This window comes from Coturnix japonica, chromosome 1 (assembly GCF_054131305.1).
Source record: "Coturnix japonica strain WE chromosome 1, WE-NBRP24, whole genome shotgun sequence".
Lineage (NCBI taxonomy): Eukaryota > Metazoa > Chordata > Aves > Galliformes > Phasianidae > Coturnix > Coturnix japonica.
This window is the reverse complement of record NC_140663.1, coordinates 49,974,244-50,259,465: the sequence shown is the minus strand read 5'-3', so window position 1 is coordinate 50,259,465 and position 285,222 is coordinate 49,974,244. Positions and strand designations below refer to the sequence as shown.

Below are 285,222 nucleotides of genomic sequence, written 5' to 3'. Positions count from 1 at the left end.
GAAGCAATATGAGAGTCCACAAATGGGGAGAGGGAAGGAGAGGAAGAGAAAAAGAAAAAAGAAACACCACTATTATATAGTTAAATTCTAGGAAAAGAAAAAGAAGATGACAACTGGTGGAATTTGTTACTCAATAACACTACCATATATTGTGTTGCTTTCCACTGATGTCACGTACATCAGGATCCATACTTTCAGTGTTTTATTTTTATTGCACACCTTTAAATACTTAATTTCTTATCAACAAGAAACTTTGGGGTACAGGGCTATCTAGGCTTTTGGCCAGCTCCACTCACTTAACTCACAAGGGAGCCTGCCTCCATTGTAAATCTTTTAAATATATACACTGGTGGAAGGAGAGCATCTGCTCTGCAGCAGCCATATATTCTCCTGAAATGACGTCATGATTGCGACGTACCTTGTAATGCATACATAGAAACACAAACTAAGATTTCACCGTTGACCTTAATTTTGGCACTTTCCAGCTTACATATTCTTGAATTTGTATCCTTGATGTTTTACCTTTCCCCTGAAATTATAAATAATACTTTTCATTTCTCTGATGTATTCTGCCCCGGAACTTGATACTGTTCTATAAACAATTTTTTTATTAGGCATGACAGAAGCCTTTTGAAGTAAGTAACTTTTGCCATTATTTCAGCTTTTGAAATGAACGCATGCAGAGATCATGCTTTGCTTAGTCACACAGGATGTCAGTGAATTGGAAGTGACAGTCCCTATCTTCTACATCCTCACCTATCATTTGACCTTCATTCACACTTCTTTTTTAGATAAAAGTTCTTTTTTAAGATCACAGGACTGCATTTGTGGCTTTCCTATAGAATTCACTTGAAATAGCATCATATGTCATTTGGAGATGTAAGGCCACATCTCATATGCAGTGAGTCTGAACAGAAAGCTTGCTAACCCAGTCATACCCCAGTCAGCCTGGGGTTCACTGCTAAGGGCCACATGAATACTTGATGAATAATAATATGGACTGGAAAAATATGGATAATGCAGGTGAGGTATTGTGTTAGAGCTATTTTAAGTAATTATAATAGAGCATTACTAAGTTCTTGTTAGCTGACTTTAAATTTGATCTCTTTAATATAGTTTCTTGTTTGTCCTTCAATAAAGGCCTTCTGTGCATTATGGTTCCTTTTGATAGAGCAGTCCCTGTCTGTTGGTCAGCTAATTACCTGTGTTTTCTTCCTGCCCTGTAAACAGACCTCCCCTTGTTGTTATCACAGGTCACACCTCACTTGTTTTCTAGTAGACTGCTTTTTCTTCTGTCAAGCTACAAAGGCCTCTTCTTCCAAAGCAAGAGATAATAAGCATTAGAAACTAGTCCAGACTGTAACTGTATCCTTCAGCTCTGTACAGAAAAAAAATGTAACTAATTGAGAACAAAGTCTTTGCTCTGCCTGTACACACTTGCTTTTCCACTCTGACCTACGGCCTTGTGCCTTAATTTTATTGGTTTTCATTTCCTGAGTGTGTTATCTATGGTACTTCCATCTCTAAATGCCTTCACGGAACTTCTCTCTGAACAGATTCCTTGACTATAGCAAAGAACATAAACTTTCCCTTCCACAGACTGGAGCACTGAGTAATACTGGAACCCACTTGACTTGGTAGTAGCAGAAGCAGCAGCAAAAGCTGCTGGGCTGCAAATCCTGTGGTCAGGTCTAGCATGAATCATAGAAGTATGTCACCTCAGCCCCCAAACAGCAGCAGCTCTGCTCCACTGTTACAAACAGCTTCATGAAAAATGCTCCTCCCTGACACCTCTCCTGAAAGAGACTTTTCCTGACACCCTGTCTCTTCCCCATTCTTTGACTCCTCTTTCATGTGAATTGGACTGATGGATAGCCTGATAATGGAAAGCAGCCTTTGCTGAAATAAGAGGTAGATTAAGGTGTGAAATCTGGTGTCAGGATCATATTTCTATCAGTGTGCTATGAAGCTTCTGACTTTTCTCCATTTGGTGATGAATGGAAGGAGGGGGGAAAAAGAGGGAGTAGGAAGCCCCCCTACTTTCATCAGGGGGAGAATGCTTAGTGTGCAGTAAATTTCTCATATTTCCAACTCATTTTGGAGCACGTTTGCCAAGAGTTTAAGAGTTATAGACCTATAAGTCAAATACCTTGCAAAATAGGTGTCATTATTCTCCCATTTTTCACCTGAGCTTGTAAGTAGGCCACATATATCTTTGACTCACTGCAGCACAGATTTCTTGCATGTTCTGTTCTGTTCCTGTATGTCAATTAAACTCCAGCAGGGAGGTGATATATGAATGTATTTCATCAAAATAATTATGCCTAGAGCCTGGTGATGGTGCTCCAAAAAAAGATGTGTTACAGATACAACATGCCAGGAAGTGGCATCAGAACTTTTTCTGCATGTACCCAGTGGCTCCTACAGGACTGCACTATGACTGCTTCATCTTAGCAGATACATCAGCATTTATCACGTTATACCCATGCCCCAAGCCCCTCCATTGCTCCAGTGCCCAAGTGCTTCATACCACTCCACTTCTCTTGTAGGTGCGCTGGGAATAAGAGAAACTTTCAACCCTATTTTGTGGTGGAAAAACAGAAATTCTGCCAAGCTAATACACTTACACAGGAGATACTTTTTGAGGATTAAAGACTAGAAACGTTCCACTTGACCAAATGGTCGCTTCAGTCTTTTACTGATAATATTTGCATTCAGGAATCCCAGTTCTTTTAAGGCTCATAAGAGCAAGGAAAATTTGCCCTAGATGCAGGAAAATCAGGTTAGAGAGCACTTAAGCAAAATGGACAAATACAGGCTTATACAAACTCTGGTAGACCGGATCATTGTGTTGCTATTCAGAAGAATAGACAATTATTAGACAAGCAGAATAAATGGACTGATATGAGCTTAATGGTATTCAACAAAGGGAGATGAAAAGCCTTAAACCTGAGTAGCAGTAACATCATGTACTAGTATATGCTGGGAGCAGACAGGCTAGAAAGCAGATTGGCAGAAAAGGACCTGTGGGACATGGTGGACAGCAAGCTGACCATGAACCAGCAATAAGTCCTTGAAGCTGAAAAAGCCAACAGCTTCCTTGGCTGCAGTAGGAAGAGCATTGCCAGGAATAGTGATTTTCTCAGCAGTAGCAAGAGACCAGATCTTGGCTCCTCAGTGTGAAGACATGGGCATATTGTAGTTAGGTCCAGGAGTTGGACTCTATGGTCCTTTATGAATCTCTTCCAACTCAGGATATTCTATGAAAATCATTTGGACTCTGGAGCATCTGACATATGGCAAGAGGCTGACAGAGCTGGAATTGTTCAGCTTGGAGAAGAATATGGGAATATTTACAATGTGCAAAATATTTGATGAGAAGACATAAAGCCTACAGAGCCAGATTCTTCTCAGTGGTGCCCAGGGGCAGGGCTTGAAGAAACGGGCACAAACTGAAACAAAGGACAATCCATTTAAACACGGGGGGAGGGGAAGGAACATTTTCATTGTAAGGGAAGTTGAACACTGAAATAGAATGCCCAGAGAGCATGCAGAGTCTTCGCTCTTCAGGATGCTTGAAACCTAACTGAGCAATGTTTATGCTTTAAGCAAACCCATGACATGAGCATCTCCAGAGGTGCCTTTTAACCTGAGCTACTCTGTGGGTCCTGTGAAGCTCACGGAGTGGAACAGGGCTGGGGTTTGGTTGATGATTTCACCCATCAAGTGTTAATGGCAAAGTTATCTTTTTATTAAAACTGCTTTCATTTTCTTAAGGCAGCAGTGTTATCCCTCAGGCTTTGCACTGACTTTGCTTTGCTTTAGGTATATCTTAGGGTTTGGTTTTAGTTGAAAACTTATCTTTGCATATGTTTTCAGTAAGGATGTTCATTACTTTTTTTCTCTACTGTTATGGCTGGTGGGGAAATTTCTACCTTCACTGTCATTGTGCACTTCCCTGAGCTTTGTACCTTCACATAATGCAAAATGCTCGGTCAGGTCTTTTACATGTACACTGGTTTTTAACAGGTTGTGAACTGAATATTAAGCTGGTTGCTGCAGCTCTCTGAGCTATTACCCTGAAACAGCACTACAGTTTTTATTAGGTGCAGTGACTTTTTCAGATGCCTTTTAGCATTTTTCCCCTGCACCGTCCCTCTAAGAGACCTAATGCAGAGGTGAAATGGCTTCATGTCTCAGACACCAAAAAAGGAGTGTCTGTATTATCTCATCTGATAACTTTCATCTAACCAGTAATACCATTTGATTAGTTGATTCAATGTTGTTTACCATGCCTACACTACCCAAAATTAATTGTTACACTGACCAAAGCATTTTAGAAGAAATGGATTAATATCTGTTGTATCGAGAACTCCTTCTCTCTAAATGTCTGCTTCAGGGGAGGTTTAGGTTGGACATTAGGAAGAACTTCTCCGGAAGAGTGATGATGCACTGGCACAGGCTGCCTGGGGAGGTGGTGGAATCCCACCCCAGCTGGAAGTGTTCTGGAACTGTGTGAATTTGGCACTGAGGGATGTTGTTTTGTGGGCAATATTGGTATTAGGTGGATGGTTGGACTAGATGATCTTAGAGGTTTTTTCCAGCGTTAATGATTTTTTCCAAGCTATTATGTCAGTGAGGTTTCTTCGTCTTGGTCTTGAACACTGCTCATAGCCCATCTCAGGATCAGCCCCACTGATTCCTGAATTCCTAAGGAGTAGGAAGAGAAAGGCAGGACAGCCTGGTGATGCATGTTGTCTCCAGAGTCTATGGGAATACCAGTTCCAACTAAGGAAACCTTAGTGATTTTCTCTCTACTGCAAGCTACTGAGGGGAGTCCATGGCACCCCTGCACATGGCTGTCCCACTTCAGGAGGTGTAATACCTGCATCTCTTCAGATGGCCAGGCTTTCATACCAGCTGCATCATTTTTTTCTGCACACAGAGTATGAGGATGCTGGAGAACTTGAATGTAATGAGATGCTTGCCTAGTTGATGCACTGTCAGCAAAAATAGTGCCCCACCAAGCAGCATCTACCTATGCCCTTTCTTTGAGCGGGTGCACCTCTGCTCAGATCGAGTCAATCTTTTGATCTAAAGAGACCATGGAGAAAGAGCGTACATAGGTAATCTGAAGTCACCTTCCAGGACAGGGATGCAGTCAGTGCACAAAGAAAGGTAATGGGACTGGGTTACTGGGTCCGGGTAGCCATGAACAAAGGGATCTGATGGGGAGTCGTTCTCTGAACAAATCTTTGTGTTTACGATGTTCACCTATCCATCCTCTGCTTTACTCTCTGCTGAGCACTGGACACAGTCACAATTCCCCCACTAGCTCCTAATCTACTCCTTACAACTGTAAAAAAATATCTTCAGCATGATGATTAGAAGCTAAGTAGGAATGTCCAGGCAGTGTGTGTGCACACATCTGTGGTGGGAACCTGAACAGGATACTGTTTCTTCTGGCACAGATCTGTATGTTGAAATCTTTCTGTCAGCATACATCTAACGGTGTGCAGGGGCCCCTGGAAGCTGTATTTGATAGTGAGTTATTTGAGTGATTTTGGTAGCACAGAGGAAGGCTGTCAGCACTGATCTTCTCTCCTGCTGTTGAAGGTGATTAAGTACCCATTTAAAATAAATAAATAAACAAATTTGGTTTTGTTTTCTCTTTCAAATGAAGGATTGTGTCTTCTAGTATGGGCCATTCAGCATATTTAAGCTGCAGCAATACAGGGTGCAGTTCACTGTCTGCAGAGAGTAGGTTGTGGAGAGAAGGGAAAATTCCTTCGAGAAGAAATTGTGAAAGGCAATGTGGGATAGGCAGCACAGCAATGACAGTAGGTACCTTGGTGTCAGTGCTGTGTGGCAAGAACAGAAAACCCTCTAGATCTGCATGGAATTTACAGTACAGCTCTTAAAGAGGTAAAAGTCTGCACATCACTGGGGTATCTGGTGAAGCAACATTCCTAACAGTTCAAGCTAGTCATGGTCTCTTTTCATAATTATAAGTCTTGCATCCTGCCCTGGTGAAGATTTCCCTGGGGTAGTGTACTAAAGCAGGGAGAGCTGTGTGCATTGAAAATGTGGCTAGATTTCCTCAAGCAAGATGGTAGGATAGTAACTGAGGCTGTGAATTTGTTAAAATAGAGAGATACAGAACAAACTCCTCTGCAGGGCTGGGTAGAGTGCCAAGGTTATACATGCTGTAGGTACTGCACAAGAACAGTTGTCACTAATGACTGAAGAGGACAATGCAGAGACTTACGTGCCTGTAACCTATCTTCAGCATTAATGCATGCAGATGTTGGCACTAAATTGGAAATGTTCCCAAGAAGGAGCTGACTACTGTCTTGGCACTAACAGCTGATAATTAACAGTATTTCATATCCTTCACCCAACCTAATCCTGACAAAGAGAAACTGATACAATAAGGAAATGATTAGAGAAAGCGGAACTTCAAATACATTAGGAGCTTTATGTGAGTAGAATTAAGAAACTTTTATTAACACTTGTAAAAAGTTCATTAAAATGAGACAGGAGAAAATAACAAGCCAATGTTTTGGGCTTTTTTTCCATTTCCCACTCAAATGAAGATTGTAGTAGGCACTAAAATAAGTCCTTTTTTCCTTTTAAATGTGCCCTCCAGCCTTCTTTTGTTCCTGTACTTCATGAACATTTGCATTAAATTTCCACATTAGTCTTAGTTTTGGTTGATAGTCAGAGCTATTACAGTTATGTATATGGTCACATGCAGTTATTCATTATATGTATATGGCTGGTAAAAAACTTCTTCTAGTAGTTAACAGGAGGTTTTCTTTTAGTATCTCTAGCAAATTAAGTCATCTGAAGAAAAAAATGTAAGTTTTACTGGGGAGGCTAACAGTGAGATGAAAAGATAGATCAAGATTTTGCCTCTTTTTCTTTTAAATGTATCTTGAACCAATAAACTTACCTTTTATCAGGCTCTCAGATAGCAGATTAAATCAGTTCCTGCTATGTTTGACAGAGTAGACCCAGTATTTTGTCACATACAAGCAAAGTAAAGGAGTGTGGTTCAGTACTCCATTGCCAGGCACAGCAAGAGGCACGTGCTTGCGCTGTAATTCAAATGTCCTGGTCATAGTAACGAAATCCATGTTAGTGCTTGAGATGCCCAAATGCTTTTATTTGGGAATTGAGATGTAACCCTGTGCCTCAGACTGAATTAAATCACTTCAGGAGTGAACTTGACAAAGCTGATATGGACATAGAACAAGAACTGATAAATGCCCAAGCCTGCCTGGTTAACACAGCTCTATGATCTCAATGACATTTTCATAGAGGCATAAAATGGCTTAAATTGGAAGGGACCTTAAAGGTCATCTAGTTACAATCACCTGTCGTGGGCAGGGTTGCTACCTTCTAAGTTAGGCTGCCCAGAGACCCCTCTAACCTGGCCTTCAATGGCAGTTTAACTTATGTTAAGCTGGTAATACATTGGTTTTTTTGTATGAACTACCCAACATGCTTTTGGGCCAACATCACAGCAGAGGATAGGTACATACAAGTATGTTTCAGCCAGGCTTTCTCTTTGCCCTCATCTGTGAATGCAATACGAAAAGCAAACCTCTACATGCACAGGAGCTGCCTGTGCCAACATGCAACTTCTAGATCTACCCCATGGAGTGTTTGAACATTAGGATCAAAAATCTGCTGTTAATTACTAGCAGTGTTTCTTGACTTCTTAAGAAAGCCATGATCATCACTAAGATGGAAGAGTCTGAGGACTGCTTAGTTAGACCATGGTATTGTAGAAATGGTTGCCTGAAGTCAAGCTTTTCATGAGGCTTTTGAGCATCTGAAAAGTCTCCTCTATTTTAAAAATAAAAAAATGTAATTAAAAAAAATGAAAAAAAATAGAATATTTAACTTGATGTTTTCAAAAACAAGGCCTCAGCATGAAAAATAAGTGTTGAAATGGCTCTGGTTTGTAAAGCTCTCTTACAGTCTGAGGTGAAAAAATAAATTGAGGTTAACAAGAGACATCAGGAAAGTGGAGAGGCAGGAAATTAAACCTTGTGCTTGCTTGGAGAAAAAAAATAATAGCATTTTGTTTTGTAAAAATGTTTGTCACAATGATTCTAGCAAACATCAGCCACAGATATATTGCTTTACCAGAAAGCTGGCAAGCAACAACAACGAGAACAGATGAGAACAAAGAGATGGAAAAACTGGTGAAAAGCATTCTGCCTTGTATCTGAAGCATTTATAAGGTACCAGCCTGGTATCTAATTATAGGCTGCACAGGAAATAGCAGCTATAGTTAAGGTTTCTTGACATTCTTCTCTAAATGTCCTCCGTTGTTTTCAACTCTCTCATATTGTTTAAGCTGTTGTTTTCCATGGTGGATATCAGTCCTCGGCTGAGCACGTTCCAGACAGGCAGACTTAGCCCAACTACTTTGAATGTTTTGTAAGAAAAAAAAGCAGGGGATACAATCCTGGAACTTCACCCATCTTAGATAAACATCTGCTTTCTTTTTTTATTATTATTATTTTTATTTTGTTTAAATTTAAATGTAAAGTTAGCCCATAAAGCCTTATACTCTTACTGACACACACACAGACAGCTACTGAACCAGCCGTATTTTTGGCCACAACTCAATACTTACTGCAAGAGAGCTCCCACACAGGGCTTGTCAGCAAGCCAAGGTCATGCTATAAACTCCCATGCCATAGCCTAGATTTCTCCAGTCTTTAGTTTGGGCCAAGCTGCTCATATTGGCACATGGGCTCAGCTCACACATTGGCACACATGGGACTTGCTTCCCAATCTGATACTGATCCTGCACCCACTAATCAAAATTATTTTCTTTGCAGTGTTCCTTACAGCCTCTGCTGTGAGGACCTCTCTCACTCAGGGCATGCCAAAATGTATATGCCCCATCAGTCTAACAGTTCATTGATCTTGGAAGGCTTCTTGACATTGCATTTCTTTGTATCCAAACAACTCGAAAACATGTTTCTGGTGCAGTATTTCTTGGGCGGGGGGGAGAAGGGAGATATGTTCATATTTACAGGTGAAAGAATTTCAACCATTTTTATATTCTTTAATCAAACACCTACAGAATGAAAAGAGCCTTTGTAAAGAGGATAAACATTCAGGGAACTGCTTGCTTCTTTTTGTAGAGAGGGACAGAGTAATTCTGGAGGTGGCAAAGTACATGAAATATCAGTGCCACAAAAGGGTAAACCTCTGACAAGGGAAGAGTGACCAAGGACACTCAGAGATGAGGAAAAACAGCTTAACCCTGAGTTGAGTGTCAAACACTTACAAGAAAGCACTTGACAGTTCTTTGGGCTGAAGGTTAGCCATTACTGTCCTTGGATGGTATGAAAACAGCAAAAGTAAACAAGCCTTTATTGTCATTGTCAGCATTTTCAAGGTTACGTATTGTGGAAGAACATGTTTTTTTCTCCTTAAGAGATCTGATATGTAAAATACATACAGCGGCAGAAGGAACAAATGATACTGTTGTGCTGAATGCTCTGGGACTGCAGAAAAATGTTAGTGAAGAAGGAGGGGGAAATAGCAGTAATTTTCAAGTGTTTTGTTGGTGATAGTGGTGTGTTTGTTTGTTTCCCAGCATTATTTAAGGTAGGGTTCTCTTTATTTCATATGGACAACAACCTGATGAAGCACCTTTTTTCCTTGTGATAACTATAGCCCCTCAAAATGTTCCTGAGCCACATCTCACCTCCAGACAATTCCCAGCCCTCATCCCCTCTGCAGGGCACTCAAGCAACACTAGGGGGAAAAAATAAATCATCAGATACCTTTCAGTACTGCCCAGGGTTTAGATCAACTTGCCCACTGGAGGGAACCTAAGAACATGCAAAGAAATACCCAAGTCGGAATTTCCTCTGTCCTTGAGCACAAATTGATTGCTCCTGAGCAGCTATTCAATCCTGGCTGGACAGCATCTGGATAGACTTTTACTTGTGCAAAACTGATGGGCAGCTCTGACCAAAGTGCATCAAAGCTCAGCCAGAACTGCCTGGTTCCCACTGTGTCCCATGAGACGAAATTGTTGTACCCTCCTGGTTCATCTGTGGGGAACTGAGATACAGGGAACTTCTGACCAGAAAGATTCGTTTGTTTGGATACTGCATTTTCATGTCTATTATATATTATTTGGGTTTCAGGTGACTAAGTATTTTTTTTCTTTTCCCAAACAATGAAACTTAAAGCTGCCTTGTGGTATTTCAAAGCACAGCTGTCATTGTCTGGCACATGTAGAAAACAGGGAGGGCATTTTTGCTCAGTTCCATTGCAACTGCAGACTTCTGACAGGATAAAAGTTCTCCTGGGCATCTTTCTAGTCCAAGAGGATTTAGTAATCCATTTATGCCTTTGATTCTTGGAGAGGCCAGTTTTTCTGAGTTATCTTAATGTATATATTTGAAGCAATTTTGGATTATGAATTCTGTAAAAAATAAGAATAATTTTAATAATAATAATAAGAATAACATGCTAGAAAATGCAGTATAAATCAAGCATCCTACCAGCTCTATTAGTAAGCCTGTGCTTCTTTTCCTCAATCTTGCAAAAGCAGAGGCTCAACTGAGGCAAGTAGCAACCTTTACATAAGTTGTTTGATTTCTTCCCTATAGCAAGATGACTTCAGAAATCAGTTATGGCTTCTCTAGGCGATACGTGACATTACAGGTGAGGAGTAAGCATAGCAAAACATAGCATACAAAGCGATCCAGGGTGAATTTAATTTCTCCTGTTTTAATGTCATGACCACACAATGTTATGTGTACATGTAAGATTATTCTGGTATTCTGGTCATTGTATTTCTGCTGCTATTAAATTCTTAGTAAAGCAAGATAATTTGGGCACTGGGTAATCAGTGTCTAGTCCAAAAGTGCTGAGAACTTACTGGCCTTTCCCACAGGACATGTTGGGAAATGGCCCTCACTGTCCTTTGCTGCAAAAAGCTAGCAGTAGTACAAGAGGCAATGGCCTTAATTTGTGCCAGGGAAGATTCAGGTTGGATATTAGGAAAAAATTCTTTTAAGAAAGTGGTGCAACACTGGCATAAGCTGCCCAGGGAGGTGGTGGAATCACCATCCATGGAGATGCTCAAGAAAAGTGTAGATGTTGCACTGAGTGACTTAGTCTAGAGTGGTCACAGGCGTGAGCTAATAGTTGGACTGAACGATCTTAGATGTCCTTTCCAACCTTAATGATTCTAGAATTTCCATTCTACGATTCTATGAAAATCCAAGCAGCTGAGGAAGAAGAGAAGGGATGAAACAGAAGGTGGGGACTATCATTAGGCCTCCTCAAAAAGCAAAATAGAAAATAAAGTGAAGAGAAAGACAAAGGATTGCCTGCAGCAGATCCCCAGGCATTTGTGGCTATATCGGTGATGAGCCAGAAATGTTGTGGCTGTGACATAAATCTTCTTGGAGGCATGGCCAACCCCTCAGTGCTGGGTGCAGAGAAAATCTTTCACCAGTATTGGTTCATCCTGGAGTGCCCCAGTTAGGTCTGCTGCAGTTATCTATTCCCAGGATGGATGTTCCTTCCCTTTTGATTTCACAGCAGTGGGATTCTGCTCCAGATTGCTGATATGAGTAGTGATCTCACAAAGTTCTGATTGCCCCAGCCCACTGACCAGAGATGTTATACGAGGGAAGTCTTTTGGTGGGGTTCTTTCTTCGTCTATCCAAAAATGCAGGGCAAGCCCTTCCAGTAACCTCTCTACAGCTGCCATGGCACATCCACTCAGTTCTTTACAAGAACCCTACAGCCACAGAGCTGTCTCAATGGCTTCTACTAATCAGTGCTTCTTATCAAGAGGATCACTCTGATCCTGCCTTTCCTAGGGCCCACCACTTTTCCTAGCCAAACTTATTTGCCAGCTTCCTCTTGCCTCATTGCAGCCAACCAGAATGTCCCAAAACAACTTTGTTTCTCTCCACTGTTTTCCCTGCCTTTTAGGGATAATAATGTGGTTTATCTAATAGTGACTACATCAAAAATCTTGCTGTAATTGCTATGTATAGGTACTAAGCCAAATGCAGTTCTGGCAAACTTCTATGGAAATTAACGCGGGTGTGCTAAGAATGCATTTGTAACATTTCCTTCATAACTCTGCCAGCAGCCATTGTATGATAAGCTTTGGTACACAGAAAGTGAAACAAAAGGGTATCAGGAAATGACAAAATCCTTTATTAATCTAGGGAACAGGTTATTTTGGGAGAATGCAAAGAACTATGTGCTTCTAAACATTCTACTTCAGTGCATATCCAGAGCAGCCTGATAGTTTTATTCTTTGATGAAACCTTGTGCCATCACTTTTAATTGAGGTCCTTTGGGGTTTTTGTCTTTTATTAATTCCAAGGGATACTTCATCTCTGTCGTAAACAGAGAAAATGTCTGTTAATAATGCTACTTGTACTACTCTCATAGCTCTTCCATAGCTTATTTTCATTTATAGCTCTTATCGTGCTTGGATAAGGATTCAGTGCAATACGTGAGAGATAAGCTAAGGTAAAAAGAGTGGTCCCATTTTCAGAGGCTACCCCCAGCTTCATGCTTCTCTTGGATAATGTGTTGACAGCTGCAGCCAAGCACTTAGGCTTCACTAATATATACTGAAATGTTTTATTTCTAAAAGTTGAGGATTTCCTATTCTTTTGAAAAACCTACTGAGCCCTTGGGCAAGTACTGTGTCACAGATTCTCACTTGTTTGATCACCTTGTTTAGGCTGTGAAAAGTAGTTTTAACTGCAAAGTGCTTGAAGTTTGTAAAACTGTTTGTGATCTGTAGTGTTTTAAGGCCAAAGGGTGACTGATTGCTAGCCTGCAAGTGAAAAGTTAGGTTCATCCGGGCCCAAGTTCTGGGGTACTGGTTTCCTTGCTTTTTAAATGTACCTCAAGAGAAGCGGCCCTTGAAGTTGTTTCCATACCAGGAACAAGCTTATGTCTTCCTTACTTAAAAACCAGTTGCTGCCTAGCATCCCTGATGGATGTGGTGCTGTATTGCTTGGGCAGTCAACCAGCTGAATCACACTGGTGGGATGAGGTGGAGTCAATGTCTGTAGAAGTCCAGGAGGGACTTTTTAAAATATTAACCTTATTTGGGTGTCAGTGATCTTGTTTTAGCAGAAGTTTTGAAGGAGTCTCCAGTGTTGTGAGAAGTTACGTGGCTCTGAGCAAGAACTGTTTTTGTATTCGGAGAGATGAGCATGTAGCTACGGAGGGGCTTTGATCTAAATAAAGTTTCCAGGGAAACTGTCTTGGTGAGTGCTCCCTTAGAGATGAGAGAGCTGAAGCAAACATGGATATGCTTCTGAGAGGTAAGAAAGACTGAGAATACTGTACTACGTGATTTATAATAAATGCTACCCATGGGTTGTTAGCCAAAAGCTTCTGATGGTAGCTTATTACTTCTCTCCAGAGCATCAAAAATATCCTTATATTCACTCTGGGATAGGGATCTGTTTGTATGATCACCGAATAATATAAGTTCTTTAAGTTCACAGCATGCTTATCTCCCAATTACTTTTCCAAGCGCATATGACCAAAGACTGCAAACGTTTAAGCTCTAGGCTAGGTCTACTTCTTAAGTTGCATCAGTGTCTGCTTTCTTGGTTTTTCTGAATAAGGACAGGAATCAAATGTCACAGACCAGATGTCTGTGAAAGGAGAAAACATGGGGAAGCATGGGCCTCAAAAAAATTCCCAGTCTTACTTACGTTTTGCATTAGAAAGCAACAGTGTCAGGATGGAGCTTTTCCTTAAATATTGAGTAATATTAAACAGAATTATATGTAGCTATTGCAGAAACCGCTTCTGTAAATCTTGGCAACGGTGGGTAATGAGAGAATTTGCTAGGCACCGCTAGGTGGTGCCTCCTGATCACTGTTAATGAGGGAAAATAACCTCTCACCGGGAAAACAACCGGCAGGAGGGATGATGGTAGGGATGCATGTAGGCCCAGCCGATCTGCTTGGGGAAAATGTGGGTAAATAATACAGCTGAGTGTGTGGCAGGCAGAGCTGTCTCTCCAAAATCCTGGACAGAAAACCTCTGCAAAAGTACCAGCTCTGCAAATGAAAGCTGCTATATTTCTTTCTAATGCTTTGGAAGCCTTAACCTCTGTTATGTGAGCTCCCCCAAGTAGGAAAAGATACTTAGAGAAAAGGGAGTAGCTTATTATCCCACATAAACCGTACTTTTTTTTCATCATAAAAAGAAATTAAATAGCTTATTTTTGCAGTAAATCCATTCAATTAGACGAAGTGCAGGCTCAGTGATCCTGAGGCCTGTTAGTGATCTGAAGGGTTTATGTTATCCTATTAGTAAGCCAAGTATGGAGTAGAGATGCAGCATGTCTGGGGTTCTTGATGTAGCTTCATTATCTACTTTTTTAACAAGCAAGAATATAGGGGTAACCCCATCTCCTATAAGGAAGAACAATATTTTTGGATCAGTATTTAACTGCATTCTCACTGTAGCTGATTTTAGCTCAGTTCTTGATCTTGTCATATTGCTTTCTATTCCCCTTTTTCTTTCAATCCAGCATGCACCCTTCTGTTATTGTGATCATACTTCTAAGATGTGTGCTTGCTGCTGGGGAATGAAGGCCTTGGTTCCCAGACTTCTTGTTCTCTGCCACTGTATTTCAGTGCTGTTCTTTACGCCAAGGCTGGGAGGGAGGAGAAGCCAGGTCTAGAAACAGGACCTCAGGGGAAGGGTGTGTGCTTTCCTGTGGTACAAATGCAAAGGCAGGAACTTGCTATGTTTAGCTTGGGCTCTTCTTAGTAATAAAACAACTTTCAGAGACTCCAGGTGGATTTTTGAAATCCTTTCCAGAGTACTCTGATACCAATAAAAAGCAGAGTGAAAAATGAAAATACTCTGTAGCATGTTGGGAACAAATAATGTAAGGTCAAAAAATAAGTCCTTGGTAATTAACCCTAAAATTAACAAGTCTGTAAGGCAGTGACTTGTAGCATAGCAATACTGCTAAGTCCCTGAACACCATTATTTCAGTCTGTGCCTACAGATCAAAAAGGATATTGGTGGCAGAAGTCTCAGCGTATTTAGAAAACATTATGAGGTTAACCCAGAAAAATATACATAGCAAAAATCATAAACTTTGTTTATGTGAAAGATGACTGTGATTCTTGTCCTGTAGGAATCTGAAAAGTGGTGAATATTCTGCTAGGTGGCTCTCTAACATAAGAGAAAATCAATGCACAGTGGTTGGCAGCTGAAGTGAGACAAAGTCTGAGAGAAAATTGAATTCAGGTTCCCAGCAGTGAGGCTAATTAGTTAATGAAATGACTAATTGCAGGGAGGACACAAGGACACTGTGTCTTAAATCTTGATTAAAAACCTGAGTTTTTAGGATTCTCTGATGCCCTCAGATGGGTTATAGACTTAATGCAGAAATTTCAACAAATTTTAGGTCTTCTCTCTGTTGAACAAACTCCAGTCTGTGGAATAAAATTACAGATGAATGATAAGGTGAACCATAAAGGAAACCATATCAGCTTATGTTGCTCTGAGAGGCATCTTCCTGGTTTAAAAGGTTCCTGAAGAACTTCTCAGCTGAGCTGCTAGTGCTTCAGAACAGGTCTCTGTCTAAATTGCTCAAAAAGACTTACTGTGTCTCTCCAACCTGTGCTCTATTACTCTCAGTAGTTGAAACTGACAGTGTTTGCAGGAAAACCTGGTGCCTCTGAATATATTGGCTTAGGTTGCTACTCTGAAGAACAGGTTCTGAGAAGAATGGAAGGGGTGACTTAAAATATGCAGTAAGCTTCATTTAACTTGGTTGTGTAATGCTTCCACTGGACAGGGGCCTGTAATTCTTTCAGATGAGCTCTGGAGTCATAAAGAAGAGACTCAATGCCCTGTGTTTTCTAAGAGTCATACCCAAAAAATGGCATCTGCTGAGATATCTGGTCTGAAAACTGCCTCTGGAGGAGCTGAGATTTCCTGGCCCTCCAGCCAAGTAGAAGCAAGTACAAATGCCTGTTGTGATACAGTAACCTTTGTGTTAAATTGATTTTATTGATATTTTTATCTCCTGGAGAAGAATGTCAACACTGACCGTGCACCTGAAATAAAAATTTCATTGCTTCCTCTTATACCTCAACAAGGCTTCTAACACTCAGTATCTCCCAGATAAATTAGGCCTTATCTGCATGTTCCAAGGTGCACTCAGTAGGTTTTCATATTTAAGTCTCCTCCCCAACACGCTTTCCTCATTTAGTTTGAGCAAGCTCTCTTCCAAACCAATTGTAGGCTCCATCCATCTGCAACAACATATCTTTGCAGAGACTCTGCCAGCTCCAAGATATGAATAATGCAGAGGAATAGCTGTGTTGAAGCTGGCTTCATTGTCAGTTTAAGCTTAGCATGAATAATTGAACACATTTTCTTTTCAGGGACAAGAACAGCTGCCATATGAGCTATTTAACCCCTTTTGCCTTCTCACATTTCTCCTTAAACTTGCAAAACCCCCTGTGCTTAGCCATGCCATGTAGGAATGCATAAAACACGTTTGGGGTAGTGTCACAAATAATGTGCTGTGCTTATAATCCAGGCCTAAATGAAGGCTGGTTACAGTGTGTACACTACTTTTGTCCAGCCTTAACTCTTTGGTTGCTGGCCTGCTACTGGACACTACTGGGACATCAATATTAGGATGCTGGGCAGCCAGTAAATGCCTTCACAAAGGTAAACCTTCAGTAAGGAAGAATATAACTAAGAGGTGTCAAGGGTTTAAATATTTAAGCATTTGGTGTAAAAACTATGGAATTAATGGTCTGCCAGTTCAGCCTTCAAGGCTATTAATGACTCCCCCATGAAGCTCGTGCACTTTTAGTCTCATTAGGTGGGGAAGGAAGCCTATGGCTTTTATTTCCCATATATCTTTTGAAAATGGAAAGCGTCACTTTGAAATTGCAGCAGCTGGCTTGCAAAACTGAAGTTGCTGTTAATTGAAGAATTCGATGTTTATGACTGCTCTTGCTCTTTTATTTTATTTTCAGGAAAGAATGTGTAGTTGGTATTCCAATTAGATGTGAGTTCAGTGATGGAAAAAAGTTGAGAGGAGGAGGATTTTTATCTTTTTTCCTGAAGTCTGGTATGGGAATATTTTGAAATCGTGAGAAGAACTTGTGAAATCTTCACTCTGAAGAGAGAATAAATTTATCACAGGATCATATATGTATATGAATATGTATATGAAACATATATATATGTCACTTCTTCAAAATGCTTTCACTCATAATTTTCCAGTTATATTCATTTTTATAAGGTTGTCACAGATGAATGCCTTCATATGCTTTGTATTATAAGTCTCCATAATCTTGGGAGCACACAACACATTATAATGAGCATATCCTATAATGAGATGTGTTTGTGTTCCCTAGCTTTCCTGTTAGAAATCTTGTTTCTTCTGTGTAAGTCCCTCTCTTTGTTCTGATTCTGAATCAAGCAAGCACAACTTTCCTTTTAATGTTTTAATAGCCAGCAACAGCGTGTTGTACCTCCAAGCTAAAGGCTTTGTCCAGAAAGATGTGTGTCACATCATTAGTAAGTGGGTAAGAAAATTCATAAAACAAATATTGGAAATCATTCCTAGTGTTAGTGAAGGAGCTGTTCTGCGTGCTGTATATACTAGCTGAATTATATATATGAAAAGTATGTTTTCACAGTCTTCAGGTAAAGGAGTTGTATAAGAAACTGGCTACTGCAGATCCTTAAGCTGTCTCTGAGAATAAGTTTCTTGAAGGGATCAAAGGAAGCTGGATGTGGTTGTCTTCATCCTTCCATTACTTCTGAAAACATATTTCTTATTTTAGATCCCATGATAAAATTATATGGAATCCCTGGAATTGCTGGTTTATGTCATGGCAATGTAGGCTGTTTGCCATGGTGTTATGCAAAGCAGAAAAACTGACTGCTATGTATCTTGCTGTATGGAGGTTGTTAAAGCTGTAGTGACTCACAACCTGCATGATCCTTGTCTTATGGTACCCTTTGCAATTGCAGGGATTTTTGCCAAAACTTCCTTTCCTTGCATCTGTGAAGTTGGCTCTCATTTCCTCACTTCTACGATGGGTGTACTGCAGTGGTATCATGGCTTTGAGTCTGTGAAGTTTACAGTATAATGTGGGATTTCTTATTTAAACAAATAAGTAAAAATAAAACCACAAAAGCAAACAAACAGACAAACAAACAAAAAAAACCCTCCTGTGCTGAACAAATGTGCGTCAGTTTAAGAACTGTCATCATCAGGAGAGTTTAGGATGATCTGATCTCACTTACAGTTACTGCAGTAAAATACCTCTACACTTTCCATATTTGATGACCTCTGTCTTGCTAGTGGCCTGGCCATGGTCAGTGATGGTACTAATGAGTTGTTTGGTCTTTAATGAGTCTGGGTACAAACAAGGACTGATACATTCAGTTCTACTGAACAGGGCTCTGGTGGGAAGTCCCAACCTCACAGCCTCCTTCCTAGCAGGCTACTCTCCTACTTGGAGAGGAATTTGGAAAAAGCATCACTTTCTCAGCCTTGCTGCAATAGAAAGCTTTTTTTCCCCCAATAACAAAGTACCAAAAATATATCAAACCTGACTGAACCAATAATTAGAAAGCTTTTAGATAAAAAGATAATTACCCACATCTTTTTGTGTACAGACAGCCCTATCCTGATTTCTGAAAGTGGGAAACTAGCAAAACAAAAAGCATGTTAGATGATTGTGATGTTGGCCTCCTCTTCTCCAGACTGGACAGGCTAAGCTTCTTCAATGTCTCTCACAGGACGTGCCTTCCGACCTTTCTACCAGCTTTGTTGCTCTTAGCACCATTTCTGTGCTGTGGGGTCCAGAACCGCACACAGTATTCAAGGTGAGGCTGCACCAACACTAAATACAGTGAGAGAATTGCTTCTTTTAACTGTCTCTCTATGCTGTATCTAATGCACCCCAAGAATGCTGTTTGACCTCTTGGCTGTCAGGGCACACTGCTGGCACACATTATAAATATTAAATAAAGCACACAATGTGTTAATTGCTATGAGGAAAGTTGTTCTCATGGTTGCTTCTTTGTTTTCTTTTAATCTGAGGTTATGCTTTTTTGACATGTCATTCCCTTCCCCCGCCTTCCCCCTCCCCATTTTAGTTTTCAGCTCTAATTTCTATTTCACATATTAAATCTTGCTCAGCTCAGGGGAAGCCATCTGAAAGGTGCTGCTGCTGCAGGTTGTCTGACAATGGATACTCTTCACAGTTCAGTGCTCTCTTTCAATAGCTGGTAAAATCCCAGTAGATCTGACCTAATAAGAATGATCAGGGGTAACAGCTGGCCAGCCACATTCTTCAGCAAGAGAAATTATTGAGCTCTGAACATGATCTTGCAGACAAAACAGTATTAAAGATGTCACACCCATTTTGCACGACTGGAATGTGGTTTGTGCCTGACCTTGGTCATACAGCATATATGAAGGTGTGATCAGAGGTGATGTGGAGAAACTAGAGTTGCCAGAAGGAGACATCACAATTTGGAGGGATAAATCTCTAGTGGTATTTTAAAAGTATTTAAGTCCTCCACAGTCTCTATGATTGGATGAAAACTGTGTTTCCCAGCATATAAACCTTAGTTTTCCTTGGAGTAAGTCTGCTCCTTTTCTTTGCATTCTTCTACCCTGAGCCGCCCACTAGTGAGGAAGTAATGGTGTACAAGGAAATATGTTAATGCAGGGCTTATTAGCCAAGTAAAATAATCTGCTTACAGCTGAGTTTATTCCTGCAAAAGAACATTCTTTCAAGACTTCTGAATGTGATAACTGTGAAACAGTACGTTCTTTGTTCTCTCAAATGAATGGGGGTGAACTATGAGGTAGTGTGGAAAGCAAACTGTGCACTAATGTGGGATACGTCATGAGTATGATTTCTTCCTCAGAGCTGCTTGGTATGAGATATGGGACTCCCACCTGCTGATCCAACCCCTCTACCCCCTGACATGCTCAGTTTCAAGAGTGGAGCCCCTCCATCCTTGTGCTGCATGGACAGACACTTGAAGTATGGACTGCTGTCTAGGAAGGGCTAAATGAGACCTCAGATTCTGAAACCCCTAAGGCTAGACAAAATACTTGTGTTACTTAGTTGGAAATTCTGTTTCTGCAATGGATCCACCATCAGGCCTCTAAGCCCAGACTTGCCATTGAATGAATGTAGTAACTACTCAAACCAATTTTTATTAGATACTTCAGGGAAAGTAATCTGTATCTATCCAAAAGCCAGCTATATATTCTTCAGCTGTACTATGTAGCAGGACTTCAGGTAGCTGGAGGCTGTGTACGCGTGCCTGGGAAACAGGCTGACTCTGTAGGTCATCTTGTTGCTGCTGTCTTCATCCTCATCCCCTTCTTTATTTGATGCAGAATTATAACAGTTTTCACCAAGTCTTGAGTTCCTGGCATCTCCCTGTGTGCAGTTGTTTCTACATCTCTTGAATTTTCTTCTCTATTGAAGGAAAATAAAAACAAATGATTGCATATTTTTCTTAATGGTGGGCTTTAGACTTTCAAATGAAAAAAATGAGTTATTAAAATAACAGCAAGATTTAGTTAGTTAGTTAGTTTAATAAGCTAGAGAGAGGCTATTTTGATTTAGTATTTTGCGTTGTCAAGAGATATAAACATGCTGGAGAAGTTCCACTTTTAAAGGAACTTCTTAACCTCTTGCTTCTAGAACCTCCTGTATGAAACTTGGAATTATCTGTAATTCCAGTATTTTAGAAAGCGTAAGGAAATAAGAACTGAGCCAGGCCTCTTGCCCCTAAATCTTTGGTGGTTGATTCTTGTAGAGCCTTAGCACTGATATATGACTGTGAACATCAGCACCTTCTAACAATTAGTAAATGATGAGTTACTAGCTCTTTAAGAGGAGATGTGTTTTTGCGGCTTCAACCTGTTTTCTGGAGGGTAAAGTTAGGGGTCGGTGAAGATGGAAAGTGGATGTTTAATAAGCCATAAGATGCATAAGTTTCTGTTGTTCTGTGAGAGAAGACATAGGTATCTCAGCTTCGCAAATAATGCTTGAACCTGTGTGCAGTATAAGCAGGGTACTGCTCTCAGAACATGCCCCATGAGACTTTTTTCCTTTCATCTGTAAGTGTTGACCTGTGAACATGAGCATCTTTCTCATGATCATGCTCCAAAGTTGATCTCTTTTTTACCATCCCATCCTCATCTGTAAATTTTTAGATGAGGTCTTCAGATATATTTAGATACTTGCCTTAATGCCAAGGGTGTGAGCCACCTGTGCCAAGACAGAGGCTTTGGTTATGAAGATTTCCATGCTGACAGGAGCTTGAGTTAATAGTGATATACCCATTTTTTCTTGAAATCATCTAGAAAAGGAAAAAGGCAAACTAGGCTAAAAAAAAAAAAAAAAAAAAAAAAAAAAAGTAGCATGTTATCAGTTTCCTATTATAAAGGAATAGAGGGGGATAGTGACTACGTAGTGGGAAATAGTATATAAAGTTGATACTTCAATGCTTATTTACCTGCCTGCATGGCTCCTAATGAGAGCTACCTCTAGCCACAGCAGATGTCTGATTTTGACATGCAGTAACCCTTTCCTCATGGCAACACTGTCATAGTGTCACTAGGAAGGAAACCACTCTGAAGTCTTTCAGTACCAATTTAATGAAGTGCAGATCAGCAGTGATGTACAGGCCTTCAATCGTAATGAAAGGCAATGAATTCCCTGCAGGCAAGCTGGAAGACTTAGCTCTGAAAAAACTTTATTGCCAGCCAGGACATTAATTTTTCCTGATGGATTCTATGGAGACAAATGAACCCAAATGAGCAAATATTACATTGCCAGTTTGACAACACATTTATCAATAGCTGTGATCTCTATTGCAAACTCAATGAGAGAGGCTAGAATCTGTCTTTCACCCTTCCTCCTAGCACTACTCAGTGGTGCCAAAGTATCTTGTTCAGGATGGAGGAAAGAAGCCACAAATTTCCTTCTTGTCATTCTTCTGAACAGTCAGGTAGGAAAGATGAGACTTCCTTGTTATGGAGATGCTTAGATGGTTTCCTTGGTTAATGTAGATTGCCCATTTGCTGCTGTTTTTTTCTGAGTGCCTCTGTAAAACACTAATCTCTTCCAGTCCCTCAGGCCTTGTAGCATCCCTGAATGTAGACATTCTCTATCATTCTCTCTCTTTGCAAGTCCCAATGCTCTGCACAAGTAATTCCTCACATGGCTCTAGTGTATGTGAAGCAGGCATCATTTGGTGCCCTGTTCCACAAGCAGTAAGCAGAACATGTTAATCTTGCAAATAGTGTCTATAAGCGTGGTATTGAATAACATGCAAGGTTTATTCACATGAATGGTTAAGATTGGTACTGATGTTGTGCCACTCAGAATTTTAAACATGTTGTACCACTCAGAATTTTAAACATGCAAACAGTGCAAAAGAGGAGTATATGCCAAGAAGAGGAGTTGATGCTTCTCTGGCATTCAAGGGTTAAGCTTAGATGTCTTCAGAAGCCAACTTCCCAAAAGCAAAGTTGCATGCCAGAACTTTTTGCTCTGTGATGTGCTATGGCAGATCAAAAGTCCATCCTCAGGCATGCAGTCTTCTTGTGCTGTGAGTGAGGGCTCTCTCATTGCTTGAAGATGATGTATTTCAGTTGAGTAATTTGGTGTTTGATTTCTACTGCAAGAACTCAGTGTTAGAACTGAGGCATGGAGCAAAGGGAGAACACTGAACATTACTCTTCATTTGTAAGCCACAGAAGCATATAGTGAGAATCAGTAGACAATGAGTATAAAATCAAACCATAGTTTGAGATCCATGGAAATGTAACTTAATGCCCGGCACTTTGAGCGTGATAAAGTCTAGTCAATAATTTTTGAAATTTCGGATGTGAAATACATTCTTTTTTGCCTCTTTGTCTGCTGTTCATACTTGTCTTTTACAACACTTGATTAGTAGCTTTATAATAAGTAAGTAAAGCTCAGAGCAGAGGTGGTTCTTGGCATTGACAAGGTCTGTGCTGTCTCTGATAAGGGAGTTACCAAACAACACCTTCTGGAAAAGCTTTAGTTTAGTTTAGTTTCAGAAAGATGTGTAGAATGTTATTCTGAGTTATAAAAATAGCAGTAAGGAAAAATTAACCATGGTCTCAAGATTCACTGCATTCAAGCTTTTTCCTCTATGTTTCATTATGGAAAATGTTGCACTCCTGTTAAATAGCTTGGTTAGAGTTTGCTTACAACTGTTGAGTCTTAAACCAAGTTGAGCTGATCTGGGTGATCTAAATGATCTGTCATTGCTAGTGGCAAACATCTAAGACTTCTGGAGTCTTCCTGACCAAGAAAATGTCATGGGTTGCTCTCACCTGAGAAGAAGCACCACTTGTTCATGTGTGTGCTTGTACTTAGAAAGGTGACCGCTTTCCAAGGACAGTGCAAGCCAGATCTAATTACTTTTGTTACCCTGTCCAAGGTACTGAGGCAGAATCTGCTTTACGGGTTGTTACATGAAGGCAAATCCTGGTTCTAGTTCTTACAGTTTGGGTACTCTTCTGCAATACACTGCCTTAACACAATGTGTGGATATTTAACACATTGAAAAAATGATATCAAAAGCCTTGAAAACCTTCAGTGTCTGTCTCATATACAGCAAATAGTGCCCAAAGCAGCAGCACAAGGCTGTATATTGTTTGGTAAGCTTTAAGACTTAGTCCAGTTGGTTAAAAGCATTCAGAACTACAGTTAATGACATTCAATTCTGATGCTTCACTTAAATGTTTTGTTCACAAGGCAAAACAGTGTGTTTTGGTTCTTTGTTTTAATAGCTGATGTTAGTGGAGGAAGTTTGTAAAAGTACTGCGCCTGCAAATTGTTAAAAAAAAAAACAAAAGAGAAAAATCTGCTCTTCTGCATCCAACATAAAACACGAAGTCTCATGTCCTATTTTCATCCTGATACCATCACAGCAGTGATCCTTGATTTTCAAATGTGGCCTCAAATGTACTTGATAACTTCTCTCGAAATTTCATTAACTAGTAAAAACAAAACCTTCAACTTCATTTCTGGAATGTCTCTACCATCTCTATAGCACAAGCTTCTCTCAGGGCTAAAACAGCTGAATATGATGTTCGGTTCTACTATCTGCAGGTGATTGCAGCTGATGAATTTCTAAACCTATCCCTGTAGAGTTTGAGCAAGATAAAGTTGAGAGTCCATTTAAGACAACTATATTTTTTTAATATTCTTCAGCATGGAAAAAACCCTGCCCTGTGAAATAACTGCTATGTAAGTTGTTAAGCCAGCTTTGGAAAACGAGGCAGAATATTTCACAGAATTTCAAGAAAATGGTAAGCTTCTTTAATATTTTGTGTGTGTGTGTGTGGTGGCAGTTCATCATACCCAAAAACTTGGAACACTGAAAGCTTTAACAAGAAAAACAGCTAATCAGTACCAAATTGTTGTGGTGTTTCTTTTTTGTTGTTTGTTTTGTTTTTTTTTTTTGTTTGTTTGTTTGTTTTTCTCTCTCCATATTTATTTTGTTTTACTGGAAATGTTTTGTTTTGTGGAATCTGGTTTTATCTGAACTCCAGAGTTGCCTTCTGGGAGTGAAAAAAGATGGGTTTCATGATGCATATTTCCTCAATGGACTGTCTTAGTCATCTTATTCTGTGAAGCATGCTAAAAGATCCCACCTTGAGGAATAATTTGGATTGTTTATCTTGAAATGGAATATACTTTGTCTAGATCCTGAACCATTTATCTTTAATTTTTTTGTTGGCCATACAACATTCACAGTTGGCCAGAACTCTTTGCAGAGACTAAGCAAGACTCTTCAAAGTAACATATGTGAATTGATTCTGGTCAAAGAGAAGAAAGTACAGCATATGTCCTATTAAAACTGACATGACAAATTTAGAAAATGTGCATATTTCATCATCTCTTACACTACATAATTAGTCAGGCATTTAGCATCTGTCAAAAGGATGCTCCTATAAAATTTATCTACAGGTTTTTAACGTAAATATAGGGAATGTAGATAAACTGGTTTTCCATTTCCCTGAATTTTATGGATAAGATGGGCTGACATCCTTTATTCTTCCAAACAAACAGTTTTGATTTTACAGGTGAGGCTGCACCACACATCTTTTGCCAGCTTCATGCTGTGCTAATATAATTTACCAAGCATGCAATGGTAAGAAAGAACATCATGATCCAGAAGAAAGGCAATTCTGTTTTATTTCTGCAAAAGAAGTTGCAAAGCACTGTTTATTTCAAGATAAAATTAAGTCATTTAGTTGTGCTCCTTCAAGCAACAAATTAATTAATAGAATGGGAGGTAGTTTCACAACAGGATTGCCCTTTGCTTCTGTAGGCAAAAGAGCAACAAATCAGGGTGACAGAAATGCTGTGAGGGAAATGGAAGGAAAGGCAGCAGATGATGCTTTTTCCTACTGATGCATTTGCATCAGAGTAATCTCATAATTATTCATATTTGGCTGGAATTACTTTCCATGAAATTTTAGCCTGGAGTGTGCTCACTGTTTCCTTCTAAAGGAGAGAGTGAATTGCATCAGGCACGTAATAGTGTAAGAGCTGTCTTACTGTGATAACTGCGTGGCCTTGGTTAGAAAAGCTGAATACTTCATAGAAAGGCTTGTGATCACTGTAAACTGTACTTCGTGTATTATACTTCAGAAGATGTTAGCCTGCTTCTAGGTGAGGGTAATGCTCTTAAGAGTGAAGAAAAAAAAAATTGCTGCTATTTTCTCCTTCTTTCTAGTATTAGAAACTGTTGAGGATTGATCCACAACCACTGGAGCCCTGCAGAATGTAGATTTGTCACTGGAGAACCTTAAGAGTGTAGGAAGTGACCATTCACCCTAATATTTTATCACAGTAATGAGTTCCATAGGTTAGTTAAGGAGGATTTATATGAACTTGATGAAACTTAAAAGTAAATGAACGGGGACCATCTGGTCAATGAGGTCTTGTTTCATGTGGGAACAATGTTTGTTAAATACCCATACATTCTACATGCACAGTACAAATGTTACAAGGCAACTGGTGAGAATACTTAATCTGCTCCATATCTGGTGCACAGATAACACTGCATATTTTCTTCTAGTACATTATGGACTCATGCTACTGCTTTTCTATTACAGTACTTTAAAACTAATGCATCCAGATGGTCCAGAACAGTAGGAGTCAGCCTTATGGAGGTTTTCTCAGGCTAAGATCAGAAAGTTGTGTGTACATATGCCTGAACAACCAGCAGCCAAGACACTGTTTCCTGAGGGATGTTTTCTCTCCATGGAAGACTAGATTCAATGACCTACTAAGGGCAGTGTTGACTCCACCAGAGAGTACAAGATGCTCAGGGAAGGGTTGGTTACTTTTTAGGCCAGTTGTGTTACCTCCCAGCTATTTCTAGCTAACCAAGGGGCAGTGTTGGTAGTCTACCAGAAAATGTCACTGACAAGTCTGAAATATGCCTTCACTTAATATACAGTGCCATGGCTATGATTTATCATTCAGTAGTCCGCAGCCAATTCTATGGACTTCTGTAAGTCTCATGCACAGAGCTGTCCTGTAATAAGAAACATTTTTTTTAAGGTTTCCTTACCTGTGAAGAGGAAGAAGGATAGAAGATGACTGTTCTCTACTCTCATAATATTGTCTGTATCTATTTCTAGCTCTATCCTAAAAGTGCTAAAAGTTTTAGTTTGACTGAAGTGTCTGTAGAATTTGCTATTAAGTTTTTGTACCTGAATGATAACCTTCTATTATGATGTGCATGTGTAAATAATCTACTAAGTCTCAGCCTTTTCAATGAACAAACCTCTAGGCATATTATTGTCAGAAAAGTAAACATGGTGCAGAAATTTCAGCATACCATATGCACATCAGCTGGTAGATCAATTTCCACTTTCCTGAGTCATGGATTAGATATTTGGTAACCAGCAACAGGGACTCTCTGAACAGCATGACAAACTGAAGGCTGCGTGCTGTAATCTCTACCCTGGAAAAATTACCAACTGTTCCTCTCTGTTGACATGAAAAATACATCCTTTCTGTTCTAACCACTATAAACTGGAGCTCTCCTGGGGTCAGGATGGTTCAGACTTGACAGCTGGTGGCTGGAGAGAGTTGGTAGTGGTGGCAACCATCTTGCCATCTGTCATTTCTGATGTAAATTCTCTGAGTTTCTTGTCAGCCCCATGTAGCATTAAATTCTGTGTCTGAAGTGCAGAATGGGGCTCATTTCAGTCTGATAGTCTGAGAGACAGTTTCAGAATTCTTCCCTGGCATAAAGACCAAATGGCACAAAATGTATACAATAGACTTGATCCAGAAATAGAGCTTTCATCTCTGGAAAGTTTAAATTTGGCTTCTCTGGTCAACAGAGATGGGAACATAGCAATGGAAAAGCACTTTCTAAACGTCTTCAAGTCAGAGGTCCTGAATTCTTTTTGTCAGAAATGATGTATTTCATTCTGACAAGGGAAAATGAAAAATTTTCCTAATCACAAGACTGAAAAACTTCATTCAATCTATTCTGAGGGTTTGGTTTCATTTTAATGAAGCACCATTATTTCTATACAGACTACACCTTAAATTTCTGTTCTTCAAGAATAAACTCCAAGTTCCTAATATTTTGTTATAAACCATGTGAAAATTCAGGAACAATTTAGGATTAGAGTTAAGACTGTTAGTAGGAAGAAGAAAGGTTTTGTTGTTGGTGGTGCTTTTTTGCTGATTCCTGATCTTATGGATGTGATGTGGATTTCTTTTAGTATGTGCTGTAATTTTTCATCCTATTCTTTGTCTTTACAAAAAAAGGTTATAGTTGTCTAACCAGAGATTCACTGCTGATTAAGTTCCATGCTAAGTGTTAGTATTCACAATATTGTTTCTACCATTTTTTTTCCAGAATCACCACTCATTTGACATACCTGATAATGTCAGGTCAAGAAAGGCTGTTGGATAATTCCAGGGTTTTTTTTGGTTTTTTTTTTTTTTTGTTTTTTTGGGTTTTTTTTGTATGATGTATAGCCTAAAATCTCTTAGGAGGCCCAGAGCCAGAATATCAGTAAACTGAAGATGATGTGATGTCCATGAAAATGTTTGCGTTTTTATTTTTTCTTGGAAAAAGGTAGAGTGCTGCCAGATCCGGTGGTGTATGTGAAAGTCAGCTGTGAAAGATGCTAGGAAAGAAAAAATACAGAAAGTTAGACATCTGTCCCTTGCATCTTTGAGAGTCCAAGCCAATCATTGTGCTGCAGCTCCAGTATCAGAGTAAGAAGCCTTAGAACCATCTGTGGATGCTTTCTGCTAAACATCCATACCAGAAAAGGTGTATGATAAGGTGCAGGCAGGAGCATCAACGATTTATTGTTTTAATAGCCTAACAGTCCTAGCTGTTCATCCTGCTAAAACGCTATATGCCCATAATCCAAGTAAATACAGTAAAGCCTCACCAATACATCTCAAAATATTATACAAAAAAGCGATGTGTTTGTGAGGGGAAGATTCTGACGATCTGCCGGTGTCCTGAGGTCTTCCCTGGAGGGCTGTGCTGTTTGTAGTGGAGATTTATTCCTCTTCTTTTGCAGATTTTGTGCTGATGACTATCTCTTCCTTAGTCTTAGGATCCACTTGGATTTTTTTTTATTTGATTTTTTTGTTCTTTTTTTCCTACTTAATCCATCTTCTTGCATGCTCTCCTTTTATTGATTCCCAGTTGTAATCACCAAAACTGCTCTGAGATCATCCCGTGTCTGTGCTCTTCCTAACAATGCTGTTTTGCTGTCAGAGGCATTTTGGTCCACAGAAAATAACTACTTGACACCACTCTAAGCTAAAATGAAAACAACACAGCTTTAAGCAACAGTTCCATGACAGCTAGAACAGTTTAAACCAGCTCATGCTGGGACAAGTCTAGACATTTCCTGAGACCCTGCATTGCCAGATCAATACAAAGCCTTTGGCTCTTAAGTCATAATAATGAAAATCAAATTTATTGGGCGACAGTACAAATCTCAGAAGCAGGGGGGTGGAAATACAGCACAATATATACAGATCAGTGTCAACATTAATCTCTAATGGCACCATCTCTGGAAACTAGTCTAACAGGTTTTGTATGTTTGTTTTATATCAGCTCTTACGGGCCTCTTTATTTCTACATACAACAGTTTCCCAAATAAGCACATAAGTGTGTGGCTATGTTTGCATTTCTCAATTAAAACTGCCTTACTGCATCCACCCATTTTTCCCTTTTTTCTAACATTGGTTGTGCTGTAGCTTCTGTAGCCAGAGACTGAGTATCTTGCAAATGTTTAGGTATTTGTCAGAGCTGCTTTCTGAACTACAGCAGACCTCCTGCTTTATCAAATCCCTCTTCTTGCATGCTGGGCACCCTCCAGATGAAAGGATTTATCTGTTTTCAAGAACAGTTCTCATGTTGGATGTCAAAAAGACATTGCACTGCAGAAGCTATTAATGGGAGAGCTTTGTGTGACACAAAGAGAACCAAATATTTAATGCATTCAGCTCTTTTGGCTGCCCCCATGCTTCAAAGCCAATCCAAATATCTGGGGAATATAGTGAGTTTGAAGTGCTGTCACACTTATGAATAATGCCTGGAAGCCCATCTGGGGAAATCTCAGAAAGAAGACTTGCTGGAAGGATGATGTGAGTTGGTTCATGGCAAGCAACCTATGTTTCATTTACCACTAATGAGGTCTTATAAAACATCACTGGGTGTTGTTGTGACCCAAGATGAACATTTGGTAAATTTGAAACATTACCATTTGATGCTGAGAACTCATGTGGCTGTGCTATGCGTTGTGGGGCTTCCAGTAGGTTCTTCTCCCAAAGAGGGGGAGCGCAGTGCCTACAGAAAGGAAAATGTTCTGCTCATTGTGAACGGTGTGTAGAACAGCAGTTTAATGCTGAAGGAAAGAACTGTAGTACTTAGAAGAGCATAAAGAAAATGGAGATTAACCAGAAGAGTGATGGCAGGGCTGACATAGGAGATAATTGTGCTCAGTAAATAAATAGAGATCTAGCCCAGCACCACTGCCCACCTGACTTCCCCGTGTTCACACACCAACAGGCAAAGAGTTGTGACTTCAGAGCTGTCAAGAAATTCCCCCATATGCACATCTTCAACAGATCAATAGAGCCTCAGCCTAAATCAATTGCATCAAACTGGGAGAAAAAAATAAAAAACAGGAAAATAAACAAAATAGAAAAAACCTGCCAGTGAGTCCGTAGCAGTTTAGACTGGGGGAGAAGGAGATCCCAATCATAAAGTATAGCAAAGGGGTGAGATGGGATTGCTACCAATCTCTGGTGAGTGAAGTATGCCACTTACAGAGCTGGCAGCTAACCTGAGTGCAGCTTCCTGAAAAGTTTTTTCCCTGCCATGGAAAAAATGATTGAACTTTCATAAATTCATTTATGCAAAGAAAAAGTATCTGTCGTCCCCATACAGGGAAAACTAGTCAAACGTTTTCTGGCAGAATAATTTACCAGCAGTTCAACTTGTGTCCACAGGTGAGTAACAGGGTTGGATTCAAATGTGCTGTCCTAGAGAGCACAGTAAGAAAACACAGCTATGGACAGCTTAGTGATGCTGAGACAAGCATACTAGTATTACAAGCTGCAAATGCTAATGGGATCAGAGAGCAGTGCTCAGGGTACTGATGTGGACAGTCTTGAATACTTGGAATGGTTTCCCAAGGCCCTGTTCTGCAGTCGTAACTAAGGCTGCTCAGAAGAGCCTAATGGTTGACTCTGAAGGCTGATGATACTCTGGTATGTCTTTATTGCAGTAAACATCCCTACACATTTTCAGGATTTGTGTTAAAAAATAGCACTGCACAAAAAACTTTTCATGAACCCATGTCAAAGTTCTGAACCCAATAAAACACTGTTGTACTCTGAGGTATTTGGGCAAGTCTCGAACTCAACTGGGCAATAATGACAGAATCCCAAAGCGGTCATGAATCCCATCATGAAACACTGTCTTTAGGATACCGAACTCCTGATAAAAGATGAATCATTGCAAGTTTTATAAATCAAAACCTGACTGATCTGAGTTCATGTTTTCCTGTTGATTCTTGAAAGACTACTTGGTTTGCCTTTCTTACAACTTCCTTCTTTGAATGCACTGATTCTTTTGTAGTGTGAGAAGGAGAGTTGTTTACTGGCTTGTGGCAAAAAGCCATGCCTTGATTACACATTTAGGGACCCATTTAAAGGGAAGTTGATTAGTAGGTGCATAATGGCCACAACAGTCTAATTTGTGTGGTGATGAAACTATTCCAGAGGGGAGATGTACACACTGCATGTTATGTATGATTGAATGTGTACATTACACATGATGGAACCAGGGGATATTGTACTTTCTCCCTTTTTTTCCTCATTCTATTGTTGCTTTCCTCTGTGAGGCATGTAATTTTTCTTGGTGCTACCTTGATAGTCTAGCATCACTGATGAAAAGTAGAAGCAAAGTTGCGTTTGAATTTGTAAAAGGTTTAATTATATGGGTTCTGATGACTGAAGACAGCACCTTAAATTATTTTGTCAAGTGGGTTATTTTTGTATTCTTCTTTCTTTTTTCTCATTTCTCTTTACTTTTCTCTGCAAGACTTGTCTTGATAAACTGGTAGATGGCTGCTTAGAAGACCATTGGCTTTTGCTGCTTGTTCTCACATAAAATTGAAATAGAGCTTCTGCTTTAGTCTGCTAAACATCAGACAGATCTGATTTCTGTTCTCTCACCAGCTTTCCCCTTCTGCAACTCCAATGATTTATGACTCAGTTACCTTAAGTTATAGCTTGAGAGAGAAGCTTTTGAAGCCACAGAGTAAAATCTGAACATGGTTGACTTGTCCATTTATTCTGAATAGTTGTTTTCAGTTGCATGTAGTTTTCTGCAAGGTCATTTCAGTTCAGGCTTTTTAAATAACAGCAAAAACTCTGAAAGTCTGGCAGTGCCTGTGTAGCAGTCAAAGACAGCATTGTTGCTTCAATTAAAATAGGACATACCCCAGTGGCCTTTACCAGTGACTTCTTTCTCTATACTATTCTTGGGGTACTCATTGAGCGTGACCATAAATAAAAAAGTGGCAGCATGTTGTTATTGCTAGATAAACAATTGGGCAAAATTTTGATTCTAAGACACCATGTAAAGCATTTCTTTTCTTTGTTAATGATGCTACCTACAACAGTAGCTTTGTTTATCAGCTAAAGCTGGTCAGACTGAAAGGATTAATAAGTGTGTTTGTATTCTCATTTGTATGTTAATGCTGTTATTTTAGTGATGGTGATAACTGTGACAGGAGCCTTACCAATAAATTGTTGCAGCCACATTTGAGTGCCAATATTTTAGTGCACTAATGAGAAGGTCTTTTACACTAGCAGAACTGAAATGCCTATGTGAGGGTACTTGTAGCACAGTTACATCCAGTCCAATAAATTATACATGCCCATGAGTGTCCTTGGGCACTGAGGCCAGTGGGCATGGAGTGACCTAGTTCTTTGATAGTAAATCCTCTTGGACTTGAGAACAGCATGGCCTGTACAGAATGCCTATTGGGAATGGTCCTAGCAATGCTCTCATCGCTGACCCAGGCATAGGGATGTTTGGTGAGCATCCCAGTGTACATGCAAGCAAGGCGTGCTTACAAATGTCCTCCACTTAGTCAGAAAGATCCTGTTCATGTTCCACTTCTCATATCACAACTAACCCACACTGTCTGAATATGGAAGATTTGCAGAGGACTACTGATCTGAAAATATTGTTCCCAAATATGTGGGACTGTATTGAACTGCAGCTGCTTCTTGAGATGAAAAAGTTACATTCATTTTCATAAATGATATGCTATGAATTGGTTTCTCAGCCTAATTAAAAATTTAAAATGAGAGGACAATACGTGATGTGATATGACGCATAAATACACACTGAGGAATGAATGTTCTTACCCAAACTATACTGTGCCTGAAAAGAGGATCAGAGAATAGGGGAAGCTAGGAACCATGCTCTGGAAAATCTTGCTTTCTTCTGCCGTTGGCATTATTCCCCTTTTGTGTGACAAAACCTAGTGTCTGTATAAGCTAGCACACTCCCAGCAAGTGAGAAATCCTCTCCCCCTGCCATCTGCTCTCCTGCATGAATAATTAGGAGAAGGAAATAGACCCAGAGCAGAAAATGAGAGATGCTGGGAGTCAGGCTATTGCTGGGAGAAAATATCCCATGGAAACTAGCGGCAGGCTGGGAAGAGAGAGAATCAGGGAGATGGATTTCTAGCCTTAGGCAAGTGCTGCACATAGTGAGCTGCTCACAAAGCACCCAGCAATGTTTGGGAGTGGGAGAGCTGAGAGGGGAGAGAGCAACACTTGGGCTCCAGCAAACACTGTCCTGGCAACAAAGCTCTGCCAGGTAGGCTGGACTCTTTTAAGCAGATGTTCTGCATTCTGTCCCCTTCAAAACAAACTCTAAGAGAGGCTTGTTTCTATCCTCTGACTATCTTGGTCTTGCATTCAGTTAGTTGATCCATTTCCTTTTGCAGTTAGAAGCCTCGTATCATCCTTTACTTCCTGGAGTAATTGATTTGCCCTCCACATGGGCTTGTGGGACATCCTGAAACACATACCTGCCACAGCATGACTCTGTCTAACATTGACTGTTCACAGTGTTGGCAGAATTGCAGGAAATCTGAGTCTCCACCTGTAGCTCTGGTTTACATTCTGTGTGTTTACAGCTAAGGGAAGAATCTCTGCCACCTACATCTCTTATTGATTGCAAAGCCACGTGTCTTCTGAGGAAATCTAGAACTACAAGTTAGACACAGGTATTCATCTGATACTTCCCATGAAAAATTTATACAGCTTTTTATAGGTAACTAGAGAAGGAAGATCATGTCTCAGTATCTGGCTCCTTGAAATTCTTCAGGGTAGCTAATCCAGCAAGTTTATGGTCTTTCATTTCATACTGTGTATCTAGCACTGTGTCTGTTTTCCAGTCAAGCTTTAAATCAAGACATAGAAGATAGCATTGAGGCACTTCTTCCTGATCAGCAGCAAGGCTAGGGCATCAGCAGAGCTACAAACTCTGGTCAGTGCCATTATGTAGTATATCATTTGGATAGTGTATACTGCACATTACTGTGTTCTGATCAGAGATATAGCAAAAAGCAGTAGATGCAAGACTGAAAAAACTATGCTCTGGATAAGATTGGTTGTATCCCCTGTTTGAGTGGAGATGTTTTGATTTGATCAGACATAACCATTTGATCAGTGGGAAGAGCACCAGGGCAGGAGTGTGCAGGGTGGTGTTCCAGCTGCTTTGCCTCTAGGAAGTATTCCAACATTATTCTTGCAATCTTGCGCTGTATTCACATTTCAACCTCCAATAACAACATTTTTGACCATTCTATCCATAAATACAAACATGCTGCTTCACTCAGTCATGTCATTTCCATAAGCTTTTAGTACATCCTTACCCCATAAGCACGTATTTTTACAACATACAGTTTCAAAGCCATATTTCAGGGGGAAAAAATAGTTTTCATAGCTTTCTGCATGTGTGTTTATGCCCTCCTGTGCAAAAACTTTCCTTCTGGTCTTTAGCTGCCTTTTAAACGTGTAACATACATGTCTCAAAACAAACTGTCCAATCCCTTATACCTGTCCTTCTTCCTATCAAGCGGAAAAACTTCCAGAAGTTCCCTCTCTATAACCCCTTTCTTCTGCAATAACAAACTCCAGCTGCATTTTTATATTGCTTTTTAGTAGCAACAAAGCCTTTTTTTTTTTTTTGCACATCACCAAAGCTGAAAGCACGTTTTGTATCCTCTGACTTTCACCTCACCCCTATGGTTCCTGATTGATTACTTAAACTTTTATTCCATGCAGTAATTAATGTGTTGTGATAAATTAATTCTCGAGCTTCTTTCCTGCTTCATTAATGCAGGAAACTCTTTGTTGTTCAAAGAGGTGATGTGGCTGCCAGATATCACACAACTCATTAAAAAGTAGCTTTCGGTGCTGTAAATCAGCACTCAATCCAAACAAAGCAGAAGGGGACACAGGAAAGCATCAAGGTTCTACTTGCATATGCAACTCCCTCTTTTGCACAGACAGGCATTATGCTTCTAACTGATAGTCCCAAGATCTGTGTTTTGTTTTTTTTTTTAATTTCCTGTTTGAAACCAGAAAACTTCAATTCAAAGTAAGGGCTGCTATGTACTCAAGCTCCGCATATTGGGTGTTGTACACTTCTGTAGACGCTAAAATGAGTTTGTTGTTTTTTCGCCTCCCCTTGAAGCAGAAGGTGTTTTATTTTGTTTTGCCTTTTCCTTTTCAACAATTGACAGTTCATGATTTGGGGCAGTATCTGCCTGTCTAGTGACCATAGTGAACAAGCAAGTATCATAATGGCTTGAAAGCCTGGAGGATGTAAAGACATGTCACAAGTCATTAAAATGTAGAAGCTTCATCCACACACTGTTGTGTCTTGATCTTTTTAACTTTCATTACAGTAAAGAATCTTTGGGTGTTTTTCCTTCTCTCTTTAATTAAAGCAGACAGAAGACTTCTCTGTGAGGTTCTGTGTCTGTTGAATTTCACACATTGCTTTATTTAAGTAAACAAAACCCATAAATATGGAAAGGAAGCCTCAGTACAAGTAAATTGTTGCAGCTCTTTTCAGAAAATACAAGCCTCTCTAAATGCTTTCCTGGCAGTGCTTAACATGTAATCGCACTCAGAGTACATTGTACTTCTGCTTTGAATAATGGAACTAAAGGTGCTGCATGACTGTGATCTCAAGGAAAGGGCAGGAAATGTTATTTGGGGTTCTCTTGTCTTTCCTTCTTTGTGGGGTCTTTCAGTGCCTGCTCAGGAGCTGAGCCTGAAGGAGTGCTTAGTGAATGAGGAGTTTAGGTGGAAAAGAGCATTTCTGGTGGGGAAGAGGCTCATTATGCTCTCCATAATGACCTGGAAAGAGGTTGTAGCAAAGTGGGTGTCAGCCTCTTCTCGCATGTAACAGCAATAGAACAAGAGGTAATGGCCTCAAGTTGTACCAGGTTCACGTTGGATATCCATTTATTCTCAGAGACTGATTAGGAGTTGGATCAGGCTGCACAGGGAGGTGGGGCAGTCACCATCCCTGGAGGAGTTCCAGAACTGTATGGATGAAGCACTGAGGGACGTGGTCAGTGGGCATGGTGGGGATGGACTGGTGGTTGAACTGGGTCATCTTAGAGATCTCTTTCAATCTTACTGATTCTGCGATTCTATGACTAAGATATCTAAGAGCATATAAGGAAGTGAACTGTGTCTGGAAGACATAGAAAGCCTAATGTTTTCCAGGTATTATGGTCAATACAAAAGCATAAGGAACTAGACAGAAGACTGTATCAGATATATATAAATTTTAAACCTGTGAAAATAAGACAGACATTTGCCTTTTGGTGAAAGACTGTGTAATTTAGGCAGATAGTCATTTAGGTAGCAGCAGCAATAGCAGCAGCAGCAGAAACAAGTAGGAAATAGAAAAGACCCCCTTGTAGAGATCAGCACAATGTTTGAACTGTAGATATCATAGAATCGCAGATATGAAAGAGGTTAGGAAGAGTTGAGGCCTGAGAGTTCACATTGTTGGACTCCTCATCTCTAATGACCTGGAACTGCACTTCCCACAATGCTGCTGGGACTGGATATAGATCTGACCTGCTGTAGGCACCCTCCTGTTCTGCTGTACTGCTCCACGTAGACATGCCCTGAAAAGTGTTAGTGTTACTCTAACCTATATATTTTATTTTCAAAAAAATTATCTGCAGAGAAGAGCAGGCCATTTCCAAAGCTAACCTGGGGTCGTGTCACTTATGATGAACCGGAGGATTCACGAGGGTTACCAACAGTGGTCAATTTGTATGCTGTTCTTGTGTGGCTTTGGTCCTTACAATTTTGCCTAGTGCTGCAGTAGATGCCCCGTTTTCTCTCAGCTTCATTCATATCTGCCACTGCTGCCTCTCTTCCCTTTAACATACTTTTAGAAAGGCTTTCAGCCAATAGCAATAGGGAAAACATTCGTATTTTGCCTGTCTTATCAATCGATGAGTAGTCCTTAATTAAAACATTGCTTTTTGTTTTCTGTGAACATGTTCTGTGGTTTCATTTTACAGCCTTACAAGTAGCTTCTCATTTGATTCTTATGCCCCTGGGAAGTGAAATATATTGGAATACAGTGGTTACTTGCCCACTGAAGATTGCTATTTGAAAAGCTCCCCTAGGATGTATGCACTCTTGAAAGAATTTATTCCCTCACCTTTCTTCTTTCTCTTATAAAAGAAGCCTGCATGGATATATCAGGGTCCTCCTGGGTTGCCCCTAGTCCTCTGTTTCTCTGCTTCCTTTCCCATACATAGCCCTCCCCTTCTTCCTCCCTGTTCATTCCTCTCACCTCAGCCTTCATTTTGTGTTGTCAGGCACACTTCTCCGCAGAGCCCAGCTGAGCTGCTGTGGCTGATGCTGTGTAAGAGTACACAGCTGAGGTCTTTCCTTTATGTAGAAAAATGTTTCCTTCCATCCAACTTATCTAAGTAAAGCCTTGCACATGCTATGCATTTATTCTAAATTCTAGACCCAATAGAAGGGAAGAACATTAAGGAAAGTTCTTAATTAAGATTTAGTTGCCAAGATTCATAATTCCATTATTCCCTTCCCAAAATAGCAAGAACACCTTGATGTAAAACAAACAAACAGACAAAGAAAATGGAAATAAGTTGATCAGAACATCTTCTTGTTTGGTTTGTTTGTGGGTTTGTTTTTTTTTTTAATGCTACACCAAATAGGTGTTAAAACACACTGCAACAAGTTTCCCAGAGAGGTTGTGGATGCCCCATCCCTGGAGGCATTCAAGGCCAGGCTGGATGTGACTCTGGGCAGCCTGGTCTAGTGGTTGGCAACCCTGCCCGTGGCAGAGGTATTGAAACTAAATGATCATTATGGTCCTTTTCAATGCAGGCCATTCTATGAAAAGGAGAAATGAGACAAATTAGCAACAAAAAAACCAAAAACCAAAAAAAAAACCAAAACCAAAACCTTTTTTTCCTACATCCTAGTTTCCTTTTCTGAATCAAAAAACTTCAGTTTTCTTCTCAAATAACTGGAAACATACCATTGAGATTTTTGTAATGGAGCATTGCTTTTGTCTTCAAGCCTCAGTGGAAAAGGCAGCAAACCCATCTGTGACCTTGGAGGACAGAAGAACCTAGGATGTGCTAGAAAATAAGTATCAGGGACAAAAATCAACTGTCTGTATTGTGTTGCTGGGAAACCCAAGGAGAAGCGAGTTTCTTACTGCTAAAGTAAGCTGTAAACCTGAAGGCAGGACACAGTTGTTGCAGCAAAGCTCAGCAAGAATAGTAGGATTCAACAGTATAAGATTTTCAGTCATGAAATACCTTCTTGCTATCAAACAAAACCTCACTCAGTCACGTAGATGTGTAGGAGGAAGAAAAAGCATACCCTTTTCAACTAAGGATAACATCTGGGTCCAGTTCTGACTGGGTCATTTAGATCAGTAATTCAGTTTGTGTGGGCCATACATAAATAGCGCAAGGTGTCTTAGAAAGGCAGATTCTAATCTGTTCCCAGATTACCAACTCATTTGTGATATATCTTGAAGAAGATATGGTACATAATTATACAGATTCAGTGTCTGCAGTGAATGCTATCAGGTTGGATGGCCTCAGGGTACAGCCACTATCATTTTAGGCACAACACTAGATAAAAAAATTTGTAAAAATCTCTTAGAAACAAATGGCTTTTTTTGGCATGATATATGGAGGTAAGCTGAAAATAAGGTTTTGTTGTGTGGCAATAAGTCTCAGAAATACTCCCAAGATACTAAAAAACATCAATAATTCAGTGTGACCACAGGAAACTGAAAGTAATATTGAAGTTGCTCAGATATAAAGTTTAGACATCACTGTTTTTGTTTCTTTTTGTTCTGGTTAGGTTCAATACTGCACATGGTGAGATTCTGAAAATCAGCCTTCCCTTGAAATCAAAGTCACAGGTATATCTAACTTTCCAGACTGTTTTTTACCTGACTCTGTACCTGTGCTTAGTTGATGCCACCATTTTAAAATCCAAATTGTAGTTTGAAATACTAATGATGTCATTTCAGAATATAGTACTATGCAACTTTGAAGACCAGATCTCAGTTTCTTTTGTTCATAATCATGAGGCTTATCCACCAAAATAAACTCTGAGGATGGGAATTTGGGTAGACCTGGGAGATTAGATGGCATCTTCCACACCAAGTTAGCCAAAGTACTTCATGGAGGCAGTACAGGGCTTTCCATTTCATTTTCTAGTGGCTGTTCTTACTCTTTATATAAAGGTGCCCAAGCTTCCATTAGCAGATTACTGGTGAAATTTTTACATGTCTTTGGCATTTGTCCTATGGGACACACTCTTAAATCAGTGCTGTAAACTTATGGATGTGACCAACCACAGAAGTAATCCTCAGAAATGTAATCATGTAGTCATGAAATGTATTTGGGGTATCTGGTATTGAAAGGTTTCCTGCTGTACAGGCTGTTGACATTTATGCTTCAGCTCCTTAAATCTGCTGAGCTCCTCAGATCTGCTGAACTGATGGAAAACAACTGAACCCCAATAAAGCTCAGAAGCTTGGAATCAGTGGAAAAGTTTAGTTTTTGTCATTATGGATGCACATCCCCTTGCACTATAGCCAGTAGCATCACTTCATGGTGAGACATTGCTTCTGTGGCCAAGGCCACACTGTCTTTGAGGATTTTCTAGGAAAGAAAGCCCACACAGTGCCCTAAGGGGTGGTTTCCTCCGGCATGCTCTCCAGTCCTTTTAGTAGTTGCTTAGCAACCAGTAAAGGCAGCAAGAGGAGGAGGAGGAGGATGTGAGAACACGGAGGCACCTGAAGAAACAAAATCTCTGGGGGACCGTACTATGTGTACTTGTTATTTCAAACTTACTAATTATTTAATAGATTCTCATTCAAAAAGCCTTGTGGGGAAAAAAAAAAAAAAAGCAACAAACATAATTATTGTGTTTTATTGTATCAGAAAAGCATAGCTAGATAAAATACATCTTTCTCTGACATCGTACTGCTATGATATTTGACACAGCAAGAATTACCTGCAACCAATAGCGTTGTTATAGAAAGCTGCTTAAGTCAAGTATGGTACAAGTAGTTACTATTGATCTCTTCCTAGATTAAGAAACGATAGTTGAAAGGTCTTGAAAAGTTTACAAGTTGTAAGTCATTCTTGCTATAGGATGAAAAATTCTTCTTGTTAGAATAATGTGTGAGACACTGAAGCATCTTTTCAGAGATGCAGTAACTTGCTTCTTATGGAGATCACCACACAGGTATGCAGTAGAACTGAATCCTCAGCATAATACCTAAAGCTGAATAAGTAAAATGCAGATTATCCAAAAGGCATCTCGCTTCAGAAAAAGGCATCCCAGACACTTCCAAGAAGTTTATTCTTGCCCTACTAATTCCGATATTTATTTCTATGGAACCTACCACTTGAATGCTTTTGCTGCTCTTACGCCATCCCAAGAGTCTGCCAAGGTGACAGCTGTTAATGAGGGTGTCACAGTGTACTCAACATGAAAAAATGCTCATCTCACTTTGCTTAGCCTACTCCAGGTTTCAGATGGTTTCTGCAGGCTGCAGCAGGACTCTCCCTCCCTACTTTCTCTATGAATGCTGTGATCTGCCTTCTGTGTTCAGTGCTTGTCCATGATGAAGCCTCATTCCGTTTCTCCTACCCTGCCTCTCTGTGCACTACTATTGCCACTGCTGTGGCTCTGTGGAGCTCTCAGCTGAGCACCTTTCAGCACAACTATGTTCACAGTAGAGCTGGCAGAGGTGGCTTATGCCCTCTTTAGCCAAAGCTTGTCTCCAGAATATTAAACCCTGTCAGGGCGAATTTGATGCTAGGAATTAACTTGAAAGAGATTTGATAACCAAGGGCCATACTCATAATGCAGAGCTTTCCATTGAAGAGCTTTCCCCCTCCTGAGCATCTTCTGAATTTTGAGCAGATTTTCTTGTTGCCATGGCAATAGCCTAATTTGCTCTCTTTTTGTGATTTAAGTAAGTATCATGTAAAAACTCTCCAATAAATGATGCTAAAACGCCCCGAGTTTTGGTAGTGACATTGGGTATCTTGCCACGTGACTTAATCTCTCTGAAGCTATCAGCAAGTGCATAATTCAAGACTTCATTTAGCGCAGAAGCTCTTAAAAGTTTGGAAGGGTGCAAGGGAAAGGGAGTGAAAACAGCAGCTTCAATTCTTCGAAAGTATAGAATCTTCAGAAGCAGGAAAGCAGTTGTTTGGGAAAACCACTGGTCTGTCATCACTAGTGATCTGTGTTTGTAGCCAGGCTGGTACCTGGGGGTAGCTTCAGAGAGGTTGAGAATTGTGCTGACTCTAGAGATAGAGCTGAGGGCTGTTCAGCCAGACAGTCCTAACAGATGAGCCAGGAATAACAGCTGAATGAAGGAGTTTGGGTTTTGGTGCAAATCTGAACTGCATACTGTTGTGGTAGAATCACAGAATCATGAAGATTGGGAAAGATCTCTAAGATCACCTAGTCCAACCATCAGCCCATCCCCACCATACCACTGACCATGTCTCTCAGTGCCACATCCACACGGTACTGGAACACCTCCTGGGATGGTGTAGTGGGCAGATAGACTCTTCTGGGTCAGCGTTGACACTCACAGGGGAAGCTGAGTAAAAAGGATGCTCTTGGACCCCAAGAGAGGTAAGCTCATGTAAGAAAAAAAAAAGGTCTCTTGGTCTCTTCATGTGGATGTTTCATTCCTGGAGGTGTTTAAGGCCAAGCTGGATGGGGCCCTGAGCACTCTGATCCATTACTTGATCTAGCAGTTGGAAACCCTGCCTGTGGCAGGGGGGTTGGAACCTGATGATACCTGAGTCCCTTCCAACCCAAGCCATTTTATGATTCTGTGATTCATTGATTCATCCTGCCTGTTTAAATGAGAGTCAGAGAATATCCCGAGTTGGAAAGGACCCATAAGGATCATCAAGATCCAGCTCCTCTGAGTCACAATGCAATGATATGATTTGCAAGCACTGCACTTGTAGGCAAGTTATTAGCCGTAGCTTTAAACATTGCTGTGAATGGTGACTAAAAACACCTGTCTGCTTGGTCTGGGTGTGATAGTCCCACTTTGCTCCTCAGCTGCCAGTGTTGGTCCCACAGAAAACCCTTCAGACTCATAAGGGGCTCTCATGCTCGACATAGAATGTAGTATCCCTGTCACTGCTTTGTAACTCTTAAAATAAAGCTTCATTTGTAGAGGACAGCATTCATTTGGAGGAAAACTGCTTCTCAGGAAAGAGATGTACTATTGGTTTCTGCTATGCTACAAATTTCTGTTCAGAAGAGTTAAAAAAAAATAAAAGAAACAGGAACAGAGCAGCTTAGTCATTTGTTCTGAGGGAAAACTGCTGCTTTGGTGGGTTGTTTTTTATGGTGTGAGGATGCAGACTCCCACCACTGGAGTGTGAAATCACAGTCCCTGAGCGATGCGTACATGAGCCTTTCAGGAACCACGTACTTGCATCCCTTGGGTGTCTGAGCAGATAGGATGACAGTGTGGTTGATGAACAGAGGATATCATGGAACAACGCAGTCTCTCCTGTTTCCTTGTAATCTGCTTGTCTTGTCACTCCCTTTCTGCAAAACAGGTTTTTGTTTGTTTTTTTCTTTTCTTATGTCTTGCATTTAGAAGAGATGTGAAGTGACTGATGCTGTGTGTGGTACTGCTTTGCATGGGCAGAGATCTCTGCATCCACTGAGATTGTGATGACCATTCACAGGGAAAATACAGTGCTGTGGGGTGATAGAACAACAATAAAAAAAGGAATTCTGTGGCTCTAGGGAGAGGAACACAAGTCAAGGCAAGAGAGACAGATGGGGGAACATAAGTAGGTAATGTGAGGTCTCCTTTTCAGCGGTGACAGATTCTGGTTTCTTTACCCACCTCTCTTTGATAAAAGCCTGCCAGTGGGGGTGAAACTTGTGACACCAGAGCCTGTGCACCCTTGTTGTTCGACTAAATTATTCATCCTGTTCCTGCGATAATATAGTTATAAGGAGGAGCCTAATTGAATTTACTGTCTGGCTTTAGCCAATAGGGTGATAAGGATCCAGCAGAACGGGATGACGGTGAATCCTGCCAGTGTGCTGTGAATGTGAAGCAGGAGAGACCAGCAGTTTGTGTGCAGAAGGGAAAGCGAACAGGTCCAGGGCCCCCGGATTAGCAGCCCAGGGAAAGGTAAGGGGCGAGTGGGAACAGAGCTTGCTAGAATCCGAGCCTGTGCCACCAGGGTGTTTTTGTTTAGAGCAAAATACTCTGCAGGCAGCACTTTCCTGCAGGGGTTGGAGGGAATAGGAATGCATGTGGTAGCACTTGCTCAGCGTGTGAAGTGCGTGCCTTTGTCTTTATATGTGCTACAGGGCTTTATAATATCTCATGTTTGTTATGCATGTCTGTGCAGAGATGCCTCTGTTTTGTACGGATGCTGCAGCAACCTATGAAGCATGTGCATTATAAATGCAAGGAGAGAGTGAAAAAGAAATGACCTCATGGGCAGCCTGGAAAAAAACAGTAGTGCTTTCTGGTTTCATTGAAAATGGAAATGCAGAAGCTCTTAGCGATCCGTTTGCAATCAGAAAAAGAGCAAGCGCATGTGCATCTGTCTGTGCATGTATCGAATCTGCAGCGAGATGTGAAAACGGGAAAGAGGTCAGACTGGAGTATTAGTCATGGCAGGTGGAGATAAATGGCAAGCAATTTGTGTAATCAGATTCTCAAACATGGAGAGAAAGTGCAAGTGAGTGGGGAAGTGGATTAATCCTATCTGCAGCGGAGCTAGCTACACCTGGAAAGTGAGACTGGGAGGCTCAGAGCAGGCTATCTGCCTGGCTGGGAGAACTGGTGATCAAAACGTCCTGCCTGCTGGCTGCTCAAGTGATAACCCATTGCATTGCTTCCACTTATTTGCCATCTCCCTTTTCACCATACAAAGAGAGGGTGAGCAACTCCAAGGATCAGGTTGAAGGCTATGAATTAACATGACATTGAAGAACAGGAGCACATCAAGCAAATTAGCCTCTGCTCTTCCTTTTGTTTTACCGACATTGCTCTGATAACAAGTGTCTGCTTAACAGCAAGGGCAGGTTGGGAGAGTGATAAGTGTCACTAAGCCATGTATGATGATGCTACAGACATAGAATCATACAATCATATAATCACCTGAATTGAAAGGGACCCCAAAGGTCATCTAATCCAACTCCCTCATGACAAACAGAGGGCTAGGAAGGTTGCTCAGAGCAGTCCCACTCTTGCAGCTTATATCTTGGATGGAAATAAACTATTAGGGTGAATGCTGAGGTTTTTCAGCTTCTTCAGAAAGGAACAGCCAGAGGGTTCCTCAAAATAGAGTAGCAAGGCAGGCTGCCCCATAGGAACAGCACACAAAATGGCTCATGTTGGATTAACTCAACCTGTAATCTCCAAGGAAGATCTAACCTTGAATAAGTTCTCATTCTGCCATGACACTAAATCTCTTACATCAGGGATTAGATTTGCCTGGCAAAAGTTCTTTGTCTTCTAGGTTTTCCCAACTGTCCCATAGGTGGGAAAATTCATACACAGTGGCTATTCCCACTGGGGAGAATCTTTCTGCTCATCTTGCTCCTATTTACAAGCCCCTGGGCTTTGATTCTGGAGTGGTGGGCTCATCCTGCAGCTTGTGTGCACACACCAGGTGGGAGTGAAGGAGATAAACTGTGTGTACTGTCACTTCACACAGGTACATAAAGGCTCCACCTCACAGATGATGTTTGTATTTGCTGATGTAAAACCCAGAGGGAGCATGCTGCAGCTTCTGGTAGGATGGAGCCATGCTCTCCCCCTCACAAGAAACAGCTTTTTGAGTTTGCCTCCAATTTGCAAAGCACAGGTAGCAACAGTGTGAGCTGGAAAAGGAAGAAAAACAAATCTGGCTATCTGGAAATAAATGCTTTGGGAAAGTCTTCTTTTCTTCCCTTTCCTCTGCCCCAGAAAAGTAGCAATAATAGCACACATTCTCCTGCTCCAAAACACTGTGGGGCCTCCAGGTGCAGAGCAGAGGGCTCTCCTACAGAAGGGGGCATCTACTCAGTGTGCCTGGAAAGCACACTTGAGAGATATGCAACCTACTATGGGACACCTGCTTTAGCAGGGGGTTTGACTTGATGATCTTCAGAGGTCTTTCCAGCCCTTATGATTCCACAATGCTGTGTACCTGCCTGTTTGCACCTGCATGTTTCAGGGTAACAGCACTTTCCCCAAGAGATGCACTCGGGGTTCGGAAGAGCAGCATCCCTCTGACACTGCAGTGGAAGCAGCCGGCATGTAGCACTCAGTGCCGGTTGGGTGAGTGCATTGTTTGCCGCTGCCCTCAGAGTCAACAGTGAGGCTCAGAAGCAGGCAGAATGCCAGAGTATTCCCAGGGAAGCTGACGTCATTGCCAGCTCGCCAGTGCCAGACACAATGCTGGAAAGCTGAGGTTGCTTTGGCCATTAATTGCCCAGATGATTAATTCATTCAATGATACCATTTTCCTGAGTGGAGGTTACAGGGTTTTTACTCTAGTAATGAGGGGCACGATGGGATGCCAAACTTTGCTCTGCGTTGAGGTTAATGCTAATTACAAGAAGCAAGCCACAATATCCTCCAGATCATCCTTCCTCCCCTGGAAAGGGAATCATTTTTAATTGCTCTTATTTCTTTCTCCTTGTGATTTATTTTTCTTTTAGTTTTGGTGTGGAGTGAGGTATTGTTTTTATGAGGTAAGCAGTACTGCAAATTCTACCTAACACACTGAGCTTTCAGACCTCCTTCTTAAGAAGGTTTGTTGCTTTAAATTTAGCTCTTTTTTTATGGCTTCTTCCACCTTGCAAATCTCATTCCACCATCCAAGAATTCCTTGTATTTATGTCATTTATATTGCACAATCTGGCATACATGTGTAGATGTACATATATAGATGTACATGTGTGATCCAACAGGTCTGGATCTCACTGCACAGTACTGCATTCTGTTATGTGGCTTCCTCCCCTCAAAGGATGCTGTTCTGCCTATAGCTGTATGCAGTTGCTTTCTAATCAGTTTGGAGATTCTCCAGAACATTGGGTTTTGTGCTAAACTCTCCAAGACATTTTATTGTTTTACAACTTTTTAGGCTAAATATCTCTCTCCTGCCACATTAACAGCTAAGCAAATAAGCACGGAATTCCCAGGAGGACAACACAGATTTCTGCCTTGATCCAGATACAGCTATTAGCTGATAAACCTGAGGCGACTTGATCTGATAATCTATCAGTAGGTGAAACTGTCAGCTCCAAATGTCTAAGGAAACATCCAGTGCATTTTCAGAGCCACTGTAAGCCATTGTATTTTCAGAGCTACTTTCAGTCAACATCACATCTCTGCCTCCTGTATCTCTCCCTCTGCCTCCTGTACCTCTCCCTCATTCACTCCAGCATTTCTGTTCCTCCCTCCTTCCTCATTGTTTTTAGCTGGCTTTGGTCCCCAGAGGTATACAAAGCTCTGCATCCTAAGTTTTCAAACAGACTCGGTAAGATCAAATTGTAACCTTACAGTTTCTGGATAACCTTGTTATCTGTGGGATAAAATGGTTTCCTTTCTCTCAAAGCAGTAGGTAAGCCATTCTGTCTCTCCATTCTGGATAATTTTTCACTTCTTCCCATCTTTCATAGTTTGCTGTGGTATTCTCCTTACTCACTGAAACACTGGAAAATGTCAAGGATTTTTTCTGAAGCACTGACAAACAGTAGAATTCTGATTAGCTATTGTTGCCAGTTAGGCACTAGTGTATATTTACAATAGGGTTATCAAGGAAAATTAAGTGTTTATGCAGATCTAGTAATGTCTGTGTTAGTGGCTGTCAGGCTCCAGACTCATCTGTTGTCTGTTAAATGAGAAGTAAGCCTATGCTGGCTGCACAGATCAAACACCAGAGCGAGGGTGCAGCATGACTTGCTGGCATTAGCAGGCTACAGTGGCCACAGGACAGGTGGCCCAGGGCATGCACTTGCAATTGAGACCCTGCTCTTAAATAATGAGATGGTCTTAGTTTTAGTGAAGCAATAGAAAGTCTGTGATGCAGCCTTCAGGATGGAAATGATCTTTTGTTTGTGTGACAGCTCTCTGTTGCAAAGGATTGAATTCTGCATTGCCACTACAACAACCCAAAGGGGAAGGAAGAATCACTTGCATTCCATGGTGGCCTATGCACTTGTGGTGGGCTATCATTGGAGGAAACAAAGCATGAGGTGGGAAAGACCCCTTTTTCAGGCTTACTGAAGCTATTGTGCTCAAACCACTTCTGCAAGAGCGGCGGACATTTTTAAAGGGAAATTCAATTTTCTGTAAACTGTCAGGCTGAAATATGAACAAGACAGACAGCTGTTCAATAATTCATCCCGAGGAACCGTGACAGTGGTGTTGTCTTCCTATGGGCCAGATGCAGAAGTCTGACATCATGTGAAAGAGAGGAGAAGTAATGAAGGGCTGGAGAGAAGGGGGAAGACCTATAGAAAGCAGGGAGGAAAAGTTGTCTTTTCTTTTTCAAAGAAGAAAACTTCATTTTATGAAACATTTCAGCTTTTGTGCTGATTTATTTCCTGCTCTTAACAAGAACCACAGCCAGCATTTCTTCACTCTGTACCTCAGCTGGGAAGCTTAGAGAAGCACTGATTTACTTATTTCATCTCACACACAAGTGAGAGCACATAATAATTTCTTTCAAAATATTAAACCAATGTCTTCCACAAGATCTTCATCATTTGAAATAGTTATTTGTTCAGCTCCCTTAAGTGTAAAAAGAGGGTTAGCTCAGGCCTTACATTTTCATTTCTAATTTTATTGGATTTGGCAAGAGCACAAATGTAGAAGGAATATATATTTTAATTTGCTAATTCTAGTCCTTTAAGGACAGCAGTCTGCATAAGAAAACATTCTAGGAAAGCACTTTTTTGTAGCGGTGACAGCTGAAATCAACATTATTCAGAGCAGAATAAGGATTCCACTGACATATCATTCCCATCCAAGTGAATAAAGGAAGTCACACTTTGCTGGGACTCAGGACACTCAAGACTCGAGCAAAGAAACAACCAGAGCTGTTTTCACCATGCTTCCTGTGTAGCCAATACAAGATACTTTTAATAAGGAAGGACTTGAAGGCTCTCACCGACAGTGTATGAACTTCATAAGTAAATGCATGAATATTTACAGAGCTCTATTATAAAAGTAAAACCAAACACTGAAGAGCATTCAGCTCCAAGTTGAATCAAACCTTAAAAATCTGCCATTTAAAATATAGTAGCTCTCTCTTTTTTTTTGGCACATTGTATTATTTTTAACACAGGATATCTTTGCCCTGCATGGCTGTACATCACAGTAAGCCCATCCACTACACTGCTGTCATCCTCCCCAACTTTCATCTGTTTCTTGCTGGGCTTACAAGAAGGTTGAACAGCCCTGTAGCACCTATAGGAAAATGTCAAAGACTTTCTTAGCACAGAAGCACTTTTGCTTGACATTGCAGAGCAAACTGGTAAATACCAGGGGAAGGTGTTAAAAAAAAGAGACTCCTTGGAGAAAGAAGTTGAGAAAAGCAGGTATTTTCTCATTCATCTTAGCAGCACAGCATGGTTGGGATTACCCACAGCTGTGGAAAAGTAGGGGGAAAAAATGTGGGAATCTGGGAAAAAAGAGTGATCATGTGGGCCTGGAGGTGACAGACAACACACCACTGATGTGCTGTGCCTACCACAGAATCACAGAATCACAGGGTCATTAAGGTTGGAAAGGACTGCTAAGATTATCTAATCTAACTGTCAGCCCATCCCCACCATGCCCACTGACCACGTCCCTCAGTGCCACATCCAGTGACTGCACCACCTCCCTGGGCAGCCTGTGCCACTGCAGCACATAGGGACCAAGTGCACAATGCACATGGGTGGGGAAATGCACCCTACACCCAGCTGCTTTCTAAAGTGGGCCTCACAAAACCAAAGACTGAAGGACTGATGGGTTAGAAAGCATTTATTCTTTCTTAGCCCTGAAATATTTGGTTTTGCTGCTTAAAGATGAGACTCAATGTCTGTATTTACTGTCTGATTGCTAAAGCATTAGAGCACTTTGGAAAGAGGTGTTGGATGAAATGCTGCACTCCCTCCAGCAGCTGAAGGCTGCCATATTTAGCTCAATGCATCTATCTAAAATAGGCCATTGTGTATTTAGTTAATCTTGCAGGCTGGCTTTCTTCCTTCAGCATCCTCGTGAAGCTTCTTTTAACAGCAGAGAGAGGAGTAGGCGAGGTATAGTGTGCTGTTTTATGATAAAACCAAAAGAGACTGTCAGGAATTAGCATGGTGGTTACTCTTGGCAATCTTAACAATACAACAGAGCCTCTCAGCCAGGGCTTTCTCTTCTGGTCCCTGTGGAATAGTTTCATGTGTGAGAGTTTCTTTTCTTGAGAGCATTTAATGCACCAGCTTCACAGAAATGTGAGGCATAGGAGAGTGCCTATCAAGACCTCAAGCTGTCAGCCCCTATTAATACACAGGGAGATTTTTCCAGGAAGATCCTTTGATTTCTCAAACTGCTGGTCACAGGTCATAGACCTCTGTCTTTTCATGCCATACCTCTGCCTTGAAAGAAAGTGGCAGTTCTCGTGCTGAGTCCTGCAAGCAGATGGCATCACTATCATCCCCTCCCTTGGAGGAGCCCACAGAATGAGCAGGATGATGCTTTTGTTTACTTTCAGTGCTGACATATCTTCTGAAGTCACCAGATGGCATCACCTGAACAAGTGATACCAGCTATATAAGATCATCTGCCCTTCACTGTGGTCAGAAGGGGAGAGGGATCAGATCTGAGCCTAAAACATTTAATGACTTCATTGAGAATCCTGTTCAAGCTGATGAGAATTTTGCTTGAGCTGGAAGAGAAAGAATGGACCAAATGCTTTCTGAGATGTGGGGTTTTGTTTTGTTTTGTTTTTGTTTTTGTTTTTGTTTTGTTTTGTTTTTTTTGTTTTGTTTTTGGTTTGGTTTGGTTTGGTTTGGTTAAGTAAGTAGCATTGCAGGTTTTCTTTTACACTCTGTTCTGCTAACTTGCAAAAAATGTTTGAGTTAGTAAATATTCCAAGAAAAGCAAAGGCATCAGAGGAATACATAAGACACAAGCTTCTGCATTGCTGTGGCATTTCATCTGTCAGATAGAAAATGTTTGTAGAGAGATTTGGTAGCCTGTGAAGCACAAAACACAGTCAGATGCTCATATTAGCTGATGACAAGTTCTGCACTTCTTGGCAATAAGCAGTCATTATACTTACTAGGTGGGAATACTGAGTTACTAAATAGTTTTCCCATCACATTTTCCCTAGCCAGAAGTTTTCTGCTGCTGCTTCATTAGTAGTAAAGAGCATCAGGTAGGTACTGTGGTTGCACCACAGTGTGGACAAAGGCAATAGTTTTATTGAAGTCTGCAGACTTACTGCCTCTTACTAACAAAGAAAACCTTGGTGGGCCATGGACAGCAACAGCACCCAGGACTGAACTGTGCATGAGGTTCAGTGATGAAAATCCCAGGGAAGTGGTGGAGTCACCACCACTAGAGGGATTCAAGAAATATGTGGATGTGGCACTTAGGGGCATGGTGGGGAGGAGTTGACAGTTGGACTAGATTGTCTTAGTCCTCTTTTACAACCATAAAGATTCTATGGTTCTATGAAACGGCAGAGGGAAGGCAGGGCCATGGCTGACAAGCCCTCTGCCATCTCCTGCAACGCTTGGCAGTGTTCCTTGTTCAACCTTCAGAGTAGCTAACTGAGGAAGCAACTCAGGAAGGGATTGCTGCCAGGTGCTGACTGGCCTTGCAGATGATGCACAGATAGCAGCTGCTACTCAAGACCTATCTGCCCAGGACACAGCTACTACTTTACAGGATGAAGAACCTAGCTCTTCTGAATTGCTCAGGCAATGTCCTTGCATTAGTTTACCATCAGATTACATACTGCCCACTGAAATTTGGGGAGCATTACAGGCAGACAAAATGCTGTCTTCTTCACTTGAGCTTTCAGGGAGATGTTGCATTGCTTTTGCTGAGGTAGAGGTGGTTTGGGCTCAATACTGGTTTGGACCGAAGTGATGAATGGTTACAAACTAGAGATGGGGTTGGTTTATAAATCAGAAGTTATAAACTCATGGCAGGGATTATTGGGAGAAACTACACACACTGTGCTAAGTGGGAGGCCAACCTGAATGATCTTTGTCTTCAAATCTGAATGATTTTTTACAAGTACTCTACAGTGTAATTGAAGAGATCCAGAGCAATTATCCTCTTTCAGGAGTGAGTTACTAATGACGGGGAGCTGAAGTGAAAAAAAAAAGAAGTATGTGATTGAGCTCATAATAGTGAAGGGGTTTTATGTATTTCGTATTATGCAATATGCATTATTATTAATGCTCACCTGACCCTGTCTTGCTCTGGCTTCACATGGAGATTCTCATGTAAAATGAATCACAGAATCAGTCATAATCAATCATTAAGATTGGAAAAGACTTTTAAAATCTTCCAGTCCAAAAATCAGCCCATCCCCACCATAACCACTAACCATGTCCCTCAGTGCCACATCCACATGGTTTTTGAACACCTCAAGGGACACTGACTCCACCGCCACCCTGGGCAGCCTGTGCCAGTGCATCACCACTCTCTGAGAAAAAAAATGGTTCCTAATATCCAACCTGAATCTCCTCTGGTGCAAGTTAAGGTCATTACCAATTGGTTTAACCAGTGTTCTTCCTGCAGCTTTCACAGAAAAGTACATGGTTGTGCAGGGTCTATCACCAACTTGTGAGAGTAATTTTCATTTTCATGGAGTTTATTGATAGTACCAGGTTTACATAACCCCGGTGCTCACTGCATCATGTTTGGATACTGTGTTTGTGTTGGAGCTGAGAGGAAAGGGGACAGAGAACGTTGTGTCTAACCTAGATTATTTATAAAAGGTCACTCGTACACCACCTTCTTACACAATTAACCTCTTCTGAGTATGCAAAGTTTTTGCACTGATTGGCTCTGAAACTGAGTTTCAGTGACCCTAGCAGCTCTTTTCTGAACTAAGAACTCTATATAATATTCTTGCATGGTAAAAAGTAATAGATTTTTTCAGTTTTTCACGTAGAGTGAATTTAAAACAGCTTCCATACTTACTTTGTGTGTTATAGAACACCTCTGAAATCTGTATTTGTATCACTGTGCAACTCAGGTTCTCTCAAATCTAAACCATTTTAACATTTCCAAGCTTTATTTTATTTTTAACAAGGAATGTCATTACACAGACAGGTATACAAATACACAAAGCATGTTAGTGATCTGCTGAAAGCCAGAAAGTAAATCCATAGGGGAAAAAAAAAAAAAAAAAAAAAAAAAAGGTACAGAAAAGGACCAGCTGGTCCTATTCCTATTCAAAGGAAAAAAGGAAAACCTATAATATTGGTTTTCCTTTCATGTGCAGTATTGAAACAGAGAAGGATGTTTTGTATACTTTAACATACTGACTGCTATACCGTTTCAGGCTGGAGGATGAGGTCTGCACCACACCTATGGAAAATGCTGTATATGCATGTGTAAGCAAGAGCAGATTTTGGATGACTGTCCTAGCTGGGGGAAACTGGGCTCCAGGAGTGTGCAGCTCTATGCAAAGCTGCAGAGAAGCATACTTCCCCAGCCTGCTGCAGTTATCACCCTGCCATCCATGCCAGCTACGAAATGCTTGATGCTAAGAAGTTATGCCCCAGAGTTTGTTTTTTGTCTTTTTAGCCTGCTCTGTGGTAGTGTAGGGGTGACAAAGCAATGTAGCTGTTGCAGGGTGGCCAGTTAGAAAAGGCAAGCTTTTGCACCTAAGCTCAGACATTCCTCCTGGGGAGAGCTGAGTACAAACCCAGCAGAGCAGAACAGCTTTCCAGCTGTCTCTCAGGACATTATGGAGTTTGTTTTGGACTCTTCAGTTGATCTTAGAGTATACTTTTGGATGCATCTTTTTTTCTGCAAATACATAACTGCAGTTAAAACAGCTTTCATCAGTAGGGTACAGTCATATGCAACTGCATTGCTCAGCTCTTAACAAATACATAGAATTAAGGAATCATTTGAGTTGGAAGGGACCCTTAAAGACCAGCTAGCCCTACTCTCCTCTGATGAACAGGGACACCCATGGCTAGGTCAGAGTGCTCAGAGCCCCTCCAGCCTGACCTTGGATGTCTCCAGCAACAGGACACCCACTGCCTCTGGTTCCAGTGCCTCATCATTTTGTAATCATAAGTAAATAGCTATGTTACTGGACCATCAACCAATCTGCTAGTCAGGACACTAATACAGAAGGTGAGTTTGCAGTATGGCTCTCAGATAACTTCTGTCAGAGACTTGCAGATGTTTTCATTGCAGTGCTCCCTGCCTTTGAAAGCTCTGGTGGTTGGATTCTTAAATGAGGCTGGCAAGTTTTGTTAACCTTAAAATCTCTATAATTCAGCTAACTGATCAGCAGGGGAATCAGAGCTTTTGGCTGGTCGAAGCTGCTCATGCTTGGTTTGTTAGTGCAGCAGGTGGGCATGAAAATTGGTCCATACAGTGTCTCTGCATTTAAAAAAATCCTAAATAAGGAAATCAAGGCAGTGATGTCAAGCGACCTTTCCTCAAGCTGATGGCAGAGGATGCTATTAAAATCATGCTGTGCTTTATTTTCACTTCTACGCCCAGCCCACTCGCCTACTGTCTCAGGATGTTTTGTGGGTACAGAACTTATTCCAGTACCCACACTAATGGATCATATTTTCTGGTGCATTTTGCTTGAAGATAGTTCTGAGTTTGGAGCCAATTATGAAGGGCTCCCGTACTGTTCAGCATGAATTCAAAAACTGGATGGGTAATCAAACAGGAATCAGGAGAGAAGACATCTTGATATCAAGAGAGCTGAGTGAAATGATATAACATTAAGTTTTTGAGGCCATTTTCTAATTATTATAGTAAACCTGAGTATACAACTCTGTGAAAACAACATGCCTAACTTCATAAATGGCATTCAAAAGCTGACTAGATTCTTTACCATGAACTTGGAGCACCTATCCCTCACTGTCCCAGACAGGATCCTGGTGGCACCGTGAATATATCTGCCTTGCAACTCCAGCATCCACCACGACATAGCAGGATCTCATGGATGTTTGTGAGCTGGAAAGCAGCAGCTGGCTGGGGTGCAAAGACTGGAATTATAAATCCAGGTCTGAGCAAGGGGATTGTCACCCTTGCTGGGGTGTGAAGTTTGTGGGTATGCAGTAAAAAGGATGTACTTACACAAACCCACACAGCTTTTCACGTGTTCCCATGTGATCAATAGTAATCACATGAAAAAGTGAAGAAAACATCTCCTGGAAGTACTCAGCACAGTTTGAGTTGGTCATTACAGAGCCTGAGTCAGACACAGCCAGCTGGTCTCCCACAGTGCTCCAGAAGCTCTGCCAATCTCTACTTTCTCTGCTTCTTTTGGGGGATAGTCTAGGCAGCCAGTTTCCTACCACTTCAGTATTTCATGGGTGGATTTGTCATGAAGCTATCTTACAGTTGTGCCAGAAATCTTCCCCAGAGGGCAGTAAAACATTACCTTTCCCTCCCATCCTTAAATCAGTAAATATGCTCAAATTCCCAGCTTATTTTTCTTGTATTAAGTGCTGCTACATGAGATGGGCAAATATGCTTGGAAAGCAAACGAGTATCTTGCCGCACAAAGGCAGTTTGTAGCCTTTTTTTCTCCAGGTATCTTGTTACTCATATCATCAGGTCAAGTGCATCTCAAGTATCAAAAAGGGTTCCCATTCATGTGGGAGGAATGTGGAAAACTGTGGTATGGTAATGTCTGGAATGATGCAGGAGGTAGAAAAAGGGTGAAAGCAAATATGAGCAAAGCTTAGAAGGACTATACTTGTAGTGATGATTTAGAAGACTTCAGATGTTTGAAGGAAGAGATTTTGACCTTCCAAGGCATAACACATTTTGGGGAACAAAGGAAAACTTTTTTTAGAACAGAATAAAAAATAATGGATTTTTGTGGCATTTTAAAAGGAGTTAGAAACACTAGTGCCTGAATTGTAGGGTTGTGTTTAAAGATAAGTTACTTGAAAATATACTATCTATTTCTGTCTTGTAGACCCACGAAAAGTAATAAAATGACTTCAGATATAAAATTCTTTTTACTTCCAGAAATTAATTAAAGATTATCTTCATTGCCTATTATTATCTTGCAGTGAACTGTTTCTTTCCTTTCACATCCTGAAGCTTTTTTTCTCCGAGACATCTAGTTAGCTCTATAGTAGCTAAGTACTTTGTTTACCTGCAATTTGAATAAACAATATACTGATGCAGAACTGAAATGCTCTGGAAAGAAAATTATGCAGAAATGAGGAAGCGTGGGTGATCATTACCAAGACCAGAGGTACATTAGCTCTGGGAAGATTGCTTCAGTTTCCTGTGAGAATCTATGAGCTGTCGGTCCCTTAGGCACTTTCTATCTAGATGAACTCTAATGCATATTGGCATGATCTACATATTAAATACATCCAGCTTCTTGATTTTATTCAGATCAGCACTCTTCAAAGCAGTGTGTCTATCAGCTGGAGGAAATCCCTGCTCTACTAATGGCATGCCTGATGCCACTTTCACTCTTCTCACCATGAAATCCCAACTTGTATGGCCACTGCAGGAGACTTGGACATAAACACACAACATGAGCTGTGGTCACATCCTGACTGGAAAGGAAAAAGATGGGCGACAGAGCCTTGCTTTCTTCCTCCCCACAGTTCTGTCTGTTTAATATACAGACCTGTAAACTCTTCAGTTTGTACTGATGCCTCCTGTTTCTCTTTAATATAATCATAGAAGTCCCTTTTGGCATGCGTGTAAGCACTAGGTTTGATGGAGTGTCACTGTTGCTCGAGTTGGGGATGGCCATGATATCCCAGAGAAATGAGAAATGGAGGCAATATGCCAGTTTCACCTGGCTTCAGATGTAGATGACTTGGTAGCATTCAAGAACTAGCAGTGGAATTCTTTACCCCATCCTGCCTATACCCTCCAGCTGGATCTGGCTTTGCTGATAAGCAAGTCTTGATATTGAATGAGTCAGGGCACAACGGCCCTCCTAAGCACATTCACAAGGGGATATCACCACTGCAACAAGACCAGGGGCTGTTAGTTGCCAACCGGATTTCCACACTAAGAATGAAATGAGGAAGTAATGTATTGTTTCCAGCAAGCAGCAAATCAGCACTTTAGTTTTGGTAAGCATTAAAACCATAGAGTATTATCTTAATATTCAGGTTTATTTTTCTCTAGAAAATTTGCTACTTTATTACTCATGGCTTTAGCCATCTTCCTTAGCAATCTACTTCAATGCCTGATAATATTACAATGACATTTTGCTAATTTAAAGTCTTTTCAGTTCTTTCTTTTCTCACCTGACATTAAGAAATAACAGGGAAAAGAGGAGAAAAGGTGAATTCTTTTCTGAGCTGGGTGTAGACTTTTGTGCTCTGATGACTACATATGTGTTATCTTCAGGCCCAGACAAAGCACATCCTCCATGGTGTAACTGGTATACAGAAAACACTGACAGCTGCAGACTGAAAAAGTAAGTAAGATCTGTGAAACCTAGACTTTTTAGCTCAATAACCAACCAACAAGGTGATAAGGTCTGCAAGAATGCAGCAATGGGACATTAGAGTTGTGCTTTTGTATACATTGATTGTTTAACGAAGCATGTTGGACAGTTTCAAGTGATCCATTTCTGACAAAGAAATTGCCTGGCATCTCTGAGGATGTCTCTGAGCAGATAAACAGGATGGATAAGACACTGCTTTCCTGTGAAAGTTCTTAGAGGAATCATTTCCAAAGGAAATCACCGCTGCTGTTGTGAGATGATAAAAAGTTTGAGAAGTAAGTGGAATTCTGATGAGCAACAGCCTAACACACAACAGAGATCTGACACCCTGAGTACCACCCTTGTCCTGATGATGTGCCATCTCCAGTCCCTTGCTCTGCCACCTCTGCCAGCTGCAGCTTCCCACAGCCTCCCCAGAGAGGCTGCACAGGCAGCTGGGAATATCTTACACTGAGCATGCACGCTACAGGTTATCCACAAAGCAGATGTAAGGGGCGTTAGTTGGTGGCCATTTCCAGATGACAAGCATCTGTCATCTCCCAAAGGATGGGAGGATGATCTCCACCATTGATATCTATGTTGGATGTTCCATCTTGCTGCCCCCAGTTGTGCTCAGCTGAGGCTGTCAGAAGCAGAATCAGATACCAACAGATAAGGCTGTGTTAGTTCATTACCTCATGGCATAAATAATAAATTCGGGGGAAATCTAAGCACACTTAAATATGTGCAATTGAGTTGGGTTCCCTCTGGAAGTGACTGCATATTAGAAGGTAATCCAGGGGGATGGCAAGAGGCTTAAGTGAACGTTTTGTTCTTGTTTTCAAACACGTCAACAATTTTTTGAGATGACTTACATCTCTGTGGAGTATGTCCTTGAGAGAAAGCATCTAGGTGCCTTGGTGCTATCAGCATACTAAGGGAACAGATTGTTTTCCCTTCCTTGCCCTTCCAAAAATATCAGCCAGGAAGTTTAACTGCGTGTTAGTAAGGAGTTGATGGTGCCAGCCTCTTTGCTGTTGTTTGCAAGGTCAGCTCTAATTGACCTTGCTCTTGCTTCATTTAGTTTCTCACATCATTTTCTTTTGATTCTCTGACTGTGCCCACATTGTTAGAATTTCCACATGCTCATGTGCTGTGCTTTGCTTAAAATGATTCTTGTTCGCTTCCTCCCTTTCTGCTTGTGCCTTCTCATCCTCCCCCTCTCTCCTGCTTTCTTTCTTTTTTCAGGACACACTCATTCTCCTACACCTTATTTATTATTTCCTAATCCCAACATGCAGCCCATAGCCCCAACCTGCAGCTCCATGGCCCAAATGCCCATTGTTTTCCCAGCAGCAGGTTATTCCTGCATGGTGGGAGGCAGCCCAGAGACCTTGGCAGGAGCTTCTGCCTTGCCTGGAAGCAGCCCATGGGTTGTATTTCAGCTGTGGACTGTATTTTAGAACTTTCTATAAGCAGATTTGTGCCTGTAATGGCAGTAAGTTGCTGACTTAACTTCACGTGAGCCATAGGAAGACTGGTGTACACAGAAGCAAGGTACAACTTGATGGTGTAGAACCTGCAGCCCTCCTACCTGCGGCTATGGAACAGAACACGACCTAGCAGCTCTGTCTTGTTTCTAAGAGACGTGTTGGCTCCTGGCTTTGTTGAAGTTACAGCCCAGCTTGTCTACTAGAGTAGGAACTGTATGTACGCTGGGTGGATGCCGAGCTGCATGCTGTGAGAGCTATGCAGAGCCAGATTTGGTATGACGTGCTGAGCCCTCAGGATTTCCACAGGAGTTTCAAGCAGTGGGTGAATGAAGTCCTAACCTATTCAGACTGTGTCTGTAGGAAAAGTTCTGTTGCTGAAAGTTAATAACTAGCAAATGTGCATGATGCAGAAGCAGATCATGAGGTTTTCCAGTAAGCAAAAGAGTCTGCTGGCTGATGGCATTACTCCCATTGCAACCATCCCCTCAATGACTGTGCTAGTGGCAATAAATTGATACAATGAAGCCAGCACTAAATTCATTAAAAAAAAAAAAAAAAAAAAAAAGAAAGAAAGAAAAAGAAGAAGAGGAGGGACATTTTGACCATATTACTCATTTCCTTAGGAAAAAAGCTGTGTGATAAGGACAGCCTGCTCCATCTCTTCAGCAAGTCTGAAGTCAAAGTTCCTATTAAAGTCAAAGTTTGCTATCTCCATTCCAGAGCAGATCCAGGTGCCACTTTGCTGCAGCAGCCGCATCTTCCAGAATGTATCTGCCTCATGTTTTGCTGGAGGGAGATTTCCCCATGACATCAGTGTCTTGGGTTTCCTCTCCTTCCTTCCAGAGCCAAGGGCACGCAGCCCAGCCTTCGCAGCAAGCAGAGACAGTGCCAGCCCAGCACAGCATCCCAAACTCTCTGGACAAGAGAGTTTTATCATTCTGCAGTGTCTCCTGGGCAACATCTTCCACTACCAAACCCCCGATGGAAAAAACGATGAGGCACTGTAAATATTGCTGTTTGAAAGAGTCCAGGAGGCAGGTGGTCATGGGATACTCTGGCCCCTCCCAGCCCTATGACGCCCTATACCACACACTTTCATGCCCTTATCCTACAGGAGGTATTTTCCCATCACTTCACTTGCTGATGCATTGCAAGAAGCCCATGTTCTTTAGCAGACTGAAAACTTGCAGAGGAGGAAACAGCCAGGTGAGAACCTAGCAGTGGGAAGAAACAGTTCCAAGAGCATGCAAGTCCTACTGGACCCCGTCCCAAGGCGACAAGCTAGTGAAATTAGCCTTGTACAGCCTATATGGCTGGGGCCAGGTTCCCTCCCATGGCTGAGAGCTGTCGCAGCAGGAACGAGCAGCTGGGGCAGTCTGGTGCTAAACTTCTTGTCCTGAAGCTGGTATTGAAATCACATTTTTGTTCTACCTTTTGCCAGCTTATGCTAAGGTTCTCCAATAGAGCACACCTAATTGCTGTGAACAGTCACCAGATAATTATTTATAGCAATTCTGATGGCTTACAGGTATCTTGGATGCTCCTCTCAACCAGGACTGGAGCAACACTTAAATGGGCCGCTGTTAAAGTGAAGGGATTGTTTTTACATGTTTTACACAAAGTAAAATACATGAGTTCCTGAAGAGAGATCAGCACAGCACATTTTTACCTAGCCTGTAGTATATAAGTGACCCAAAGTCTTTGTAGGATTTACTACATCTGGTCATCCTGGAAAGGCAATTGTGTATGGCTCTGTGCTAATGCTCGTTTACAAGAGTATGCCAAATGTGTATGGAAATATGTATGAGGTATCTGGATCATAATTCATGTTACCTTCTTTTTGGAACAATTGATGCATAAGCATAGAGGGCTTGCTGGTGTGCATCTACTGATTTTGTGCAGTTGACGGATCCCACCAGGATTGGGTGGGAAGTCAGCATAATGCTTTGAGATACATTATCAGCTGTAAATGTGGCAGGAAGTCATTAAAGATTTCCTCAGCTGTTCTCTGGGAAAAGACTACTCCCAGGCTCCAGCAAGCACAAAGGACTTGTACTGCCAGGGCTGAGAACCTAAAAGAAAAATCGCTCTAATAAGGTGACGTGTCAGCAGCTTCAGCAGAGAGCCCTCTGCTCCAGATGACTCCTGTGCCCATGAGTTCAGGAGGGTGATGGATGGCTACAGATTCAGAGGGCAGTGCTAAGGAGCTATTTGTAGATCTCTTACTCCAGCCAGGCTCCTCTGAATGAGTTTCACTAAATTTCTGGGGGACTAAGAGTACTATGGATGTAGAGAGGTCTGAAGCCTATGTCTTTAAAGCTTTGTAAATCCACATAGTTGAAATTAAATGACATCTTATTCTAAAACTGGTTTGGTTCTTCATGAACTTTCAGACATAGCTCCAGGAGTGAGAATCATAAATGTTGAGCTCTTTTGGACCAATTGGGAGGAAATAATTTCCTGCCATCTGGAGGTAGTTGGAGACTGGGACAAGAGTGCAAGCAGTGAGGGAGGCCACTGTGGGGAGGTCAAGGCAAGGAGTCCTCGCATTTGTAGGGGATTGTTCAAAAGGATGTGTTTTAATAGAGATACCAGAGATTCACTTGACTCATCTCACTTGATGTATGAGGTACATTTCACTTCTGTTTTTGCAAATATGACTGTCTTGAAAAACATTCATATTTTACCAGAAATATCCTTCTATTCTTTGTTGTTTTTTTTTTTCCTAAACCTCACCAACCAGCTTCTGGTCAACAAGACTCCAGTGCTGTGTCAGCAGAGAAACAGACTTGGGGAATTACTGTGGAAATCTCATTTCTGGACTGCGCCCACAGGTGCAATAAGGAAAAAAAAAAAAAAACTTTCTGTACTAATTCTGTGAAATTATTTAACTGCTGAACAACTTAATGTTCTTGGTAAAAACAATGTCGTCATAATATGGTCAAGGGAAAAGAGCCAGATAGTTACATTCCACAGTGTTCCTTTTCTCTCTGGGAAAGATGAGCAGAGGATCAGACCCTTCCTCATAAAACAACGCAAACAAGCAAACAAAAAAAAACCTTCCAGGTCTGAGTACCTGTAAAGATCCCTCTAGTAAAACCTGAAAGGCAGGTAGTTTGCTGCATCTGCCTACAAGTCACCAGTATGCTACTAGCTCTGTCTAATAATTTCAAATGCAGGGAGCAGCAGGGACAAAAAAGCGTATTTTGAAGATTCCATTGAACTTGATCAAGATGTGTGGGAGGATTTTTCCACTGCTTGTTTTTTTCATGCTATTTCAATTTAAGATGTTTGCTTCTTAATTGTGGAGCCTCACTAACAAGCCTGCCAAAGATGATGCAATTCTCTATTCTGCTGGATCATTTTCTGGTTATTTTGTAATAAACATAGTATGCTTATTACACATATTAGGATAATATCAGAAATAAACTGTCTTTCTTTTAACAACCATCATTTATAGTCAGGATTATGGGGAAAAAACCTGTAAGTATGCTGAGAGCCTTATTCCCATTTCTTCTGGATTGTTAATGCCTTAGTTGGTGTAAATTGGTCAGCTCCGACTAAAAAATGTCTTAGGATGGGCAAGAGGTCCTGAAATCTGTTTTGCCACAGCTGCTTGTCTGTACCAATGTAGCATGCAACAGAGAAACAAGCACTCCTTTATCCTCGCACTGTTGATTAATGTACTCATTTAAATGGCCAGGATAGTCTCCCTTATGTAAAATTCATGGTATGTATCCCACATGTATGTGTTTGACTCTCTTTCCACAGGAAAAGAAAGGAAACATAACTGAAAATCAAAGGCATATTTCTCGAACAGGGTTTTAAGAAAGAAAACCTACCAGGACAGCAACCAAGTTCCCTACACACACAAAACTGGTGACACCATCAGAGTCTTGTTCTTGCTGAGGTTTCCGCACAACACTTCAACAATGAATTTCCTCCGGAGACGTCTGTCAGACAGTAGTTTCGTGGCAAATTTGCCCAATGGCTACATGATGGACTTGCAGCGTCCCGACAACTCCACAAGCTCCCCAGTTTCTCCTGCCATGGAGAGAAAACACCCACAGCCACCGCAGCCCTCGCAGTCTTCCTCTACTGGCACCAGCATCTTCAGCTCCATCTCCAGTGCCATGAAGCAAACCACACAAGCAGCTGCAGGACTCATTGATCACTCGACAAGTTCCACACCACCTGTGGCTCAGAAACCCAAGATCCTCCTGGTTATTGATGATGCACACACAGAGTGGTAAGTCATCATAGCTGTCCTTCTGCCTTTGGCTCCACCGTGTTTGGGGGATGAGAGGGATCTAGGAGACACAGGGCATCTGTTGGGGAATACATAGAATCTTTCACATCTAGGTCATCTGCTAGGTTGGATGACCTAGGTTGGATGACCTCAGTGAACAGCAGACTAGGCTTTCCTCGAATCTTGTTTAAAAAATGGCACTCACTGGCAAACTCCTTGATGGTTTCAATATATGGACACACACAGAGCATTCTTGGCTCAGCTGTCTTAGCTGAGCTGGCACATCAAACATCAGCCCTAAGAAATTGTAGCTGAAGGTGTTTTGATGACATGGTAAGGAAATTTCATTTACCATCTGTGCCAGATCTAGAATTGAAAAGAGGCTCTTCTCTCTAGCTCTTTCTCTCTCTCTCAAGATCTTCCATGGGTGCACATTTATTAATAAATTAACAAAAAAATTCCAATCCTCCTAATACCAATAGTGATGACTAGAGCTTGTTGGTTGGTCAAGAGTCCTTCATCTGTTTATCATTGTGATTATGGGCAAAAGATTCTCAGGTTCACGTAAGCATTGTTTGTCTTGCTCCTGCAGGTCTTTGTTTACAAACAGAAGTTTGGAAGTATGTTTTCTGTGATATTTGGTAACAGAGGACTCTTGTCAAATGGAAGGACAGCTGAAGTCTTTTGAAATGTTGGAGGAATGTCTCAGTAGTTGCAGTGTGCTCCTTTTCAAAGTCAGCTGGTTTGAAAAGCTAGTGGAGAGATGTATTTGAGGGAAAACCCGGACCATGTGTTAAGGAGATTGATGCTCATTGTTTTGTCTGCTAGCTTATCTCAACACAAGCTAACACAGGCTAAGGGACCAAGTGAAGACTTGGAAGTGAAAGAACAAAAGAAATAATTTGGTTTACCAGGTCTTAACCAGGGGAGATTATTTAATTGTTCTTCTCACTCCACTCTACTCTTCAGGAACGTAAGGTCTTCTTTACTTTCCCAGGAGCAAGAGGACAAGATGGGACCTACCTTCCTGGGGGTATCTGCACAAAGTGCAAGTCCCACAGTCTGCTTTGCTCCCTTCCCCTAGATAGATAAAAGGGTCAGGGACTGAGCACAGCTAGGTCAGAATTCTTCAGACAGCTTGAATTAGAAAAGGGAAAACAGTGGGGGTTTTCTCAAAGGAAAAGCAACTTTTTGAGTGAGTGGGAAAGTCCCTGATAAGACCGATAATTGTATCAAAAGTTTCATCACATACTGTCTTTTATCACAGTAGCAGCGTGTTAATTCAGGATAGTGCAAACTGCTGCATCACTCCAGTTCAACCCTGATCTCTCTTTCCAGTGCGCACCTGTAAGTTTCCCAGCAGGTTCACTGACCGTCTCTGCTCAGCCTTTTGCAGTTCCTTAAAATACTGCCAGGTGGCAGTCCCCTAACATAGCATCCTCCAGTTGAGGATGGGAGTGCCTGTAATGCACTGCTCAAGCAGCTGGAGTTTAGCCGGCGCTGCTTATTCCAAGCAGTGTAATCAGAGAGGAAAGCCCTAGCTCAAAGGCCGATCCAGTTTTTCCTTGAGATTAATGGTGCTGAAGGTAGTCTGGGCAGGGAAGATGATGGGGAGGGGTTGGACTCTGTTGCAATGTTTTCATGGTTTAACACACATTGCATTCAGTTCCCTAACTTTATATCTCACAGCTGCTGGACTGTCATGCAGACTCTGTGCTCTGCAAACTGAGTTTGTCCAAGGAGCAGCAGCTGGGAATTATAAAGAGGAGGTATGGCTACCCGTGCTGTCTTCACTCCTCCACTTGTATGTAAGCACTCCCCGAATCCTCCTGTCTTGGCTATCCCTCAGCTGTCTGTAACTCAGCAGTTTCTACATATGATTTCTACACCTTTTCAATGACATAAACAGTGGGATTGGACCCTCAGCAAGTTTTGCTGTTGACAGTGAGTGGTGCAGCTGACCTAAAAGAAGGGATCAGTGCCACCCAGAGGGACTTGGAAAAGCTCAAGAAGTGACCACATGAGAATTTAATGAAGTTTAATGAGGCCAGGTATCTTAGATATTAGTATAGACTGGGAGAAGAACACCTTGAGAGCAGCCCTGTGGAGAAGAAGTTCTGAGGGACAGAAAGCTGCATGTGAGCTCTTGCAGCATGGAAGGCCAATAGCATCCTGGGCTGCATCAAAAGAGGGGTGCCCAGCAGGGTGAAGGAGGCAATTGTCCCCATCTGTTCTGCCCTCATGAGGCCCCATCTGGAGTATTGCATTTAGGCTTGAGGCCTTCAGTACAGAGCTGCTTGAGCGGGTGAATAGGAAGGCCATAAAGATGATCAGAAGGCTGGAGCACCTCTCCTGATGACAGTCTGAGGGAGCTTGCTTATCTTGGAGAAGGCTCTGGAAAGACATTCTTGCCACCTTCCAGTACTTGAAAGGAGCTTACAAGCAAGAGGGAGACTGGCTTCTCACACAGTCTGATAGTAACAAGACAAGGGGGAATGGCTTTAAACTAGAAGAGAGTACATTTAGATTAGACATTAGGAATATTTTTTTTCCTCGGAGAGTGGTGAGGTGCTGGAATAAGTTGCTGTAGGTGCCCATCCCTGGAGGTGTTCAAGGCCCGGTTGGATGGGAACCTGTGCAGGCTGATCTAGTTGCTAGCAGCCCTGCCCATGGCAGGGGCTTGGATCTAGTTGGCCTTTAAAGTGCCCTTCAACCTAAGCCATTCTGTGAGGATTCTGTGGTGGAGAATCCCATTCAGTCTTCCCAGTTCTTTGCCTCTATCCACAGACTTAGATATCAAACAGTGCTGCTTGAAAAGGCTCTGTGCTTTCACTCTCTGCCTAACATTGTGAGGACACTGATGTAAACAGGCTTGTGTATTCATCACACACATGGCATGAGAACTATGAAAATACTACCAACCCTTGTCTACCACGTCTCTCTGTAATATAGGCAAAAACACATGCTTAGCCTATAGACTTTCCCAGCCTAAATGTAATGTGGCCCTTTCTGAAACAGAGTGCCAGTGCAGTCACCTCAGCAGACCACAAGGGTGCTGCTACCAGTTAATTCTCACCTCTCCAGGAAGTTCAGGGAGCCCTTGACAGCAGTGAAGACCAGAGGTTCTGTGGATGTTTATTCTTGGTAAATTATTTCTGAGTAATGTCAGTCATCTTGGTCTCAGCCATGGTGTTAGGTGAGCTCGAGCTGAGGTCAAAGGCAGCAGTGTTTACCTTGTGAGGGCATGTCCAAAGAAGCTGGTTATCTGGCGATTCTGGCTTGTCCACTCCGCATCACTTACAGAAACACAGAAGAATTCCAAGTGTGAACAACAACAACAACCTGTTGTTATTCCAGTGCTGGTGACTTGGGTTTTGGAAGAAGCATCATGTTTGTGATGCATTTCACTTCTGTTGGCTCTGGTTGTTGTTACTTTTGAAACCTTTGTCTTTGGTTTTCAAGAAAGAGCCCTTTCCTTTGCTATTTTGAACTAGTTAACTAATCTGCCCAAAAAAAGAAAGAAAAGAAAGAAAGCTGCTGAAGTGCTACCCTTATCTTAGGGGCAGGAGTCTTCCTCCCTTGCAGCGAGTCACACAGTTGACAACAAGGACTAGTTTGCTCAGAGACAGGAAGAGTGAGAGACAATGGAATCTGCCATTTGATTTATCTTTTCTAAATGAAAACACTTTCTTATAATTGGAGACTGTAGCAATATTGCCAAGCCAGACATTAATTTATCATCACTGTTTGTATTACAGCAGAGGGAAAGAGCTGCAATTAATGGATCGGGACGAGGTGTTGCACAAGTGCATGACGAAATGATCTAACAACCTCAATAGGCGTGTGCATGCTGAAGGCACTTTAAAATGACAAATGGCAATCCTTTCTATTTTTAAGGAGCTACTCTGTTTCTGATGGCACAGTATAGCACTCTGCATATCTTGGAGATCTGGAGGAAGTGAAAAGCACCCAAGAGAATTCATGGCCTGTCTTCCTCCATAAAATCCTTGCCACTCTTGACATGTAGCATGCTCTGGTTTATTCCAAAGACAAAGCACTATAAAAATAATGTGAGCTCCACAGAATATCATCAGCTGCTTTCTGCATTAGCAGCAGTCAAAGAAAGATATACACTATTAAAAGCAGGGGAACTCACCCAGCTTTCTGTTAAAGTGGCAGTGTTTGGACAGATTTTCCATCCTTCTCCAAGACTCTGAGCACATCTCAAGGAAGCACACAGCTAATCTGCCCCATGCAGGATGCATGCAAGAGGAAAGCACTATCAGTGCAGCTCCTTCATGCTCTTGTCTGTGACAGGCAGGGCTCAGAGGCACCACAGAAGTGACAGTATCCATGCACTGACTTATTTGAAGAAAGCTCTGTTTCTCCTCAGCCAGTAATAGGGCACAACTCAACTGGGTGCATCTCTCTAGAGAATGAAGGTGCTTTTTGTATGCCAGGCAAGCAGTAACTGTGCTTTAGGAGGTTCCTGAAAATGTATCCGCAACCCACCCAGAGCAGCTGCTAGGAAAGGGGAGCTCAGACATGAATACACACATACACATGCAAACACACAGCTAAAAGCAGCAAGGCCATGAAGGAGGGGGATGGCAGGACTCCATGTAACAGCAGAAGGGCCAACTCCAGCAGCCTGACCTCAGCCTGGAGGAAAGCATCCCAACTCTGGCAACTTCCTCACACAAAGTACCCTTAAGTAAAATCATGCTCTTGCCGGATTGAATGTCTCAGCAGATCAAGCAGTATTTAGCATTGTGAGTTGTTAAACCACCTCCTCTGCGAAAGTGCTCAGCTTTTGAGCCTAATGCTTGGCGTTTAAACAGATTATTTGGGAATAAGCTAAGGCTTCCATTAACAATATGTGCTAAAAACATTGCTTTTTGGACCAGACAGCATAACAAAGTTGTTCTTGCTGCATTGGTTATATGTCTTAGTTGTATTCGTTAATATCTCAAGACAATTTTCAAAGCCAGTGGCATGTCCAAATTTCAGGCTGTTTCAAGTGGTCATGCTGTCCTACACAAAAGGCATGTGCCCTATGTGATGTTGTTTTATGTGCTAGGATTGTGCCATGTTTCACTGAAAACAAGCTGCTGAGGATATTTTAAGAGACACAAAGTTGAATTGATGTTTCTCATTTATTTTAAAGCCAAATCAGCCTAAGCATATTGTCTCATAAAATTTAATAATGAAAGAAGGGAAAAACAATGATTAATATTGTTAATAATAATATGAAATCCTCTTAATAAAACTGAAATGACTCTTTGTAAAATAATAATGTCTCGGCTCAGATCTAATTATGGGCTGACCTGCCAGGATTGTTGTTTTTCACTGTATGAAGGTAATTATCAACATTTTTTCACTGAAATAGAGCTGTTTTTCCTTCTGATAGTATATGATGATATTGAACCTTAAATATGTCATTTGCCCAAAAATGTAATGGTCAGCCCCATAGAACATTTTAATTATTTGGGAATTTCCAAGGCCTTATTTTTTGCAAAGAACTGCTTTTCAAAGATATTCCATGAGTATCTTGCATGCCATGAGTCATTCCATGCTTTCAGTAGACTGAAGATGATATATGAAAGCTCACACAGAGAGGAATATTTCTGTACTTTACTGAGTGAAATACAACAGGAAGTTCAGGACTAGCTTTTAAATTCAGACTTCATTGTAATTTATCATTTCTATAACTCATTTATCATTATTATAACTCAGAGTTGATACTTCAAGCTTGCTCTCATGAATTTGTGGGTTCAAATGCAATAGTTGTCAGAATTTCCTGGTAAGAAACCCACAATCATCTGACATGGTGGTAACTGCCTATTAATTATGAATTTGCCTTTATTGCAGAGAGGTAACCTTCTGATGTTTCACAAGTTCTGTGCAACGACTCAACTATAAAGTGAACAGCTACCTACTGAAATCTATGTTTTCCAAAATCTAGCTAAAAGCCTTCCATTTGCATTATTTAATGATGTCTAACCAGGACCGAATATTTCTGTTTCTATAACCCACACCAAGAGTGACTTGAGGGCAAAGTTCCATTTTAGGAACAGAGGAGGCATGTTTGTGTTAAACCATGTGTGTGTATGTGTGTATGTATGCATGCTTGGAAGCAGCATGAAGATTTTCAGAATTAGAAATAGTCCCCAGCAGGCAGGCATAGGGGTGAAAAAGAGGTAAGGCTGTTGGAGGTATTCAATAAGTCACATTTATCACATTGCTTTTCAGTCTGTTTTAGGTATATCACTAGCATGTCTGCCTGTATTTTTGTCCTGCATATGCAAAGCAACTTGGGATCTAGTCCTCTTGCATGAAAGGTGATACAGAAATGTAAAGGATTAGTATCATTACAAAAATAGACACAAGGAATATGGAAAACATTCCCCACCAGGTTATAAATATGCTAATGCAAGTTAAATCTGAGACCTTAATTTCTTTACCAGAGATCCTATAAATGCATAGAATTTAACCTCAGAATGTCCTGCCTAGTCCTGTGCACACTGAAAAAATAAAACAACATCCCTCAGATGTGTTTCTCAAAGGTCGTGAGACAGATTTCTTCAGCTGGAAGCCAGGAGCCCTGTCTCATAGTTGCGCCAGTTATCCTACATCCCCAACTCCTAACATTCAGAGAGGGCAACAAAAAGTTTTCCATTCCGAGGAGGAACCAGGAAAAAGCATTGCACAATCCCCAACAAAATGCTACCACTTGCAAACAGCTCCAAGCCATACTATCTAGATTTAGCAAGGCGGAAATGTGCTGGCGATGCACTATTTTGAATACTATACAAAATAGTAAAGTTGCCTCATGTTGTGCTTAAAGCACACCTCTCCAGTCCTGGCTCTTTGTTGCCAACAGAAATGTGACAATGAGGGAGTGTACCCTTTGGAGTGCAGCCTGGGGGGGTTCAGACCTACACTGAAGTGTCCTTCCTATCCTGGTGGCTTGAATACAAAAAGCCTTGCCCATAAGTAATCACGTAGCACTCACCAGTGCTTCTTCTTTTGGCCAATTACTTTGATTATCCCCATGCCATGGGCATGAGGTGGTACAGGAAGATGCTGGGGGGCCAGCATTGTGTGGGACTCTGCAGTTGAAGAAATAGAAAGAGTGCCTGAATAATGGTGTCTATGACTGTTAAAAGTGCTGTTTGTTTGCTGGCTCAGACCTCCCTGAAACCAGGCCTTTGGTTCCATTTGTCAACTCCTAGTCTTGAGTGAAAGGAGATGTAAAAAGCCCTTCTCCCTTCCTACCCCCAGATTTCCCTTTTTTTATGTGTTCAAGCCAAGAACATACATCTGGCCCTATAGGGTGGGGTCTGGGACCTCACAAAGAATCACAGAATCAGAGGGCTTGGAAGGAACGCTTCTGGGGATCATCTAGTCCAGTGCCAAAGGACCTCACCATGAGGACCTCCTTTGTCCAAAAAAGAACCAACCCCATAGCACCATCAGAGTCTGACATAAACCTCTTCAGGAGTGGGCACAGAGGTATTTCTTCCTATGTGATCCCATAGCAAGAAATGTCCTCGGGGTTGTTTTAGAGTAACCAGAGCAGGCTGGGCTTGTGGTTGTTCCGAGAAGGTAACAGAGGAGCTCTGTTCCCATTGATTTGCCATCTGACCTCAAGCACTGAGGGTATACCTGCATTGCAGCAGGGCTGGCTCTGGATTAGGTGGCTCCAGCAAGCTAATTTCACCCCATGGAGCCCTGGGACTGGCTGTGGCAGCACTGCATCCCAAGCTGGAGCTGCAACTGCTGTGGAGGTCCTGGCAAGGTATCAGTGTATTTAGAGCAACCTTTTGTAGCATCCTAAATCTTCAATGTGCCTCTTAGCCCCTTCCACCCTACCTGTAAAATGGGGATCCCCTTCTATTTATTTGCTCTTGGCTCTGGTCTGTTTAACCTGTCATTAAAACTTTGTAGTTCAAGATGTAAAAATATATATCATGCTTTTCCATCATCTTCAGCATCCTGAACAACCCACTAGGAATCACTAGGTACCCTACCTAACAAATATTAACTGCTAACCAGCTGATTGATGTGTAAATGTATCTGGGCTGTAGCAGATGTAGACGAGAACTCGAGTAGGTTGCAAACCCCAGCACTCACCCCAGTGATTTTTCTCTTCCCTGTGCTCTGGGCAGTCAGGATTTGACTGTTTCAAAAATCCTTGTTTGCAGCTGGGAATTGCTTAACCAGGGAGAAGTGGGGAACATGTTGAGGACTGGTCCCTGAAACGAAAACTTGTTTTTACCCCTTAAGAAAAAAATGGCATAAATGCACCTCTTCTCCCTCCTCCCTCCCCCCTGCTTTTACAGCCTGTTGGGGGCTGGGGGGGGTCGGGGCATTCCAGCAGCTGCTGGCCAGTATCCTAGAAACTGCCTTCTTTTTCCCAGTCCCAGCCCCTTTTATGAAGGAGACAATGCGGACATACAGTGAGTGCCTTGTGCATCACTTGGGCCCCCAGGCCCTTTGACACAGGGATTTCATACAGTGGCTAACCCCCAGCCTCTCTCCATTAGGTCCCCCCACACTCAATCCTGGGGACACCATCTCAGGCTTTTCTAAGCTGCTCCTGAATGAAATGCCATGCTTCATTTTCCTAAGGGCTTGAGAGAAATATCTGTGATGCAATTTCAAGGGAAATAATTCAGATAATTCTAGAACATATCCACCCATCCTTTTTGGCTTATTTACCCATGTCTCTTTCTCAGGACTTCTCTCCCTCTTTCTTGCTCCCACTCCCTCAAGCTCCAGGTGAGAAGTGGTCTCCACCCAAAGGGTGGCTTTCCTTCCTTTCTTTGTTGTGTCTTATCACAGAGGCACAAACCCAAGGGGGTCCCACTCTACTCTGTGCTGGTACTGCCTCACCTAGAGCACTGTGTGCAACTTTGGGCACCACAGTTCAAAGCAACCATTATTCTAAATTCTATATATTCTATTATAAAATATCTATGATATAATCTATGGGAACAACTTTAAGCTTTTTAATCACTTTGTTCCTCCAGTCCATTGCTTCAGCTTTCATCTTTCCTGGCTGATTCTTATGCTGAGGACAGTGTTAGGTGCCTTTTCTTACATGGAATGCTGCTGTCTAGAGGCACTGTACCTGGGGAAGAGATCCTCAGGTAGCTTCTCCAGCTGATACTTGATAGAGGTACCTCTCCTGTTCCTGTTCACCTGTGCAGAGCATTTCCCAGCCTGGCTGAAGTTATGCAGTCCCCTGCTGCATCTCTAATGTTTCCCTTTCACAAAGATTCAGAGGAGAGTACTGAAGCAGCCCTCTGAATCAGCTTTGATGTGCTTCTTTGCATCAAAAGAAAGCAGAGGGAAGAGAGGAGAAATAACTCCAGGGGAGATGGCATGAGCTCTATACAAGCAACACATCCGCAATTCCTTTGCTGAGTGTGTGTAAATGGCATGGGTGCAGGGGGCACAGAGATTTGGGCACTCTCTCATAGCTGCAGTATAAGTCAGCCTGCTCACAGGTGGGTAGCACCAGAGGTTTTAACTGCACTGCTGATATCTGAGTGCTTCACAAGTCTATTAGCAACCTTGCATCAGTGCTTGCATCTCTTGTTTAGAAGGATGCTTCACAGGCATCTAAGCAGTAAAGTTATGGGTTTTTTGAGAACTTTCCCTCTGATGTATGTAATTCAAGGTAAATTGATCAAACCATCAGTTGTTTTGTTTTTTCCCTGCTGCTATTCAGGATACACCCTGTATACAGCAGAAAAAAAAATGCATGTACGCTTCCCACAGCTACAGTCACTGAGGAAAAGTGGGACTGTTTCATGGCAGCTCTGGAAAACAAGCTTTTATTCTTTCCAAATTACTTCATAAGGAGAGGCATCAGGTTTCCTGTGGTCCTGCCACCATTTCAGGCAGAAAGCAGAAGTAATGCTTGCCTGATGCCCTTGTGCCCAGAAAACCTATCCTTTTCCAGGGTGTGTATCTTCCTTGCTGTGAGTTTCAAGGAAAGCTCTCCCCCTCACAGACAGGGCAGGCCTTCAGCTGTTTATTACAGAGCTTCCTTTCTCCCGTCTCCTCATGTGAACACATACAAATGCACTTCCTAGCACTGTGAATCCCACCCAAGAACTGCTCCTGAGTGTGGCCCAGCAGTTTGCATCAATCAAAACATGTTTACATGCTAATTTGCTGAAATCAACACAACTGTACCACACCATCTGTGACCTGCATTGCCAAATTATAATGCTGCCTTCTAGAAGAGTAAATATATGATGTGCTTTAAGACTAAGAGCTGGACAGCTGATCATTGGTCAACACTGAAGGCTCCCTGAGGTGGGCTCATGTGGCCAGTGTTTGACCCAAACTGGTGGTGCTATGAGGCAGCCTCCACCCCAGGCAGTGAGCCAATCTGATTGCTGGTAGCTGGCTGTGATGGAGATGAAGGGAAACACTTCCAGGTCCCTTAGAAAGACTTCTGGCTGGTCTTCTGTGTGAGGCTCATAGCTGCACTACAAGCTGCCTAGGTAACCCCAGAGGAAGTCACTTCCTGGGCAGAAGCCTGGAGGAGCCCAATACTCATGTTGATCATGCAGCTCATGCTGATTTAGGAGAGATACTATTCACAGATGTTCTGCACGCTGTCCCACCTGCAAGAAGTACCCATCTTTCTGCTGCATCCCCATCAGTCAGCATGCTCTTTCTTTCCACCATCCATTGCCTGCTATACTCTTGAAGGGAACAGGTTGCCTAAAGTTGTATATTCCGCATCCTTGGAGGAGTTCTAGGCCTGGTTGAATGGGACCCTAGGCAACGTGATCTGGTAGGTGGCAATGCTGTCCACAGCAGGGGTTTGGAACTGGATGATCTTTAAGTTCTCTTCAACTTAAGCCATTCTGTAATTCTGTGATTCTATAATTTCATGATTCAGTGATTCTGTGATTCTCTGACCAGAAGCCCTTTCATGGACTGTGCAGTACTGACCAAAAAATGCTCCCTCTTGCCATAAAGGAATCATAATGTTTCCACAACATCAGCAACAATTCCAGTTTACTTAAAATTTCAAGGACTTCAGGGCAAGGCTAAAGTCATTTTTCTTTTTGGCATGATAGCCATTACAGCCCAGGGCTCTGAAACACCAGGTGCAAATTGAAAACATCATCCATTTCAGAGATGTTTTCAGAAAGGTTTCATTCTTACCCTGTACTGCGTCAAAATGGTGGCTTGAACTAACTATTAGGCTTCAGACTGTTCAGAGACAGTCAGAATAGGTTAGCCCTCCTGAAAGCTGTCTTTGAAAGAAAGTGATGTATTGTTCTGGTAACAGATACTGTCCTGAGACAAGGGATGAGACAACATGCATGGAAGGAGGGATAAGAAGGAGAAGAGGTTACGTGGTGTCTAATTCAATATGCCTTGTCCTACTCTAAGGAATCCTGGTGCTGAATGTGCCCTCTGTGTATCCATGAGCAGAGACAGTGTTAATAGAATCACAGAATTGTGCAGGTTGGAAAAGACCACTAAGATCACCCAGTCCAACCACCAGCCCATCCCCACCATGCCCACTGACCACGTCCCTCAGTGCCACATCCACACGGTTCTGGAACACCTCCAGGAATGGTGACTGCACCACCTCTCAGGGCAGCCTGTTCCAATACCTCACCACAAAAGAAAACACTTTTTCACTGTGTGAAGGGTAATTTCTGGGAGTGGAAGTCTCTTAGCTCCATCTGTGTCAAGCTGAAGACCACAGCTAATCACACTTCATTAGAAGCTGAAGCAAAGCAGCACCAAGGAGTCTGCAACCAGCTGGTCGGCAAAGTGGGGAGGCTATAGAGGGAGGAAGCGTGTCTCTTAAATGTGGGTAAGGAGCATATATTATGAGCGTGCTGGGAATAAAACAAACTTGTACCAGTGAATAGCGTGCCTCAAATTTCAGACCAGTTCCTGTGGGCCCACTTAAATCTTATTCCAGTCTTTCAGAAGTTGCTGGTTCTAGCAATATCCCCTGTACTTAGGAGTTAGGAATGTTGCCAGACCCAGCCATACCCCTAGAAATACGATGGAATTATTGAGTGTATTTAGCATTCCTGTTTATTGTTAGAGGTGTGATGTATCAACTTGTCTGGTGAGTTGCTGTTTTTCATGCAACACATAGACTCAAAAGAGGGTAAGAAGTGGCCAGCACTCTGCTAGTTACACTAGACAGGGATTGTTTAAACCACGTTGAGTCTTCTGGCTGTTACACCGTCCCTTTACGTACGTCCATGCAGAGGTCTTATTAGGACCATACTGATGGATAGGCTGTCTGGGAAGGGGAGTGGGGTACAGCCCTCAGATGCCCTTGTTATAACCACATGGAAAACTTCTGACTTTTTTTATATCTTTTCCTAATAAAACAAAAACTTGATTTGGTTTTGAGCCAGGATCACAAACAAAGCATCTTTACATTTCTTGTTGCTGGGGGAGGGGAGAATTCAGTTCAAAACTGGTGCATTTCAGCATGGGGAAAATTGCCTTCCTACTGTCTCTCCTTTTTTATTGGAACAAATAGACACATAGTAAAAATGTGAGCCAGCTTCTTATTTTGCTAATACTATAAAATAGGGAGTAAAGCCGACTTCCCTTCATTTTCCTTTACTTTTTTATTCTGTCCTGTCTTTGCCAATTGGAAACAGAGCTCAGAGAGTTACTTTGTCTCTGGAAACAAATCTTGCAGGGCTTAACTCTGTTTTCAGCACTTTCCAAACAGAAGAGCTTTTTGGAACCTACACGATCTTCCTGAAATTTTGGGGGGTCTGAGAAAATGATCTACGTTCATGTTTTCTTATGTAAAGTTTGTTTTATGAGGAGCAGAACCGGGGAGAAGTAGAATCATAGAATTGTTTGGGTTGAAAGGGACACTTAAAGGTCCTCTAGTCCAACTCCTCTGCAATGAAAAGGGACATCTACAACTTGATCACAGTGCTTGGAGCCCCTCCAGCCTGACCTTGGATGTCGCCAAGGAAGGGGCATTTACCACTTCTCTGGGCAACCTGTTCAGCAAATATCCACAGGGGAAATCCTATTGGCAATTTCCCTGCTGACTGATCAACCTAACAAAGCATTGTATTCAATAAAAAGACTAAAACTTTCTTTCTTTTTCCTATGCATTCTTCTCCAGCACAACTGTCAGCCTTTTCCTCTCTGAAAGTGCACATTTATGACATTGTAGATGCATATACGATTTCTGTAATAGATAAACAGTGGGAAAGCAGCCCTTCAGTGAGTGAGCAAGAGAGAAAGCTTAACAGACTGTGTTGATAGAGATCCTTGGCTAACATCAGGAAAAATATAGTTCAATGCCATGCCTTGCTTTGTTCTCCTTTTACAGAATAGAGATTGGGTATTAAATGAGATTAGTGAGGAATCATTGATTAGCACTATTGCTCTGGAAAAGATTAGGAGAACATGTGGTTTTCAGTTTGAAAATAGAATGAAAAACAAGCCTTGCAGGAACTTTCCAATGTGGTTTTCATCTGGCTTTCATCTCCAGGTTTCTCCTGAAGAACATAAGGTTGAAGAAGATGGGAATTAGGAAAACATGCCATGACCCGAATAAAAATGGAACTGCTGAAGCAAAATAGCATGAAACAAGAGCCACAAAGTCTCTTTAACCATGCCCATCTCTCTCATTTCTTCTGCAGGGCCAAGTATTTCCAGGGGAAGAAGGTGAATGGAGAATTTGATATCCGTGTGGAGCAGGTTAGTGACAGCTTACCTGTAAGAAATATTTGTGGGCAGAGCTGAGGTCTCAACAACAGATAGTCTGTGGATTTTCTCCAAGAGAAGACGGGAACTAGGGACAAGTTTTAACACTTGTCCATTACAGACAGTGATGCATGACCTAAGTGAAAATATCCTGTCTTCTCTCCCTGCCTTTGCAGAATCAGTCACTAATTCAACTTAAAATTAAGTTTTCCATTTTGGTGGTGGAACTATCATTTCTTCCATTGGAAGACTACCTCACAGTTACATATCTGTGTCTGTAAAGGTGAAAAGCAAGTACACAGAAGTGCATCTTAGTGATGCTATATTCCACATGTGAGTTATTGAAGTCTTCCAACTTATTCTGATTTAAGTCTAAAAGTTTTGGTTCCCACATGCAATATAACTGCACACAGCATAATCTTTTCAGAACTGACTGATGTGCAGAGTGTGATTGTCACAGCAGAAATGACTGTTTATAACCATCTGCAGGTGCCTAATTTGAAAACAGGAATTATAAGAGAGGTGTAGAACTGAGTCTGTGAACGTGAAGAAATCATGTGCTTGCTTTTTTTTCACTGTGGGGCTATAAAACTACTTGTATGGGTAAAGAAAGATGGTGAATGCTTGAATTACCAGGTGTTTTCTGTCTTTATAAATCTGGTGATTCTGTGTCATATATGTGGATGTGCATACAGGTTTATAAAGAAGTACTCATGAAGTGGTTTTGAAGACTTTCTCAAGATCCACTCTCCATGACATGTTACTCCTACTCTTTTCAAAGGGATTGTCCAGTTGCCTAAGGCTGTGTATGTGCATACACAATCTGATCAAAATCTGTGTCTAGGACAAGAAGGTTAGCAGGTCGTCTTTTGCAACTGTGATATATGAATGCTTAGTTTTCCTCTTTTCATTTGATCTTGCTTCAGATACCCACAGATCATTGCTTCAACCAGAAATATAGTTTTTCTTGGTAGAATTTTATGTGATAGGAAGAAACTCCTGATTCGAAAAGCTAAATAACAAAACAGTTTGAGTGGCAGAAAAACATGAAGGGAAATATCCAGATGTTCAATAGTCTTGAAAAAAGATGGTACTGGAAAAAATGAACTACTCTATTTTTTTCTGACAGAACTAATATTTTGCTGTTCTTCTAGAATGCTCAGTACTTGGTTTAAATTGAAGGAAGAATCTTGCTGCTTTCCTTTTTCACCTCCATCTCTATTACATCTTTCTTAGCAAACCGTTTTGGAAGGTTGGGGTGTGGAGGTAGCAGAGAAGGAAAACAGGAGTATTTTTTAAGTCAAAACACAACTTATTTATAGTGGAGCACTGAAAACTGCACAGCCTGTCTCCCTCTCTGCAGTGGGAAGTCAGTTATCTAATCTGGTTAAACTCCCCTACCATCTCTCTGAGCTGCCTCTCCCCGTTGGCTGTTGCTTGAGGAATGCAAGACATATGTGATCATGCTGTCTTAATGTCTATCCCCCACACCCAAAGCTGTGGAAGACATTGGCTGATTTCAGCTGAATTTGAGAAACAGGCAGAAGTTTCAAAATATTAAGTTTCAACAAGCTCCTTCAGAAGAGGTTCAGTTCTATTAAACACTGGGTAACCCACAGGGAAGAGACTGTTAAATACCATCCAGCTGCTCAGGGAACTACCTCTTTAAGACTTGGCTTGTATGAAAATAGGTTTTATGGACTCTTGAACAGGGTTTTCTGTTTGTTAACTGCAGAAATGAACTGGACAACTTCAATGCCACCTCCAGGCCCTTGGCCTTCAGCTGACCACTAACCATTACCATTAAAAAGAGACAGTATTTTCTCTGGGCACACCTGGTGCTGGTGAGCAGGAGAAGGAGCTGTTAGGTACACTGCAATCAATGTATATACTGTGTAGCCTCTACTTTCTTCTTCTATTCAATTGAAGTGAATGTGAGGGCTGACTTTTTTCCCATTTTTTCTTCTCCTCTTCTAATCTTCATCATAATGTCCAAAATGTATTTATTAATTTGCCTTAGAGGCTGCAGAATTTGTTGTCACCCTTCCATTACTGAAACTCAGGGGCACAACTTCATTTTCAGATACGTCATGCTGAGTTCTGAGGTGCTGGGAAGCAACCACAGTCCTGGAAGGATGAAGGAGAAGATGAAACATAGGAAGCCAGTCTGTTAAGTGAAAGAGGAATCCAAATGCCATTGGTAGTACAGGGGGCTTTAGTCCTGGGACTCAGAGAAGTGGTGGACATGAATGACTTTTATTGTCAACTATCAAGTGGAGTCTGGGGGTGGTAACAGCTTAGTATTTTCAAGTAAAACTAGTGGTGGCATGAAGAAGACTGACTGACATCACTAAATCATGTCTTCAGCGCTAAACCTCAGATAGAAGCATAGTGCAACTCTACAGCTTTCTCTCTTTAGCTCAGCAATACATCTCCAGCCTATTCCTGCAATATTTTTTTCCCAAACAGAGAAGTAAATTTGATCTAAGCCCATTTAGGAGATCATTTAATAAAGCAGGTATGATGTATTAACAAGCAAAGTATTTCCACTCAGAGGAAAACATAATTTGATTTTGGCATAAAACTTAAGTTTGCACAAGGTAAAATGTCTGTGCAAATGCTCTCTTGAATTCAGAACCCATTTACTTTGGAGGCCGTTTCCATTACACTGCCTTTATTTGGGTATTTTTTCACTACACATCCTTTTGTAGCAACAGTAATCATTCATGAGACTGAACGAAACACGGATCGATAAGTGAAAATCTCTTTGACCTATTCCTATTTAAATCCTGATGGTTTAAGTCATACTCAGTGTGGGCTTAAGCTTACTCAGTATAGCTGAGTCTAAAAATACTATTGCTAGTTTATGCTTAAAATAAAATCATAAGATTTTGATCCATGCTGTTGCTTTTACTTGCCGTATGATCTCTGGCTTTGGGAACTGCAGGGCATACATCTACAGCTCTTTTCCTCTAGAAATAGAACAGCTAGTGATTTTTTTTTTAGAAATGAATGGTTTGATTATATAAAATGGATATATGGTTAAGCTCAGCATTAAGAAGAAATGTAAAATGCCACAGGAGTTGACAACGCTGCTTTTAGTCTCACTTGAAATTAATTTTGCTTTTGTCTTCTCAGACCATCTCTCTCCTTTACTGGCCAGAGAGTCCACTCAGGAGGAGAACGAATTGTACTGTAGGCGTTATGCTCTTTCATTTTCCATCACTGAAGGCAACTGGTACTAATTTAGCACCTCTTCCACCACCTTCTCAGCCTTGTCCCAATGAAAACCATTTTTGCGTTCTATAAGGATGTCATATTTCCCTTGGGTTTCCCATATGGATCATAAAATGTCCTGGGTTGAGGATCTCCTTGTGAGTTATCCTTGCAAAGAGGATGCTGTATGGCTGTGTGTCACCAGCAGAAGATGGGAGGGGAGTTGGAGCTGAGGCCTGGACAACCTCAGCTCCATTGGCCAAACAGTGACACTGTGGGCTGTGGTCACATCCCACATCTGGGATACAGATGCCCACGAACAGGAGATGTGCAGAGTAGGAGATGTGCACAGGGATGACTGTACAGACCTGACTCATGACAGCAAACAGAAAGAGCTGAGCTTGTTTATCCTGACACAATGAATGGATGCTGAAGGAGACACGGCTCCTTTTAATAAATGCACCAGTTTAAGAAAGGGTTTTGTGACAAGGTGCTGACAACAGCAAGAGCTCAAACCCTGTGGGTCTGGTGGTCTTTTTCAGCCCCGTGTCCTGCAATGACTGAAGAAAGTACATGAAGGGAAGAGGAGAGCACAGACCTAACTGGCAACAGCAAACAGCACTTCTCCCAACCTGAGTACCTTTCCTTTAGATATTTGCTAAAGGAATTTCAATGCATTCAGAAAAAGTCTTTCCTGGAATTAGCTAACGGATGGTCTCTGATGAGGCCAAAAGTCTTATCTCAATTTTGATTCCTGTTGTCTGTCCACCCGTCTTCTTCCCACCATTTCCTGATGTGATGAGGTGGGTCCATCTCTCTGTCTGACATGCATTCTTCTCACACAGCTCATTCACTTGTTCCCACTGCCTGGTTTATTTTCAGGGAATGATTATTCAGTGAACTCCTATGTACATGCTTCTGGAAAAGTATTGTGGTATAGATTATGACTTCATTGGCAACATTGTCAGGAAAAAGTTGTACTTGGCTCATACAGAAGATAATTGCAATACAGATCATGTCTTCTTTTTCCATTGTACCTCTCATACTAAAACAGTGTTTTAATGTGTGGTGTAAATTGGCCATTTCAAAAGGTAGAGTTTGATAGGACCACGTGTGACAGTGTGAATTAGTCTCTCACCAAACAACTATATAATTTTTATTCATTACTTATTTAAAGTTTATTCATTACATATTTAAAGGGTTGGGGGGAGGGAGTTTGTCTGTTTCGTTTTTTGTTATTTCCAACTGCAAGTCATAAAGCTGTTCAAGAACAGTAATAGCAGTTCTCATCACTTTGCCACATACAAGCATTCATAAACCGCAAATAAAGAGAACTGGAAAAAAAATAGGAAGAATGACTTGAAATCATTAAATAGAATCTACAAGGGTACTTTTGTTGGTTTTTTTTTTCATTTTCCAATTGTTTTTGGATGCTTACAGAGTTCATGCATTTGATCTATATCCTGGGATCAAAAGGTTTAGAAACGTGTTTTTACTAACTAGAACTCCAGTTTTCAAGCAGTCACATGATTTCTGAAAAGAAAGTTTAAGAGGTGGTTCCAAATGCCATCAGGGTGAATGCTCCAAACTGCACTCACACAGAGTGAGGCACTGGGGACCTTCACCACTATCTGTAGGTTAGGAGCACACGTCCTGAATTTGAGCCTTGTCAGGAGTAGTTCCCCTTAGATCTGAACAGGAACATTCCCCCTCTCTGCTGGACCCTCTCCATCCTTTCCTCCCAGGTAACAATCCCAGTACTGGGGGCAGGGTCCACCCCAAGGGACAATGTCTCAGTGAAGAGATATGGGGAATCAAGTGGTGACTAATATCCAATTCTGCATGCATGCATGCATGTACCAAGTATGTTCTGCCCTAGCCCTTCCCTTCCCCCACCCCCTCCCCTTTCCCTCACTCACTTCCAGATGATCTGTTCGCTTTTCTGCCTGTGCAGGGATTAGGGACTGCTTACCTCCCCCGTGAAATGCTTGTAATGGTTCTAGTGAAATATGCTGTTACTGGAATGCAGTCTGGCGTCTGCCAAAGTCTGTCTTTCCTTATGCATATTGGAAGGTCCACCAAAAAAATGAAGTATAAAATCTGCTGAGGAATGTATGTGATTCGATTAGATGCTAGTAATTCCTTATCCCAAGTGCCCAAGTTGTTTCACAAACCAGCCTGTCACTCTGACTGCATTTCATATCACAGGGCAGGGGAAGAGATAGAGATCCATAATAATGAGTGAGGAGAGCAGAGAGCTTTGTTCAGAGGCTGTTTATAGCACAGTTGTTTGAGATATGAGACAGACTGTCTCATATAGACTGGTCAAGAATCTCTGGGGAGATGGATGGTGATTTCCAGGTGGAGAGCTGGCTGTAGAGGGAACAAAAAATATGGAACAACAGCAGTCATCTTGCTCAGACTGTGTCCCTTGTGATCCCGCCTAGTATTTAATTAATACCACATTAATCAACTCTCCTTGTCAGTTCATATCCAGAGCTCCAGACATCCAGTGACAGCAGGCTGGGAAAAGGAAGTCCTCTGGAAAGGATATGGCAAGATCCAGACTTGGATCTGAAGTGTGCAAGTGTGTATACACACAGCAGGGATAGCGTAGGAGAAAAGCAGCTCAGGCACACAGCTTGGGTGTGGATGCTGAGCATCTTGTCTCATTGACACAGGGATAGGACCAAGGAAACCAGCCTTCCCAGGCCTACTGGGAGGTGGACCACCATCAGTAGGTAGGCAAGAGTCTGAGGAGACTGAGGAACCAGGGATCAGTCAAGGAGTAGAGCGGACTCCCAGAAGACCACTGCTCCCTTGCGGATGGCTGGGGTGTAACACTATGCTGGAACATAAGAACAGCAGTAAGATTTGCTTCTGCAATGGGCTTAAGAAATCAAGAGAAATTTCAGTTAAACTTCAGGATAACTTTCCAAGGTTGTTAATGCACAGATTGTCTGAAGAGGATCCTTATCCATGGAAGACACAGAACTTTTCTGAAACATCTGCCCACAATGGCAGAGGTAGAACTAATCCTGCCTTAGGAAGGAAAAACAGTTTGCATGGTATCTTGAAGTCCTTCCAACCCAATGTACTGCCATTCCATGAAAAATATTCTAAGTCTAGCCTGAACATATGTATCCAAGGAATCTTGAAAATCTATGGCCTCTTTGTTTTATTCTCAGCAAACAGAAACCCTAAAAAATCTCAACAGAAAGTTCTCTAGTATCTAGATAACACTAATAGGATAAACTGAGATTAGCTTGAGACTGAGTTCAAGTGAACTGGAGAGATTTATGATTCCAAACACCTGAAATAGTAGTTGTTTTTAATAGAACGATCCTCTCAAATCTGGGTGCCACAAAGGTACAGATACACTCCCAGACCCACAGTCTGTACTACATTATCACTGAAATTAGGTTGTGTCACATTTGTCACACGTGGTTCACTCTCTCTCTAAATGTTTTTGCAGCCACTGGCACCATTTGCAGAGCAAGTATAAAATACCATCTGGCTAATGTGTTGCTGCCTTATACTTGATGAGTCTTAGCACAAATGACTCTTGGAGCAATGGAGAGCTGTGCTCTCATGTTCTGGGTGCAGTTACCTGTCACTATCTGCATGGGCTGCTTTCAAAGGCTTCTTTGTCTGCAAGGTAAGAGCAGGCTGGGGATGACCTCAGACTCAAAATCCCAGCCAGGGGAAGTCATCAGGCTACAAAACCCACAAAGTTAAAAATACAGGGAGCATTGGAAAATCAACAGGAAACAATTTCTGCTGACTGAAATTTTCAGCCTTCTTCCAAACGCCAGCTAGCAGCAGACTGTCAGATGGGACAAAGCACAAGAGCAGCAGTGGTCCTTAACTTAGTCTGTTATAACAGAAATGGATGCCAGAGTAAGGTTAGGGCTCGGCTGTGGTTGTATGTTGGAGAGTTTTGAGGCTGGGGTTGTGCAGAGGCCTGCAGACCCTTTCTCTGCTCCTTAATCCTTGCCAGGGTGCCCAGTACAATAGTTGCCAAAGGGAATTTCTCCCTTTCTTCTGGCTCTTGACATAAACAGGCCTGAAATTGGTCCTGGCAGTTTGGTATGAAGTACTTACCAGCTCATAGGGTTCTCAAGCCTGTTTGAATGTCAGGTGTCTGAACATGGCTTTGTTTGGTCTGACTGCCGTGGAGCAACGCCTGTCAGGATGACTTAGTTTGGCTGTATATGTCAGACATCAAATGAGGAATGCCCATTTTCTCTCCTGGCAAATCCAAATGTTAAGTTCTTTAGAACAAAACCACTTTGGAAGAAGAGCAAAAAAAATATGAAAACACAGGCCCCAAACTTCCCTCTCTAGAGCTGGCTTTCATGTATAATGACATGTCCCTCAGCTGCATAAGCCAAAGGTGCAGAGGAACATTATGAGTGGGACATCTCTGAGACATACATAGCCACAGAGATGGGTAACACATCCTTTCCCCAGTTTACCAAGCCCACATGTAAGACAGCAAGCAGTTGTGCTATGTTGCACTCTCATAGACACCCTGAGGACATTACTGATAGTACTGAAGGCATCTCCTCTCCTTGAATTTGTTCAAGGTGAACTCCCTAGTCCCTATACCTGTTGAGATTTTCAAGCATATTGAATGCAGGTGTTTTCTTCTCTCTGATCCATTATAATCACTGAAGATCAACTAACCTAACTGGTGTGGCTGGAGTCAAAACAGAGGCCATGCAATCTCATAAGACAAGGCCAGCAAGTCACATAAACCTACTGCCCCTATGTGTTTGTGTGTGTGTGTGTGTGTGTGTGTGTGGAGTAGGATTTAATTCTTGGCAACAGGAATTTTCCCCCTCCTTCCGTTATAAATGGGAGTTACACTGATGTAAGTCCATGAAAGGGTGTTGCTTTGAAAAGTTTACACAGGGCCGCAGACATGAAATTTCATTACATCATTGGGTCACCAATCCACAGTCACTGCTTTAAAATTGCACGGATTATAAAAAATGAAAGTTGGAAGTGATTTTTTCATTTATCATCTGGCCTACAAATCTATACAGGTGCACCAGTTCTCCATCTACAAGTTTTTTCCATGAGGACAAAATGTGTGGGTTTTTTTCTTCCTTTTTATTATTTTTGGTGTTTTTTTTCTGTGTGAAAGTTGTTCCTGGCACTATCTTCCAGTTCCAACTAGTTGAAATTTCAGAAGAATATTAAATACTGCAAGGATCTCAATAAAATCACAAGGATTACCAACAGTTAGTGCTCTGTTATTAAGCAGCCACAGGTTAGAAAATGATTAACTGCTGCCCAGTCCCCACAACACTAATTCTGAAAGAAATTCATTATTGAGAAAGGGAAAAATATCTGTTGAAAGAGAAAAAAAGAAAACAAATACAAAGAAATACAGCTTTCTGTCTGTAAAACTGAAATCTGATTATTTATATGAACAGGCAAACCTCAGCTTGAGCAGGAAAACACAATAGTTCAACATAGGATTCTGGATCCATAAGGATGTGTTTGCATTGTGATGGAAAGCAAGACATTGTACGGTCCACCAGTGAGAACAATAAATGAACAGGTTGTGTAAGTCCAAAGTCTATTCACTTGCTCACACAGGACAAGTTTAGGGTTTGGAGCCCAAGCCTTGTGCAGAGCAGCTAAACCCAACATTCTCCTGCTCCAAATGGCTTGAACCCCCCAAGCCTTGCTAGAACTCCTGCCTGCTGGGAGCACGGCCAGCTGCCACACCACAGGTCACCATACCTCTCACCCCGTTAATCACCATCATTTGTGTCTTAACTTTCACTGACACCCTCAGCAGTCAATATCACCTGGTGCACGTTTGCCTTTTGCTCCCCAAAGCTTAAATATTCCTTGCCAACCTTCCCAGACTTGTAAGTTGCACCTCCTTTAGAAGATAAAGTGTTTCAATAACTGAGCAGCACCATTAACAGCCTACCTGGCTTTTCTAATCCTTTAAGAGTTAGAATCTTAATAAGTGAATTGCATCATGTGGGTGCATCTGCTTATCACTTCCCTACCTCATAATGAGGATTTTTAGCTATTTAAGGAGGTTTAAACCTTTTGTATTATGTTTGTGGCTGGCCAGCAGCACAGCAGCCAACCCAGACATAATTCTAAATGAATGTTTCCAAGTGGAAACTTGGAATTTGAATTCAAATGACCTTACCTCTTTTTACTATTATTTTTATTCTTTCCAGTGTGCGTTTTTCATCTTGCTAATTCTTAATTCCTTCAGTACTTATTACTGCAATAAGCCTAATCCTGTAAACTTGCACACCTCAAGTGTGGGACCCATAAATATTTTTGCAGTTTCTCTGGGGTAAATCAGATGGAACTGGATCTCCCATTGCCTCGTGGGAGAAAAATTAAATAAAAAAGACTATTCAGTGTTGATGAGTTTATGTCTCTGCTGCCCTTGAATAACGCCCTGTCCTTTTGTTCCACTTCAGGCTGAGTTCTCTGAGCTGAACCTGGCTGCTTATGTCACCGGTGGCTGCATGGTGGACATGCAGGTCATGAGGAATGGCACCAAGATGGTAAGGTGAGGAGCACCAACTATTCTTGAAAACTGGATTTTCTGGAGAGATCTGGGAGCAAGCAGGATAATCTCAGGCTCTGACTTAGCATCTGAAGGAGAACAACGCAGTTATGATGATTAGGAGGTTTCCCAAAAGATGATGGAAAGTTTGACTTGATACTGGTGGTTTTGTACCAGGTCTCAATTGCACATTATGCCATCTAGTCATTGCTTCCAGTCCAGATCCTTCATCCCTCATTTTCAGGTTATTTTTAGCCTTTCACCTCCTAATAGAGGGAGAGATTATTAACCTTTATTGCTGTTGATTTATGTCTCCTGTTCTGCCAACTGTCTTCCACTGTAAACAGTGCTTTGCACTCATTAGTCTACCTATGTTAGATCCTGACACTGGTAGACCATTTTTGCAATAAGCACAAAGCCCTTCTATGAATGTGTCTTCTCATCTCAATTTGTCCCATAAATCTCACCTTTTATTTGCATGAGATCCCCCATGCTTTAGCCTTACCCTGATGTATATCTCACAGGTAATACCTTATTATTTGGTGATGATTTTCCCTGCTAACATTACTTCATAATTTGCAGTTATTGCAAACAAAGATTCTTCACGAGCAATGCTTTCCCAATCACAAGTCCAATTCATTTTACTAAAGTGATATTTCTTTTCTTTTGGACACCAGGGTGCCTGCAGTTTTGACTCAATCTTACCAGTCCTATACAAAGAGCAGTGTGGGAAGTCATATTTGTGTATGATGGAAAATTGCTTCTGTTTACAGAGCCTTGATATTACCTTCCACTTTATTATTCCCAAGCCTACATTTCTGTCATTAAAACTTTCAAATCTGTATTTCACTTTTGGGCACAAAAGCTTTTCTGTATTTGATTGAAATCTCATTACCGTTCCCAATCCATTTTCCAAGCCTCCCTAATTCTTTTTCTGCCTTTTCTTTTTTGCACTTTTTGTGTATATTATATCTTGAAACTTAACGATGTTCTCACATTTAGTTGACACTTTTGTTTACTTGATGCTTGTTCAGAAATAGGTATACAAATATCTAAGATATCATGCAGGGAGATTTTTGAAAGGGATTATTAGAGCATATGAAAAATGGAGATTCTGATAGTGCTGAGCTCAGTTTCATTTCTCAGGACATTTCCAAAACACTGTCACTGTCAGTTAGCTGTGACTGTGGTCCATGAATTCATTACAGGCCTTGACATCTCTTAGAACGTCCACAAGTCTCCGTTCTTTGGCACAGTTACAAGAGTGTCTGCAAAAAAACTGTAAATGTCAGGTCTGTTATATCCATTTGCTTTCTCTCAGCCCATGAATGTCTGTTTCTCAGTTAAAGACAGCACACATCCCATGAACCTACTGCTGGAGCATCCATCAGACGGTGCACAGCATTAATGTGCTCTTTTGTTCACTTGCTCACTACTCTGGAAGGCTTCCCAAGAACCATTTCCTAGGTTGATCACATCTTCATTTTCATTCCCATGCTTTTCCTCCCAAAGCCATTCATATGTCTAGTAGAAAGTTCATCAGCTATTAAACTGAAACTGAAGACAAAATTTATTTCACAGGAGCGTCTGAAGCATGGTGTTCATGCTTCTGCTCGTGGTTAATGCACATACATAAAAACTAGCCTCATGTGGCTATTTATATATGAAGTATATATTTACATATATATAAATGTAAATTTTTTTGTGAGTGGCAGCAGTTCAGCTTTTTATGTTTACATCTGTGAGTGCCTATGGAAGAGGATTTGGCTCTGCTTGTGTAGAGATGTGTATAGCATTTCAACACATCAAGCTACTGTCGATGCTGTAACCTCCGGGAGCACAGAGAGGTGGCAGATTGGTCTAAAAATAGTAAATACAATGCAAGGCAGAGGATTTTAAATCAATGAAACAATAAACACTTTTGTTATTTATAATAGGAGTAATAATAATAATAATAATAATAATAATAATAATAATAATAATAATAATAAAGCAACTACTTGGATTTCCTCTCCAGTCTTGTATAATGTTAATTGAACTCTTAGCCTACTAAATTGTGTCATATTGCAGCAGATCTCCTAACTCCTTCTTTAAACAGGAGACTTCCTATCATATGGTAAAATGAAAGCTCTTTCCTTGCTGATCTCTTGTTCTTTTCTGCCACCTTGGATTGAAGTTGTTCTCCTACACCTTGTACCAACTGACTTGAGCTGTGCAAGGAAAGAGCTACCTGGAAAATAAATCTTCTTTTGTTGAGAAGATATAAGCATTGTTGTCAATTACAGAGAGCGAGGAACTAGAAGTATGTAGACCTCCACAACTACTAGTCCATGTATCCTTAAACAAGAAACTATTAGTAAGTTTGCAAACAACACAACTGAAGCAGGCATTACTTGCCTTACTTAAATTTAGTAAAAATGTGGCTCCCAGTGTTTAATTCTGCAATAATGAAACTCCTTTATCTGTCTATTAAGTTCTGTACGTCTGTAGTATAGGATGATTGAGACAGTCTAATTGAAACGTGGTGCTGGAGATAGGAAATATAACCTAACAAGTCTGCAAAATTGCATGTGTTTCCCTGTGCCATTTCCACTACAGAACACAGTGCCTCCATCAGCACTCCATTCAGCAAGATTTATTCACAGTTAGAAAACAAAGAGCTTGTGGTGGAACATCTCATGCATTTTCTACCATTTCCCTATTTCACTGTGTGACCTGCTGCTCTTTTGTCTTGACCAGGGACTGAGCAGAGGGATGAGCAGGGCACTTGGGGCTCAGTCAGAAGAAACTTCTATGTCTTGGTCCTTGTTATCCCAGCACATCTTTGGGTACAGTTGGTATCAGAGATTCCCCAGTGAAATCTCAAATATGGGAAACAGGAGGTGGCACTTGTTCATCCCAGAAAATCTCTCACTGACTTACAGTGACTCCTTCAACAGAGAAGGAGCCTTCCTTTGTGCAATGAATGAACCATTGTGGAGTAATTAAGCAGTGTGGGGAAAAAAAACATTAAGCATGGGTGATGTCTGTTTTTAAATTGTTTGAGTGAATCCTTTATCTTCCTTCCACAGCATCCACAACTTCCTGTTTTACAGATCTACAGACATAGATGCACACACACACACTCACACTCATACTGAACTGTCTGGAGTTTAATGTACCTTAGAAAGCTCTTAGGTTGTCTCATCTCTGGTGAGTTTAGATGAAAAGAGTGGGATTTTTGTTTCCATTTGTTCTTCATTTCCCTGAAGGGCCTTTTTTACCAACATTTCCATAGTGCGAAAAGGCTGTCAGTGCTGGCACTGCACCCATTCTGAGGTGCATTTATACTTTCAGGATATTATAAAAGTGTCTCAGTATAAATGAGAATTTGAGCTGTCTCTGCTTCTGACAACACTTAGACTACTAAACTATGATCTCAGCCTCTGCATTAGATTAAACACAGTTCTGTGTTTGCCTTTTGGGCTTTACAAGGCTTCAGCTATTAATTCCAGTAGATGTGGGACTAAGGCAGGGAAATACTGGAAATCTGGATGGTTTTCTTATATAGGGAATACTAATGTCTCTGAGAGCATTTCAGACTTTTAAAGATATAAATTAATCATGGGCCAGACTGCTCTCATCTCCTGTCTCCTTGTGGAGCTGGCTCTTTTGCCATTGGGGCGATCATCAAGGGCAAAAAGCACATTTTGGTATGTCTACATGGGACCTACCACTGTGATGCCCTGTTGCAGACCTCCTTGTAGCACCACAGTACAATGGCTGATGGACTAAGAGGTGCCCATCATTTAAAAGAAGAGGACCTGTGTGGAGCAACGGCCCTGGCAAGTAGAAAGGAGTGACAAAACAGACAAAGAAGCAGAGTGAAGCCAAGTATATGGGAAAAACCCTTTCTATGGGAAAATCCCTGCGATGGGATGGCATTTAATCTTTCAGGCCTTGCCTAAGTGTGGCTACTCAGTGTAAAATGGGTTCCAATGAGATGCATCCCAGAGTTCTGAATGAATTAGCTCATGTAGTCGCCAAACCACTCAAAGTTATTTGAAAAGTCATGGCAATCAGGCGAAGTCCCTGGTGACTGGAAAGAATACAACATCACACCTATTTTTAAGAATGGTAAAAAGGATGACCTCAGGAACTACTGACCTGTCAGTCTCACTTCCATAGTGGGAAAAATTGTGGAGCAGATCCTCCTGGAATCTATGCTAAGGCACATGGAAGAAAGGAATGTGGTACAGGAGAACCAACATGGCTTTATCAAGGGCAAAATCTGCTTGACCAGCTTGTTGGCCTTTTTTGATAGTATGCTGCTTTAATGGACAAAGGAATGTTGTCATCTATCTGGACTTCAGTAAGGTCTTTGACATGGTACTCCACAACATTCTTCTTTCCAAATCAGAAAGATATGGATTTGACGGGTCAACTGTTCAAAGGACAAAGAACTGTCTGCCAGATTGATTCCAGACAGTGTTTGACAATGGCTCTAAGTCTGGGTGGAGATCAGCGATGAGTGATGTCTCCCAGGGGTCCGTGCTGGAACCAGTACTCTTTAATACCTACATCAATTACACTGACAGACAGGTTGAATGCACTCTCAGCAACTTCGTTGACAACACCAAGCTGTGGGGTGCAATTGACACACCTGAGGGATGGATGCCATTCAGAGAGACCTAAACAAGCTTGAGCAGTGGACCCAAGTGAACCTCATGATGTTCAGCAAATCCAAGTGTGATGCCTTGTACCCAGGTTGAGGCAATATCCACTGCCAGTACATGCTGGGGGATGAAAGGATTGAGTGCAGCCATGCTAAGAAAGACCTGGAGGTGCTGGTAGATGGAAAGGTGGACACAAGCCACCAGTGTGTCCTCACATCCCAGAATGCCAACCATATTCTGGGCTGCAACAAAAGAATAGTGGTCAGTAGGTTGAGGAAGGTGATCCTTGAGGAAGGTGATCCTTGCACCTCTACTCTGCACTGATTATGACTCATATGGAGAACTGAGTCCAGATTTGGAGTCCTCAGTGCAGGAGAGATGAGGACCTGTTGGAGTGCATCCAGAGAAGGGCCACAAAAATGATCCATGGAATGGAACACCTCTTCTATGAGGACAGGCTGAGTGAGCTGGGGCTGTTCAGCCTGGAGAAGAGAGGGCTGTAAGTGAAGAGAGTGTGGCCTTTCAGTACCTAAAAGGGAGCTGCAGGAAAGAAAGGGACAGACTCTTTAGCGGGTCTGTAGTAATAGAACAAGGGGAAATGACTTCAGGCTTAGAGAGGGAAGATTTAGGTTGGATATGAGAAAAAATTTTTCTACATTAAGGGTACTTAGGCCCTGGAACAGGTTGCCCAGAGTCTTTGTTACTTTGTCCCTGGAGACTTTCATGGTGAGGTTGGATCAGGCTCTGGACAAATTGATCTAGCTGGGGTGTCCCTGTTCATTGAAGGTGAGTTGGAATAGATGACCTATAATGGTCCCTTCCAACTCTAGGTCTTCTATGATTCTAAAAACCTGTGTGTGTTATCCACCTCACATCCTGGGTGCTGTGCCTTCATCACTGACAGCTGTAGTGTGGTCATGAATGCATTGTTTCTTCATTTTGTTCCTTTAATTAGCACTGGCTTTCCCATTTTTAGCTACTCGGTGCTTATACTAAGCTATGTGCACTGATAACAGGTCATCTGCTTGTTTAATCTCCATCCCACATAGACAAAGATCCAAAAGCACTCCTTTTTCCCAAAAGGAATTTTGATAAAAAGATGAGTACAAAAAATCCTTTTTCATTGGTGAAATGGGGATGAAACTGGCCATCCCAGCATCTGACAGTTGCTTGTGGATCCCAGGAGATGTACTTGGGCTAAAAAAAGTCTTCAGCTTCAGGATGCAAGACTTGATATGGTCACCTTCCTGATGCAACATTTCCCATTGCAGTGGGTTCACCTACTCCACCAGGCTACTGATAAACTGCTCTCTGAAAGAGACATTTGAGTTTTCTGCTCTTCAGAGACCATGCTTTCTCACTACACAGTAGATTTTCAAGGTTCTGGACAGATTTGGCATAGTTCCGTGACTAATGAGGGGGGACCCATACCTCAGGAAAGGGGGATAGGGGAAGATAGGGAGATCAGCTCTCAGTCCATTTTATCTTTCCCTCTGAACAGAAAACAGAAACAGAATAAAGAGGTCTTCTGGGAGCTGTAGTTCACCTTTTCTCTTCTGAGACAGGTACCCAGAACTGTTGACGACACATGGAACTGGAACATTAACTCTTAAACTCCCAGTACACTACATGATGTTATGATGTGGAATACTTAGAACAGAAATCATAAAACCACAGCATCTGCACATCACTAGGAGGTGGTTATTTTTTTGCCTCTCAGAGACTATTCACTCACAGGAGCTGGTGATTCCTCACAGTTCTTCTATCAGCAGAATATCCCGGAAGGTCATGACAGTTGCTACTGATCCTGGTTGCTGGTGTAGGACATACGAAAAATGATTCCTATGTGGGTGAAGATAATATCTTCTTGTTCCTCACCTGCCTGTCCCCCTCCTCTATTTTAAGCCGAAAATAACAAAGAGCAAAGAAGTTATGGTGTGTTTTTATTTATTCTCAGTTGCCTCCATCTCAGCTCCTGCTGCTGACCAGCTGCTTGGAGGCCTGTTTCTCCCACTGGGGCTTACTGATCTCCCAGATGAATAATGTCCCCCTTCACCTCCCCAGCAGCTGGCACGCATCTGACATGCAGGCAGGATGCTGACAGATATTGGGAAAACATTTGGCCTGCAGACAGCTGCCAGAAAGCAAAAGTCACACTGAGCAGACAGGGGTGGGGAGCATCTCCGAGACTAAACTGTTCCCTGGCCCCTTTCACATTTACAGCAATTCTTTCCAATAAGAAGTGTGTTGCCAGGGCCTAGAGCGCTCATTAATTAGTTAATCCTGGACTGGACACAGGAGTGATTAGGAACTGTGGTAGATTTTTTCAGCCTTGATCAGCTATTTTTTTCCATTTCTGCTTTATTTTGTCTCCTTTCTGCAGGGGTTTTTACTATGGCTTCATCTAGGAAAGGACAAATGGAGATGTTAAGGGCAAAGTCATGCTGCACCTGCACAATACTAGTTGAGTTGGAGCCTCGTTAACTATCTGTTGCTTGGACAGAGTGCAGCCTCAGCAAGCTCTTGGATGGCAGCAACTTGGAGGGTGGGAAGCTCTGGTGGGCTAATGAACCACTAGGCGCTAGTGGTGAAGTATCCTAATGGCTCACCGGGCATTAGTAGCAAGAGTGTAGCTAATGAGACACTATTCACATCTGGAGTACTGTGTCCAGTATAAAAAGAGCACTGATAGACTAGAGTGGACCTGGATCTCCTCCTGTGAAAGCTTTGGACTGCAAGTGTTTTAAAGGCAAGCTGCTGCTGACAAGTGTAGCTTTTATTTCCCTGAGACGTCAACAGGATCTACACAATTTTGACAAGGTCAATCAATATTGAAGTAAAACATGAAACAGACTTCAGAGATTGCAACAGAAAATGCTGGAGAGTGTATGACATGATTTTGTAGCTCATTAACTATTGGTCTTTTGCTGAGTAGTGAATCAGAGCCTCTTCCAAGGTGTCCTTGTCTGTATAAAGACTGTATAAAGACTGTATAAAGACCACGATTCCTGTTTCCTTCTGCTTTTTCTACATTGATCTCTCCCACATCCCATGGCTTTCCCCAAGACATTTCTTGATCACACTGCCCCCAAAGACTCCATGTTCCTCTTCTTCAGCCCAATAAAGTTGGGCCTTTCTCTATTCTGTGTTTTACTTACTTGTTTCTCAAGGACCAACTCTGCCTAATCTTACATTCATTCTTTCTTTGAATAACCACAGAAAGGTTTACTTCTTTCTGTGGAAAATGGTGTCATGAGGTTAAGACTGAAAATGATTTTTTTTATTAGCAAATTACCCATTGCACCATAACATCCAACATAACATCAACACGTAAGTAGGCAAAAATGTCATAGATTTCTTATTACTTTTCAGTAACTTAATACCATTAACACACAAGTAAAACAAAAATAAAAAAATAAATGAAACACTTGCTCCTATTTATAAATGCCATTTTAATTAGCTCTCAGATACCTGAGGCACTGCATATTTGGAGGGATTACTGCTCTTCTCAGGTAGTTGCAGTCACTTTGTGTTTGGACTTATGCCACCAAAGCTTGCCTGAAGGCTCCATTAATTCCCAATAATGCAAAACTTATTGTATCGTATTGCACAATTACACACTTTTCTTCCTCTCTATGGCACACCAAGCTGATAGGAAGGATGTAGAAGAGAACTTAGTAAAAAATGTGTTCATTAGTAGGAAGGGTCAGCAGATTGCATGAAGTCTCTTTGAATAACAGAGAAATGACAGACCCTGAAATAAGGATGTCCTTCATCAGTGTTCAAGGAAGATCTTTTCCTTTTGATATGAAGTGCCTTTTAAGTCAGGAAATCTTAAAGAGAGAAAACAGAAGGGCCCATCCTTCTCCCAGAGCATAGGCAAAAGCTGCTCTGAATTCTTCATGTTGCTGAGGTGTCTGAGTTGGCTGCAGATGATTATTCACCATTGGAGATGGAAGGGATGCATAAAGGGTATTTTGACAACATTATCTATTCTTGTACATTCTTTCTTCATGCCCATGAAGCTTCTATGCTTTGGAGACAATAGCTGAAGGGACAGGAAACATGCTGGATTCCTGTCTATAGTCAGAAATAAGAAATAGGAAATCTCCTTATGGCACTAAGACTCCCAGCGGGATTTGCTGTCATCATCTCTTCTCTATCCATTCACAGTTGCTGGAGACTTGTTTTCTGCAGAGAAATGTTAGTGTTCAGAGCTGATTCTCTTCTTATTGTTCAAGAAGTTAGAACCAGAGTCATCGGAATATCAACTGCTACTCCTGAGATGTTTAACATCCATAGTCATCATCAGTGATATCTTATGTTCCTTCACTCGTGATGACAACATTACTGAGACAGATAACACTGTCACAGATTTAAGAGTACATGAGTCCAACCTAAGAAATTATATTCTGTGGTCAGATCTCTTCCTTCCTGTAAAACATTAGGTATTTTGGATCTGGGCATTATACTTGGATTGGTCACGGAAGTATAATTTTACCACTAAGAAAGCAAGAAAACTTCAAAGTACACTGGAATGAGTTTTATAGAGACTTTGTTAAATGAAACTAGCATCTCACACAGTTGCACCAGAGTCCTGGCTCAGGATTGGCAGCATCCACAACTCCCTCACAGAAACTCATTAGCATCGAAAGTGACTAACTTTGCTGGTCTGGTTTCAGTTACCAGGAGGAAAGGCAAGTTGAGTGGCTGCCATGGTCTGTGGCTAGGTTCTGGGACAAGAAGGCAATCATTGTAAAGGGAGGAAAAATCATGGACACCTATAAGAATTGCCTCACCCAAGGGGTGGCTGATCCTGTTGTGCACCACTGACAGGCTTGAGCCATGTGTGGCTGTTCCATCCATCAGAGCCTGCAGCCACATGAATTGAAAGGATTTCTCCATTCCAGAGGAAAATGAATTCTCAGTAGTTATTTCCTAGAATCACCAAGGTTGGAAAAGGCCCCTAAAATCATCCAGTCCAACTGTCTGCCTATCACCAACATTTCCATGCTGCTTGATACAACATCTAAACACTTCTTGAACACCTTCTGAGACAGTGACTCCACCACATCCCCAGGCAGCTTGATCCAGCACCTGACTCTCTCTAGAAGTATTTCTCAGCATTCAACGTGAATCTCCCCTGGTACAACTTGAGGCCATTCCCTCTAGTCCTATTGCTGCTTACATGGCAGAAGAGGCCAACCCTCCACCTCACTACAATCTCCCTTCAGGTCTTTGTAGAGAGCAATAAAATCTAGTGAAGACAAAGGGCTTGTGTTCCTCTTCTAGACCTGATGGGCTGGGGTGCTTAGGACCTCAGCACAGGAGGTGGTACTGAGTTTGGCTCTCCCAATGCAGCAGTGTTTCAAATGTGGGACTTCTGCCTAACTCATTTTCTGCCAAGGTTCTGAACTTTCTGCCATGTGAGATACTATGGGCTTGGTTTGAACTTGAAAAAAAAACAAAAACAACACTTATACTGTTGGTTGTTCCAAATCCAAGACTCACTATGTTAAAGATTTGCACTTTGTGAATGAGGAGTAGCTTGCAAAAGTAACCTACAGAAAAGCATGAATCCTCTTGTGTGAAGCAATTAAGCCTTTTTCTCTGCATCTCATGTGTACTCCCATTACTCATTTTTCACACTGCCACTCCTACTGCAATTATTTATTTTCCTTTTACTGCCTGCTGTCCTTTCTATCCTCTCCTCACACATTTTGCCACTGGTTTCAGCTTCCACTTTACAGACATCTACAGGCTCCCGGCTCTCTGGCTGATGTTTATTCGCAGCTAGTCCCAGACCCTGCACTCCTCTGCCTTGTTCTCAGTATCCATGGGAACATCACCATTGTCCCACAGTGCAAAAGAGAGATTCAGCATCCACCTTCACTTTAGAGATTCACTCCTCATCTGCTATGTGAAAGACTGCCCTGCCTTCCTATACGATGCAGAGCTTGAGAATTGGCTTTTCTATTTCTATTCTGTATTCTTGTGTCCATCTTCTAAGCTGAAAAACTCTTCCTTTGCCAGGATCTGAAAAGACAAGAGCTTTTTTCTAAGCTTTTGGCTGGCAGAACTAAAGCTGCTAAAGGCAGCTTCCCAGCCACTGTGTTCTCCCCTCAGCGGGTGACACTTCCTTGCAGGCTTCCTTCCCATCATGGCACCATGTGCACAGTCTGGGATTCTGGGAGATGTTCAAAGGCAAAACCAGGTTGGATGTTAGGAAAAACTCCTCCAAAAGTGTGGTGATGCATTGAAACAGGCTGCCTTCGAAGGTGATGGAGTCACTGTCCCTGGAGGTGTTCAAGATCCCTATGACTGTGGCACTGAAGGACATAGTGGGCATGGTTGGACTCAAAGATCTTAAAGGTCTTTTCCAACCTTAATGATTTCATGTTTTCTCTGGGGTGAGCAGAGCAGTAGCCTTGACTATTACATGTGTGGCTAATGATAGTTATTCCCTGAGTCAAGTCTGGGAAAAAGACCTGAGTCCCAGCCAGGACTGGTTCCTTCCTCACCTGCTCTGTAAGCCAAATGAAAGAGGGATGTGCCTGAAGCTCCTGATATAGGCACTACAACTCTTTTAGCAGCTCGATGGAGACATTGAGTCTAGTTCATAGGAAGCTGATGAATCCCTCCTGAAGACCTGTGCCTGCCTCCAGGCTGCTTTCTACATGGCAAGTCCAGAAGAATGGAGCAGCCAAAGCTTTCCAAGATTTGGATTTGCTTGCTGTTTCTCAGCAGGGAGTCAATGCTTGCCTCAACCCCATTGACACCAGGGAGGTTCATAAATCAGCTGCACAGTGATAGCACAGCCCTCCTGATGCTCATTATGCATCTTGCTGCTGGAGGAAAGTACCACCTTCGGTGCCAAGTACATTAGGGAACATGCTGGGGTTTAAATACTCCACAGGAGGGAATCGCAACATTTCCAAAAGTTGGCCTCTTGCATCACAAAAGCAGAGCATGCTCCTTGCCATGCCTAGAGCAAGAACAAAAGCTTGAGGCCAACAAACAAAAAGAACAGCTCTAAAACAACAAAGCTGCTCTGAGTTCTGTATACAGAGTTTGTTGCCACAATCTGGCCCAGACTTACCATCTCCAATTTTCCTGCCAAAATGATGGAAATATAAATAGGGACCATAAACCCAAAGTATTTCCAGCTCATATATCCAAAGGATTGAAATTATAGTCTCTTAGCAAGGAAAATGTTCTAGGGTAGTGAGGTAATGGGACCTGGTTAAAGAGCTCATTTCTCTGAAAAACTTTAATACAGAATGGAATTTTTTCCAAAGTCCTTGATGCAACATTTGTTAAAGTATGAAATAATCCCCCATTTCAGAGGCAAAGACCCTTCTATGCCTTCAAGAGTGAACCACTGAGCTCCATTTTGGAAACTGTTTCTTTCCAGTTGCTGTTTCCAGAGATTTCTGAATGGCTCCAAAGGCACAGCATCGACAAGGAATGAGATCTGACTGTTTGCAAGCAAATCTGTGTCCTCTTGGCTTACCTAGAAAGGGCCTAAGGGCCTCGCTTTTCTGTTGATTTGCTGAGAGCTGCTGCTGTTGAACCATAGGAATCCCAACTCCAGACTTGCTAAATAATATTCTGGAAGTCCGCGCCGTGAATCACAGTGCTGGATTCTGCTCTGGACTCTGCTCATTTGATTAATTACATTACCATGCCTCTGCTTTATTTATTGACTCACAGCCATAAGAGCCTGGGATGTGCTGCGTATGTAGTGAACTGATTAAAGGGGGAATGTATGTTAATGCATGGACGTGTACAATAGCTTTTTGAAATCCCTCATGATCTTCCCACCCACTGGGCATTGCTTCAATATCGAGTTCAATCGTCAGGAAACAAATTTGCTCCCTCATCTGCATAGCACATTGCAATGATCTTGCCAAATATGGCCAAGCTTTTTGAAAGAAAAGAGAATCCCCCCACCAGTGAATTTATGACCCTTGGCTCCCACGTGTGCCTTGTTCCTGTGCATGCCTCAGCGACATGGAAACTGCAGCAGATCTGTTTGACCTCTTCCTAGACTCTCATATTTGCAGCTCTATTGGAATATTGCTTTTTTTTCATTAATACTAGGGTTTTTTTAAATTTGTTTTGTTACTTTCTAGCACAAGCAACACATGAGGAGAGGCCCAAAGATGACAACATACATTCATGAAAACTAGAGGGGAAAAATGGAGAAGAATCAGGGATAGGCTGGAAATGTTACTGAATGTGAAAAGTAGTGTTATTTCTCTGCTCTCTTTCAGGTCCTTCAAGCCTGACTTTGTCCTTATCCGACAGCACGCCTACAGTATGGCATTAGGAGAGGACTTCCGCAGCCTCATCATTGGTCTCCAGTATGGTGGCGTCCACGCAGTCAACTCCCTCTACTCTATCTACAACTTCTGCAGCAAACCGTGGGTGGTAAGTGATGATTCAGCTCTGCTAGATGCCAGCACTGTGAAGCAGATACCTGGGACCAATAGAGCAGTGTAGTAGAAATGTCAAGTCACAGCCTGAAGCAGTGATTGAGCACTTGGTGGGAAGGCAGGGCCAACCCAGGAGAGCTCAGGTGCAAGCCATGCATCTGAGTGACCAGAAAGGGTGGAGCTAGGATCCATCCTTTCCCAAATCTCATTTAAGTGTAGGCAGTGGAGATCCCTACCTAGTGGAGGTCTTTCAAAGGTGAGTACTGTTTCTTCATTTGTTTCTGTGGCTGCTGCTTTTGGGCTTCCTCTCTTTTGTCACAGGCTAGGATTGTGCTACCTTGCTACTATCGCTGTGCTTTCTTTCACATTACAAGCACTTAAACTCAATTTCTGGGAGTCTTTCATAGGATGTGGGTTCTCCTGTGCTAAAACCATCATGGGAATTTAGTGGGGCTTGCCTGAAAAAACATCAATGCTACTCATTTGTAACACCTTGATATTATGTGGGGCTTATTTCCACACCTTGAGTAAGGCACGTTTTACCTCTTCCCAGACTATTTGTATCACAGTTATATGATGGCATCTAAATTTCTTGTAGAACAGAATGGTTGAATAATAATAAATAATATCTCTGAGAATATCAGTGAAATGTATTTTGTGCTTTCTTCCTCATTTTTCTGAATGATGCTTTCTTGAAAGGCAAGAGAGGTACAGATGCTATCTTCAACAAGTAGGTCTAGCCAAAAAGGGAACTGAAAATGATAAAGGCCTTGGGAAGATGCAGAAAGGGGGAAGTGTGCAGGTTCTCTCAGTGGTTGCAGGAGGAAATAGAAGTCTGTCAAAGTGTTTTTTCATTAAGCCTGAAAGACTGTACCCTGGAAACATCTTGATCTGAGTCAGTTCCTGGGAAGCACAATACTGTTTTAATATTCAAGGCCAGGCTGGATGGGACTTTGAGCAGCCTGGTCTAGAGGGAGGTGTCCCTGTCTATAGCAGGGGGTTGGAACTCAGTGATCTTAACAGTACCTTCCGATCCAAACCATTCTGTGATGGTATTGTATGCTGTGAGCCTCCTTCAACTGTTGTTTAAATTTTGTCAATATCATGCCAGAATCTCAGGAAACATTACAAAAAATATATATAGCATTGGTGTATCTCAGCCCTGAAGTTTGCAATAATTCCCCAGATCTGTTTTATAACAAACTCAAAGTCATCAAGAACTGAGGGAGCAAGAAACCTTGAGGAATAAGACTGGCCATCATAGCAACTGCAAGAAAGAATAAGATACTGGTGCATTTCTTCAGTGCGTATTTGGGTCTTCCAAGCACTTTCATTCCAGAGTAGTCCCCTTGATCACTGCTGCTCCCAGAATAGGAATTTTCCATGCACTCTTCTAGGTGTGAAGCAGGCAGATACAAGCTATCTGGATTTGGCAAGGAGATGCTTCTTTCCAATGTACTCCCCCATAGAAATCTTTCAAATGTTTGTAGGGATTTTCACTATTCATTGAACAAATATAGTTTGGGATGGGATTAATTAGCTCTTGCTGTAAACAATTTATTTCTCTTTACTTTTTGGTTCTTGTTTTCTTGGAATAAGAAGTCTGTTAGTCTTCAGAAGTCTATTATTCTTCAGACCCATGGTTTAAGCCTAGGTGAGTTGTGTAATAAATCAGACTTTTCTTTCATAGTGTTGGGTTTAACCCAGTTTCTATCAAAAAATGTTACTGGTTTTATTTAAAGTCTTCTCAGCTTTCAGCCTTTTGCAATATTTGGATATTTGCAATATTCATTGAGACAAAGGTAGGGTTCTGCCTTTTCTGAAACTGTTGTGGTGCAGTAATGCACTGGGTAACCCAGGTCCTCAAATCCAGAGAGAATGTAGAATCATATGTAGTTACGGTTGGAGAAGACCTCTGAGATTATTTAGTCCAACCACCAGCCCATCCCCACCATGCCCACTAACTGTGTCTCTCAGTGCCACATCAACACAGTTCTTGAAACACCTCCAGGGATGGTGACTCCTTTTACCTCTCACTTTTCCATCCCTGCCCTCAGTCCCTATTTGAATCATGAGGGTTACTGGGAATGGAAAAGATAGGAAGAGAGGGATCAGCAGTAGGTTTAGTTCAAGGTGTTTTCTATAGTTAGTCTGACTCACTGTGAGCATGCTGACCCCAGTGACCAGACAAGAAGCCTGTGTGCTTTTGCTGAGAAGACAGTCATGTGGCCCATTCCATCTCATTTGTGGTTGGAGTCTGTCAGGTATCAGTCGACAGCTTTCAACTCATTTGTTGTAATTACATTTCCTATGGCGTACAGGGGCCTCAAGTTGTGACAGGCCTATTTTTAAGAGTCTAAAATAAAACAAACTCAGCACACTGTGAAAAAATAAAAGCTAAAACTAAAAAAAAAATATAGAGCTGGCAAGGCAGTGTGGGATAAATTGGTTCTGCCAGTAACTCAGGTCTAAATATGTTCGGTCTGGTTGTGCTGTGCCATGCTTTCCTCACAGGGAATACAGCTGTCTCAGACAACCATCCCAGAGAAGTCAGAGAAACCACTTCCAAACACTTTGGTGTATAGAATGCCTCCTTTATTTCTCCACTGCCCCCGTGCACACATCACCCTCAAAGACAAAAGATTGTAATACACTGCAGTAATCTAAAACCTCAGATGGATCTGAGCTGGCATTTGGCACCACTGAAATTTTATCAGATTAAGGTTAGCTCAGGTAGAGGTTGCATTAGGCCATTTCAGGGCAGAAAGCCTCACTGGCTGGACAGTCAGAAGATTTTGTGATAGCTGGGGAGTGTGAGATAGGGACAGAGCACTTTGGTGCACGTTCTACTTTGATTGCAAAACAGGCATCTTGAAATAAGGCATCCTCTTAACAGAGATTACTGGAAAAATTTTGGACATAGCAGTTGAAACACATGAAGAAATGAAATTAAACCTCCTGGGAAAATGTGCTTTTCACTCTCCCTTTTATTTTTCCAAAAACGGTTCCATTTCATAGAAATGTTTATGATTCTGTGGAGGGGGATGGAAGGGAAACTGCTTTTCCTTGGCAATTTGCAACAGTGTTTTCTCAGCAACTGTAATTACAATCAGCTGAGTTTGGCCTTGAGTTTACTCAAACACACAGCCCTGCTTTTTAATGACAGTTTCCAGTACTACACATTTCTTGAAAGGTTAAAATTTGCATTAAGCACAGGCATGGTTTGACATGCACGTTTCTGAAGGAAAAATAAGAAAAGAAAAACACAGCAAGAATCAAACACTGTGAGGGGACCTCACACAGAGAGAAAGATCTAAGCAATCTAAGTTTTAAGATGATCACTGAACTATGGAGAAATAATGCTCTAACCATCTGAAACACAATGCTTTAACCATTCATAAGAATAAAATTATTGTTTATAAAAGTCATGATACAAAATCCAGTGGGAACAATGCTCAAAGTAGCTCCCTCTGGCCTGCAGAAAGGTCTGTAACTGTAAGACAGCTTTTGCATCTGTAAGACTGCAGGTAATTAGAAGTCTTGATGTCAGGCACCTATAGAGTCCAAGTAGACTCCTATTATGGGCTGCAGAGGGATATAGGCTCCCTGGTGACCTAAACATTTTAAAAGTATACAAATGGACTTGAGATGTTCTGAATGGATCTTCTTATTTCTCTGGAAATTCCCTGCAAGTACCTTGAAAACAAGCAGCCAAGCAAGGTATTTCACTTGCTTATCTGTTCCAAGTGCCTCAGATCCTGACTTTGCCATGTTGCCTTACCCTATGTTTTGCTCTGCAGACTTGGATGCAATCTCACTAAGATCAGTGGAACAACAGACAGTAAGAACTGACACCAAAACGTGTAAGGGGCATTTATTTCTGGTTGGATTGCTGACAAGAATATTCCTACCCATCTAAAATGCATTAGGAGTGGTGACTTGAGCTCTATCATCAGGTATCCGAGAGGCTCCTGTACCATGCAACATGCACTTCTCTGCCAATGTCTTGTCCAATAAGCATCAAAAAGGAAAAAAGGAAGGAAGTGACTCATCAAGGTCAATACCAAAGGCAGAGATTTTGTAGATCACTGAGACTCTTGCTTGCATGCATCAAAAGTAAGCCCAAGGAAGAAGTTGGGATGATACCCATCAGCCACCCAGCTGCTCCAGTTATTATATTTGTGCTGATTTCCTAATGTAACACAGAAGTCACCTCAACATCACAGTGCCCGTGGTTCAGCAGGTCTGCATTCGCACACAGCAAAGGACATGCGTTGCTCTCAGCCTGGGTGTTTTTCTTTTTCTCCCTGTCTCTGTCACATTGTAAGTCATGTTTCCTCACTTTGCTTGTCAAAACAGGACTTTGTTTTTTCTTCTCTAGGATGTGCAGGTCTCATACAAGTAAGGAGAAGAAAACTGTCCTCCATCCCCCAACATCAATACCCTTCTTGCCAACAATAATTATTCTACACAGGGAGTTTTTCTCTTATCTACTGATGCATATGAAGGGGTGGTGGTGTTAGTGATGGGATATGCCAGCTCTTGATGTTTCCTAGGCTTTCTTAAATGCCATATTTTGACACATGAGATTAGTGAAAGAATTCTTCCAATTTGTCTGCAAATCTGCTGGCAGCTGCTGCTTCAGCATGTAGCCTGAGTCTGGCACACACCCTGCAGCCAAAGTTCTGGGATTTTTTTTTACATGCTGGTTTTGTTTTTGTTTCTTCACATAGATTGCCCTTTAACTCTCAAAGGAGTGTTTCTTCTCACCTACCAAGACAAGTTCCAATTTCTTGTAGAGAATTGTTTTTGCTTGGACTAGCCCAGGAAGTGGGACAGGAGCACTATCACAGCAGCTCTATCTTTATCTGCAATCTAACCTTGAGTTTGAAGCTGCCTTTAGCGATTCCCCTGAAGTGCCTAGAATGTGTAAGATCAGACAGCGCATACTATTTGGAAGAAATGAGGCTTTCTCTTCTCTTCCTTGTTCCCTAGATGTCTGTTCCCTTCCCCTAAAGTATGCCACCTTCCTCCACTGATAAAGGTGACACAAAGATTGCCTTCAAGATGAATACACCCCTAGCTTTAATGAGAAACTTGGAGGAACTTACATAAAGAACTTACAGTGAGACTTGGCCCAGGCTGAGGGCCTTTTGTTAACTTAACTCAATCTTACCACATTTCAGGGGACTTGGAAACTTGATGCTGTTTCTAAATCACTTTGCAAATAGGACACCGATGGGGAGTGAGTTCACCCATGTCTACCAGCTCAGCAGGAGCCAGGATTCTCACTTCTTGTCCAGCAATCCCCCATCACTTTATTCTCTCAACATTCATGAAAATAATCAAGCTACTGTATTCAGCCTCTTTCCTTTCCTGTAAGACTGGTCTTACCACATCACTGACAGCACTGCCAGTTCAGCACTGTCCATGGGAACAGGGCTGTATCTCTTCAGAGGGGGAAGGGTGTAGCTCTATGCGTGATTGTGAAGAATCCATGCATCTGCTTCTAAGATTTGGAAGGTTTTGAATATGTATGTCAATTCTTATTCCCTTATCTGTGCTAACTCTCATACTATCTCTAGGTATCAGGTTTATCTTAGACAGATCTGTTTGTTTTTTCCATCTGATCAATGTATTATGTAGGGAGGCTGCAGACAATGTATGGATTAGTCTGATTATTCAGAAATTGTCATTTTAGAGCAGGAACTCACTGTGCTAAACTTCTGTTGGGTCTCTGGAGCATAACTAGAAATCAGAATACTCCTATTGTGGGAAACTTTCAATCTGGCTGGGCACAATCCCAAATAACAAACAGTTTATGAGGATGATAATAATGGTGATAATGAAGCTTCAGCTGACAGACTGGGATGATGGCTACCTGGGACATGTAGGTGGGGCATGGCTATGCTCTGCTTGGGTGGATGTTGGGAAACCCTTAGTTCATAATAAGTGCCAATTATGATTGGAAAAAGTGTCAATCATGCTTCCTTGATCTGGTACACAGACCTGGTGGTCCTCTTGTCATCTTTCTCCCTTAGCTATTCTCTTTCCCTTCAGCACCACGGGTAGATATGTCTTGCTTTATTTTGGCTGTGGGACAGATACAAAGAAAAGCTTTGGTTTTGTTTCTCTCTGCTCGCAAGTGATTTCCTGCCTGGTCGTGCCTCTAAGCCCTTTCCTCTAACAAGAAGGGAATTTAATGCTTGTTCTTAGTAGATCTGTAACTAAACCCAGACCAACCCCCTTCTGGCTCCTGAACTCCATCCCTTGGTCCAAGGTTGTGTATACTGTTCAGTTTGGCCCTGGGTAACTAGTGCAAGTTCTTACTTGCTGTTCTTTTCTCCATTCAAGAAAGTAAGGTGGGAAAGGCATAATAACATTTTTTCACTCTCCTCCTTCACCAGTACCAAAACACTTTGCAAGCTTTTACCTGTTGCACAATAAGCCACTAACATCTACTCTCTCCATTTTTGTTTTTATTTTTTTGGTCCCCCTCTGTCCCTCCCAAGTTTTCTCAGCTCATTAAAATCTTCAGCTCTCTGGGTCCTGAGAAGTTCCCTCTCGTGGAGCAAAGTTTCTTCCCAAGCCATAAGCAGATGGTGAGTACTTGTGCTTTCTTCTGATTCCAGCATGGGTGGGAGAGAAGCAGTAAATGTGATTTGGGCATGAGAGAGTGGTAGGTATGTTGGGAAGAGCCTCAATTTTTGCTTACAGAGAATTGCTAGCAAGAAAGCTCATCCCATAGAGGACAGAATCACTTTGTTCAGATAAACCATTTCCCCTCCTGTCAAACTAGAGTTGTTTATGATACATAAAGTATCTGGGATAGGGGCAGAAATAGTTGTTTGTCTTACGTTTGCTTGGTCTGTCATGAGGTTGCCATCCATGAAATATTTATCAGCCTTACGAGGCAGTCAAAGAAAACTGGAGTTCCAAAAACAGAGGTTGTTCTCAGCTTATATTGTTTCCTTTGCCCTGTGGCTCTGGTCTTCCTACCAACACTGAAGCACCTGGTGTGCCACATGGCTACTGGGCACCATACCAACCTCTTAGGGCACCTTCCAATGGGAGATGCAGAAATGCCCACTGCAAACTTGGTGTTAGTTTTTATCACTGTTCCGATACTCTGTGCACTCTAACTAACCGTGCTGTAGGGTAAGCAGTTCATTCATATTGCACATGTACATGATGAAGGTAAGTACAGTCATACTGTGAAACACTCAAGTATGGCAGTGATGAGAGCTGCGTGAGCATTTAAGACAAAGAAATGGATGGTCCTTATGTACTGGGCAAGAGTTGGTTGCAGATCTTTAAGAGAAAGTAATCGATACATCTTGTTGCATTTAATCCTCATTATTTATGAAGAGGGATTTGTGATACGCATACTGTTTTGGGGACAGTTGTGACTTTGGCCATTACTTCAGATATGATATGTTTTGAAGAGTTGATTAAGCTTCTCACTGCAAATGTGCTACCTGGCAATTTATCATTACTTTTTTTTTTGTCTCAAAATCTGATTCCTTTGCATGTAAACACATTTATAATCAGTATCGTAGTTTGGTTTAGTGAAGCACTGATCTTAATTAATTTCACTTATTTGTCATCTGTGTAACTTATCACCAGCTTGCAGATGCTGTTGCTTACTTCCCAAAGAATACAGGAACCTTTTAAAACTGTAGATAATATCATCTGATCATGCACTATTGTTGATGTGCAAGTTGAAGTAATCTGATTTAAATCAGTCTCTTTCCAAACATTTACACAAGCAACAATCTGCTAGGGCAAATTACAACCTGCCCTTCCCAGATGTAGGGGTGGGTAGGAGGGGGGGGTCAGCTTCTTTCTTCTGCCTCGGGGAAAAATGGAATGAGTCTACATAACTTCCTAAGATCTTTCTAGTCGTGTTTTCAGTATCCGGAGCTGAGAGTGTGAGCACTTAAGGCAAGAAAGCTGTAGTCAGCACTCAAGCAAATATATGTGAAACTTGCACACTGTTCATCAGCTTCTCAAGGTATCAGGAATTATAACAATATCCCTTCCGTGGTCTTTCCTTTCCTTTCCTGGAGGTGTTTTCAAGTTATATGAGTTAACATGGGTGCTTTGCTTGCTGCCCCTGGATCTGTATTTTAATTTAGTTGAAAATGTTTTCTCTCAAGCTTGCTTCTCATGGCAAGAGGGCATTTTTACCCAGCCTTAAGCAGTAAACCTAAAGAAAAGACACACGGCTCTGATATTTCACAGCAGAAAAGATCTGAACAAGGAATCTCCAATTCCTTAGCTATGGGTGTGTACATTTCAACAGTCCCCTAGCTTACTAGGAATAAAAGCAATCAGGCAACTGTTCTTCTAAGGCCCTACTGGTGCTAAGTGACTTAGTCATTATGATAGCCCTGCTCTGCAGTGACCCCCTATGGCCAATTAACAAGTAGGATATGTTAACTTCTAAAACAATTTCTTGTTCCTCCTGGGCTTATGATAAGTCATCAAGAGATCAACTCCAGAAAGGAGGTGGGATTACAGGGTGGTGTCTTCGCCAAAGAGCAAGAATTGCCGGAGTTGGAATGTCTGCTTTGAGCCCAATAAACAGTATCAAGAAAGGGAAGGAAATGAATAAATCCACTTGCAAATCCATCTGTGTACATTTAAAGTGGGCAGAAACTAACATAAGTGAAGCAGAGACAGAATGTCTGTGATAGAAATAAAACCACTTTACTGTTTAGAATAAAAGGACACTATAAAAAGTGAACATTATGCAACATTACCTTAAAAGACAATATACATTCACTGAATATAAAATTTATAAATAACATGGAGGAAAACTGTAAACAGTGCTAGAAAATTTAGCAACAAATACATTCCTTCTGGACAAGATTTTTCACGCAGGTTTGGTTCCCTCCCCAAATTTCCATGGCTATCAGGAACAGCAGAGTGGCTCTGTGAAGGAAGGGTAGTGTCAGAGAGAATGGGAAACCAGTACAGGCAAAGCAGCAGTGCTTAGAGGAGTGGTAAGCTCATTGTCAAGACTGGTAACACCAAAAGAAACTTATTCTAACTAAAAAAGGTTCTGCAAAAGTTTTCCCCTGCCTTTCTAAGCTAGAACAGACATTTTCAATATTTTATTCAAAGAAAGAATGGAGGTTTGTTCCCATGGAGGCTTCTACTTTGAGTCCTTATTGTGAAAAACACTGCAATGTGTTTGCCATTAATCACCCTGAGATAGTACTCCAACCAGCATGAATGGGATATGGTGATACATTTAGGTTTTCAAATAGCCCTATATAAAAGGCCATGTAGTTTTTCAAAACATGAGAATTTTAGTCCTAAACTTGCAGTTCTGTCCCACGGAGGGGTGAGGGAAGCCTACCACAGAAGGGGACCACAGTATCTCAGTGATCCCAAGAGGACTCCAAACACAGATCTGTTCCTGTTCTCCATCTCTTCCCTTTTTGGAAAGGAAAACTATTTCCTAGGCTTCAATATATTTTTCATACTTCTTATATTTCTAAGGGGAAAACACTCTCAAGCAAAAAAAAGGGAAAATATAAATAATTATAACTTAAAAAGCAAGAGAGTTTCTAATGATGTTGGCATACAGAGTTGCCTTCATCCTACATGTGCCCAAAGATCATGCTCACATGAAATGGGCAGTTGATAGTTTCCATCTAACCTCTGATTGCAGGGTGAAGTGAGGAGCACGGGAGAGGTGACTTGTGTGAGCCATTGTATGCTCCAGTACCCAGTATTTAAGGGAGAACTTCATACCTGCCTCCTCACATCCCATTTCTCAGTGCCCACATCCCTTATGGTGTATTCTAACAATTGAGAACAATCATAGAATCACCAAGGTTGGAAAAGACCTCCACGATCATCTAGTCCAACCATCCATCTACCACCAATACTTCCCCACAAAACCATGTCCCTTAGTACAACATCTAAACGTTTCTTGATCACTTTGAGCTTTGTCTCACAATGGGAAGTAATGACTTAGCGGGATAGGAGAAAGGAGAGCAGAGAGAGAAAGGAATAAGTCTTAGAGTCTGAGTTAAAACCAATACAAGCCACGTTAAGAGCTCCCTTCTACTTCAAGGGAATCTTCAGGCAAGTCCTTAATGCAAGCACAAACTAAAGCTTAGCCCAAAAAGCACACGTCCCTGATAGCATGCACAGAAACAAAATTAAGTAGCTTCCCAAAAGAAATGTATTTTACTGGATTCTTCCCCCTCCTTTTGGCTCCACATTTTTAGAAGTCTTAACTACTGTTTCTTCACACAACAAGGGAAACGATTTGCTACCAAACCCCAACCCTTGCCGGTCTAGCTGTATGCATCTCAGAAATATTTTACCATCTGCAATATAACATGTGAATTCAGTTTTGTTTTCTGGTAATGTGGTTGCTGTTTTGTTGTTTACAAAGCACATAGCTACGTTATATCCTACCTGGGGACACAAGCCCTCATAGCATTAGAATGAAAATATTTTCACAATAATTTGAGTGCAATACTGTGATGTCTCAGCTACAGCTACATGAATCAGTGACAGGTAAAATATGCAGAGCTGCAATTACATGAAAAATCAACACCTCACTGCTTCGAGAGGCATTCTCATTCAGCGTCCGAAGCCATGATAAGTGGCTGCAGCTCAAAGAAACATCAGCTTTGCGAGGTCACTTTGAGCTTGAGAAGCATCTCCAGAACCGCTGACTCCACACAATGCAGACAGTGAGGGTGGAAGCATCCCTGCTGGCCAGGTTGGCTCCACTCTGCACTCAGAACTGAGATGGAGTCCTCGGAGATTTTGTTGGCAGTACACAGCTCAAACAGGTTGCCCCACTGTGTCCAAAAGCCTGATCCCATACTCTGCTAAAAGGGGCAACGCTCTTGATCTGAACCTATGATGGGTGCTATGAAGCACCCTACTCTCCCTCTCATCTCCAACCTATAATTTAGGAGTAGTCACAGGGAAGAGGATGCTTTGAAAAGTGTTCCAAGCCTGAATCACAGGAAAATCCAACAGATTTTCAGTGTGTTGAGTTCTGTATTGCCACTCAGAGCAGCTGGAAAAAAGAAATACACAGCAAACCTAGTTGCCTCCTATACCAGCTCTTTGCAAATGCCCTTTAAAGCTCATGCTGAAAACGAAGCTCTGACACTTTTTGCTGTAACAATTCATCTAGTGAGTGGGGCGTTTCAAGGCATGTACATCTGTCAGAGCACTGGTAGCATAGAAGAGCCATAAAAATGCATCAGGATCTATCTTAGACATCCACTCCTTTCCATTTAGCAAAGAGGCCTCAAACAACTCTTCAACAGTTGAGAAGGTCACTGACTATAAAATGCTGGATTGCCCTGGGCTGGGATCGCTGCAACACTTTCTCCTGCTGGTGGCAGCTCTGCTTTCTAAGTGGAATGAATTGAAGATATACAGAAACTTAAGATAAATAATCATAATAATACAAAAATGAAGTTAAGCATAATCTTCTCCCTGCCCAAACCCTCCCCATTCAAAACTCAGTCACCCATTTTGTCAGAACCCCTTCTTCACCATCATTAAAACTTAAAATACTTTTATTTGATAAGAAAAATTATATTATAGTTTTCTTAATAAAAAACAAAATAGAACAAAAAAACTTCTCCAGTCAACAGCAAAGCACAAGACAGTAAGGCTCCTCCTCCCACATCACTGCAGGACACAGTATGAGCACATGCACAGATCTATGCTTTACAGTGCCTAGAGGGGGAAAACAGCACTTGACACAGAAGGAATCCTCTGGGCAGCTGAAATGTTGTGATCCCAGCCAGCACTTATTAGGAGACCACTCTTCCTTGCCTACCCCCCCCCCCCCCCCACATACACACTTCCTCTCACCATATAAACAAACACAGCTAGTGTAGCTGCAGGGAGGAACTGTGGTGCTGGGGTACAGAGGAAACATTGACTGTAGCCGCTACTGCAGGTACACTGGAGCTTCAATATCTTAAGAACAACTCACTGACTCGGAATGTCAATATTTCTGTCTTTAAAACACAATCAAACCATTCTTTTGTTTCTAACACCAAAGAATTTCCACGTCCTGTCAAAAATAGCTTATGTCATTATGTGTATGTATTTACATCTTAGTTCAGCAAAACACTATTTTGGCAATAGATTTTTTTATAGTAAGAGCTCTAGCAAGTCTCCCCTTTCCCTCTCCCGTGTGACTGATTTACAGTCGGTATGTTTGCATGTTTGGCTTAAGGTGTTTACAAGCTGTTTGTGCTGTTGAAGCTGAGCTGCAAAGAGATCAGGGACCGACACTGTTCAAAAACAGGATGCCACAGCATTTTATCTGCTCTGCTGCAGGTGGATTTACCTCCCTGAACACAGGGGACGAGGCTTTTGTTTTTTAAACAACAAAAATACAAAACACTCTCTCCTTTGTTCCGGAGAAAGCCAGAGCTTTAAACGTGCTGTTGCAATCACGCTGTGATTGCATTAGATAGGACAGTCAGCCAACAATGCTTTTACCAGACGATGTGGTCAGACACACCAGGTGAATTTCTCCCACTGCTGGAGTCAATCACATTGCCAATCTCTTCCATAGAGGAGGATTTTTCTTGGATGTCATTTTTATCCAGAGTTTAAGCTGGGTTTCTTTTCAGTTTGCTTCATCTGCCAATCTGATTAATGAAACCTATTTTCCTTTAAACAGATTTGTCTACGCATTTTCAGCATTTAGTGCATGAAGAGGGGCGAGGGGAAGCCAGCGCACAGAAGAATACAGTGCCTGATCGGCATAGTTTTTAGATTTTTTTTTTCCTAAAAAAATAGAGATTATATTGCTACAGCTAATGATACGAGTAAGAGAGCAAGAGCTCCTTGGTTTGCTTTTTTTCCTCCGTTTTTCCCTCTGGTGTGCAAAAGTAAGCTCCCAAACGTCATCTGACCAAAACGAGTGGTATCAAAAATGGAAAAGGTAACTACTACAAATTCAGTAAGGTAGCACAGACTTTTTTCTTTCCTTTTTTTTTTTTTTTCTATTTTTTTTCTTTCTTTTTTTTTTTTTTTTAAGTGTTCGAAGTGCTAGAATTTGCAAGAAAACAGGCACTAATTTCATTGTCATCATCATGATCGGGTAAGAGTTAGTGTCCAAAGGAAGATCAGCCACAAGTAAGGGAGAGGGAAGATAAAGAAGGTACAGCGTGCTCAGGGATCTGTGGCATTGATGATCGTTTTATCTGGAGGTGCCCATCCTCTATACCAGCTGCAGTAACCTTCCACCCTCTGGATGCAGGCATAGTGCTTCGCTTGGTGTCCTGAGTGGCCGAAGTTGGAGAGCATGTCTGTCCAAATGCACTCATTCTTGGAGGTGGCAAAGCAGGGCAAATAGTAGCAGGGCCGAATCTGCAATTGCAAAGAGCAAACCAGTGAGGCGACACAGAACCTTAATATAAAATGCCTTTCTACCAGAAGCAAGGGATTAAAAATTCCTCTCCTTAGAACCTCACTAAATCAAAATTCAGCCTCAGCTTACTAAGTATGTAAACATGTGCTTAACTTCACATACACAGGTAATTCCAGAGTCAAAGAGGCTTCTCGGGTATAGAAAAGTTGAGCTTTTTAGCTGTGCTTTTGCAGGCCTGAGGCCATGAGCAAAATCTTGGTACTGCCACCAAGCTGCCCGGTTTTAACTATTCAACTTGTCTGCACAAGAAAAAAGGAAAAAAAAAAAAGAAAAAAAAGAAAAAAAAGCTGGCCATTTCTTGCCAAACATTTAGTACCTGATTTCATTCATCTGCAAACGATTCTGTGTGGATTCTAAAAGGCTTCCCTAATCCCAATTAACCTCTAACATGGAGTTACAAAGGTATAGACACAGCACTTTTATGTATCTCTTCTCTAGTCTCAAAACTAAAGCTGAGCTGTTCCATTTTCCTTGCAAAAACCACTGTCCTTTATTTCCTTCACTGGCTGTTCGCTATTACTGGTATTACCAGCTAGAGGAAACAAAACTCTAGGGTTCTAACATCTTCACACTACACAATTAGAAACACCACTTACCTTGCATCCACAGCCCAGATGATAACGATGATTCAGTCCTTTACGCTGGGACAGAGTCAGTCTGTCCCATTTCTCATACCAATTGCACAGGCCAGTGTAAACCTTCCCTTCGTACACACGGCCTTGAAAACAGACACACAGTCACAAGTTAGCACTTCTCAGCTCAAGCACTTTGCTCATTTCCTGAGACCGCTAATGCTCTCAACATGTTTGGCTTCAGTCCCTGCTCAACAACTGCTTTCTTTTTGTTAACTGGCTCGGGAATTTCTGACCAGAAAGATTACAGCACTTCTGTAAGTTAGGACTGCTGTGCCAGCTGTAAGCACCAACATACAGGTGAGTAATACTGACAAGTTTGTCTCAACAATAGAGCAACTCTAAGTGAATTGGCACCTTCAAAAGGACTATCATATCACTTATCTCCTTGCATCTCTTATCTCAGCTGTCTGTACTCAGAATAGGATGGGCTGGAAAGGACCTTTTGGAGGTCATCTAGTCCAATCCCTTGCTAAAGCCTTTGGAGATACCACAACCTCTCTGGGCAGCCTGTTCCAGTGCTCTGTTACCCTCAAATTAAAGAAGTTTTTTCTCATATTCTGATGGAACTTTTCATGTTCCAGATTGTGCCCATCAACCCTTGTCTTTTCACTCCAAGACACTGGTGAACACCTTAATATTTGGAAGGCTTTTAACAGAGCTGTGTACACAGCTGCCATGTCTTTAGCAGCCATATGTATAGAATGGAAGATTTTGATTACAAAGTACATTGTCCTTTACCTGTAATCAGATACTGGTACTTGTTGACCTCCAGTTTCACACCACAAAGACTTTCTGAGGCTTCTGTGTAGATGTACTGAACGTGTGGCATTATCTGGAAGCCCCTGTACATCTAGAGAAAGAATAAAAAGGCATTAAGTCATCTTAAGATAACAACTTTTCACTCAGATTCTTTACAATATATGCTTCTGGACTGTGGCAGCAAGCAGTGAATTTTACTGTTTAGGGTGAAGGACTAACAGTACTAGCTGGATTCCGAGGGAAGTCTCCCTAACAATCTTCTCACAGGACAGAATACCCACCTGTACAACTCTACAGGGGGATCCCTTTCCCTGCTCTCATTAGTTCTAGTGGCACGAAGGGAGTAAAGAAGTACGAACGTAGCAAGCTCTGCCAATATCCTCAACAAGTTTTTTTTTTCCTTTATGTAGCTTATAATCAGGGAGAAATTGGTTCAAGTTTGGCTTCTTTCTCATTCATGTGACTTAAACAATTTCTTGTGAACAAGGGGATTATTTTCTTTTAAACAATGATCTTGTTTTCCAGTATCAGTGCTGTAAGAGCTTCAAGCTTTTGCTGCTTGATCCAAGTCATCAAGCCAGATGCCTACTTCTCAGATGCCTAGCACACACAGCTCCTGTTGACCTCAGCAAGGATTTAACGTTTCTCTAATGAAAGCAGAAATAGAATTCTACTTAAAATTAGCCTGTTATTGATGGCTGCCATGAAAACAATATCATGTATACATAATTCCTCTATGCTTCTTCTCCTTTTTCATAATCGTTAAGTGGAAGCCAAGATGCAGTTCAATTTAACTGAAATATGAACTCACAGACACACTGGCAGTTGGAGTCAATCAGGAATTAGCAAGTGTCCTTATCTGACTTGACCTTACCACTGCCATTTAGGGAAACTCATACATACTTGTTTAGTAGTATAAAGAGTCTGTGCATGGCAATGAGGTAACCATTACAAGCATACACTGAACCCAATAAATCATATCCTTTTTTTGAAACATTGAGGATAATTTTCCTCCAAATTTCATCTTTAGAATTTGGATATTTCAAATTATTCAGGCTCTTTTTCCTCCCCTGCCGCAAGATACATGAGTTGCCAACATTAAGAAGTTAAAGGAAAACAATGGAGGGCAGAAAGAATCACAATTTCACAGTCTTTCTTAACCTACCCTTTTCTCTGTTAGCTTTGTTGATAGAGAAGACATTCATATGCTAGATCCAGGTACTGCATATACAAACAAACAAAAAGCTACAATTTTTCTATGTGCATTTTTCCATGTCAAATCACCTTACGGTTATCCAGGGAGTATCCTTACTGACAGTACTCCAACCAGCCTTTTATGCAGCTATCACAGTTCAGTAACAGCACTGCTGTGTACAGTAAAAGACATTCCAGAGGGTTTCTATTTTCCAGCCTGCCTTCTACGCCCAACAAATATGCAAGGAAAGCATTTTTTAAAAATTAATCATACTGTAAAAACAGAAGCTCAGAGATCATGTTTGGAATAAAGCACTATATTCTTAGGTCAGCAAAGCCTTACACTGAATATAGAAGAACTGAACCTTGCCTCATCTCTACTTTATTCCTGCAGTTTTATTGGTATGGGATGATCTACTCAGAATTTCCAATCACCATTGAGATAGCTGAAGATCTAAGTGCTGGCACAGGCATCCTATGTGTCCTTGGATGAGTTATTTAGTCTTTAGTGCATTTTCATTCCTCATCTGCAAAACAACTCTGCCTTGCTTCACAGGGGTAGTACTGTGGGGAAACACATGCTGACTGAAGATCGTGTGTTCAGACCCCAAGCTAGTGGTCATCACAGCAAGAAGCTATGATTGCAGCATCTAAGCAGATAAGACTAGCTAAGATAATGGCTGGGGCTGTCCAGTCTTCTCCACCACAGAGAGCTGGAGGCCTGGCCCATGCAATACAAGTGACCTGAGTCACTCTGACTGCTAAGCTTCAAGGAGCATAGGGCTAATTAAGGATCTGAGCTACCTGCACAAGCTCCTCTTGTAAAAGGGTTCACAATCTAGATTAATCATTCTTCAGAAGAACATCTCAGCCCCTTCCTACAGGACCCCTGCAGTCCAACTCATTGCATCTTCTGCACCAGCAAGCTCAAAATAATTGCCCCTGAGGTAACACTGAAGTGGCATCTAGTTTTTTACTCCCATGCTTAATTTCCAGTTCACATGAGTGTCAGGGACAGCAAGCACCGCCAGGGTTGCTGAAGGCATCATGCCCGGCCTCCCTCAAAGCCCTCAGCAACAACCGCCATGCTAACAGGCCCGGGGCTGGGCCAGACAGGGCCCGCCTCACCCTCTGACAACTGGGAGGAAACAGAAAATTCCACAATCTTTTACAGATGTCCCCTTTCAAAACAAATAAAGCATTTTCTTTTTTGAACGAGCTAAATATCCTGGAAGTGCTATTAGGGCAGTCAGAAGAAAACCAACCACTAAACTAGCCTCTCTTCTAACTGCTACCCTCGGAGTCCTCCTGTCACCACAAATGTGTATTTTCGGAAACAAAATGACAGGGAACAAAGTATTAGAAAGTGTCACATGGTGATGCCTGCTAGTGCTGCTCTATTTCCAGCTGTGTCAGCATTCCCTTCACAGACCCATACTACCCAACACACATGCAAGTACTGTGGTGGCTCCTACTGCATGACTAACTTCTGCCTGTGATGTGATGGTTCTCCTCCATTCCTCCCATGTGAGGTTGTGCTAGATGCCATAGCTTGGAGTCATCTTGCCAAAATTCATCTGCCTAAAATCTAGGTGCTTCACAGGAATTAAACACCCTCTCTAGTCAAATGCCAAGCAGGTGCCCAGGGAAGTGGTGGAGTAACCATCCCCAGATGCGTTCAAGAACCGCGTGGATGCGGCACTAAGGGATCTGGTTAGTGGGCATGGTGGGGATGGCTTGATGGTTGGACTAGGCAACCTTAGAAGTCTTTTTACAACCTTAGTGATTCTATGAAAGGCAACTCCAGAACAACTCAGCCCATCACAAAATAGTTGCCTACAACTGGTGGGCTACATTACACTTTACTGGTTCCTGTATCTCTCCATTGACAACCACAAGAGCAGGGAAGTCTTAACATCTCATCTTAGTCCATCTAAAATCAAACAAAATGAATCCCACCCCACTTCTTCCCTCTTCTGACTATCAAACTTCACCCCCTTTGGCTAATTTTGCAGATAAGCTACAAATCAAAGAAAGCCTCCTTGCTTCTGGCAGCTTGTGCTAAGTGCTGCCATGGTTAACCAGCACTGCGCGTGCACATGGAGAAGAAGGATCCTGTCTCCTTGTTTCCTTTGCTGTTTCCTGAAATAGCTCTGGAACCATGCTCAGAATGCACTGCAGCAGCACAGAGCATACAAGGATTATATCAGTCCTGTACAGACTTCTGATATGTGATCTTCAAGTATTCTTACATTATCTGAGAAAGCAATAAGAAGTAGGGAGTGCTAGAAAAAGCACAAGGCCCTTTCAGACAACAAGCCTGAACATTAGAAAGCCTGGCACTGTTTTGAGCCCGAGGGCTGACCTTGTGCTCCTGTTTAGGCCCCAATCTGATTTAATTACGAAATTCAGCAACAAGTTCAGCAGTGTTAGTGAGAGCAAGAATCAGTCACAGCAAACTCTAGGAACCCGTGAAAGAAATATAACTGATTTCCTTTTAAGGCATTCAATGCTTTTCACAGGCAATTCAGTGCACACAACTAGGCTTAAAAGGCTTGTTTATTTTTCATCCGCAGGTGCAGGCAGGTTTATAGGTGGCCAAAAAAAACCACCACTGACATTTAGTTTTATCTTCAGAATTGTTCCCATGCAATTGCACAGAGCCATAGGCTGCCTTCATTTTCCTTTCAGCAGGAGTACAGTCAGTTTTCACTGGGGCAAGCAAGAGATATTTGCTGCATCGTTCTCATGTGGAGCTAAATCCTTCTTCAAACTGAATCCTCTAAGCTCAGCAGAAAGACAGCAGGGTTTTGGTGAAGTCACTTGGTTTGTTTGCTTATCAAGAACAGCGTCCTTGGGACATTCCAGTTCTACTGAGCACTTCGACTGCTTCAGGTTCCTTTCTGCCAAAGGTCTGTGCAATGCAACATCTCACCAGCCCATCATTAGTGCAGCAGGGCATAACATGGCAATAGAAGCAGCTTGCCCAATACTCAGTCTTCCCTTTAAAATCACTCATGTCCTTGCTGGACATGCAGCTTCCCATCAAAATGCTGTGGGACTTCTACTGCAAAAAGACAATTGTTCTCTTGTGGTCTTGGCATGAGGAAGTTACAGATTACTGCGGTATCTACTATAAACACCATGGTGCTGTGCTGCAGGCTTAATTCAAGGAAAACAGCCAGGACAGGCTCCCATGCTTTAGATAGTGACACAGTGGTGTCTGTTGACAGTAGAGTAGCTCCTGCTCTGCTCACCTTGCCTGGGCTTGTGCTCTAACCCTTGTCAACAGAGACAAAGATGCCTTTTTTACTTGTTGCACTAACACCATTGCAAGCTCCTAGGTAGATGAAAAGCACTTATTTAATGCTGTTCCAGAGATTTTTGACATTGCATCTTACTGGCTGACAATAGGACAGGCTGCATTGTTACCAGATGGAGTATGAGCTGGTTTCACCCTATGACAGTTTCCAAGGCTCACAGGAACATCAGTGTGCCTCTTACACAGTCAACTACACTACACAAAGATGGATCACCTTCTTTGTTCTGACAGTGGAACACCAACCACTTGGACTGAATTCTGAGGGAGTTATTAGCATTACACCACCATCTTATGACAGATTTCCCAGAAAAATGTGTTGCACTTTTCTGAGCCATATTCATTTCCCTTCTTAAATCTTGGCTGTCAAGATATCTTCATGAATGTCATCTGATGTCAAGGTCATGCTGACCTTGCTCCTCAGGTGAAGCTGGGAGGAAAACTAGGGGCTCTTTCTGGGACAAGAAGAAACGTTATTTTGTTCACAGTCTTGCAAAGCAAGTGCTTTACATCTGAAATCTCTGTGCTCAGGCAGAAGAGCAGTAATAATAAATAATTAAACTCCTAATAATAATTTTTAAAAAGAGGGTAATAACTCACATTGGGACTATTGTTATTCTAGATCACCACTGTAGTTCCTCCATAGCCACATGTTAGAAATGAAGCACAGAACTGAGAAAGGGGGAGGGGAAGGGCCCTGGACAAATGAGGGTGAAATTAGGAAAAGAACAGTTGATGAAGTCAATGCATCATAGTTTTGTGAAGTATACCAGTTGAGCTAGACAGTAAAAGCTGGAAAAGAACAGCAGAGAGTGCTGCAAGACTGGTTAAACCAGGGACAGCTGTCAAAAAAACAGAGTGGCAGCACTGTCCTGCTGCTGCCAACATAACCAGTTGCTTTTATGATACTAATAAATAAAAACAAAGTTTATCAAATATATATTCCCTTTTGAATCTTAACAAGAAATTTTAAAGATAAAGAAAATAGTAAGCCCAGTACCTTGTGTCCTCTTAAGCAAAGTAGAGGCATTCCACTCTAGTGGAAGGGCTGTGCCAGAACCAGATTTGGCCACGTGTGCAGTTTTGCGATAGTTTATGCAACAGGCTTTGAGCCTCCTCCTCCCAGTTTTGTTGCTTAGCTATAAACTTCCTTATAAAGAGAGTTACTGTTATGAGGCAAGCAACTGTTTTTTCTGAACCTTTACTTTGTCTAATATGTTTCAGATTTCTTCAGAGTCTGCCAAGCTTTTCCTTTCCCTTTTTTTTTTTTCCTCCCCCTAAAGACATAAACCAGTCTTATGACTGGAATAGCACAGCCAAGAAAAACAACATAGAGCTGATTTTTAGCATTACATAACATGGGGGTCAATTTGAGGAAAAAAAAAAAAATTCAAAGCAACAGGTTGAATGCAGTTTCTACACCAAAGAGATCGGGGCTCTGAAGACAGAAAGTAGAGAAAGCAGACAATTGGTGGAGGAGATCCACCTATTTCCACCTACAGAGTCAACAGCACTTCCAAGCTGATGATACTTGAGAGCAAAAATGTTTGCTTTAGCTTTACATAAGAGATTTTGCTATAAGATTCCTTCGCTCTTTAAGTGGGAAAAAAAATTACCATTGTGGTAACTGGTGGTCACAAAGAAAACAAGGCAAGAAGAGCACATTTCCAAGGCTGGCAGACCCCCCAGCACTGTATTTTGAGCTTAATAGAGAACACTGCACTAAAAAGCTTGTCTCCACAGTATTACACTGTTTACGTTGAACACAAACATGACTCCAGTATCTACCATCCTCTACTACCAGATATGTTAACAATACAGGAGAAATGCAGGTATGACTGCATGTCAGAAGTGACCTCTCCCTGCTATTTTCCCACGCCTCAGGCAAATTTCTATCAATTGCTGGTTACCTTCCATTCTGACTGACAAAAAGAAAGTTGAGGGGCTGTTTCTTTAAATAGGCACACAAGCTTATTCATTAATAATTAATTCATGTTACTTAGAACCATTATTAACTTAATTAATAATTCATTCATGTTACTTAGAACCATTATTTTATCTCAACACCCATGTGAAAAGTCTGCAAACATACCTTCATCTGCTTGACTGTGTATCGCATTGTTCCAAATGGTCCATCTTTCATGAGCTTCTTCCCCACAACTTTAGCACGGATCACTGTCACGAGAGAGGAAAAATACAACTGATAAGTAACTTTGCATTTAGATAAAGAAACCATCACAAGATTCAGGCTGGACCCACCACTTCAAAAAAGCCACTCAGATAAACTGTTTTGTAAAACAAAACTCCAGGCCAACATTCCTTTTAATTTATTCTAGAATTTCACATGCAACAGAGGCATGTAAAATGGGATGCCAAAGAAAGTATTTATTTAAAGGAAATCCAATTAAGTGTGAAGACTAAGAACAAGCATTATTTGTGTTGAAATCCCTCTCCAATTTGAAAAACAGATTATAGCTGGGACCAAGACAAGGTAAAAAAAATGTTTGCACCAAGCCAATGGGATGAAATTAATATTGAATGCCTTGAATCTCAACATACAGAATTGCATGATAGGTGCCCCATGCAGCTTCTGCTTCCCAACAACCCAACAACCCAGTACAGCACACTGCAATGTCTCATATCTGGGGACTTCCTACAGCAGCTTGTCTTGAGGTACCACAAGACTCCCAATAAACAGCTCTCTCAAACAAACAGTTAAGGATTTTGAGGTCTGTCAAACAAATCTAGCAGGTAGCTTACAGTCAGTGCTTAGTGAAGCACTCTCCCACTTCTGTATTCTTTGGGCATACCGCACAAACTACTGTGATATATATCCTCTTCTTTGAAATCACCTGATCATCACAGGAGGAAAGCAAAGCTTAGTAACAGGGCAGGAATTATTCAGCTAAAACCCACTACCATAGAACAATCACATTCTGTTATAAAACCACCAAAAGTGGCTTAACTTTTACAAGAGCAGCAAAAAATGAGATTTGAGAAGACCAGTCCTGAGAAGAGTCACTGCTAGAAAACTGTACCCCAAAAGCCACTCAAGCCAACAAAAACAAACAAATGAGGAACTCAAAACTCTATGAAGAGAAACGTCAAAACTACAACATGCCCATGTAAATCCTGCCTCTGAAGTTATGCATCCATTGTGCTTCTCACCATGAGGGCCATGAACATTCTTCTAGTAGAGTAATCCAAATATTGCAACATGCTCACAACACTGTCTAATAAAAGCTCATTTTTTCATGGGAGGAGGTACCAAACACTTTTGCATGAAGCTTATATTGGTACAACACAATTGCAAACATATCTCTGCTGAAAATACAGCCCAGTGTTTCCAGGAAATCCTGCAACTAAAATGGACTACATATATCCCTCCTCCTGAGCCTACAAAGGTCCTGATCCTAACTCCCTGTGCAGGACAGAGGTATTCCTTTTACAGAGGTTGTACTAACGCATCAGAGACAACAATTCATAGAACCACAGAATCACCGAGGTTGGAAAAGGCCTAAAAGAACATCCAGTCCAACCGTTCACCTATAACCAATAGCTCCCACTAAACCATGTCCCTCAACACTACATCCAGTTGTTCCTTGAATACCCCCAGGGTCAGAGGGCATTAAGAAGTAGGAAAGCATGGAAGAGAGATCAACAGGTGGAGCTGCTCCTTAGCAAGTAGGAAAATCCAACAAGCAATTATATGCATTACAGCCATATATAAAAGCAGTAACAAAGTTCATGTACCCATTTGCTAGTCATACAGGATATAAAACAAACACTTTGTTGGTTCTTGTAGGTTTCAGACAGCTGTAGAAGCACATAGAGAAATGGTAAGAAGAGGAGCACTGAGTTTTGTTTGCTACCTCGATCAAATTAATGAAAGATTAGGAAACTGTTTGTCCTCACTCGCCTAAAATGGTTCTTTCTAAATAATGTGAAAAACAGATTTAAAGAGACAGATCTAGTTACATGCACCAGTCCCTGGAAATTGTTCCATGAGGATGGTGTGAAACGAAGACAAGTCCATTCTGGTCCAATTTACATTCTGTGCCTTAGCCAGACTTCTCAAATAAACTTTAAATTCAGTAAGACAGTGCTGCTGGCTTTGATTCAAAGGTCCAACAAAACTTCTGTTTATTGAGTATCAAACTTCAATTTTTTTTTTTTTTCATGATTCTATTTTCCAATGGCAGTAAAAGCATACAAATTTGTACTATTTTGTTGATTCCACTATTTAACGAGCTGCCCAGAGTTCAATATACTCCCTCCTTCAGAAACTTCATAGCTACACTGCAGATGTCCCTGAGGATTGCAAACAGCTTCAGAAAACGAGGTACTTCCCTTTGTTTCCCCCAACCACCACCACAAGTGAAACTGCTGTAAGCAGACGGCCTAAGAGTCAATGAAAAAGAACAGAATTTTGTTAATGCTCTGTGAAATCCAGGGTACTTCATTAGTAACACAGCCCATAGTAAAGGGTATGAAAGGTCTTATCTTCATCTGTTGCTTATCTAACACACCAAGACTGGAAAAAAAAAACAACTAGTGTTTGCCTAACATAGGATTATTAAACTCAGATAACTAACTGACAATGGAAAGAAACATATTAAAATGCAATTTTGCAAAACCCTAAGGTTGCCAAACCATGGTTAGCATTAAAGATGACAGGCACATTCCCAGTTGCTGACAAAATACCTAAAAATCTGTTTTCTTCATGTACTTAACTGCTAGTTTGGCAGCCCTTTAACTTTCTGGTTAAAGTAGCACAGCCACTTCAGAAAGAAAGCAGCTTTGATTTACGGACTAATCAACAGCTTCACCACAGGACCAAAGATTCAAAACACACATCTTCACTACCACATAACAGCATCCCAGATCCAGCGCTGCTACCCTTAAAGTCAGGTGGAAGGATCTGTGACTAGGTTAAGATGGCCTCATCTCTTCAGATTATTACTCTCCAGCAAGGATAGAAAGGAGAAATCATACCAGCACATTCACCTAGTGAAAGCCATTAAGAACCTTAGCGTAGGCTGTCACTCCAAGCCTCTAGCAAAGCGGGTCAAGTTGTCTGTACCTCAGATAACCTGTTTTTATCATCCAAACAGTAAGCTTTCAGATAAGTTCCTTCCTCTACCAAAAAGCTTGGAAGCAACAAGGAACTCGCCCTACCTCATTTTTCCCCATATTAAAGGAGAAATCAAGCTGTTAGCCAAGGAGCAAAGGATGCTCCAGTTTCCACCACTTGAGGATTAGATGCCTCTGAGTAAGAGGAAAACAATGTTTGATGGATGGGACTGCTCAGAGGCTGCTCTTACACATGCAGCTTCATCAGCCGTGCATGAAAGCAGACCACAAACCAGCCCAGAACAGGCTGCAGAACTGCAGCCACGTAAATGCTGCAAATTCAGTCCCTGATACATTGGAGAAATCAACTGTTTGCTTCTGAGGACTCCTACTGTTTCATCAGAAAAAGGCAAAAGGTGCTGTGAGTGCTCCCCTGAACTCCTTTCTCCCTGAAGTTCTGTTTAAGTCCTGCTGTTACTGATGGGAAACTTTATCCCACACAAGTGGTCACCAAAATAGCTGCATATTTTTAAACCACAATTCCTTTGATGTACTGCCTATAAAAATATGCAGAGATTAATGTTTCTCAGTACGTCAGGGTTTTGGGTCAGGTCACTTTGTGGGACTGGAGCAGTTGGCAAGGTCTCACGAGTGATTTGTAATTATTATGAAAAGTTAAATTAAATGGGGATATAAATCTTGATAAGTGTGGCTGCCATATAGTGATTCAGAGAGGAGAAACTGTATGGGCTGCTTGTCCAGCAATGATACAGTTTTAAAGAATGATTGGTAGCAGAGGGCATTATGGTCACAATGTGAAGACTAGGGCCACAAGTGAGAGAACTGGGCACACTTCACACAATTATGAAGCCATTCCATCCAGGCATAAACCACTACTACATATGTAGCAGGAGCTCTTCTTCCCCCCAGCTGAAAAGCAAAGGCATATTTTGTTAATTCAAGCTTGTCCCTTATGGGGGTCAGCCACTAGATGGTGACACTATCACAAATCTCACATGAACGAGAGGGAGCTGTACGTGTGGGAGCTAACACCCCGAATCCCAGTTGTATGTTCAGCCACACCATGAGAACCAGATGCTTCCAAGCAAGCTGGCTGCTTTGTCATCCATAAACAGCAGCTTTCAGTGGAGGCATACTGCCTTCAGAGACCAGGATTTGCTCCAAACCCATCTCCCTTGTGACTAATGATTATGGAAGTCTCACGAGAATAACACATGCTACAATTCTATTATTGTTTTCAGGATCTCCTACTAGTGTGCAATAGGGGTATTTTTAAGTGAGAAGTTTGGCTGAGCTGCACACTCATTACATTTAAGCAAATGAAGGATGTGGAGGATTCACGTTGTTTACTAATGAAGACATAGGGGAGAAATAATTCTCTCAGCCCATTCTTAGGCATCCAAATAGCAGCGAAATAACATATATGCAGAGCATCAATGTGACCAGGAGGCTAAGAAAGGCTGTCTGTCCTGAGGCCACTAGCTACCCCAGCAGCTGGACTGCAGAACAACCCCTCAGCAGAAGGGTGTGCTTGGAAATGCTGTCTTGACACTAAAGGTGGGACATAATGTTATGTTCCTTTCCCCCATATGACCTGTTAGCCATTAACACCAAGACTCCTTGCATCCCTAATAACAGAGAGCCATAACTACAAGAGGATTGTGTCCTTTGGACTGGAAGTCTGGCCCAACTGTATGCAACCTTTTGGGAACCTGTTAAATTGCCTGGTGGCTGTAAGCTTGTGTGAGAAGCAAGCGGGTGGGGATGCCTCTGGAACAAGAAAACACCATCTCACCCTGTTCTCCACTTCCACAGCACAGCAGAACCACAGGGAAGATGATGATGGCAGCGGGGGGTTCATGAAAAGGCAAAAACAGATACAAATCCCTTGTCTGCCTGTAATTAAAGTCTTATCCTCCTACGTAACCAAAAGAGAATTATTAACATATTGAATTTGAAGGCTTCTTGCAAAGACTGAAGCTGAGAATATGATACAATAGAGGAGCTTTCTCTTGCCTTGTTCCACCACGACCTCCAGCAAAAGCCACATGAGCAAAGAAAACCTTTTTTGCATTGCCTTGGAATAATCCAAGGCCAGCAGAGCTCCTGGAAAGCACTGCCAGAGAAGCTCATCAAGAAAGCAAAAAAATAACATAGAAAATAGCAAAGTAAGCAGTTTGCTGCTGGCTGCCTTCCTCTTATACCCTCACCATTAAACTAGGTCCCAATTAGCCTTCCCAACTGGCAGGCTAAATCTCCATCTTCTGCCTTTTCGTATTGCTCTAAGGAGCACTGACAGAGAAGGAACAACCCCTTGACCTCAGTCACCACCAATTATCAGACCATTGCAACGATAATACCACAGCAGAAAGAAACTCACACTTATTTCAGCAAATTAGCTGCCAAGTTTGTTGGAACATTTTGACTGACAAAAACCTAAACAAAAACAGGAAGGAAAACACCCAGATATCTATCGCTCCATTTTTTTTTTTTTTAACTAGAACTAATGACGTTTACTTTTGGCCTTTGTTTAACAGATCAAAAAAGCCTTTTCCATGTTGAAAAGGTTTTAATTGCTGTTTGAAAACCACCCCAAAAAGCAGAGGGCAATTAAATGGCTTCACCCAGACCCAAGCTATGCCTGAACCAACTGATCTTAACTGCAATTGCTAAACACTAACCAGGTTTCCTTTATACTCTGCAGAATTCCCAGCCTCTGAGATCCTGTTGGCACAACACATTGAATTTTCTCATTTCCAAAACTGCAAAACAGGAGCGATGCACACTTTCATTCAAGATCAATTGCATCAAACCTCCCATCAGTTCAAAATACTATAAACTGCTCTAGAAGGGCTTTTCCTACTTGGGAAAAAAAGCTAATCCTCCTAACAAGACCACAAATTAAGGTTGCAAGGTTACATGTGACAAGCAGAACTTGGGTTGCACATGGCATTTCTCCTGTAGTTTATTTACTAGATATTATTTTTAACACAGCACCAGTAACACTTTATGCCCTCTCTGTATTGTGCCTCTCAGCTTATGCAAGTCTAAGCAGGATTGTCTTTGAAATACATTAGGACCAAAGAGGAAGAGAGGTCTCTCTTAAATAACAAACTGCAAGTTCAATTTTAGACCTTTCATTCAGGTTCCTGTATCTGGTATTGTTGAAAACTCCTCAGCTACCCAGAACTACATCCAGCTCCTGCTAGCTCTCTTGCTTTCCCATCATACACAGGTAGTCTGTTAGGAGGACAGAGGAAAGATTGAAAGGAGGGGAAAGAAAGAAGGGATTTAAAATGCATTTCCATCCGAGTAGAATTCTTATGATCTATATGTGGATGGTATGTTTTGTGCCAAGTGAGACTAGTTTCAGGAAATACCTTGTGATAAACACAGAGAAGCCAAAGTTGGGGTGGGGGGGGAACAAAAAAAAAAAGCCATTTGGTTTTACTAGCTGTTACACCTAACTGAGTTCAGGGAAGCCAAGCAGGACCAAGAAATTAGCTAGAACAGGCAGAGCATAGCTAGTTGGGTCATAAAAGTTACATGCATCACTAGGTTAAACTTACAGCTTGCGTCAACACCATGTTCTAGGCTTGCTACAAATGTAAGCAAATAGCACTGTTGCAGGCTGCAGAATGAGTGTGTTTTACAGTTTCAGAATCTTTTGGCAAAATAAAATGAGGAACAAAACACGCTCTTGTGAACTAGCCACTTTGCTGCCTCCTTTTTTTGGCATGCTTCTTCCTCCTGCCCCTCTTCTCCCCTCACCCCCTCTTCCACCTAAATATTTAAGTAGTTACTGACAGATGAATTGGTCTAGGCAGCAGTTGAATGACAGAATGAAGGAAGGAACAGTGCTGTGAATGGAGGAAATGAAAGAAGCCCCCCAATGAACACAGCATAGCAGCACCTTGCCATCCTCCGTAAAGTATGTTTTCAGCAGAGTGCACTTTTCCTCGTCTTCTGTCATCAACAGCTACCCAAGAAAGAACTGCTTTCAGCCAAGGTTGGCAGTGTTGGAAGGAAAACCAACATGCAAATACATTTCCAGAGCCAACTTACAACAAAGGATAGAAATGACATGTATGTGACTCAAAGCTGGTCAGGCAATGCTCCACTCAAAACACCTTTTCCATTATCTTTTGGTTTGCATGAGACTGGGGGAGTAAAATGTAACTCGGTCTTCATTTCTAGATCAAGTACTTCTAGACACAGTATATGAAGGGCAAGAGGAAGCTGAGTTGGGACAGGCAAGTCTCTGGCTTCTCAGAGCTCTTTGGAAGCATTCAAAGGAGCCATAAGTCTAAGTGTTCCACTCAGAGAATATGGCAAAGCTGAGGTGAGACCAATTAGGGGCAAATGGAAACCATATGTGGTTTTAATAAAACAAGGAGCTGGAGTGCATGGCTTACTGCTGGAGGAACATTTACTGCCTGAAAGGAATGCGCATCTGGCATTGATTGTTTCCCAACCCATCAAGTGAGCTGTAACATGGAAAGCAAATTGGAGTGTATGAAGAAAGATTAATTGCCTGAAGAAGTACAGTTAGGGGAGCAGCCTTTGCAAGAAGGAAATGTGTCCTCTGGCTGTGATTTAGTGATATGGTTGCAAGTGAGACTGATCTTGCATTTCCACAGATCATGATCAGGAGAACAAACTACAAAGAGCAATTGTTAGAGTGACTGAAGTGGATTGTGTGGTATTTGAAGAACCTACTATCATAGAAACCCCATTTCATGTCACACAGAGTAGACTCTTATTCTCAAGGTAATGGACACTACTTAAAGAATAAAGTACTGCTGACCCTAGGCAAAGGTAACAGAGTCCTCAAATGGCATGTGAGTTGCTGAAGGGGAATGAGGTTGCTTTTACCTCAAAACACGTAGATGGGAGATTTGAGGCTAAGGAGGCAGTGCAGATATGCCCTTTTTTCCCCATTATTTTTTTTCTTTTTGATGGCAAATTTCCGAAGACATTTCAATTCTGCTCTGAAAGAAAAGTCTTTGGCCTGCAAAGCTGCAGATAAGCTGCTCTGCTGGGATACTGTCACTTCTTTTGCAAGCTGTTGTGTTGCAGCTTGATAACTGGTTCTCAGAACCAAACCACTATCTCAGGCAAGCAGGCAAGAGACTACTCAACAGACATCAGAAGGCAAGAGAGAGATGCCCTCATCCAGCACTGAGCCATGTATACAGTGTTAAGTTTTCCTTAACATACTGTGCAACCCAAGAATGCACTACAAGCTCTCAATGAAATGGACCAACTGGAGGAAGAAGAGGAGGAAGGAGAGTCCTGTAAAAAAAAAAACAAAACTAAAAGGACATCTGAAAGCAGTCTTCTTCTGCACACTGGAAAGAAGGCAGATCTGACAGCCTATGTAAAGCTTTCAAAACAGGGAGTACCAAAAGCCGCAGGCCTGGACACTCCCCACCACAGTGACTTACTTCAGAGGACTTCTTCCTTCAGCACCTCGGCTGGCTGGGACGGGTGCCAGGCTCTGCAAGGAGGCCACACTCTGCTAATCACATGGGTTACACATGGTTTACACTCTATTTTGCACGTAGAGCTAGGGAGGAAGAAGTGCTCGGGAACATGTATAGATTTCAAGGGTACTGGGTGGGCCTGCAAATTCCTTCCCACATTAGAAAACATGCATTAAACTGATAGACTAAGCAGCTGTCCATGCCAAAGAGGTATACATATCTAACCAGGTCAGGTCTATAAGCGCTGCTCTGCTGTTCCTATTTGCACAGGACCTCACAGGACCTGCTAGTATTGAGCCTGCTGGATGCTGGGATTAAGCCTGCATTCAAAACAGTTTCTTCTATCAGAAGCCACTACCTTTGCCCACCATTATAGTATAAACTGTTCAGAAGCTGACAGACTCTGTAGACTGTTCACAGACACTGGACATACCCATGACACAGTTCTGATTTATCATAACGCTTAAGGAATTTAGTAATTACCCATCTTAAAAATGCATTATCCAACCACAGTCACTGACAGTATGGATTAAATCTTTGAGCTTAGCTACGTTAAGAATTTCACCCTGAAGTTCCAATACCATTTAAAGACAGGGTGCAGCTCACAGGTCCTCATTCAATGTTCATTATAACAAGTGGACTTCCTGTACTCTGAGTCAGCCCCTTGTGCCACAACTCCCATTTCAGCCACGGTCAGACTGACTACAGGTCAAGGTCAGGACACTCCATGCTGGCAAGCTCACCCACCTGACCAGGAACCGTCCAGGATCCCATAGGGTACCTTGTGTTCCAGAACATCAAGCTTCAGTTTGATCCATCACAGGGACACCAAGAGCCAAAGGGACTCGATTTGTTGGGGAGTAAAGTAGTAAATAAGTAATAGTAGAGTGATACAAGTCAGCTCATGAAAGAGGTAATGAGATGGCCTGGGAGTCTAACAACACCTGTAAGCAACAAGTGACTACATGAGTAACCATTAATGCATGCTGTATATCCTCTGGCTTTGAAGACACCAGATTTTACCTACACGCAGGTTTAGACTGCTGGCAGCAGGGAAAACAGGCAGACACCAGCCAGTTACCATCCTACTGACAGTCTGACCAGATATGCTCCTTAGAGACCATAGCAGAGAGACATAGTATAGCCACTTGGTTCTTCTATTACTTTCTTCATCAAAGGGAACTTTAATCAAAATTTCAAGTTCACAGACAGCCCCAAAGGCTCTCTGTCAAATAGATTTCCAGAAGTTATGTGCTACTACCCTCACACTCACATACAACCTGGTGTTCCCTATGAAATACTAATGAGACACAGCTTTTGGCTAGAATTCTTCAAGCACAGAGAACACACTCAATAGTTAGTAGTGCCTGCCCCACCACCAATTGCTGTTATTATTTATTTATGCAATTATTTATTTACACAAATTCAAGACTTACACGGTGTTTTATCCCTCATCAGTATTGCTGTTCATTGCTTTTTACATGGAAATGCTCGTCTGACCACTCAAACCTGATGTGATTTAATGGAAGTTAACCTACCAGTCAGTTAGCTTGTATGGATGGTTAGCCCTTTCACAGCCACTCTGGCACAGTGATTGCTATTTCTGAAGGTTGTAAGGCCCATTAACAGTTTTGAGAGGCAGATGTTCTCTGGACACTGCCCTGCTGAATGTTTACAGATAAGGGTAATCATTTCCAGGGTACACACCAGGCCTGGCTGCTTCCTGCCTCTGCAGAGCTCTGAGCTGTAAGCAGGTTCTACTGCAGAGCAGTCATGAACCTGAACTAACTGCCAAGGAGCCAGCTTGTAGAGTTTAGCTTAAGCTCACACCTGGAACACAGGTGTAAGCAACCTTAAGCATTTTGACAGGGAAATAACTGAGAAACAGGAGGGGAAATGCCTCAGCTCAGCTCACTGGCAGCAGCACAGCCACAAACTCCTTTGTTCATTAATACAGCAAACCCACAGAGAGCCGTCTACTGCCAAGGAACAAAGTGAAAGGTGGGTACACGTGCACTAAAGAGAATGCTCAGCACTCAGGAAAAGCAAATTGTAAACCCAGAGGACCAATGACCCGGAATCCGTTCCGGCTGGAGGGGCAGCACGTAACCTGATCAGAATTTCCAGAAGGGAAGGCTGTTACTGTTAAGCCATCAGGGATAGGGCTGGTAGAAACGGTTCTGGAAACACTTTTTCCTGTCAGGAAATATGGTTTTACTTAAGTCACAAATTTATAAGGAAAAGGATCAACTTCAGAAAAAAATGTATATATATGTATATACATATATATTATCCTCAAAAATGACTGAAATCTATTTTCATCCTGAATCAGCATTTCTCTCCAATTTCACTTGATGGCTACATATTAGCGTGACACGTCTGTTCAAAACAGTTATCTTAAGTTAACCCTTCAAACCATTACTTTCAGATGCATGAGATGATCTCTTTTTTTCCCTCAAATTTCATTCTGAAGACTTCTGGTATTTTCATTTTTCATCTGGTTTCATTCTGAATAAAATTCTACCACTTCAAACTTCTCTATGGAACAGAAACCCTAACCCTCTCCAACACGTGCCTGGATTCCTCCTTCTCTCTATTAATCAGAGGTGACAGCAACAAGCTCTAATGACAGAAGCAAGAGTACCTTCCATTTTTCCCCTTGTTTTTCAGAAGCAGCAAGTAACAAATTCATACCACTGAGAGCTGTGGGTGCTTCCTTTCAAGAAGTAAACCCACTATCCCTTATGATCGCATAGAGTATCTAAACTAAAATGAGCACTGAACGTGAGAGATCAGTCTTTTAATAGAGGGTGCCAATAAAAGTCTGTCAACACTACAGCCGTAAATGAACGCAGACATGCTAGAGCTGACTTTAAAAAACCACTCAGGACCACCACAAACACGGTAACTTAACCTGTTCCTCAAGCAGAGCACTGAGCTGCTGAGTGCTTGTTCTTTGAGACTGTAGGCAAATCAACTCTGTGACAAATGTCTTCCTACTCTTTTTATGCTTCCTTGCTGTTCTCAACATTTTGGAGCAGTACTGTGTGATTGCTGCTTCCTGAAGCCTCTTGCTTCAACTCCCTTCTGGACCCAGCAGGAATCTTGCCTCCGATTTTAAGCAGAGCAGGATCAGGCCCTAAATAAGTAGTGGTGGAATCCCCAGACTTAGGGGCTGAACAGCTGCATCTGCCCTTCCGAAAGAAGAGGGAAAAGTTATTCCTGCAGCTGTTTTCCCCTAAGTGCCTTCACTCCAAACTGTAACAGGACTGGAGGGAGGGGGAGAAGGTGGAATTTTAATAACCCATTAAAAAGGAGTACGGGCCATTGCGCAGCAGCTCTTTCAGTTCTACTCAAGAAGGGTCAGTGCTGCCAGGCTCAGACAGCCCTAAGGGCACGGGAAAAGTCGTCTTCTTGTTTTCACATCTCATTCACAGAACGGATAATGAGGGGGAGGGAGGAATCAGCTTTTGGGTTAATTAGCACCATGAACAGACAGCTGCATTGTCATTAAAAGTTCAAGAAGTCATCGGGGTCATCACTGAACTGCAAGATGTACACACACGCACACGAGGCACACGTCTGAGCCTGGAGCTGTAGCAGCCTTGCATGGCTCCGATTTTCCACTACTCCAAGGGAAACTCTTGAGTTCTAAGAACACTGAGCTGTTGTAGCTCTGAGGAGAAGCCAGAAGCACAAAAGTACTCCCTCTGAATGGTAGTTGTTCATCCCCTTGGAACTGCTTGATTTCACACTTAATATACCAGCTAAGAATAGTTAAATGTCTTTTTCCCCCTGAGAAAAATCAGAGGCTGAGCCTACCAGAGCACAGTTTCATCTCTGCTTCCAATGTTCTGTGGGATAAGCAGAAAAAAACAGGGTACCAATACACATGATTTCCTTCCCCCGCTTCCTTCCACCAAGCAAAGAAGCTGAGGAAGTGCACATTAGCAAAACCAGAAAACGAACGTATATGGAAAATAATGAGAAGATAAAACCTCCAAAATGACATGGACTACCATTAACAAGATTTGGAGCACTGTTAGTCTCAGAGTCACGGTTTGGCTTAAAAACAAAACTAACAAATTATCCAACTATGCAAAACAGCCGCAGATTGCTTTCTCACTGCTATAGCTGTGCAAGTAGCATTTTCTGGTATGGGACCTCAGTGAAAACACACCAAGAGAAGAAAGTATTCCCCTCTCACTTTCTGAAATGGGATAAGAAGTGGAACTTCAAACCTTGAGTATCAGAAGCAGTAAGAGAAAGCAGGCTGGCATCACCTGGTCCTGTTAGCTGTAGCTTTGCTGTATACACTCTCAAGGCAAAAATGGGGCTGAGAATACTATCACTACAGCTCCCCCTCACAAAAACATGGGTCTACTGGGTGAAAGGAACACAGATCCTGTTTGCTGTTGCTATTATACTGGCAGACCAATCGGATGCATGTAGCTCATAAGTGCATAGTTCCATTCAGAGCTTCCTCATTGCCAAGGGAAATTACTCCAGGAACACAGAAAGTAGACTCTTTTTAAAAATTTTTTTTTTTTTTTTTTTGTAATTTTAAACCATTATAGCTCTGTCGATTCCCAGGTACATGCATTGTTCATGGCACAGAACTTCAGTACGCTTATGACCATAAAGCTTTTGTTGCAGTTCAGCTGGAGATGTTCTCGAGAGGAAAAAATAGAATTAAGAGATATAGTCCAAAATTCCAGTTCAGAGGGGAAACAACAGCATTCTGGTTCTAACTGCTCAAGTTAGGACAGCTGCTGGAAGCTCTGAAGGATTTACTTCATCACCAAAGCAAACCCAAGTGGTCTACATAGCAATCCTTACAAAACTCCTTCAAGCACCTTCCCTTCCCTCCTGGACTCAGATTACTTTTAGGAACAAAAGCTGCCCTTTCTGTATTTGACTGTGGTGTTAACCTGGTGAGGTTGCCCCAAATATATGTCAATAATCTATTAGTAAGCACTGTGGTCAGTCTTCCCTTGTTGGTCCACATATGTGTAGAGGAATATATGCTGGAAGGAACTCTACTATGGATGGACTTCATGGTGGCTTGATGAACAAATAGAGTCTGAAGAGAAACATGACTGCATCAGGTATGCTAAGACAACCACGAGCCCTGGATCCTGTTCTGTTTGCTCTCTTGCCCTTCCATGAAGAAGTCAGCCTAGCCAGGACACATGTAAGCAATGTTGTTGAATTCAGCAAAGGGGAGCTTTGAACAGCTCAAAGGACAAAGTTTACGTCAAAGGCCCAAACTGCCATACTGTGCAAAAGACAAACAGGAAAAGGTCTCTGTACAGTTTCTGGGGCTGGAGGAAAAGAAAGACCCAGAGTTAGCACCAGAGGAAATCCCTTTTAGAGAAGGGCAGTCCGAAACAAACACGGAGGACCAGCACGAACAGGAAGGAACCTATTGGCTTGAAAACTTTCCGGTACTAGTGAAAGCTTTGTTTCCCATCCAGTCAAGCACACAGGTGCTGTCTGCTTTTATCAATCTAAACTATATCTTCAACCAATTTAAGTATGAATGAAAGGCATGGTAAAAAAGGTCAGTAAGAACCAGCAGTATTCATGACTTCACATCTAGGGACTAAGTGTGAAAAGCAAATGAGAATGACAAAAATAGCATTGCAGACCATGCAGCAATCCGCTGAGCCATTCTTCTGCAAGAGCACAGGCAACTGCACCCCTGCACCCCACAAAACACACAGCCCCACGTCTTCAGGGCTCTGAATCATGCAACTCAGAACTTGCAGCACCATCCCTGCAGAACTGTGCTAAGACACACAACAGAGATATAAGACTTTGCAAGCACAAGGACTTACTATTCCTAGCCTTGCAGATCCATAATAATTTGGTGTCAGAACAAAGTATGAATAAATGCATAACTCCCATCCTGTGGGCTAAAGAGAGCCCAGAATACAGTGGGAATTTCAAGAGAGCTGCATCTTAAGAGTGCAGATGGGAGGTAGATTTGACATTCACACAGATAACAAAACAGACTCTCCAGAGTTAAAATAACAAATGCCTTGAAAGAGTTTTGGAAGGAGTTAAAAACCACAGGGTGTGAATCAATCTCTAACCACAGGGAATTAGTATGACAGAAGCAGGCTATGGGAAAGTCAAGACTATCCCACATCAGGCTTCTGGGAGGTGGATTCTAACAGCACTGGAAATCCAGACTAAATGGATGATGCCTCTCTCTGACTCACAACCACAGTCAGGTTCTGTTGCAGCACACCTGTTCTGAGGGGAAAGTATAAACTGCAACCTACCAATAAGGGTCATCAGTTGTTTGCCACCAGGTCTACTTGAGCTTCTCTCCAAATGGATAACATCCCATTCAAACCTTCCTGTGATCACTTCGGGTCTCTCAAAGTGCTACCTAAGAATTCAATCTGATGTTGTGGAATCCTCTAGTTCTATGCTTCTCTGCAAAGCTGCAAACTGTTATACAGTGGAGAAAAGCAGGACAGCTGTTTAATTCTACTGCAAATACACCATCTGTAGAGAAGATGGAAGCAGACTTATTGAAGTCTCCTTTTCATCTTGATCCTCTAAGGAAATAACCAACTAAATCCTTAATCCTCTGCTCCCTTGGGGAAAGAAAGGAAGAAAGGAAGAAAGGAAGAAAGGAAGAAAGGAAGAAAGGAAGAAAGGAAGAAAGGAAGAAAGGAAGAAAGGAAGAAAGGAAGAAAGGAAGAAAGGAAGAAAGGAAGAAAGGAAGAAAGGAAGAAAGAAGAGATAGGTGCTACTCTTCATATTTACAAAAGTAAAACAAAGATCTTAAGAACTCATCTTGCCTTTATCCCCAGCACAATCCTTGCAATTGCAAGGTGCTTGCACAGGAACTGCTGCCCTTGTCTTCCCACACTTCTTGAGGTTGGTGATTTCGTCCCTGCAGGAGAAAGGGGGGCCTAGACTTTCTGGCTATGGCAACACTGCACAGGATGGCCTCTTACATGCCCCAGAGTTCACGTCACTGCTTGCTTTCTTGTTAGACTGTCTCTCTTCACCATTGCATTTATGGTACTCATTGATGCAAATGTGGTACTTTCCCATAGTGTGGTCTCTATGCTGGTGTCACTTGTTCCTTCTTAAGTCTCTGCTCCAAACCTTCCCTTCTCCCAATTACCAGACATGTTCCAGCTTTAAGCTATGTGCCATATGCAGTTTATCACTTACTGCAATAAACCGTTTACTCAGAAACAGGCCTGCATACCCTAGTCCAGAGGTGAGCGAGATAAACAAGGCGGCTGTGTCTGTCTCAAAGGCCTCTCTCCATCTGCCAAAAGAAATTCAAAGCAGAGGACTCAGCAACCCCACACGTGCCAAGGGCTGGGCTGCAGGCCGTTCTGTACCGTCACCTCAATCCCCTTTAATCTGCAGCGTGTGTATCCCTGGGCTGATGAAAGGCAGGAAGATATTTATAGCAGTGTCAGACCAGGCAGGAAGTAGGAAACTGGGGCGGGTGTTTGGAAAGCATATAAAGAGCCCCGAAGAGCAGGGCTGGCCTGGAACACCTTCCCCAGAAGGACACGGAGCTAAAGGAGAAGCATCAGGGGAACAGATATCCTCTGGCTCTCTCCTCCCCTACCTGTTGCCTTTCCCGCACCAGCCATTTCCCGTTTTTCAAAGTCAAGTGGAAGTTTTCCATTCTGTGGTTTTCCTGTCTTGGTACAAGTAAGCCCTTTTTCGTTTTCCCTAAATATTTTTAACTGTTTGGAGACCATGTCCAAAAACGTTTCACTAGAGGAAGGAGGTTCCTATTTACAGTTGACCCCAAAAACCTGAGAGAGCTGATTAAACCTCAGGGGATTGAGACCTTTGCTTGTTGAGCAGGAGGCACTGAACTTGCTGTCTGAGCAATTGCTCCAGTGCTCTTCCACAGAAATAAAGGCTAACACAATGCCTCCCTGAAAGGCTGCACTGCAGTAACACCCATTACAGAGGGAAACAGTGAGAAAAGGTAACAGATGTTAGATTCCCAGTACTGTAATTACAATACAGCACAAGGGAATTAAAACTCATGTCTCTCAGCCTAGGCCAGCAGGAGCTTTGCACGTTTTGAACACGGCCCCGTGGAACAGAAGCATTCCCTTTTCCTATGTGCTGCTGTAGGATTATTTACTTTTATTTTTAAATGAAACACCCGAGAGCAATAAGTAATAAAGCATTACCTTCACACTGCTGCACCTGGTATAGCTACTGCTGTCTGTGCAAGTACTGTGTAAACACAGCACAACTTATACCTGCTTTGCTGAAGTACCAGTGATCATGCGGGTCAGGAAAAACCCATGCCTTTATATGTTAAAGTCAAGTATGTAAGGAAGGAAAAATCTATGGGAACATTTTTTACAGCCTTAGACCTTTTCATATACCTTTACCTCTTGTATCAGACTGAAACCAGCAGGACTACAGTACCCAGTCACTTTAACAATAGATGAGCAATCAAGGAAGATCATGGATTTTTGATTAGTGTACATTTTTGTCCAGAATCCATAACTATCAGGTGCTAATCATAGCAGTGAGTTGGGCTGCTACTGCTTGTACTCTATGAGTACTTTTTGAAGGGTCTTCCGCTCCTTTGTCTCTTAAATACCTTTCCCATTACAAGTTCCCAGTTGAGTCTATTGCTGTGATCATCCTCCTCCCCCATCAGTAGCAACGATAAACTTTTTCATACCCAAGCCCATGGACACAGACCACCATTTTCCCAGTAGCACAACTCAGGACCCAATCCCTGAGTTTACAACAGCCTCCCCAAGCACTGCTCTGTCCTGTTTCCAACCCCTGAGTTTACAACAGCCTCCCCAAGCACTGCTCTGTCCTGTTTCCAACCCCTGAGTTGACAACAGCCTTCCCAAGCACTGCTCTATCCTGGTTCCTGGTGGATTTCAGTCCCAAGAAAGATAGCCCAGATCAACTCCTTTCTCCATAAGACGAAAATGCCAGTCTACATCTTAGGAAAACCAGTGCTGACATTTGAAGAGGTCTGATGATATTTTTTGCATACACGTCTCTCTATTTATCTTGTTTTATTGTCTGTATACTGTTTCTAAGGGCTGAAATTGCCCTCTGGAAAGGTCTTGTATAAACACAAGAAGGAATTTGGACTATTCATAGTCAACATTTATTTTACCAGCATGAAACTCAAGAGACTTCTATCTTGTTTCCAAAAGACTCACAGAATCTTTTCAAGCTGGCAGAAACACTGAATAAATAGAATAATCAGGGTTGTGTAAAACTACTTGCATTTTTATGCTATTAGGCACTGTCAATTAATGCACTATATCTTCAGTCTGGTCACTCAAGAGAACTACTTCACATTACAGTAGGAGGTTAACTATTGTGGTGGTGTTTTTTTTAATATAATAGTTTTATGCACTCCAGTGTTTGTAACATTCCTCCTAGAAACTTGAAACCATCACCTGAAATCCAGCTCTGATAAAAGCCACTGAAATGCTGCTGAGACCAGCGGCACTACACCTGCTTTATGTAAGTCGTAAGTACGACGTTGGCCCAGCATTCCTTTTTCATATCGACAACTGGGCCAGATTTAGAACTAGTATAAGAGGGTATAAATCAATTTAACCCGCCTTGGTCTCACCTAATATGTTCAAACAGTAGAAATTTGAAATTCACGTGCTTCATGTTTACTAGCTGTCATGTTAATCAACAAGTTCACAGGTTAATAGCCTTTTCTCAAGTTATTCCAAAGCAAAACCAGTTTAAGCCCAGGTTTAAAGAAGCACTTATCCCACTAGGGCAAGAGAACACTGGTAGCAGAGTCAGCAGTAGGTTTATTGATAGGCTATTTCAATACACTCTTTCAGACATCCATTTTAAAGAATTCTTGGTTTTAATAAAGCCTCAGCAGCAAGCAGCCCTCCTCTGTGCCTTGAGTGCTCAGACACAGAGGGTTATTATAGAGGCTGGCCTTCAGCTCTGCTGTTGGCAGTAAATGCTCAGTGGCTCAAAGCTAAGGAAAAGTTGGGATGGTCTTAAATAGTTCCCAATACAGTCAACTGCTTTAGTCAACTTTTCCTCATTCAGAAATCTACAGGAGGTGTAGTTAGCTTAAAAAGCAGTATCAGTCCATTAAAGTTACATCAGTAAAGTTCCACATATCACTTGCAGAGGTTCTTCGGAGGTTTAGATGAGCTTTAAGTTCAACACATTCTGTATTTGTTTAACAAATTTGTGCTTGAAGGCTCAATTATCTTCTCACATCTTTTACGCCACTGTCCTTTCACCACTAACATTTGTTTCCAATCAGTAACATCATGTGAAAAAGGATAATCATACCCTAAGAGTTGAGAGTAAGGATACTCATCACTAAAAGGAAACTCAGACACACGCACCCCAGACATTAATAGGGCTGAAATAGCTTAGTTTTGCTCAGAGCTAGCAAGCAGAGCATACCCAGCCTTGCCTGCTAACTCACACCAAACTGTCATCTCAAGTTTATTAGCTCTTATGAACTCCCATCCGGTGCAGCCAGTGGAAGTTTCGTTTAATGACAAGACCTCCTGCACAGACCACATGGGTTCCTTTTCTCAGGGAGCGTGCTTGGTTGAGCTACATAAGAGCACCAGATGGTACTGGAGCTGTTTGGAAAAAGAAATATGACCTCAGTCAACATTGTTACAAGGAAAAACTAGGTTTTCATCTTAGCCTTAACATCCAGTTATGGCCAAGGTGACTCACCAAATGCTCCTCTTGAAGATTCTTGGTCCCGCTGTGACTGTCAGAGGGATTACACAGCAGTACAGATATCCATTGCATCAGATGCCAATCCAGTTGGCGTATCTAAGAGGTTGAAAGGCCAGATCTAATCGCATTTGGTGTCTTGGAAAACATTCTCAGCTTCACCAGTGGACTTAACATTTGCTATCTTGAGCCACTTCTTCTGTGACCAAATGACCAAACCTCCACAACCTGAATCACATAGACATGAACAAGTCACACCCTTTCCCACCCCAGGTAAAAATCTTTGCTGGGCTAGAAAATACTAGTGCTGTATATAGTTGTACATAATTGTGTTCCCACCAGCCTGCTTCTTCTTCTCAGGAAGGCTAGAGGAGCAGTTGCCAGGTAGAGTTCTCTGGAACAGGTGGGAAATCAGTGGAAATAAGAACTTAAAAGGCATCTGCATTAAGCAAGGTGCTCTAAGACTCAAGGTTGGAACATCTGGTTCTCAGGTCTTGGTGGAGTTACTTCCTGCAGGAAATCTGGAGTAAACACACGCAATAGTAACGAGACACCAAAGGAACCTTATATAATATTCTGCACTACAGCTTCCAAGCAGTGATTTCCACCACATATATATTTTATTTTAACATTTGCATTTGGAGATGGGACTAGCTCCACATCCCAGAAGGTCATCTCTTTCCTCAAGTAGAGCAGGGTTTACTTTAACTGTAAAGAACCATACAAAACAGCAAATAAGAAACTTATATTCCCACTTTCCAATAGGATCACCAGTTTACAATGGTGATCTTTCTGCAAGAAGACAAAACCAGGCACAAAGAACACCATCTCTCACCATGTTTTTAAACACAGACATTGGAATTCCATACAAGTTAAAAAAAACTTCCTCAATTTCTTTAAGATCTCATCTATGATCAAGTTGTTCTGCATGCCTCTTCTAGCTTTCTAACAAAAAGGCAGAATGATTGTAAAGAAAACCAGTGAAAGAAACAGGGCTGGTTTTCAAGGGGTATGGAACAATGGAGGTATGAATGGCATCCTTCACACCAACAGCTTGCCAACTCTAGTTTAACCAAGAGTGAGGCTATTTAGAAGGCAGAGGGACAACTAATCACAGCTACATTTCTTCCCCCAACACAATCTACAGAAAAGAATGCTATTCCAAACTCCTTTGAACTTTTAAGAGACAGCCAGTACTGCCATAGCTCTTTCTGAAGTATATGCACAAGATGAAATTGAGATAAGCATGGAGTGGACAAAGTACTTTCGTTATCATCTACAGATTGGTTGGTCTGTAGAAATCCAGCCTGCAATTTCACATACTTCTCCTTTATTTGAAGGGGATGTTGAGGGAAAGTTAGGGAGGAGGCGTTTTTCCAAACCTGTGAATGCAACGTTCAGCAGCCAAACTGAAAAGTTCCTGCTGCTCCTGCAAAAAAAAAGGACAAACAAGCCCTTTTCATGTCAGCTATGTCCTGCTGGAAATGTCAGGGCTTTGTCACAATGGAACAAAGCATGCCTGGTGTCTGTTCTTTCAAAAGGTCTCTTAATTCAAACAAAAGAAAAATATTCACATCTGGAAGGGGTCGAAGGCAGGGGGTGGGAGGGGAGGAAGCAAAGTTCAGATGGCATGTCGTAGGATTGCTGTTTGTCTAATTACTGTACTGTCTGTTCTGGCACATATCGATCCAGTTGAAGAAAGAAAGCCAGGAGTTAAAAAAAGCAATTTTTTTATTGACTGACCTCAAGGGGTCAGATGAGACACACCTCTTCACTTTTGCTCTCTTCATCATTCTGCAACACACATGCTGAGAAAAAAAAAGACCCTTTTAAATTAGTCTGGGAGTGGTTTCTTCTTCTTCATCAGAGGAAGAAAGTAAGATTGTTGTGTATTTAGCCCAAGCTTGCTTTAGAAAGCTCACTTTGACATGCACAGGACATACATCCTAAAGGGCTGCCCTTTCCAATGGGTTTATTTGAGCATCTGTTCCTGCAAAGATTAAAGCCTTCTAATGACTGCAGAGCTGGGAGGCTGCATCAGAAAGGAGCCATGGGAAAATTAAAAACTAAGTGTCTAGTGATGTGAGATCAGAGGGGGAGAGAATAAACTTGAGAGCAAGACTTCACTGCCTAGGCTCAAAAAGCCAACAGCGAGAGTTTGCATTACAGTGCTAGACTCTATCTCCTTAGGCATTCAGGGCTTCCAAAGATGAAAAGCCTCTCCAAGGCTGCCACCTAGCTAGTTAATTCCTTGTATTGTTTTAGGAGCTATTTTAAAATGCTCTTCTGCTCCAGCTCTTACAGCACTGACTCCTCCCTTCTGAGCTGGTATTTTGTCAGGAGTTTCAAGAGCGATAAAAACTTGCTGCCAAGTCCCTTTCTTCCTTGCAATGTGTTTTATAACCCAGCGTGTAGTTCAGCCTGTCCAAACAACTACACCAGTACACTGCCACCAGTTTCCATGGAAATGGTTAACTCCTTCACAGCTAGAAGGCTTTAACATGCATCTCGCCATGAAGAACATAACAGCGTGCACAAAGATCAACCTGCAGAAGCACTGCATTTTTCCAACAGTTATAGAAAATTTAGCTAAGGATTTACTTTTGCTTCAACCTATCACACCAAACTGCAGTCTTAACCACAACTCGCATTTAAGTCATCCCATAACATGAGCTGCTCTCTTCCCACATGCATCTTGGCATTACCATCATGTCTGAAAGCACAACGAACCCACTGACACCAATTTTCTGAATGTCACACCTGGGAAAAAGCCAAGGCATGAGACACAAGAGCTCCAGCACAGAGACAGGGGAGATGAAGGACATGGCTTTGAACTCAACCAGAAATCAGAGTAGCAAACAGCAAAACTTCCTGCCCTAAAGTTTAGAAGCGCTGCTGCATGGAACTGTATAGTTAACTCTGCTCCTAGTTCATAACAAATTGACAAAAATATACTGTCGTCGGCATGCATTCATAACAAAAACTTATTTAACATCATTTTTTTCCCCAAAATTAAGTTGACCAAAAACTACCTTTAATCTACTACAACATGACCTAAACAGAGAACCAAAGGAGGTATCCAGCAAATGAAGGCCACGTGCTGTCAGCAGCTTTAGCTGTGGAAAAGTGGGTTCCCATCCTTACTGTCACAAAGGCTGTCAGTCCCTGGCAGCTGCCCCTCGGGTAGCACTGTTAACCCAAACTGAAAAACAGAGGCAGAAATATGGATATTCAGCAGAATTTTCAACCGCAGTTTCCTGGAAGGATTCCCCACTCTAAAACTATTCTATAAATATTTTCCAGGCTCTCATCGCTGAGCCTTCCCAGCACTTTTAACATGTAATGTTTTCTTCTGGCACTCAGACACTCTACAGAAACGAGAACTGAACAACCAGACACAGCCACAGCTTTTGTATAAGTTTGGCTACAAGCAAAGTCACTGGCAGGGAATGCACCAAGAACTCTACTCTGTTTGACTTCCACAGCAGCCGCCTGGAGGGTTTCCTTGCAGACTCTGCTTGGAGTTGGTAACAAGTGGGAACCAGCAGCCCCCCCATACACCGCACTACTACAACAGCCAACGGAGGTGCAAGAAAACTCCATGCACACACTCCGCTCACAGCTACCGAGGTGACAGCCCGTGCAGACTGTGAGGCGGACACGTGTCCTGCTGTAGCACAGAGGACACCGCTGATGGGTTTCGTACTTTTTGCCACTTAGCAAACAGCAACCGTATTTGGCTAAGCAGCCTCAGCTACAAACAAAATAGAGAACTTGGACGAAGAGGTAATGGAAACTCTAGTCCCGAGACAGTTTGGGTGTTCCCTATCTCACGTTCGTGCAGGGCTGATCGTAAGGATGCTCAACCCCACAGCAAGGGGGGACCAAGCGAAGAGTTCCAGCCTTCCAAAAACACACGTGTCCGCACGCTTATGAGATCGCCCCAAGAAGACGCAGCGTCCCAAAGGCGCGGTGACACCCGTCCCTGCCTCCCCAGCACTCCGGCCGCCCCCTCCCCTCCGGAGCCCCGCGGGACGCCCCACGGCGAGGCGCTCCCTGCCGCCCTGCAGCGGGCAGGTGGCAGCCCCGCAGCGCGGGGACGGAGCCACTCACCGATGTCGGAGTTGCAGAACGCGTCCTGCGGGTGGATGGGGACGCAAGTGCACGCCTCCGCCACCAGGTCCCGCAGGCTCCAGCTGCACAGGAACACGGCGAGGAAGCCGAGCCACGCCGTCATGCTGCCTGCCCCGGGGTGCGCTTCGAGCTGCAGCCGCTGTTCTATTCGCCTAACTCGAGCCTCGCTGCTCGCTCACTCGCTTCTCACACCGCGTCTCTCTCGGTCTCGGCAGGGCAGCCCTCTCTCGGCAGCACGGAGCGAGCCCGAGTGCGCAGCGCCGTAGGACTGAGCGGGGCCGGAGCGAGCCGAGCTGTGCCGCGCTGCCCCGTGCGCTGAGTTATAGCCTCGATCGCGCCCTCTCGGGCTCCGGGGGCGCCGCCGCAGCCGACCAATAGGAGCCCCGCATTACCTCATCGGCGGGAGAGGCCAGCGGGACGGGGCGGGGCTGTGGCCGCGGCTTCAGCGCCTTATACGGAATAGAGCGGGGAGCGCCGTGCGCGGGCGGGCGTTGGGTTGGTGGTGCAGGTAGTGGCCCCCTGAGGGAGGAGTGCCCCTGAGGAGAGGACAAGTCCCTGTGGGGCCAAGTGCTCAGCTCGGCTTGGGCTGCGGCTCGTAACAACGCAAACAGTCGTGCCGCCTGCCTGCACGGCTCTGTCCCACGCAGCCCATTCCGCACCAGTGAGGCTCTGCCTCCCCTGATGAGGGGAGAAGAAAGAGGCACCTCAGACGGTCGTGGAGTCGCTGTTTGCTCTCAGAGCTCGGGGTGTTTCTCTCACAGTCATCTCAGTTGGCTGTAAACTGACTTTTGGCTGCGGGAGGTGGGAGGAAACGGCACTGCGAAGGGTTTTCAGAAGAGCGGAAAGCAGCACCTCACCGCTGCTCCTCCTGCACTAAGCAGTGAAAGGAGGATGGGGGAAAGGACAGGTCCCAGCTGAACCCCTTGCCATGATGTTGCCCTGTGGCCCTTCATCCTGCCCTAATGCCCTTTCTGCCTCCCCACTTGCCCTTCATGAGATGGCAGACAGCAAAGGCTGGAGCTGGGGAAAGCAGTGTTACATCTACCCAGGCACTCCCAGCATTTAATCTCAAAGTGTATTTTAGCAGAGCAGCTTTAGAGGAATTTATAGAAAAGTCCTGCTTGTTTTGTTTTCCCTTATCCCCTTTTGGAAGAGTACATTTCTATCAGCCAGAGAAATGTAAATGTTATAGTAGAGCTGGGACAGTGAGGAAGGAGATTGCCAGCTGCAGGATGCAGACAGCCTTATTATCCTGCAGAGGGAACCGAGGAGTGATTAATCACTGTATCAAACCAGTGTATGTAATGTCAGAGTACTTTCCATGGGGTTTACAAGATTTAAGCATGTCTAGTTATAAATGATGCTGGTATTAAAGGCCAGGGACCAGCTGTCCTAAATTTCTAAATAGTCAGCTAAGTCTGTAGATTTACAGTTCTGCTCCATCTGGGTGAACCACAGTCTGCCTACACCTTTTCTTTAATCATACCACCCCTATAAAATTAAAGCATCCAGTTCGGTGGAATCACAGGCTCTCATTTAGGGCATAGGTGTACAAAAGGTTGAAGATGGGTGTTGCTAGCAGCTATCAAAATAACAAAGCAAACAGCGGAAGTCATAGAATCATAGAGCACCCTAAATTGGAAGGGACCCATAAGGAACATCAAATCCAGCTCCTGGCTCTACAGAAATGTAGGTCCCTCTCCTTGCTGTGTGGTGTTGAGGTGATAACAGGTTGTACAGGTATACACGAAGCAGGACATTAAATGGGACATTAGATGTAGGCATGCTAGTGTCAGAATCACTTGGATTCAAAGTGCAATATGAGAAACCCCATGCAAAAAGCTCCTTAGGTATTTAGGCTGTCAGCTCCATGTACTAGGGCTGAGGTTGAATCTGTCAGATCGGGCTGTCACTTCAATCTCACTGAGTGTAAACAAGGAATAATTCCACTGACCTCAGCAGAGAAACACGGAAGAAAAACGAGGTGTGTCTGGCACTTTCATTTTTTCTTTGTTGTTGTTAAAAAGTTTGATATCACCAACATCATGATGCACCTGATCTATCAGCATCTCAGATCAGTACCTGAGAGAAGCAGAGTTATTCCATCATCTGACACTGGTGTAAATAAGAGAGACTTTGGCCCACACACAACTAGATTATAATCACAACTCCAGCACCACCTGTCCAAGTAGATCTTCTGAGAAGGTTTCTTCATGTCTGTAATAACACCTTTCCGGTGCGTTCAGAGGACTAACGAGCTGAATACTTTATAACAAGCTTTGAAGGTGCTGGGTGTTGCATAAATGTTGAGTGCCTGTAATACACAGACACAGGACACGTTCAGAGGAGGCTGAAAAACAAACCCTTCAGTCACCTTGCTTTCTGCAAGGGGAGAAGGAACGGGGCTAGAAGTTACTGAGATTCCTTCCTTCAGGCACTTCAGTAGCTTGTTTACAGTGGGACCGACAAAGCTTGTTAAACACCAAGTTTGTGTTGATTAAATGAACTAGTTAACTTTTCAGATGTAACCCAGAGAAGTAATCTGCAATTACCTGTCATGCTGAAAAGGAGTGCTGCAGTCTGACCTAGTGGCAAGGCACAGCTCTTTGGAAGGGATGATGCTCGAGTTGTCTGTGTGTCATGGTGAACCATTTTCTTCTCTGCTGCAATTTGAGAGGGGTGTACCTGTGTCTGAACAGGAAGGAATTAACTGATTTTTCTGCTTTTTTGACACCTAGGTATTCCATTTCAAAGAGTTGAACTTCCCTGTAGTAGTAAGGATGAAGGATACTATGCAATAATAACAGTCCAGTAGGACTAGATATTATGCAATAACTGTATTTATTTGCCACTTAACATACACAGAAATGAGAGTGCTTTATCTTTGTAAATCACAGGTAAATAGTACTCAGGAACCCTCAGTCTGGCCCGTGGCCTGCTAGGAGGTTTCTGTTCAATCATTTTACCTGCTTATACATTAGTTTCCTCAGAAATAGAGCTATTATGTATTGTTCTCTGATTGTATCTATTAGACGTTCAATGTTAGCCTCTCCACCTTGAGCCCTGCCACTAAAATGTGCTCTGGAGTAGCCAGGAAAGAGTTGTGTTTGTTTATTTATATGAGAAAATTTTGATATGTGGTCAAAGTTGCACAAAGTCAATTAAGGAACTGAAAGGAAAACTCATTCTGAGTCCCTACCCTCTGCCCTGTCTGCGTGGGAGTAACTGCAGGGGGAAAAATAAAATTAACTAGCATTCAGCTCCTTTGGCTAGACAAAACTTTAAGCCTTATATGGCCATTAAAAACATAGCAAGAAAAGAAGGAGAAAATAAAGACCTTGATCTTGAGAAAATTAGAGTTCACATTTGATTTATGTCACCAAATAAAGAAATCTATGTTATTTCAGTCCACCAGCAAGAACACACTGTTGAACACAATTAAGGAACTCTCTGCTTTACTGGGCAGCCACACCACTTCATGCTGTGATCTTGTCGGATCCCACAAGCTAAGCATGACTGGGCTGGGTCAATAGTTGGTGTGAAATTTCCCAGGGAAAGCCATGTCCTGCAGGTGTTGCCTGAGTAAAGTGGCATTCTTCTCTGTAATGCACGAATGTGTAGAGACAGTGCTAGGGGGCACTGCGCTGCAAGAGATGTTTGCATCTCAAGTGGATGAAGTCAGGTTCCTTGCAATATCTAAAGAATTCACTTCACAGAAGGAGGGATGTTAAGCTGAGTGCCTTGTTTAAGTGAGGAGAGAGAACTACATTTGCTTCCATGGGTACTCATTGAAGGATACATCAAGAGCGTAACTGCTAATATCATTTTCCTTCCACAAGTCCTTTTTGTGACTTTAAAGGATCAGCCCAGAGCAAGGCATAGAGGCTGAGATAAAAGCACTTTGGGATGGTCCTTCAAGAGGCATAAGGTGTTGATGCAAATGAACTAAAGGTGTACTCCCTTCCATTCTGATCACCTTTCACAATGAGCTGTGAGGGTTTCCAGATGCTGGCAGAAAGCTGCTTCTGAACTGACAAAAGCATCTGAATGTAATTAGTACAGAAGGGCTTAATCAAATGAACAAACAAACAAAAGAAATACACACTCACTACCACCAACTTAAAAAACTCTGAAGACGACCCAACTCCTCCCAGAGCTCAGCTGGCTTAAACCAAGCAAAGCACAGATTAAGCCAGGAGAATTCAGCCTGCAGTTCAAACAATCCTGCCACCTCCACAAACAGCTCATTAATTTTAAATGTTACTGAACTGTGGGCATTTTTTCATTTTAGATTGCCCATAGTACCTTGACTAGATCCATGTCTGTAGAGCCATCAGCACTCCAAATTGTCTGGCTGCCAAGTTGCCTCATCTTGTCCTGAAAACATTTATTGAAATTAATGACCCTCATATCCTTTACATCAGTTCAGCATCACACCCTCTAGAAGATGTCACTGCTCTTCTGCTTTTATATAGCAGGTAGGAAGGGACTTTTTACACACAGAATGTCCTCTTTGACAGCACACCCACACTATGTCATAGAATTATAGAATCATAGAATGGCTTGGACTGGAAGGGACTCAAGGATGATCAGGTTCCAATCCACCTGCCATGGGCAGGGCTGCCAACTGCTAGATCAAGTACAAGATCAGGTTGTCCGGGCCCCATCCAAACTGGCCTTGAAAACCTCCAATGATGAGGCATCCACAACCTCTCTGGGCAATCTTTTCCAGCACCTCACTACCCTCAGTAGAAAACTTTCCCCTGACATCTAACCTACATCTCCCCTCCTCTGGTTTAAAAACATTCCGTGTTGTCCTGTCACTATCCACCTGTGTAAGAAGTTGATTTTATAATCTCCCTTTAAATATTGGAAGGCCACAATGAAGTCTCCCCGCAGCCTTCTCTTCTCCAAGCTAAACAAGTCCAGCTCCTTCAGCCTGTCTTCATAGGAGAGGTGCTCCAGCCTCCTGATCACCTTTGTGGCCCTCCTCTGGACCCTCTCCAACAGCTCCACAACCTTCCTGAGTTGGAGGCCCCACACCTGCACACAGTAATGCAGATAGTGCCTCACAAGGGCAGAGTAGAGAGACACAATCACCTCTCCTGATGCAGCTCAGGATACCGTTGGCCTTCCAGGCTGCAAATGCACACTACTGGCTCACGTTTTGTTTTTCATCTACCCCTAAGTCCTTCTTGGCAGGGATACTTTCAAGGAATTCTTCTCCCAGTCTGTATACATATCTGGGATTACCTTGACCAAAGTGCAAAACTTCGGTGCACTTTGTTTTGTTGAACCTCATTAGGTTCACATAGGCCCACCTTTTGAATTTGTCTAGGTCCTTCTCGATGGCATCCCTTCTTTCTGTCCTATCAACTGTACCAGTTAGCTTGGTGTCACAGTATCACAGTATCACAGACTTGTGCGGGTTGGAAGAGACCTTAGAGATCATCGAGTCCAACCCCCGGGATTCAAGCCTCCTGTGTAGCAGAGCAGCAGTGTCATTAGAAAACTTGCAGAGGGTGCACTTAATCCCATCATCTGCATCAGTGATGAAGAAGTTAACAAATAACAGACCCAAGACAAACCCCTCGGGGACACCACTCGTCACCAACTTTCATCTGGACTTAGAGCCATTGACCACAACCCTCTGGCTGCAACCTTCCAACCAATTCTTTATCCACCAAATAGTCTGCCCTTCAAATCCATATCTCTCAAATACAGAGATAAGGATGTGGGAGGGGCCCATGTCAAAGGCCTTGATATGTCAAAGGCATCCTACTGAAATGGTCACATATCGCATTAGCAAAAGATGCTTTTGTTTCCTAATTTTCTTTTTTTCAGCAGGTTTGTTGTTGGTTGAGTGTAGTTTTTTTTTCAGACACTTTCCTTTGAGAAGACTTTATTTGCTATAATTTGTGTGTAACAAAGGTTGAAACCAAAACTTCTCTTTTAATAACTGTTGTATCTATAAACTTCATCTGCTACTTAAAATGACTCTTTATTCAAAAATGCCTTTGATTCTATTTATACATATGAATTTTTTTATTTGATCTCTTTCTCTGAGGTCACAGAGGAATTATGTCACCTTCCTGCCTGCAAGCCAGATGCAGGTAACACTATCACATTCCCAAACTTTTAATTAGAGATACACCATTAAACTTCCATCAGCTCTAACAGTTCTGTGTTGTATTTAATCTTTATGGATCCTTCGCAGATTGTGCTTGCAGAGAGCACCCAGTCTGGAAGCAAAACATGGGCACTGTGTGCCACCAACAGCATCACATTGTAAGGGACTGTTGAATATGAAATCACCCTCTCAGTAATGTGGGGATCCTCCGGTCAGGCTGCAATGTGGCATCAGCTGCAGAAAGGTGACCAGGAAATATCTTCTAACAGCCTTTATCGAGTTGAAAATGTTTCATGCACATGACTCTGCACTTTGGCCCCATTCCAGCAAAACACGAAGGCACGTGTTCAACTTTAAGCACACAAGATGGTCCACTGAAGTCAACAGGACCATTTATATGCACAAAGTTAAATATAAGCTTAAGTGCATTTCTGGATTCAGGCCAAAGGGCTCAGTACCATACAGGGTTCAAGCCAGGAGGCTGTGATTAGATGGCCTGACAGAGTTGGGGGCGGGGAGCAGGATGTGATTTGCTTGGCTCTACCTGCCTATGCCTCATTCCAAAAAAATTAATTTTCTCTCATTTTTGTTTATAATAAGTTGGGGTTTTTTTCTTCCATTTTTCTTGCTTTGCTTTCATGCTGCTGTAGCTATTTCCAAATTGAAGTTTTGTTTTGATTTTAAACCCCTTCGAAACAGCATCAATAGCTTTAAGTGACTGAACAAAGAGATTTCAAATAGATGAGGTGCTTCAAATGGTAATAAGAGCTGGTGTTCACAGAGCTTTGGAGGCTGGCACTGAGAGGAGAGAGAGAGCGACTAAAATCACTTTTCAGTTGTTCCTTTGTATGAACAGTTTTCAGGCTTATGCAATGCACAGTAATTAAAATGATTGAAATGCCTGACATTTTTAAGAGAGCTTTAAGGCAGCTCTGTGGCACTGTGTCCAGAAGAATTCACGAGCTGTAGATTTGTGACTGTAATCAAGGTTTGACGTTTCTATCAGTGTAACTTGAAGAAGACAGTATCTCTGTAGAGGCCTAGGAGGGGAGCTTGAGAAAGAAGCAGTAACATCTGGTCCCCTCACAGTTGCATGAACACCTATTGAGCAAGCTTTCCTTTCTGTGAAATGAGAGCCTGAAGGTTTGTGTGAATGTCAGAGATCCCATTGCTTTCCTTCACTGTAGCCTTCTGTCCTGTCCAGCTTCAAGAGTGGAACAGCATTTCCACAACCCTATCCTAATGTCAAATACTCATCTGCCCCTACAACGTGCTATACATTTCCATGAGGGAGGGTACCAGCCACTGCAGTTGTTGGATGTATTTGTGGAGGGCCAAATAACTCCCCGGTGTGAGCAAGGCAGACAGGCAAGTCTCTCTGCTCACAGCCCCCATTCTTGTGCTGCTTGACAGAGATAAGGGAAAATCTTGTTGATTTTCAGTCCCCTTGGGAAGTGATGTGGGGGGAAGCCATGACATCCCTTGCCTTCTCTCAAGGGTTGGCCTGGCTGCTGGCAGGTATGAACAGCCATGGAGAAACAGGGGTTCTGAGCCCAGTCTCTCTTGGGATGGGAGATAGGACCTTTTTGTCATGCTGAGCATCAAGATCCTTCTCCCCTCTCTGCCTCTCACCAGCCTTCTGAGGACACCTACTGAACTCCCTCCTCTCCCATCATAGTCTTTCTCCCCTTTTTCTACACACCAGAGACACACATCAGAGACACTGAGTATGATACAGTGGTCTCCACTACACTGTGTTAAGGTAGGAGACAAAGAAATATCCCAGTCAGGAGGCATTGGCCCTTTATCTTGTACATTACCCTGAGTGTCAGTTGAAGCTAGCAGAGCTGCAGTGTCTCCACACCCCATAGGACAACCAGTCCATAGGATGTGCCACTGGTTCTAAAGTATGTTGGAATCCTTTGAAATCACTGTACTCATGAAAAGCAGAAAGTTGAGCACCAAGGGGCTGGCATTCCTCTTTTTGTTACATTAATGAGCCAGGAGACAGTGTCAGGCTGTTGGGTCTGAAAGAAGGGCCTTGTCTTTATCTGCATAACAGGTGCAGCTGCAGGAAAAGTTTACTGTCTTTTGCTCTCTTGCATAACCTGCAAAGACTTCCCACAATATAAGCCAAATCGCTTCATCCCCATAGTCCAGATAGTTTCTTACTTGAAGCTGCAAACAGAGGTGTTAGTTACAAGGACGGTCTCTAATGATGGGACAACCTCACTTATGACACGTCTCTCCCACACAGACTCACCATCCAAAGCACAAAACGCTGGGGATTTCTGATGTGAAACTTCAAGGACAGACCTACTTCTTCTATGGAGCAAAAAGCAGCACTTCTGTTTGCTCACTGTACTGGAATTTTGCTCCATAAATCTTGGCACACAGTGTGAGACAAAAGATGAGGAGATGGTAGGTCTGCAGCCGGGAATGAGGAGGATTCTGTCATTTGTTTATTGTCCTACTCTTCCTGAGTGACGAATAATGCACTCATCAAAAGACCCTTTCAGATCTGCAGTGTAAGTTCCACACCTCATATATTAATGCTGGCAGTGAAAAGATCAGTGTTTGATTTAGCACAGTTTGAAAATAATATTCTTTCTCCTCTGAAGAAAGCAAGAGAAGTCTACCGTCTTCATTCCCCTTTATGCAAAGAGCTTGAGCAGTTCCCCGGTTGTGCAGGAAAGCACCTTGATTTCCATTGTGACTAGATTTGATTTCCATCTTGTAACCAGATGCAGCACAACTGGAGGTGAAGTCAAGAAAGAGGAACAGAGCAAACTTCCTCTGTTTTTCCTTCACACTGAACAAAAGTACCTTTACCAAGAACCACGGAACTAGGATTACAATATCTTTCATTACTAGCAGGAGCTCAAAGAAACAGTGTTCTACACTTGCAGAGTTCAACTCTTAATTTTTAACTTAGTTTGTAGCAAGAGCAACAGGTAGCACACTGGGTGTGGGGTGCACATAGTATGGATGAATGTTCTTTCACCCCACTGGTACTGCTCAGAAAGAAGGACTTCAAATGTGTATCAGAATCATCAGTGACAACCACACAGAGTTGTCAGGATTCATAGAATCCTAGAATCACAGAATCTTAGAATCACAGAATCATAGAATCATAGGATGGCCTGAGTTGAAAAGGACCACAATGATAAATCAGTTTCAACCCCCCTGCCATGATCAGGGTCGCCAACCACTAAACCAGGCTGCCCAGAGCCACATCCAGCCTGGGAATGAAGCAGGAAGGTGTTGAATTCATGTATAGATTCCAAAGAGGGAGCAAAGTTATGAGGGTACCACAGCTTGAACATGTATCCCGAGCATGAAAATACCTCTCTGTACCTCTGTTCCACCAAACCTTGCTCAGAGTGTTGGCCAGGAGTGCAGTGTTAAACCAGGTGCCTGACTGTGGGAACCTGGGCTGCTCCAGGGCAATGGTTCATCAGAAGTGCTTCAAAGCTGGAGAGATACATTTTTGGTGGTTACGGATGACACCTCCTCCTCTCCTCTCCTCTCCTCTCCTCTCCTCTCCTCTCCTCTCCTCTCCTCTCCTCTCCTCTCCTCTCCTCTCCTCTCCTCTCCTCTCCTCTCCTCTCCTCTCCTCTCCTCTCCTCTCCTCTCCTCTCCTCTCCTCTCCTCTCCTCTCCTCTCCTCTCCTCTCCTCTCCTCTCCTCTCCTCTCCTCTCCTCTCCTCTCCTCTCCTCTCCTCTCCTCTCCTCTCCTCTCCTCTCCTCTCCTCTCCTCCCATCCTCCCTAGTGCTCCACAGCACAGCTCCCATTCTTCTGTTCTCCCAGTATCTGCAGCAGTGATTTGAAGCAATGCTTAAAGCTCTGCCTAGACACCTAGCTGGGGACTGGGAGGAAAGGGCTCTCAGTGTAAAGTTTTGCAATACACAGGGGGGATCTACAGAGAGATCTACTCATTGAATAACCCATAGAAAACAGCAGTGTGAGCAGTAACAGGTTCTACCAACAGAGAAGTGGCTCCTCATCAATCTCCTAGCACTAGAAAGTATGACAATTAGATAGACAAGCATTTTAGGCTTTTTCATTTAAACTGTATCTTCATGTTATGTGGATTTCAACCAAGCATTCTTTAACTGAAATCTTGCTCCAGTTCAAGTTCAGCAGAACCACCACCTCAGTGAGTGGAAAGGGGAAGGAAGGATTGGAGGTCTTACTAGTGCAGATAAATCCTTACAATGGTCAGAATATAAGGCAGCAGTCTGATATCCCATATCTCACAGCATAGCTATAGGGATATCTTCCAAAGGCACTGCAGTTCTCTCTCTCAGTTTTCAGATGAAATGATCTATTGCAGCATCAAAAGAAAGCACATACTTGCCTCACAGAGGAGGAAGGAACAGGCTAGAAAGGGAAATTTTTACTTCATTTGAAATTGCTTGCCCCATCCGGAATAAATCTTCACACTGAAAATTGTATATAATTGTGACTTAGCCTAGAGGGGCTGGGATAGCGTTAGCTTACAGCATGGCTGTAAGCAAATAGCACCACAGAGAATTGGCTGGAGGAAGTAAAATCTTATTCCCAGTGAATGCAAGAGCTTTTCCTTCTCCTTCCTGCAGAGACAGAACCTAGCTCCTCAAATTAGACAATATCTCCAACTCCCCTAAGGTGCTTCCACAAATGTCAATGTGATTAAACAGTTTTTACTTCCTTGAAGCTACAGTCTGAAAGCAGACATAGCCATTCAGTTTTATTTTGAGAAAAGTCTTCTGAGAATAAGAAAGTGAAGGAGGGAGAAGCTGGTGCTGCAAAACTCTTATTCTGTCAGGCATTAGTGGGAAGGAGGAGGGAGGGCAGCAGTAAAGGCATGCTTATGGCTGCATGGAAGGGAGAGTTCTCAAAGGATTCCTTTAATCAGATTCTTCAGAAGATAGACTCTCTCTGTAATTCACTCCACATCTTATTCAAAGGCCATATGCTCTGGTCATGTGGAGATTTACAGTCTCCAATTTACTGGCCTCAGAGAATCTAAAAGAATTATTCAAGAAATCATGTTCTGTGATAACTGAGGCTTCGCACAGCCATGCTTTCTAAAGACTGCTTCTAGCTTAAGATAAGATCCCTCGAGGGCTTTGGAGCCCTTTCGGGGAAGAGGGTAGAGGAGAAAAACGGGGAGCTGCTAACCATTGCCATATGTGAGAAGCATCCCTGTCTGCACATGGGTGTGACGTTCATGTTATCATAGAGGCTGAGCTCCAAATAGGCCCCCCATTTCCTGTTTCCAGTCAGCAACTTGCTGCTGGAGCAGGAATCCCATGTCACACTGTACTGCAGTTACAAAAGAGGAAAACGATGGCCAGTGGAGAGAGAAAGGGTGGGGGAAATCCTCTAAAATAACAGGGATGTGAGCCAGAAGTCCTGAGAGGGAGCAGAATAAGTGGGAGTTTAGCAAACAACCATTTTATTTCTTTGACTAGTGTTCCTCAGAGACCTAAGCCCTCCAGTTCTCAGAGTTAATTTTAGCTATTTGTGGTTGGCCCGTTCCTAATGTCCCTTTCCTATCTCTCACACACACTGAACCTTGGGATACTCTCTGTGGGCTGACAGATGACGTGAAAACCTCTAATCTGTGGGTCAAATATCAGAAATGAAGTGGGATCAGGAAATTGGAAGCACAATTTGTTTTCTTCCAAATAAGGGAGATACATTCATATTAGAAGTTCCTAGCATACCAAGTTTGTGGGGTTTTTTTGTTTTTTTTTTTTTTTAAAGAAGTGTATGAGAGGAATGACTTATTCTTGAAATTTTTATGGTAACCACCAAAGATGTTATCATCCCATGGACATCCCATGGCCTTTCCTATGCAGACTATGACAGACACGCATTTATTACTTCCAGGCTTTTCTGCAGGAAAACCAAAACCACACTGTCCCAAGTACTGTACTCAGATGCAACAGGCAGAGTACGTCCCTGCCAGAGGGCACAGAGTACACATTAGAGAGAGTTCAAAATGAACACAGTTATAATAAAGCCACGGTGCCAGGAACTAACAAGTTTGCTATATATGGTATTCATACTGTAGGTGTGTGATGTTAACAGAAGTCTGTGCCTTACCTGGGCTGATGTGCTGCCAGTGTTTTATGGTTCACCAGATTTGCCCTACAGCCTGTGATGAATCTGATGACCAGAGGCACCACAGGATGCAGAGCCAAGTTAAAAGGTTTGAGATGATGCCTCCCATCTCAGCCAGTGCTTCCCATAAACTTCAGCAAAAGGTGGGTCTGTTCCTTGCTCTGAATCTCCCATCCTTTACCCATAGAAATCTGTAGAGGATGCTTTGCTCTTTATCTGCTCAGAGTGATACATGTGTAGAATTGAAGACAGTAAAAAGTCATATGGTCCCATAAGGAATCTGGAAGAGAAGCTGGCCCTATAAGAAACTTAAGTTCAGGGCTAAAAAATCAGCTCAGGACCCTTACTGTCAGTTGATAGATTTAAGGCTTTGAGTCAGGTGAAGAATGTGAAGGTCTCTCATATAAAAGACCTTGGCCCTGAGAAGCTGTCTGGGAGGAGGAGGAGAAGGTAGTTGCTATTCTCCTCAAGAGTGGAAGAGCAGTAGTTCCTGAGCTGACAGAGGGCAGATTTCTGTTATTACTTGGGCAGACTGCACTGGTTTTGATTTGGACCAGAAACGAAAGACTGACTGGGGCATCTTGGAGAGGGCTGCCTGTAGCTCTCTGTGCTGGCTGGCAGGACATGGTCTGTCTGCATAAAAAGGAAACCGAGTGAGCTGCCAGTGTCTCTTTTTGATGCACTGCAGGTATTTCTCAGGTGAGCTTATGCTACTCAGGTAGCTATTTTCCACTATACAGAGAGGTAGCAGGACTCTGGCAGCTGTATCCAGCACTGCTGGCAGCAGACACAGCTAAGCTGTTTGGAGAAATCTGGCAATGAACAGAGCACATGTGGGGGCATAGAGGGCATCCCAGGTTGACTTTGGCTTCCCACAGACTTCCTGGAAGACCTACAGATGTCTGAAGATCTCCTTCATTTTTTAAGAGCAAAGCTGGCATCTTCTTTCTGTTTCAGAAGGAGAGGCTGTTAGGAACTCACCTGCTGGATAGGAAGATCTGTGGAGATGGAACTGGGTGTCCTGGTGGGCAACAGGTTGGCCATAAGCCAGCAGTGTGCCCTTGATAACCCAGAATGCATTACAAAGAGCATGGCCAGCAGGTTGAGGGAGGTGATTCTCCCCCTCTGCTCTGCCCTGCTGAGGACACATCTGGAGTGCTGTGTCCAGGGCTGGGCTCTCCAGTTCAAGAAAGACAGGGAACTTATATAGAGTGCCCAGTGGAGAGCCACCAAGATGATGGGGGTCTGGAACACCTCCCTCATGAGGAAAGGCTGAGAGCACTGGGACTGTTCAGCCTGAGGAAGATAAGGCTGACAGAGGATCTTACCAGTGCTTATACGTATCTAATGGAGGTGTGTCAAGTGGATGGGGCAGGCTCCATCTTCTCAGTGCTGCTCAGTGACAAAACAAGGGGCAACAGACTCACACTGGAGCAGAGGAAGTTCCATTGGAATATGAGGAAGAACTTTACTTTCAGGGTGACAGAGCACAGGCACAGGATGCCCAGAGAGGTTGTAAAGTCTCCCTCTCTGGAGATGTTCAAAACCTACCGGGACACTTTCCTGTGTAACCTACTGTAGGTATCCTGACTTAGCAGTGGATTGTCCCTTCCAGCTCTAATGATTCTGTGATTTTATGATTCTGTATGTCCTGTCCAAACCAAAGGAATGAATATTGGGGAGCTCCGTCCCATAAACCATCTACAGGTTTTCCTAATAATGCCTGGACAGATGGACAGTCATGTGAGTCTTTGAAACTCTATTCACTTTGGAGCAGCCCCGGGTGTGGTGCAGTGGACGCAGCCCTTTACAGACAAGCCCTCTGTCTTGCAAAGACTGAATATCAACAAAATCCTTCCTGTGGGGACTTCCAGCTCTGCCTAAGCCAGCTGTAAATTCCTTTGAGGCTAAAGACTAAGAAAACTGGAATCCTGGGAGGACCTTGGTACAATCCCAAAACCATTTCCACTGAACCTTCCCAAAAATATGGTTTCTCTGACCCAGGAATGCAAGCTCTGTAACAATGGCAAAGCTGAAGTCCTAGACCATTGGCATTAACTAGTATTAGCTCATTATTTCTGTACACTCTGTCTGCCTCAGCTAATATGAAAATCATTCATGTGATTTTGAGATACGTCTCCCTCTGGGAAACAGACTCTTTGTTCTGCTTTTGTGCAGCACCTGGCATGATGGGGTTGCTACTTTTTTAGTGGGATGCTACCTCCACATAAACAAATAACAAAGCTTGTGGGACCCCTGGCTTCCCTGTCTACTGCTTTCTTTTTGAGGTAGTTATTATGAAGTAATTATAAAGCATCTGAGTTAGCATAGCAAAGCTAACGGCTGTTTCAGCAAGGAAATGGCTGAGAAGGGGTGACAGCAGGAACAGAAGCCATGAACTGATGCAGAGTGGCTGAAGCAGTCAGAAAGGTATCTACATATGCAGAGAGCCCTTCAGTGGGTTTCAGCAAAGCTGCAAGAAAACTACATTTGCACTAGGGCAGGTGAGGGCACGATCCTTCAAACCCAGGAAAGCCAGACAGCCTGACCACAGGACCAGCTGCTGCTTCAGTTGCCAGACCTCCAGTTTTTGTGCTCTGTTCCCTACACCCTCATATAGGAGTGGTGCCCACCAGTTGTCACCCTCTGCATGAACCAGTTGAAAAGTTTTGACTTCCCTTCTGTGGCAGGTTTCCGGCACTTTTTTGTTTTTTTAATGTTTCCTTCCTTGATACACTTTCTTTTCTGAGCATTTGCAGGTCTTGCCCTTTACATGCAGGAATTCTGAAGGGATCTACCACCCCTTGGAGGGAATGCATTCTCCAAAAGTCTTCCCCACTATGTTGTGGCCCCACTTGTCAACACTCTTCTCTCCAAAGAAGGAGAATGCAATCCAGGCCTCCCTCCCCTGCCTGGGGTGTCTTCAAAACAGCAAACTCTCCAGCAAGCAGCCTTTCAGCATTGCCACCAGCATGCAGGGAAGGGCATGTTAAGGGTGGGAAGGAAGAGTGGCTACACCACATTGTGTTCCAGGCACGTTTTGTTGGCTGATGGTCCCCAAGGGACTATTAGATGCTGGTGTGTGTAAAGGCAGCTTCTGGGCTACTTGCACTCACACTGCTGATGGAGTTAAGGCAAAATGAAGCAGCTGAAGCTGGCTCTGAGGATCTCTCTCATTTCTCAGTGCTTGTCAGCAAAGCCTGATCAGAGCAGAGTACGCAGCCCCACATCACACCATACACACACCAACTTCTCAGCCTCCACTTCCCACCTGTCAAAGGAGCAGGGTGAGTGTTTCAATAAAATCTTCCACCCAGGGTAAGAAAAACAGTAGATGAAGAACAGCCAAGCGGTGTGCTGTATTCACACGCTTCCTTGTGCCCCAGACTAGACCCATAGTCTTACATGCATGATATTACATGTGCTCACATGAAATACCGAAGCACTGAAGGGAGGAAGGCTACAAGGCCTGATTCCAGCTCCAGAACAGCCCTTTGATAGGACTGGACTTTTCTTATTTATTTATTTTTTTTATTTTATTTTTTCTTTCAAAAAGAGAGGATGGTCAACACCACCACTAAACTCACCTCCACCCCCAAGCAGCTGTTTTGCCAAAGGGTGGAGAAGCAGACCTCCTGATTGAGGGTGGAGCAGTTTGAAGGAGAGGAAAGCAGTGACTTCACTGTATATTAAGTAACAGCAGAGCAGGGCGTGCGTCATTCTGAAAAACAAGATTTTGGGTGGGGGCAAAGGCTCTCTGCAGCATCTTGCACATGAAGCCTTATCCTTTGTGGGAAATAAGCAGAACATGCTGTTCTGAATGGGGGAGCTCAGAAAGCTGTACCGGCTAGATACCTTATAATTTCATTTAAGGGGATCCAGCAAGAGCAGAAATGAAAAGGGCACATAATGGCATAGAGGAGTTTGCTCTAGACTTTCTTCCATCAAGGACAGGGGAGCATGGCTATAGATCAAGTCCATGTGAATGGAATGGCATGGGAATAGATTCAGGTCCATCCAAATAAAATGAGAGTTGAGTGAGTGGCCTGGATGCAGTAGTGTGTCCAGCCTTCAACCAGGGCAAGGCAGGGCAGGGCAGCCCCAGGGTCAGCTGTCTTCTTGCCGTGGGAGCTGGTCAGCCTTGGCACAAGCACCAGTACCACTGCAGCTCAGAACACCCTGTAGTCCCCTCTAACTCATCTCTGTAAGGGTTCTGAAACTCCCAGAGTGTTTCTGTCTTGTCTCTTCCTTGCTGCCTACACACTAACTACTATGCAAATGGAGCAGAGCTGGCAGATTTGATTCTAGTGAGGCCTCCTGCCCTGGATAGGGAGTTCTGTGTCAACATCACTGAGCTCCCACAGAAGTGTACAGCAGTCAGCATCTGTGGGAGCAGAGGGCACTGGGCTGCAGGTGCAAATACCAAGCAGGGTGATGACAAAGTAGATAACAGAATCCTTCACACCGCCCCTTCTCAGCCCTGTGCTAGTGGACAGGTATTGAAAGAGGCTGGATGCCTTCTCCCCCATCCCCCCCAGCAGTCCCTTCCTTGCAGCTGAATCCTGGAGGGCTGTAGGGTGAGCTCAGGCCAGTCTGTACCTGCATCTGCTGTTCCAGGATCCAGCGGGCTTCTGCTTATCCTGATTATGACTGAAGGAGTCTCTCAGGCTTAAGGGCACTCTGGTACATTAGGGCCCATTTCAGGCTGTTTTCACCTTCGCAAGTTTTAAAAGCAGTCTTAAGACTCCAAAGAAGGCAAATGTAACACACATTTTTTACACTGCTTATACTGTTTGTACTGCTCTGGGAGCACAGTCCTGAGAGGGGCCATCAGAACAGTAGCTTTTTCACAGGTGGCCATGGGCTGGCAGAAAAAAAGCCTTCCTGCTGGCTCTGGGTAATGTTGATGGTATCATCACAGCACACCTCCAGCCCCATTTGCAGGGGCAACATAACCGCAATCACTTCCTTCCTCAGTCACCCCAGGTGAATCTCAAAACACTCAGAACACTATCCTCCAGGGACAAGACAATGTCATGGGGACATGGCTCACCTAATGTTTCTCTAGCTAGCCCAGGTAACAAAGTGCAGTGCCTTGGTGCTGGTGTGTGCTTCTCCTGCTGGAAATTTACCCAGGATCTCATCAGTGCTCTTTTGACTTTCTGTCCAGGCTACAGAGTTTGTACCTGTGCTATTGAGTTTGCTCTTCAGGATCTCCTGGCCACCTTTGTGTCCCATATCCCCAGAGGTTTTGCTTGGTCAGTATCCTCTGGGGAGAAAACATTCCTGTGCCTTCATATGATATGTTTTCCCCATAGATATCACTGTCTGGCCTACAGCATGAACATCCAATAGTACAGTGAATACATGAAATAAAATCAAGCAAGATGTTATGAGTTGGACCTAGACAGGCAGACAGTTGGGCAGAGAGGAACGGGATGAGGTTCAAGCAGGGAAACTGCAGAGTCCTGCACCTGGGGAGGAATGATCATGTGTATCAGTACAGGTGAGGGGCTGACCTGCTGGAAAGGAGCTCTGTGGAGAAGGACCTGGGTGTCCTGGCAACAGGTTGGCCATAAGCCAGCAGGGTGCCCTTGTGACCCAGAAGGCCAGTGGGATCCTGGGGTGCATTGCAAAGAGCATGGCCTGCAGGTCAAGGAGGTGATTCTGCCCCTCTGCTCTGCCCTGCTGTGGACACATCTGGAGTGCTGTGTCCAGGTCTGGGCTCCCTGGTTCAAGAAAGACAGGGAACTTCTAGAGAGTGCCAGTGGAGAGCCATCGAAATGGTGAGGGGCCTGGAGCGTCTCCCTTATGAGGAAAGGCTGAGAGCCCTGCGACTGTTCCACCTGGGGAAGAGAAGGCCAAGGGAAGATTTTATCAATGCTAATATCTAATAGAGGTGTGTCAAGTGGATGGGGCCAAGCTCCATCTTCTTGGCGGTGCTCAGTGACAGGACAAGGAGCAACAAACTCATACCAGAGCAGAGAAAGTTTCATCAGAATGTGGGAAAGAACTTGACCTTCAGGGTGACAGAGCACAGGAACAGGCTGCCCAGAGGAGTCTCCTTCTGTGGAGATGTTCAGAACCTGCCTGGACACTTGCCTGTGTAACCTACTGTAGAGATCCTGATTTAGCAGAGGGTTGGACTGGATGATCTCCAGAGGCCCCTTCCAAGCCCTGTGATTCTGTGACTTGATATCTGGCTCCTACACACTTTCACATACTGATACCACACTTGGTAAGCATGCCTCAGATGCGAAGAACTCAGACTCTGCTTAGCAAAGGTGTAAGAAACTGCTAGACTATTAGATGTTCAGGCCTTTTATCTATCTCTTTTTGTTGTATATAAAAACTGAATCCCCATTTTTGTGGTACGAAGGGAAAAAAATGAAGGAAGCAAGAAGTGGATTCTTTCATCCTGACCTCAACAGAGTTCTATTTCTAAGGGTCACTAATAACCAGAATTTTGTGTTCCCTCTCCCCACCTGAGAAAATTAAAGCACATTCACAGAGCTCTGCTTCCTTGCCCACAAATCATAAATGGTTTAACAGAACAGCACTGAAGAAAAATGAGAAAAGGACAAAGGAGCATATACAAAATAACCAGTATGGATACACATCCCTACAGCATGGGGGTACTTAGCATAGCCATCTCTCATTGCCTTCTGAACTGTCACTACAGCAGTCTATCACTCCTGCCAGCTCTGGAAACTCTCTGCACAGCTGACAGTTTGGGGCCCCCACCACTCACCTACTGGGTTCTCCTGAGCTGCAGCTGAGCTGGAGTGGGAGCCACTGACTGATCTTTGCAGCTTGCTCCTTTCTATAGCTGTTCTGGCTCCACTAGCTGCTTCTCTTGGCGGCTCCAGCTAAGCGTGTCCCATCACTTGCAGTTCCTGGCTTTTGGCTGCTTAAAAATAAGTTCTTAAACAAACTTTGCTGTCCCTTTAGTTTGCTGTATTTCTGCCTCTCGAGACTGCAAACAATTGCTTGAAGCTAAGGGTGGTCACCTACAATGGGCACAGCTAATCCCAGCTTTTCACACTTAGTGAAAATTGTATTATCCACATTTTTATGGTGAAAATATTATTGTTTTCTTATTCAAATTCTCTCACTTACAGTGACATGTGAAAATCAGAACGTATGGGTATTAGGTCTGGCTCTTTCAGCTCCTTTTATTCAGAGAGAAAGCCAGCAGAGCAATCTTCCTCTTCCAGCTCTCCACCTCTCTGGGCCTCCTTGCTGGTAGCCCAAAGAAAGATGAAGGAAAGGGTGGTATTCAAAGTCCGTTCTTTGCATCTTACAGTCAGCCTAAGCATCTCAATAGGATTCACTGAAAAATAACAGCTTCAAGACAATCCCCTGTTTATAACAATTCAACATTTTGCTGTTGTTTCTGTGCCACAGATGAGTGAACTCAGACAGGTTGAGAGATGCCAAGGAGTTTGTGACCTGTTCCCAAACTTTTTGTCTCTTCCCTGTTTTCTTAGAGCAGGCAACACCTCCTTCTCAGAACTGGGCATTGCATTAGTAACACTAATGACGGGATACATCATCTCTGCATGCTCAGCATGATTCACAAAGTCAATGTGGCCCTAGCAGCTGAAAAGAACAATGCAGTGTGTTCTCAGTTACTCCTTTTGGCTACACCATCACCCGAGCCCAGAACAAGGGCAGTGATGTCATATCCATAGGCTTAATGTGTGAGTAACATATACAATGCTACAAGCTCTCTGTGATCTATTACTTCCACATTAATACAGCTTAGGGCATATATACACAATCAGTTGCCAGAGCCAAGAATAAGTCATTTGGAAGAAATTATTTTATTTTAGGCTTTTAACAGAAATAATTCTCAGTCCCAACAGGCTAGTTCTGGAAAGGGAGTACCTAGCTAAACGTGGAGCTATATAATTTAGCCAAGACTTCGGCTTTAAAGACAAAAGTTTGGAATGCAGAAATGGGCAGACCAGAATCCCACTGAGAAATAGCTTACATTTCTTTCTGAGAATTAGCCATTGTTGGAAGTATTTACATAAAAAGAAGGGGGAAAAAAAAGATTAAGAAAAAGCTCTGAAGCAAAGAAAGAAATTATTCCCAGCCATTTTCAAGAAAATGACTTTGGAGCCTTTTCGTGCACTTGTGTTTGAACAAAGCTTTTCTCCATTTAGCCTCTGAGTGGAGGGAGGGCGTTATTCTTTCCTTTTAAAAATGTGTTATGTGTATTCAATGGTCTGACAAAAGAGACAGCACAGGAGGAGGCTCAGGGGCTAAGTGTATAGCAACACTGCAACCAGAGGCCAGTCCATGGGTCAGGCAGACCCATTGTACTGGCTATAAACTCCATGGTGAGTGTGATAACCACAGCCACAGAGCTCACGGTAAGCTATTAGCCAGCACACTACCCTAGGTGCTGGTGATATCTTGTTCAGGTAGCCCCAAGCCAGCATCCAGCTGCTATGTGCTTTCACTGTGGATAGATGCTCCAGGGGTGATTCTCTCTGCCTTATAAACCCCTTCCCTCATGCACTGCCAGGTGGTTTGCAGGAACCTCAGATGACAAGGCCTGCCTGTGTCCTCTGTTTTGGGTCCCTTCCATCATTTGCTGGGTTAAGCCAGGATTCCTCTGGCCAGCAAAACAGGGGAAGCCCTGAGAATGCATAACACAAAATCTTATCTCAAGGGGAAATAAACAGAGGCTTGTGTGTAGAGGCTTGTTGAACTGCACATTCCTGTAATAGTTTCCCAACGGTGTATACGGATGGGACAGTCACAGGCTTTGCTATGTGTTCCCAACAGGCTGGAAGCTTTATTTCCTGGGCAGGCTGGGGCTGGAGCACTGCCAGCCTCCCCAGGGACTGCTTTGGCCCTGTAGATGCCTGTGCCTCCTCAGTGGGCTGTGGACTGGCGGAAGCTGGTGCAAAGCTGCCTGTCCGATTAAATTTGTTGTTCTGCAAAAGGATTTAGCTTTGTTTGCTGGTTATTACCGAGGAAAAAATCCTAAGCTGCTGCTTTAACCTGTGTTAAAACCTTTCAGGGGGTGAAAGAACCTGGCTTCTTTCCCTCAAAGTTGTAAACAAGGAGGAGAAAGCTAAGAGAAGGCACAGAAAACAAGCCATAAATAAATAAACAAATAAAGTTTAAAATACTATCTTGATGACAATCAAAAACAATTCTAGATTTCCTGTGCGAGGGGGCTGCCACATCAGAAGCATAATTGAACTTATCTTCTGAAAATAAAAGCCTATGATGGGTCATCTGCCACCATCTCGAGCGCACTCCAGCTCCCACACATACCTGCTGTCTCCCAGGGATGTGCTCCAAGCCCATCCAGAAGGGTCTGCACAATATTAAGTCAAAGAGAGATGTCTGAGGTTCTCATATTTTGTCATTCAGTCCTGCACAAACAAACCAAAGGCAGCCAAATCAAACAAGTAACTTATTCCAAAACAAGATATCTGTACACAAGCTTTGCTCTGGTTTAATTGAGTTCATGGCTGACTACTACTAGTTAAAACAATAAAATGATAGCTGTAGGTATCTAATGCATTTTAGGTTGGCAAGCTACAAAAGATGACTGTGAATGTATAGCGTGAGTGCAACACTGTGCTAAAATACAACCATGTGTCCAAAGCCAGGAAGGGCCACGGGAAGCACCCTTACACTGCCACTGAAGTTTTAATTTCCCTTCTTCTAGCCCTGCAATGTAGACAATTGTTTTTAAAGGATTCCTGCCTCATTTCTGCAATTAACAAATTAGCGTTTCATGCTTTGCTTTATCCTTCCACTTAGTGGATAGACACAGATAATCTCTAGCACACAGGATTTAAACCATGCTCTGAGAACTGAATGACTGAAAGCCCTCTTGAGTTCAAGGCTTTCAGCAAGATATCGTATCAAGCTGCTTCAGGAACATCACAGCACTGCAGTAGCTATAATGGATCTTGTACATGAGAGGTTGCCTACTGAAAACTGTAGAGTCAAAAGACTTTGAATACCTTACAAAACTAGGACTTGGGTTTTCACAGTGTCCAGCATGCTGCTGCACTTTGTATTCAAAGCATCAAACCAATATGCAGTTGTGAAGGCTCAGTCCTTTTGCAAGCTGGCTGCGGTTCAACGATCCAGAGGTTCCAGCTGCAACACCAGCTGCAACACCAGCTACAAGGGCTTGCACCCCTGCCCTGCATTCATCTCTTTGTGGGGCTCGTCTGCAGACAGAACCAGAGAAGCAATTCTTATTAAAAATAACACTCAATTCTGGAACACTGTCTCAAACCACTGGGTGGAGGCATCCAGAAAACAAGAAGCAGCCATGTCACAATCACCTGCAGGAATTCTGGCACAGGGTAACCTGCCCCACAGAGCTGCATGGCTGTGTAAGGGTGCCAGCTCTGCGGGGCAGCAGCCCATGGCATGAGTCCCACAGTGACTCCAGTTCTACCTGCAGTCCCCTACCTCACTCAGTGCCCACCTTCTTTCCACAACACTTCAGGCAAGGGCTAATGCAGAAAACCATTTTGATGCTTTCACAGCCCTAGAGCAGTTCCCTCCTACTTGTGAAGCCAGGGAATGCCTGGAGGAAACTACAGTCTGTAGCCTTTGAAATGAAGTCTGCATCATAACCCATCTGATCTGCACAGACGTTGCCTGGGTAACTTTAGTCCCGGATTTCCTAATTTTTTTGAGCACTTGAGTCCATAGTTTTCATGCAGACTTTTTGTGTGTGAAATATGCCCTTATTTAAAGAAAGCTAGCGTACACAAAGAAAGAGAGGAGATAACTATCTGGGCTATGCCAAGGATCAGAACAAATGTTTTTTTCCTTGCTCTTTATACTAGATTATTTGGAGATAAAAGAATTTGGAACAATTGCCAGCCAGGGCTTGCCACTCTCAGAAGCTGCTCCTTGTTAACTGCAGAGTTGAACAAAATCCTTCCCCATGCAAAGAGATAGTTTGTATTGGGCGTGAGGTGACTGCTCTGAAGTTCAACCCTGTAAACAGGACCACTGCAAACACAGGAACTGGTGACTGTCTCATAGCAAGTGTGATGGGATTTGCTCCATAATGCTGCTTAGCAAATTCCTTTTCTCTTGTAAGCAGAAAGATACAACAGAGGTAACAGTTTTTCTTTAGTTATTACTATCTCTGGGGTGACACGGGAGATGCCATTACTGACCCCTACACAGGACCGTTTAGCTCCCTTCAGTACGGTTCAGTCCTAGGCATAATCTAGAGAAGCCTCAAGGCCATTCTGACAGCTGTCTTGATATGTGAAATATCTTTGTTCCTCTCATTTCCTCACTGAGACCATTTTAGCAGAGGATGGGACAGCAGCTCTGGAAGATTTGCTTTCCCTACATGCCCTGAAGTAGTTCATCACCAGCTCACTGTGTTGCTTTTAGTGCAGGTTTTCATGACTGGAGCAGCATAGGGGAAAACTCCTGGCACAGAAAGACCAGCTATTGTGAAGTACACTAAAATAACAGGCTTATATGGCATCTGGCTTCCTTTCTTTCACTGCATCAGACCCAAGCTTCTTGACCTTAGTTTTTATGATTAGAAAATCTGTATCTTCCCACTCAGAGTACTAGTCCTTTTTTAGTACTGCCTTTGTAGTTTACATACTCCTTCTCTGGCTTACTGTTTTCTTTGTCCTGTGCTGATTACCCATCTACAACTCCATGGGCCAGACTCATCTGTGGCCAACTGGCTAAATGAAGGCTCCCCCAGAACAGAAAATAATTGGGAAGCACACTGTATTGAAGCAAAGTGACAGCAGCCTACATTCAGGAAGATTATCTGCCATTAGTGGAAACTGTGCATATCCAGGCTAATCAAGCAGCAAACCAATCCTACCTGTTCTGAGCCATGCCCCATCCTGTAGAGTACCAACTGCAATTGTAGGGTGGCATAGCTGATAGTCCTTTCCCTCAGACAAATTCCTGCTGGGTGGCAGCCACAGTAACAAAGATCTATCACATGTGGGAGATTGTTCATACCTTTTCTACCTGAAACAACTAGCTCTTACTTCCCATGCAATACGCACCCTTCTCATTTCCTTAGAAGCTTTGACCGAGATTTCTATGCTGCTTATAGGTTTGATGTGACCTGGCCTCTACCTGGATTTTCTTATTGTATCTATGCTGACAGTCTGCAAGATACTGAAAGGCAAGCTTGATATGTACCTTTCCTCTAATGACCTCTCCATAAACATTTCAGTGTTAGTGACAGTAATAATCATAAAGATAATAATGATAATAGCAGGAATAATGATTGCTACAAGGTATGTGATAGAATTACTCTTGATATCACCCTTCTATTTGAAGAAAATGTAGTAATATCCCTTCTGGAGAAACCAGAAGCACTCTCCTTTTGCAGGATGAAAGGAGATGAGGAATGTTGGTTGGCACTGCGTCCCAGTCCTCTTGGGCCTTTAATGGGTTTCCTGCTCCCACAGGTTCAAAGAGCAATTACAGTCTCCAGCGAAAGTACAGCAAATGGAAAACAGATTCTTTGGCTCTCACTAAAATGCCAAGAGAATAAGTAACCAAAGATGAAGGACCTGAAGCCACTTCATTGCAGTAGCTTATTGAGCTGAAGGGAAATCTCCCTCCCTTTACCTGTGTGGCCAGAGAAAGTCCCTAACACAAAAGGTGGGTGATGGCAAGCTGATGAGAGAACCGTGTTCACACCCATCTCCTTTGAGATACTCAGAGTGGAGAGGAGGGATGGTCTTCAGCACTCTGGGACTGCACAGCAAGATGCCCAGTGGGTCCAGTTCCTTCACCTCTGTGTTGTCTTGTGCCTTTGAATTGGCCATCAGAGTGGAACGATTGCAGGCACTAAGGGAAGCAAGGGCAGGGCAGTTTCCTTCTTAACAGCAAATCATTATAAGGGTCTGTGGAGGTACATATCCAGAACAGAGCAGCAGAATGAACAGATGGGGGCTGAGGAATCAGCCTTGGGTATCTCCAGCCTGAGAGCGGTGATGCTTCCTAATGCACCAGGAGGTGACATCCCCATGCTCTTTGCAGAGAAGGAAAATTGTGAAGAGAAGGAAAAAAATAAGGGCCCAGGTCACTCAGACATGGGATAATCCTCTCAGAGAGCTGCTGAATGTATGTACAACAGAGAGTTAATGCTCAGGAATTTCATCAGGAGGGACCACATGCACAAGCACTGTGAGCTGCATACTAATCTCCTGTGAAGACCTGCATGGGCCACACAAGATGGCCTCCAACAGGGCAACACCGCCCAAGCAGTTCCACAGGGGTCTGTGCAATCAAGCACTAAAGATTAAAAATGAAATCCACAGGAAAAGCAGGACTGGATTTAGGACCAGAATAGCACGTGCAGTTGTTTTGGTTTGGTTTGGTTTTCTTTCCCAGATCTGGGCTTTGATATAATATTTTTCTTTTTTTAAATGGAGGAATTAATTAATTAATGGAAGACACTGAAAATACATTGTCTGTATAAAAGACAACCTTGCACTATTGTCATCGCCTACACCTGGTGCTGGGAAATGCTTTCATGTGATCAGCAACACCTGCAGTAAGAACACATCACAGCACTGGCATGTAGCAAGTGAGGTTTCTCTTCCATCTCTGAAAAGAGTTGTTACTTGACCAGCACGTTTCTGATTTGGTATTCAGGAAGCTGTGTCATACATGGGAAACTAAATAAGCCTGTCTGAAGCAGAAAGCCCTTTGGGTTGCTTTGCATTGTGTTTCATTTCCACCTCAGATTACTCGAGATTAAATCCTATCACCGACAGCAGAGAGAAATAACTAATAAAGCAGTACATCAGCAATAATACCAACTTTGTGCTCAAACAAGGATACTCAGTGTCCAGCGACTGTACAAGTAGGTCACCTGGCTAGCTTAGCAACCAGAGAAACTTCTCCCTTAGAACTTACGTCTGGCACCATTCAGTTGTACAGCACAAAGATGGGATGCAGATCAACACTGCAGCTTCTCAGGTGTAAAGGGGAAACTGTATACTCATAATTACACAACTGTGATGTAATAATTGCTAAGGATTTCCTTGGCAATCTTGTATTACAAATTGATGCTTCCTCCGGTTTTCCCTACTGACTATAGAGGGAGAAGGCATCCTTTCTCTCTTTACCATATGGATGTGTAATTCCCCTTAAGCTAACAGGAAGCAAAAAGAAATTGGACCCTAATGAGAAAGAGTGCAAAGACGTGAATGAATAGAAGAATTCTTCTTAAAAGCTCTGATCTGGACCTATGGGGTGGTTTTCATTTCTGACCTCCTGCTGAGAGGTGTGGACTACAGGCATAGAGTTTGGATACGAAAACTCTGAGTCCAGAGCCATGCACATTTAGACAGAAAACATTTTTCATTTGGCCTTGTCTTTTCCACCCATTAAGCATTTGCAGCCGATGCAAAAAAATAAAGACATTGATTTAATTTGTTCACCCTTTGAAATTCTTCCAATCTACCTGGGATGGTGGGGAGAAGGCTGTTGTAATTAAATGTTTTGAAGGAATGCCAAATATTTTTCTCATAATAGAGGATCTTTTGAGTTGACGGGTTTGGACAACACAAGGTGAAAGTGATTTTTCCCTGCTGCAGTTTGATTGGGTTTCTATGCAAGTTATCAATATCAGCTTCTCCATTTTTCCACACCAAGTTTCATCCCCTCTCCTTAAGCTACATAATTAACCTGAATTTCAGTTTCTGTTGGTAAGGAAAGGAACAAAGGTAGAATAAGATGGGAAAAAAAGCAGCTCTGGAGCTTCCGTTACAAGACACAGCCACCTTGTCCTCCAAGAGTGCATAATTTTAGTTTGAACACTGTCTTTATCAATCCCATACTGTCATGTAGCATTTATTTTCTGATGAATCAATATGAATACATTCACGAAAGTTCCTCCAGTGCTACTTTAGCAGCAGTAATGATCTACTGCCTTCAGGACTCTTCACTGCCAAGGCTAGAACAAGGAACTTCTAGATGAGTAGAAAATAAGCTAGACTACCACTCCAAAAGGGTAATAACAAGCAACACTTTAGCACCTGCTCACAGCCAAAAACTAATGGTGTACTCCAGTGACTGACTCTGTGGCCCATACAGTTCAGTCTTCATAACTAACAAAGATAACACAAAAATGCACCCTCAACATATCTCTGGAAGGTGCAATCTTATGACAGCTGACTGACACATATATATAACATTCAGCTGAGAAGGAACTCGTGCAACTATGTTCTGCACCAACAGAAATTTCACAAAGACCAAAGATCTGCACATGAGGTAGAATAACACACTACATCCCTGCAAGCTGGGAGCCAACTGGCTAACAGCCCTGAAAAGGATCAGGAAGTTACAGTGGATGCCAGCCTGAATGAACTGACAGGTCAGAGGTCTGGAGCACGTCATAAGCAAGGATGTGTAGAGAGATCATGGCTTGTTTAGGCAAGTAAAAGGAAGACTAATAGCCTTCAGCTACTTTAAGGGTAATTACAGACAGATCCATATTCTTCTCAGTACTATCAAATGACATAGCAGGGAATAACAGCCACCAGCTGCCACCTGAGACATTACAAAAAAGATTTTCTTTAAGGGCAGTGCAGCACTGGAACATACTGGTCATGGATTATTCCATTTAGGAGGCATTCAAGACAACTGTTCAAAAGTTAGAGCTGTGGTAACTGTACTTCAGCAAACAGGTGTCTGGACTAGATGACTTCTACAGCTGCTTCAACCAAGATGTTTATTCTGAATTTTTTTACAGCCAGTAGATTTGTCAAGGATTTATCAGAATACACTGCCCAGTTAGAGGCGTGTCCTAGCAAAGTCTATTATCCTTGCATGCCTAGCAGCCATTTTTCCTCTAAAATATGATGAGTAGCATTAGAGTTATGTTTCCTCATGCTCGCCACTGTGAGTCCCACATCTTTTTTTCTGTCCAGAAGGTTGTCCGTTGCTCATGTTTAGGTAAAACTTGAGGATGAAATGTGGGGTTATTGGAAATAATACTGGCATCAGTCACATAGTCAACATTTCTCTAACTGTTCTGGGTCAAAGGTAACCTCACTAGGCAGTAAGGCAAGATTTTAACAGCTTACACTTAACAAGTCAGGTCTTGTGGGCAAGCTAAGATGTATTCCTTACGAACAGAGGTACCTTTTGGATTTTAACCTTGATTCTGAGAATATATAAAGACATTTCCAGAGGTATCCAGCCAGGTAGAATGGAGAGGTGCTGCTCCCAAAGATCCCAAATGCCAGTTGACTTCAAATAGTTTACCATCTAAAATGTCTCCAGAGACCTTTGCCTACCTTCCGTATCTATAAGACAAAGTTCATTTATTCAGGTGTCAGGAACAGGAGAATCACTCCTTCATTCTGGCATCTAAAATGCTAAAGCTATGATTTTCTCTTTTTCCCAGTCTATTTGTCATAGAGTATCCTGTGAGAATCCCAGCTATGTACACAGAACAATGACACCAACTATCTCTAAATCTGGGAAGAGCCAAATCACAGCCCACATTTCAGTCAATGACCTCTTAGCTGAGTGGTACCAAAGAAAAACCCAAACCCGAAGTGTTACATCTACACAAAGAATGCGATGGTTTTACTCCGCTGTTCATGACTAATGAGTCACAAGGATTCAGTGAACCAGCAGATCATTTGTAATAATATTTGTGAAACAGAAGAGGGATCGTTCTTGTGGTTAAGGCTGGACTGACATGCAGGATGTCTGGGTGCAGTTCCTAGTCTAGCACAGATTTTCCTTTGTAAGCACTGGCAGGCTGCTAAGACTGTCATCTTCAGTTCCTTGCCTATAAAATTTTTCCTTTCTTTGAGTTTTTTACTCTGATCTCTTTTAGTTCTGATGTATCTCTGTAGTTTCTGACATCCAGGTATGTAGAGAATATAATACAAGTTGTGCAATGAGCTGCAAGTAGCCCAAAACAGCCCATCAGCTAAATGTATTCACTTCAGTCACCTAACAAACATATTTGAAGAAACTAGCCTGGACAAGTGAATGGTTAGCAAACAGGCTACATTCAGAAGTAATTGTTTATAATGAATTTTGTTAAATGCCCGGTGCTGCTCCTACTGTTCAATCCAATACCAGCACAGCCATCTCTGCTACCATTTAATGCCAACCCAGCTTAAGGGATGGCACACATTTTCACTGATATTTGTATTACCTTGCAACAGCAGATGGGAAGGGGAAGGGGAAGGGGAAGGGGAAGGGGAAGGGGAAGGGGAAGGGGAAGGGGAAGGGGAAGGGGAAGGGGAAGGGGAAGGGGAAGGGGAAGGGGAAGGGGAAGGGGAAGGGGAAGGGGAAGGGGAAGGGGAAGGGGGAGGGGGAGGGGGAGGGGGAGGGGAAGGGGGAGGGGAAGGGAAGGGAAGGGAAGGGAAGGGAAGGGAAGGGAAGGGAAGGGAAGGGAAGGGAAGGGAAGGGAAGGGAAGGGAAGGGAAGGGAAGGGAAGGGAAGGGAAGGGAAGGGAAGGGAAGGGAAGGGAAGGGAAGGGAAGGGAAGGGAAGGGAAGGGAAGGGAAGGGAAGGGAAGGGAAGGGAAGGGAAGGGAAGGGAAGGGAAAACAATACAATTTTTTCAGACCACAAAATGTGAGACAGGAATTTTATGTCTGACATACTAAAATACTGCAACATTCAAAAGCCTATCAGTAATGTCTCCCAGGACCGATAACTCCAACTTTCAACACAAAATAGTTTTAAAATTGAGCTTACTACTGATTAGGTCGCTTTCTAGCCTGCCATTTTCAGAGCGTGATTAAAATGTCAAGATACAAATACAAATATGGACACAATTATCTCTATCTTGCTGCTGAATTTCAGAAGAACCGCCTTGGCACCAATAGGTCTAGATTGCAAGAAATAAAATCTAGTATAACCAGGTTACATTTTAATCACTTGACTCTTTGGACCCTTGACTGGAAACACGTGGATCCCAGAGTATTAAAACTAAAAACAAATTCTTCTACCATCAGAGTTTTATATCCTTGCAAACATGTGCTAAAAAAGTTAATACACAAGAGGGATTTAGTTCATAAAAAATGCCAGACTCATGAACACACTAGAATTAGAATGTGGATATCAATGGAAGGGGGCATCTCTGAGAGAAAAGGTAGAAGACTGACAGTAAGGGTTTCTAGATTCCTATCAGGATTGCAATAATAAGGGGAAAATCCATGATACAGAGCATATAAGTTTTCACACTAAGCAAGCAAAGTAAGGTCCACTAAGTCCAGCAGTCCAGTCAGATGTACCAACTTTTTTCCCTCATTGGGAAGACAATCATTGTACAAGCTGCAGATCCTTCATTCTCAATTGGGTGAAACTGTGGGTTGGAGTTCACGGGATACTGTGCTCATTCTGGAAAACAGAAAGAGCTAGAAAGGTCTTGAACTGTAGAAAAAGACCACCAAAGAACCCAATGGAGCTTTGCCCTCCACAGAAGATAATAATGACTGAATGGAAAATAGCTGCATATGCATTAGCTCTGCCTGCAACGCTGAAAACAATTCTGTGGTGTACACTTGTCATAATACTGGTCATTGTGCCCAGCAAATTGCAGCTCTTCATTATATTCAACTTTGAATGCAGTATTACTACCAAGTTCAAGAGTCTGCTTTTCATGTAGTTCTGTGTCTAGTTACAAAAACAAATCCTGAGAGACAAAGGATCAAGCCCTCAGGGAATTTTTCAGACTTAGTGGTGGGAGGTGATGGATTCAATGAGTTAAAACTTGATGTGCACTCTGAAGTCTGATGAAAACTAGAGATAAGCCTTGACCATTTGCCAGATTTTACCAGTATCTGTGAGGTCCCCTCTGCTGGCTGTTCAACATTCTAGGAGTTGATGAGGACTTTTTTTCCCCAAAGTCATTAGCACGGTAAATATACCTTAAAAGTACCCATCTGCCCCTTGTCTTGGTTTAATTCTACTCAGAAATAAAGCAGATTCTCGTTGCAAAAAACATCTGAAGAGAAGTTATGGTTGCATAGCCATCCTTCATGACTTCAGGCTGACAGCAAAACGGTACAGCTCACTTTCTAAGGCTGTAACAAACACCAGCTGAATCTCCAGCCTAGGAACATGGAAGAACTACAAATGGGCTAATGATGGGCTGGTCTGAGAGCTCAGCCTCCCCTCCATCATATGGTAAATCTAGTGACTTACCAAAACAGTACATTGACAAAGAAAGGGAAGGTAACAAAACCAAACAGAATAGCACAAGGGGTTAATTACCCCTATCCTACAGCACAACCATCATTTCAAGCCTTTTTGGTGAAACAGATGCTAGAGCTGCTTTGCTGTTATCTGTTTGCAGGCTCTGTTTCCTGGTGTCTGAGGCTGTCAAAGCTGAGTATCGAGGGCCATTTCAGCCAACCACATACTGTGTTCCAGGACACTTCAGCCAGTCACTCCTAGCCATTTCCCATCCCTACAGTTACTGCAGCTGGCCACCAGCCTTGACTTTGAAGGCTATTTCTACTCTTCAGTATCACCAATGCTTCAACAATGTAGACAGCTTACAGGCATATATATAATCTATTCTGCTCACAGAAATGTGTTTTTAAACAAGCTATTCCGGTACATTTCCTAGACTGGAATGTACACCATTGCTTACTGCACTTACACATTTCTGTGCTTGCACCAGCTTTTGGAGACCACTTATCAAGGATGGCTTCAAACATAACACTTTCCTCCCTTCCTTTCTAGGCTGACCATTTTTGCTCCCCAGCTGATTTTTAGTCTTATTCTTCAGGTATCAGAACATTATCAGAAGATAACCAAGTACAAAGGACCAAGATGGGGATCAACCTCACCCAGCTAGTGATTAGCAATCTGAAATGAGACTGTCAGAGCAGCATCGTTTTGACTTGGGCCCTGAGGCAGACAGTGTGGCAGTCTGGTAGTGGTAGACACTCATCCTGCCTCAGATGTAAATATGCACCAGGCTTCTTTTTACCACTTTTTGGGAAGCATCAACAGCTCTTGGCAAGAAACAGGAAAGAGATTACTAAGAGGCTGCTGGCATGCTCCTTGAGTTGATGTCATCTTACAGCCTGACTGGTGCTGGGTGCACACACAGTCATGCATACACACAGCTACCAATCACCAAACTTTTGTTATGGCTGAAAAAATTACATTAGTTATTGTTGGCTGGAGAGTTCTCCCTCCCTCTCACCCTTATTACAGCTGCTTTCTGTCTCCTGCTGGCAAGGCAGTCTCCCCTTTTGGAGTACCTGACATCCAAACTCCAGGATAAATCTGTCAAGGGGCACCAAGAGCTGGACTGCTCCTTAAAGGGAGGTGAGCCAAGAGCCATGATGGAGCCTTGCCAGCCAGGTCTCAGTCCCAGAGTGCCAGAGAAAGGTGAGCAGGACAGACTCTGAGGTGGTGGCCAGGTCCAACCAAGAGTTCAGATCAAAAGGCAGTATCATTGTGATGAGACAAATCAGAAGTCAAGACAGGAAGTCAATTTGTAGGTCAGGGGTAGGATCAGGTCCAGTGATCACCAGGCAGGTCCACAGTGACAAAGCAGGGAGAAAAATAAGCCAGTCTATAGGTTGAGGTCCAGATCAAGCAGCTCCATAGCCAGACAGAGAGCATGGCTGTGCTTATACTGGAGATCAGCACTCCACCATTATAGCATATGCAAGGAGAGAAGGCCCAGGGCTGAGCTTAAATAGAGCTCCTGGGCCCCATGGGTGTGGGCCCTGGGTGAGGCTCATCAGGGTCATTAGTGCACTGTATTTGTCAGGGCCCTGACAAATTTAGAGGCTCCATGAAGTCTGGGATTGTTTTGTATTTACACACTGCCTCCCGGTCATTAACTCTTTACCTGCATAGGAACTGACACCTCTCCTTCGCCATTCTTCTTATTGTACCTCCCGCCCTACCTGCACTGAAACATTTTTTCCTCTCGAAATCCAGATGTGGAAATCACATTGGCTTTTCCTTCCACCATTTTTCTGTCTTCCTCTGTCACTTAGATTAGATTTGCCAGTGATTGGGAATAAGTTGCTGATTTTTCCTAGCGTGGTCTCAAAAGCGATACACATGAATTAATATCAAGCTACAGTTATATACTTTACCATACTGCATTTTCTTTTCTGTGTCCCATGGAGGACATATCAGCTAATAAACTGAGAAGCACAGACAGAGAACTCAAGGTTGCTTTGGAAATGCCAGGATCAGGGTGGATTGTACAACTTTATGTATCTACACATCAGTCCTTGATTATTTGATCACATACTGTGGTTTGTATTGTTGTGTTTGCTGTTGTTGTTTCATTTAGTTTTGTCTTATAGTTTTCCCCACAAGACTTCTGCCTTATTTAATACCTATCCCTTACTAAGTTAGCTGTTATCTCCTCAAATATTTTGTCCGCTATTCTCACGCTACTCAAGTGCTATCCTGTAGGGAGAATTACTCTTCTACCCTTGAGCATTTCAGTAGCTTGCATCACCAAAGTTTCACAAATGATAATCAATGCCTACTCAAAACATCTTTTCCAGATAAGGGGAGAATTTCAGCCTCATTTTCTAGACAGAAAATTGAGCTTGTAAGAGATTAAGTTCAAAAGTATGTACTACATTTGAGTGTCTTATGTGAGATACCTTAGACCCTATTTCATTCTGTCTGTGTAGCAGTATTTGATGTTTTATATAATCATACAGAAGTTTTCCACTGACTTCAGCTGCAACCATGACTGCCTGGCACTTGAGTTAGTAAAGATAAGGGCTGCTAGATCACAGTCCGACTTCCTGGATTTTATAGGTCTTTATATACATTTCACTCAGCTCTATAATTAGTGCAATAATTCAGGATCAACTTAAGTGAAAGGCAAGTAGTCCAGGGAAGCAGCTAGTCTCAGTTAAAAGACCTCATGAGATAAAGAGCTGATGCTGTGCTAGGGCTCATTTTTCTGTGGCAATTAATTCCCCTCACTGTTAAAGCTTAAGGTGGAATTCCACATCTGAATCTGCCTGGTTTAAACTCACAGAGACTCTTGTTTCACTTTTCCCACTGCATTAAAGATTCTTTATATACCCGGTATTTACTCCTCAATAAGGTATTTGTAACCTGTATCCAAGTCACTTGCCAAAAGTTCAGTAGGCATCTCTTTGACAGATATGTTCTTCATCTCTTTGATAGTTTCAATTGCTCTTTTCCAGTCCATCTCAAATTTTTAAGTATTTCTTTTCTTTTACATATATATGTGTATAAACAGCAGACCAAGATGTCATTTTCAGGGTTTAACTGTAGCAGGATATAAAAGTTGCAAATCAGTTTCCAGTGTTTCAAACTGAGAAGGCCGAGAACTTTAAAATTACTGCCTATAGAGAAGTGTGATTTAAGTGATTTTCTCAGTATTTCACATGGATCTTTAGGCACAGTCAGGGACAGAATCCAATTCACTAAGATGCCCTTCAGCTGCCTTAATCCTCAAAGTGCCCTTTTTTCTCCTACTATTCCCTGACTCATAATTTATGCATTTTCTGACTTTTGGAAGAAATGAAGCAGGGGTCCTGCAAACAACCTCCTCCTTAAGTCCAGATTTAGCCTCAGAACAGGTTCACCTGATGGACCCTTCTGTAGGAGATCTGTGGAAAAAATAACCCATGGTCATATAATTAAAGACTGATTCATAATGTCTGTGTACAAGTAAAGAAAATTAAGGCTGCATTTCCTAACTTTTGGGTGCTTAACTTTTTGACCTTAGTAAGGATCTTTTCACATGACATATTGGGCATGACAATTCTTGGGTTTACCACAAAGTAAACTGAATTATAAAAACACATATTCTTTCTGGCAGGCATAAATTGGCACTTGCATGACTTACCAAGACTGGCACTTTGACCTGCACTGCATGAAGAGAAGGCATATGTTTGTATTCATTTCCTGTGGTCATACAAACAGCTTTGCAAATATTAGGAGAGAATTTTTTTCTGAAGGGAAAAGGCCACAGTGGAGACAGAATTACCTCCCCTGTTCCATCCAGTTCATTTGTATCTTCCTTCTGGGTCTGTTCTTCTCCTTAGCCATGTCCCATTCTCCTCACACAGCTGGCTTTAATGTATGCCCCTTAGTTTTTCCTTCCTTGTCACAAACATCTTGCCTATACAGTTATCATATTTACCACCAATTTTGGTCTGGTGAGTTTCATAGTTTCATAGTTTCATAGTTTCGTGCGGGTTGGAAGGGACCTTAGAGATCATCGAGTCCAGCCCCCGGGATTCGAGCCTCTGTGTAGCAGAGCGGCACTTCTACCACTTGCACCACAGGGGGGATTCGAACTCCAGGCCCCAGTGTTGCAAGGCGGCGTCTTTAACCACTGCGCCACCGGGGCACACGTTTATCCCTATCTGGTTGTCCATACTATCTCCCCTTCTTGCAAATATTCTGCCTTCAACCTGATTTTCTCTACTGGACTCCTTCCCCGTTTGCTGGGCTCATTCAGAGCATACTCTCTTCAACTGGTCAGTTATCTATCTGCACTTTGATGCAGATTTGTTCCACTGTTCCCCATAGATTTGGCTCTTGGCTCCCATCTAACCCACCCAAACTTAGCACAGAATTAGAGAATGGCTTAAATGACTTTAAAGGCCATCGAGCTCCAACCCCCTGCCATGGGCTGAGCTGCAACCCACCAGCTTGGCCTGCTCAGGGCCCCATCCAAAGTGGCCTTGAATGCCTCTAGGGATGGGGCACCATCTTTCTTGTGCTCAGGGCCCCAGGCTTGGATGCAGCACTCCAGATGGGACCTCAGAGGGCAGAGTCAAGGAGGGCAATCCCCACCTTCTCCCTGCTGGCCACCCCTCTTTTGATGCAGCCCAGGCCCTGTCAGCTTTATGGGCGCCAAGAGCACACTGCTAGCACACATCCAGCTTTTCATCCAACAGGACCCTCAGGTCCTTCTCAGCAGTGCTGCTCTCAATGAGTTCTTCTTCCAGTCTATACTCATATCTGGAAATGTCCCAACCTAAGTTGAACCTCATTAGGTTTCACGGGTCCAGGTTTCAAGTTTGTCAAGGTTCCTTTGGATGGCATCCTGGGTCCTTTCTCATCCATGCTGGTTTCCTGTCTCCTCTGCTTGATTTCTTTTGCTGGATGGTGGAGAGCTATTATTCTCACAGAAAGTTGCCGGAAGAACCCCAGGCACCTGTACAGGCTGGGAGGAGTGGTCCTTGAGAGCAGCTCAGCAGAGAAAGACCTGGGGGTCCTGATGGACGAAAAACTCAACATGAGCCAGCAGTGCGCTCTGGCAGCCTGGAAAGCAAATGGGATCCTGGGCACCATCAGGAGAGGGGTGGTCAGCAGGGATAGGGAGGTGATTGTCCCTCTCTACTCTGCTCTTGTGAGGCCCCATCTGGAGTACTGTGTCCAGGTGTGGAGCCCTCAGTACAAAAAAGACATGGAGATTTTGGAAAGGGTCCAGAGGAGGGCCACGAAAATTATCAGGGGGCTGGAGCACCTCCCCTATGAGGACAGGCTGAGGGAGTTGGGTTTGTTCAGCCTAGAGAAGGGAAGGTTGAGGGGTGACCTCATTGCAGCCTTTCAATACCTGAAGGGAACTTACTCCCAGGAGGGGAGTAAACTCTTCAAAAGGGCTGACAATAGCAGGACACGGGGAAATGGTTTTAAGTTAAAAGAGGGAAGATTTAGGTTGGATGTTAGGGGGAAGTTCTTCACTAGGAGAGTGGTTAGGTCCTGGAACAGGCTGCCCAGGGAGGTTGTGGATGCCCCGTCCTTGGAGGTGTTCAAGGCCAGGTTGGACAGGGCTCTGGGCAACCTGATTTAGTAAAGGTGTATGTTTGGTGGCCCTGCTAGGCAGGGGGGCTGGAGCTACATGATCCTTGAGGTCCCTTCCAACCCGGGTCATTCTGTGATTCTGTGATTCTGTTCCATTCCTATATCCCTAAGGACAGTATCCCAGGGGATCCCATCCAATACTTCCTTAAATAGTCAGCTTTAAGTTCAGAAGTTCACTCTTCTGAAGTTCAGATTCCTGACTCTGCCCTTTGCCAAGCCCATGTTCCTCAAGATCAGGAACATAACCAGGACACGGTCGCTACAGCTTGGACTGCCTCCAATATTAACCTCTTTGATGATCTGAACTGCATTAGTGAGCATCAGGTCTAGCAACACTTCACTTCTGGTTGGTTTGTCTAATATCTGGACTAGGAAGTTGACCTCAGTTCACTCCAGCAGTCTCCTGGGTTGCCTGCAGCTTCCCATGTTGCTTTCCCAGCAGACATCAGAGTGGTTGAATTCTCCCACCAGGATGATAGCCTGTGTTCTAACACCTGCTGTAGAAGATCAGAGAAAGCCTCATCAGCAGCTTCCCCCAGTCAGGTGACTGTGGTAGATCCCAACCACCAGATGTTATTTATTGGTTATAAATTAATTAATTTTAATCCACAAGCTCTTGTTCTGATCATGGTTGGTTTTTAGAAGCAGCTCTTTGCAATCTGTGCACTTCTTAACATGGAGGACAACTCTTGCCTTGTCTATTCTAACAGAGTGCACATAGGTGCTTTCATGACCTTGGGATAGATATCCCCTTCTTTGCTTTGGCTCCCCTTTAGATACTGACATTCCTCTGATGATGCTGCCATGTTACAGGCCAGCATGATGGGTCACAGAGACCTGATAGCAAGTGTGCATGAAAGCTGCGCATAGAATATGTTGTCAAACATATGTACTATTCAAAGCATATATATTCATACTGCTCAGTTGGCTGGAAACAAAGAACAGTCTGTCAGTACATCCATGCAATTCCCAACAGAAACACTTGTGATCTAAAATAACAGCAACAATAATAGAATATGATGATAATAATATTATGCCTGAACATTAAATACTATACGTTTATGCAAGCTCATCTTTGTTTTCAAACATATGATTTAGACAAACTAATATATGTTAGCTTAATATAAAGCTGGGCTGAGTGATAGGAAACACATGTTATTTGATACTTGTGGTTGCACAATGACACACACACAAAAAAGAGTCCTGACATTCTATAGGCCTCTGGACAATTCTGCTATTGATGTGATGTGAGTCACCACAAATAGGCCATCCTATGTCTCTGAATCACTTCCTGCTCCAGGGGTTCCTCTGCTTCTTCCAGAGATTGTGTGCTGGGGAGGAATTCACTGGGCTAAATCCATGGAGACCTGTTCTAAATGCTTTCCCTTTCCCATCCTTCTCTGTGCAGCTGAATGACTCAGAGAGGGGGTGACACCTTGAACTGATGTCACCATTCCCTTGATGGGATGGGAGAACCCTATGGGGAGTCCAGAAGGAAATTTAATTTGTATGATTTATTTTAAGGAGATCCTTTTTCCTTTGTTTTTCTTTATATTCTGCTGTTTTGAGGTTTATAAGGGGTGGGGAGGAAGGTGTTTCAAAATTAGAACCTGTCTAATTAGAACCTGTCCTTTATAAAATAAGGAATGCTTCCCCTATTTGCAGTACCATTGCAATGCTTTGCCTCTCTGTCTCAAAAAGGTGTTAAGGCCTGTACCACAGAAAGAGGAGTTACAGGTGTAAGTACCTCTGAATCCTGATTAACTTTACAATTACTAGTGCTTCCCACCACCTACACTGAGGTTCTTGGAACAGTTGCAGACACTTTCCTCACATAAGCCCATGCAGTTGAATTGAAAGTTCAGTTTTCCATATGCACCTTGAGGAGCATATCTTGCATAGAAAGCCAGACATGTGTCAGCAGCTCAATAGTTAATATTCAGTCTGTTTCTGAGGTACCCTGTGGAGTTGTAGGTACCTGTCCTAACCCCAAATCAGCACAAAACCACCCACAGTTACTGATGAGCACCTCTAAATTTCTTGTGGTATAATCTAGGCTGCAGGTGCCTCACCTAGCTCTGGTCATCCTGTGCTTGAGACCTTCCCGAGCAAAATAACTGACCTTGTGTTCTTCATTTCTCTGTCCCTAATGGAAATTAGAGAAGCCACTTCAGGTTTTTAGAGACCAAATGTCTATTTGTAAAGGTATTCTCATGAATTCAAGCTTGTCGCTCCAGATCTCACTCCTACTTGCAACTGTTCTTTTTCCTTATTGCATAGATCATCATCTTGGCTTTCGTGTAGGAGCAGATGCTTCTACAACCTCGCACCTTAGTTCTTAAAGGTTTCTTTTACCTCATCTGATTCTCTGTAGATGTGCCAGGCTTTTGCGTCATCGATTTCTAACACTTCAGGTATTCTCACTTCTTCAGATTTTTGCTGAAGGAAATCTTAATAGCCGTCAAGCCACTCATCTTCTGTGCAGTCCTGTAATTTAAGGATGCTAAAAGCAGGTCACAGTTAACCTCCTTACTCCTTTCCAGTGGGTGGTTACTTATTTAGATTTCTACCAACCTGTTGTACTGAGTGTAAATTTGGACCAGCAGTAAAATGTCTCATACCGTGCTTCACCACTGGCTGCCTAAATTCATACACACTAAACTGTAGAGCATTTTTAGCTATTATGTGTTCCAGGTTGCTAGATCTAGAGAAAATGGATGCAGTCCCCTTTGGGACTGTTTAGTAAGGCTACCTCCGAAATAAATACTCATTTCTCTGACATAATGTAATTTATGCCAGACTTCACCAGCCAACCAACTATTCCCATTCCATGGGAGTTTTTTACTTGACTGGCCTGTACTTTGAGTGTATGTGACAAGCCTTAACAGGTTCCTTTTCCCATGGAAGATATCCTCAAACTCTTTTTCACTTGTTTTGATCTTCTGCTTCTTTGGTGAGTTACCTCTATATTATGAGATGAAGGGAGTGGCGTGTGTTTATACATGGATAATTTTTTCCCCTGCTGTGATTATAAATTGTGCTTCTTCCAATTTGCTGATCGCCCATGAATTTAGTCACAACTCTAATTGGAATTAGCTCACCACACTGCGTCCCCAGCTTCACCTATTTACAGCCAATTGTCCATGGCTTTGCTCTCCTTGCTAACATCCCAACTCCTAGCAGCATATCAGCTTGTGCCAAAGTCCACTTCCAAGGCACAGATACTCAATTTGATTTTGAGATGATATAGTGCTTTAATCTTCCTGCAGCGCTGCTCACCGGTCTCATAATGAGTCATCTGAGGACATGGTGCTATTGTCCTCTTTGTCCAAGCTGAGGAAACTCTTGGAAAGTGATAGGAATTACTGTGGTTCTCGAAGGCTTTTCCAAATACCAGCTATTGTCCTTGTGTTGTTGTAGATCTGTGTGCCTCTTTTATGAGGACAGCAGCTCCGTGCCCAGTGTACCATTCTGCTTCCAGTTTCTTTTCTGGTAAAAGCCTACGTCCTCTGCAGTGTGATAGCAGTGTCCATCTTCTGTAGGTTTCAGTCTCAATTAGGCAATTTCCTATGGCTGGTGAATTCAAGATGCATTGCCAAAGAATAATTCTGGCTGTTCCAGTCGATTTTCACAGCTTTATCTGAGGTCCCAGCCACATATGCACTCTAACTGAAGTCTCAGTTCCTCATAATCAAGGAGATTGGCTCTTCAACCCCTTGACAACCGCAAGATCTGTTGTATTTTTGCCTGCTTATTGTACTGTTTAATGACATACAGTTCACATGTTGTCTTTTTATGTGGGAGCCAGTATTCTTCAAATTGCTGTGATACAGTGTCCTGGTGAGCCTCAGATGTCAAGTCTAATTCAGAACTACTAGAAGCATCCAGGATTTCAGCACCAGCTATTGTCAAAAATAAAACTACCTCCAACTATCATAGAAGTGCTCCACTGAAAAGTCACTTAGTAATGTTTCCTAGTGTCACTGAGGGCTATATACAAACAGTGGATGCACACCACTGTAGACCACTGCTCAGCAGCTCAGAGTGAACCAGGCTCCTCCTTTTCCTTGCCTCATGGTACCAGCTAGCAGAAAACAGTAGAGTACAGATACATGTGTTAACTTTCCTCAAGTTACCCTCCATGCTCCCAGAGAGCTTCAGGTCCAGTAAGGTGAGGATTTCAGTACCTCTAGTGTTCCAGTCAGAGCATTTTATTAGATTTTTATTCTTTTTTCTTTTTTTCTCCCACCTCTGGATACCAGGGTGCTGCTCACAGTCAGTTACACTGAAATCTAGGGTTCATCTAACCGAATGCAGACATGTCCTATAGATGTATTTTATGCAGGCATGTATGTTTGCGCTAGTCACCAGTACTGCCTTTGCCATCAGTAGGAAGACAACCAAGCACTGCTGGGAAGCAGCTATTCTCAGCCTGATATGCATTAGTCAGACAGTTTAGACAAATAGTTTACTCTGCACTGTTGAGACCTCACTTGGAGTACTGGGTCCAGATGTGGAGTTCACAATACAGGAGAGACCTGTTAGAGTGTGTCCAGAGAAGGGTCATAGAAATGATCCAAGGGATGGAACACCTCTCCTATGATGACAGGCTGAGAGAACTGGGGCTGTTCAGCCTGGAGAAGAGAAGGTTTTGGGGAGACCTAAGAGTGACCTTTTGGTGTCTAAAGGGGAGCTGTAAGAAGGAAGGGAACAGACTTTATCAGGTTCTCTTATGACATGACAAGGGGAAATGGTTTCAAACTAAAGAAGGGGAGATTTAGGTTGGACATAAGGAAGAAATTTTTTACAGTAAGGATAGTGAGGCACTGGAACAGGCTGTCCAGAAAGGTGTTTGAAGACCCATCCATGGAGACATCCAAAGCTGGGCTGGATCAAGCTCTGAGCACCCTGCTCTAGCTGTAGGTATCCACATAATGACCATGAAATAGAACTTTTGCTTTGTAAGGTTTTCAAGCTTCAAAGAAAAGTAGGGTGGAGCAGGAGTGGTGCGTCAGGTGTAGGCCTTGGGAGGATGCAGCCGCTAGGTTCCAGATTGCCAAAGTTCAGCCTCAAACTGCTATTATGGACATAATTCTGGGTACATCAGGTATCTCTGACATTTTCCTGACACTCCTCACAGACAAAAAAATGGATACATTTCACTCAGGAAAATCAAAATTGGGCTTGTGAAGCACAGAAAGAGAGGGTCACTCCAGGCACAGCACGGAGACAGACAGTGGTATTACTGGTTGCTGGGAGCATGCAGCACGCACACACATGGCTGGGCTTGCTCCATGCAATACAAGAGCAATCACCACAAGAGCTGTCGCCTTTTGACCTTCTCCATGGATCTGGGCTGACCAGGGCTGCACAGCCCTTGACTGGTATGCAGCCCTTGCTGAATAATCTCATGTTTCCTCGTGAATACCATCCCCACTGATCAGTTTCCAGCTGGCTAATATAGATGTAGCCTAATTCAATGCAAGTGTTTTGCGTGTAGAAAAGGCTCCGTGAATGTTCCCATGAGGTCTAAATTGGTTCCTCTCTCTTTTCTTTCTCTTTAAATCCTATTGTCACTTATGTGTAGCTTTCCTGCACTCAGTACATGCCTATTCCTGGGGGGAACAATTGGTAAGGGCTTAATTTTAGAGAGGAATGCTCACTCTGCTGTCTGGGAATGAAGCCTGGTGTAGCCAGCTTCAAAGAGCAGACAGATTTGTAGAGCTTAAGAGACATCTTCCCCTTGAGTGGGATTTGCTATTGTATCTCCTAGGCTCTCATCTCCCTTTTCAGTGCTTGGGAGGGATCAGGTGCTATTCAGACTCCTTCCATCTTTGGACTCTTCCGAACGCAGATAATAAGAGCTAGCAAATCCTCAGCTCTGCCTCCTGCACAATGAACATCATTAAGCAGACTGAGGATGTGGCAGATTTGACAGGATTTGTGCTTAAGGTTCCCAGCATTTGGCTCTTCTGTGTACACAGAGCCCTGGCGTTCAGACAGTACAGACCTAAAAGAAGGATTGTTTTTAATCCCAATAAACTAGCACAGAAGGAGAGGGTTCTTCGCCTTCTTCCTTCGCATGGCATCACATCACAATTTTAGTCCTAACAAAGGACTTCACACCAAATACAATAAAGCACAACGCTGTTTTTCCTTTATGCCTGTTATTTTTCTGACAGACATATGTGTTTGTTTATTTTTAGATTACAAAATACAATTATTGTGTTCTCTGAAGTTCCCATGAAAAATTAAAAACATGTGTCAACTTGCTGCTTAATTTCTGTTAATTAAACTGTTCAGTGGGAAGGATGTTCCTGGTTAGGTTGTTTTAGTAGGATCTGGATCTTATTCTTGGTTCTGCCAGAAACTGCCTTCTTGATTCATGGCAAATCACTTAATCTCACAGTGTTACAGTTCTCCATTCTCAAAATGAAGACAATAATTAACCTACATCTTCTCTGCATTGACAGCAAATGCTTAAAGCAGGGTTTGTTTGCACTGTGTTTAGCATGAGTTTTATTTGTATTTTTATACATTGATAACTGACCATCTCTCAAGGAAAAACAAGACCTCTGCAAGTCACTTCCTGATGCACAGATTTTGCAGACATACATTTTCCATCACACTCAGAAAGGCAGCCAGGCAGAGCTCTGTCAAATCATACTCAAAACTGGGTTTTCACCAGGGTAAATAAGCTGAGTTCAGGTTTCTAAACGCTGCCATTTTATTCTGGAAGTCAGGAATTCTTCTTCAAGGAGAGCTTAGTTCCCTCTGTGCATTCCTCAACTTCGTCTAAGCTGAGGAGTTTGTGAAATCTCTCTGGGAGTTTTACTACAGATCAGGTCCAGGCCTGCGGGTTAGATAAGACAGAAATTCTGGCTTGGGCACAGTTGGCCAACACACCTGGGAACACTTTCTGTTGTGTGAATGGCAGAAGGACCTGCTTGGCCATGATGGGGGGCTTCCTCTCTTCCTAGTGCCTGCATCTGCTCTAGAGCACAACGTAGGCACACTTCTATCAGCTTCCTCCTTCATTTGACATACATAGCACCACTTCCCAAGTATAACTCTGACCTATCAAACAAGAGCTTCACTGAACAGCCAATGCTTTGTATGACCAGCTGGGCCTGGACTACTATGTCACCAAAGAGGAAGAGTCCCAGCCTTGCACTGCTACATGTTTGGGCCTCACACTCCACACTGCCCATCATCAAGTTTGTGGTATGGCCCATGCTTCAAGTATGACCCAAAATGCTGGAGTTCCATGTCCCCAGTCCAATCATGTGAAGAAAACTAGAACAGCTTTCTTAATGTCATTTGGAGTCAGCATAAACTCTCATTATAAAAAATTCATGCAGTTTACATCTGTCCCGCTTCTTGCTGGATACATTTGCCCAACAGCATTGCAAGCTCCATGATGCAGACTATCCTGCTCTTGAACACGATTGTGCAATAGACTTGTTTGGCGGGCTATCCCTTGAGAGGAAAGTTCTGGCTACTAACTGACACTCCCCAAACTAATAAGCCTGAAATAGAGGTCACTGAAATTCAGAGCTCATTCAGTTTGCACCTACGTGTTTAATTCTTAATGCCTCTGATTCCCACTAATAAACTGTGAGGAAAGAAGAGCGTTCAGGAAATGGGAGTGGTAGGAGCCAAGGATTGGGGTATCCGTAAGCATCTGCCTCCCATAACATTCACACTGAATTAAAGCAAATAGCCTCTGCTTCACCTCATTTAGTGAACTCATTTACAATTCACACCTATCCCCTACAATGATTTCCTTTTTCATTTCTTCCCCACAATTCACTGAAAAATTCTCCCTCACTCTCTCCATAAACTCAGCAGCCTGTCTTCTGCTGAAGTTACGAGTCAGATGTTAGCTTAGGCAGTGATTAATGCAGCTCTTGGAAAGGTCAGCTTTGAATATTATGGCCAAGTTCACCCACCTCTTTGGGCAACTCCTTATACCTCCTCTCTTCCCTTTATAACATATTTGCAGTGGAAAATAATTAAAACTGTTATGCTGCTTTATATCTTGAAAGCACGTTAGTTGTTATCTTTCTCTTGGGTATTGGGAAATGTTTTGAAGCTGTGATTCAAGAAGCAGGATCTGTTTAATCCATCTCTCGCACAGATTGTTTGAAGCTAGATATGAGATCTCCAGTTGTCCATCGAGCTCTATGTACCACCTAGCCACCTCTCAAAACAGCCTGGTGGTTCTGACAACAGTATAATTGTTGTCATCTATTGGCAGGGACACAGAAGAATCACATCAGTATTTGCAAATAAACTGAAGGGTCCTCATTCTCCCTCACACCTAAGCCAGTCTTTTTAAGTTTGAACAAGTAGATTGCGTTAAGGATTAGGGTTGAATTTGTCATATAATGTAATGCTTATGTCGTGCCTATTCTGGGTATTTACATGTACAGCGTCACCAAGGAAGCTCTGTTCTGCATCAACAGAGTCAAAATAATCCTTTGATAGGTAATATTTTAGGAAATTCGACCTCAAAGCCTCTCACATGGAGAAATACAGCGAAGAGCAAACAGATTTTTGCTGTGCGTGTTTTTGTTTTCTTGTTCCTTTTGAAGTAAAAGAGAAAATATGGGAACCATTTCTAAGTTACCCATGCACCAGAGTGACAGAAGAAACCCAGAAACAGATAAAGACCAACAGCTGGAACATATTGTGGTACAAGGAAGCAATTAGCTTATAGCATAAAAGAATGAAATCACATATAGAAATGATTTGTGTCTCCTACTGTTACCTTGGCAATGTGAAAACTTTGGGTCAAACCAGGCTCACGGCTGCAGTCCAGTGTTGGTGTAGTACAGGCACATGCCTCCATAAAGGCAGTAGTCACAGCCTTTCCTGAACAGCTCCTGTGCCCTCATTGTGCATCTGGCACCACTTGAAGGAGAGGGTCATGCTTGGGAGAGGAGGGAATGCAAGGAGCAGGGCACGTTTCTGAGAACTGTGGAATAAGCAGGCTCCACATCCCTCAGAAGCTTTTATCTGGTCTCTTTGATCAGTGAGTGTGTTATAGAACACGGAAGCTGGCTGAGAGACCTGCTCGACCTTGTGAGGTCCATCCCTGTACACATGCCAACACTGTTGCTCCCCTCCAAGAGGCAATCATAGTGTATTTGGTTGAGATCTCACGCAAGAATTGTAGAATCATCATAGCATGATAGAATGGCTTAAGTTGGAGGGGACCTTAGAGATCATCCAATTGCACCCCCCTGCCATGGGCAGGGCTGCCAACTCCAGCTCAGGCTGCCAAGGGCCCCATCCAACCTGGCCTTGAGTGCTTCCAGGGATGGAGCACCACAGCTTCTCCAGGCAGCTGTGCCAGTCCCTTACCACCCTCTTTGTAAAGAATTGCTTCCTAACATCTAACCTAAATCCTCAGAACCTTCTCCAAGCTAAATAAGCCCAATTCCCTCAACTTTTCTTCATAGGAGAAGGACTACATGGTCCATCCCTTCCCCACTTTCTGAACTTGCTCAACGTTCCCAGAGGAACTTGCTTCTCTTTACCACCAGGGTGCCTCGAGGCAGCCATGACCCACATCCCCCTGGGACGTCACATCAGGAGTGGCTGACAACAGCATCTCAGCAGCCCTCCCACTCTCAGTCAGCCTCAACTTTTGGCACAACAGGCCACCCTCACAGGGTTGCTTAAAAGAAGTTTCACCATCAAGCAATAAAACAGTGAAAATATCTCAGGGAGAGAAGAATTTCAGATAAACAATCTTTACCAAACATTGCAAAAGAAACCATAGCCTTATTGAAATGAATAAGCTAACTCCCATTGCCTTCAGTGAGGCCCGGGTTTCAGTCTTTACGTGTGAGATGCCACGCTGCCATAGAGATGAGGTCAGGATAACATAAGCCACATGATGTCAGATGACTGGATTGATAGACATAATCAAATTTCCTACCTCATTACAGTTTTACTGTGCAAAGTCTCAGTTTAATCAGCAATCGTACTCTCAGTGGGATTTGTTTCATTTGGGACCACCTTTGCCACTCCCAGATTCTGAGAGCTGGTTAATCCTTTCACGGGGCAGGGTTTGCGTATCATGCCTCATAAACTCCCTTTGTGAGAGTTTAGGAAGAAAGGGCAGGATTTTTCATCAGTGCTCCGTGAACATGTCTTCACTGCAGGCAGAGAGATACCCAACCAGATGGCTTTGCACCATTAACTTCTCACGAATGGAGGCCAAGGTGCAAAAACAGGCAGGCACTCAGACCCATGTGTGCTAACCCCTGTCCCCCTCCCTAGAAAGGTCTGGGAACAGAAGTGACTGAGCTGTCCCTGCACAAGCCACCTACATGTGGCTTTTTTGCCACATTCATCCAACCGTAAGTTTCCCAGCTCCATACTGGTGAGTTTGCATCACAATGTGTTTCATGAGCCAGTCAGCCCAGAGGATCTCCATGCAGTGCCCCACTGTGTGGAGCAGGTGTTCCAGCTGTGCTTCAGTTGAGGTTACTGAAAAATTCACTACGTACAAAGGGGCACAGCAGCATTCATGCTTTGGGGAACCCTTCCTACCAAGGACCATCACAAGCCCTGCGTGCAGTAGGATCAATTTAAAATGATTTCACTCAGAGTCCTTGGTGGAAATCCTCTGCCAGTCACCCTCCTCACGTGCTTTTTGTTCTGAGAACCAACAGCTCTCAAAAAGCAGCCTCAGAAGGGGCCACATCTGTACAGAATTTGCTTTCATCCCCACAAGGGTTCCCAGACAATGCCATTGCTAGCTGGAGGTTTGCTGAATGGTATGAGAACCAAAGGCTTCCTTTGCTTTCTCTTCATCCATTAAAACCTTGTGAGTCAAAATTAGGAGCGCAGGAGTGGAAGCTTTTGGAAGCCGCGGTTTGTCACAAATACCTGAAGCTAATGAGAAAGCTAAAGTCTCCAACCCACCACTGCAGCAATGTCACAATTAGTCAAACACAGTCTATTCTGCTTTACATTTACAACGCAGACAAACTAACTTAGCTAATTAGGGCTGTCTGCAAAATTCTTGTGAAATGGTACCCTGTCCTCAAGGTCCGGTGTCACAGAGTCATTATCAAAGTCCAGAAGTGCACACACGCACTCTGACCACTTGCTACTCTCATTGAGTCACCTCTGCATGGGAAACTTTAACACCTCCATTGTCCTACCCACAACTGATGGGTAAAAGCCCATCAACTAAGAAGACCAGCAGAAACTGTGTAGAAAAAGCCTCTCTTTGGCTTCAGAGCTTCAGAAACAAAATCAAGAAAAAAGTGAAAAGCCCATTTTGTTTCTGCCACCTGGGACTAGTTTTTACCTCGTGGGTTTTGAGTAGTCCACACAGACTGAGGTATGATTGAGCTTCATTGAGTGAGCAAGTCTTTTTTTCTTTGTGAGTACAAAGGCTTTTCTTTTTCCTTCTCTGTTTGAAAGGAGCTCCCACTCCCCTGAAGTTCTGTCTATACATTTCAATAGCAACTGTTCTTTCAGCATGGTGATTGGAGTTCAACTGCTGCATTTCTGAGGTGCTGGCACTACATCCATGAGAAACAAAATGAGAACCACCATGAAAGACTTCAGCAGACAGTTTGGAGAAATAATGTAATGGTGTGAGGTCTGATAGGAAGAAAAGAGGTAGAATTGTAACAGGAAAATGAGCACCCATCTTTCAGGACTAGTCCTGGGCTTTGCTCTGAGTGAGCTCCAGGATGGTGCAGCAATGCGATAGCAGGCAGGGACAGCAGTGGAGGTGAGCGGTGAGCCTGTTCCTTTTTCTTCTAGTACTTGTCCCTGTCTTCATCTGGCCAAATGCCCTTCTTTTGAGCACATGCCCATGCACCTCCGTGCTGGCTCCTGCCCACATTCCAAAATCCTACCTGTATCCCATGACAGCCTGGGAAAGAAACAAATACCTTCCTTCACTAGGCGTGGACCGGCTCACTCACATCTGCCTCATTTATCCCGGAGAAGTGGAGATATTGCCTCACAGATGGAATCAGCTCAGGTCTCCACCTCTTTTTCCAGTAAAGGGTGAAGCCTTTCTCTCCAGACAAAACAGAAGGAGTGGGCTCATGGAGACCACAGCATCCTTCGCCTCTCCAGGCTTGCCCAGGCTAAAGAAGAGGGTCTGTGTGTTACTGCGAATGGAATTTCTCTGCTTCCTGCTGCTCACTGTTCCTGGCCGCTGCAGCCTGCCATACATCAATGTGTGTGCTCAGCTGGGAAAAAAAAAACCACTGCTGACCGAGGTGGTGGCTGTGAGATGAAAAAGGCTGACCCACACAGTGGTTTCTTCTGTTTCCTCTGAATGCATTCACTTGAGGAGCCCCTTTCTCATTACAGCTGGGAAGGATGTCAACAGCAGCCAGTCCCAGCTGAAAATAACCCTGCCCATGTCCAGTGTGCAGCCTGCTCAGCTCCTTGGCCCTTTTTTTACTCAAAATGGCAAAACTGGGTTTCCTCTTAACGCTGAGGTGTAGCCAAATTCTGCATGCAGGGTAATCACACAGGACACCCCCATAATGTCTTTCTTCCTCTTCATTGAAAGCTCTGATGTCTTTTTAGGAAATAGATGTAGCAGGATCTTGTCTTATCTTGTGGAAGGAGCCAGGAGAGGGAGACAGATAACCACATGGTGCCATTGTGGGCCTATGCCCTTACAGCCTGGGTAGGAGAAGGTTTCCTCAGCGCTCAAGAGGTTTCAAAGCTTCCCTAACCCAAAGTCAAAGATCCTCATGAATGAAAGATGCAGCAATAAAATGCACATCGGGAATACTTTCCTCTTACAGGTTGGAAGCATTTCATTTCCTCGTTGGACTAAAAAAGTTGATTGGTGTTCATTCACAGAATCACTGAAACGTGAAACTTTCTGCTACAAAATTGGCATTTAGAACCTTTTTATTTTTGTTTTCCTCCAGATAATTAGGAGAGTTGGTGAGATGGTTTCCTTCCTACATTTTTTGGCTCCTACCAAAAACTTGTCATTTGAAAGTTCCTAAGTATTCTCAAGCGACACAGAGCTAACTCAGTCATAGATTACAGTGGCTGCCTTTCATGTCCTCAGTGTCTATGCCATAAGACAAAAATTAGTCTGGAGAAAGCAACAAGATCGTTATCTGAAGAAAGAATCTTGAAACTATGAAGAACAAGAATGAGAATATGGAAAAAACAAAGCTCCATCTGCTGTGGGTGCCCACAAAAGATAGTTAGAAGTTCAGGACTCTGAAGACCTGCTACCAGGGTTCATTAAACCATGTGTAGTCCACGAAGGAGATGAATCCATGGAATACACCTTTGAAGATCTTTACTTCTTTACTTTTAAGACCCAGGGAGACAGAGTGACCAGAAAACACAGGGCATGTGTATCTCACTGCAAGGCCACTTGGTAAAGTATTTGGATTCCTGCATAAGCCTAAGGGCTCAAAATGCTTAAAATAAGATCTGGCTGTAGAATAGGACAAGCTGGGCCCGTGGCAAAAACATTTCTCATGTGAGGTAATACTTGACTTTCCAGGTCAGTGGACAAAAGAAATGAGGACTAAAGAAATGCAATATAAATATTTGTGGTTGCAGGTTAAAAAAATGCAGCCACTGTGAATTCAGTATGAAAAAGGTAGCCTGTGAAAATTATTACATGGGAACAGTATGTTGTATAGCAGCTTAAATATACTGGACACATGATAGACTTGTCATTTGTACAACCAAAATATAACACAAATGTGGGAGCATACACAGATAATGTATAATGTGAGATATAAACTATTCTCTGCACAGCCCTGTGTGACAGACATAGGCTGTGTTGACTGTAGCAACACATTCAGTGCCAGGGCAGAGCTGTTATGGTCTGGCCACAGTTGTACTACTAAAACTCAAAAATATCCTGCAGAAAAAGGCTGCAGACACATGCTGGTTTCCATGTTGTGCTTGGGAATTGTTTTGGGGATTTATCCCTATGGGCAATTCGATGCCATTGTCCTTGCTATGGCATTGCTTAATTTATTGGTACAGGTGTAGCTTGAAATACCAGTTGCAGGGTGACACTTCCCATCTTCCTCATTCTTTTCTATACCCAAAGTCTTCTGTGCTCTGCAGCCTTAGTTAAGGCAATTGGATCTAGCACTTGTTCTAGTGGCTGGCAGTCCCACCTGTGGCAGGGAGGCTGGAACTTGATGTCCCTTGAGGTTCCTTCCAACCCAAGTCATTCTATGATTCTGTGATTACTTGGAGGGGTGTGATTCCCTGAGCACTGCCATCAGGGTATGTGGCTTCACTTGGTGTGAGAACTGGGAAAGCACCTGCTTTGCCTTTTGGAGGCATCTGCAACTGGACACGGTCTGAGGTTAGAGACCCATGCTACTGGGTGAGCCATCAGCTCCAGCAAGGCCTCCTTGCTCCATAAGACCTTTTCCTGAAGGGATTTTCAATTGTGGAGACTGTGGAAGTTTTGTCCTCACCAAAGAAATCCCATGCTGGTCATTGTGAAATCAGTGAGAAGTCAGAGCTTGCTCCAAAAAAGGGTCAGGTTTCTGAGTGAAGGAAGAGCTATGTTGGCCAGCATCTTCTGACCCCCAGGGGTTCTTGGATGAGGGATGGCTTTGAAGACTCCACCATAATTTCATAAAGCATTTTCATCCCTCTACTTCCTTTCTGCAGCTTCTACCACACTTGAAGCCCTGCAGTTTTCCCAAAGGTAACTCATCAAAAGCAGACTCCTAGATAGTTCTCCACCTCATCAGCAGCTGGTGCTTACCACCTCTCCCCCTGAAGGACTGTGATGTGGGGAAAGGAAATTTCTTATTTGAGAAAAACACAGCAATACTATCCAATTCAGGTCAGGATAAGGGAGACAAGGGAAAGTTTCCTCCCAACCTTCTTTTTTTTCTGTTCCCACTGCATCTAGCAAAAAAACATTGACTTTTTTTTTTTTTTTTTTTTTTTTAACATCAGAATGTATTCACTCTCCTAGCAAGAGAGGAAACACGAGAGGCTTCCTTAATGGCAGCAGTGACAAACAGAGGATAAACAAACCCCAAACATTAAGCAATTACAATTTCCATGTGCTCATAATGACCTTTAAAAACTCGCCTGTATTCCTCTCAGAGGCAATGGGGATGTATTGAGCAGAACCGCTAGGTATGTGTGCATGTAAAAGCACACAAATAAATATGCTATATTATTTTTTTTCTGCACATCTGTTTGTCTGGCCTTGCACATAAAATTCTCACACTGGAAGCACCAAGGGAATAATATAACATGCTCACACTCTTCATCCTCCAAAATGCTGAGAGGGACCAATGGGAACCCAAAGGCATCCTATCTCAACTATAAGAGAAGTTACAGTAACATTAGAGGTAGCATTAATGAGAAAAGGTTCCACATTATGCTTAACCCTTTCCACCTGCTTCTAACCTCAGCAAGCATTATAAGCCCCAAAACACTGGTCTGTGGTCAGTTCTCTTGAGAATGTGGGGACTAAGTCATGCTGCTGTTAGGTTTTCTTTTTGTGTGTACTGTGCTTTCTAGAAGTAATGCTAGGATCAAAGGACAGGTTTTTATCACTATGAAGGGTCTTCTCAAACCAAGGCACTGCTGACCTCACCTCATAATGCATGCTGAGTACTGCCATATCTCCCTCTAGTTACTCAGTGTGTTCATTCTATTTGAAGCTAGAGGTCTGGGCTCCAGCACTAAATGAAATGAGCTGAAGTCCATCCACTTAAGGCATCTTACATCTAACCCTTTGCTTTTCACTCATTCCTGGTCCTCTCAGGTCTGTAGCAGTGATGTCTCCACCAAATTAGTGAATGTTTTTTCTCCTCACAACCTTGTTATTAGCAACCTCATCCTTGCCTATTCTTTGTGACACCTCCAAAACCTTACACTTGCTTGCTAAAATGCTGGCCTCTGGCCTCACAGTGCTTTGTACCATGTCTTAGTTTATTCCCATTTGATCCTATGAGCTTCCCTTACAGACTTCCCAAAGTATCACCAAATCATCCACCTTGCCCACAGCACTGATTTCATCACCTCAGCTCAGTAAAGCCCTGCAAAACTTACCCCATCCTAAGACGCAGTGCAATCTCCCCTTCTACTATACATTACTACCTCCCAATCTACCGATCCCTGTAGTGCTTTGGGTCCTACCTTGCACAGTGCTTCTTGATACAGCTATGAATAAAGTCCTCCTGTCACAAGTATCTCAGCACTTATTCCTCCTCAGGGTTTAATTCAGCTGGTTTGGAAGCACAGGACCTCTTTCCCTAGCTAATCATTTTTTATTCATTGGGCTGCAATTATTATACAGTAATGAAAACACACGTGTGTGCTTTGAAGGAATCTGTATCACGTGTCTTTAATAGAGCACAGATGTGAATGCTGGCAGCTCTTATTGCTCAATATGTTCTCCTATTGTTGCTCGGTTTTTCTCACACTGTTCCTGATCTGGCAAACAGCAGAGGACTTGTCTGTCATACATTGGTCTCCGCAAACCTCCATGGGACCAAAGTGTTAATCCACTGAGTCAGCCATTCTGCATGGATTTGGTGATTATATGAGTGAGCAAAGGTATAACAGGGAGCAGAAATTCTCCTCCTCCGTATTTCACTGTACAGCCCTGACACTGCCACATCTGGCAAGGCCAACTTGCAATCAGTGTTAATCTTTAGCTTAGACCTTTAGTAAGATAGTTCCATAAACATAATGACATCATGTCATGACATCATTACTTTCCTCTGTGTTTGAATCAGCTTGAGTGCTTTTACAGAAAATCGTGTACATTCATTGCTCCTCCGACTTAATTGACACCAGGGAAGTGCCACACACATTACTTTCAGCATTCAGCTCTCAAGGACATGAGCAACATTCCCATAACCCATTAGGTACCCGCCCAGAGCAGACTTTGTCATCCTACAAGTAAAGACAGCTAAATAAACAGAAAAGTCAGTTTCACAGCGTAAAAGCTTGAAAAATAAAATAAAATACAATAAAATACAATAAAAAAGAATCCCAGGATTATGTCTGGGGGAAGGGGGAAGGAAAATGTTTGCAGTACCTTATGAATTGAGACTGCAGGCCTGATTTGAAAACACTGTATGCTATGGTGATACCATACTGGTGCCAAGAGACTAAAGCTTTGATGTTCCATTTCCCACCTGCCCCAGACCTCTCCCATTATGAACCATGATGCTCCATGGGGTATTAACATTAGCATTGATTGGAAAGTCTCTGCAGTAGAATAACCCCTGGAAACTAGAAGTGGAATGTTGTATGATATGGATAATGTGAACTAATGCATGAAACTGATCATGGCTGAAGGATTCAGCATTGTTTATGGACAGGACAGTATATTAAACCACAGACCCACGGACAGCATCTCTTGAGAGCCTCAGTGAAGGAAAAGACTTGAAAATATCGTACTTACACAATAGATTAGGTTTTGTCTATGGTATCCTCCTGAAGGTTGGTTTATATCCACCTCTCTTCTGCTGCTCCACCAGAAATAAATACAGAAGATAACTGTACACTTACAAGAAGTACTGGAAATCCCATTATTTGTTGGAAAGGAGGGGCAGAGAGTAAAGGGGAAAGTGTCATAGTTTACAGCCATATGTTTTCAAATAGGGGCTAATGCATGCATACTGGCACTCAGTTTTACACACCACTGCCAGAATACTGATTAACTGCAGAGTTATCTTTGCAGTGACACTACACAAAGAGCACAGCCCATAAAATCAGGCACTACAATGACTTGCTTTAGGCCATCAAAGTCCTTCATCCATGTCTCCCCAACGAAAGTCCCTAAATTAGGATTTGGACTCCTGCTTGAATCCATGCACTGAATTCTAGACACATCTGTAAACATCACCATCTCAACGCTTTTGTGTGACAGCATCTAGGAATGCATTTATAGGATTTTAATGCAGTAATTCAGTGGGTGGAGTTGTGTGCATGACGTGACACATCCATGTCTGATCGCTGAGCAAGTCGCAGTGCCACAGTCTCACCCCAAAACCCACAGGCGTTCTCTATCCCAGCCTGTCAACAGTTCATGCACATTTTAAAAGCATCAAAGTTTGTTTTTTTTTTTCCCATTTCTCCAAGAAAAAAAGCCATTACAAAACATAAACACACAGAAAGACACAGATATTTATTTGCATCTTTCTTTTAAAAAACACATGCCTTTCTTATTAAACTCTGGTGTTATCCTTTGATTATAAGCATCTCCCTTCCCAGGAAATCTATGACTATGTGTGTGTAAACCCATGTCTCAGGGGTCTGCTCTTGTGGCAGTTGTGGCCACCCCCAGAACTTCTCACTGGGTCTGTGTATTCACACATGTAACACATCCTTTCTTCCTTCAGCTTCCCTATCCATCCATGTGCTTGCCAAGTATTCTGGCTGGCCACCTCATTACAACAGAAATCCCAACCAGGATGTGGTAGAGGCTCACATTATCTCTACTGATTGGTCTAGCCCACATCACTTCTACCACTTGGAGTCACAGAATTGTTTGAGTTGGAAGGGACCTTCAAAGGTCATCCAGTCCAACTGCCCTGCTATGAGCAGGGACACCTTCAGCTAGATCAGGGTGCTCAGAGCTTGGTCCAGCACCTAACCAGCAGCATCCTAACTCTCATATCAGGTGGCTGTGGACTCTGGTTTATTTAGTCCCATGGATTACTGAGAGCATCTGTTCACACTTAACTTCAGCAAGGTCTAAGGGCACTCCATTATCACTAGATAAACTCTTTGTGAAATCCAGCCTCACTTCTCTCTTTGCTTTCCCATAAGGCAGGTTCACATACACAGAAATTATACCAGTGTGGGATTTCAGTGATGGAAATAAATTTCCAGCAAGACCTATGATGACATTCCCGCAGAGCTGCAGGTTTCCTGGTGAGGCTGCCACGTGTTTGCAGCCCCACTCCCTGGCACCACAGTCAGCCCAAGCAGCTTGAGGCTCCAGCCTGCTCCAGCACCAGCTGGGATGAGGCAAAGCCTTACCAAGAAAGCTGACATCACGCTTCCAAGAAGCAAAGAGAGAGACTTGAGCAGAGCTTTTCTATTGCCTGTGGTTTCTCCCAGGCTAGGATGAAATTAGGGTTGTTTATTGGATTCCTAACTCTCTTTGCATGTACACAGGAAAACAGATGCTTCCCACTCCCAGGCCCTGTGCTCAATCCAGGCTCCCTAAGCAGAAGCCACAGGTAGGGCACACAGCCGGGACAGCAGAGACATGGCTTCCTGCCTCACTGCTTGGACATGATGATACGGCGTTATCTATCTCCTGCACTTCTTCATCCCCTTGCCAGGGGCACAAAATTTGTGGCCTGCTTTTCCTGCATGCTGGGAACAGCCATCGCCTTTGGCTCAAGCAGTGTGCACGGGGCACAGATGACAGAGCTGGGAAAAAGGCCAGATCTCCCTAAGCCCAAACAGGCGGGTGCCCTGGCTGTTGGTCTCGCTTTCATCTTCCAGAGCTAAAAGGCTGTCACGGTTCACCCATAGTCCTATCCTCAGGTGCAGCCCTCTGTTTGACTCACAGGTGCCAGCAGCTAATGAAGTTTCAAGCTCTTACAATAAATTAGAGAGGCAAAGGAGAAACAGAGCATAAACTCATGTGCCTGGACGTATGCTTATCTTAACTGTGGGGCTGTAGGAAAGCTTCCTGTCGGGGTCTCTTTTCACAGAACTGCCAGCCTGTTCCAGCACTATGGCATGTTGCTGTTGAGGGTTCCTTTCATTCATGAATTGGAGTATAATCATAGAATCATTAAGACTGAAAAGACTGCTTATATTACTTAGTCCAACCACCAATCCATCCCCACCATGCCCACTGACCACAGTGCCACATCCACACGGTTCCTGACCACCTCCATGGACAGTGACTGCACCACCTCCCTGTGCAGCCTGTGCCACTGCAGCACTGCTCCTTCTGAGAAGAAATTTTTCATAACATCCAACCTGAGCCTCCCCTGGTGCAACTTGAGGCCATTTCTCCTCATCCTATCACTGTTATCTGGGAGAAGATGTAGTGAGAGGCACAACACTGAATACGACACTGGAGGTGCAGCCTCACCAAGTCCTTCAGCTTCCCGCCTGAAGAATGTCTCCACAAGTGCCACAGGTTGTCTGAGCGTGCGATGCACTCACTGTTCCCCTTTCCCATGACATTTCTTTACACAGGCAGCTGAACAGCAAAACATCGGCGCTGGTTACTAATTTTGTTATTTATAGCAGGCTGTCGCAGATGGAGACAGCAGCACCATTCTATCTTTAGGGCGTAGTGCCTGCCTGTCCATACAGACAATTGGTAATTAGCACAAGAACAGTTTGTTTATCTGTTCTCAAATAAATAGGAGAGCCATTTATCTGAGTCAAAAACTCAACTCCGGATCTCCAGGTTAACTGCTTGATGAATAGAGTTCAGTGCTTCAGGTATTTAGGTAGACAGAAGTTCCTTTTAGAGCACTTCCCAAGAAAGCAAATAAAAATATGCAATAAAAAGTAATATGTTATGTACCAAAGGGATAGTAGATAGATCAGATAGACCTGGTCGCTCTCCTGGTATGGGCACTTCCTACGTGGCTGTGCAGCCCAACTCACAGCCAATCCCTACAAGTGAATCCCTGCACAAGCTGAGGAATGGGAGGCAGAAAGGATAGTTCTGCTCTCTCCAAGTAAAATCCCACATGTACATTAAGATGCACTTGCACAGCTCAGATGGCAGGACCATACCCAATGTAAACACCACAAGAGCCAGAGCGAAGACATGACATAATTTTTTGCTATTTTTATTGCTGATCCCAACCCTTCTTTGTTCCCTTTTATTCCCTATACCCACCCCTAAGTTAGAGGAGAAAGGGAGAGGCTTTATGAATAGATGGACTCTGTGAGTCGTACCCAAGGGCTGGCCGCTGTTCCCCTCTCCTTCCCCCACCACTGCTGGAAGGAGGCGAACGGGAGCTGCAGAGGGACTGCTCACTCTCATGCTGTCTGTGTGAAAAGAGAAACAGCCCTCATCTTTCTTAGAATTCAGATATTTTCAGGGTCTGGAAGTGTTTATGTATTCACCCTGGCAGGTGGAGTTTTTTACATGCATGCACACATACATGCATATCCACACGTACACAGCAGGGGAGAAAAAACAGTTTTAGAGGTTACTGTTATCAGGCAGCAAAAGAGGGTCAGATCTGAAGAGTTTTGCCTGTCCTCTGTTTCCGACCATGTGCGTCCCAGCAAAGAGCCACTTACTTATTGTGCTGCCACCTGGGCAGTCTTTATTGGACCTGTTTATCTTCCCATTAGCATCTAGGCAGGGGATAAAAGCTACCGAATGAAAGTAAACTATTTCAAATACAATGGCTGGAAATAAAGACTAATGAGTTCCTTCTTCTGTCTTTCAGCTCACAACTCCGAATTTTCCTGTAGTAGTGAAGCTGGGACACGCTCACGCCGGAATGGGGAAGGTAAGTAAAGGAAAAAATACATCAAGAGATATCTGTGTGGCACAGCCTCCTTGCGTGCGACCAGCCAGCAGGGAGTTAAACCTTCCCACAGCCTATCTGGGTGGCACTGGCTGTTCCTGTGGGAGAAAAGGCCTCCTGCTGCTGTCACGCACAGAGCCAGGCAGTGGTGTCGGGCGGAAGGCTGCCAGGGTGTGGGAGGGGGTTCAGAAGGGTGGGTGGAAGGCTGGCTAGGCAGGGGCCATTCAGCTTGTGTTTTATACATTTTCTGCTATCCCGAAAGTAGTGGTGTTGTTTATTCAAGCACCTGCAATGCTCAGCTACACCCCATGGCTCTCACAATGAGGCACAGCAGCGCTGGTCCTTCTGAGTGCATGACGATGACCTTATTCAATGAAGTGGGAGCCCTTCAGCTATTTTTTTCCTCCTTGCAAGGAAGAACAAGACCTTACAAAGCAGAGTGGCTGGTTGCCTGCCAAGGAATCCTGAAAAACAGTTCGCTCTGCAGAAGGACCTGTTTGTTTTTCCCAGGCTCGCTGGGATCTTTATTCCCCCAGTGAATTGCCAGCCCCTGTTTCTGGGGGTGCCTGAGCTCCATTTTCAGCAAGCAATTACCAGTATGTCCCTGCTGCACTTTTGCCTCCTCTTTCTTTCATATACCTCTTTAAAAAAGCATCCTCTGCCTGTTAAAAACATGATCTGTTCAGAGTTAGGGTATTCTGGTGCATCATCTCTGAATCCAAATGGGGTGGCACGTGAACTTTGTTAACTGATATCCCTGTCACAGCACTTCCCTAGAGCAGACCGTTGTTCTCCCTGCCTCACACTATTTGCCTGAGAAGTATACATAGGTGCAACATACCTAAGCCTAGTACAGCCTGTTTGCTTGCAGTCCATAAACAAATGTGCTTTCTAGCATCCTGGATCACACACAGAAGCTCTCATGATCATCCTTGCTTTGGTTGCATCATTCCTTGTATGGATGGTCTTCAAGTTCTTTGAGGCCCTGTGGGGTTTCTTAGTCCTGCTGCAATTCTGGGTCTCTCTGACCACTACTCAATTTCATCTGTAATGTAAGGAGGGATTCATTGCTCTCTCTTTGCAACATAGACCCTTGGGTGGCTACAGCAATGAAGAAAGAATCAAAGGAAAGCATCCCACCCTGAGCAGTGTATGCACACAAAATAGTCCTCAGAAGCTGTTGTCTTCTGCACCACTGCAGATCTTCTTCCACCTCTCACTTTCTCTTCCATTTTACTCTGCTTAGCATTTGCTTTCACAAGATATAGGGAAAAACAGTTTCTAATCAAAGTGCAGGCATAATTATATGCAGTGGTACAAGGGAGTTACATAGGAAGTTATTCCAGATGCAGATTTGTTGAGACTCAGCATCCTAGAAGAAAGAACTGGTCTGAGGCCAAGTTTACTTTAGTCCGTTATGAAATGTAGGGACTAGCAGCAAAGTCTGGATGTGACATTGGGCACTTCTCTCTTTAGTTAATGGGGAAGGTACAGGAAGGAAGTGCTGTTGACCTTATGGTTTTAGTTTGGGCTCTTCTCCAGCCGCAAACAGCCTGAAGGTAAGTTGAGGCTGATTAAATTAGATTTCTTGAAGTCCTGTTTCATTTCATTGAATTGAGGGAAAAAATGAGAAGAGAGAAAGTGAAAATAAAGAACAAGTTGGTTGGATAGAATACAAGTGACAGGAATTTGTTTTGTTTTGTTTTTAAGACAATAGAGTTCAAGATGAGGCTGACAGGAAAAAAAAAAAACAAAAAACAGAAAATGTCAGAAATACAGATAAGCAGAGCTATGGACTGACTGAAAAAGTAGCACCTAGAGGTAAAAATATAGAGAAATAAATAAGAATAATCAAATGTCAATGCCCTCAGTAATTCAGAAGAGAAATGTTCCCTGGAGTCATGATGATTTTAAGCATCATAACATAAGAGTAAGAATCAGTCATGATAAGGAGATTATAGAGGTTAATAGAGAAATTAGAGAGAAATAAAAGATTTCTTGGTCTTCAGAAATAAAGTGACAAAAAGAAATAGCAGGTCATTATCTCTGAAATATACGTAGGAAGAAAAGAGAGAGGTTTGCTCTTGGTTTGGATGAGAGTAAGAAAGTAAAAGTCATGTTTTGTGTAAAAGCAGTGACTGAAGAAACAAAGGATAAAATAACCAACCTATTAGCCAAAGTACACATTCATACATTAAAAATAGTACTTACTGTAGCAAATGATGCCAAGATAGAGAGCCATGTACTTCTACCTGTAATGGGTGCTTCAAAGGATGTGAGCATTCAGATTACAATCTCATTACCAGGAGAAATTGTCAAGGAAGTGCTTACATTTTTCTTTTTATTAATGATAAAATCACATATAATGGGAGGCATCAAGACTATGAAGAATAGTGTTGACTTGAGCAGAGGCACCAGGAATAGCCTTCACCAAGAGAGAAGAAAGGACTCTGGGCAGTTTATTTATCTAGAAGCCAGATACATGCTCCTCAGCCCCTTGCATGACTATGGTTAACCCCCTCCCAAAACCTATGGGCACTGGAAAATTGCAGCAAGTATTCTGTTCTGTTAGTCCAATACCATATTGATTCAGATGCAATATCAGAAATATTACATAGGTGATGGTTTACAATGGAGTCATCAAACAGCTCTCTCAAGCTGTATTTAAGCTCCCCAGCAGTACCCATGGTCTTTTCCAGGGAAATCACAGATGGGTGCTGGGAGCAGTGCTTCCTCGTGTTGCACTGAACTGTTGTTCACCCAGCAATTCACAAGAGGTCAAGGCATTTTGAAGCATCTTGCAGTTTGAGCCTATCTACCCTAGATGTGTTTGGGGGAGTCTGTGTTGAGTAGGGTGAGTGCTACAGTGAGAAAGAAGCAGTACTTCTTCCTGACTCGAGATCTTGTAATGCCAGAGACCACTGGAAGAAATAAAGCCCTGAGTGTGTTAATATCTGGCACTTGTATGCTAACGTGACCCCAGAGTGCCCTAGGAACAGAGCCCAGCACTACAAAGTCACTCAAAGAGCCTCTTCACCTCTTCCTGATCAGATCATGAGAAAGAGACAACTGCCAGATCTGCAAAGAGAGGAAAAACAGTTTCTATTCATGTGGCTTTACATGTATTTATATGAGTTTAATAAATATATGCATATATTGCTACTTCTGTTTTATTTTTAGATCTCTCTAATTAGACCAGTTCAAGAGTCACCTCCTCTCTATGCCTGCCCCATAATTACGAAAACACCTCCTCCAGTACAAATCCTGGCTCAGATGAATTTATTACACTGCAGAAGAAAAACTTGTTGCTCATAATAATGTGGTCAGAGTTATTTTCTCTCTTACTGGATGGGAGAGACTTTTCTCTCTCTTTTTTTCTTTTTTCCTTTTTTTGCTTTTTTTTTTTTTTTTTTTCTGGTACAAATATAGCGCACACTAAACATAGCCACTATGTAATGTAAAAATACCACAAGCTTTTTATCAGGAAAGACAGCTCATCACCTCGTCTCTCTCGGGACTGGAAATAGAATGTTCTAAAAGTGAAAGCTTTGAAAATCCAATGCACTAAAGAGGAAAGGAAGGGGAAAAGGCTGCTTTGGTTTGTCAAGGAACAAATATTTTCTTTCACAGAGGGCAAATAATGACATGTAACATTACATTCAGAACAGAGAAGCCCAATCAATGTGTTCCCACTGACTCATGAGTGAGGAGGTACCACCCATCTTGAAAATAGCAAGAGCATCCTCCTCATTTCTTGCACAGCAGCCTGCAACCTTTTGCTGGACACAGAAAGCGGTGACTGAGCCAGGATATTGGGGTCCAGAGCTGCCAAGGCCTGTGGTTGAGAGCAGCTATTCATTGGGAAGTTAATAGGGATTGTAATGTAGTAGACAGTGTAACATTCTGAAAGCTTCACTGTGAGGATAGTAAGGAAGTGAAGACTTTAGTATATCTTTATTATTTTGAGGTGGTTCAAAGAGCAAACCACATTTGGTTAGGCCTAGACTGAATGTGTGTCAGAGCCAAATCCAGCCCTGACTCAGATTAGGACATTCACCTTGCAGCTGAACCTGCTTCTAAGTCCAGTTTGGACGAAGAAATTGCATCTGCAAGCCATGTCCCCAGTGGTGTGGGTTTAACCGGTAAGGCTGAGCAAACTCTGGATGGCACTTGGCAAGGCAAGGCAAGGGCAGCCCTTGCAGACTACTGTAATTCTGATACTTCAGCCAACTAACTGTTATTTTTTCATGCGGCCACATCACTAATGAAAGCAAAAGGGCATAGTGAGGCAATACATGCAGTGCTTAGGTTGAAGAGGAGAGGAAGGCCACAGCCCTGGGATCATGGTGTGCAGGAAGATGAGAGGTATGCGAGAGGCAGGGAGGAGATTTGGGGTCTGGGAGACTGAGGCAGTAGAAGTTTAGAAGCCTTTCAGTACCTAAATGGAGACTGTAAGATAGAAGGAGACAGACTCTTTCTCAGGGTTTCTTGTGATAGGAAATGGGTTCAAACTAAAAGAGGAGAGATTTAGGTTGGATACAAAAAATAAAGTTTTTATTATAAGGGTAGTGAACTGAATGGGTTGACCAGGAGTGTGGTAGAAGCTCCATCCCTAGTGACATCCAAGGTCAGACTGGATGGGCTCTGAGCACCCTGTTCTAACTGTAGGTGTCCCTGTTCATTGCAGAGTAGTTGGACTTGATGGCCTTTAAGGGTTCCTTCCAACTTAAACAATTCTGTGAGTCCATGAGGTTTCTGCCCAGTTCTGCTCAGGAAGAGCTAGATCAATGTCTGTTGGGAAAGCTGCAGATGGGAATGGGCACAGTATCTTCTTCTGAAGTGCCACCACTAGTCAGAGGGTACAGCACACCTGTGTGAGCGTATCCCTGGGGATACAGGTCCCTCTCCTCTGCAACCAGAAAAGTGTGGTGGGGCACTACTGGCACCCACATGGAAGTAGAGAGCCAGAAGGGAAGCGGGAACTCTCCCGGGGAGATTTCTTGCTCAGAAAAGGCATTTGTCAGCACACTGCCTCAAGCTCTTCACAACAGGTCACTAAAATGCTACAGCAAACAGCAGCTGATGGCTCCAGAATGAGCCTATTGCTGCTCAAACAGCCAGCACAGCTAAGCAAACACACTGGCAGGGCAGGGGCTGTATTTGCACACGCTGTTTGCACTCCTCTGTGCAACTAATGGGATATTGCGTTTATCCTAAGAAGGATGCAAAAAAAAAGGAGAGAAAATAGCTTCTTGCTGATTTCTTTCCAACTTCTTTTCTCACTTCCGCACTGCGGCCAGCCTGCCATTTTAGGAAGCAGATTTATCCCCTGCTAGGTAAATCGATAGCTATTTGATCAATAATCATTTCTAACAGTCCCATCTTAAATGATGCCCTCTGACGTCACACTACTTACATTCTGCCTTTGGTTATCTTCCATGTTTTTTTTTCCTCTCATTAGAAGAATGGATATTTTATCGGTGTGTAAAACAGCTACAAGTCCGGGGGAAATGAATTATAAAAAATGTAAAAGTAGAAAGCTAATAAAATGGCGGACTTGATAGATAAGGCAGGAAAAATAAATCTAATTTGACTGTAACTGGAGTGCTTCCTGTTTATGAAGTAATAACCGCATCCAGGCCTAAGCCAGCATTAACCCAGGACACAGTTGTTATTTTGTCAGATTTGGCTGGCTCTAACAATTAACAAGGGGCAGCTCAGATTTCAGCTTTGGTGTGGTGATTATTTTGATGCCCAGTGGGAAACAGGGGCTTGGCCTCCCAGAAGGGGACCTGGCAAGGTACTTTCTCTGAAAAGCCCATGGGAATGTCTGTGGCATGGGCTGGGAAAGGAAGCAAATCTATTTCCAGGGGACAGTGTAGTGCTGTAGCACCAGAGGTATCATCTGCTGTGTTCAGTTCCTAATTTGTGTCAGGTCCCATGAAGAAAATGTGCTTCACGTTCATCCTCTCTCTCCCCATAGGGAGGAGCTGATGGGGAGCAGGAAGGAATTCACCCTTCCTTCCTATAGCACACCACTTTTTTGAGGAGAAACCGTATTTAATGAGAAGAGCATGCAACTTCCTTGTAGCAATACCAGGATGGTCTAACTCCAGCCTGCAAGGGGAAATGGCATCCCTTCCTCTGCCTCATAGTCCAACACTCCTGGGTTGAGACCACAAAGGCCTCAGCTGAGGCCCAGAGACATCTGTTGTACAAGCACAGCACTTTGTGTCAGATCCCACAGAGGTTCCCATTCCTAGTAGGTCATTACATAATGTCACAAACTAAAAGACAGAGGAGGTTGGATATAAGAAAAAAGGTGTTGGTTTTTGTTTTTTTATGATAAGGGTAGTGAAGCACTGGCACAGATTGCCCATAGAGGTGGTGGATGCCTCATCCCTGGAGACGCTCAAGGTCAGGCTGGAGGGGGTCTGAGCACCCTGATCTAGCTGTAGGTGTTGCTGTTCATTGCAGGGGAGCTGGGTTAGATGGCCTTTAAGGGTTCCTTTAAAGGTTCCTTATAACTCAAACTATTCTATGGTTCTGTGGTTCTATAATAATGGTTTTTGTCTTTCCTCATTGCTAATGTGTTCTAGAAGAGTGGGGTAACCCCCTGACTCATGCATTCCTCAGGTCCCTCCTGCCATCATCTTCTTGGAGCGGCATTCTCCCTTTGATGTCACACATCCCAGCCATTCTTATCTTTATAGCAAAAGCATCTGGCACTGCCCAGCCTGCGTGCCTCCCTTCCCCAGAATTCTACAAGCTGCGCCCAGCCTTGGGGCTCCCTTGGGCTGGAGTGCTACCCATCAAGGCGTAAGAGGCAAAAGCCCAGCCCATAGCAAGGCACCTCTTCTGTACAAAATACAAAGGTTTACATTGACTCTTTCAGTTTTTTATTCCCTTTTTTTGTTAGTTTTCCCCCATTCCTCCATATGGCAGTAGTCTTCCTCTGCTCCATTTCTCATTCAGCCCTGAATAGCAGGAGCCCAACCCTTGCCACAGAAAAAGGGAAGAGGACAAGGAATATTCTGCATTCAGCAAGAGGAAAATCAGACATTAGACCATTTTTCTCTTTGTTCGGGATTCTAGAAATCAGACTAGTTGTGATTTTTACCTTCCCCACAACCTGTACAGTTCTCAAGAGCTTCTCTACACCAGGATGTGGAGGCATCTTTGGCTTCTGGTACTGGAGCTTGCCCAAAGCTGTCCAAACAGTACAACAGGTTAGCCACAAGCTTGTTCTCTGTTCTCTAGTGAAGATGGCTTCTGCCCTCTCATGGCTGAAGGCAGATATGTGTAACAACTTGTTTGTTCTTCACAAAGAAAAACCAAATACCATTGCATGTGTTTCCTTCAGCTGGCTCCACACAGTCTGGCATCTCCCTACTTTAACATACACATTGACGCAACTGGGGAGCTCTTCTGGGGCAGAGACCATCTGCTTGCTGCAAGCAAGCACTCAGCAATGCTGGGCTGCAATCCCCAGTTGTGATCTCAAGATGTTACAAACTGCAAAGGATAGGTAATATGTAAAGAAAGGCACTCCCTCGTTCACCTTTTCCACACAGTGTTTCTTTTTTTCTCCCACTTAATTCACCTTTCCTGCATTTGTCCTGCTCTGAGAAATAAGAATTGCATGGGTTTCTCTGATGCACAAAGCCTATTTTTACCAATACACTAAAGATTATGGTTGGTGATGTGAATGAGGTGAAGTTGTCCACCATGTCCAGCTTGTTCAGTGCTCCTCTCCCAAACCATATATCAGATACGATACAGATATTAGATAGATTAGATATTGTACTCTTTCGGTTCTTCCTTTTTTCTTTTTTTCTTTGTTTTTGGATAAAGTTCAGAGTGTTCCTCATCAGTGAACACAAACCCATGAAAATCGAGCTTCTCAGAACATCACTACTTCATAGGCTCTTGCCATCTCATCTCCAAGTGTGACTCAAGCCCAACGCCCCACCAGCTGCCCTGAACACACCCATGCCATGCTGCTCTCACAGGTCTCTCCAGGCACCAGGGCTCCCCCATAGACCTCCTTTCCTTTAGAGCTTGCTTCCAGCCATGAGACCTGCACCACTCAGTCAGTCAGGAAGGAGGCAACGTGAAATGCCAGAAAACTGAAGCCTGGAAGTGGCAGACAACCAACTCTCTTGATTTCTTGGCACTGATTGTGATTTCCTGGCCACCCAAAATGTTTTCCTCCATCTCGACATGGGAAATAGCCGTTCTGATGTCTAAATGAAGTAATGCCACTTAAGAGATGAAATATTTTTTTGAAGCATCATAAAAGCAATGAGCATTATTAGCAAGAGCCATCTGGGCGAAACTCAAGCTCTCTCCATGATGGCAGCTTTACCAGGGCTTGTGCATGAGGCAGGAGAAAGGGGTTGCTCTGGTCTAGTCTGGTCTCAGGAACCTTTTTATTTAAACCACACAATTCCTGCTCCGTTCTTAATTCTGTCATTGACAACTGACATTGTGTGATTCAGGCATGGAGATGACTTCTACTTACCAAATACTCTTGTTCTTTTTGCACCTGTCATGTTTCTGATGAACTTTCGGCAATCAAGGTCAAGGTTGAGAACCAGTATGACTTCCGTGACATAGCCAGCATCATCGCCATGGCAAAGACCTATGCCACCTCTGAGCCATTCATTGACTCCAAGTATGACATCCGAATCCAGAAAATTGGCAACAATTACAAAGCTTACATGTGAGTGTGTGGCTATGTTGGGGTGATATGTGGGGAGACATTGCCGGGGATGCAAATCATTCAGTATCTGGGCAGGAACAGGAGGCTGACTCTGAACCCAGACCCTGCTGCCACTGAACATCCTTATTACTCACCATCATCGTCACTGGAAAATAAACCCTTCTCTGTCTGTTGCTGAGCTTCAATTCATTTCCGCTATAAAAACCATGTTCTACCACCACCTCCCACCTCCACCTTTCCTTGCAAAAGGGGTCATCATATCTGGCCATTTAGTAAACCCCTCCATCTCCCTATGTCTTCCTGTGGGAACCAAACCCACCATCTTCCCAGCTGGAGGCACAATTAAAAAAGGGAATCAATAAAACAAGAGGGGTATCCCAACAGCACCAGGGAGCTGAAAAGTTTGTTAGAGTTGGTTGCCCCTTGTGGAGTCCTGCAGTGTCCAACCTATAGCAATGCCCTGTCTCCTCCCAAGCCAGAGGTCATGGCACCATGTTCACAAGAGGGCATGAAGAGTGTGCAGCACCACGTAAGGATGGTCTCAACTGTCTAGAATGCAGGGTTTCCATCAGCATTTTGCATGATTGCTCCCTGTGACATATAAAGGAGGGGAAGGAGGAGGACAGACACTGCTGCAGGTGCCCCACAGCTCCTCCCTGCTCTGCAGGGTAATAAGGGAGTGGCACGAAAGCAGCACTCAACACTGGTGTGTCTGAAAATATTAAAAAGTGCTCAGCCAAATTTGAGTAGTCGTCAAGTCAAGCTCAATTAAAGATGTAACCACATGACTCAACAAAACACCTGTTTCTTTTTACTGCAAACCAGTAGACAAGCAGAGCCAAACAGCTCCTCCAGCAATACTACTCCTTACCCAGCTGCAGAATTGGGGGCAAGTAGGCAGCTCCAGCAATGCATTCTTCACATCCCCAGATATATTTCATGTGTTACCTAAGACCTGCAACACTGTGAGTTGCAGGCCATAGAGCTCTGGTGCAAACATAGTTAAGTAAGATAATCAAAAGCATGTGCTCACACATTTTTCAGTTTGAGCTGCCTGGTTGGATTCCTAGCACAGAGGTATTTAAATAAGCTAGATAATGACTGTGCTCTTCTTAGGAAAGACCTGTGGGACACTCAGCTACTTCTTATGAACCCAGTGAGAGAAATGTTTTAAGTCTGATCAGGTCGACAACAGTCCAAATTGGCCAAAGGAAAGTATTAAATGTCCATTAAAGTTCTCTGTTCCTGCCAACCTACTCAGCCTTGGGTCCTGAGTCTGCTCCCAGCCCGTCCCTGTGTGAAATAAGGACCCAGTCAAGCTGACCATGACCTGTCCCTGTTTATTATTCACACCCACCACACTCTCATCCGGGCAGTGATCAGAAATAATAATTGGTTAACTGAGGACTGAAAGCAGTCACACTAAAAGCTAATCTCACTGAGGAATATAGCTGTGCAAGTAATTGGTTGCTAAATGAGATATGTTTCAAAAACAGCAAAATTCACCAAGTGACTTGCTTACCCAAAGTATTTATTTAAATTTAGAGAGCCATTTATGGAAGTGAGATTGGGAGGTTGGTATAACCAGTCTGATCGTGGGTTCTTCCTTCTGGGCATCAGACTGAATAGATTATTTCTATGGTATAAATAAGTCCCTGTGATGTCAGAGGGCAGAGGTAAAAGCACCCAAAATATCAGAACTCACACTGGTGTCTCAAAATCGTTAGTTATGATAGCAAATCTCAGCCTCAAAGGCAATACGGCATGTGTCAGACTAAGTGAATTTCTTTGATCTGTGAGCCATGGAATCTACCCAGGATTTCTATACCTACACCCACACATATGAGCTTTAAAAACTGCTTCCTTCTGACAACAGACAGCGTACCAAAACTTCTGCATATTATGTTTACTTTGCACCAAGCATCTGCCAGAGGGAGGATGCTGAGGGTGACTCATGCATTCCTTCCCGCCCCAGATGTTCAATGCACTTCCTTCCAGCCCATGACCCAAGGCCTGAGTTCAGTTTCCCATTGACTTCAGTGCAATGACTCCAGATTTGCACTACTAACAAACACCTACTTAGCTCATGCCTCGGGCCAGCCGCAAAACAGCAGATAAGCAGCATGTGATAAGTGCCTAAAATTCCACTAAATGTATTTGACCGACAATGTAATACTGGTGAAGAGAAAACATGAATACTTCTTATGTGGCAGCAGAAGCTGGGGGAGAAATTATACACTCACCTCTTCCCTCAGCTCAGGGTCAAGGGATCATCCCCAGTTAAGATGTCAAATTTCCTTATAAAACTATAGCTATGGTTTGGTTTTCTCACCAGTGAATCAGTTGCTTACATTTGACATACCAGGTACATTTTCTGAGCAGTCATATTCAGTCATCTCGTTACTAAAAACACTCCAGGAGTTCTGAGTAATAATAGAATTCTGGATGCCACCTGCTACTGCAGGGAAACATATATGATAGTAAAGAATGGCTCTTCCCATTACAGAACTGAAGAACAAAATCAAAGACTCACATGTCAATAGAAAAAGAGAGACTGAGGGGTGAACAAAAGCCACCAAAAGACTCATAACGATCAAAGCTGAAGGAGGAATCTGTATTTTAGAATGTAGGGTAGGGAGATGGATGTTGGATGAAGGTAACAAAAGGCAAGAACTAACACTATGAAAACACAGTTATTCAAGAGTAATTTTTGCCCCCTTCCCTCTCTTTTAAAATATGGATTAAAAAGACCATTTAAATTTCACAGCAACTGTACATACCACTTCAGAAGATAAATGGAAAAGGACACCAGGTTGTCCCTCACCAGAGTAAAGGAAAACCCTAGGTAGCCAACTATAATGGTTTACTATCTGCTATGAAGCAGAACATCAGTATTACAACTGCTCTATATAATCTTACAAGTTCAAAGTCTTTTCTACATCATGTTACAAAGGTGAGAACACTGGGAGAGAGGGTTTCCAAAACCACATGTTGAAAGTGCTGGATCACACAGCACACTGATCTCCTAAATCTCATTCATTGCAGAGATTCTCCCTGGCTGTATCTGTGAGCTTGTTCATTTGTTCTAGCATGTGATTCTGCCAGGGTTATCTGCACAGTGTTGTCACAGCAGGTCTGCCCTGTGCCTGAGGTCAAGGAAAGGAAAATTGTCACCCTCTGATGAATGGTGGTGAAACCCAGCGACGCTACATTTTCTTTGGAAATTAACCATCAGTTACGACTAATGAGACTGTAACCAGTTTGCAATTATAAATTCTCTAAGACTAGAACATAGTAAGCCGCAGAAAGGTCAATGAAAAGTCAGTGGAAAAAGAGTGTATAATCGTATTTTCTATGACACCAGTACAACTGAAGTCAAATTTATGGAGACCCAGGGTGTTAGAGTTGGCATTTGTGGAACTGCTTAGTCAGATGTTTGCATGGAGTGCTGTTCTTCCACAGATGGAGGATGCTGCCTTTGCAGAACACAAGGGCGATTGTCCCAGAGACCTTCTCCTGACATTTCAGCTCTCCTAGGCCTGAGGTGTAAAGAAAGTATTCACAGAGCTTGATGTGTGCTCAAGATTCCTTGGAGATTTCCTTGCCTAATTCCTCATTCGGTCTTTCATGAGTTTGAACAACGTATCCTGTATGGAGCGTTGCTGAGGCAGGATTTGGAAAGATTTCTACAAGGAAGAACCTCATCTCATCCCCTCCTGTACAAGCACTAAGTCAAGAATGAGAACTGCAGTATGAGGGAGGATGGGGCAGGAATGTATGCATTTTCATGCTTTGGTTATGTTTCTGGTTTGTTTTTCTAGGAGGACGTCTATCTCTGGAAACTGGAAGGCAAACACAGGTTCTGCAATGCTGGAACAAATTGCAATGACAGAGAGGTAAGGAAGAGGGTTTCAAGACAGTCCGAACTATTCTTGGCTTAGAAGGGAGGAATTGTATTTTAGACCTCAGTTAATTGAGAGAACTGGTAAGTGCAGTCTCCTGGGAGGATGGATAAAGGGGTTGAAAAGACCAAGTATTTCCTTAAAAAAATACTAAGGGCACAAAGGCAAACTGTCCTATTTTGGAGAACGGACTGGAAGGACAGCTAGAGATCAGTGTCGCTGGGTCATTAGATCTTTGGTGAATTTAGCCACAGGAAACAAGACCAGCACATTAAGGTCAAGCACACAAGTACAAACATGTAGGTACAAAATCAGCAAGGTCATAGCACAAAACAAGAAGTAACAAGAAGTTATTCTAAGCACATTACAAATGAGATGCAGACATGGAAAAAGTGGGTTTTTTCCATCCAACAGAAGGAAAAATCTGTCAGTTTAAGTGTTGAAAGGGTTAGTCTGTCAAAAGTGGACGCTGTTTTGGTGAAAGCCTCACTGCTCAACAGAAGGAATTGCCTCATGCATCTTGTACGCTAAACTTTGCAGATGGTACTTCCGTATATTCAAATCACTGTGATACTTGCTGATATTGAAACTGTGTAATATTGTTGACTCATGGTAACTTGCTTTGATGTATTTTCCATACGCTTTCCTATAAAACTGCTTTCAAGTTACTTGTTCTCCATCTTGCTTTTTTAATGTAGGTTCTTCATAGATTTAAAGAATCCATGCATGCTCAATCAGGCCTACTCCACAAGCTGAACAATGCTTCGTTCTAGAGGATAAAAATTAAAGAGCATAAGGTCTTGAAATATACAAAAGGCATTAGCCACCTTTATATTGCTAGTGCAATGTTGTAAGAAATGATAGGCTTACCCTACAGCAGAAAAGGTTCACTTGGGCTTTGTAAATATTTCCTAATAGTAAGGATAACAGCACAGGAATGAATTACCTGGAGGGGATACAGGACCTCTGTCCTCTTTCAGACCAGATTAGAGAAATACCTCCTCTTTAGACAAGAGTTGTGCAGGTGATCATATAAGGTCCCTTCTGCAGCTTTAGTTCTGTGAAACTGGGAAACCAAACCAAGCTCCTAATTTGATGCCAAAGATGATCCTTCAAGACCCTATGATGACTGTGGGAGCTGGACATTACTACTGGACATTAGTACGTATCCTGGCTGTTTACAACACAATTTAAGCCAGAGAGATGAAGGGCAGACATTTCCTAATTGCACCTGATCTGCTTGTCTGCTTTAGTGGTTGGCAACCCTGCCCACAGCATGTGGCTGAAACTAGATGACTTGAGGTCACTTCAACCCAAGCTGTTCTGTGACTGCAGTCTGTGATTCTCTTTCTAAAGCCCAGATTCCGGCCAACAGACCACGCTGAATTTTGAAAGTTCAGTCCATAGAGGTAGTACCCCAACTCAATGAGCCTTATCTAGACACAAATGCAACAAATCCCATTGAAATCTGAGTCATCAGTGCATACAACAAGGCAGAGGCATGCTGAAATGCTTTGCCAAGTGGAAGCAATCAGAACTACATACTGTACTCACCAGTAGCCCAAAGGACTGACATGTCCAAGTCAGACTGGGCAAAATCATAGTGAAACTCTGCAAATGCTGCTGCTGATGTGCAGGCATAAAATGCTCCCCTGCCCCATAGCCCTGCTTGCAGTGCTTCAGGGCTCAGGGGATATGCAGCTCTCCTCCTCCTCACAGCAGTTAGTGCTTCTCAAGCTCTGCTCTCCTCACAAGGGCTGGGATGAACGTGTTTGGTGTCCTCATTAGGAGCCATTTTCCTGCAGACATTGCGTTCACACAAGTTGATCATTATGTTGTCAAGCCATGGGGACTCTGGCTGGCTTCAAGGATATAAGCTTGATCTTTGGCCAAAACAGCTCTTTTCCCAATCCCCTCAGGGCCTGCAAAATGTCAGTGTTTTCAAGAGACCATGGCCTCCCCTCCCCACATCTTGTCACAGTCCTGCTTACAGATCTGCTTCTTCTGAGATTATTATTTTTATTGAAATGTTCAGGACTGCAAAACAGCTGCACAGGAAATAAAACCAGGCCGCCTCGTTCCCTCCTCATTTCCACAGCGGGGGGGATGCAGTCCACTCATAATATGCCTCTTGTCATTCTCTCTCCTCCTCTGACAACAGGACAGCTAAAGGGACACCCGCCAAACCTGGCCTCAGCTCAGAGCAGCTGATAGTCCTGTTCTGGGATGGACAGAGAAAGGGTCTGCAGCCTGGTCTGTGTGATGGGACTGCCTGGTCAGGAGCAGTGCCCCAGGGGTGGGAGGGAGGTGAGATGCTGTGGAAAGATGGCACTGAAAGAGTGAATTGGAGAAAGAGGAGCCACTGGGTAACATAGCACTGAGGGGATGGCTGCTCTGCAAAGTTCTGCTCTCACTTTCCCATCTTATTGAAGCCCCAGTGTCCTGAATGTCTTATCAGGAGAAAAGTTCTCTGCATAATGGAGGGCTTTCAGGCAAAGCCAGTACAAATTCTAAGGAGCCAAATCTTCTGGGAGATTAAATGAGCTAAATATTTATAGCTTGGCAAAATGACAGCCGACTGGAGATCTGATGTAAATACCAAGGAGGGAAAGAAATGTTTTAAGGTGGCTTTGAGGGCAGAATTGAAGCAATCTGAACAGGAAACTTCAGACAAAATTCTCTTGGTTTTCTGGTTCAAAAACCAATGTGTATCAAGGGTAATTTGTATCAAGAATGCCTTATGATTAAAGGGGCTCCAGAATCTCTTTGTGCAGGCATTGGGAAGGGTAACTGTATTGGTGTATCACCAGGGCAGCTAATCCTAGACCATGCCTCTGTACTTTCTGCAGGTACAGACTGTGGGTGGATGCCTGTGCGGAAATGTTTGGAGGTCTTGATATTTGTGCTGTCAAAGCTGTCCACAGCAAAGATGGAAAAGACTATATTATTGAGGTGAGAGCAAGGGGAACCTTGGGGAACTGTATCTGCAAACACTTTCCCTCAGAGTTTATATGCACCAGTATGCTCACTTACACCAACATGCAATGTCCACTGCTCTGGGGTGCCTACCTGTGTCCTCCAAGCTCTGGCTCACTGATAAGCAAGAGTCTAATTCACAGCCCCAGGCAAACTGACTGACTGGTGAGACCTCACCTGGAATACTGAGTCCAGATGGGGAGTCTTCAGCAAAGGAGAGACGTGGACCTGTTGGAGTGCATCCAAAGAAGGGCCACAGAAATGACCCAAGGGATGGAACAGCTCTCCTACAAAGACAGGCTGAGAGAGCTAGGGCTGTTTAGCCCAGAGAAGAGAAGATTCCAGAGAGACATGACAATGGCCTTCCAATATCTAACGGAAGATGCTGTAAGAAAGAAGGGGACAGACTCTTTAACAGAGCCAGTTGTGATAAGAGAAGGGGAGATGGTTTCAAATTGATAGAGGGAGATTTAAACTGGATATAAGAAAAAAGTTTTCTACAGTAATGGTATTGAGGCAGTGGAACAAGCTGCCCAGAGACAAGGTGGATGCCCCATCCCTGGAGACAGCCAATGTCAGGCTGGAGGGGCTTTGAGCAACCTGAAGTAGCTGTAGATGTTGGACTAGATGGCTTTTAAGGCCCCCTTCCTACTCAAATGATTATATGATTCTATAATGTATATGCAGCAGGGGATCAGAACTAAAGTGCCTTCAGTTCTTAGTCTGGGCTGTGAAGAGAACTGGGAGAGCTGCAGACTGCACAGCCACCCCAGCTTTCCAGATAATCAGTCCCCACCATGTGGTAACATACCAGCATGGGACAGGTGTGAAGCTGCCTTCTTCTTAAGCACACAGTAGCCTGGAAGTGTTGCTGTCAGCATCCAAAGTTTGGCATGCCTTGCTGCACCAGTGTCCTGGCACCATTCTTCCTAGGCTGAACATTAGCAAAGCCAGCACAACTCTGATAGCTGGTAGTAGGGATTGATAGCATCATGAGAAAACATGCTTAGATTCAGCCCAACCTGAATCCAGGTGCCACATAGCAATATTAACCATGTTACCTTCCACCCATTACCAACCAGTTCAGGTCCAGGAAGTGACTTGGTTCACTAAAAATCTGTTTCCAAAGGAACATGCCTTTCTCCAGTCACTTTAAAGGGTACTCAAATAATAAAGCTCCTTGCTGCATCTTATTTGGTTGGATGAAATGATCCTAGTGGTCCTTTCCAACCTCAGTGATTCTATGACTCTATGATTTAAGAATAAATGGTGAGAGTGTAGCATAAAGGTCCATAAGCAACAGGGACAGGTTAATTAAAAAAACAAGTGCATTTTCTAAAATCTTATGCGTGGACATCATTCACTAGAATAACAGAACAGCAAGGCAGAGCCCTACAGAAGTACAACAGGCAGCACGGACTACAGACATCTGTGTTCAGAGCCCCATTAATTGCACAAACTGTGGCTCTGGGAGCTAAAGATCAGTGCACTCCTCAGCAGACCAGAGGCAGAGATGGGAACGGGTACAGGATGCTCAGGTCATTTGAACAGGGCAGGGGGTGGAAAAAACTGGCCAGAAAATCCAAGTGGAAACTTAAGAGATGCCCTGGGGGAAAGAAAATGTGGCAAGTAAGCAAGTGCCTCTGTCACTATGTGATTCAAGGAGGCACAGCATCTGACCTGCTGTAAACTCCGCCAACACAGGCCAGCTGAGGAAGATGAGCAGAGCCAGCCTACAGCTTCATGAAGGGGTGCTGACACACTGGAAAGATATGTGTGGGAGAGCAGTCCCACCCGCTGAGGGTTGGGATGCTGATGAGAACCACATGAGCCCTCCAGCGACTGCACATTCCAGCATTATGTATCTGCTCACTGGGGAGAAGCGACCTGTCAAAGGGCATGTGATCCAAGCACCGTTGCCAGCAATGAAATGCTGGCGAGCCTCTGTCTTTGTGGTAGTGATGAGTCTGCTCCTGTGTGCAATTCATCAGCACCTAGAGGAGCATCCCCCAGAGCAAACTGCCTCTCTGCTCTGCACTTGTATATCTCTATGAACACGTAGCTGAGAAAGGAAGAGCAAGAAAGCAGCCCTGCTAAAAACAAGCATAAGGACATTTGGACTGTGTCCATACATGGTCAGATGTGAGATGTGGTTATCGTATCCCCTCATCTATTCCTGCACATAAGCCTATGTACGTGCACACATGGATAATTCTGTGCTTAAGGATTATACGCTTCTGCCTGGATATACCTCTGGTTTTTCACATCTGTCTGTGTCTGCAAGTGGCTGCATGAAAAGCACAGCCACCCACTGACAGCCATCACCACACACAGAGAAATGCACGCTAACACTCCCCCTCTCTCCAAGACCAGGGTAAAAAGCAACAGATCCAATACAGCACAAATTAGAAGAAACGCATCAGCTTCAGATGGGTCATGCTTAATTATCCCATCAGAAAACCTGACTGAGCTGCTCCAATGTACCAACACTGGCATTCAGATGCCAGGCTGACGGGCACTGTTGGGAAAGGAGTAGAGCAGTGCAATACAAATAGCAGAACAAAGCCAAACAGGCATCTTTTCTGCTTTATGCAGATCTGAGAGAGATGTTGACAAGTAACTAATTTCCTCCAGCCTATTTCCTGAGGTACTTTTCTTGGTCTGAAACTGATCCTTTATTTTGCTTTTTTCTTTCAATAGTGGGGAGAAAAAAAGAAGTTTTTTAAAAGTGTGACAGCTGTATTTTTCTTGGTGAAAAGGAGCAGTATGCTGTGACTTGATACGAGAAAGCATGCCTAAATGGCCTGAACAAATACAGAATTTGCACAATGCAATTGCAGGCAGCAATTAATTTTCACAGTGCAAAGCTGTTCTCTAGGAAAGAATTGCAGAAGCAGTGACAAGCAAGTCTATGAAATGCAATTTATCACAGTGGCTCATTGCAAACAGAATCAGATTGAAAGAGATGAGTTATCGATAGAGGATAAGAATAGTCTTTCACTCATGGTATTTGCTGCCACTTGAACTTCACCTTCATTTCCTTTCCTGTGGCAGATACCAGGACCTATTGCCCTTTAGAGCAACAATACACATGGTCAGTGGGCATGGTGGGGATGGGTTGATGGTTAGACTAAATGATCTTAGTGGTCTTTTCCAACTTTAATGATTCTCTGTTTCTATAAGTTCCATTTCCATACTCAAAAGGAAATCTACTGATTTCTTCAAATCTTCATTCTATTAAAACAGCTGTGAATATGATGGCAAAAGCTGATTCTTCCGTACCCTCTGATTTAAAGAATTTTATCACTTTAAAAGAGTACTCAACATGAACATTCAGAAGGCCAAACCCTCAAAATAGTACAAGTTAGGTACCGCTGTTAGCAGCCAGATTCTCAAAAGAGCTCAGTGGTATGTATGGTCTAATAATCTCTCCCCCCTCCCTTTTTGGCAGTCTAACCCTTTTCCACATCTCTGCCATACTGACAAATATGGAGCAAGTAAGGGACAAGTAAAATGATCCACATGATGTGTTCTTCCTCCTGGACTGGCTAAGCTCTACCTGCCCTGGAGCCAAACCGTGAGACCAGAGACATGCTCCATGCTGACCCTGCCCATCCCTTCACTGCCACCTTATCAGTCCTTTTGAAATGCTTAATCATGTGTCCTTCCTTCCTTCCCTAAAAAATCCCCTAACCGCCCACTCTTGCACGCCAGAGCACCGAAGAGCATGGCCATCCTTTAGGCCTCAGCATCACAGAAGGGCAGGAGGAGGAGTAGGACGGGGTTTTCCTCAGCCTCTTCTTTGCTCTGCTGCTTTCCATTCCCCCACATCCCTTATCAGGCAGCAGCAGCTGCCTCGGGAGCAGACACTGACCTTGGGCAGCTACAAAGGCCAGGACCATGTGTGTCAACATCTTCTTGTTTTGCTCAGCTGCTCTGTGTTTTTCTCAGCATGAGTGCAATCTATCTGTGATTCTGATATTCATAGAATCATAGAAAGATTAAGGTTGGAAGAGATCGCCAAGATCACCTAGTCCAACTGTCATTCTATCCCCCACCATGCCCACTAACCATGACTCTCAGTGCCACATCCATACAGCTCTTGACCACCTCCAGGGATGGTTATCCCACCACTTTTTTGGGATGCCTTCCAGTTTGTTTATTTCAGCAGTGATGTTGGCTGGATTGCTGGGCCCAGAGAGTGTTGGTGAATGGAGTTAAACCCAGCTGGTGACTGGTCGTGAGTGGTGCTCTCCAGGGATTGATACTGGGGCTTTTTCTATTCCATATCTTTACTGATGACCTGAACAAGGGGATCGAGTGCACTCTCACTTATTGGGAATGGTGGGGATGGGTTGATGGTTTTACTAGGTGATCTTAGATGTCTTATCCAACCTTTACAATCCTCTGGCTCAGGTGGGACCTGCTCCATGGTTCATTCCCCTAGTACTTCTGCTTTACAAAATAGCAACTTCCCCTTCTGCTCCAGCCACTGCTGCCACAGAAATAGGGAAAAGCATTCTCAACGTGTGGAAATCAGGAGTTTTATTTGAGTTGGTTGTTTCAAACTAAATTTTATTATTGGGAGGGTTAGGGTTAGGCTGGTCTGTCAGCAGAATAATGGCATCATCTAGTGGTCAGATGAGGCCCTTGCATGGTGCCTTGCATGGAGCTCTTTGTACGTATGAACTGCAATCGCCAAACAAGATGGGAATGCTTTTAGTGAGGGAGCTGTGAGGAGGAAAGCTGCAGATAAACCTGCTGGAGGGCTCCCAGGAGCAGCGAGACACGGGGGGATGCTGGCCAGTCCCTGCCATCGTGGATTTTACACTGCCAGGGAGACATATTTTCCCATCTCCCTTTTTTGCAGAGAAACAGACTGGACAGTGATAAGAAAAGTCACTTTGTGTATTGAGCTGAACATTTCTATCAGATCTTCTGTCTTCTTTCTTTCACACCCAAGGTCAAGCAACCAGGGATATAAACACCAACTCCTACTATAAACCTCCTGGGTAGCTTCTCTAGAGCTTGTATGAGCCACCAATAGAAATGAATGCAAATTAATAGCTCTTCCACAAGAGCTGAGTAGAATACAAACTCAGTGAACTCATCTCACCAATTTCCCCTAACTTAACTCTAAAAATAATATGTGCAAAACCTTCCATTTCACTCACAGCCTTGCAGCCTTGCCAGAGTGGATTGCATGTCCAGTTGTTATCTGAGCATGAGTCAGTGCCTCTCTGGAGCAAAACAGCCTTTAACTCTGCATTTCCAAGGTTTTTAATGTTTGGTTTAAAAATAAAAGCAAAAACAAAATAAACTCTTCCAACCCTGATATTTGGGTACAACTATATTTAATCCAGCTGAATCTTAACTTCATCACAGCGCAGCTCTTCCTGTGGGATTTAGCTAATGTTTGTGAAGAGCTTGATTTAGAATGAACTGTTGAAAATGATGTTTAAGGCTGCTATGCACCTGAGGTTCTGCTGTGTTGTCATTGCTATTGTTTTAATCAGACCACCTCTTACCTCAAAGACCCTTTGACAGCTCTCTTTACCCCACATCCACAGTTTTATGTCCCAGCTTTCTCCAGCACTGTTCTGGTACTTGTTGGGAAGCAGTTGTCTTGTGACAATATCAAGAAGAAAAGCAGAGAATAAGTTTACTTTTCTTCATTAGATGCTGTCATCCATTACATATCTGTGGAGTTTATTTCCCTTCTCAGGGTGCAGTGTTTTGTGTTTATTAACCACAAATGTTTCCTGATTTCCGCCAGTACCTGTTGCTTTCATCTCCTCAACCTTTAGTACACTGTGTTTCCATACTCCCGTGCCTGCATGTGGCCCTTTCTGCTGGAGTCCCCCAAATGCTGTGGCATGATGTCAGAGAAACCCCATCCATGAGAGTAATCTCCTCAGGAGATGTGAAAAAGCAAGTTTGTGTTTACTTGATGTAAAAAGCCTTCAGACACCAAAAGACTTGGATTGGCTTTCATATTGCTAAAGGATGGAAGATGGGGTGTAGTGGAAGCACTGGAAGGCGCTGGCACGGGTTGCTCAGAGAGGTGGAGGATTCTCCCTCCCTGGAGACATCCAAAATCAGGCTGGAGGGGCTCTGAGTGCCCTGGTCTAGCTGTGGGTGTCCTTGTTCATTGCAGGGGAGTTGGAACAGATGGCTTTCAAGGATCCAACTCAAACAATTCTATGAAGTACGTGTCATTTCCAAAAATGCTGAAGTGAAATCCCATCCAGATATGTTTTCGCATGAAGGGTATTAATGACTAGAAGTGCTTGTATGAATTTCAGGGACATGAAGCAAGTTAGTATGATATGTGAGCTGAAACATGAATCCACTACCAGGAACTCTCCTTATTAACTGCTGCTTTTCCCTCTCTTGGCAGGTAATGGACAGCTCGATGCCCCTGATTGGGGAGCATGTGGAAGAGGACAGACAGCTGATAGCAGATCTGGTTGTTTCCAAAATGACTCAGCTTGTCAGCACTGCTGGATCTACCCCATCACCACTGAGGCCTTGGGTATGAGAGAACAGAGACCTTTTGGTCAAGCTGTTTCCTCAAACTCTTTTGTTCTCTCTTCTTCCTGTGTTTGTGAGGCAATCAGAAGTCTCATAGCGTTGAACAGTTCCACACGAGAGTGTGTTGGATAGATTGACTGCTGCCCTTCCAAAGAAGTCTCTTGCAGACCATTTGCATCGCATATCCCTAAGAAATGGTTTGCTCTCCCTTCCTCCCCTTCTGCTTGGCTGTGGTACCACAGTGGTACTATGGGCCATGCATGTGCATACACGTTCTGGCCTTTTAAATTCATACTGAAAACAACATTTTTAGAGGTGCTTGCAACTCTCTGGTTCACCTCCATCCAACACCCAGTTCTTAGGATAGACTTCACTCCAGTTTTTGCATCCCTGATGAAAATCTGTGTTTTCCAAAAAGGAGAGTGGGGATTTCCACTAAGACTTGCTTCATTTCTCACTGCAGCATTGTTTCTTTGGAGATGCTCTTCACCCCCTCATCAGCAGCAGGCTTAACTAATGCTGAATCCATGTAAGAATGTGTCACTGCTGCACTTAATGTGCCTCATGGAACATTCAGTCTAAAGGTGTATGTGCTGCACTTCTTGCAGTATCTAGCAGGGAGCCAAGAACAAAGGACTGAGGACAACAGAAAACTGTACAAAAGAAAGAATAGGAAGAGTAAGCAGGATGAGGAACACTGACTGCAACACACTGGATTCTGTGGCTTTCTGCCTCTGTCATACAACAGCTCACTCCCTGCTAAACCAGGTCCCAACCTGCAGTGTACTCAGGGTAACTCCCAAACAGATTTTAGCTAGAGTGGAGAGGGTAAACATTAAATAGACACTAAAAATGGTTTGGGATAGGGAAAGTGATACAGACGGGATAGGATTTACTCTGGCCAAAATGGAATCAACAAATGCCATCTGAAATAACAAAGATATAGAGTGTATAAATGAAAAGCAAAGGGGAGGCCTGCAGAAATTGAGAAGAAAATGGACAGATGCATCTGTTGTCTATGTCTGTAATATACTGGTATAAGATTGGATTGGATTACAACAGACCTAAAATAGGACTAAAACAAGTACAAAACAAATGGTCTTGGAAGGATAAGATGTCAAATAGAGTATTTAAATAAGCATCCTCATCAAGAATACAACCTACCAATAATCTGTACACAAGATAAAGAAAGTTAAAATCACAAATGTTTTAACTTCTGTTTTACTGGAAAAAGACCTTGGTACAACAAACACTGCAGAAACTGCACAAACTACAATTGTCATCACAATGTCATAACACAGAATTAAAAATTGAAAGATATCATTGAATGCGAGGCAGGTGATAACCATATCCAGTTCAGGAAGTGAACATTGATGTCCCAAGAACAGATGTGGTATCAAAAAGTAACAATGTAGCACAAACAGATAGAAAAGGTGATTTAAGTAAAATTAAGAAGTTAATCAAAAGCTCCCTAGTATTATAAGGAACTCCTTATGGATGTTATTTAAGAGAGCATCGTTTTCCTGAGTGCATATATACATTGCTGATCTGCACCTGAATGAGGAATGCAAGACATAAACTCCTAGACCTAAGTGGCAAATCAGAAGGAGACATTCAAGATGATAGACAAAAAAAATCTTCCAGATTTGGAAATATGACATTTACAAAGACCTTTACATACAATACATGCAAGTAACAGAAGGAAACTGCAAAGGGATAGAATTTGATTCTGAAGATCAGATAGAAAGAAGATGAAACGACTTCTCTGAGTTTCTCAGAAGATGGAACCCTACCAAAAGATTGGTGGACTCTGTGGATCTTCCAGCATTAAGGGAGGAAAAGAATACAACACAGAGTGTGGCTCTACTAAATGTAATTGTTGGAAGTGGTGAACTTCTTAAACTATACATAGATTTTCCTGATAAGAAAGACACAGCAGAGAGCAAACTCAGTGATTAAATTAGTGATGATTGATATTTTTAAACGTTATTAAGCCCCCGATCCAGCTGGCCATGTCCAATGAAACAAATTTAGGAAGTGACTCAGCTGCCAAAAAAGTGCTATTTCATTAGAAACAGTTGTTGCTCCAGAGGACTGGTGTACAGTACAAAATCTATGTTTAAAAAGGCTTTAGGAGTAATGTAGAAATATGTACGTAAGGGAGCCATAGACCTTAATAATTACCTCAATAGCTAATTATGAAATTAATACAGAAGACTTATAAACCAACAGAACTGTGGCTTAAGAGCATTCACCACAGTCTTTTTCTGAAGAAAAATGATCCATTAATCTTCCTTTGATATTCATGAAGTGGTAGATAGCAGGGAGGTCAGTCAAAATAATGTAGCTACACTGTCCCAAAGCCAAAGGCGAGGTATCAGATGTGCTATTAAAGAAAGCAAGGAGAGAGAGGAACTAAAAGGCAAAGTTTGTCTGTGGAACATGATCTGGCCTTAGACAGAGACATAGATCTGAGAGACTTGAAATCTTGCACATAGTTAGCAAAGTGGAAATTAAAGGATACTGAACATGGTCCTGACACATTAATAACTAGTTATTAATCGGGTTGATTGATCACAGGACTTCATAGAATCATAGAATCATTGGGTTGGAAGGGACACCTAGCAGCCATCTAGTCCAACCCCCTGCAGAAAGCAGGTACACCTACACCTTAACCAAGTTGTTCAGAGCCTGATCCAGCCTGACCTTGTAAGTTGTTCATAGCACCCATTTTTTTCATGGCACCCATATGATATGCAGTTTAGTGGTTACAGCTGCAGCTCTCTCATGGCTCTCTGCCTCACTTCCACTGTTTCCCCTATTTGTTTTCTTTCCAGGACCTTGGCTTACACTCACCTCTTCATCTCTCTGTCCCCAAATGCTGTTTTGCCTTCAGCTCTTAGGAGCCTTGGGTTGGGTGCAGGTAAATGCTGTAGAGGTCAATATGATTCCCTTTCTCTGGCCAGTCCAATCAGGATGTCTTATGGGATTAGGACAGTGCACTTCCACCAAATCGAGACAAGGTTCAGTGCCTCAAGCGATGCAGGACTAGAAGCTATGAAATGGAAAATTTCCTTTGTTTTCCCCCACCACTTATTGGCATGTCCTAGATAAATAGTGCACAAGATGGGCTGGCAACCTCATCACATTTATTCTAGTCAGTTGAAACTCATTTTACTGCTTCCAGCTATGAAACATTTCTTCCCATTTCCAGAATCACTTAGCTCATTCTCCTGACCTTCCAGGATCTTCGACAACCCCTTTATCATTGTGTTCCCCATGTAAATAATCCAGCACATACCAGTCTATCTGTCTCCATCTTCCCGTGTTCTTTCATAAACAGTTTTATGCAATAGGCTTACACAGACTTTTGTTAACCTTAGACCAAGCTCTATGTGCAACAATTCTGTGTTGCTTAATCTATTTATTAAAATATCTGTCAGAAAGAGTAAGCAGTGAGAGGGAAGAAAGTGCAGATGGCACCAACTTATTTGGGTTAGTCAGAACCGAGGATGGTAGCGAAGAACTTCTGACAGGGCTGTGTATGTTAACTCACCACAATAGTAAACTGTGCCGGAGACTGAAAAGTAAGCTGAACTGGGGGTAAAGAGAGGGAGAATATAAACAGTAGGTACACCTTGCAAGTCCCACTAACTGTGCCACTTGAGAAGGACACTGTAGCAAACAGACTAATGAAAACCATTACTCAGACTAGGGCTGCGTTGGCATGGGAGAAGCAAGGAATTTGGATGCAAAAGTAATGAGTCGGTGACGTATACAATCAAGATACTGCTTCACCTGGAATAATGCAAGCAGACCTGCTTCTGGCATCTGCAGGAAGGACTGCAAAGCCAGAAAAGAGAAGTGTGTGATGAAAATGATTAGGAGCCTGGAAACATTCCCATGGAGGGACCGAAGGGATTCAGCCAGTTGGCTTTAGAAAGGACATAAATCAGAGAGAGGGCAGTAAAAGTCGACAAAATAATGAATGGCCTAGCAAAGGTAGATTGTGAGAACTATTCTCAAATGCAAAGTAATGGAGCCGAGAAGTGAGGAAGGTAGTGAGGCTGAGAGTGGAATAAATTTCAAAGGGTCTGGGTGTCGATGTTAGAATAAAATATCTGGAACAGTCGCAAAGATTTTGTGAAGCAGATAGTAAGCTTCGTGTTTCATGGTTTATGCTGGTCCTTACTTACTAGCAATCAAGATAAGACCCCTTAGGGTAAGGATGTGATTACTGCATGGAGGTTTCCACGGTTCATCCCTCTTTCCTTTGGAGCATCTGGTGCTGGCAACTATCCAAGATAGGAAATGGGACTAAGAGACCCCTCAGGCCTGATAAAACTGGCAATTCCTGATCGCCTAAAAAACATTATAAACCATAACTTCACTGTTATTCCCTGTGAGCAAACAACTTACGTTCTCTTTATTACTCAGCTCTCTCTTTCAGTCCCTTGAAATTTTACCAGCCAGATGCTGTGTGTATATACTTAAGGAACACTTCAGGATTCCACTGTTCCTATAATGCCTCCGGGCTCCTCTCTGGGGACTCTATATTAACAGGAATGGCTTTTTTTATTTCCCATAGCCTCCACAAGTTCAGCCTCAGACAATGAAAACTCAGCCTGGACCTCAGCTTGCACAACTGTCTCAGCCACGGCCTCCTCCCCAAGGTACAGTTGTTTGGGGACCCTACAATCGCATGGACTGTGAGAAATCAGTTTGCTTTTTAAATAAAAGCTCTCAAGATAAAGGTTTTGCTCATTGTTCCAATTCACTGATAAGCAAGCAGCAGATTCTGTGAGCTGCTAAAGGAGCTACTGTAGTACTCTGCAGTAGCTCAGAAAGTGGGCTGAAAATCTAGTACTGTCAGGCCTGGAATAGATACCAAGATGGTGACACCGGGATCCTTGATCCATCTATACACACGTTACCCTGTCACTGAGGAAGAGCACACCCTCAGCTTCTCTTGACAGCAGAAGCAAGCTTGACTTGTGACTTGGCCAGAACAACACATTTGGTTTACTGTCCAGATTTAGCCTGAGGTGTTGAAGAATGTGTCTGCCCTATAGGCATGTCACACCACAACAAGCATTCAATTCACAACCAGGCCATCCTTTTTGGCCACCTTTGTCCCTTTCTTCCTTTGCAATCACTAACTTTTCCCAGCTTTTCACACTGCTGTGTCATATTCAGCAATTTCTCTGAGCCAAGGCTGCCTCAGTAGCCTAGTCTTTGTTCATGGCTTTAATTGCTAGGATTGAGCTGCATGCAGGTCATTTCCAATTAGCAGAAGTGAGTAGTGACCAAAATAATCAAGTTCAGACTCTGTTTTGAGGGTCTGCTACCAATATGGCTGAAGCTACCTGCTGATAACGCTGGAACAAACCCATGGATAATGATAGGGTGTACAGTTTTGCATCAAAATGTTGGCCCCACAAAGAGACTGTTGACCCAAACCAATCTTCCTTCCCAATGCAAGTGCTTGCCAAGAACAAGCATAAACTAATAACTAATATTGCCAAGAACAAGAAATATTAGTTATGTGGAAAAGTACAGCACATTGAGGCAATTTCCTTTGGGTAGAGTGGCAAAACTTCTTTAATTTTTAAAGAAATAAAGGAATGGACTACAAAAGCTGTAGAGCCATGGGCATGACACTGGTGATAGACTTTTATTTATGTATTTATTTTGTCACAGAGGATTTTCCTTGTTCTTTTGCATGAAACTGCTCTGAATAGTTTCTCCTCTTAGCAATTATCCATATGCTGCTTGCTTGTTTTCCACATGACCTTCCTGATGCTTATTATCTACGTGACCCTTCCAGGTGGACCACGCCAGCCTCAGGTGTCTCAGCCTCCACGGACAAATGCACCTCCACAGCAACGGCTCTCTCCTCAAGGACAGCAGCCTCAGAGTCCCCTTTCCACCTCACCTCAGCAGCAAAGGTCACCTGGATCTCCACAGCAAGTCCGATCAGCAACTGGATCCTCTCCAGTCCAAGCTTCCAAGGCAGGCATGTTCCCACCACAGCAGCCCAGACCTCCTGCTCAAGGCCGGGCTCCAAGCCAGCCAAGCCCCACCGAAACGTCCAAGCAGCAAGCCACTCCACAACCACATCTGAAGTAGGTGCTCTGTTAAACCACTGATAACTGCAGGTACTAAAATAAGGCTATCAAGAAGTATTCTGACCTATTGTCAGGCAGCAGTTCCCCCCCACCCCCCAGAGACAAAGGCCTGAGTACCTGTGAGTGACTTCAGAGGTACAAATGCCAGGCACAACTCAGGTCACCAGTGAACTGCTATCAGGAAGAACCAATTGTACTTTACATCTATTAAGACTTCACATTCATCCTCTTGTTCATGTGCTCACTGCTAAATGTGTGCACTATCACAGATCACACAGAATCACAGAATTACCCGGGTTGGAAGGGACCACAAGGATCATGTAGTTCCAACCCCCCTGCCTAGCAGGGCCACCGAACAAACGCCTTTACTAGATCAGGTTGCCCAGGGCCCCGTCCAACCTGGTCTTATTGGTAGACTACTACCTTTCCAGCAGGGTATGTAATATTTACCCTTACAGGCTAGGCAGCACGTGATCGTAGAATCATAGAATAGCTTGAGTTGGAAGGGATCTCAAAGATCATCTAACTCCAGCCCCTTTTCTGTAGGCAGGGTTGCCAGCCACTAGATGAAGTACTGGATCAGGCTACCCAGGGCCTCATCTAACCTGGCCTTGAATGCCTCCATGGAAGAGGCATCCACAGCTTCTCTGGGCAGCCCGTGGCAGCATCTCACATCTAACCCTCCTTTAATTTAAAAATATTCCCCCTTGTCCTGTCACTATCTACCTGTGTGAAAAGTTGATTTCCTTCCTGTTTATAATCTCCCTTAAAATATTGGAAGGCTGTAATGATGTATCTCCATAGCTTTCTCTTTTCCAAGCTAAACAAGCCCAGCTGCCTCAACCTGTCTTTAAAGAAGAGGTGCTTCAGCCCTCTGATCACCTTTGTGGCCCTCTTCTGGACCCTCTCCAACATCTCCACATCTTTCCTGAGTTGGAGGCCTGAGATCTGCATGCAGTACTGCACCCACTACTCCCCCATTCTCCCTTGTTCTTGGATGTCTTAATATATGGAGATTCGCCTTGCTTACTTCTTTTTTTCCTGAAGTGTCTCTGCAGTGGAGCACAAAGCATCCGTAACCAGCTCTAAAAAAGCACTTTCTCCTGCTGAGTCTGAGTTCCAACTCTGTTTTCCATTTCAGCAAATCGCAGTCCCTGACAAACACCTTCAGCATATCTGAATCACCTCAGAGGGGAAATGCCAACGAAGATGAAGCAAAAGCTGAGACCATCCGCAACCTGAGGAAATCATTTGCTAGCCTGTTTTCCGATTAACAGCCCTGCAGCTGGATCTGTGCTTTGGCCAGCCCTCACTCTTCATATAGCCAATTTCATCTTGGGATATACTCAGTGGTCCCCAGCAATTTACAGCTAATACCTGGGTAAAAGGAACTGAGAAAACTATAGTTGTTTTAATACGAAGAAGGTATTCTAATAACGGCCTGAAAGGTGACTGTATAAAAGTGGCATCGTTTCATTGTTTTTTGTGCATAATCAGAATTACGCCTGTTCAAGTGACTGAGCTGTAAATCAGATTTTACTCCAGCTAACCCCTGTGGAGACTACAGTCATGACATTGAAAACTAGATTTTGTTTTGATTTGTATATAGTCCATCCAATCGCTGACTTCCAATTACAGAATCCTTGTTGAGCCTGAGCTAAAAAAGAATGTAAGATTATCTCAGAAACAGATGTGCAAGAAACAGCAGCAAGTATTCATAGACTGATAAAGCCTGAGTATGGAAATACAGTGAACCATGGAATTTCATGATACCAACTTTGCTTAAAGTCATTTTTCAGAGTGAACTACATTCAAATAAGAGACAGTGCCACGCATTGGTAACTGCCAAAGATCACGTGAGCAGATGGACTGCTGGTTTGTTCCAGATCACTCTGCTCACAGCAGTTAAAATGTCCTTTTCATGTCTTGCATTTATGTCCCCAGCATGTGATTCCCAAGTTTAGAAAGAAAAATGTCACATTCAAATCCTGTAGCGTCAGCTCAAAAGTAACCTGAGAAATGGCCTTTCCAAACACACACACACAGAAAACAACTTCTTTCCTTGCCCCTGGGAAACACTGTAGAGTTCAAATCCATAATCCATACAAATCCAAGCACTTTGGTGGCTTGATTACATCTGCCTATGTCTGTCCCCTGGGAACTTATTTAATTACTAGCAGAGCTGATGAAGTGCACATAGTTGGGTGCTGAGTGTTCCATAATACAGATTGGACGGAGAGATGGAGTGAAATCCTGTCTCACTCCTTGAACTCCCATTGACTGGGGTGAGTGCAAAACTAACCAAGGTGACAGACCTGTGATGGAACAGGAAAACTGTCATCTAGAAATAAGATGAACTGGGGTCCATCCAGAGACACCAAGCAATGGGAAGGCATGTACTTGACCACCCCAAGCAGGTAATGACCTTCTGGAGAAGACAGACATGGATCTTTGCTGGCTGTGCTTTTCTTAAGCATGTAATATAGAATGAAGCTGTAGACAAACACACATGCTGCAACTAGGACATGGCAACAACAGGAATGACACAAACCATGTTTGTACGTGAAAAAAAACAGTGTGTAAATCAATCTCACTATGGCTACTTCTACCAGCTGAGAGCCCACCCAATACACCTGATGAAAGCACCAGCCTCCATCCCATCACCTGACATATGCGAAGCAGGCTCCAGGAGGAAGCCTCTTGCATTTTTGTGTCCAGTATTTGCACCACAAATCCATATGCACAGCTGCAAGGCCAGGCTTCTACCTTTATGTTTCCCTTTGCAACTTCGTATCAGTTACACTTAGGAATACCAGTGGTGGAAAGGAGATCAGTAAGTCAGTTACAAACATTTGAGCCAGCGGCGCAGATCTTAGCAGTCACTTAAAAAGAGGTCCCCATGTCAGAAAAACCAACAGCAGTATCTGCCATCTTGGATCTCATGATTCACAGGTGGGAATGAAGCCAGATGAGCAATTCCTTCATGCACAGCACCTGTAATGAGCATCTAGATCCAATGCAGTCATCCGGACCTAACATGACCAACCCGAACATACCTCTACAAATATAATTGCTTTTGTGACCTGTACACTTTCAGGCAAGTAACTGCATGGCTTTTCCAGCTTGGAAGGCTCTCGAGAGACTCATCTGGACCAATGATTTATATCTCAAGTTCAGAATTAAAGAACCACTCAATTCCCTCCTGATTTATCCTTTTTCTTTTCTTTTTTTTTCTTTTTTTTTTTTTTTTTTTCTCCAGCTCTGTTTTGTCCTTCCAGGTTTGCTAAGCAGCTTACAATGTAGCATCATAAACACATGTCATTGCCTGAGAAAGAAAACAGACCCTGCTGTTTCTCAGTCTCCAGGAGCAATAAAAGAGTGACAAATGACTCCGAGCACTGTTCCACTGGCAAGAACAATAGCAGATTAACCAGCTCCACTGTATGGAGAAGAGGTAATACAGCTCTGGTGGAAGAGCATTCCCTTCCATAACACTTCCCTCAGCACGGCTCATGCCTTGCCCTACTAAGTGGTCACCAGAAACGCAAACATAGCAGTTTACTGACAGAATCCTCAATTGTTCTACCCTCCACATCTTTGTGTATCTCTTACCAACACACCCTACACACACACACACTAAATAAATAAATAAATAAATAGACAGGGAACTACTGACTGGTAAGATATGGCTCCTTCAGTTGACTTCAGTTAATTACTGGTATCACAGCAGTTGGATCATTTGCTGATGCTGCCCTTGAAACACAGCAGGACCGTCCTCCAGCTGACTACTGCAACAGGACAGCACTGCTGACCTGACAGCCAGCAGCGACTCATCTGCCTGAATGAATTTACATATTGCTGTTTAGACCCAGACTGAAAAAACATCTTGTCTTTCTTGTAATATCTAGGTGTGGTATTTCAAGAGGAATGTAACTCGTGTTCTCATGCAATTAAACATCTTGTATAAAGCTAAGGCTCAGAATAGCACTCCTGCTCCAATGACTGCAGCTGTACTTCCTTTTCTTTCACTTATCACAGATGGGTATGTAAGACCTTACACCCTGCATATAACTAGGTTATTCAATACGGTCTTCTTAAGTTCCATGAGTAAGGTAAAGCAAATTAAAAAGGGGTAAGTGCAATAACAGTTCCCAATTTCCAAGCAGCTGTTAGCAGCAGTGCATGTGAATGAACAGTACAGGTAAGGAATGATGGCCACCCTCAAGCATTTCATCTTCGTGTCTCTTCTGTAGTTTGCAAGCAGCAATGACACGTACGCCTGCCTCAGAAGCTGGTAAATAACCAAGTGGCTGGTTTTCAAGTATTTCCTTTGTTCTGCCATGTCATTTTATACTGCTGGTCCTGACATATTCACACTGTATTTCATACACTGTCCTATGAATTAAGGAAATTCCTCTGTAGGAAATCAACGGTTTGGGATAAGGCAGATTCCTTTATCTCTGGCTCACAATGCCTTCCCCTACAGTGCAAAAGAAAGGGAAGGAACACCTTCAGGTCACTCATTGGTGTATCTGTAATGATGCCCAATTTGTTCTTAAACGTCCCAGTGACAAAATCCATGATAAACAGAATCCATTAAAGTTGTGTGACTTTGCCTGAGTATTATGGATGCATTTCTGAAGGACACATCACAAGGGCAAAATGGTGCAAGACACACACAGTGCAGACTTCCATTTTCCCTTGAAGAATCACTGTTAGCTCCACAACGCCTGACTATACACTTAAATGAAAATTCCATTGGAACAAGGCAATTCAACCACACTAGGAAAAAGTTAAGGCTCATTCTGATATTGAACCACTGCCCTCAGGCTCTATTGATACTTATGTGTGATCAATAATGGCAGGATTTGCACTGGTTTGCTGCTGCTCTGAAGTGGAAAAAGAGAGAGAAACAAGAAATACAACTTTTGAGAGCAAAAATCAAACAAACAAAAAAGTATTATTTTACTCCCCCAGAGTTAATAGAACTTCCTGACCCAACCAAAGTCAGCTGATGTGTAAAACAAAAAGATGAATCACTGAAACATCACCTGAAAAAGCACAGAAGTATTACTGATGAAACAGCTTGTATTTAGTAGGAAACGCAATTCACTGCCATTGTTAGAATTCCAAAAGGATTGTAGAAAGCAATATCAGCTGTCACAACAGTCATCGGTACCATTTACGTTTTCAGAAACACCGAGATCAAACCATCTTAAAAAGAAGGAAAATAAGAAATGAAAAGTTCTAGCAAAGTTTAGTTATTCCAGTCTTTCTTTAATTGAGCTTCAGTATGACACTGCAGATCTCATCAGGAAACTGTAACAGCGATGTTGTTAGTTGTTCATTAGTTAACGAGACAACACTTGAAAAGCTCTAACATGCCACAGCATGTTTTCTTCCGTCGAGATAACTTTTGATACTGCTCTAGTGCAATTGAACAGAACTTACTGAAGTATGAACTGGTTCTGTTTCTCCTGCTGTGATCCCACATCCACTGCAATCGGGTCAACCTGTTTAATTCCTTAAATAGTTAGGCAGGCAGAAAAACTTATTTTTGCATCCATTTTAGTTCACACACAGTAAACGCGGCCATGTACTATAGCTACTTATTTGTAAAGTCAACCTGTTCAAACAAGGAAAAAGTCAAAATGTTTTGCTGCTGGTTCTTTGTAAAATTGCTCTGCTTCTGTTCAGGCTTTGAGTTGCCCTGCAGCATGGGTTCACTCAGCTGTTTGCAAAATGAACTGATTTGCTTTCTAATTTCTTCCACTTAAAACAAAAAGTCCCTTCCTTGTATTCTTTGTGTATTAAGTAACGACATAAAAATGCTTTTTACCTAACAGAAAAAGGAAAACGTCTCTGAAAAATAATCTATGAAAACACATCTACCATAGCAGTGGTAGGATCCCATTCTACGTGGGATGTGGCAGAGTTTTTGTTAAGAAAAATCATTAGCCAGGTAGATTTGAAGCGAAATATTTTTTTTTTCCTGGCAAATTAAAAAAACTCTTCAAATAAGACAGAAAAAGATACTCTTTATCTGATGAAGCAAATACTTAGCCAGTATCCTTCTAGTCTCTAAGTAGCACTCCACAGGTGATTGAAGAAGAGAGGTGGGAGGGAAACAACATGTACTGTTCTAAGTCACAGCCCATCTTGAAAAAGACCTTAGTGCCAGGTACTGCACTATTACCAGAACACAAACAAACCCTAACTCTGGGGTCAAAACATTACCATGCAAACAAGTTCTTGCAACAATCTGAAGAGAAGGCAGATGTTAGTGCCTGGCTTTACAAGGTCCTGCAGTTAGAAAGCAAGCTCAGGAACTAGAAAATCCAGAGGGAGAAAGCAGCAATCAAATGAACGCACGGCGAACGTCCGTGGGGCGGCCCCGGCTGGGTCTAGGTGGAAACCTGTCATTGGGACCAGCTCGTCCTGGAAGTGTAGGGTTTGCTCCAGGCAAGGAACCAATGGGGTCAAAATGTGGTCTGAATGGAGGAAACTGGCATGGTGCTTCTCCCGGGCCAGGAATGAGTGAATTAATTGGGTCTCCAATATACAGAAGCGTTGGTCTCTCAACATATTCTCCAATGACCATGGGGGGATAGATTGGGTTTGATGGGAACGGGTTGGGAGGAAAGGGACTAGGATAAAATGGGTTGGGATGAAAGGGAATTGGATGAGGGGTAGGGGGCAGAAACATGTGCCTCCATCTCAAGGCCTCCTTCTTCTGTTTCAACTTTTTCTTGTATAACTGCAGACAGAAACAAAAGTATTTTAAGGTTCACCAAGTCTCTTGTTGATGTTCATCTTCCCCTACTCCAACCAAACTCAACTCGTGTTTACAGAACACTTTTAAATTAAAATTTAACTCAAAACTACAGCTTCCCAAAGTCTCTGTGTTTGCCCTGAATTTCTCCCATGTAGACTAATCTCAGTGAGATTATATAGAGAAGCCACCTACTTCTTTCCAGTCAGTGTCACGAGGCCTTGCAATGGGATCTACAAGAGAAGCACAGAATCAAAATGAGCAACCTCTTTTAAGTAGCATTTATGCCAAGGATTTGTGGGAACATGCAGGAGATGAAAAAAAAACATCTCTGGTCAATACATAGAGATAATGTGTTTAAAAAAAATATAAAGCTGTAGGACCATTCAGTATATAATCTACTCATATTCTCTATAAAATACCATCTCCAAAACTCCTAGGAAATCCCAGGAATATTATTCCTATCTTTGATTTATAATAGCACTTCCCTTTACCACCTTTTTCTTCAGTCTCTTGTGAGGAATTCTAGCAGGAATATCCCTTCTCTTCACTCTCAGATAGCTGCAATAACAAGTGTATCTAAGTAGCAAGAGAAACAGATGAAAACAACCAAAGTTCTACCACATGATGGGCAGAACAATATGGTCCATGAGAAATGGCTCAGATAACTATTACTATTTTTCATGACAGAAAACAGAATACCCACCTGAATTACATCTAGTCCACTGTACTGGTCACTATCACTAATGACTCTATTTGACGCCAGTATTTAAAAATCAAGACTGCTTACCTGAGGAACCTCTTATCAAAATGTAAGACCTAATTACCCCTGTTCACATGAGAATGAAATTGAAGAAAACGTGTATCACCGTTACCTCTGAAATCTCGCAGATACATAAACCTCCACAGAAGCTGATCGTTTGAAGCTGCATAAAGATCACGGCAAACAGCAGACAGAGAGATGAGGGAACGGACATCCAGAAGTCTAAAAATCCGAAGCTTCAGCTCAAGAGGAAGGACCACTAACCCAAAGACATCTGGCAAGTTCAGAGCTACGAAGTGGAGGACACAGAAGAATTAACTAAATGGTGCAAAGCTGATGACCCTGAAGAAAAGAAAGACATCATAACCTTTCCCTTAGATCATTCCCCTTTGATGCCTCAGTTAAACAACGGGTCTCCAAAAGCACCAGGACACGGTTTCTTAGAATACTGATCTCTTCCACCTTGCAGTATGTTTATGAGTTCATGAAATAGGCCAAATGGTACTTTACATTGAACACCAGTGACTGCTGTTAACCTAAGAAACATGCCGCATGCTTATGTGTGCAGGCTACAGAACAAAGGCCAAAGGAAAAAGGTCTGCCTGATTACAAGAGTCCATAAAAAAAACATATCAAATGGACAGCATATGTTTCACATAAAACCTGCCCGCACTGAAGTCTACAGATTCCACTGTGTCTTCAGAATACTAAGCTGAACTCTTTTACAGCAGTATCTATACACAGAAAGCCTGATTTCCTACTGCTGATAGGTCTTAGAAAAGTCTAGTAAAGAGACACAATCAATATCTGGTTGCAATTTTACACGTTCCATGTGAAAATTCACAGGTAACGTATTTGTGTCAACTGAAAACAGGAGAATGGCAAACATGAAAAAATTTGATGAATCTCAGACTCCTTTATCAAAACAGAAAACTGCAAATATGTCATTGTTCACAGGACAGTTTAGCACCAAAATGCTTATAATCATTTGCCATAACTTCAATTAGCACTGCACCGTGCCCCCTGTGTCTTGGTTTCAGCTTAGTGTCAAGCACACCCTGATGTTTGGCTGTTACTGAGAGATGAGTGCATGCCCACGGCTGGGCCGGGCCGCAAACATAACAGGAAGAGCCTGCCATGATGATGTAGAGTAGGGGGTGGCTGCAGTATGAGCTATGCCAGGCTGCATGCAGCATGTGGGTTGGACATGCCTGCAGTTCTACTGTTGAACTTTCTGTTGAACCGGTTCTACTGGCTGAGCTTTCCCACCAATATGCTGTTACATGCTGTTGCTTTCCAACAGATGGCAGCAGAGGGGCAGTCTGACAAAATGGTGTCTGACACAGAAGTGTGGATGAAGCAAAAGTCTGGTACTGAGTTCTTCCATGCAGAAAAAAAATTGCACCCACTGACATTTATCAACATTTGCTGAATGTTTGTGGAGACAAAATATTAGGTGTGAGTACAGTGAGGCAACAGCTGTGATGTGAAAGAAGAGCCATGTTCTGCATGGCCACACACAGCTGTCACATAATGAAACGAAGAGTGTCTTTATCAGCTCATCCATGTGAATCAGTGGATTACATCCAGGGACCAATATACAGAGCTGAGTGTCACCTTCAAGAAGTTAGAAAAGATGGTGGCAACACTGGAATATTGAGACTTTTGTGTCAGGTGGGCCCCACCAAGGCTCACATAGGAACACAAAAAACAATTTATACAAGTCTGTGAGGACCCATTGCAACAATACCATGCTGACAGTGACAGCCTCCTGTTCCATTCTCAATCAGGAGATGTGGTGTCAGCACTACGAGACAGAGTCAAAACAGCAGTACACAGAGCAGTGATACATGAATTTCACATTAAAAAAAAGGTCAAGGTGCCCTCAGTGGGCAAAGTGAGGAAAGAGATGATCCTCCTGGATTTCCTGGGACATGGACAAACCATCAATGCTGACTGCTACATCACGATGCTAACTAAGCTGAAGGCTCCAACTTGCAGAGTCAGGACAGCAAAGACAACCACTCTTTTGCATCATAGTTATGTCAGGCCCCATACCAGTTTAAAGACAGTGGAGTACATTGCCTATCTTGGCTACACTGTCCTACCACACCCATCGTACAGTTTGGATTTGGTGCCCTCTGACTTTTGATGGGAAATTATCATTATATTGACTTCTTTTAAAATACAAAGATTAATCTAATTTCTTTAGAGTGTCCATTTTTTTCTTACTCTCCACATACCCACCACTGAGCAGCTGTCTGAACTGTTTCTAACACTTCTCCCTCAAGACTCCGCATACACTCCCTCCCTTTCTTCCATCTGCAAAAATTAAGTATCATCTCTCTCACCTTGTCGGGCAGCAGCCAGAAGAGAATAAACCAGCTGGTCTTTAAAGAGACGAGATAATTTCTGAAGGTCTTTGTAAACACCCGCAACCTTTTCTATCAAATCAGAGAGATAAAAAGCTTAATTTCAAGAGGTTATAATGCAATGATTATGCAAGAGCAGAAAAACCATGGCTTTCTTATAAACAAAACCGTGATCTGTTTGTCATCTTGGTGGGCCCAGGTCTGCAGCTAGTGTGTGTATGTGGATAGTGTGTATGGAATAGCAATTTTTTGAGAAACTCCAGCCTACTTCCATGGTAAGGCTAGGCTACCCAATGGCTTTAAAAAGCACCATTATGAGAAATACATGAGTTCTCCAAAAACCAACTGGCTCTCAAGCTGTCAGACCTTCTTTGATCAGATTTCAAAGCTCAGATGGCACACACCTATGCTGTAAATGTCTGTTACATTCATTTTTCAGATAAGAGTGCTTTTCCATTCTGTTATCCTAGGAAAGAGGAGCCAGAAGACTCTACCATTATCTTGGACACGTCAGTGTTCAGTTATTCCTCTAGAGCCTTTTGACTAGCTTCTTACATCAGTGACTGGAGATCTGAGAGACACAGTGTAGGACACCAAGTCACCCTCAACTGGCAACAAAGAGGTTCATTAATGCCTTGTAAAACAAAAGGCTAGTCAGTCCTCTGCTGACAAAGGATCCACATCCATCTGTCCTTCTCCTCCCCCACCTTAGTACTTCTCTGATTTTGTCATTCTGGAGAGAGTTATGTGGTTGGCACCTATTTTATAACACAGATAACAGTTACGTTGTCACAGTAAGAGTGTAGGTATCACCAGCCTCTAAAGTCCTGAGCCAGCAGGGAGAAAAAAAGAGGGTCTAATCCAGCATTGCTGCCTCAGAAATTTACACTGACATTTAGGACCTCAGAAATAACAGGCATTTGGGACAAAGCATGAGTCAGTCTTTGCAAAATCCTTTCTTTATTCAGTTAATCAAAGAAATTTGAATTACTTTAGCAGCAAAATACAAGTGAATGGCTATACTCTGAATTCCTTTTACCATAAAGCAATAACCCATCTAAACAGTGGTTGTATTTTTATTCTTTCTCGCTATTTTTTTCCTATTTAGTTCTCCACTTACTATTCCTACCCGCTATTGCATCACTTGCCTACTTCCTAGCTGACTGTTATCAGTATTATAGCTCACGCATACCTGGTTCCTGAAAGCAAACAAAGGATGCTGGCAGCAGCTGTATTCTCTTCACACCTTTAATCTCTTTGTTGATTTTTAATGTTGCTGCAAACATAAGAAGAAGAAAAAAAAAAATGATATTCCAAAATTGAAAACATACTGAGAGACAGGCAAGACCACTTCATCACTGCCTTACTCTCAGAAGTACTTTACTATTCTCCCTTACCAGCTCCTGTCAAGGAAAATACCAATGACAGCCAGCAGTTAGATACACAGAAATTTCAGAAAAAATAAAAACTGAACTCCTAATAGCAAAGGATAACCAAACATATGTCTACAAATATTAATCAAAGAAACCTTGAAATTAGAATGGAATTCCAATTTAATATCTGTTCCATAATAAGGAATTGCTCAAATGCTAAATCGAACATGAAAGAGCAACTAAAAAGCAACAAACCAATCAAAAGCTACCAAGAGATATGGAAGTTGCCTCAAAATAAACAGACTTCTCTTAATTTTCTGAGTTAAACAGCTTTTTGAGACCACAGTGAGAATGCTCATGTGTTTCAGTCAGGACAAAAAAGAACACACACTAGAACAAAGAAATATGTAGTCTAGAAATGGCTTAAGTCTTGCAAAGAGTGTGAGACTAAATAAAATGGATTAAATCTCTCTCTTTTTAGTATTTACTCAGGTATAACACAGTTCCCATGAAACGAGATAAAACCCATACTTTTACAACACTGTAATGAAAATGCTAACTGACTTCCCCAAACATTATTCCATTCTCATTAGAGAGAAGGAAAAAGCTGATACTGAGGCAAGAAATGCCAAGAATTTCCAGCATCAGGAAGTGGCATCTGCCTCATCAACCTGGATAATGACATTGTGATTTCAAAGAAGCTTATGTAAGTCTTCTCTTGCTAAGCAATCGTGATATTTAGCAACCTATATCCAGGATAAAACTTTACTAATTTACCATTAATAGCAACAAGATCTCCCAAAGGCACACAAGTCAAACCAGCAGAACCCTCTTCGCAAAGGGGATGCGTGTACTGTAGCTTGTAAACACCATTCCCTCTCCATTTCTCTGGCATAGACACTGCCTTGGCTTCTGTCCCCTGAAAATACACAGAAAATACCGTCATATCTTCAAATGGAAAAAGAGGACTAGAAACTTGAAAATGCCAGAACTGTGTTTGAATTCAAATCTTTAGTTTAGTCCCAATCTGCATTATGATACAGACTATAACTGCATGAGCACATACTTTTTTCCTCAATACTAACAGCAAATCTAAGGGAAGTTTAGCAATTTCTGTCTTGCGCCAGTTTCTGGGGAGGTTATTCAGCGTGTAGACTTATAGTCACTGTGTAAGTCTATACTTCACTCTGCCATTCACTCCAGCATTCTGAAAACTCCTGAATATATGATAATTTTCTGCATTTAAATTGTCTTATTGCACCTTTTCTGTGATCTCTGACAGGACTTGAAGATCATAGCTTCAAAATCTCAGTGGATTAACTGTTTTCCTTTCAATTTCAGTATGAGAATTATCAGATGTTAACTCACAGAGAGATGCAACATAACCACAAGGACAAGCAGGGTCTCTCTTTCTTTCCTCTTAAACTTGCACAAAAATCACGTTCCTTCTTCTCAAGTCCACAAACTGACATTAACAAATTCTGCTCCCTATGGGAATGTGTTCATTGGATAGTACTTCAGCCTATGGGAGTGCTGTTTAATAATGTTAACTGGTGTTGGCCAAACAGAATTAAACTGATTTCATATGGTTTTAGCACCACAAGGAAAACAGGACACTAGTCACATAATAGTAAACACCTAATGCAAGTTACATGAAAACGGAAAAGATGAACTCACTGGACAGAGACAAAACTGTAGGTGCTCTAGACATTAGTGATTCTAAAGCCTAACTGAACCCTGCTGAAGATGATGTAAGTTAATACTTAGGCAGGCCTAGACCTTATTAGCCACCATTTGAACTGTATCCTATTGAGATGACACTTACGTTGAGGAAAGCACTACAACAAAGTGCCACAATCCAAGCACATCTACACAAGCTTAACAGTAAAAAGCAGAAATGTCAGGTTATCAGGTGAGTTCCAGGTGAGGACTGAGAGGAACATGGAGGCAAGCCTCTCCTTTTACCCCGAAAATCTGCTCTAGAGTTTAGCCTTAAGATATACTCGCCAGTCAAGTTAGAGATGCTGACACTTCAGCAGACTGGGCTGCTTACAGTATACACACAGCCTGATCCAGACCTCTAGAAGCATCTTGCATTACAGGTTCTTGTAATATTCTACAGCCCACTTGCACTGATCGAGACATTTCCTTTTTTGGTTGTGTACTTACCTGAGGTACATAGCCTGTCTCCATCATGAGAAGATGTAGTAGGACAATCAAGGCATCAGTGGCACTGGTACACTCAGCAGAAAGGTAGAGCACCTCTAAGGAATGCGGAATCTCTCCATCAGCAGCCTCACTGCACAGCATGGGTTCGGAAGGATAGGAACCTGTACCTTCTTCTAAATCAACATCTCCTGGGACTAATCCAGAAGGAAATTCTAGGCTGGATCCTGCCTTCAAGAGATAACAAGAGATACATGCAGAAAATTATACCATCACAATTGCTTGTCTGTCTGGCAGTCTTCATGGGCACCAAGTCAACACTACAGATGTTCCATGTAACTTCTACAGACTCAATTCATCTCTGTTTTCTAGCATCCCAGTTGGAGACTAGGATTATATACACAGCCTCTGTATTTTTTCAATATTTGTAATGCAAGTCTTTCATTTAAAAAGTCTGTCATTTTCTTGCAAATTGATAATAAATTATTGAACATTTGTCAGAATTCTTGCAACACTTAAAGGAACAATTATTGTGGTACTTCAACGTGCATAGCAAGAAACCAACATGATTAACTCAGACTCCTTAGAAATGCAATAGGCTTAAATAGCTAAAATAATCATTAACAGAAAGCACTTGCTGACATTTCAAGAAGACTGTGGCTTTATTGTCATTTCCTTTCTTGCATGGGCTTGCATGCCCACAGCACCAATGTACTAATGCTGCTTTGCTCCTGGCAAGAATCAATGGGACAACGGTCCAACTACATTCTCCTTCACTACTCAGAATTCTTTGGATCCTAAATCTTAATTCCTGTACTTTGAAACAATACCTTATACATATGTTTGGCAATATTTCTCATAAGAAGGTCATAGCGAGTGATATTTTGTATTTGACAACTAATCCAAAATCAAAGAACAAACAAACATCTTCTCAAGCTCCTGTCTTGGAAGGGACAAAATCAAATAATGAGACAGGCACCAAGCAGCACGGCACCTAGGGGTCTCTTCTAGAAAAACCACTTTCACCACACAACTAGCAGCTGGCAGATGCAGTTGTCTGCTTAACTGTTCTATCTACAGTCACAAACAAATCACTGCATAATATGCAAAAGACATGCATATTAACTGGAAACAGGTTTGTGGCTTCATAACAAATGTACACTTCTGAAGCACAATGCTACCTTAGCACTGTTAAACTTCATGCACAAGATAGACAGATCTCTCATTCCAAGCAGGCCATCTGAATCCTAGAAAACTGCTATAACCACGAGAATGGAATCACACATGCTCAACTTGAGAGTGATATTTCAGTATTTGCTGCATTTGTGTGGTACCTCAAGTAATTTTTTTCAAGGTAGCACTGAGGCACTAGAACTTGGAACCAGGACATAACAAGTAATGATGGAGACAGCTTTCCATCCAAATAACTGGTTACATTATCAGACAGTCAGAACTAGTCAAATATTCTGAAGCAATTCTTTGATATGCAGGGCATCACCTGATGTAAGATACCTCATTTTTTGTCTTTTGTCAAGCCAATTCTCACGTGCTTACCCTACTGTCACTTTTCTGAGCTTCCGCTTGAGATTTCTGGTTGTCAGACTCTTCATTCTGCCTTTCTTCTTTTGGACTGTCAGCCTGACTTTTGGGAGTTAAGGTGGATATCTCATGACCATTCTGAAGTGAGGGAGGATTAGAAGATGAGGGAGGAGGTAGGCTGGATTTGGCATCTGTTTCTTCTAGTAATAAACATAACAAATCACCAGGAACTATCCCATATGAAACTAAAGTCTTCTCATCTTCTGTAAGAGCATCCTTCCCATTCAACGTTATTGAAAACTCTGTATCAGAACTGTAAAATAACAGAATAAGGAAATATGGTTAGCTGCATTTGAGTAGCTGTACACAGAGGCATAGTTAGAAAAGCATACTATGTTCTACAAATGTTATTCCTTTGGGTTCTAATCTATCAGTAAGGTTCAACAAGGGCAAGCACAGAGTCCTACACCTGGGAAGGAATAACTGCATGCACTGGAACAGGTGAGGGGTGACCTACTGAAAAAGAGCTCTGCAGCAGAAGGAACTGGGTGCCCTGGTGGGCAACAGGTTGGCCATGAGCCAGCAGTGTGCCCTTGTGGCCCAAAGGCCAACAGCATCCTAGGTGCATTGCAAAGAGCGTGGCCAGCAAGTCAAAGGAGGTCATCCTCCCTCTCTCCTTTGCCCTGCTGGAGTACTGTGTTCTGGGCAGCCCAGTTCAAGAAAGCCAGGGAACTTCTAAGAGAGCCCAGCAGAGTGCCACTGAGAAGATGAAAGGCATGGAGCATCTCCCATATGAAGAAAGCCTTGGGACTGTTCCACCTGGAGAAGTCTTGAGGGGGAAATCTTTTCAATGCTGATAAGAGTCAAATGGATGGGGCCAAGCTCCTTTCAGTGGTGGCCTGCATCAGAACAAGGGGCAACAGACATGAACCGGAATATAGGAAATTCCACGTGAACATGAAGAAAAACTTCTTTACTGTGAGTGCGACAGAGCAGTGGAACAAGCTGCCCAGAAAGGTTGCAGAGTATCTCCTTCTCTGGAGATACTCAAAACCCACCCAATTGCTTTCCTGTATATGCTACTGTAGGGAACCTGCTTTAGCAGGGCATTGGATTAGATGATCTCCAGAAGTCCCCACCACACCGTACAGAATGTCAAGCCCTACAATTCTGTCATTCAGTAACACTCAGCAATACACTACAGCAAAAGTGAGGAAATAACTACAGTTTGAAGTTTCCCCCCCGATTCGCTCTCCAGGTACACTGGAGCAAAACTTTTTCTAAGTTTTTATTAAGTTTCACCTCACAACCGTTCGCACTGCGCTCCCGTGCGACGGAGGACGCCTCTCCCAACCCGTGGCCAGGCCCCGCACAGCTCCCACGGACCTCTCCCCACAGGGGGCGGCAGCGCCACGTCTCGGCCGGGGGTGGGTTAGGGAGGAGAAACGGGCCGGGCCGCTCCGACCCCACCCCGCGTGGTTCGGCCCCGCTCCCGGCCGCCCCCCCCGCCGCCGCCGCGGGATGGTTCGCTCCGCGCGCTACCTGTAGCCCCAGGCTGGAAGCAGGGCCCGGCGGAGCTGCGCGCGCAACTCCCCCAGCGTTGGCTCCGCCCCCTCCAGCTCCAGCGGCGCCGTTCGTTTCTGCAGCCGCACGCGAAGCTTCATGGCGGCGGGGCCGGCGGGGCCGCGCTTCCGCCCGCTTGACGTTCCGAGCGGGCCCCCGCCGGCTAACGATGGTGGCGGGCAGCGGGCGCAAGGGCTGCCGGGGCGTGGCGGTGTTTGGGTTGGCGCGGCGCCGCCTCTGCCCCCGGCCGGCTCCGCCTCCGGCCGGCCCCGCCCCCGCTGCCCGAGGAGCGGTTGCTCGGTGTGCCAAGATGGCCGCCGCCCGTGGTGCGGCGCGAGCGGGTCGCTGCTGCGCATGCGCACGAGTGGCGCGCCGTGGCGGGGAGGTATGAGGCGGGAAGGGGCTGTGAGCGCTGTGGCAGCTAAGTGCAGTGAGGGCACTGCGAGCGCTGTGCCTGTCAGGAACCGCTCTCCTGAGTCTTGGAGAAGGTTGGCTGGGGTGTTTTGTATCTCTTCAGCATTGTGATTATTTCTGCAGTTTCCAGTAATCAAGTATCAAACTGAGCTCAGGCTGGGCAAGGCGCTCTACAAAAAAAGTATTGAAATCGTAAAATCGTAAAATGGTTTAGGTCAGAAGAGACCTCAAAGATTGTTGATTTCCCACCCCTTTCTATGCACAGGGCTGCCACTCCCCAGCTGAGGCTGCTTAGGTCCCCATCCAACCCAGCTTTGAATGCCTCCAGTCATGGGGCACCCACAGACCTTTGGGCAGCGCTGCCTACTGAGTAAAGAATTGTTTCCTAACATCTAACCTAAATCTTCCTTTATACTACTGTTGTATAGCTAATACCTTTAGTGAGGCTCTGCTTCACATCTCAGGTTGGCTGCTGGCCCTTATGCAGCATCCTACGTTTCTTTTTGTGGCTCTTAACTGCTCTACACCTGATGAAAATATGTGCTCCATATGGAGCATAATTCTATAATATCCATACTCCATATGGAGTATAATTTCTATTGCTTTCCTTCATCATTCTTGACCAAACATCAACGTAGTCCTCTACTGGAGGCTGTAAAAAAAAAAAAAATGACAGAGGTGTCTGAATCGGAAATGTCCTTCAGAACATCCTTCAGGACCAATTGGCTGCTATACTGTCTTTGTTCCAATGCTGTCAGCTATGATGTGAGAACCTCAGATTGGAGATGAACCTGAATCACAGAGTATATGATCTTAGATATCTTAGGCAATCTTGTCCTATATAAGAGTTTATAAGTTTATCAAGGAAATCTTAAGGTCCTTGTAGATCAAACTACGTCTCACAAGCACCTTAACACTTTTGTTCTTTATATAATTCTTTTCACTATTGAACTATGTGCTATATATATCACTATTGAGCTACGTGCAGAGCAAAATTCTTTGAAGTGACACCTCAGAAACAGAGTTTGGTATCTCTGCATTAGCAGCACCTTTGCAACTCTTAGCTGTGAGGCCAGCATGCACTGTGAGAGCACTGACTTGTTAAATGAACTTTGTTAAAAGTGAATCAAGTAGTCCCAGTTCAGGTACTAGGACAGGACAGTTATAGAGGTCAGAAATGCAAACTAAATGGGTTAGAACGGTGGAAAGTGTGTTCTTGTTTACCATCAGCTCATCAGACAACTGCCTTTCAACATAATTATCTATCATCAACGAGTTCTGTGTAGGCACTGCAGCTATAGGTGTTTCCAGCACAGATTAGTTGCCCTCTGGCAGCTACATTCCAAGGCTTTCCAGTGGCAGTAGAGAGCAGATACCTGCTTTTATGTCCTTTAGCAAACTTCTGTCTGTATCATTTGTTGGATACTTTAAACATTCCAGGCAGTATCTCCCTCCTGCTAACCATATAAATGTTGTATTCCTTTTCCCTTGAGTGATTTTCCATATGGAATATCATTGTATAGGAAGGGTTAAAAGCATGAAGCTATTGAGTCATTTTGATTTGATATTGCAGAGTGAGCTGTGGAAAGCATACTTATTGCTGCTGAGTAACTGGAAGAAACAGAGCAAGGAAGAAACTGAAAAGTCTAATCCCAGTTCTGCGCTAACAGCAAAGAGATTGTGAAACTAAATGCTCTTTCTGGAGTCCAGGTTGGAATTATACTAATTTTTTACTGCTTCATTTGAGGACTGTTTTTCTTGTGTTTCTTAACTATTGAGATTTCTCCCCTGAAGCTTTAGGAGTGAAAAAAATTCTTCTGTGGGCAGCAACTGAGAAGTTTGTGCAGGGCCGAGACAAGGACATTGACAGCATTCTTTCTCATGGATATTCTAAAGGTTGATCAATTTAAGATACTGTGTTTTATGGCTGTGTTAAATCTGTACGAGACAATAATAGTGACTTTTTTTTTGTTATTGTTGGGTTTTTGTTTTTTTTTTATCAAAAGCTTTGATTCTCAGTCAGGCTTCAGTGGTTACCTTTAATATAAGTTTTATTTAAACTCTTTTGCAGGCTTCATGAGGGAAGCCTCTAATGTTTGCATTCCGGGCAGTAATGTACTTCATTAGGGTGAGATAAGTACGCAGACTGAAGCAAAACAGTTTTTCATCTTTTTTTCTTTATATACAATACTTGAACACTCTATCTCTGAAAAGACAAAAGCATTAAGAGAATTATTTATATAGAGGATTTGCCTGATTTGTGCTCAGTTACCGAAGATAAAAATCAGAGCAATTTATCTATCATTTGTTGTCATCAGCAGTGAAAATGGCAGCTCTGATTCAGATTATCAGGCAGCTGGCATCTTCCATCTCCTTAGTTCTGTCTGTTGTGGTCATCTGACTAAGCTTGTACAATCAACCCTGGCATATGACAGAGGCTTTGGTCTTTGATGAAATCGTAAATATCAGCTTTGGAGTGTGAAAGTAAAGCTTGTTGATTAGAGAAAACAGTATGTGATGATACCATCTTCTAGCACCATGGAAGTTCAGTTTGTTCTTTCAGCTTCACGCTTGGGATACATTTAAGAGCCTAACAATAGTGTGTAACTTCAAAGCAAAGTAGTTAACTAAGGTTGCTGTTTTCTGTTCCTCAGTGGGAGTGAATTTCAATGACAGTGAGGTAACCTCACCTATGTTAGTGCTGCCTGCTTTCCTTTTAGATAAATTAGGTAAATATTTCATACATGTCTGTGTTATTTAATGATAGAAAACTCTGTCTTTTTGGTTTTATATGTATTTTTAATTGAATCCATAGAATTAGGCTAGAAAAGGTGACATTTGCAAGAAAAGCTAAGACCTTTTTTTTGGAAAAGTGTTAAGGTCTGTGACTCCAGGTGGCTGTTTTATGTAACACTGCTACCTTAAATTAATTCTCCATGTTGTGTTGGTTACAATAGAGAAAATCAAAGAAGCATAAATACTAGAGATGGAAAGACCACTTAAAGAGGAATTTTCCATATCTGTCAGAATTTGGATTATATTTTCAGATTTATCCGTTGCTTGTTTTTTTTTTTCCTGAAGCCACCTTTTCCTGCATAGAATTTCTGGGGCGATTTCATAAGTACTCTATGATTTATATGATATTCTATTATTTTTATCTATGATTTCTATGATTTTTAAGCATTCCTTCAGAAAACTACTATCAGAACAATACTGATAAAGCTTTTTGTCTATTAACAGCTCAGAAGTCCCATGAAGAGCAGTATTTTATGAGCTGCTGGGTAGATACTGGATTTGTAGCTGTTCGAAGTCTGGCCTCATCAGTATTAATTCCAACAAAGAAGTAAGACTATCAAAGGTTTGGAGGTAGGGAGTTGCATGTTTCTTTGTTTTGTTACACATTTGTATATATTCTGGTTTTGTACATATGCAGATACTACAATCACAGTCTTACATGTTGGAAGAGTGTGATCTAGTCTCCTCAGTGTTAAGGCCAGTATAAAATCACCACAGACCCCTAATAAAAATTTCACTTAGCACTTGGAATACTTGAGTTGTCATGTGAAACAACATTCAGTTTCTAGGGAATTGAACAGTGCCTGTCACTGATGAAAATCATGATGAATGCAAGTTTTGAATGAAGAAACTTTACTTCTGTAAGTGTAAAAGAAAAATAAAAACTAATTTGTCGCTGCTCTTTTGAAGCTGTGTTTTGTGTTTGTGTTCCACCATGTAGTGGCTTACTTGCTTTGCATTCACACTCGCTATACTGTAGTCTGCCATGTGAAATACATGCTTTGAATTAACCATTGCACTCCCCTCTTATGAGCTGATTTGATCAGCATTTGGATTAAGTCAGAAGTTTGTCTATGTATGTGAAAAGGGTGTTGGCTTTTATTAGGACAGACGTTTCTCAGCTGTTTGCTCTGTCATGTTCACTCTGCATGAGCTAGAATATGGTAAAATAAACCAGCCAAAACATGGGTGCAAGGAAAGCACAGAGTAGTGGAGCAGAACCATGCAACCTCACCAATAGGTGATGCCTACTGAAGTGCTATCCAGTTAATCACTGCTCCCACTATGACTACATTGTGCAGTAAAATCATCAGCTAAACCTCTCATGGTTATCCACCCTTGTCCACGTTTCTTTGAGGGAACAATGCCAGATAAAGATTTTTTTGTGACTCATGGTATGCGTCATTTACAATCACATTTGCATCATAAACGTTGTTGACAGGTCCCAGAGACAAAGGTGAGAAGATGCGAAAGATGTGGTATTCTTTCCTGCCATGTTTGCTGTTTTTACAACTTGAAGCTAATCCTGGTCTTAAAGTGAGAATTACTCAGAAAGGGCTGGACTACGGTATGTCTGAGATTACCAGAAGTTAATTTAAAATAAATATTCTATGTACAGAATATAGTTCTTTAAAGAGGTGCAGTGTACAAGCCCGGTCCTTAAATACTGCAACAGAATATATTCCTTTTGTCACCTCATAGCAGAACGCCCTTTGTCCCTTCTCTCTCTTTGTCTCTTTTTTGGACTCGGGGTACAAATTTATCCTTGAATTTGGGGCTGCATGCTCCTGCAATCCAACCATGTTTCTATCACACTTCTCATATTTATCTGCTGTCTTAGAACTAGAATGAGATGGTCACATAATTTTTCAAAAAGTGCTAAAATCTTGATTGTAAGTGCAATATTTAATTGAAAATAATTAACATATAATAAGAAAAAAAAAGGGGGTGGGGGGGAGCTTAGAATCTTGGAATGGACATGTAACTGCACACTTTCACTGTCATTCTATTTGAGGTGAGATAGAATCTGCACGTGCTGTTCTTTACAGCAACCATCTGCTGTAATTTTGACCCTTAACAGAACATCAGCGATTTTGTACATGGCACTCCTAACCTCTACAGTGTATTTTCCTTACTCTTTCTATTCAGGCTAGCTTTCCCTGCCTCCTGCTGAAGGTGTAGTGCGTGGGTGTGGAGGGCACTCAGTACAACTTCAATTGTTTACAGAATTAATATTAATAATAAAGGTTAACAAGGTACAGATTCAACAAAGGCTGGGTCACGCTAAGGATTAATCATCATTTATGTACTCAACACACTGACAGCTAGACAATGGACTTGTGAGATGAAAAGTAGAAGCTTGGGGCTTATGAGTTTGAGATGAAAGAGAGGATCGAGTCTACTTATTTCTGTGCATGAACATTGTTTTTAAGGCTTTTGAGGAGTTAAGTGTGGGACAAACATCAGTTATCCAAAACAGAATTGTTCTTTGTATCTTTTGATGAAATGCGAGTGAAATTACTCCCTAGGCATCTCTGTTGCCTTTAGAAATGAAAATTCAGCCTATTTCTTAATATGAGCCCAGCAGTAGTTGTGACATTCAGCGTGGCATTCAAGTGCCAGACGTACAGACTAACCCTGTGTTAGTCATTGGGGGTAAGAACAGATATTGACAGTGACTCTGGCAATGGTATTTCTTGTATTTGAAAAGTGTGGTACCTGTCATAGAATCACAGAATCATAGAATTGCTTAGATTGGAAAAGACCTTAAAGATAATCAAGTCCAACCACAACTTGACCGTACTACTCTAACAACCCTCCCTTGTGTATTTTCCTTTAACATGAGATTTTAAGGCTGAGTCAGTAGATCCTCCCCTCTCTCTCATTTTGGCAGGACCATTTGAGGTCACTGGCTGCTCTCATTTAGAACCATAAGTGAGCTCTAGGGTATTTCTGTCAGAAAGAGCCTGTGTTTTCGCTTTTGAAGAGGGAACTTCCAGGGAATCATAATGAGTTATCATTTATTGTAATTGTTTGGTTTTTTTTAACTTACTGAATTCTGGAAGGGGAAAAAGTATATATGTATATATATTTATTTATTCAGCAGCTGTGAGGCTCTAAAGCTAAAGAAACTCCTGTAAAAATGTGTTTGACATACCAACGCTTCATATGCATATGTTCACACTTCTTACCTAAGTAAGGACTATGCATGTTGGCCATCTTGTCACTTCTTAACAGGCCTCTTCATTCAACAGGTGTAAGACAGTCTGAGAGAAATGTGATGACCAAGTATTTCCAAGGTTATCCACACTGTGTGTGAAGTGAAGGAAGTATAACAGTTTCAAAAAATGGGTAAGAGTTCTAGAATGTAAAATGCAAGTCAAGATCATCATGATCTTGAACTAAATGATTCATATGGGGGCAACAGATGCAGATGTGTAAGTAGTTGGAAAGAGGTCTAGGTAAGGGCTTAAGAGCAGAAGAGTTTCCAGAACTGTGTTAAAAGTGATTGAATTATTTGTCAGTATATCTAGACCTTTGCATGCCATAATGTGGCCTGCAGGGTATCTATTTCCTCTGTCCCACTGCAGGCAGGAAGATTGGGATAGAACTACTGAAGCAAAGAGTATTGCAAGAGACCTTCCCAAGTTGGAGTGGGCAGGAGAGTTTCTCAATTGTGAAGGTGAATTATACAATCTCAAGGTAAGTGAAGGAATTGCATTTCAAAGTTTTAGGATGAAACAGGTCCGTAGTAATAATTATGCAGCCTTTTTTGTTGTTGTTCAGTACAAAACTTTAATGGTTCATCTAACTGCTGAAATGAGTTTCATGAGGGAAAAGCCATCATGAAAGAGTAAGAGGAAAATGTGCATATGGGGATGATGTATCTGAGTTGATGGAACAGGAAGATAACTTTTGCAGAATCTTTTTGGGTAGATTTACAATGGCTATAATAGCATTTTCATTAGGTAAGGCTCTACTTTTATTTCCTGCTGAGGAAAGTTGTGTACTGGGAACAGCCTGTAAAGTAAAAGGCCTGTGGAGCTTTCTACAATATTTCCAAGCAAGGAAAGTAATATAAAAGCATGTTGTTTTACAGCCTTCATTCCCATCTTTCTGTTTAAGCTTTTTCAATATACTGTAACCAAAAAAAAACCAACCAAACAAACAGTAATTTCTGACCTTTTAATATTACTTCCAAGTAAAGTTCTGCTGCCCAATAGTATTTTACTTCATTTTTTCTTCATATCATTTTTATTTATTATAAATTGCCCAGAGCAAGAAATAACAATCTGGGAGACTTCATATACTTTTTGCTGGATAAGGGCCCGCATCCTCTATTAACATCAAATATTTTAGTAATGTTCTAATATATTAATATATTGCTTATATTCATTGTATTATAGTATCCTGGAGACCTTAACTTTTGCACAGCTGAGAAAGATGAATTTGGACAGCCTCAGCCTGAATAAGAAAAAACTGGGGGGGAGGGGGACAGGGTGATGTCTTACTGTACATCTTTTGCTGGGTGTTGATTATGGAGAATGTGGAGCCAGTGAAGAGATGCTGGGCAGCAGGCACAAGTTACATCAAGAAAATCTCCAATTAGAAGTTAAGAAATTGCTGAGGAGAAGCAGAGTGAGAACAGAGGTTGGGGAATCTCCATCCTTGGAGATGTTCGAGACTTAAAAGAACAGGACCTTTACTTGGCCTGGCTTGGATCAAGGACATGATCCAGAAGATCTTAAGGTTCCTTCCAAACTAAGTTGGAGTGATCTTCAAAATCACAATTCATTCTCCCAATGAGTTATTTCCCTACACAGTCTAATCTCACCTCACTGAAAACAGGATTAATAATTAATGTTGCCCGAGCTGTTTTTGGAAAACTATGTTCATTTTCACTAAAACTAGCCAGTTTCCCAGGGAAAGTAGATGAAAGTCAGTTGTTTCAGAGATCTCTGCCAGGTAGCAGGAAACAATGAGGAATGTCAAGTATATGATAAGATTGCAGCTGATACCTTTACAATGTGCAGCTCAGTTCAACACACCCATTTGCAACACAATGTCTTTGAATATCAGGAAAAATCATTTTCATGGGGAAGTCTTTAAGTAAGACTTGATTTTGAAAAACTGAGCAGCTCCAGGACCTTTTGCTGAGATGAGGAAAGGGATATAGATGGGGAAGGAAATCATAGACTTTGCCTTTGATAGCAGAAGAATTCAATCATCAATATTCCTTCTTAACCTTTTAACATGCAGTCTAATGTCCTGCTTCCTTTTTTTCTGTAGGTTCAAAGTTGATGCTGTAGATATACCAGAAACTTCTGCTTCCTTTATTCCTGACACTGGTGTTAGTCTATCAGTGGCACATGCTTCTGCTACAATCAGTGCAGACTGGAGGCTGAAAGCATGGCTACTGTAAGTACTATACAGTGCAGTTGGAGTTGGTAGACAGTTCTGGGAGTGGAATTAGAATTGTAATTCAGAAATTTAGTTGCTACTTATCATTTTTTTAAGTCTGATATAAGCATTTAAAAAACAGTTTGTATGAACTTCTTGAGAGGGAAGCATTTCCTGCAACAAATGCAGGTATGTCTCCTCGGGAGTCATCAAGTCAGACAACTGTTAGCATGCGCAGCTTGTCCAGATGGTATGAGTTGTATATACAGGACCAAAATGACAACAATTATTTTTTTTGGTAGAGTATAACCAATAAGTTGACTCTGTAGTTAATTATCTACTTGTTGCTACAGTGTATATTGTCTTCCATAGTGATCATTTTTATAAGGTGAGTACTTTCACAATGCCAAACATCCAGAAGTTAGAAAATTCTACAATTCAGGTCACTGTGGATAAATGACTTGGCTTCATGAGCCTGTACAGTATGAGATTATCTTCAATCACACCATCACATTCAGATTTTTCCACTTTTCTATCTCAGCATCTCTTTAAGACAATATATTTTTTTCCTTCCCTTCTTTGAAGAGGGGGAGGGAGGGCCAAAACATCTGGGATATCAGAAAAGGTTTCAAGGTGCTAATCTCTACAGTTGGGGTTAATGGAATACCTGGAAACAGCAGTAGGCATTGCTCTGTTTGCAAGCCAGATAGCACAGCAAGATGGATCACCAGGCTGCACAATTCACAGTATGTCCTGATTTCAAAGGAGCACGTACACAAAGTTTTGTATTCAGTTTTAGTACTGGTAGCTGGAAAGCACTGTCACTGTGGTCGCAATCTGTATGTAGTTGTCATAGTGGCATTGTGAGGAAAAGGATACTGTGTTCAGCAGAGCACATCAGCTGCTCCCAAACATTAATTTACCTCTCCCTCTTGTCCAGGGTGAGGACTGGGGCATGATCTAAAGAACACACCAGAAATATAAAGCTCTGAGGACTTCACCAACTGCAAAGGAGATGAGGAACTGGCATGCAGGATTTGGGGGAGGGAGTTAAAGCCATGGTGAAGTGCATGGTTATGAAGGGAGTTTCTTTCCTTTTTGAGGGATGGAGGGAACAGTCTATTCTGTTGTGTTCCATATTATGTTTTGTACATAGCTGTAAGTATAAACAAATCCTGAATATGCCTTACTCTTCAACCCCTCCACTCCCTCATCCTAATACACCGCTTTCAGCTTAAAATAAGAGATCCCAACTGAAAGTCAGCTTTTCAAGGGAGACCCTTGACAAACCAGGCCTACCTGGCTGTTTCTGGGGTCAGTAAGATGGGTTTTATCCCAGCTTTTTCAGTATTATTCCTGAGTTCCCAAATCTCACTGTAGCCCTCTTCTCTTTCCACTGTGTCCCAGTGCACTCTGTGAGTTCCAGAATCTCATGGCAGGCACTTTGCTCCCGAAAGCCTAGAACCAATGAATTCAGATTCCTACTAAGGAGGAACAGAGTTAAGGATGCAGCAAGAGACCTAAGTAGCTAAACTTTTCCTCATCTCCCAAGCAGCCCAAAAAGGCAGAAGGTCCAAGATCCTTTCACAATGATCTCTATCACTTTAATCACTAAAATAAAACATAATTCATTCTTGATGATAGAAGCCAGTAGTCCTTTCAAAACTGATTTACAGGTAGTATATTAAAGTATTCCCTTAGAGGACATGTTTCCCTGACTGAGATTCGTTTCTATTTTGTTTTGTTTTGTTTTTCTAAGTAGCAAAGACCAAGGAGGATTTACCCTGTCCATCTCAGAACTGTTCATTGCAGTTGTCTTCAAAGTATCACGGGACAACACAGGCCACTTGTCTGTGTTGCTGCACAGTTGCCAGTTGAGCATTGGTAGTGTAAAAGTCACGTTAAATGAAGGATCCAGGTATGTATGCTAGCTATGTATAGAAGATTTTCTAATTACTCTGGGGGAAGTAGCGGAGTTTGTCACATAAAGGCCACTTTTCAAATTGTGCCTTTCAGGATCCAAGTAACTACTGAAGGATCAAATTAGACTTTTAAAGGCCTGTTTGTTGTAAGCAGTCTCCTTTGCTGAGCATGTGAAGGGTGGCTAATCATCATTTCTTTGTGCACATGCCAAAAAATGAGCTGACTAGATGTACTGCATTTGAAAAATTTGACACTTGCCTACATTAAATGCTACAAGATGGCAAATGGAAATTTGCAGGAAGGGATCTGGATTCATTATGCATTTTGACAAGCTGACCTACAATTTAACTACAAAACTTGATATTTAAAAAAAAATATATGACATAATTTTTGTAGTTCTCCTTGTTTTGACTTTCTAGAGAGCCTTTTGTTATATTTAAAGAGAAAATGTGGCTGTTATCAGCATGTTAATATTAATATTCACAGCTTTGCAGATGATTACCTTCTAAATAGCTCCAACAAGACCCAGAACTCATAGCATTGGTACCGTCTACCAATATTGGTAATTGGTTTTCATTAATCTAAGTGACATTGATGCCCTAGCCTGGAAGATTCTATGGTTTTATATTTCAGAGACTTCAGTCCATGGTAAAAAGTGTTTGTGTTCATTTCCTTTTCTTCAGCTGGATCTATAGCTTCCTATCTGGTTATCTTGAGAAGGCCATTCATTCCAAACTGAATGAAAATGTAAGTTTGAAAAGATTATTTCAGCTAGTGAAGGGAGGAGTTCAAATACAGCCCTTACATTGCTGACTTCTCTCTCTTTTCCTATAGATATGCCTAAATATCAAATACAAAATACAAGTGATGGATGCACAGCTTAGAAAGCAGAAGGGTGAGCTGCTGATTTGAGCTTTTTGAGTAATTTTCACAGTTTGTAGTGTTTTTATCACTTGCCAATCCACCCCTGTGTTCACAGTACAAAAACAAAACAAAACAAAACAAAAAAGCAAAGACATAAAGACTGAGCCATTGTCCTCTAAGTTAGTCCATTTCAGATTCTTAGAAATCTCCTGCAAGAACCTTATAGACAATATTCAGATTTCTTCTGTGCCCATAGCAGGTCACCTGTAATCTTTCAGTTTGTTGTAGCTGACCCATATTACTTTCTTAGATTTTCAAGATGAACATTTTCCCTGTTATCCTTTATGCTCTCACTAGAGTGGACATAAGAAAATCTGAGTTAGCAGTAATCCATTAAAAAGCTAACAAAAATCCAGTCATGCACTGCAGTCCTGCAGGATCTCACAAACTAAGCCCATCATGTTTTAAACTTGAGGTCAGTGAGATAATGAAATTATGCAGGAATTATGAAGAAATTATGCCTTTCCTTCCTTTCCTTCCTTCCTCCCTCCCTCCCTCCCTCCCTCCCTCCTTTCCTCTCTTCCTCTCTTTCAAGACTAGAATATTTGTCCGTAGTTCTCACTAATTCTAATTCATGTAATCTTCCTATGGTATTACATATATTATAGAATATATTATATGGACGTAAAATATATATTATTATGTGTTAATGTCAGAGATTGCATTCCAACTCTTCAGTTTGCACTGTGGATATAGCTGCATATTCAGTAGCAGAGTATGTAGACTTGTGTTTGTTTTCCTTTCCTCAAAATGGCTTTATGCCATACACTGGGAAATATTACTGAAAATCACAGTTATGAAGAACGTTCTTTACATAGCAGGTACCCAAATAGTTCAGGCTCAAGGCTACTGAAGGCTGTGCTATCATACTGAGGAGTTCATAATCTCTGTATGAACTCACCGTTTCTCTTTAAAACCATCTAATTATTTATACAGTGTGAATTTTCCAATTAAAAAAAAGGTCAGGCTGAAGTTGTAAACACAAAACAATCATAGAATCACAAGGTTGGAAAGGACCTACAAGATCATCTAGTCCAACCCTGCTCCCATTACCATTGCTACAAGCTACTAAACCGTATATAGATACTGCGCTGTGTGAGAGCTGATTTCCGAGGAGTCAGTTCAGTTGTGAAACAAGAGAAGTAGGCCTATAACTGGAGGAACTGGTGACTTTCCAAAGGTGCAGTCTCACTTTTTCTCTTACTGCAAGTTTTTATTTTCTTCTTCCTTCTCCCACTATTTCCCTTCATCAGATTCATCATTTCTAGAACACCTTTGCCTTTAACTGCTATGATGCTTTTGTAATAATGCACATTTTGTTTTTGTCTGTTATTTTTTCTAGTCTTAAGCCAAATAGATGCCTTTGCACAAATAGACTATTCTCTAGTTAGTTCTCCAGCAGTCTTCAAATCACACATTAACTTGGATTTGAAGGTAATTCGCCATTAATATCTCTGTGCTCTCAAAGTCTCTTCAGATCCTCTTCTGCATTTATTCATTTCTTTTTTTCACTACAGTCTTGCTCAGCCCCTTCACTGTTGAGTCAGAAAAGCAATAAGGATTTGGAATGTTTTTGGTAGCAGCTTGCTACCAAAGGCACAAGTTTATTTAATATAGTAGCTGCACTGGTTAATTCACCAAAATAAATTATTTCAGTTGAATCCCTTCAGAGGTGCATTATAATAAGTGATATATAATCTACAATCCCTACCACTGTAATTACAATCCAAAGTGATCGTTTTGGGGTGAGTCGTTGTCTTATATATGCACCAAAAAGACTTCTCACAGACAAAATACAGCAGTTCCTTTCTCACTAATTTTTCACCTTTTCTGGCAAGAGATATCCCAGCAACACTCAGTTGATCCAGCAGCTTCAACCATCCTTGTAATGTAGAGCATCCCCAATTGCTCTCAGCACTGGCTTCAGTTTAGAAAGGCATGCTAGAATAACAGCTGAAACTCTCTCTCTGCTTATTTTATTCAAGAAACACCATCCACAGGAGAAAACAAAAAAAACAAAAACAAAAAAAAGAAAAGAAAGAAAAAAGAGAAAAGAAAAGAGAAAAGAAAAGAGAAAAGAAAAGAGAAAGAAAAGAGAAAGAAAAGAAAAAGAAAAGAAAAAGAAAAAAGAAAAGAAAAGAAAAGAAAAGAAAAGAAAAGAAAAGAAAAGAAAAGAAAAGAAAAGAAAAGAAAAGAAAAGAAAAGAAAAGAAAAGAAAGGAAAGGAAAGGAAAGGAAAAGAAAAGAAAAGAAAAGAAAAGAAAAGAAAAGAAAAGAAAAGAAAAGAAAAGAAAAGAGAGAAAAAGAAATACACCGAACTTCCCAGCAGACCTTCTTCAAAGAAGATATACACAGATTAAGAGTATTTAGCAACTTCAACATGCTGACACCCATTATGAGATTACAGATGAGTCAGGAAAAGAAGTGATTGGTCTTCAGTGTTCCTTGGAACAAAGTGATCCTTGATGGTTTTAAGTTGCCGTTTTCCAACTCTCAATCTTTTTTTTATCACAGTTGGGTGTTTCCTTTGTGTCTCCCTCTTACACTACTTTTATTGCTTTTCAGGAGGTAGGGAGGAGTTCCTGAGGAATCTCCTTAAATGTCATTCTTAGATTAAGTCAACAACTGTATCTTTGCAGCAGAAGAAGACTGGTCTAGAGGATTTTTATTCTGACTGGTGGTGGCAGTTCAGAATTTTCATTTCAGTGCTCAAATTCAGATTTGGAAAGGGTGGAGGCCAGGTTCTCTGTGATTCCTGTTTGGTTTTGTTTTTTTTTTTTCAAAAGAACTTCAATTTGCTGATTTTCAGGGCATACAAGAAATTCTTGTGTGCTTCAGGTTTTACTTACTGTCAATTTTATCTTCAGGTTAATAAGATAGAATAAGAATTCCCTCTGTTCAGCCACTACTAATGCATTCTGACAAATACAAATGCTTAACAAGTATAAGTATGTGTGTTAATGACTCTTTGCAGGGCACAGTCTATCCAGTAGGAAATCACACAGACCCTCCCTTTGTGCCTGCTCCGTTTGGTCTCCCAAACAAAGGTGATTCCATGCTCTACTTCGGAGTCTCCAATTATTTTCTTAAGTCTGCTACACTGGCTTACTACAGAGCAGGGGTCTTTAATATCACCATCTCCAAAGACGTGAGTATAATTTGTATATAATAGAATAACAAATACCAGAAGCATGAATGGTCAGCAGAGGAGGCTGATTCTTTACAGGCTGCCCAGGGAAGTGATGGAGTCACCATCCCTGGAGGTGCTCAGGAAATGTATGAATGTGGCACTGAGGGACATGGTCAGTGGGCATGGTAGGGATGGGTAGGCAGTTGGACTGGGTGATCTTAGTGGTCTTTTCCAATCTTAATGATTCTGTGATACTGTGATTATGTTTGCCATGTCACACAGATCCAGATCAGGATTCTACCACTTATAAGACTGAACCAGGACATTTTTTCTTCTTTTCATCATTTTAGATAGTCAAAGTCTCCCTCAGACCTGAACTTAACTGGCAACTCTAGGCAGTAAATGGCAGAGATGAATGTCACAGAGCTGGTGCACAAGGCATGTATGAAATGTAGTTGGGAATCATCGTATAGGTGATGCTAAATAAGAGAATATGTTTTAAATGGAATTCAGTTTTTCACTGAACATTTCCAATTCTTTGAAACGTATACTGTTGAAATATTGCAGTTATCCATCATACGCATCTCTACGTTTACTTCTTTAATGGATTTCCTTTAAGGTACTGTAGATTTTTAAGATATCACCTGAGGATCTCTCTGGTCCTATTTCTCAACAATTCTAACTGAATAGAAATACATACAAAACTCCAAATGGGCTGCAAGCACGGGACTACTTGTGTTCAAAGAGGATATTGTTTCACATACAGGAACTCTAGGAAACCTGCCTTAGGTTACACGAGATGGTCTCCAAAACTCCCTTCCAACCCCTATGAATCTGTTACTCTGTGAAGAACAGTGAATCTGAAGACAGAGATAGGACAGCTCATTTCTCAAGTCTCCATCTGAGATTTGAATGTTGAGTTTTGATGCATATGATTTAGTTGGGAAGTATTGGTAATGGTTGGACTAGATGATCTTCTAGGTCTTTTCCAACCTTGATAATTCTGTGATTCTGTGAAATAACCAAAGAAAGCTTTCCTCTGCATGAGTTCCAAACAACAGTAAAAAAGGCAAGATGGGAAAAAGAATTCTTAGTCCACTGTCTGCAGCATAGAGGCCCACAACATAGGTATTGGCTGTGCTGAAAGCAGCAAAATAAGGCAAAAAGCAGATACAGGGGAAGTAAGCTTTCAGCTGTGGGTGAAGAACATATAAAACTTGTCCCAGAAATGCTGTTTCCACAACATTAGTAGACAAAGATTCCAAGAAGTTTTGCTAGCTGAAACACTGCTAAGAGGGTCTGGCACTGGCAAACATCATCATGGTGGTCAGCAGAAAAAGGGCAAATAAGATTTTGATCAGAGTTCTATCTGACAGAGTTGTTGTATTCCATCTAAGAAAGTCCCAAAGGCAGGAAGAAAGCAGGATGCCAGGTCTGTTCTTTTAAAGTACTCACTGTCTGGTAGGAGCCTCTGAGATAATCCATTAGAAAGAAATCTTTCTCTCCTTTCTTCCACAGAGTATTGTGGCTCCCCTAGGAATCATTCTGTGCAAAGGAAATACTAAATGTAAACATGGATTACCTAGAGTCAAAGCAAATAGAGTCAAAGTGTTTTTTTCAAGGAATCCCTTATTTTTAAGCTCATATAAAGACCTGATTGATCTCATTTGTTTACAGCTTGCTACTGCTTTTAACCTAACTACTGCCACACTGAAAAATTTTCTTCCTGAGGTGGGTACTTCTGCTTGTACAGATCTTTTAAGAACCAGCAGTAGCTGATGTCTGCTGTGGATATTACCTGTGTAACATATTTGCAGAAGTTTGGAGAAGACAAGGAGGCTGAGCTGCTTTACAAGTAGTGGAAGATTCAAACATACATGTTCTCTCCTCATAACTCATTGTTCTTCCTAACTATATCATGCTACTCTGAAGTCATTCTTTGCTCCCATGAGTACCAAATTCACTTTCAGTCTCTGAAACAGTTGTAAAGACTATATGGTAGACATCTTCTCCAAGATCAGTCTCCTTTTATTCCTGTTGAAGTAAAGGCATCTCTGTTGTGCTAGGCAGACTCCTCTATGTCAAGGTACTTTCTGGTTGCAGGAAATCGTATACAATGGGAAGTAATAGTCATGAGCACAGTTTATAAATGCAATGCAAGACATTAATATACTTACAAGATACTTTAAAAATACCTAATATGGCAACATTTGATATGAAGTTGTGGCATTTTTTGTCCTCTAAGAGTATGTATATGTATATGTATGTGTATGTGTATGTGTATGTGTATATGTATATGTATATGTATATGTATGTGTATGTGTGTGTGTATGTGTATATGTATATGTATATTTTAATGACTTCTGGAAGGCTGCTCTTCCAATGTTTTTTTGTATTGTCATATTGTCAGAGTCATCACTTTTTCTGTGAAATCCCACAGATTGCTCTGCATTGCCTAACTGCATGCCCAGTGCTTCTGAAGCTGATGGCTACATCACCACCTGTTGTCAGTTTGCAGTCAGACACATGCAGACTATGGATCACTGGGTCTGTAGAGGTGTTTGCTGTTCTGCCAAATTCAACCATCCAGTACATCTTTACAGGGAATCTAGTAAGTAGCATGAACTAGAAGATAACATTCAGTGCTGAGGCTGAACAAATGATGCAGTAATCTTTCAAGTCCTTCAAAAATCAGAGATCAGCTTAATATACCATATACAAGCCTGTCACAAATGTGCATACTGTTCTGTTGCATTTCACGGGGAGGAAATGTGCACTACATACTGTAGAATTTAGTATGCAGGTACAATATGCAGTTTATGAAGCCCATTCTTCCCATGTGGGAGGTTGAATGATTATTTGAGAATAAATTGTAATATATACAAATGGGATTATCTGACATTCCTAACTTGTTCTCTCTTGTTCAGCGTGTCCCCAGACATCTTTTCATTAGGTTGAAAGTAATGCAGTTAAGTCAGCCATGCAGGGATTTAAATGATACTAACGATAAGGAAGCAATCAGGGCAGTATTATCACTTCACTCAGGTAATCCCTGCTGCACTCAGAAAGCAGCAAATTGACAAATGATTTCACTATTTATACATACTGACTAAATATAATGTTTAGGCATTGTGCTTCCAATGACAAAAAGCAATTACATTTGTGTCTGTAGCTCAGACAGTATCTACATATACAGTCACAGAAGATGGTTTTGTTTTTTCCCCACAGACAACAAGTACCAGAAGCAATTTGGCAGTAATCAAACAGAAGCTGGTCATCTCATTATTTCTGAAGAGGTAATTAAGGAAAATTCAGAAAGCAACATTAATGATTCAAACACTAGGACCCACTAGAATGTCATTCTGTCTATCAACACTTGTTTCACCATGAGAAAAAGAGCAATGGTTACCTGCTTTCTCACAGAGGCTCTAAAATACATTTGACTATTTAATCTATGTTGTGCAGATAAAATATAATAATATTGGGGAATAACTTTGTCTCCTGTACAGCATGTTATTACCCCTATCTCAAGGTTATTTAACCCCTCCAAATGACAGTGTTCAACATATTCAGTATCTTAACGTCACCTGTGCTGATGCTAGAGAATGAGATTTGGTCTTTTATTCTAAGCCCTTTACATGTTGCTGCCTTGCCATGTCTGAACATCATAAACAGATGCCATCGTGAAAACACTTTACAGGAGCAGTACAGCAAGCTCTCTGTACGCCTTTACATGTGGGGAAGGGAACAATTACACTACGTAGCTGATACAACAACATGCTGTCAAACAAATGAAACTAGAAGTGTCTCTAATTTGAAACAATGCCCAGAACTTTTTAGATCGTGCTTAGATCTTGCTGGTTTTCTGGTTACCTACAGGTCATGTGTTTTCAGCTGGCTTTCAGCAAATTTTACTCACACTTCAAACTCAGTGATGTTCTAGAGCTGCTTTCTCCCTATATATGTAATTGTATAGAAGTGCAGACTTTCAGGAATATCCATGTTTCTTCTTGGTAGCCCTGCTCTGCAAGCTGGATCAGAATTCCAGAGTATATTGTATTTTTCAACCTATTAAATTTCCATTAGAGAAAAACATGGGCAGCCTTTTCTGAGTTTTGGTCACTGGCCCATTTTAACAGGAAAAGAGGACTTGGAATGATCAGAGCCTGACAGCGTGAGTTCAAAAAAGAATCCTGCCACACAAAACTTTTGACATGAGACTGTGTTCCGCTCATCAGGATGATGTGTTTGTTTTGTCATGGTTTTTTTTCCCCCAGAGTTAAGTTTACAATTATCTGAGTGTGTATCACAGACATCAGCATTGAAGTTAGACTGGGCTGGGACTGGATAGCAGCTCTTCCAAATCATGTTGAGGAAAGTGTAGTTCAGCCACTGCAGGAAATGGCAATTCCAGAGAGATTTCTCTTTACAGATCTTGTAGTTGTCACCCAAGACAACAGATGACTATAGAAGTAGGTTGATTTCAGAAAGATCTCATTAATTCTACAACAAGTGAATAGTCGTCTGTTTGATAAAATGCAAGAATCAGGCAAAATTAAATACATTAATCAGCATGAAATCAAGAAGTTGGACAAACAAAATGTAAAAGGAAATGCAAATTCTCACTGCCTGCTATGCTTCTGGATTCAGTTTTTGTACACACATTCTGCAGCACCTTAAGAAAAAAAAATATATATATATTCTTTTTTCTGGAGAGCAAAGGTGTGTTTCTTCAAGACTGTTCACTTCAAGCAACGACTGTGCTAAACCATTTTTGCTGAATCCTTTTTTACTTCTTCCATTTAGGCTTCAGTTCTCCCTGCTGCACTCTGCTGTTGGCTTCTCTAAGGTAAGTTAACAGTTTCAGTAGAGTTTCAGTGCCTTAACCAGGTAGCTGAGCCCTTCAGAGTTAAAAGCAGTTCAGCCAAACTTGTTGCCGGACATTTCTCCATCTGCCTTGGAGATCATCTGCCACTGCTTTTTCTACGTTCAAATACATTACCTGTTTTGCTTGTTTGTTCCTTTCTGGTAAGAGGAAGCAACTCTTGGGGTGTTTCTTTTGTCAAAAGAGACACCAAATATCATTATTACCATGCAACATTAATTGAAACAGGGAGAAGTGTCTGCCTAGCCTGCATGACCTAGTCTGCCATCACAATTGATTTTACTGTCTTCTGCATCCAGCAGGACAAAGGCAGGCATGGGGCACTTCTTCTAGCAGTTTCTGACAGCCAGCCTGAATTCACAGCTGGATTAAGTAGACATAACATTAGGAATGAGTACAATGTCACGCTTAAGCTCAGCTTCAGGAATTATCTTGAAACACTCGAAGCAAATAAAAGGAGAGCAAAAAACAGGGAGTAAAAGAAACAGTATGCCACTGGATAGATCATTCATTGTACACTGAGAATTGGTCAGGGCAACTCTACAGCAGCTCAACCCAACCTGCACCTTTAAGTGAAGGGAGTAGAGCACCAGAGAGGGGGGCAATTAATGCCACCCAGAACACAGTTCATTTCTGAGAACTTCTGAGAAGAATATTCACATCATCCAGGTGCCATTTAAAACAACAACAACAAAAGCATCTTTCTTTATTATTTTTTTTAACCTGAGATTTTCTTTACCAGTTTTTTTCTTTGCAATAAAAGATCTTGTTTCTGATCTTTTGCAGTTCTAACCGTCACTCTCCATCCTCATGCTGCAGTCCCCTGGGTATCATGCAGTAATCACCAAATGTATTTTCCCCTTTACTGCAGGTCTCACTGGTGGAGAATTTTCTGTCTTACACTTTACGGAGGGTAGTAATCCCAGTAATCAATGGTAAGGATTGTGGCCTGTTCCTGAGTACAGTTGGTGGGAAAGTGAGACCAAAACCATTAAAGAGAGTGCACAGCTTCGAAGGCTGGAACAGAGCAAGTCTCAGCTCCTTTCCAAACAAAGTGCAGCAGTAGAGGGCAGACATGCTTGAGTCTCATCTCAACAGAGTTGAGCCATAACCAGAGAATGGCCCAGACCTGGGAAGCTCATAAGCACATCTGCATCTTCTGGCTTTAGGATAGTGTAACATTATCACTCCCCTCTGCATTTGCACTCTGCCTGCTACCCCAGGCAGAACAAAGTTGAAAATCAGCTCAGTGACATGCAGAGAGCAAGGGATGAAGAAAGAGGTGCAAGTAGAAAGAAACATACAGAAGTGTATAGAAGGTGCCTGGGGGCATAAACAAGGGCAAGTTGTTTATCTTGCTGAGGAAGGAGGTGAGATATTGAGGAGGGAAAGGAGGGATGCAAAAGTCAAATGGTTGAAAAAGCAGGCAAGGGGCTTCACCCAGGAAAGTAGGAATGGATGAAAATAAGAGGGACCCACAGGCTTAGATGGTCATATTGAGAATAAAATGAAAGGAAACTGGCAAATAAGCCAGAGTGGGAAACAGCAGAAACCACATCCAATAGAGTAGATGTCTGAGAAGGAGCAAAGGCAGACTGCAGTGTCAGACAGCTGAGAGATTTTGAGAGGTCTGTCCACTGCTTTTTCATGGGAATTGTTGCTTCTTTGCAAATACGTCACAGATACAGTGGTGATTGATTAAAGGGAGATCTTAAAACTAATTGAGTTCCTACTGAAAAATGCTTCCGAAGTATTTTATTTACAGATATATTTATATTTGTCCTTCTTTAAGATAAATTAGGAAAAGGATTTCCTCTTCCTAACTTGGCCTACACCAGCTTGGTTGGACCTGTAATAAAAATGAATCAGGTGAGGAGCCTCACTTTTAGTTAAATAATATTGATTATTTTTTAGGTCTGTAAATGTGTGCATATTGCTGTGTTGCATCATTCTAAAGATAGCTGATAGTAAAGCTTTAACCATTCAATAGATTGAAAATCCACACTCTGGATGAAAAATGTACACACACACCCCCCACCAGACCAGGATGCTTTGAGCATTATGATTGTAAAGGGGCCTCTAGACTTTTGGGGGAATCCCAGCGAAGTGGAAACATCACAGAGGCAGCTGTGCTGTCCCCAGCAGGTCTTAGGAGCATTGAATGAGCTCTCGCTACTATGACCTTTCCATAGTACTGGAAAGCTGAGATGCAGCCTTGTGGTTAGCATTACCCAGCAATTCTGGGGGGCTGCGTTAACTAACATCAGTTCCAATCTGTACCCTGATGTCAACTGCATTTCAGGAAGCACAAAGCCATGCTTGTCTCCTGCACTGCTGAGGGTCTAATTGTCAAATCTACTGACTGCAAACATGTCCATCTGAAATTTAAGGTAATTTTACATGTTCTTGTTTCCTCAGGGTCATCTTGTGATTTTCACTGATGTTCACTACAAACATGAGCAAGAGGAAGATGAGGACCTTCACTGACACCCCTAATGCCCCTTTTCTTTCAAACAATAATAGAGAAAAAAAAGGTCTTCCTTCTGCTGGCTTGTATGGAGTAGATGCTATAATATTAGAAACATGGATCTTGGTCACTATTTTTGCTGTTTCTTCCCTTTTCATTTTCCAAATCTGTTGGTTTTTAGTATAGTGGGTATAGATGACTTTTATTGATGCATTAGAAAACTTGTTGCAGTATGATGGGAAGGAGTGGCTGGGTCTTCTTGTGTTAGGAACAACAAGTTTTATTAATTTAAGGAACCAGTTATTGCATTATTCAACTTATCTCCATCAGTGTTAGCAACACTGTATGTGTAGAGTGAGATCTTAGTTTTTGTAATATTTTCACAGTTTGTCCCTTTGTAACTGGATGCCGTAAGTGGGAACAGATTTATGAAATCGAGTGAATTATCATAGAATTACAGAATCAAAATTTATGTTGAAGTAACCTCCAATAGCCATCTAGTCCAGAGATCACCTTGGAACAGGACTAATTAAATTATGTTGCTGCAGGCTGCGTCCATGTGAGTTTTGAACCTCCCCAAGGACAGAAATTCCACAACCTTTCTGGGCAACGTTTTAACATTTATTTAACCAGCTTCAGAGTAAATTTCTTTTCCTGATATCAAATCAGAATTTCCCATGTTCCAATTTGTGTCCACTGCCCTTTTTCTATACACTGTGTGCTTCCAAGAGCCCAGCTCCATGTTCTCTGTATCCTCAGATCAGAATGTTGTAGAAGAGAAAAAGGTCTTGGCAGGCTCTCTCTTTCCCAAGCTAAGCATACTGAATCTCTCATACTGTCCTAGTAGATTGTGTTCTCCAGCCTCATAACCTTTTTCATGATACCTGCTGGACTTGATCCAGGATGTCAATATCATTCTTGTAGTGGGGAGCCCAAATTGGATGCACTGATTCAAACAGTCTTGCAAGTGCCAAACAGAAAGGAAGAAACATTTACCTTCGCATGCAGCTCTATGGACCTTGCTGTCCACTAAGATTCACAGACCCTTTTCTGCATAGTTTGTTTCTAAAGATCCCCAAGCCTGGACTGATGCAGGGCATTACTCCCTCCCAGACACAAGGAGTGTATTGATTGCTCCACACTGGTTGGTGTTGTGCACAAAGTTGCCAGGAGTGCACAGTCCCATCATCCACACCAGCAGTGGAGGAATTAAGCAGTGCTGATCGCAGTGTTGATTCCTGTGGGACACCCACTAGTTGCCAGTCAGCACCTGGACGGTCAACACTTTGTTGATCACAACTCTGATTCTGGGCCACACAGCCAATTTTTTACCTTCCTTCTCCCCCTGTAAATCACCAGTGTGATGAGAGTAATGGAGACTGTTTCAAAGACCTTACTCTAATCAAGGTATAACATATCCACTGCCCTTATGGGTATAACATACCCACAGCACCAGTCAGTTCATCACAGAAAGCAATTAAGCTGGTCAGGTGTGATCTGCCTCTAGAATACCCGTGCTGGCTGCTCCCAGTTACGTTATCCTTCATGTGCTTTAGAAATGGCTTCTAAGATATTTTACTCCATATCCATCCCAGGGTCTGACATGAGACTGACCATCTTGTATTTTGCTGTGTTGTTCTCCTTGCCTTTCTTGAAGGCAGGTGTGATGTCTACCTTTTTTTTTCCAGTCATGAGGAACTTCTGACTGCCATGACTTTGACAGAGAGCAGCTTATTTCTGTGATCAGTCAGCCAGCACCTTTGGGTGCTTTCTGTCTGGTCCCATGGATTTGTGTCCATCCATGTGGGTTCAGTGACCCCAAACACTGCCTTTCTCTGCTGTGGGTTATACCTTGTTTCCACAGGCTCTGCAAGGAGCTCAGAGACCTGTGAGTCCTGATGACAGATATTACTGGTGGAGACATCTTTTTCTACATCTCTTGTCACAAGTCCCTGGCTTCCTAAGCAATGGACCCATGCTCTCCTTAAACTTTCTTTTGTTACTGATGTATTTAGAGCGCTTCACCTCCCACAACTGTTTCAGCTCCAAGTGAGTTTTGGCTTTCCTGACTTCATTTCTACATGTGCAAGCAATGGCTTTGCACTCCTTTCAAGTAGCTGGTCCTGGTTTCCATCTTCCATATGCTTCCTTTTCATGTCTGAGCTCACTCAAGAGCTCCATGTTCATCCACTCTGGCCTTTTGCCACAGTTGCTCAACCGTCTGAACATTGTTCTTGTGCTCTGAGGAGGTTATCCTTGAAGATTAGCCAGCCCTGGGCCTTTGCTCTGCAGGGTATTTTCCCACAGATCTTGCCAAGCAGGTTCCTGAATTCTTCACATCTTAAGTCTACAGCTGTAATTCTGTTGTTTTTTTTTTTTTCTTTCGTCTTGCTCACTCCTCTCAGGATCTGAAACTCACAGACTTGTACTCACTGCAACTAAGACTGACCTGTCTTTGATCGTCATCCGGCAGTTTTTCTTTGTCTGTGGGTAGCTGCAGCTCTTTGAGGGGATCGAGCTCCACTGAATTCTATAATACTACAACTCAAATTTCTGGAACTGAAGAGCTTGTTTTTCCCTGTGTTGTTGTCAATTACTCAATTAAAAAAGTCATCTTGAAACCAAAGAGAAGCAAATCACTGCAGCGCCTCCAACTCATTGCATTATATAGTGGGAGAAGAGTGACTAGAAAATGGACAGAAAAGCTCAAAAGAAATAGTTCAATATCCCTCATTGATAATACCCCAGGCACTTCTTTCTGCCTATTTGGGAGGGAGAATTCATGGGATAAGGGAAAAAGAGAATGAAAGCCCTGCTGCTCATCTCTCTTCCAATTAGATGTGCTCCAGTACCAGCCAACAAGTGCCATGGCTGGATGGGCCTTTCCAAACCAAAGCTGTGCCTTAGTGTGATGTTGCACTTGTGTAAAAAGAAGTGTAAGGAGAGGTTTACATACAGGAGGATGTGAATTTTATTCATCTTTAGTAGCCAGAGGTATAAATAATGGTATGGTTACACGCGTGACTACCTGCGGTGAGTTTTGTATCTGTATACAGCATGAGTATTTGTTGTCTGACAAATGTTTTTACCCTTTTCTATTTGTGATTGCACAATGAAGTGACTCAGATCGTTGGGCTAGAAGTGCTCCATGCCTGAGGGAATGCACACAAGCTAAATTGATTGAATCACCTCTTTTGCAAGCCAGGTAGTACTGGTCAGCTGAAGGACAAGCAAGCAAGCAAAAGAAACAGAAAATACTGACTGCAAGTACTTCACAGTATATTAGTATATAAACCACAATAGTATATATACACAATTTCACAACAGATGGGCTTAGACAGGTGTTTTCTATCTGTTCTTCCTAGCAGCTATTTCTTTCTTTCTTTCTTTCTTTCTTCCTTTCTTTCTTTCTTTCTTTCTTTCTTTCTTTCTTTCTTTCTTTCTTTCTTTCTTTCTTTCTTTCTTTCTTTCTTTCTTTCTTTCTTTCTTTCTTTCTTTCTTTCTTTCTTTCTTTCTTTCTTTCTTTCTTTCTTTCTTTCTTTCTTTCTTTCTTTCTTTCTTTCTTTCTTTCTTTCTTTCTTTCTTTCTTTCTTTCTTTCTTTCTTTCTTTCTTTCTTTCTTTCTTTCTTTCTTTCTTTCTTTCTTTCACAGTACGCATTTGGTTATGAACGTTAGTCCTGTGCAACGAATAGAATCACAGAATCACAGAATTGTAGGGGTTGGAAGGGACCTCTAGAGATCATCGAGTCCAACCCCCCTGCCAAAGCAGGCTCCCTACACCATGTCACACAGGTAGGCGTCCAGGCGGGTCTTAAATATCTCCAGAGAAGGAGACTCCACCACCTCCCTGGGCAGCCTGTTCCAGTGCTCCGTCACCCTCACTGTAAAGAAGTTCTTCCGCACATTCGTGTGGAACTTCCTATGCTGTACTTTCATCCCATTACCCCCAGTCCTATCCCCACGCACTACTGAAAAGAGACCAGACTCACCACTATGGCTCCCACACCTCAGGTATTTATAAACCTGGATCAAGTCCCCTGTCAGCCTTCTTTTTTCAAGGCTAAACAGACCCAGTTCCCTAAGTCTCTCCTCATAGGGGAGATGCTCCAGGCCCTTCACCATCTTAGTGGCCCTCTGCTGGACTCTTTCCAAGAGATCCCTGTCTTTTTTGTACTGGGGAGCCCAGAACTGGACACAATATTCCAGATGAAGCCTCACCAGGGCAGAGTAGAGGGGGAGGATCACCTCCTTCGACCTGCTGGACACGCTCTTTTTAATACACCCCAGTATGTCATTGGCTTTTTTGGCTACAAGAGCACACTGCTGGCTCATGGTCAATCTGTCGTCCACCAGGATGCCCAGGTCCCTCTCAGCAGAGCTCCTCTCCAGCAGGTCTTCCCCAAGCCTGTACCAGTGCATGCAATTATTTCTACCCAGGTGCAAGACTCTACACTTGCTTTTGTTAAACCTCATCCGGTTTCTTACTGCCCAGCTCTCCAGCCTGTCCAGGTCTCGCTGAATGGCAGCACAGCCTTCAGGCGTGTCAGCCAATCCTCCCAACTTCGTGTCATCAGCAAACTTGCTGAGGATGGTCACTATCCCCTCATCAAGGTCGTTGATGAAGATGTTGAACAAGACCGGACCCAGCATAGACCCCTGGGGGACGCTGCTAGTTACAGGCCTCCAGCCAGACACCGCACCGCCAACGACAACCCTCTGCACTCTGCCAGTCAGCCAATTCTCAACCCACTTCACCGTCCACTCATCTATCCCATACTTCCTCAGCTTTGTTATAAGAATGTCATGGGGGACAGTATCAAAAGCCTTACTGAAATATATTCAAATATATATTCCCACTGGGGAATCTTGTATCTGAAAAGCCAGTGCTGAAACAGCATGCTACAGATGGAGCAACCACTGTGAGCTCAGCATCCCTGTGCCTGAGGAACTGTGCCTACAGTTTACACTGCCCTCTGCTTAGTCTCTAAATTAAATTAGAGTGATAGTTTTAACCTGTGACACTCAAAATAGTTCAGGGCATGGTTATCTGAGAGGCCACTCCCTGTGTGATACTGCTGAAGGTGGCAGCAATTGGCTGTATTCAAGCTCTCAGCTCTTTCCTTTAAAAGACAGGGCTGTGGCTGCAGAGGGTTTTCTTGCAGCGTCCTCAACCCTGTGGTCTGGTACAGCAAGACACCTCTTTCCAGCCCTCAGAGGAAAGGTATGGTAACAAATACTTTGTGACTGTTCTTTGCTGTGGAGTGTGTTGTTGGGAAGGGATAGATGTAGATAACACTGGCAAGATTTGGGGATTTTGAATTATGAGAACTGCACCTGCATAGAAAACACATTTCCTTCCAGCATTCTGTTATAGTCATGCATGAGAAATATATATTCCATTTACCTCTCAGTTTCTGACAGTGAAAATTAAAAAGCAAACACTGGTCTTACCAAAGGCAAAGGTGTTCTGTGGGATTAGTTAAAACTTTACAGCAAAATTAAGCCAATGTAATATTGTAATTTTGCAGCTTGCTTAAATTGTGATCACGACTGAAATTCTTCAGAGTTTTGAGATAGATTATTATTTCTAATAGGTGAAGAAATAGCCAGTGAAAGATAGAGCAACATCTAAACAATTTTTCAGGTGTTAGGAGAGAGTGCAGTCTTCTCCTAACAGATGGTTTCATCCCAGCTCTGCAATGGCCCTGTGGTAATTAAAGGGATTTTTTTATATAAAAGTAATTCTAGGAAAGATATGCTAATATTTTCAGCTGTCCATAATGTGGCATAGTAGTAGGGATTAAGGAAAATCAAGCCTGTAAGCACAGGAGGATTATAAGCATTCCCCACAGAGCAATTCATACAAAGACAGGTGGGCTATGTCCCTCTTCACTATAAATGTGACTGTTGTAAACGAGAGTCTTAACATTTGAATGGCTGTAACTGAGTAAGACCGGTCCCACCCAAAAGTACTGAGGAAGGATAAACTGTGAATAGTAAATGATTGTTTGTCCTGGGCTGTACATCGCTTCCCCCAGCTATAAGTACGTCCTTAACATTTTCTGAGAGGAGATAATGGAAGAATAGAGTCTATTGCTGATTACCCCAAACAAGGGAAATAAGTGACAGCCAGTAATATGTAAATCAGTATTGAAAACATTTATTTTGCCATTATTAATTTGTTTATATAAAGTACTTTCAACACTGATGTCCCTCTCTGTGAATGGAGAAACTAGGTAGAGTGTGCTTTGGACAAAAGGCTGGAAACCTCAGGTGCACCTCAACAATGATATACATAGGCACAACAGGAAAAAAAAGGGAAAAACATGATAAAATACCCACCTTTAGGGATGTCCAAAATAGCCACTTTGAGAAAGGTTGGTCATGATGCTTAACTTTACTAAAGAAAAAATGGTGGAATAACTAAAATAACAGATTTAGTAGAAGTGGTCCATTTGTTTCAACATAGTTTCCCAACAGGCACAAAAAGAATCCTGTGGAGGGTAAGAAATACAACTCTATTCCAGGCAAAAGAGTTGTTTAACAGGAATGAAAAGCACAATTGTACAACTGTTTGAAATGTTTCTTAACAGATCCTTTAAAAAACAAAGACGATGGTGAAGATTTGCTGTTCTCTCCTCCTGTTAAGTTTGCTCAGTGTGCAGCTAAAAGCCAACCCTGGACTCAAAGTGAGGATCACCCAGAAGGCCTTGGAGTATGGTAGGTGTGCTGAAGTACGTAGTGATATTGCACTGAATCCTGATATGACAGACATCTTCAATAGCGAGGGCAGTGGGAGGAAATGAGCTGGTCACAGGCTATGGAGCAAAGGAAGGGTTAAGAGCACAATAATTCATCCACATCCATCCCATCAGCAGGCAGTGTTTTAAAATCTGCTAACCTGGAAGCACATAATTATAAACCCACTGTCACTATCAAAGGCAACTGAACCAGTCCTTCTCTTCCTGCAGCCAAGGAGGTTGGACTGGAGATCCTGAAGAAGAATATGGAGAAGGAGCAATTCCCTGATTTGACTGGCTATGAGAGATTTGGGCTTGGTAATGTCAACTACAACATCTCGAGGTAAGTAATAATCCTAGAAAAATAGTTCTGGTAATATGCTACTGTTATATTTAGTTCTGTGCATGGATTAAATGGGAGTGTTGATGTGTTTTACAGTAATTTTCACTTAAAGTAGGACACGTGCAGCTTACATCCAAAGCCTGATGAAGTTGAAACAAAAACTCTCAATTAACTTCTGTTTGGATAAAGTTATCTAATTTAGTCAGCTAAGCCCTTGCTATGATCAGTGGAGAAAGATTTACAGGTATCAAGTCCTTCTAAGGCAGCTAGCCTTACAGTGCCCAAATCAAGCAGAAATACTGCATGTTTTGAAATACTAAAAGGGACAAAACTGCAAAATGTGGGGTCTCCATACATAAACACACAGGACAGTGTATAGATATAGCACTTTTAGGTGTTTAGCTTGCAGTGTTATTAAGTTCATTGGGTGCCTTGTTGGTTTCTCAGCACTCAACAAATATGCTTTAATGATAGTGTAAGAGTGGAGTGGCAGTTATTGTAGCCTGAAAAAGTGCAAGCAGGACAAATCAAGTAACATCTGAAGTTACTTGAAATACTCATCTTTATTTCTGTTTTTCTCACCTTTATCTTTCTCATGCTCTAGAATAAGAGTCACTGCTGTTGAATTCCCCGACGTTTCCATCTCCCTCATGCCCAGGAGCGGGGTAAAACTGGTGATTAGAAATGCTTCTCTCACCATCGATATGAACTGGAACATAAGGACCTGGATGTTGTACGTGTAGCCTTGTGTGTTGTGGGATTTTTCTTGATGAAGAATATAAGAAAGCAAAGAGTAGTTTGTCCTGTGGGTTCTTCATGGCCAAAGGTGCTCTTTAACAGCTCAGAGCAGAAACCCAGTAAGTCTGGTCCTCACCGACAGGAGAGGTAGTAGGTCTACCTACAACATAGTTCAAGTAAAGGCATGAGCTTCAATGCAGCTCACAGACCAAGGACAGAGACCCTCACTGAGGCTTTTCACAGCTCTTTCTCACAACCAGGCTATGAAGTTTGATCAAAAATCCCATGAGCATGGGCTGCCAAACCCCTGGGACTGCGGCAGTGGGGAGGGCACTCCAGGCCCTGAAATAGGTTTGCTCTTTAACAGACATAATCCAGTCACCCTCTGATATGGACATGTCTTGTAACAACACACAAACTACTTTAGAACAGTGAGTTACCTGCTTTTCCTAATTCAGCATATTTCAAAACTCCTAGCATGGAAACTTGTGTAGAACACACGATTTGCTTTCTCTATGAGCAACACAATGAAAAGTATTCAGATAAACATCTTCATCTTCAGTGAACAGCAAGAGTCCATTTAAACCTTAGAAAGCCTTCAATGTTCACTAAAATAGGCATTTCAGTTGTTTATGTACTTCTACTTCATGCAGCAAAGACGGCGGAAGAAGCACAGTGCATATTTCCAAGGTGTTTGTTACTGCAATGTTTTCAACACCCCTGGATAGAATGGGTCATACTTCAATACCGCTAATCAGCTGTCATACAACTCCTGGTGATACAGACATCAAATTGAATGGAAAAAGTGGGTAAGTGCAAGAGATCTGTGTACATGCTGGGAGAAAATAATTGTCAGTGAGTGGCACAAAGACAGCTTCGCAAAATAGGACAACTAGAATTGCTTTTGGGTGTCTATAAACAACACAGGTGAGAATCAGGGCCCTAATCTAGTGCTCAAGTAGCCAAGATTAACCTCTGTTCTTGTACTTGCGCACTGTCATTTGAGTATAGATACAGCAACTTCTGTCAAATCAAAGATTCCCTTGTGCTTCTTCAACACAGAATTCTTTCCAAATACAGCTCTGATCTTCAACTCTAGGTAGAAGCTACATGTTTGTACTATGCTTTATGTACTTCAGATCAGAAAGCTATAAAAACTTAAAAGAACCAGGCTGCTGTCTGTCATTTCTCTGGATATAAACCCATGCAATGTGATTTCTTAGTGCACAGACAGTTTGCCTTGTGCTTACACATACACGATGGTGCTAATATAAAGCAATTATTGTTTATGATGATGAACCCAGTCTAATCACTGGGTAAATTATCTCCTTTTCTGCGGTAGCTCCCTGATTGCTCTTGAATTTCAGAAAGCTCCCATGTGTAGAAGTATATCACACTTTGAGACCATTGAAGTCATGTTCCACAGAGATATTGGATTTCCTGTTAATGGCTGTAGTACTTGACCCATGAATTGTGTTTTGTTTTGTTTTTTTCTTTTCCTGTAGCTTCCTGCATGATTTCTTTATCAAATATCTGAAGAAACCCATTCACAGGAGGTTGGCCACTAATGTAAGCCTTTCACATTGTGTAGGGGAGCGTTTAAGGAACATCACATGTCAGCACTGGGAACTTGACAAAGGATGAACTAGAAGAATTACAGTTTGGTTCTGGCCTGATCCGCACAGTTATTGCTTTGCCAGACAGAAAAACTTCCAGATAAAATGTTGAGTTTGTGGCTAATATTAACTGATCCAGAAATAGGTGAGGTTCAACCAGAGCCAGAATGTGCAGTTATTCTCCCATTCCAATGCAGAACAGGACTGTGCCTGTGTACATACAGACATCCTGGTTGTCAGGTAGTGTTCATACTCAGCAGGTAGAACGTACTATGTGACACATGGATTTCGTGATGCACCATCTGATAGTATGACTTATTTAAACCTTATGGTTTCAAAGAGATGAGCAGTTGTGACAACATCCTGCCTATCGCCTCTAAGAAGGTAAAGCTATGTTCCTTCAGAAATGGGTTTTTAGTGCATTGAATCATTTCCTGCACCCAATAGCTGAAGAAAAACAACCTTAGGTGTTTTTGACAACTGCTGAAATTGTAACATAAGGAGACAGATTTGCTAGCACACTGGTAAGAGGTGCATACAGTTCCATGATAGTCATGCTGTAACTTGAGTATGCTTTTATGCAGTCTTGTCCCAACATCAAATCTGGGATCCGGTTGATAGCTAAGGACCTCCAATCACTGAACGGTGAGTCACCAATGATATATTTTCTTTCTGTCTCTGACCTTCTGTCCAGTGGAATTCTGTAGTTTCCTTAGCAGCAACTGGATAGCAAAGCCTCCAGGAGCTGTATCAGACCCCACATTCTGTCTGCTCCTTAACTTAGAAGACCACAGGTAAATAAAAGGACTTACAGTCTGAAGCCTGCCCTCTTAGCCTGCCTGGAAATTTAGGACTTACTTGCATATTAGATATGCAAGTATTATATTCTAATATTGCATATTAGAACTTCCCAAAAACAGAAGAAGAAAGCTTACAAGTTCCTTTTAGATATATCTTTTTGAAAAGAAAAGAAAGGGGGGGAAAAAAAAAGTTTGTTAACCATTTTAGTTTAGATTTGCAGGAAGCAGGCAAAATGCTGGGTGGAAACAATCTGTAAAACACAAATGCCTAAATAGACCAGGCACCCACCTTTTTCTGGGGAAATATTTGCAAATCAGGAGTACTTCAGGTGCCCTCATGCTGTTTAACAAGAAGGCCCAGCATAGCTTATGGGCATTTCCTTTTTCATTTGGTAAAACAAAATTCACTTTTCCACACTGAGGAAAATATTAGGCAAGCTAAAATGATGCTTTGAAGAACTTACCAGTAAAATGTCAAGCCTCAGGTCAGAATATGTATTAGGACGTCACAGGTTGTTTTTCCCTACCCTTTGGAATGTTTGTCATTTTCTTTCAGATGCTGATTTAGTTTTAATGCACATAAAATTCACTCTGTGGTTGTATAATATTGGGTCTTTTGCCTTATTTACCACATGTACAGTCCCAGTGCGGATTGATGATTTGGCTGAAATTGACTACTCCTTAAACAGCTTGGAAGTATTCAGACCACACATTGACATGGACTTAAAGGTAACTGCTGTAGCGTTATTTGTCAGGATTGCAAGAAACAACAGAAAAATAAGTGTTAGATATGCAAGTTTTGAGTAATGTCAGTGGTACTGCAAAAGATAACAAGAGTGATTTTAAGATTGTCTGACTTTTTCTCTTGTGCATTCTTTCATCTGCACGCATTACTTGCTGATTTTTTTACCTCAGTCATTTTAAAGATCTGTCTTGTAACTGAGACCCTTGGCTGGCTCTGGGCAACAGTTTATAAATCTAAAGTCTTGGAAATGGGGAAAAGAGATAGTGAAGCTTTTCAAAGTCATTCAGTACTTAAGTCCTTCATATGAGGTGGTAGAATGTTTTCAGTAGGTGAAGCACTAGAGCTCCAGGGTGTAATACAAGTCCTATGTACTTATACAACAGATGCATAGCTTAAGCAAAGGGAAAAAAGTCTGCGGTCACTTCAAAGTCGTGTTTTGATTCTGACTTTTTGTGTTAAATCTCTGAATCTGCATTTCAGGGGATAGTCTACCCAGCTGGAAATTATACTGGCCCTCCCTATGTGGCAGCTCCCTTTGCTATCCCGGACCAAAACGACTCCATGCTCTACCTTGCCTTCTCCGAGTATTTCTTTCAAACATCCTTATTTTCTTACTACACAGCAGGGGCCTTCAACATCACCATTGAAAAGGAGGTGAGTAGGACACAAGAATGGGCTCAGAGTGGCTCTGTCATTCAATGTGGAGCCTTGACATGTCAACTGTCAGTATGCAATAGATTCACTGCTAGTTGGGCTGTGAAGTCCTGAGCCAGTAGAGCACAAATGCTTGGGTATTGCAATGTTCTTGTTTTATGCCCGGTACAGACTCCTCAGTCCATGGCCAGGAATGCCTCGTTCCACTGTGTAAAGTACTTTGCTACACAAAAGAAATTTATTATAGACCTGTGGAATAGCCAAGAGATGGTCACATAACTTACTCTGGACAATTTAGCTGCCTTAGTGGCTTTTTCCCAAGGGGTCTTTACAGAGAAAAAAATGCTATGGGGATGATGGAAGCAAAGCATAAGACAAAACGCAACAGCTATAGCTTGGGCGTAGGCAAACTTGGCTATATAGTCTACAGGAGGTTCACTAAGTCCCCATACCTACGGATTGCCACCCAAACTAAGACAGTATGAAGCATTTGCTTTCCCAGGAAGTACCTTGACATGAGTTACTGGGAATAAGCTTTAAGTATATTGAGTCTCTTAAGAATATTTCAGAAAACAAAAGGTACAAAGCCAAAGATCCATTGAAATGACAGTAACAATGCATTAAAGAACAGCTGAGAATGAAGGTCAAACCTGGTAAACTCATTTCTTTTATCTTTATTCTTTCCCCCAGACGTGCAGATATTTAAATATAAATACTGAGATGTTTGGTAGTATCATCCCCGAGGTGAGTGTCATTACTTTCACAAACTGTTAGAAAACTGCCCAGTGTGAGTGTTGTGCACCTCAATACTGGTGTTCCCCAAAGGTTTTGTAGGTGCAGTGGGGCTCCTGCACTGGAGAAATGGGCATATGCATGCATGGTAGCAGCAGAGCAGATGCACCTTGTCACCTCCCATCCCCACAGTAAACTGAATGACTATCATTGCCAAACTTGGCCATAATCTCGTGCATCAGTCTTTACTCTGGGCACTGTTTCAAGCTTACAGCTTGAAATTGTCATGTGGTCTTTATAAAATGCCATGAGCATGGACATTAATATCCACTTTCCTTTTCTAATTAATGAACTTGTGAACCTATGCACTCTTTAGGCAATGGGGAGTCTGAGGCTCCTCAGAGGACAGTCTGCAGCAGGTACCTGTCCTATGAGATGGATTAATCTCAAAGTGAATGTCCTCTGAGCTCCTTTATTATTACTTAAGTGTCACATTTTGTTCCGTTTCTTTCCTGTATTCACAGACTAATATTTAATTTAATTTCTCTAAAAGTGATGCAGAGGAAGTAATATTTCTAGGGTGGAAAGAACTTACCATTTCTTTCCTGATTTAGCCAAGATTGGTGATTTATCACCACTGAGAATTTATATTTCCAGCTTGTATTAAAGAATTTGATGTTAGCAACTGTTCTTAACCTCATCTTAAAGAACTGATAACTTTGAGAAAGAGAAAATGTAGTATTCTAACTTCTTTTATAAGAAGAGCATTTCTCTGACTTTTTTGATCTTTGCCTTGGAATCCTGCAGATAGCCAAATACTCAGATGTACCGTATCCAGTTATGGTGAAGCTGATGGCCACTGAAATACCTCTCGTCAGCTTGCAGCAGGATTCTTTTACTCTAGAGATTCTGGAATCCATGGAGGTGTTTGCTGTTCTACCAGACTCAACCAATCAGTCATTGTTCACAGTGAATGTAGTAAGTACAGTAAACGAGGTAACATTTAACTCAGGGTGAAGTATACCTGTTCATTCCTGCTGTTAAATTTCTCTTTAGCAAAGAACCATATTTTTAGCATTAAAACGTGCAGGTTCCCTTTAGTCATTGGTGATGTTGTGTGGCCCCACTTTAACCTACAGGAAGGGGAAGATAAATGAGAATCCAAATAAATTGTCATTGATAAACCAAAGATTTGTTCTCTGGGATGGCTTTTGTAAGCATAAGCCATGTCCCATGAATCTTGTTCTTCTAACTAAAAATGGCCTTGATTAGTGAAATCCCGTTATCCACATTTCACCTCACCGTGGGGAAACCCCATATACACAAAATAGCTCCTATACACAACCAGGAAGATGGTGCTTCTGCATCTGTGACTAATTCTCGGCAAGGGTTCTCTTTTCTGTGTCTGGAAGCCCATGGTTTCTCTCTTCTGCAGGCAGCCAACACCAGCGTTGCTCTGAATGTCTTTGACCAGAAACTCACTGGCTCACTATGTCTGAACAGGTAATAAACAAGGTTGGCCTGAGCCCATCTGTAAAACAATGCTAGCAATCTCAGCACTGCAGTTTTGACATATAGCTAACTATTTTACTTTCTCCTCTGAGCTAGGTATGCAGGGCAGTTATGATGATCATGAACAATTTGAGAGCTTCCCTCATTCCTTTCTGGCTAGTTATGATACATCCGCTTCCTAGTCTATCTGCATGGGGATCCAGGACACAGAAAAGAACACTGATACCTGCAGTTTTCCCTATGTTGAAATAGGGAGAGATGCCCCTACAGAAGCACTGCAGTGTCTGGACTTCAGAAGGCCAGAGCAGAGAGGCTTGAACATTAAAAAGTCCTGTAAACCACAACCTCATAGCTGAGAGTTGGGTCCCTTATGTCACAAAGCACTCCTTGGGAAGAAAAAGAATGTGCAAACTCTTTCAGGACACAGCTATGTTAGGGATGTAAAGAGGACGACATTGATAGTATTTGTTTCTGGTTTTGTTTTTTTCCCAGAAAAATTAAGAGGAAAAAAAGAATCTGAAGCATGCAAGTAATTGGATACTTGAATATGTATGGAAAAGTATAAGCATTTGAAATAGGAAACATTGACATCAGCACTACAGCCATCAGCAGCAGCACCATACTGTGAAAAGTTATTCTTCCCATCCCTGGAAAGGCTCACATCAAAATATTGTGCTTATGTAACAAAATCCTTGCAAATGTTCTGAGACCGTGCACATCCTTAATGTTGGCCCTAGTAACATCAAATACTGATTGGGTTTCCAAAACACAGCACAGAAGAAGTGCGCTCACATCCCTCCCTACAGCCCTTCTAAGATATTTCTGCATTCATGCTTAACTATGCCCTAAGAGAATCACATCTTTCTCAAGCAAAAGATATTGCTTCAAAAGTCTCCTTACAGATGTTTCATAATGCCTAGAGCTCTGAAGCAGTGACTGTACATCTAGAATAGTATGTGTTTGTCTTCTCTAGTGACTCATCTCATTTTACTTCTTTCCCTAAGGCTGCAGTTCTCCCTCATCCATTCCAATGTTGGCTCTTTTGAGGTAAGCAGATAGTTAAAGCGCATAAGAAATACAAACCAGGACTATCAGTGATGTCAAGGCTAAAGTGTAAGCAGCTAATATTTATCTCTATTCCTAAATAATTTGGTTTCATTCCTGGATGTCTCTTTTCCTGTCTTCTAGCAGACACCTCTCTCCTGTTGACTAAATAATTAAAAAATAAAAGTTTATTCTTTGGGGCAAGTTAGTGTTGTGAAAACTAGATATTCTGAAGTTTTCCTGACTGATGTATCATACTTTACCAGTAACTAGAGAGATGTCTCAAATCAGAGCCATGGAATGCACAGCAGCAATCTGAACTCCAGCAGGAGGTGGAGCGGTGTGCTGCTATCTGAGCAATCACGTGTATGAGTGAGCTGTTTACATTTTGCATCTCATTTCTGCATCAAAGACTTAAGATCCAGAGGCTACTTTAGCTTAAGACTCTCTGGAGCTAAATGGAAGCCAAAAGCTGAAAGAAAGCCTACAGACCTCACCCAGAATGTGGGAATGATGATTCTGTCACTATCAGAAAATGATGCTTAACTCAGCTTTTTTGTCTGTGACAGATCTCATTTCTGGAGAACGTCCTGTCTTATATTTTACAGACTGAAGTAATTCCATCAGCCAATGGTAAGGCTATAACACCAACCTGTATCATGTGGTTGAAACACCTGAGGGATGGGATGCTATTCAGAGAAATCCAGACAGGCTTGAGAAGTGGGCACAGGAGAACTTCATGAAGTTCAGCAAATCTAAATGTGAGGTCTTGCACCTGGGTTGTGGCATCCCCTGCTGTCTTCCAAGCTAGGGGATGAAAGGATGGAGCACGGCCTTGCTGAGAAGGACTTGGAGGTATTGGTGCATGGCAATTGGATGTGAGC

The 285,222-nt window shown here is 42.5% G+C and overlaps 5 protein-coding genes across 12 annotated transcripts in view; 3 read left to right on the top strand and 2 right to left on the bottom strand.

The window, feature by feature from the left end:
* Positions 1–43,361: 43,361 nt before the first annotated feature.
* Positions 43,362–234,901, top strand: SYN3 (synapsin III). 2 transcript variants are annotated; one of them, XR_014943349.1, is made up of 15 exons: positions 43,362–43,458; positions 62,212–62,689; positions 76,372–76,429; positions 86,119–86,210; positions 99,139–99,295; positions 105,813–105,902; positions 202,583–202,645; positions 211,246–211,388; positions 215,210–215,284; positions 218,140–218,242; positions 224,667–224,801; positions 229,389–229,473; positions 230,628–230,925; positions 232,070–234,025; positions 234,188–234,901. XR_014943349.1 is itself a non-coding variant. In XM_015863657.3 (14 exons), exons 2-14 carry the CDS (start codon positions 62,373–62,375, stop codon positions 232,200–232,202), a joined length of 1,749 nt encoding a protein of 582 aa, XP_015719143.2. In that variant the 5' UTR covers positions 43,362–43,458; positions 62,212–62,372; the 3' UTR covers positions 232,203–234,134. The 2 variants fall into 2 exon arrangements, 1 of the variants encoding a protein (XP_015719143.2); XM_015863657.3 differs by lacking the exon at positions 234,188–234,901 and having other exon boundaries at positions 232,070–234,134.
* Positions 107,988–144,390, bottom strand: TIMP3 (TIMP metallopeptidase inhibitor 3). Of its 2 annotated transcripts, none has more exons than XM_015863707.3 (5): positions 144,073–144,390; positions 120,744–120,826; positions 114,118–114,229; positions 113,341–113,462; positions 107,988–112,683 (listed from the first exon to the last, which is right to left on the bottom strand). In XM_015863707.3, exons 1-5 carry the CDS (start codon positions 144,194–144,196, stop codon positions 112,486–112,488), a joined length of 639 nt encoding a protein of 212 aa, XP_015719193.1. In that variant the 5' UTR covers positions 144,197–144,390; the 3' UTR covers positions 107,988–112,485. The 2 variants fall into 2 exon arrangements, with proteins under 2 accessions (XP_015719193.1, XP_085395691.1); XM_085539565.1 differs by lacking the exon at positions 144,073–144,390 and adding an exon at positions 129,193–129,211.
* A 1,283-nt stretch (positions 234,902–236,184) lies between the features above and the next one.
* FBXO7 (F-box protein 7) lies at positions 236,185–247,731 on the bottom strand. Of its 3 annotated transcripts, XM_015863647.3 has the most exons (9): positions 247,456–247,731; positions 245,929–246,226; positions 244,378–244,605; positions 242,986–243,127; positions 242,028–242,111; positions 240,815–240,907; positions 238,576–238,752; positions 237,896–237,933; positions 236,185–237,685 (listed from the first exon to the last, which is right to left on the bottom strand). In XM_015863647.3, exons 1-9 carry the CDS (start codon positions 247,575–247,577, stop codon positions 237,287–237,289), a joined length of 1,581 nt encoding a protein of 526 aa, XP_015719133.2. In that variant the 5' UTR covers positions 247,578–247,731; the 3' UTR covers positions 236,185–237,286. The 3 variants fall into 3 exon arrangements, with proteins under 3 accessions (XP_015719133.2, XP_085395638.1, XP_085395646.1); XM_085539512.1 differs by lacking the exon at positions 240,815–240,907; XM_085539520.1 differs by lacking the exons at positions 236,185–237,685; positions 237,896–237,933 and having other exon boundaries at positions 238,738–238,805.
* Positions 247,732–247,791: 60 nt separating this feature from the next.
* LOC107314456 (BPI fold-containing family C protein-like) lies at positions 247,792–269,961 on the top strand. 4 transcript variants are annotated; one of them, XM_085539546.1, is made up of 18 exons: positions 247,792–249,600; positions 249,685–250,619; positions 251,131–251,256; positions 252,128–252,253; positions 254,277–254,388; positions 255,976–256,104; positions 257,849–258,004; positions 258,693–258,756; positions 258,844–258,904; positions 260,276–260,367; positions 261,907–262,080; positions 263,740–263,793; positions 264,503–264,673; positions 265,291–265,358; positions 266,869–266,911; positions 267,819–267,882; positions 268,740–268,816; positions 269,366–269,961. In XM_085539546.1, exons 4-18 carry the CDS (start codon positions 252,151–252,153, stop codon positions 269,432–269,434), a joined length of 1,437 nt encoding a protein of 478 aa, XP_085395672.1. In that variant the 5' UTR covers positions 247,792–249,600; positions 249,685–250,619; positions 251,131–251,256; positions 252,128–252,150; the 3' UTR covers positions 269,435–269,961. The 4 variants fall into 4 exon arrangements, with proteins under 4 accessions (XP_085395672.1, XP_085395668.1, XP_085395681.1 ...); XM_085539542.1 differs by lacking the exon at positions 249,685–250,619; XM_085539555.1 differs by lacking the exons at positions 247,792–249,600; positions 249,685–250,619; positions 251,131–251,256 and adding an exon at positions 253,941–254,037 and having other exon boundaries at positions 252,130–252,253.
* A 4,515-nt stretch (positions 269,962–274,476) lies between these two features.
* BPIFC (BPI fold containing family C) overlaps positions 274,477–285,222 on the top strand; it is an 11,891-nt gene continuing 1,145 nt past the window's right edge. The window contains exons 1-14 of the mRNA XM_015863737.3: positions 274,477–274,635; positions 276,008–276,134; positions 276,386–276,497; positions 277,102–277,230; positions 277,889–278,044; positions 278,741–278,804; positions 279,436–279,496; positions 280,292–280,380; positions 280,877–281,050; positions 281,741–281,794; positions 282,590–282,760; positions 283,218–283,285; positions 284,299–284,341; positions 284,908–284,971. Of these exons, the coding sequence (XP_015719223.2) occupies positions 276,029–276,134; positions 276,386–276,497; positions 277,102–277,230; positions 277,889–278,044; positions 278,741–278,804; positions 279,436–279,496; positions 280,292–280,380; positions 280,877–281,050; positions 281,741–281,794; positions 282,590–282,760; positions 283,218–283,285; positions 284,299–284,341; positions 284,908–284,971 (1,291 nt within the window). The 5' untranslated portion in view covers positions 274,477–274,635; positions 276,008–276,028. The remainder of the gene's footprint in view (positions 274,636–276,007; positions 276,135–276,385; positions 276,498–277,101; positions 277,231–277,888; positions 278,045–278,740; positions 278,805–279,435; positions 279,497–280,291; positions 280,381–280,876; positions 281,051–281,740; positions 281,795–282,589; positions 282,761–283,217; positions 283,286–284,298; positions 284,342–284,907; positions 284,972–285,222) is intronic.

Bases quoted from the DNA above. Each gene is read 5' to 3' on its own strand.
- FBXO7 (XM_015863647.3), bottom strand. From the start codon at position 247,577: ATGAAGCTTCGCGTGCGGCTGCAGAAACGAACGGCGCCGCTGGAGCTG. The intron at 243,128-244,377 runs GTAAGTACACAA...GTGTATTTTCAG, and splicing joins AGACAGGCTATGTACCTCAG to GGGACAGAAGCCAAGGCAGT. The intron at 240,908-242,027 runs GTATGCGTGAGC...CTGATTTGATAG, and splicing joins TGTTTGCTTTCAGGAACCAG to AAAAGGTTGCGGGTGTTTAC.
- LOC107314456 (XM_085539542.1), top strand. From the start codon at position 252,151: ATGCGAAAGATGTGGTATTCTTTCCTGCCATGTTTGCTGTTTTTACAA. The intron at 265,359-266,868 runs GTAATTAAGGAA...TCTTCCATTTAG, and splicing joins ATCTCATTATTTCTGAAGAG to GCTTCAGTTCTCCCTGCTGC. The intron at 267,883-268,739 runs GTAAGGATTGTG...TCCTTCTTTAAG, and splicing joins AGTAATCCCAGTAATCAATG to ATAAATTAGGAAAAGGATTT.
- SYN3 (XM_015863657.3), top strand. From the start codon at position 62,373: ATGAATTTCCTCCGGAGACGTCTGTCAGACAGTAGTTTCGTGGCAAAT. The intron at 211,389-215,209 runs GTGAGTGTGTGG...TTGTTTTTCTAG, and splicing joins AACAATTACAAAGCTTACAT to GAGGACGTCTATCTCTGGAA. The intron at 218,243-224,666 runs GTGAGAGCAAGG...CTCTCTTGGCAG, and splicing joins GAAAAGACTATATTATTGAG to GTAATGGACAGCTCGATGCC.
- TIMP3 (XM_015863707.3), bottom strand. From the start codon at position 144,196: ATGACGGCGTGGCTCGGCTTCCTCGCCGTGTTCCTGTGCAGCTGGAGC. The intron at 114,230-120,743 runs GTATGTTTGCAG...TTCTTTCTCTAG, and splicing joins ACACAGTCAAGCAGATGAAG to ATGTACAGGGGCTTCCAGAT. The intron at 113,463-114,117 runs GTAAAGGACAAT...TCTGTTTTCAAG, and splicing joins GTACCAGTATCTGATTACAG to GCCGTGTGTACGAAGGGAAG.